Below are 288,358 nucleotides of genomic sequence, written 5' to 3'. Positions count from 1 at the left end.
AACTTATTGGACACTGTTGGGGAAAATGACCAACTTCTCAGAGTACTGTTTCCAAAAGAGGCACTTTGATCCAGAGCCTAGGAAAAGATGAACACTTCACAATTCATAACCCTAGTATGAAAACCTGACAAAAACAGCACTGGAAAGTAAACTACAAGCAACTGTGCTTTATAATAGGAACAAATGCATTAATAAAATATTAATAAGTAAAATATAAACTCAGTAATTCTTAGAAAACCTTGACCTATTTTGAGATTACAAAAACAATTCTCCCATGGTGTCTTACAGTACTTTTTTGGTTTCCATTTTTTAATTTTTTTTATTTTTTGTTTATTTGTTTTTTTAAGTTTAATTTAATTTTTTTGGTTTCATTTTTGTAATTAAAAAGTGAGATATCTACCCATATGTCTAAGTTTCAGTTTTATTATGAAAATATTCAAACATACGCACTAGTCGATTTTGTATGTAGAATAGTATAATGCTTTCCTATCATCCAGCTTTAAGAATTATCAATATTTGACCAATCTTGTTTTATCTATACAGCCATACAATCACCCTACCCCCTCAACTCAAACAGTTTATAGCCAACTCCAGAAAACATTCATTTCATCTGAAATAATTTGGTATGCATCTCTGGGAAAATGAGAATCCTTCTCCTTTATAATGTAAACATAATATCACTATCTTCTCTTTTTAACAACATGTCTTCATATTATCAAATATAGTGTCAGCGCCCTAATCCCGGGGGCCAGTTTCACTGGTCAAGGCCAACCTCCCCCTGGGTGTAGGAAATCCTCATTTGTTGTTCTACACTTAGAAACAATGGTACATTCAGTTAAGATCATATGTCATATCAAGTAGAAGAGGGAAGAAGAAAAATAATAAATTATCATCATTTCTCTTAAAAAGTGAAAAGTATAGTAATTACTTCTGGCAGTAAGCAATAAAATGCAGATGGATGGGCTTCATCTATTTTTCCACCACTGGTGAAGAGGTTTGGCTGGCATTGATGACATCCCTTCTGTATAGGTTATTCTTTCTTCCCCTTGCTTTGGCCCTTAGCTGCTTGCTCACCTTGGTGGATGGAGAGGCTGAAGCTTTACTCAAAATCTAGCTCAGAGATTCCCTTAGGCTCAGAACAGCTCAAAAGCATTCTGTGGCAGCTTTACCTTCTAATTCAATGAGCTATCACGAGGTCTCTGCTGCAAGCATCCCTTCCACTATTTGGATGAGCCACGATTCAGGACCTACCTCTTAACTCCAAAGAAACTGATTCATTTTCTCTGAAATCTGGGGCCTCATTAAGAGCTAGACTTCAGGAGGTCAGTTCAGCATAGCTCATCTGTTATTCCTTAATGTCCTCCTGCAATGAGAGGAGAGGAAAGAGAAGGAAAGCTCAAGAGTGGCCTGTAGGGTAACAACTTCTCATCCTCTAGGCAGGGCTAGCCTTCTTCCAGAAGTGAGGGTCTCTGGGTCTCCAAGGACCTCAGGACCTGGCTACATGTCTGACAGTGGGTCTTTAGCTGGCAAACAGAAACAACCCAGGGGGGAAATGTTTCTATTGCCTCAGACTTTCCCAAAGAGATGGCCACAAATAAGGTCCTCCCTTTTATGAGAGGTTCCGATTGGATGTGGTTCTGATTCTTATGAGAGTGGGCAGGCTCTCCGAAGCCTATATTGATCAAGACAAGTAAGTCATAAATATTTTAAAAATAAATTTTCAACACATATAGCGTTGTGTCTAACATCACACCGTAATCAGGTTGCATCAGCTGGTTTTGTATTCAATGCCTTCAGGATTCAACTCTGTAGAGGATAGTCTGGGGACCAGAGAAGGAAAGACAGGCGAGCATCTGTGTGTGCTCCTTCTCCACACGACAAACTGTCTGGAAGACCCACCGTAGACCACTAACAGGAGTTACTACGGTTAAAGAATGAAGGATAAAGAAGAGTAGGAGACTTTGATTTTTTATTTTATATTTCTCTGGATTACCTGATTTTTGAACATAAATACATATTAGGTTTACATTTTTTAAAAAGGCTCTCTTTTTTGTGTTTCTTCTGCTGTGAATTGTCAGTTCTTGTCCTTTTCCATTGATCCATTTATTTGAATGAACTCTTTATATACTAGAGGATATTAACTTTATTTCTTTCATAGCAGCTTAGAGTCTATCTCCGCATTTTGAAATTATTTCCTTTTTATTTAGAAAATGAGACTTTTTGAAACAGAAGTCCATCATAATTATGTATTCATTTTCAGTCTTTTCCTTTGAGATTTCTCCCACAACATAGAAACTTCTAAAGTGTGCCACATCAGTGTTTTGATAATTTTTTTTTAGCTTTATCTATGCTTTTTTTTTGCATTTAATTCTTTAATGCATCAATGGTCACAGAATAATTAATTGAACCATCCTATTGATTTGAGTTGATTCTTTAATCATATGTTAAAATGTAAGTATACTAGGTCCAGTTGTTTAGCTTTCTATTTTGTGCATTGATGAGTCTGTTTTGTTTTACATCAGTATAACCCTGTTTAATTAGTATTGTTTTAGGTGGCAAATTTTATTTTTCAAAAATGGCTGCAATAGGATTTTTCATCCCACATGGCCTTCTAGAGCCCTTCCCCATTAAGATGCAGATGCTGGAGGTGCAAGGGTAGCTCAGTGGTAGAACTCTCGCCCGCCATGCAGGAGACCAAGGTTCAATTCCCAGCCCATACACTTCCCCCACCAAAAAAAAAAAAGAAAGAAAGAAAGAAAATCAGCAAATGGTGCTGCAACAACAGGATATTCACATGGAAAAAGAATGAAATGTGACCCCCACCACACAGCATACAAAAAAAAGATGTGGATGCTACTACATTCCTTCCCCTTGAACCTGGACAGACCCTGCGACTACCTAGGAATGCAGTGGGATGGCCCGTAGGACTTCCAGACTTGGTTAGAAAAGGCCATGAGGTTTTTTCCAGTCTCTCTGGCCCTTGGAGCCCTGAGCCTCCATGGGAGAAGGCCAGCTGTCCTGGACCATGCAGAGGCCACATGGAGACCTTCCAGCGGCAGAGAGAAACACGGAGGAGCCCACAGTGGCCGCTCTCAACTGCGAAACTCTCTGCACCCGGTACTGGTCCTGTGAGCCTGGGCACCCAGCCACGGTCCCACTGGCAAAATCCCAGTCCACCCCTGTGTTCAAGGCACGACAATAAAATGATTATTGACATTGTAAGACACTGGGTCTGGGGTGCTTTATCTGCAATAATAAATCACCAGGACACTTTATAATATGTTTTAGAGCAGTCTCACCACTCTTCTTTACTTTTTCTTTCAAAATTGCCCTTACTATTCTCATCTACTCATTCTTCCAGTGAATTTTAGAATGATTTGGTCACATACCTACTTCCTTCTAGTTTTTTCCCCTTGGAATCTGTTATTATAATTGTAATATAGTCTATATAATCTCATTATCTTGTTTTATGTGTCTCCCTACATATATGTATTTCTTTATCTCTACATACACACACAGGGACACACAGTAATATGTACATCATAGGGAATTTTGTTCACTTTTTTTTTCTCTTTTGGGTGCATGGTCTGGAAATTGAACTTGGAGTCCCACATGGCAGGTGAGTATTCTACCGCTGAAGTAACCGCATATGCCCTGATTTCATTATCTTTTTAAAAATTGAATTTAAAAGCACCTTCTGTATGGCTACACAGCTTCATAATCATATTTACTTAAATTTCTTCTCTTTTATTGGTTATTTCATATAGCGCTCCATTTTTCACAATTGCAAATGCTCCTATAACAAATATCTTCATGCGTATAACCTCTTCAGATTCATATAATTCTCTCCTTAAGGTAACTGTTCTGAGTTTACTACATCTAAGAGGAGGAGCATTTGTAGGAGTTTGATGTACAGCACAAAATGCATTCCTAAATGGTTGCAACAAGTTACCCTTCCCTTTGGTAATGCATGAAGTACAGCTCTCTAGAACTTCTTGTGATACTTTCTATGTTGTAATTGGCAAACAATTATAATTTGTTGTTATTATTTGACTTGTACTTCTTTGGTTACTAGTGATGTTGGACATTTTTCCATTTACTAATTGTAAATTATCTATTCATGTTCCTTAACTTATGTCTTGGAGTTGTTTTCTTTTCAGAATACACTGTAGTTGTCTTTAAAATTTTTACTTTGATAACATACATATATATATATATAACCTAAAATTTTCCATTTTAACCATTTTTGAGTGTACCATTCAGTGGTATTAATTATATTCCCAATTTTGTGCTATTATAACCAGCATCCTTGACCAAAACTTTTCATCAGCCCAGACAGAAATAGAGCACTCCTTAAGCAATAACTCCCCATCCTCCCCCCACCCTTGGTCCTGGTAACCTCTGATCTATTTTCTGTCTGATGCAGTTGCATATTCTAAATATTTCATGTTAATGGAACATGCAATATTTGTCCTTTTGTGTCTGGCTTATTTGACTTAGCATAGTTTTCTAGATTCATCCATATTGTGGCATGTATCAGCACTTCATTTTTACAGATGAATAATATTCTTTTGTGGTAAGATACCACATTTTGTTCATCCATTCATCTGTTGAAGGATTCCTGGGTTGCTCCCACCTCTGAACCACTGTGAAAAATTCTGTTATGAATGTGTACTTGAGTGTACAAGTATCTGCATCCTTATTTTCAATTATTTGAGGTATATAGTTTGTAGTGGAATTGCTGGATCATGTGGTAATTCTATATTTAACTTTTTGAGAAAACACCAAACTGTTTTCCACAGCTGGTGCCCCCTTTTACATTCCAACTAGCAATGTATAAGGATTCCAATTTCTCCACATCCTCATCAACACTCATTATTTTCCCTTTTTAAAAAAATAGTAGCCATCCTAGCAGGTGTGAAGTGGTATCTCACTGTGGTTTTGGTTTGTATTTCCTTAATGACTAATGATGTTGAGCATTTTTCCATGTGCTTAGTGGAGTCATCGTTTTGTCTATTAACTATTAACTGCAGATAATTGTAGCAGACGCTATGGTATGCCACCCTGAGCCGCCCCCCCCCCCCCCACCTCCCCTTGAATGGGGTCTCTCTTTCCCCAGCTGCCAGGAGAGTTAGTTGCAGCCATTTCATAACTGCTTTCCTCTCTGGTAATTGCCTTCAGGGAAGAGAGCTGCCTAGTCCAAGGTTAGGTGCACTGTCTGGAGACAGCGAAACATTGATCCAAATGCGGAGAGTGGAGAATTTGAGACAATTCTGAAGGACCATCCCAGCTCCAGTGCCCTCATGGATTGGCTGAAGTTTGCCTGCTACATCCAGCACTGCTCCTTCTCTTCCTCTGCCCGGTTCCACTGTACCCACTTTCTCACAGGTGGGTTTCCAGAAGCCTCCCCAGGAAAGTTCCTGCACAACAAACCTGCATCTCAGTGTCTGTTGCCAGGGGACTTGACCTAAGACAACAATTAGTCATTTGTTTCTCTTTGACTCACGGCACATATTTCCTGATCTTTCCTTTGTTCCCCACCCCCAAATATTGGATTTCAAAATATCATGCATCACATATGGGTAAAGATCTAATCGCAGCACATCTCCCAAACTTGGAAGACACCCCCTTCCCTTCCCTCCCAATCAGAGGTTTGATTAATATTCGGTTATATTTTCTTGTAGTTTTTCTGTGGTTGTCATTTTATTCTTAACTTCTAATTCCGATGATATTAACTTTAGTAAAGGATTTGAAGCAACTGAATAAACACCATTTGTTGACTATTTCTCTCATCTTTCTTCCATTTTTGTCATCTCCTTCACTGTATTTTGAATGGAAGCTATGGCCTTGCAATATTCTGTAACTGTAAGTAGACTTCTGGTCAACCAACTCAGATTCCTTAAATAGACTTGGAAATGATTTCCCACACTATCAACAATTTCCTCCTGACGCATGGACTTTTTAAGTGTTCTTGCTCAGTCAATGGAGAGTTTTGGCAAATTTCCCTTCAGCACAGCATAGCACAGCACAGCAAGTTATCATATTTAAGACAAAGGCTGGTTCCCAACACTGAACTTTATGTACTTTTTAAGAGAAAGTTGCTTATACATTGATGAACTGGTAACTTTGCCTCCAAATACCACATGGAGCTATACATTCTAAACAGATGTCCAAGTTTATTGATATATTGCAAAGAAAACAATCACACTTAAACTTCTTAATTAAACCAAATATCATAAATGAGAAAAAAAAGAGTACTAAATTAAAACCAAGGTTTTATTGTCCAGTAAGCATTCTTCCTTTGTATATGTTGCCAGGTAAGGATAACATGCTCTCTTTTTTTCTAAAAGAAATGCAATTTTATTGAGATATGTTCACACACCATACAGTCCATCTAAAGTATACAGTCAACGACTCACAGAATATGTTCCTGTAATACTCAGTCAGTGTTCACGTTTTACAAAGCAGCCATGAGGTTTATTTCAAAATTCCTGGTGTATTTAGTGCCAACCAAGAAGTGTTTATTTGCATCTGTCTGCAAAGCCTTAGCCAATGAGTATGTTTTCATTTGTGCTTTTTCCCTCATTGGTGTTCATGAGAACCCTATTTATAACTTTTCCCAAACTATTATTTCTAAACAGATTTGAATAGAATGCCAACTTTCAAAGCTTAGAAGAGGTCTACACAAGACCTGTGACACCATATAATTCAATCAGCTTGGTTTTCCACAAAGCTACCTAGAATGTTAAGAGCCCTGCACACCTGTGTAGCTCATAGAACATGACATAGCGCTCCTGGAGTGGGTGGGAGTGGACGAGGTGGGGGAGGTCAGGAGACTCATCCTGATGGGCTCTCCAGCTAAGCAGACACCTCTGCTGCTGCTAACCATCTGGAGGGGCACTTCACCAGGACCCGTTGGCAGCATGTGGGGTCACCTTTCCTCTGGCTCTTCCCCACCTCACTCCATTCATGCATGTCACATGAGTTTCAAGCAACTCTACCTCTTTAGTAGTAAAATTGAGATGGAACAGATTTGGGGGACATTAGAGAGAGGGTGACAAAGCTGAACCTTCAAGCTTTCTATTCTCACACCCCTCTGTGTCATACGAGAGGCCAAGCCTCATGCCCAGACTTCCCTCAATACAAGTTCACCAGGTAAACACACTTCACATGGACCCCACCTTTTCCCTCGTCCAATGCCCTTAGTCCTTTCGATTACTTTTCTTCTCCCAAAGTCCCTGCCTCATCTATTTCTTGGTAGCATCGCATTTGCCCTCCCTGCCAGACACCTAGCAGTTAGCGGGACCCAAACCTCTGGTTTCTTAAAAATTTTCCCAGTCCCCACCCTGAGTTGTAAAACAAAACTATTCTCTGCTGCCAAATCGAAAGGAGGTAGAAACTCAAGGGCCTGAGGTTAGACCAGAGAAGGAGGGGAGAAGGGCTTCTTCCACTCACTGATGCAGTTTGGCTTTTGGTCTTTCTTAGATATAGACATCATTGCAGGACTTAATTCCCTTATGATTCCTTTTTTTGGGTCTTCATATGGACTCACATCTCCATCCCAGCCCTACTTGGAAGTTTGAGTTTACTGTGATAAAAGAGTATTAGTCCCACTCTTAGCTGGAATTACTTTACATACATAATATGACACTGGTAGGTGCCTGACCAAATATCCCTTCCCTAATGCCTGAGTAATGCAACATGGGGCTCTGATCCCAGCTATATAATTCCACGGAAGAACACTTTCCCACTTCCTCCAACACTCATCCTTTTGTTTCTTTCTCCAACTGCTGTTTGAGTGGATGGAATGAAGAAATTAGGGCACTTGTTTCTGTGATTCACCGATTTTCTTGGGGATTCACTATACCCAGTCGGAGAAACGGATTAAAGCCCATTCCTGGATGGCCAGGGGGGCCTTTGTTGAGACAACTTCCTGGAAAAGTTCCAACCTATTTTTGACAATTCTGTCACATAGTAAAGTGCCACCCACAATATTTGACAAAGCCACAGGCTCAGGCTACCATACCCCGGTACCCTCAGCCTCTTTTTCTAAAGCCCAAATGAAACTACTTCTTCACTCTCAGCCCGAGCAGTCCTTTTTTGGCACCATCTGGAAGAGCATGCCTTATCTATTTTTAGGAAAACTTAAGGACTTGATCACCTTTTGTGTTTGCCTGGGGTGGGACTGGAAACAGTCTCAGCACATGGCCTGGAACCCAGGCCCTGGTTTTCCCAGGAGATTGCTCCAAGACCTGGAATATACTGCATGAGGCAAGATAAGAGCAGCTAGAGTGATTCAGCATTTCCTCCCTGGGGCAGAGTCAATTCATGCCGCTGGGAATTGCTGCCCAACTGAAAAATCACCAGGACTGGTAAACAGGGTCTTGTGGTGGAGCCTGCTATAGCCAGTCACCCCTTCTTTCATTATCAGTAGAATTTAAACTGGGCACTTTGACTGCCCAGCCAGACATGACATTTCCCAGACACCCTGAAGCCAGGTGTGGCAAGTGACTAAGTTACTAAGTGACTAAGCAATGAGCAACTTCCGCCCTACTGCTGAAAAGAAAATTGCCTGTCCTAGACTTCTCTTCCTTGTACTTCCTTTGAGTGAGAAAATGGAAAAACACAACTTTGACCATGCACATGAGAACTCTGATCTAAAGGAGGGCTCGTATTATCTCCATGCCATGAATCCCTTCGAGCGTCTGGTGAAGTCTATGTCTTCACTCTCAGAGAAATGTTTTTAGGTGCACAAAGTAAAAATGACACAAAACATACACATAGAGTGCCTACAATTTAAAAGACATAACCTCAGTTCACAAGGTTGAAAGTGAAATAAACCTCTATTTTTGATAGGCTGCTCTATTTTGGACGTCTTTGTTACAGCAGCTTAGCCTTTACTCTAACTTATACAGGCCATTATTTAGTGAATTTGTAAACTTAGGCCTTTCTTTTACCAAAATCTTAGTAGAGAACTCCCTTTCTGACCCTTGTTATTTGGGAATCAGCTGCCTACTTTACATATGGGGAAATCTTTTATGATTATCCTCTCCTACAGGTACATCGGCCAGTAATGTCCCCTGCCTCCTCCTTTCCATGCTTCTTCCAATCAAACAGGGACTCAGATGGAAGACCACGTTCAAGAGTTCTGGCTTAACACTGCAATGTCACTTCTGTGTGTATCAGATTATCTTACAATATAAAGTTAAATATATCTGCACATCTATATTATCTGTATTATATTTATCTAACTAGATCTAGATAGATAGACGATAGGTAATTTTAAGTTATATATATAATTCCACATACCATTCTCTGGTTCCTAGGTCGATTGGCTCAAGACATGAAACTGCTATTTGATGGTATATCCAGACCCTGGGCTTTAAGTCTCCGTACTGCCACCTCGGCAGCGGTGAGGATCTATCCGTACATCCACAAATGCCATCTAAGAACTCTAGGTAAAATCTGTAAATCCCAAAATCCACAAGGTATTTGGAGAACCCAGACTGGAGAAACTGCCCCCTCCTCATAGATGTAAATGCACTTTCCTGTCATCTCTGAAGCACCCTGTGTTGTCCATCAGGCATTTCTATCTGTAAGCAAACAAACTCACTCTGGAATTAAGGAATGGAAAATTGATTATAAGAGTATTGGGGTTTACAGAGTCAAGGCTGAAGAATCAGACTCAGCTACAGGCCAGGAGCCAATGCCACCATGGAGGCTGGGTGGCAGGAAGTGTGGGAGGAGGTCTGCAATGGAGATTGTATCTTCAGGACACGACCTGGAGAAGGGATGGAACTCCAGTCACTCTAAGACTCGTGGCGTACGATCGGCCAGCTGGGTCCCATGCCACCTCCAGCAGGGGGAGGGGTTATTGCTTAGATGGTACCTGAGATTTCATTAGGGAGGGAAAGTGGATGTCCTCCTTCAACCCCCCCCCCCCCCCAATATGCACTACATTTTGTATATGTTTATCCTTAAAATCAAGGTTTAATTTGCAGGTGAAGAGGGAGTTCTTGATTCTCCCACTTCTGCTGCTGGGTACCATCTTGTTTTGGGTAAAAGAGAGCTAGAAGCTTCATTTTTGAAAATGATTATGGGGACCTCAGCACAACCACCCTCCAATATGGGTCCCATTGTTATGAAATTAAACCTCCTAGGATATGAGGCCATTAAAATAGACCCAGGTGGGTGATGGACAACAAGCCTTTCCAACCCACACAGTGAAACTGAGGACCAAGGGAAGCCATCTCCATTGTCTGTGATGGCACTGGCTACTCAAGGCTTAGGACAAAACTTGTCAGGATCCACTAGACAGGCAGATTGTCATGTTCCTGAGCTAAATCTTAACTTCCCCCATGACTCTGCCTTCCTCAACCATCTTTTTTCAGATTGCCAGTGACATAACCAAATGTGTTCCTTCCAGACAGGAAGAATTAAAAACAAAAACAACAACAACAAAAATGAGCAGAGGTCTGGCCAGGTCAAAGGTTTCAAACAAACAAAAACTGTATCTAAAAGTGTTTGAGTAAAGTGGTGTAGCCATCTTAGAGGCAATTACAGACTCTTATTTTTAAATTAGTTAATATTAGGGCTGCCTATGACTTGAGTCTGAGAGGTGGAGCAAATGACCATCTCCTTTCTTAAGTTATGGGGTCCTTTATAGAGACACTAAAAATAATACTCCAGTGGCTGAGAGGTTTCAAATAGACTCAGGAGGTTATCCTGGAAGTTATCCTTATGCATTATATAGATATCCCTCTTTTAGTTTATGGCGTATTGGAGTGGCTAGAAGGAAGTGCTTGAAACTGCAGAGCTGTGTTCCAGTAGCCTTGATTCTTGAAGATGACTGTATAATGATATAGCTTTTACAATGTGACTGTGTGATTCTGAAAACCTTGTGTCTGATGCTCCTTTTATCCAGGGTATGGACAGATGAGTAAAAAAAAATAAGGATAAAAAAATACACAAATAATGGGCGATAGATAAAAGGTAAAAAAGTTGGGTAGGTTGAAATGCTGGTAGTCAATGAGAGGGAGAGGTAAGGGGTATGGGATATATGAGTTTTTTCTTTTTATTTATTTTTCTGGAGTGATGTTAATGTCCTAAAAATGATCGTGGTGATATAGGCACAACTAAGTGATGACATTGTGAGCCACTGATTATACACCATGAATGGACTAGAAGTGTGTGAAGATTTCTCAATAAAAATATTTTAAAAGTAAATAATACTCAGTATGTCCCACCTATCAGTGTCCCTTCTAAAATCTCTCATTCATAAGCAGGGAGGAAATTTTCTCCCCGGGAAAATTTAGAATCAAGTATAGAAATGTTCAACAAAATCAAATCTGTACAGTTTAATGAAGTGCATTTTTGAATTACAGAATTACAGAATTTGGATTTTATATCCTTGCTTAGTTTTCTATGAACATTATTAGAGTCAGAAGTTAGCACTGTGATCAAAATTTAAAATGTGTCACTTTCTCTGACTTGTGATTATGTCGTAGACTATTAGAATATTGACGAGAATGTAAGCTTAATATTCAAATTTTTGTTAGCTTTTTAAAAATTTGAGAAAGTTTTGTTTCAGGAAAATATGAGGTACCTAAAAGAAATCAAGTGTGTCATAATTAGCTAAACAGTTTGAAATGCGTAAGGGAATTTAATCAAGTTGTAGTAGCCCCTAAGTGATGGCTAAAATATGTTAAATTTATTAATAAAATAAGACATAATTGAATTTAAACAATGAATAGAGAACTAGATGTTTATGAATTTTAATTCATAAAATATAATTTTATTTATTTAGACTTTTAGAATATTTTGCAGTTGATCAGAATCATTCGAAGTTCTGTGTTTTAGAGATAACCCTCTAGTACTATTTCAGAAATCTTATAAAAAAGGAAGAGGAAAAAAGAAATAGGAAGAGAAGAAATTAACCGTTCCCTCTCCAGAAAGCTCAATTTATGGCTCAGAGTGACAACAAATTAGAGTATCAAGGTGAGATGTGTAAAACTGAATTTTATTGTCTATATAATTTATTTAGCTGACTCCCATTTGTCAGAATTTATTTTCTTATTATTTAATACGTAAAACAAAGCATTGTTCAATTAAGAGTCACTTTTATGAATTTAAACCTCATAAATCATCTGAATAGCCTTTACTGGGGGAACATATTTCTCTTTATACAGCATGCAGCTTTCTCAGATGTTTGATCATGGGAGAAACAACTGACGAAATGGTATTGGATTAAATTGCCACCCCCAAACAGGGAGAATGCCTTGCAACAAAATACAGAATTTAAAATGAAACACTGGAATCCTAATCATCCCTTCTAAAAACGTCACAAAGTATGTGCACCCTGTTTTCCCCGTTTGTAAGATTTGCGTCAATTTCCATGTTGAATGGTTCAATCAGGAACCACCTGTGTGTTCCCACATCAGGCTCCCACAGCCTCAAATGTGTATTCATGGATTGCCTGGCTGAGGTTGGTAGACTTCTCCCTAAAAAGGCTGAAATGAACAGATTCTAAGTGGATGGCTGTAGCTGTGGTATTCAAGGGATGATGAAATGATCCTGAGAGTCTGACAAGCTTGGACTTGACTTTAAAAACCTTACCCTAGAGCTCCGGCCACAGACGTGGCTGGAATTCAGATTCCACAAGACACTTGCACTGACTGTCTGCCTGTTTTCTGCATTTTCCTCAGGAGGACAAGAAATTAATGCGAAATGTCCTCAAGCATTTCTAAGGACAGTACTTCCTGAAGTCAGGTTTACCTCTATAAATTGTTTTCAGAACCCAGTTGTGATGGTGAATTTCGTGTATCAACATGGCTGGGTTACAATTGTCCAGTTGTTTGGTCACACAAGTCCTGGCCTGATTGTTACCAGGCAAGTATTTCCAGGATGGATTTCTACCTAGAATCAGTTGATTGCACCCATGACTGATTGTATCTACAACTAACAAAGTGATGGCCCTGAGCAACGTGGGGAATCACCCCCTCCAAGTAGTTGGAGATCTTAAAAGCCACAACTGAGAGTTTCAGCAATCAGAAAGAACATCTGCCTCTGCTTCAGCCAGCCAGCTTCCCCTGGGGAATTCAACTTGATTTTTTTTATGGGTGTTTCCATCTTGTGGCCAGGCCTGTGGAATTCAGACTTGCCACCTCCCATGGCTATGTGAGCCAATTCGGATAAGAAATCTCTTTCTTTATTTATCTCCTGTCTGTTCTGTTTCTCTGGAGAACCCTGGCAAATACATGAATTATATGAAGGTTTCACACTTTTAAACAACTCTACTAGGCAGTAGTTCCTTCAAGTCAGTACCCACCTGACTATTCATTTTTTGCATTCTCTTGGAACCCCATTGCACTGACTCACAGAGTAGGTACTTATGACACATCCATTGACTGAGTGAATGAATGAATGAAAGAATGAGCCTTCTAAGCAGGAGGTGAAGTGCATGGATAGTCCTTCCCTGGCCAGTAAGCTGGCAGCAGGGGTGGAGATGCAGCTGCCCTCCTGACCGCTCCCCCTGGCATCAAGGCTGGGGGACTGAGGGGTGTAACTCCTTTGGGCCCCACTGTCACATCTGAAGAACTCCCAAGAGGATGTCCTCCTCCCTGAGTTTGTTCAGAACCCGTGAAAGTTATCTTCACTGTGTTACTTTATTTTATTTTATACATTTTATCTATCTTATCTCTTGGAACCAAGGACTTTCATTCTTCTGTTACCATGGGGTGCCAGTCTTATAATACATAAGGGGCATTGGCCTTCTTGTTAGAAACCGTTAATCTTCTAAACGAATTATAAATGTTACCAGTGGTGATTTGGAAAGAAAACAGGGAAGATTCTGTTTGGGTCCTCAAAGATCTAGTTTTGGTCTCTGACATTACCTATACGTCTTTTTTATTTTTTTGTCACTTAGCGTCCTGAGGCCTGATCTGCTTTGTCTATAAGATTATAAGATGAAGGAAAAAGAAGGTGATTTCTAGGTTCGCTTCTGCTTCAGAAATCTACCCTCCGCCTGAGTCTCCTGCCCTGACTCTAGTGCCCGGGTCACGCTTGAGTTGGACTCAAGGCCCCGTCCCAGGGATGCCCAGCCTCCCCGACCACAGCTGGTGCCCCGGGACTGAACAGAGAAAAGGTCCAGGGCTGCACAGGGCCACAAGCAATGTTATAAGTGCCTGCCCTTTAGTCTGTTGTCTGAAAGAAAACATCCTGAGGCTCGAAGTTCATCCCAAATCACCAAGAGTCCTTCCTGGGATAGTCAGAATTGGGAGCCCCTAGAAGAGCAGGAAACCGACATGTTTAGTTGCACAAATGGATCAAGCACCACCAGTTTATAGACAAATTTCACTAAACAGTTTCCTTGTCACTTGTATGGTTTTGTATTAAATTAGCCCTGGGACTTCGGAAAGGGGACTTTCAGTCTCTATTATGGGGTGTGGTAGGCATAGTAATGAGTTGCCAAAAATGCTCTCATCCTAAACCCAGGAGCCTGTGAAGATGCTACCATGCAGGATAAGGGGGAGTTGCGGTTATAGATGGAATTGGGTTCCTAGTCAGCTGGCCATAAAACAAGGACAGTATCCGGATTTTCCAGGGCGGGGGTGGGGGGTAGATCCCAATGTAAAAGTAGAATAGGGAGCAGAAGAAAAAGGGCATCGTCAGAGGGAGATTTGAAGATGCTCTGGTGCTGGTTTAGAAATGGAGGAAGGGGTCAGGAGTCAAGGCATGCTGGTGGCCTCTAGAAGGTGGAAAAGGCGAGTCTCCCCTAGAGCCTCCAGAAGGAATGCAACTCTGCCGACACCTTGATTTTAGCCTGGAGATTTTACTCTAATGATTTCATGAAGATGGCTTGAACTTGGTAAATTTACAGGAACAGAAATAGTAGCTTAAAAACTCCAGGATGAAACTACAAGGAAATGAAAACGCACCTTATTACTTTGTGTTAAAGGAATATACTTGTTCCTTCTTTGGATGTCACTATGAGCTGTAAGCAACAATTCATCATAGAGATGGTGAGAGAGACTCACGCTGAGAGGGAAAAGTGAAGCACTTGGCATAGAATTGGGTTGAACCTGGGAGTTGCTTAAATACCAGGTTCTAAGTTAAAGAGAGAAGTCAGAAAGATGTGGGCACTGGAGATGTCAGCAACACAGCGGGCCCAGCAGGTGCCAGAGGCAAGACAAAGGCTGTGAGTCAGGAACCAGATGATACAGAAGTTTTGAAAGTCAAGGTAGGGTGTGAAGTTAGAAAAAAGTTAATGAGGGCAGACCTGGGAACTACCAACAAGGAAACCTTCAAAGGAAAGAGACCTCTATGTTGGCCAAGAAGCATCTTGTATATTTCCTGCTAGATCAAGGGCCATTTTTTTGGTGCAGAGGTAGAGACGGGTGATACCTGCTAGAAAGATGCTACTTGCGTTGGCCTTGCTGGTGGGGATAGTGGGGCCACAGCAAAGAACACATTTGGACATTTGCCCATTTATAGTTTGTGACTTTATTTATCTGACCATTTTTTAAACTTTCTATTATGGAAAGTTTCAGATATACCCAAAAGACGAGAGATGGCCAGTTTTATCTTGTACCCTCAGCTACTTGCCCCCAGGGGAGCAAATCCCAGATAGCATATTACTTTGTCTGTAAATCTTTCAGTGTTTTGTCTCCATATGATAAGGGCTCTACTTGATCAATTTTTAATAAAATTAGCTATGGTAATTTTGTCAGGCCCTAGCCCAACTTGCTTCTCCGGTCCTGCTTTCTAACTTATCTTCATCTTTTGGAAAATACCACCATTGGCCAGCAGCTACGAAATCTCTGAACCATCTCTGACGGCCAAGCTAACATCGATTTTGATTCACATTTGCATTGGGTCTGGCAATTTATGAGGGAGTTTTAAGTCTATTCTCTCTAAGATGCTTTGTATCCCAACCAACGCTGGCAGCCTCTTATTGTTCATTTTTCATTTCAGGTGTGGAGGCAACGGAACTAAAGTCAGAGGTAGAAAAGAGGGTTTTGGCAAAGCTGTTCTAACTTGCCGCTGACTTGTCCCTTTGTGCTGACAGACACTTGTGGTGAGACAGCCCTCCGGAATTGGTACTATCCCTTTCTACAATGAGGAGCCTCAGGCTCAAAGAGGTGGGGTCATGAGTCCAACATTATTTCTGGAAAGTTCCACCAGGTCAGGCTGGCTCCTGGGCTGGCTCTGTGGCTCACTCCACGGCCTCACACCACTCCCAGCCTTCATTCCCTGAACCCTCATCCCTCCCTTTGTTCCAGGTGGCAAAGGAGTTGTCTCCAGGTACTGCTGGTTGACCCCTCCCCCAATAGAAAACCCTTGGGGAGTCACCATAGTTTAGTGAAAAATAGAGAATAAACAGTTTCCTGGTCCCCATGGCTTTCAAAACTCAGTGATGATTTTACCAGAAAGCTCATGAAGCTTAAACCTCAGGGCCTCTCACTCACTGGGACCCCTCCACGACCCAAGGAAGGGAAGAGCCCTAGCTGTTTGTTCGCACAGACTTAATATTTTTGTAAAATTGGCAAAAGTAAGCTACTGTTGAATTCTTTCTTTTCAATAGGGCCCTCAAAGTTGTAGAAGCTTCAGCACCCACAGCCTGGAACCCCCCACCCCCCTCAAACCTCCCTCTCTCAGTGAGACCTGCCCTGTCCCATGCACTGGCTGAGGCCAGGGAGAGAAGTTGGGGCATGGGGGGGCCTCCCGTCCTGCCCCTGGGCAGCAGAAAGGGTTGTTCCTAGCTTCAAAGTGTGAACACAGCCTGAATTTTCCCACAGAAACCCTGACGTGATATTTATGAATAGTAAAAATATATATTTATAACATTGTAGGTTAAGTGAGCTTCTGTGGTCAGGTCAGGGAGCCCAAGTACCATATAGAGTGCTGTTACCCTGCAAAATACCGTTCAAATACCAGCAGTTAATCTAAAAGGAAATTTTCTCTGCATCATTCACAGAAATGCTCTTTTTAAGCATTTTTAATTTTATTCTTAAGAGCAGTTGTAGGTTGGTGGAAGGGATTTGAATCAACTCCAACATTAAGATCTGCTCATTCCTCAAGGCCCAGCCTAAATAATTCCTGCTTTATGAGGCCTTCCTGGATCTGCCCCAAACTGTATAAATCGCTCTATGGGCTGAAATTCTGGCACATTTATCGTAACCTGTCTTGTGGCGCTTACCACATTTTCCTGAATTATAGTTATTTGCATACATGACTTAGCTTGTCTTCTTTACTGTAAGTCCAAGAGGAGGGCCCATTTCTTACTCATCTTGAAATCTCCAGTAACTGCTGAGCATGGTGACTTATATATATTGGGAGCACATACACACTGTTTGGTTGAATGAATGAATGAATGAGTTGGTGATTGAATGAATGCAATCTGCCAGGAGTCCATCACTCTTCTGAGCTTCTAAATCACTTGTTTACATCTTTCCTGTAGCAACTGATTATAGTCCAGATTCCTTATGATGCCTCTTTGACTTTGTTTACTGCCTAATGGTTTTCCCCCAAGAACAAGGTAAGCTTCTTTAAGAAGAGATGACGGCCTCCATTTTTTGTATAATCCATAATGACAAACATCGAGTTTATCATCAGAGTGCAGGTGACCTGAATGCTCAAGCTTCAGGCAGGGGCTCTTTAAGGCATATAGGATCATACAATTATTAAGCAAAAATAGGCTTTGATATATCAGTCACTTTTAAGAAAGCTGAGATGTCAGATGCTTAGCACTGAATAGCGTAACTGATAGAAGTTCCATCTCATTTGAATGTATGAACTACCAACTCTAGAGCATGGTTGCTCTGCCGGGAATGACAGAGTAACTCTTTTAACTTTCAAAATGAAATTGAAAGGGCAAAAAAATAAAATAAAATCCAAGACCAAAGCCTAAGAAACAAAAGTGCTACATATCTATATTATTTTCTTGGGTGGGAAACTTTCCTACAGGAAATTTGTACTATATTATTTTCTTGATGGGATACTTTTCATACAGGGAATTTGTACTTTTCTCATAGAGAATTGGTACCTTGGGGTTTTTTTTTCCCCACAGGCACAGTGGAAATGAAATTCCTTGTCATGCTTTGTTAAGGATCTTAAGGAACCATGTGAGGAGTTGCTGGAGGCCCCTCTCACTGCAGTTTGAAGTTTAGCAATGACCAGTGGGGTCCTGGGAAAGTTATGGTGCCAAGACAGCCCCACCCAACTCGTGATTACAGGGCATCTGTCATCTTTTTCTCTACACCATTATCAGAACATTCTTTTGCTACAAACTGGTCTGAAAAAGAATGTCATTTGTTGAAAAATCCCACACATTTTTAAGAACTAGCTAAGAGCTAGAGGAAGAGCTCTCCAGCTGAGATCTACCAGCCCATATTCCAGGAGTTGCACATGAGGGACCCAGGGGAGCACCCTACAGAGTCAGATGAGAACAAGAAACCTAACTTGTCTACATCGAAGGTAGGCTTGGAGGCCACTGCAATGTGCATGTAGGTCAGCTACCTCTTGACATCAGAGGAGGAAGAGAGACCCAGAAGATGCAAATGAACAGCTCAGGATGGTTTGAACCCTGTATTAGCAAGGGTTCTCTAGGGAAACAGAACCAACAGGAGATACCTGTAAATATGAGATTTTATAAAAATGTCTCATGCAACTGTGGGGATGCATGAGTTCAAATTCTGTAGGGCAGGTCACAAGGTGGCAACTCTGATGAAGGTCTTTGAAGCCTTCAACTGACTTGGATTAAATGACTCAATGCAGAAAACACTCCCCTTAGTTGACTGTAAGTGTAATCAGTCATAAATGCAATCAACTCACTGATGATTGAAGTCCACAAAATGTCCTTGCAGTACTGGTTAGGTCAGTGCTTGCTTGACCAGACAACTGGGCAACATTACCTGGCCAGGTTGACACATGAATCTAACCATTGCAAACACCACCAACACTAGAGAGGGAAAGAGGGGTGGGTATGCAAGAAAGGTGATTGGCGAGGAAATTGGATCTCCCTGTAAACTCTTCCTCCTTCCCCACTATCCGAGTCAATGTCCTAGTGACAAAAACCATTAAAGGCTCCATTACCAGACACATTTAGTTGAGAAGCTTAGTACTGACTCTTAATCAAGAGACCTCTCTACGCTTCCATTTTTTTATCTTAAATTGGAGAAAGTACTTCCTCACAGAGTCACTATGAGGTCTGAATGCCATGGGCCTGGAGTCCCACATCCAATAGACACTCAATGAAATTCGTATTCACTACATCCATATTTCAAAATGGGGTTGTAGGTCATGCAACGTCCAGGTTTGCATATTTCTTATACAGTCCCGTAGCCCAGAAGGATCTTTGGTTTTAAAGTATCAAAGTGTGGTGGACAGCCATAGAATCACTTCTTTTGCATTCACACAAGTTGCTGCTTGATGGAGTCAGGAAGGTGACAGAAATGCCTGCAGTGACTCTTCCCTGGTTCCCAGCAGTTCCTTCAGCTTCTATAGCCTACTCATTCCTCATTCCCACTTCTGATCCACTCCAAGTCTGACTTTCTGATAAGAGACAGTGGAGTAACGAGATTGTTTATTGATATTCTTTGCTCTAGACTTTGAATGGGCACAGGATAGCAATGCATGGCACAGCCAAAAGGCCTTCCATGTTGCTCCTAAGAGACTGGAGTTCCTGGATCACACTTACTCGATACCATCCACTTACATAATCCTGTCCAAAAAGGAATGAGTGAGACACAAGGGGCAGCTGGAAACTCAATTGTGTTTAGTGCCCAGGTTCCATATTTCAATGACAAAGCCTTTTATAATCTTACTTTCAGTTATTGACGTAACTGGAGCAGCTAAAGACTCGCACACTCGTGCAAAGAACCATTATCAACTGGAGTCCAAAGAGAGAAAGATGACTAAGGAAGAACAATCAGTCAAAGGAAAAATTTAAAAACAGAGGACAAATCAGGAAAGATCATTGTGAATGCTGAATAGCATCAAACATCTTAAAGGGACAAAACTCAAAATTCAATATTCTTCTATGTTTGAGATAAATGGCTTGTTTTTTTTGGTGTCCCAAATTATGGCGTGTTGGTGCCAGTCTGTTATCTGTGATAGTGCCTAGGTTTTATTTTGCAGAAATGGAGACAGTGGTAGCGTGGCAAATTTCTTTATCTGTTATTTGAGAGAATCTCACGGTAGGAACTTCCATTTTTGAACATTCTAAAAGATGGGCATCTTGAAATTACCCAGGCAACTACGGGCAAGTACAGTTCTGACATTGTTGGTCTTGAATTCCCAAAGCAGAGGAGGGAGCTGGTCAGAGAGAAACAATGGTCATTTGTAAAAGAGAGGGGACTGATAGCTCAACGTCTTTATAACAGTAGGCCAATCCATGTTGACCAATGATGTTTTGAGTCTTTATTCAGTGAAATGAATTGTTAGGGAACACAGAATGGGTTTTTAAGAGATCATACTCCAAAGAGAACAGAGCCACATCAAAAATTTAGTATAAAAGGAAGCATGAGAAGAGAACTGCTAAGTACCAGAGATTTCTTCAAACACCTGTGGCTTTGCGTAAGTATGACTACATAATGAAGTATACTATTCCACTCAAAAATTGTTTAACATTTTTGAGGAATATCTTATTGACTTGTTGGCTTTTGACTGATACATAGTTCTGTAAGTGGTTAACTAGACTTTCAAAATCTGTCATTTCCTTAAACAACTGAGTTTGGAGGAGAGAATAGCTTGTATTTCTGCCTAGCAATCACATTCATTTTATCATTAGAGGCACATTTGCTTGACAGATGTACCATTTAACATGTAACATTATAATGTGCTCTTCTCCTTGACAAAAGGGCTGTGATACATACAGTATTTTTATGACAGAGGCTGAGTTCAACAAGTTTGGAAGAAAGGAAAGGGGTTTCAGTCTCTTCATAGAAAACTTTTTAATAGATACGATTTGATTTAAAATATAAACATAAGAAAACCATTTGACTTGTATTAGCAGAATTTTGCCCAATTCATAAAAGTTGCTTTCTACGTAGCCATTTCTCTTTTCAGATTTTCCATACTTAATTTTAAAATCTTTTAGAATAACCAAAGGAAACTATTATCTAGAGAGTATCTACAAAATGCCAGGTATTTTGCTGGAAACTTTAATACACTCTTCTATTTAATTCTCACCATCACTTTATGTGTAATAGGAGCTGCCACAGAGAATGTGCTATTGTACTGCTTGTAATTGCATAGAAGATAAGGCACTAGTTTCTATCCATTTCCAAGGTCTCTGTTACTGAAAAAAAAGTATTAGGGAATGGAAATTATTTTCTCAGAGAATATGACTATCACTGTTAAACGATTTGTAACTTGAGTGATTTCAAATTCATATGATATGGTAAAATTCAAGGAAAGGAAGCAAACAGGAATTTTTCTAGTCAAAATGAAAGTGTTCATATATCATCCTGAGGTTATACTTTGAACAATGGGTATTATGAGGTAGATGTATTCATAATAGATCTTAACGCACAGACGGAATGTTAAACTATTCCTTTAGCTTTGGCCTATTTATTTTTTAAAATTACATTTCCCAAAGTAGTGAATGATGTAATAGTAATATTCTGTCATAAACCAACCATACAACTTTGAATTTATGTGATCATGTCTTGGTCATGTTTTCCATTAAATTTACAGTTTTGACTTTTGAAGGACTCATGAAAGAAAAATCTAATAGGTTTATGGAGAGGACCATCAAAATCCCCGAAAGGCTGTGCTCATTCTCCATCCCTCGGGTCCTTTTCATATAAGTGTATAAACACATGGGCAAGCGCCCTAGCAACCCTCCACGGAAAGCCATTCCGCAGCATTCCACAGACGTTACTCACCCCAGAGCCTCAGCAGCTCGGGATGTTGCTCTTCTCTTTCATAAATGTGAAAACAATTAGATTATTCCCAAAATGAATCTGGTTAAATGCATTAAGGGAAAAAAAAAAAAGAAGTATAATAAGTATGAATTCCCTGGCTTTCACCATTATTTATTTCTGTACAGTTGAAAGGGCAGAAGCATTTGTCTATTTCTGAGTGATCAAAACCAAACAAAGTCATAACAAATGAAAAGAAACCCGGGATAGCGATCTAATCTATAGATGAATTGATTTAATGGATTGAGCTGGTCCCTGCTGAAGTACTAAATGACAGTCTTTGTATTGCTATCTTTTGTGGGTGTTTACATTTTGATAGAGAATGCTGGAAAGCTGAAATCCCCTCAAAATGCCCCTGGGGAAGACAGCTAAGTATATAATCTGAGGAAAGGCAGGTTTGTACCCAGTTCCTCTGTCCATTGCTAGTCCTTTAGGCTAGTTTCACTGAGAATTCTCACTGGAAACTTTTGCATTATTCCAATGTTCAGTATATCATTCCATTCATAAGAAAGATTCCATGTGGATTATATTTGGACCCAATCCTCATATTTTATTTAACAGTTGTTACTTCAATAAACCTGGCTTTCAAATGTCTCGGTAAGAAGTGAAATGTTTTCGATTAAACTGAAATAGAATTCCTTCTATGCATGCAGATCAAAGCTAAATTTCATCATAGGAAATACACGTGCCATATTCCGATTACAATTTATCAATTGTGGTTTTGATATCTGCTCAGTCCCATCATCATGGATTCTTTCCCTCATTTTATAGAGTTCCTCACCTCTGCCAGGCATTGCCTGAGTTACAAGGACAATAGCAGGAAAGGGACAGGAAGAAACTGTTCTTGTGGGTATTACATTCTTATTATCACTGAACATAAGCAATTCATTATATTCTGTTCAAGAGCATATTTTTAGATAAGAAGTTATAGGAAAGGTGCCAATATAATTTCGGTGGATTTGTTTTTTGAAATCCCTAAGTATTTCTTGTTGTTTGGAAAGCTACCACATGAAGCCACGCAAAGTAGCATCAGTAGCAGATCACTTTTATCTAAGGACATAGCATTCTACAGAGTAGAGCACCGAGCTGGCGTATCAATCAACAATTAGCACCTACATCACTTTGAAAGAATTTATCTCTTTGCAATCCAGAATTTATTTTGAGACTTTAAAAAGCCATTTGTATAAAATATTAATATGATCTTGCTGATATGAAATAATTAGAATAAGCACACTCATAGAGTCAGAATCTAAAATGTAGGTTACCAGGGAATGAGGTGGGATGGAGAACAGGGTGAATTGAGGCTCCAGTCTCAAGTACAGAGTTCCTATTTGGAACAATGGAAATGTTTTGGTAGGAGATGATGGTGAGGGTAACACAAAACTGTGAATGTAATTAATAACATTCTTAATGTGGAAATAAATAATTATATCTGAATATTGAAAAATGGGAAATGTTAGGTTATATATATGGTAACAGAATTAAAATTTTTTAAAAGTCCATGAAACTTCACGACACAAATAGTGAACCCTAATTTAAATTATGGACTATCATTAGTAGTACAATTATAAAAATGTGCTCTCATCAGTTATAACAAATGTACCACACCAATGCAAGGTTTTAATAAAAAAGTGGTATTTGGGAATCCTGAGTTTTATCAATCATCGTTCTGTAAATCCACAACTTCTCCAATTGAAAAAAAATCATGCATATAAACAAGAAGGAGCAAAACTTGTGAGTTTTACACATTTATGAAGTATTTTCACAAACGTATCCTTAAATCTTCATAAAACTTTGAATTTATCATCACCCATTAACAAATAAGGAATTGGAGCATCAGAGTGTTTAAATGACTTACCCAAGTTTGTATACTTAACAAATGAGGAAGCTGGAAAACGTAAACATAAGTTTGAAACCTCATGTATTTTTTACCTTTCATTTTGAAAAATTTCAAACATCAGAAAAGCAGAAGAATATAATGAAATTTATGTATCACCTAGATTTAATAACTAATGTTTCACATTTTCTTCTTTTTCTTTTGTCTCTTCTACTGCAGTTTTGAGTTATAGACATTTCATTTCACCCTTAAATACCTCAGAATAACACCTCTAAAAAATGGGGACATTCTCTTATGTAACTATGGTAACTTTACCCTACCAAACCTAATTAAGCAGCAATTCCCCTCTTACCAAGTGATACCCAGGCTATATTCAAATTTCCCCCAATTGCACCAAAAATATCTTATTCAGGGTATATCTTACTCAATGCCAAATCTCTTACTCAAACCAGAATCCAACTGAGGATCGGGCCTTGCTTTTTTTTTTTTTTTTTAAATTTTCTTTTATCTAGAATAATGTGCTTCCCCTCTTTTTTTTTTTAAATCATGACACTGATTTATTGAAGAGGGCTGTCATTCTATTTAATCTCCCACTTTCTAGAATTGCCTGTTTTCTCAAGATGCTGTTTCACTTGCTCCTCTATCCCTAATACTTCTAGTGAGCTGGAAGATAGATTTTAAAACTTGATTATATTCAGGTTAAACATGTTGGCAAGGATCCTTTGTAGGGAAATATCCAATACCCTCTTGATTTTAAGAGCCACCTTCTCTTGTTATTACATCACTTTGATTTCTGGTTGAGGAATCTTATCCATACAAACCATCTGTGTAGTTTTGTCAATGATTTATTTGGTTTGGAAAGTTGAGAAACCAGGCAATGCGTTAAGACTTGGGGCCGGCTGTGGCAGGCTTTTTTTCTTTACAATTTGAAAACAGTCACTATTTATTAATTGACCAGATTACAAAAATAATCGTAGAATAAGCCTATTGGTCTGGTCTTCCCTGCGGCCAGCATCTCCGCCTTCTACAAATGGGTGGTCTTTTTCTTCATTCCACCCCTCGGAGAGGATAATTTAAAGGGCGGCAGAAAGTTGCTTCCTTCTCTGAAGCATGTCCCAACAGTATATACCCCATGAATCAGGTCCTCCATGCAGATGATGCCATATTTACCAAGAGATCACGCAATCCGCTTCTTACTGATTTTGCCATAACCGCGTTTATAGGTCAGTTCATTCCTGACTTCAGGTTCGGGTAGCCCCATGCAATATATGGTTCCACAATTCTCAACAAGTTCATCGAGGCCTTGTGGAGCTTACCAAAGGTGCCATTAAAGATTTGGCAAAGGCAAAGAAGCTGCAACAGTTTTTGGAGCTTTGGGCTCACACCGTTGATACCTCTGATTCTGATAACAAATGCCAACTTGGGTTCTGCAGGTACACAGAAGTTACCAGCTTTCCTTGCCATTCTAGCCATTCGAATCTCAGTTCTGTACATCTGCCTATATTCCTTGTGATAGTGCTTAGCTTTTTCACAAGTGAGCTTCCTCCTTGCCTTTCGAAGCAACTTTTGGGCAAACTTCTTCCTCCAGCGCATGTTCTTCAGTTCGGCAAAATTCCTTCGCTTTTTGTTAAGGGTTTCTGGCACAGCCGGAACCTTCTTTATAACATGCAGGAGATATTAATACTCCAAAAAGCTCATGCACTGTATTGCTTCCACTCTGTACTGTCATTGTCGTCGGTCAACAGAATTGTCAGTGGCTCTAACCGCTGGTGTCCAACCTGCTCTGCCATGCCGGTACCGCCAATGTCTTCTCCGCAAGGCCGTGCATCCCGCCTCAGCCTGGCGCACCGACAGTGTCATACGGCGTCACAAATACACAGACAAGGGGGCAAAGACACGGGCCGGAGTCGGTAGGAGGAAAGTGGGGTAAAAGGTCTCTAGTTTCGGGGATGGAGGTGGATTCTGCAGAGGACAAGAAGCTACTCACTCGACCCCCTCCAAGATTCCAGCCGGAAAACAGCTGTGGCAGGCTTTTGTGCTTGTCTGAGATTTACATCCAAAGGCGTCTTTACCTCTTTTTTTTTCCTTCTTTTTAATCGCTATACTTTTCAAAAATATGTTTTTATTGACAAATCTTTACACACATACAGTCCATATATGGTATACAATCTATGGCTCACAATATCATCATATAGTTGTATATTCATCATTTTTTAGAACATTTGCATCACTCCAGTAAAAGAAATGAAAAAAAAAAGAAAAACTCATACATATCATGCCCCTTACCCATCCCTTTCGCTGACCACTAATATTTCCATCTAACCAATTTGTTTTACCCCTTATCCCCTCTATTATTTATTTATTTTTCAGCCATATTTCTTTACTCATGTGTCCATACCCTGGACAAGAGGAGCACGAGACACATGGTTTTCACCATCACACGGTCACATTGTAAAAGTTATATTGTCATACAATCATCTTCAAGAATCGGGCTCTTTACCTCTTGCTGCTCCAACTCCAATGTTGGATCATCTAGGGACCATTTCAAAACGATTGATGCCCAATCACTTTATATAATAAAGGGATAATGCTCTTATAAGAATACCACTTAAAAAAAAGGTGCTACTGATCTGCTCCCAGAAGTCCTCTTTCAAAACCTCTGTGTTAGATTTGCACTTCCCAGTCCTTTTGGTGATGTCACCTGCTTGGGTTAGAGAGGTGGGCGTAGCAGCTGTGTAACCCATGCAGGGAGCAGACCCACCGCCTGGCTTCATTACAGCCAGGCGCCAACCTGCTGAGTTGGCCACTGTTTACAAAAGAATTTACTAAACAGATAAGATTTCTGGAATTGAAAGATTTGGTTTATCATATCTTCTCTTTACCTGTACCTCGACAAATGTTTTATTTTTCTATGGAAAGGAATTATAATTCCTTCCTTTCCATAGAAAGTCAGCAAGAGTCAGCAGGAGATAAAAGATGTTCATTTCATGCTTAATTTGAGAAACGTTATTTTTGTTGTTGTTGCTTAAAAAATTAGAGGAGGAGATTATGTCAGGGAAAAAAGAATTATTTGGGAGATCTTAAAAGCCGTTGCAAATTTCTTTTGGTAACTGCTTGAAAGCATTAGGTTTGAGGGTGCCGGGTTCAAGTCCCGTCAATGCAACTGTGCTGGTTTGAAAGGTTGTATGTCCCCTAGAAAAGCCATGTTTTAATTAAAATCCTATTTCGTAACCTTGTGTCTGATGCTTCGTTTATCTACCATGTCAACAGACGAATAGAACATATGGAATAAAAATAAGAAATAGGGGGAACAAATGTTAAAATAAATTTAGTTTGAAATGGTAGTGATAAATGAAAGTGAGGGGTAAGGGGTATGATATGTATAATCTTTTTTTTTCTGTTATCGTTTTATTTCTTTTTTGGTTGTCTTTTTATTTCTTTTTCTGAATTGATGCAAATGTTCTAAGAAATATGAATATGCAACTATGTGATGATCTATGATATTGAGAATTACTGATTATATGTAGAATGGAATGATACGTTAATGTTTTTGTTTGTTTGTTCTTAATTTCTTTTTAATTAATAAATACATTTAAAAAAATCCCATTTCATAAAAGCTGAATAATCCCTATTCAATACTGTAGGTTTGAAACTGTAATCAGACCATCTCCCTGGAGATGTGATTTAATCAAGAATGGTTGTTAAACTGGATTAAGTGAAGACATTTCTCCACCATTCGGGTGGGTCTTGATAAGTTTCTGAAGTCCTATAAAAGAGGAAACATTTTGGAGAATGAAGGAGATTCAGAGAGAGCAGAGCAGAGTGACATAGCCACGAGAAGCAGAGTCCATCAGCCAGTGGCCTTTGGAGATGAAGAAGGAAAATGCCTCCCGGGAAGCTTCATGAAACAGGAAGCCAGGAGAAGATGCTAGCAGATGATCCCATGTTCGGCACAGCCCTTCCACTTGAGAGAGAAACCCTGAACTTCACTGGCCTTCTTGAACCAGGGTATCTTTCCCTGGATGCCTTTGGTTGGGCATTTCTATAGACTTGTTTTTTTTTTTTTTATTAGCAAATATTACTTTTAATCATAATCTAAAAAATGGTTGTGGATGTACATGTATTATTTCAGTTACCTATATACACACACACATCTGTATTAAATATAACAAGATGATTTTATGGCTACAGGGTGTGGGTACTGTTTTAAAATAAAATTCTAAAGCCTACAATCTAAATACAACTTCATCTTGACTATTAAAAAAATAGTATACTTACTAAAGAACCACGGTGAATATACTCTTAGAAAAGACAGGAATATATGTAGGAGAACTGAATCAAATAGATTTTATTCAACTTTTTAGGATGAGAAAACAAATGGTATAAAATAAGTCAAGAAATGTTCTCTTGTACTATCTCAAACCATTCTCAATGTTTTACAAAATGCTCACACAAGCAAATATGAAAAGCTTCAACACACTCTTCTTTTAAATCTCTGCTGCAATAAATGCAGCATTAACAAACATACAAATTTCTCTGTTCCAATCTTAAAAGTAGAATTACTGATTTATACGATGTTATTCATACATATTTTTATTCATATGCTTTGAATAATATCATTGCCAATACATACATTATTTTCCTTAACTTTATTTTTACATTAAGCCAATGTCTATCATGCAGCCATTAAAAACCTTACAGTAAAATTACACAGGTTTGTAGTCCAATTTAGACTCTAGCTTCTTAGAATCAGCCACTTTTCTGACTGCTTTCATGAAGTCTTCCTGTACTACAAAATCATGATCAGCACGAATTGCAAACATAACTGCTTCAGTACAAACATTTCTCAGGTCTGCTCCATTAAAGCCATCTGAAAGTTTCACAATTGCTTCATAATCTATTTCCCCATGCTTTGTAATGGGACCTGCATGGATTTTCAATATATCTAATCTTGCTTGTTCATTTGGTAAATCAATATGTATTTTTCTATCTAATCTTCCTGGACGCAGTAAAGCAGGATCCAGAGTATCTGGTCTGTTTGTAGCCATGATCATTTTAACTCTATGCAGAGTATCAAATCCATCCATTTGATTCAGTAACTCCATTAAAGTTCTCTGAATCTCTCTATCAGCTGAAGTACCCTCTGAAAACCGACGACCACCAATAGCATCTATTTCATCCATAAAAATAATGCATGGTTGATGGTCCCTGGCATAATTAAACATTTCTCTGATCAAACGAGCACTTTCACCAATGTACTTGTCTACAATAGAACTAGATACAACCTTTAAGAAATTGCAGTCTAGCTGGCTAGCAGCAGCTCGTGCCAAGAGTGTTTTTCCTGTACCTGGTGGTCCATATAACAGACAGCCTTTTGGAGGTATTATTCCCACACGCTGGAATAATTCTGGGTTTGTAAGGGGTAGCTCTATTACCTCTCTTAATTCCCAAATCTGTTCTGATAGTCCTCCAATCTCAGAATAAGAAACATTCCCAGGGTCCTCATGAGACATGTTGTAAACCAGTGGATCCACCTCTCTTGGCAAATATCTCATGATAGTTAGTGTAGTCATAGCCAAAGCAACTCTTGTTCCTGGCTTCAACTTACTTTTATCAAGCTGTCGACGACAACCCACAACATATCTTGGTCCATTTGTAGCTTTAACAATGAATTTTTCTTCAGTTAATTGCTTAAGTACTTCCCCCACAATCTGACCAACACTTTGTAGGGCCTTCAGGTCATTTTCAGACTTTTCATACTGCTTGGTAAGTTCTTTTAATTGTTCCCTTAACTCCTTGAGACGGCCGTCGATCTCCTTGTGCTCCAGCAGCTTCTTGCGGTAGTCCTGAAGCGCCTTATCTCTAGGGTCCGCCATGATGAGAAGCCGTCGCTCATCTAGACTTGTTTTAATTGGGACATTTTCTCAGCCTTAGAACTGTAAGTTTGCAACTTATTAAATTCCCCTTTTAAAAAGCCATTCTGTTCCTGGTATACTGCATTCTGGCAGCTAGCAAACTAGAACAGCAACAAACAATTGAGCTCCCACTAAGCGCAAGGTCCTTTGTTAGGGGGCTTGGTTGGGACCACAAAGAGAGTTTTACTTTGGGAATAATGCCAGTTGTTCACTGCATGAAGCAATGGTGCAGATTCCCTAAGACAGTGATGTGCCAGGCTTAGCACGGCTGCGGGCAGTAGCAAGGGACAAAACAGAACTGACGGGCTTTACCTGTTTGGTGACCCAGCTGATGAAGCAGCTGCAAAGGACTCTCACTTTGTCTTTTATCTGACTCTCAAAACACCTTAAGTTCAGGAAGGCCCCACGAAGGTAAGGATCCAATCCCCCACTCCCAAACTGAGGAAGCTAAACATGGCAAGAACAGTGTTGGCCAAAGAGCAAGGATGTTTAGATCCCAAGGGAACCCCCATCATCACCATCCACAAAGCAGGGAGTGGGCTAGCATGACCCCCATTTCACAGAAAAAGTATCTGAAGTCCTTTCTGTGAGCTATGTGCCTGGAAGATAATAATGGTACTTCATAACTACTGGTTTTCAAAATTAATGAACAAGTGAAGTTACCGTCACACACCTGGTCAGTGGCAGAGCGGGTTTACTCCATATTTCATGTGAATAACAGAAGAATTATGACCTTACAATATATGGACCAATTAGTAGGCACTGATTTTATTAAATAGCAAAGAACCCAGCCCCATTCTTTGATCTATAGAACTCTTAAAAAAGAGTTTTAATCAAAGGCAAGATAATCCAACCTCAGGAAACTTCCTGGGAACTTTCTCTCTCTCCAACAAATGATTGATTTAGTTCAGATGATATTTTGTCCTTCACTGGAAGTTTCCAGAAAGATAAACATGGTTGTTGTTTAATTTTTAAAAATCTGAGATTTCTCTGTTGCTTCCTGCCAGGAGGGAGAAACCAAAATAGAAGCTCAGCATCAGAGAAGTCATATGCTCGAAGTCACCTTGGCATTCCAAAGACATGGATGATTTCTAAAATTATACTTCAGTGCATTTTGCTTGCTGTCTTTTTAAAATCTATTTTGCATGTTTAGCGTAATGTTTTCTGGTTTTCTTTTTAAATTTTTTATTGCAGTAACCAATATGAAGGACAAATTTCCCAATATTAATTATATTTACAATATTGTGCCACCATCGCTGACATCCATTACCCCTCCTTTTAAATCTGGAACAGACTATTCACACACTAAGCTGTAATTCCCTCTTCCCACCCAGCATCCCCAGCTCCTGGTAACCTATAAACCACCATCTTTCTCTATGAAGTTTGGTTCTTGTAGTTATTTCACATAACAAGATCACACAACATTTGCCATTTTATGTCTAGTTTATTTCACTCAACACAATGCCTTCAAGGTTCATCCATGTTGTCTCACGCATTAGAATTTCATTCATTTTTATAGCAGAGTAATATTTCATTGTATGTCTATACTGTGTTTTGTTTATCTGTTCATTTGTTGATGGATGCTTGAGTGGTTTCCACCTTTTGGCCATTGTGAATAACGTTGCTATAAACATTGGCATACAAATATCTATTTGAGTCCCTGCTTTCAATTCTTTTGGATATAAACCAAGAAATGGGATTGTCGGATCATATGCTAATTCTATTTTCAATTTTCTGAGGAACTGCCGAACTAATCTCCATAATGGCTGCACCACTCTATACTGCAAGCAACAATGTATGAGGTTTACTATTTCTTCACATCTTTGTCAACATTTATTATTTTCAATGGAACGAAATAACCACCCTATTGAGTTTTGAGACAGTGGCATCTCATGTGGCTTAATAATGTGGAGCATCCTTATTGACCATCTGTATATCTTCTTTGGAGAAATATCTATTCAGACTTTGCTCATTTTTAAATTGGGTTATTCATCTTTTTGTTGTTGAGTTGTTGTAGTTCTTTATATATTCTGGATATTAAGCCCGTATTGGGTTTGTGGTCCATGATTATTTTCTCCCATTCTCTAAGCTGTTTTTTCATTTTCTTGACAATGTCCTTTGACATACAAAAGTTTCCAGTTTTGACAAAATTCATTGATCTATATTTTTCTTTTGTTACTTGTGCTTTTGGTGTCATATCTAAGAAATCAGTACTAATTCCAAGGTTATGAAGATTCTCCCTGTGTTTTCTTCTAGGTGTTTTATGGTTTTAGCTCTCATGTTTAAGTCTATGACCCAGCTAGAGTTTATTTATTTATTTATTTATTTTTTTACATGGGCAGGCACCGGGAATCGAACCCGGGTCCTCTGGCATGGCAAGCAAGCGTTCTTGCCTGCTGAGCCACCGTGGCCCGCCCAATTTTTATATTGTGGTGTGTGATAAGTGTCTAATTTATTTGCATGTGGATATCCAGTTTTCCCAGCACCAATTGTTGTAGAGACCTTCTTTCCCCAAGTAAGATACTAGGCACTCCTGTAAAATATCAATCAGCCATGAATGAATGGGTTTATTTCTGGACTTTCAAATACCTTCCATTGGTCTATGTGTCTATCTTTATGCCCACACTGTTTTGATTGCTGTGGCTTTCTAGTCAGTGTCGAAATGGGGAAGTATGAGACCTCCAGCTTTGCCTGTCTTTGCAATACTTATTTGGAACTATTCAGGGTCCCTTGTGATTCTACCTGAGCTTGAAGATCAGCTTTTCCATTCTGCAAAAAAGGCTGCTGGCGTTTTGATAGGTATTGTGCCCTGAATCTGTATGTAGCTTTGAGTAATAATAACATCTTAATAGTATTGTCTTCACACCCATGAACATGGGATCTCTTGACATTTATTTAGGTCTTTAATTTCTTTCAGCAATGTGTTGTAGTTTTCAGTTTACTAGTCCTTTACCTCCTTTAGTTAAATTTATTCCTGGGTATTTTATTCTTTGGGGGTTAATTTTTAATTTCTATTTCAGAATACACTTTGGTGGTATATGGAAACAACTGATTTTTGGGTGTTAACATAGCCTGAAACTTCACTGAATTTATCAGTTCTAGCAGTTTTCTTGATTTCTTGAGATCTATATAAAGGATCATGTGATCTGCAAATATAGTTTTACTTTCTCAATTCTGATTTGGATGTGTTTTGTTTCTTTTTCTTGCCTAATTCCTCTAGGAAGGACTTTGCATACAATGTTGAATAGAGTGGTGAAAATGGGCATCCTTGTCTTATTTCTGATCTCATGGTGAATATCTTCAGTCTTTCATCATTGAATATAAGGTTTGCCGGGGGGATTTTCATATATGACCTTGTCATTTTGAGGAAGTTTCCTTCTATTCCCATTTCCCTTAGTGTTTTTATCATGAATGGGTGTTGGATTTTGTCAAAAGCCTTTCCTGCACCAGCTGAGATGATCATGTGATCTTTCTCCCTTCATTCTTTTATTGTGGTATATTACATTGATTGATTTTTCTTATGTTGAACCACCCTTACATTCCTGGGTTAAATCCCACGTGGTCACGGTGTTGGATTTGATTTGCTAGTATTTGATTGAGGATTTTTCATCTGTGTTCAGAAGAGAAATTGGTCTGTGGTTTTCTTTCCTTGTTGTGTCTTTATCTGGTTTTGGTATTAGGGTATGGTGTAATGTTTTAAGCTCAGTTCCTAGTTAGAGAAAATGAGACTGGTCACATTGCCCCATCAAATCCTGCCAAGTCTCTTTCCAATTGTCTTACTGCAGCCTGCTCCACGGCAGGTCACAAAGGATTCAGGATACGAACTCTTGTCTTTATGGAAACGATCCTACATTCTTATTACATGAAATTTTAAAAATATCACTCAAGGTGCCACGACTGTATTTTTTTAAGCTTTTTCATTGATGTGCAATTCGTTTTCTATGTAAGCAGAGGAAACTTGAAAAGAAGCAGTTATTATTTAATGCAAATTTGCAAGATAGTTACCTGCTTTCACCGCAAGGTTTGCTTATGTCAGCAGTTTTCAAAGTGTGGTCCCCAGACCAGCCTCATCAGCATGAGCTGTGAATTTATCAGAAATGCAATTCTCAGCCCCCATCCCAGACCTACTAAATCATAACCTCTGCAGGTGGGGCCCAGCTATCTGAGCTCTGAAAAGCCCTCCAGGTGAAACATGCTACTGTTTGAAAATCCCCGATAAATATATTATACATCTAGCTCGGCAGGCAGCCAAGCTCCATCACCCAAGGGGGCCAATTGAATTCAAGGTAAACTAAAGCATATCAATTATATAATTTTCTCAATATTATGCTTGTTGAAATACATTATGTCCTTAAATGAACATTATCTCTTTGTCAACAAATATAATTTAAATAACTATGCACAGAAATATTTTGAACATTCTTGTGCTAGTCCTTTGGATTAAGCCAGACTTAGTAGCTAGTGATAGAGCAGTTGGCAAATGAAGGATGAGATAGGGAGAAGCCAGTACACAAGCTCCAATCCATGCTTAGTAATTGTTGGGAAGAGACTTGCGGATAAACACCAGGCGTGTGTCATTTGAATGGACTTTTCACAATAAGATATGACTGCATATATGTCTTCATGCATTAACTGAAATGTGTTTACAGGAAATGTGTTTCCCTAGAGGCAGACCTACAGACAGGCAAAGAAATTGGGCCCTCAGTGAATTCCATTGAAAGAAATCCCTTTATTTTGCTCACCTGGAAAGGTTTATGTAAAATAAAAGTGAGAGAAAAGATCACACCAATAAAAATCTGCAAAATGGGTCTGTGTACAGACTAAAAGTAAAGTTGAAGTGATGAGAATTGTTTAAAATTCAAGGCTTACCAGGTTCTCTTTTTCCTTCAATGTTGCTTAAGTCCTACTTTAAAGAACTGGGACTGAGTCAGACTGCAGCTCTGAAATCTTGCCTCCAACTAGACAGATAGTGTAAAATAAGCTTCTGACCTTTCAAAGCTTCCATTCGGTCATCAGTAAATGGGAGATCATAGCTGCCCTTTGATCTCATAAGACTGCTGTGATTAACAAATGAGATAACTTCTAAAGGTGCTTTGTAAGCAGTAAACTGGGGGGGGGAAGGTATTGCTTTCTTAAGCACGTGGCAGTTATGAAATAGAACAAAGTCATATTTGTGAAATGCCCTTTGTAGTTAGCACCCAACAGTAACTAAGAAGGGTATGGAGCAGACAACCGGAGGGCAGGCTTGTTCTTTGGGCTTCAGCTCTCTGTGCTCTGGTCCACCTAGAACAGCGTGGCGTACCCAGAAGCTAGAAACTAGCAGTCACTGAGCGCTCAATATGTGTCAGGTCCCATGGAACTGTGTCCATTAATCAGGCCACCTAATTATCACAGCAACCTGTTTTATAGCTGGTTAAAATAAAGCTCACAAGCGGTATTTTAAAGGGCGAGGATTTGGAGCTGGGTCTGGGTCATTTCTGGCAGTCCTGTTTGGCTCCTTTAAGTCAGTTCAGAGTGCCCTTACCCCCAGCCCTGCACAGGCTGATAAAATGGGAACGTGGTACATCCTCCTTTTCCAGGGGCCATTCAGCCCCTTTCTTGGGCTCGCTGTACTTGCTCAATTGCATCCGGCCCGGTGCCCTCAGCCGCCTCCCTCTTCCCTGTTCGGAGATGTTGGGTGACTCAGCAGAACTTGCTGCTGCAGCTACAGCTTGCCGTGGCTAGTGGCTATCCCAGCTGGTCATGCGGCGGGGGTGGGGGTGGGTGGGGGGGTGGGGGTGGGGTGTGTGTGTGTGTGGAACCTGAAAGGTTGGTGTTTTCACTGTTTTGCCTGTAGGGAGGAGCAGAAGGATATGACGCTACCCTTATGCAACCAGTCATGATGCGGAGGGGTCTCAGGTGCACTTTAGGCCTACAGGACTCGGCCAAAAGGCCTTAGGCTATTTACACCAGGCCTCTTTGCTTCAGTTTCCTCCAATGTAAAATGGGGGCAGCCACCATCCTTACCTGATTGGCTGCTATTGGCTGGAAAGCTGTTCTTCTTATTAAGAACACGGTACCCGGGGAGTTTCACCAGGATTTCCTGGGAGAGCTGCAGGGGAAGCTCTGTTCGTCATACTGTTCTCCAGGAACTATATCTGATGTGGTCAGACCATGTGGAGTTAGAGGCAAGATTCTAGTCCTAAGGTCACTTGGTCTTTGATCCACTCCCCGTGGATAGCTGGGGCCAGCCCTGAATCCTCTCCTCCACATCACTTCCTCTCACTTAGGGTGGACACAGCAAATTGACACTGGCTACTGGGTGATTAGCATCTACAAAAGCAACGTTCTACCCCCAAGGACTTGGCACATGCTCCTAGGGAGAGGGGCGGGCTCTCCTGGGAGTTCGGACCTAGCGCTGGGTCAGCTCAGTCTTTTCAGATTCACCCGTGTGTTGCCAAAGCATCTTCCTTTGTCTGCCTCCTTCGCAGCAGTCAGCACATTCATTGCAATTGTTTTGCTCATCGTTATTACTTCTAGAGCTCCAGAGCACTCTTTTCCCCCTATAGAACCTAAGGCTGAAGCATGTGGAAGGTACCCAGTAAGTATTTTCCTGAATAAATGAATAAAACTTCTGTAATTAGAACAGGCTCCTTGGACATTTGCTTCCAGGACTTCTGAGAACAAAATTGAGATAACGGTTTGGGTTAATTTGTTTTGGGGCCACGCCGGTAGAGAACTGGTGCTTTTTGAGAAGAATAATTCTGCTCAACCCTGACCTGCTGGTCTGGATTGGTGTGTGCTATTTCAGAGTCCCAGTCAAGAGGCCTACGTAGACCTCTTGCAGGCATGTATGGTCTATGTAGGTGTCTTCAAAGTCATGTTGGTATCCAAAGGGTCATCCAGAGGTAAATCAAAAGGATATCAGCTAGTGTGATGAAGATTATGGAAAGCAGATGGGAGCAGAGATCCAAGCGGGGGGAGTGGGGGGGACACTGAGCCTTGAGGAGCCATACCTGCATGCATTGTGGTGAGAGCTTCCTCTAAAGAGCTCCATCCCACTACTGCTTCCTCCAGGCACTATCTGCATGCAATTGCTGCATGTGAGCAATTCTCAGGCACTGTGCATGCTTCTTCAGTGGGCCAACTGTGAGTGGCTCTTTCCATCATTAAGGTAGACCATATCCAAATATAGGACCACAGCTAATAAGATGTAGTCGTTCAGGTATGCCTAAAAATTTGAATACTTAATGAGGTCCTTTTCCCTCATGATACCCAGATGTGTTCTAAGAGTTGCTCACTAGGACTAACAAAAAAGTCACCTAGTGAAAAACCATATGACATATACTGCAAATGTGGGCAAGCTGGTCACCATGTCAGTCCACCAGTTCCCATCCTGTTTCTGATTTAAATAACTATAACTCCTGAGGCTCTAGTGATGGATCCACTTGAAGGCTCTGGTGCAGCTCCACACTTCCAGACCTCTTGGACTCGGGTCACCTCTAGTAGCATACTTGTCCTAGTTTGGAGTCTGTGGCTGCTGCTGGACCATTGGGGACTTTAAAATCCTTCAAAAGGCCTCCTCTTTCCACCATACCCTGCTGGTGCACTTAGGGAAGTACTTTTTCTCCAAAATGTCATTGCACTTGCATTATTGTGCTTTTCCCCTTTTACTTCTTCAGGAGAATCTCATCCTCACCCTGTCCATTGGAGTTAAATAACATATTTATTGCACACAGATTTTTAAAAAATATATAAAATAACTTTTAATGTCATTCAAGATAACTCACTTTGTATAATTCTTTAATATAAAAAACGATTTTCATCTTAATCATAGACTCGTGTTCCTTATAAACCCACTGTAATTTGGGGATGTTGAGGAACACTGTAAGGAAACTGTAGATAAATCATGTAACACACATATGATGTGTGTGTATGTGTGTGTATATATATATATGTATATATACCATGTGTATTCAATTTATTGACTATATGTGTAAATATATATACTTGTATATGTATGTGTGATTTGAGCAATGCACTGAATACTATCATGGTAAATGTCAAATGATGCAACCTTAAACAGCATTCAGCCCAAGCTGGGTGCAGCATATCACAAAGCGACCTGGATTGTCCCAATTCACTTGAAGCTGAGGCAGAAGCTATCACCATCATAGATGAAGCTTCTGGAGTACAAAAATAAATGACATGTTATCAAAAATTCAATGAGGATGATAATTTTTGCTTTAATTTTAGTAATCACTGTTTTAAAATTTGTCATTATAGTGTAGGAACAAAATCATTCAACGTTGTCAGCTGCAGTCAGTCTACTCCACGCTCACAGGACTAAATTGTCACCGGCAGAATGAACAATGACACAAATCTTTTCTATGCATAACAGAGTCGAAGTCAGAAAACTGGTTTATAGTACCGTATTTACTAGAAGGAATAGTGCACCTAGGGTTCATAGATTGGGAAAATCTCAAAAGCAAAAAACCCCACCAAAACTCTCTATCTCTCCCAAAAATGGTTGGCAGAATGTAGCAGTATTTTAACAAGCTTTTATTGTAATAATTAGTTTCTATAGACTCAAATCTATAAGAAGTTGTTTCTTTAAGTATTCCTGTGGCACACTTGTATTTTTTAGGTTATTTGAGAGAAATGAAATGTATTTGAGCTATGCAATCTTTCTCTAACACTTGGTTCTTTTTTCCACTATTATTTATATTCTTTAGCATCTCTCTGGATTAAAGATAGTTCATTGCAGATTTACTGTATCTTGCTTTGGTTTTCTTTTTTTTCCCTTTTTCTTGTAAATTTGAGGGAGCAAAGTTGGCATTATGCTTTTAATTCATTTTTATGAGATGTAATGAATTTTCAGAGAGGATTTTTTGAAAACTTTTGGCTTAATGGAAATTAAAAAGCTTAAATATAGTACTTAAAATTTATTTTGTTTAATGCTAGAATTGCTAGTACAACAAACAAATCTAAGAGGATTGGAGTCATGATATAATCACCGTTGTGTTACCTTATATGTTAAGAATTAAATTTTTATGAGAATGTATTGACTCCAAAAGTGCATAGTGCTCTTTCTAAATTATCGTTTTAAAGTACTCTCTTTTAAATCAACAGCTTTCACAATTTTCATTAATATTGCACCATTTCACCCTTGCAATTATACAGATACATTTATGTAAAACTTAATGGATAGAATTTCAATATGTGAAATACATAGGAAGAGTTTATTCGAGTTTATTTATATATATTATATTATATTATTATATTATAACGTTTGACTATATTTGAAAAGATATCTTTTTAGGTATTAATAATAAATCTTTGGCACAGCTTATTCGTGTATTGCCATTGTCCCACTCTCTGTGCCATCAGATATAATGAGAACCTAAGCATTTGCCTGGCCATTGATTAGCATAATTTCAAGGATGGTAGAAATGATGTAGGATCAAGCTTTGGGTTCTTTGGCCTTCTGAGGGCTGAAGTCAAATGTCATTACATCCCTGATATTATTTTATGTATAATATTATTAATCTTAATATTATTTCTAAAGCGGTAGAAAGATATGAATGAGAACTTTGTGAGCACGTAAATTCCAGGCCACTGCTATACTCATTAAGCACCATTAAATTGGGGGGGCTGTCATTTCCATTTCCTGAAGAGCAGTGCTTTAGCTAAAAATAGAAAGCAATCAGAAGCAAAGTTAATTGGCATTGGGCTAGATCCACTAACATTGCCCCTTTCATTAGTAATTTGGGATGCTGAGAATGGATGATTATGCAGTAAGTTCTCCGTTGGGTTTGCCTGCTGAGTTCTTCCAGTGGGCTAGGCATTCACCACCTTGGCCCTTTACAGGGGCTCACAACAATAATTCAATGAGAAAGGCACTTTTATTATTTCCATTTCATAAATGTGGAGACCAAGAGCAATTGCTCCGAGTCCACCAATATTAAGTCGCAGAAGCTGGCCCCACTTGGGCTGAACTGGGACCTACATCAGCAGCCACTTTGTTTTGAAAGGTAAAATTCATTATGAAATTATCAAATGAATTCAGTTAGGTAAACCGTTTCCTTTCCCTCCTTTTTCTTTTTCTTTTTTTTTTTTTTGCATATTCTTTTCAAGATGATGATAGAGAAAAATTCAGAGAATTTAAAATTCCGAAGTGCTGGAGCTGGTTAGATTTTGCCAGGTAAGTTTTTCCAGAAGAAGCTAATCCTTCCTCTGTTTTATTTTTTTAAAATAAACTTTTACAAATTAAAAGTAAAATGCAAACAGGAAAAAGTGCCCAAATCAAAAGATAATGTGAAGAATTGTTAGAGTGTACACACACATGCACCTTGCACTCAGGTTAAAAAAATAGAATATTACCAGGCCTGGAAGCTGTGCTCAAGTCCTCCAATCATTATCTCCCCAAGGAAACTTTTGACTTGACTTCTAACACAAAGGTTAGCATTGCCTGCTGTATTAATTTGTTAACCTGCCGGAATGCAATATACCAGAACTGGAATGGCTTTTTAAAAGGGAATTTAATAAGTTACAAGTTTACAGTTCAAAGCCTATGACAATGTCCATACTAAGGCATCCAGGGAAAGATACCTTAATTCAAGAAAGGCTGATGAGTCAGCTCTGTCAGCTGGGAAGGCAAGTGGCTGGCATCTCCTAGTCTCTTACTTCTGGGTTCAGATGCTTTCAGCCTCTGTGCTTATGGGAGTTCCTCACTTCTCTGGGGCTGGCTTTTATCTGTTGGGCTTCCCTCGGCTTTCTCCAGGTTCTGGCTTGCTTAACACCTCATGGGATGGCACATGCCAGCGTCTGCTGGGCGCCAAGCAGTTCTAAACATCCATGTCTCTGTTAGCTCTGAAGCTTCTTCAAGATGTCTCCCCCTTTAAAGGACTCCAGTACACTAATCAAGACCCACCTTGAATGGGTGGAGTCATATTTCCATCTAATCAAAAGGTCACACCCACAATTGGGTTACTTCTCCGTGGAGAAACTCTAATCAAAAGTTTCCTCCCTATAGTACTGAATCAGGATTGAAAGAAACAGCTGCCCCACAAGGTTGAATCAGGATTAAAACATGGCTTTCCTGGGATACATAACAGACTTAAATTGGCACACCTGTTTCAAAAATGTGTTTAGATGGAATCATCCAGAATGAATTCCTCAGTGTCTGGCTTCTTTCATTCTTTGTATAGTATGTGATAGCAGTTTTTGTTGCAATCTAGGATTCTATAACATGAATATACCAGAACTTTATTTATCCATTCTAAGTGTTGACGAAAATTTGTTTTATTTTTCCTAGTTTGGGGGTGTTTACAAGTAATGTGGATCTGTACACATCTTTTGGAGTGTGTTTGCTGGATCATAGAGTTTGCGTGTTCAGTTTTCATAGATATTACCAAGTATTGTCTAAAGTGGTTGTGCCAATTTACACTCTCAAGAGTATTGTATGAAGTACATTGTATAAAATGGAGAATCCTGGATTATCCAGGTGAATGCAATGTAATTACATGTGCCTTAAAAGTGGAAGAGGGAAGCAGAGGGAGATGTGAATATGGCAGAATGGTTACGAAGATGCACCAGAGCTGGGTTGGTCAAGGAAACATTCAATCCTAGAGCCTCCAGAAAGAAAAGCTGGCCTGCTGACACTTTGAATTTAGCCCAGTGAGACCTGGGCTGAACTTCTGATTCACAGGATTGTAAGGCAATAGATTGTCTTGCTTTTAAGCCACGAAATTTGTGGTAATTTGTTAAAGCACCAACAGAAAATGAATACACTCTACATCCTCAACTATACCTGGTACTGTCCGTTTCTAAGTTTTTACTAATCTAGAAGGTATTTGGTCTTAATTTTTAGTTCCCAGAGGAGAATTGAGGTGGAGCACCTTTTCTTATGTTTATTAACCACGCGGATATTCTCTTTTATGAAGTGCTTGTTCCTTCATAAATTTTATCCAATTTACCCATTTTCCTATTGGGTGTGTCTGTCCTTTTCCTATTGATTTGTATATTCTGAATATCAACATCTTTCATTTACATGTGTTACAAATAGCTTCCACTTTATAGCTTACGCATTCACTCTCATAATAGTGTCTTTGGATAAACAGAAATCCTTAATTTTAATATAGTCTAATTTATATTTTTCCTTCATGGCCAGTGTTATGTCTGTTTAAGAAATCATTCCCTATCCCAAGGCCACAAAGATATTCTGCTAGGCTGCCTTTTAAAACTATATTGTTTTACTCTTTATATTTGGATTTCCATCCATCTCTAACTGATCTCTGTGTATGGAGTGAGGTAGGGGTTGTTTCATCTTTTTCTCATAGGACATTCCAGTTGACCCAGTATCGTGTTCCTTCCATGGCTCTGTATCTTTCTTTTCCTGCTCTATTTAGCCACTGCTGTCATGAATCGGGCATCCATATATGTGTGCGTCTGTTTCTGGACTCTTTATTTTGTTTTATGTTCACTCCAGCACCACACTCTCTAAATTATTGTAACTTTAAGGTGAGTCTGGATATCCAATAGAGTAAGTTCCTCCTTCTTTTTTGCTGTGCTTCCAAATTATTGGCTATTCTGACCTTGGCCCTTTGCATTTCCACATATGCAACTCGAATCAGATTGTCAATATCCACACACACAAATACACACACACACACATACAAATGCCCACATTTTGACTGGGAATGAATTGAATCTATAAATCAATTTGTAGAACAATCAACAACTTTACAGCATGGCCCCACATTTTACTTAATAAATTAATTTCTCTCAATGATGTTTGTTGCTATGATCCTGCATATCTTTCATTGATGTATTCCTAAGCATTTGACTTATTTAATGCTATTGTAAATTGCATCAAATTTTAAAATTGTATTTATAACTATTGGGTACTGACACATAGATATAGAATTGATTTCTCTATAGTTACCTTGCTGTCCAGTAATTTTGTTAAATTTACTTCTTGATTTTAATAGTTTATCTGTAGATTCTTTTATTTTATACACATGCAATCATGTTGTTTTAAATAATGACAGCTTTATGTAGAAGAATGTGGAGAAATTGGAACCCTCATACATTGCTGATGGGAATGTAAAATGATGTGGTTGCTTTGGAAACCAGTTTGGCAGTTTCTCAAAATAATAAGCATAGAGCTACCATATGATCCAGCAATTCCATTCCTAGGTAGACACCCAAGAGGACTGAAAACATATATCTAGACAAAAACTTGTATATAAATGTTCATAGCATTATAATATTATTCATAATAACCAAAAAGTGGAAACAACCCAAATGTCCATCAATTGATGAATGGATAAATAAAATGTGGTATATAGGTATGGTAGAATATTATTTGGCAATAAAAAAGAATGAAGTACTGATCCTTGCTACAACACAAATAAACCTTGAAAACATTATGTTAAGTGAAAAAAGCCAGTCACAAAAGACCATGTAACATGGTCCCTTTTATTTGAAATGATCAGAACAGGCAAATCCATACAGACAGAAAGTACATTAATGCCTTGGGGGAGGGACGTAGGAGTGGTAATGGGGAGTGACTACTAATGAGTATAGAGTGATGAATATGTGCTCAAGTTAAATTGTGGTGATGGCTGCACAACTCTGTGAATACACCAAACACCTCTGAATCGTACACTTTAAATGGTGAAATTTCATCGCATGTTATTTGTATCTCAATAAACAGGTTAACGTTTTGATTTAGGATGTCAAAGGCTTAAAAACAAGGAAGTAAAAATACATTACTGTTCTTGGGTAGAATCTCTGAACTCGGAGTTTTTAATTTTTTCTTTATCCTTTTCTTGGATTTTTTTAAAAAACATGCCATTGGAATTTTGGATTTATAATGGAAAAACCAGAGAAGAAAAATATTACAAAGATGTTGAGCCTCTTCACCCACAGACACAGACACAGACACAGACACACACTTACACAAACACAGTCAGGAACACGGTTTGAGCGAGAAGGAAGTTGGCATCTGGATTTCAGACTGTCCACCCAGGATAACTTGGCTTAAAATAAAATAGTGGTGCAGGGGTGGTTCAGTATCAGAATGCTCCCTTTCATGTGGGAGTCTTGGGTTCGACTCAAGGACCATGCACCTTGGCCCCCCCCCCCCCCCCCAAATGGTAAAATGGTAGCTAAAGAAGCAAAAGGCATTTGGTAGGAGGAGAGTATTAAGACACATGCTTTGGATTTTCACAGAATTGATATGAGCAAACTATTACATAGCAAAGATGAATTTTGCATGCTTAGCCAGAGAAAAAAAATTTGAAAAATGCTAGTTACAAAGTTGATAGTCTGTTTCTGAAGTGGTTAAAACCTCGGTCAAGATTTTAGGTGACCAAGGGAGTGAAAGAGTGACTCTCAAAATGTCTCAAAGGCCAAATTATCAAGGAATAGTGATGGCCTGGATGGAATTAAAGATGATGCAAAGACCACACAGCAGATACTTTCTTGATGGCAGAGAGCTCGGCTAAGGAACAATTTTAAGGGAAAGGTCGTGAGTGTGATGGCGCACAAACTCCACTGTGACTGCTGAGTACTAGGGTGCCTGGGTGTGAATTCTAGGTCCTCTATTTACTATCGGACCTTTGTCAAGACATTTTACCTCTTTGTGCTTTGGTTTCCTTATTTTTAAAACGACAATACCATTACTTACTTCAGAGGGTTGTTTTACAGGTTAAATGAGAAAGTACGTAAAAGCACTTCGTGTAGTGCCTGGCACATCAGTATCAAAAGTGTTTAAAAATGTACCGTATCACCACTGCGGGAAACCACGTGACAAGTGCACAGACCTTGTCTGCACATTTTGTGTGTGTGTGTGTGTGTGTGTGTGTGTATGTGTATGTGCGCAACTTTCTGTAAACCCGTGATTCACTCAAGATTAAGAGTTAAAGAACATATTTGCTATCTGGTGTATGAATTGTACCATGTCTTGTGGTGATACTTTTCTCACCAAATGAAGGAATCAAGGATGAAGGGACACAAGCAATTTGGTTACAAAGAGTTACACAGAAGTAAATTTAGAATGGAAGGAATTCCTTCTGAATCACAGAACCGTAGAGTTGGGTTAAGGCGAAAGGACCTTAGAATCTGGGCTTCACCACTGGGCTTATCTGGGTTTGAATATGTGGTTTGCTTATGTTTTTTCCTGGTTCCAGTTGACTCATTCGAGACGGATTCAGAATCAGTAAACATTTCCTGAGCCTGTGCTCTGTGCCATGCATTGGGGTAGGCTCTTTCTCATTGCTTTGACCCGCATTGCAACTCCTGCTTTCTGAATTTTAAGAAAAAGGCATAAAGAAAATTAACACTACCGTTTTAATCCATGTAACGCTCTGTTCGCACATCCCGGTTTTTTTTAATGAAAGTAAAATGCCTGGAACAAATTGCAAAGGATTCGGAACCTCTGTTGGGCTAACTCCACAATCCTTTGGGGGAGACTCCTTTTGGCACTACTAACCCAGAATACTGTGAAAAGTGCTGGAGAGTTCAGCGTGGTGGATAGGACACAGAGAGTTTATTTTCCTTTATGCTAGGTTTGCAGCAGTGGTTTGAACAGGGGGCACCATTATGCTCAGAACAAGACTTTCCTAAGAAACAAGGAGTGTGGCTGAATACCTTGTAACAGAGCTGGTGTTCTGTGGGCCTCCACTCCTGTAAATGGAGAAGGAACTGTCTGAACACGGAGAACTCTGGCTGGATCTCAGTTCTGTAGCCATTTTGTTCTTCTTCTTCTTTTTTTTTTCTTTCTTTTTTAGGATGGCCTGAAAAAATGTGTCTTTGCTAGAGGTGAATACAAAGAGGTCTATGACCCAAAACAAAACAAAAACAAAAACAAAGCCTGGCAATAACACTACACAAACAGTGACCCCCTATATTAAACCATGGACTTTAGTGAGTACAATTATAAAAATGTGCTATCGTCAATTGTAACAAATGCTCCACACCCAAAGCAAAGTGTGGTTGAGGAGGAGGTGTTAGGGAATCCTGTATTTTATGCATGATTGTTCTGTTAAAGCACAACTTCCCTAGTAAAGAAAAAAAAAGCCAAAGCTCTAGGAAAAACTAAGATTTCACATTTTAGAATGTCATCTTGCATACAGCTCTTCAAGAGCTCAGAAGAAGCAAAGAGAGGAAAGACAAGAAAATTTCCACACAAACATTTATTTTACACAATTTACCAAAACGTATAGGTAAGAGATTGGTAATTATCCCTTCCCCCCCCCAAAAAAAATTTAAAAAAGAAAATATTTGCTGTCCTTCCTTGGGAGTGGTTGTCTGAGGGACACTTCATCAACCTGGCTCCAACAAACACAGACGAATGAAATAAATGTTAAAAAACCGTTTAAAAAGCATTTTCATCTTCTAAGCATTTCTTTGTTTTCAGGTTGACTCATTTTTTTCTACCAGTTAAAATGATAAGTCTCCCTTTTATATATTTACAACTTCAGGAATGATCATTCTCAAGGGAAAAGTAAGAAGTTCAATTACTGATACAAGAATTAATAAATGGGACAGTGACAAGCAGTATCAGGTGGGTTTTTTGTTGTTGATTAGCAATATTTTCCTCATGATATGTTTGTGTTGAAGAGCCAAATGCATCTATTTCCAAGGCTCCTTGCCTGCTTAATAAAGTTTTTCACTGTCATTAGGAAGAGGCCTTATTCATAAAATTCAGGCTTTACTAGCCACACAGCTGGATGATATATGTTTAAGCTGACTTGCAGCCCTCCCCCTGTTTTACAGATTTCAGTAGTAGAGCCGAATAAGAATTCAGAATTCGGGCTCTCCTCTGGTCACTAGAGGACACTCAGCATCTGGCCACACTGTAAGTGAAATTGGGGCCCAGGGACATGGAACAGTGGTTGTTCTTTGTGTAAATATCGCCATTTATAAGGAGGGAGTGAAGTGCCAGTTTACAGAATAAATGCTGATTTAAAAACCACGTATCATCTTTGAGAAAGAGGTAGAGATGCAGAAAAAAATCAAACGCCAAAAAACATGTACTCAGGTTGAGCCAAAAATGATTGAAATGACAAAGAAACATACTCCTTGAAGGGATCTGTTGTTAAAGAGGATGACCAAATGCACAAGCCTTGAACACAAGGAAAAAATCCTACCCACCCTCCTCTCTTGCTGCCTTTCCCGGAATAGCAAGATAACATGCATTCAAGCCTAGTTACCCCAGGCAGGGGTTAGTCACCCTGGACCCTGGGCTAGCACCTGGTTCACAACTTCTATTTTATCACCATCACTGAGAATTATGTCTGACTTAACTGGATAGGTCCTCAAAAGTTTAATTTTTATTTTTTTAAGAAAATTTTCTTTTTTCGTGTGTGTACGTGCAGTGAGTGACTGGAGCCTAGCTGGTGCTCTGTATTTTCTGTGTTTCTGCAGTGAAATCACCAGTTAGGTGAAGGATCAAATGCTCATTCCTCCTTCTTCCCAGAATTGCTAAGGTAGAAGGTGTGGATAAGGCAGGCCCTGTGACAAGGAAGGAACTTTCAGTCTGAATACACTGGAGCCGGTTTCTGTGGAGAGTTTGTGAATTTCCAACTCCTCATTTTGAGAGTTGAGAAAAATAGGATATGAAAATTTGCCTTTAGGTTTTTTTTTTTTTTTTGTATTCTGTATGGCAGGGGTCACATTTCATTCTTTTTTCACGTGAGTATCCCTTATTGCAGCACCATTTGCTTAATTTTTTTTTGCTTGGTTTTTCATTTGTTGGCTTGCTTGTTTGTTTGGGAACTGCTTGGACTGGGAACCTAACCCGGATCTCCTGCATGGCAGGCAAGAATTCTACCACTAAACTACCCTTGCACCCCCATTTCTAATTATTCTTTAGCTGAGAAAATTAGACACCCGGACGGATCATTTGAAATTGCAGTTTATTCTGATTTTTAGTATCTCAGAAATCTAATAGATACTATGCAGTGTGTTGGGGGGGGACGGTACACATGTAGAATCCAATTTATTGCCCACACGTATGAATTTCAGGGGATCTGAGTCCTCGAGGGCACTAAATGCCAACACAGGTTTTTGTTATCTATAAGACCACCATGCAGAAGGTAATCGGCGGATTAACTACGCAGAATTCTGTCTCTTCTCCAAGAGTCCTGGCCCCCAAGGGGCATACACTAACCACAAAGGGTTTTGTTCCCCAGCTGGGATGACCCTCTAAAGGTCTTGAGTACGAGGTATACAGAAGTAACGGAGATAGGACAGAGTAATGGAGTTAGGACAAGGGTGCTCCCAAAATATTTTTTTAAAAAGGAAAAACGTAAAGCCAAAATAGGCACCCTTCTCCGGGCCCTCCTAGGTACTTGGGCCCGTGTAGGTCCCCTTACAGTCTGTATGCAATCCCAACACCCCGAGAGGCAGGCAGCATCCCGCCCTTTGCAAAGAGGTGGCGCGCCTACTCGGTGAGGGCAGAGCCCGGGGGAGGCCAGGCTGCGCGCGCGGTGGGCTCGGGGTCAGCAGGCCGGGAGCAAAGCGGCCGGAGGTCGAAGCTGCCGGTCCAGGAAGGCTCCGCCGGGCCGACCTGGACCGCCTGTGCTTTGTTCTTAGAGCCCGGCGCGGCCCGGAGCGCGGGACCGGCCTCCGCGCAGCCCAGGCGGGGGCGAACAGCGAGGGGCGCGGGGCGAGGCCGGTGACCCAACAAAGCGAGCGGGCGGCCGGCGGGGGTGGGGGTGGGGTGCCGGAGCCCCGGCCGGCACTCGCCCCGGGTCCGGTCGGCGGCAGCCCGCGCCCGTGCGCAACGCCTCGGCCGAGGGTGTGAGCGCCGCGGCCGGGCCCGAGTCGCAGGAAGGCCCGGGGTCCGGGTAGGTCGAGGCCCGCGAGGCCGCCAGTCCGCCCAGCCCCCGGCGTCCCGCCCTGGCGTCGGGCCTCTCCCGGGCCCGCCCCCCCCGCCCGCGCGCACCCGCCCGCGCGCACCCCGTCCCCGTCTCGCGCCCGCCCGCGCGTGCCCGGGCACCGACGCGCGCCGCGTCCATGTAGCCCCGGCTCCCGGGAGACCGCGGAGGAGGGGGCGACCACAAGATGGCGGGTACGTGCCCGGGCTCGGCGGCGCCGCCTCCCCGCTCCCGCCCTGCTCTCCGGCCCGAGTGCGGGCGGCCGAGCGGGCGGGGGTCCCGGCGCGGAGAGGGGGGCGCCTCGGGGAGGCGGGGGGCGGCGGCCGTGGGGGGCGGGGGACGCCGTCTGGCGGGGCGCTGACCGACCTTTCCTCTCCCACCCGCAGACCTCTCGCTGCTGCAGGAGGACGCGCCGGAGGACGCGGACGGATGTGAGTGCAGCCGGGGCGGCGGCGGGCCGGGGGGCGCGGGCCGGGGAGTCCGGGCCGGGAGCCCGGCCCTGCCGTTGGGGGACCGGGGGAGGGCGGGACGCGCAGCGGGGCGGCTCGCGGGGGCCCCGCGGCTCTGCGCCCCTCACGCCGGCAGGCTGCGCAGGGCCCGGGTCGCGGCCCCTGGCGGAGGAAGGAACGGGTGGGGCGGAAACTCGGGGCGGGCCCCGGGGGCGCCTTCCCCGCGAGCGCCGGGGAGGCGGGAGGCCCCCGTAGATCGGTGCTGGCGCGTCCCTGCGCCCGGAGCCGCATCCCCGGCGGCCCTTCCCCAGCCGCGTTTGGTTGGCGGATTTACAGAAGGTTGGAAGGGATGAACTTCCAGGGGTGCAGGGAGCACGTTTCTGGTGCGAGCGCTCAAACACCGCGCGGAGACCCTTTGGCGAGAGCATTGCATCTCGTCTTTGAGGACTTGAAGTTTTACGAGAGTTGCTTCTTTTTATTTGGAGAACCCTTTTGACACTGTTTCCAGAGTCGTGTCGGGAAGTTTAACTTTTTTTTTTTAATATTCAGAAAGGAATTTTACACTTAGTGGTTTTCCAAGCATCAGGAGATAATCTGGGTCCATGAGCGAAAAGACTGAGACAGCTAAGTGATTCTGTAGTGAGAGAAGTCAAAGATTACAGTTAACTTGAAGCAAATTATTTCTATTCGTGCAGATTTCAAAATAGTGAAAAATAAAGTCATCAGGTTTTGAAATGCATATTAGAAGTGAAGTGTGTGCAAAATGTACCGAGTGCCCTGGTACATAAGGTGGTCGCGGAAATCATATTGTGAGTTGAGCTGAGAACCATGCTAGAATTTAGGATCTCTGCTGGGGAAAGTCTGTCTGATCCTGAGATTTACTACGGTTGATACGGATGTCAGTGATTCCGAGAGCGCTGCAGTTTGAAATCTGAATACTGTGTACTCCATCCTTTAGGGTTCCCTGATATGGCTCCCCTTATCTAAATTAGGCCTCGTTTTAAAATTTCTTTTAAGGAAATTTACTACAGAGATGGATTCTCTTAAAAATTATTTTTTAAGTAAATGAACCAAATTGATCTTTTGCTAAGGCTGGTGCTTATTTGTTTTTTCTTAATAAACAGCTCTCCATAAAGTGATTGGTACTCACGCAGTGAAAAACAGATTTTACATTTCACTTAACGTTTTACCTTAGGCCACTTATGGAAGAGCTTCAAGTATTTAAATAATAATACAACAGATACCTGCAGCTGTCGATTTTAGGTATCCTGCAAGGTTAGGCTTGGAAAGGTGGCTCTGATTGCGTGGTCTCTAGATGTATGGGGCTTCTCGTGCTTGTGTTCAGGTTCAGGATTTGTAAATAGAAGATGCATTCAACAAGTCTTGTGAACATCTGGAGCAAGAACTTCTTAGCACTTAATTGTTTTCATTTAGGGCCAGGCACTCTTAAAGGATGAGTTGTAGTCTTCGTTTCTTTCTTGACCCTTCAGGAGCACAGTCTGGAGGAGAAGGCATACCTGTAAAAAAAATTCACTTCGTGAGCATCCAACCTTTTGCTGGGTCCTGGAGATAGAGCACTAAATAGGATGGTAACCGTCCATGCCCTCTAGTGGTTGGCTGGCAATTTTAATGTAAGTGCTCAAATGAAAGTGTAAGAGGCAGTCGAGTATAGTAGTTAGTGCCAAACTAGTGTCTTCAGATTATGGCATGCCACTTGGGGCAGACTTTGGACAATTAACTTAACCTCCCTATGCCTAAGTTTAGTCATTTGTGATATAGGCACAATAAACATTACCTGCCTGATAGAGTTGTTAAAAGCTTTAAGTGAGTTAATAATAAATAGTAATTATTATGTAAGTGTTTGCTATTATTATGAGTAAAGTGCTAGGAATCTTAAAGTAAGAGCGGCAGAAGAAACACTGATGTTGAGTATTTCACTACAGGATTAATATATTTGTAAATGCTGCTGCTAATGCTTGCACTGAACCTTTTTTTAGGTTCCGTCTGTCAGTTACCCGGGCATTTTAAGATTGAAATCATAGCCATTCGGACACACAGATAGTTCATTTGTGTATTTTATAATTTACTGGAATGTTTAAGAGTAATGGCTTATTTTTCCAGGTGCTAAAGTTTTGCAGGTGGCATCTTTACTAGGAATATTCAGGAACAGGCATCTTTGAACCTGTGGTTGGTTGAAGGCTGCTGCCTTTTCTTTCTTCACTTGCCATCTCATGTGAAGGGGAATAAGAAGGAAATCTGGCAACGTTGCCTAGGGAGAGGGCAAGATGGTTGTTGGGGGAATGGGAAAACTTGAAATTGAAAGGTGTGAACTTCCTGGAGAGATTGGAGAAGGACCTAGAGGTTATAGAGGAAGGGGAACTTGAAGTGAAGCTGGTTTTATAAGCATGAGTTTTTCTATCTCAGGGAACACTAGTTCAGAGGCCAGCCTCAGTTAAGTTAGGTCCAAGTCAGCTCCTGGCATGGGAGGAAATTATTTTCTAATCAAGGGGAGGAAATTATTTTCTAATCAAGCTCCAGAATCTTGGTTGCCTTTTCTAAATGCAGAACCTAGCCTATGGTGGAAGAGAAGTAAGGTCATTTTGTTCAGGGAACTTGTGAGTATGAAGACAAGGAGAGGCCCAGGTGGCTCTAGATCTGGAAGGGGTCATTTCCACACCCACATATCTGTCTCAGGCTCCTGTTTTAATAAGCCCCCCCCCCTTTTTTTATGTTTTAATTTTTTTTTAAAGACCAAAAAACACCAAACGCAAGCATTCTTAACTTTTGATCATTCTGTTCTACATATATAATCAATAATTCACAATATCATCACATAGTTGCATATTCATCATCATGATCATTTCTTGGAACATTTGCACTATTCAGAAAAAGAAATAAAAAGAAAACAAAAAAATTCATATATACTATACCTCTTACCCCTCCCTTTCATTGATCACTAGCATTTCAAACTAAATTTATTTTAACATTTGATTCCCCCATTATTTATTTTTATTTCATATGTTCTACTCATCTGTTGACAAGGTAGATAAAAGGAGCATCAGATACAAGGTTTTCACAATTACACAGTCGCATTGTGAAAGCTGTATCATTATACAATCATCTTCAAGAAACATGGCTACTGGAACACAGCTCCACATTTTGAGGCAATTCCCTCCAGCCTCTCCACTACATCTTGAATAACAAGGTGATATCTATTTGATGCGTGAGAATAACCTCCAGGATAACCTCTCGACTCTGTTTGGAATCTCTCAGCCATTGACACTTTATTTTGTCTCATTTCACTCTTCCCCTTTTGGTCGAGGAGGTTTTCTCAATCCCTTGATACTGAGTCTCAGCTCATTCTAGGGGTTTTCTCAATCTCCTGATGCTGAGTCTCAGCTCATTCTAGGATTTCTGTCCCATGTTGCCAGGAAGGTCCACACCCCTGGGAGTCATGTCCCACGTAAACAGGGGGAGGGTGGTGAGTTTGCTTATTGTGTTGGCTGGAGAGAGAGGCCACATCTGAGCAACAAAAGAGTTCTCTTGGGGGAGACTCTTAGACCTAATTTTAGGTAGGCTTGACCTATCCTTTGTGGGGTTAAGTTTCATGTGAACAAACCCCAAGACTGGGGTAAGCCCCCCTTTTAGGGGAGAGGACTTGCTGGAGGACTGTCTGCACTATCTTCACTGATACCTTTGGAGAAAAAGAAACAAATCCCTAATATGAGAAAAGTGGAAGCATTTTATGTATATATGTTAAAAGTCATAAAGGCAAGTGAATAGCATCACTATTAAGTACTCTTAAAATTAAGATTTGGAGACTATGCTGACCATGATCTGAATGATTATAATTCCTTCCTGTTTTATGTTTCAATAATTTCCTGTTCAGGCCTTAGTGATAAAAATATGTAACATAGTTTCATACTTGTCTTTTTATGCATTGATATCCTGTAATAAACATGAACTTCAAAGAAGATAAAAAGACTGGGAGAATAATGCAATGAAAAACTAATTTTTTTTTAGTTTATTAGTAATACTTTTAGTACTATATCATGTGAAACATACTTTGAATTTTAAAGTGAAAGCAAACCAGTGACTCAAAATAGATATTTTGTGATTTCACATTTGCATAAACTTTTTAAAACTTTTATGATTAATTTTGTTCTGAATAATGAGAGACAATAAAAAATTTATAAACTATCAGAGAAAAATGTTTAAATCTCTATTGTTAGTTTACCAAAGATGCAATTTTGATTTACATTGAAGCTGCTAGGTTTCTAAAACAGGGAAGGTGTTACCTAAGATACATTAAGATTTGATGGGTTAAGGCTTGTAAAAATAGTTTTATTGGCGCTTTATTCAAATTTTAATTGTTATCAAAGTAATTGATTACATAGCACGTAGTAGTTTTCATTGCACCTCCTGTTCTTCGCAGCAGTCCTGGGAGGGGTAGACTTTGGGATTCCCTTGTTAATAATTAAGGCAGCTGAGGCACAAAAGGGCCAATCATTTTCCCAAGTAACAAAACTCTTAAGTGCCACCCGGAATTTTAATCAGTCCTCTGGATTGTAAACATTGTATTTTAAATACCTTTTCTTAAATTTTACAGGTAGTGTACAGAATTGAGCAACCAAAACTCTTTTATAGAAATGAGCAGTATTTTTTGAACTCATGCTTAAAATACCTTTGAAAATTATTCTAGGATGCTGCATATGGTTAATTTACCTTAAAGAGAGATGACGCTGCTGTAATAGCTTAGTCTTTGGGTTAGCTTCTCTTTCATTTATAACTAAGCATGGTGTTAAAGGGATTTTGGAGCTAAACGATAGACTACTCACACCACAGAATGTTTCATATTTGTTGGGGTTTAGGAATCCTTTTACATTACATTGTTTTTCGTGTTTGAGGACAGAAGAGAGTGGAGAAACACAGATCCAGAACTAATTCAGTGCTCAGAGTACGGTCCTTTCAAAGATCTGTGGGTCCTTCAACCACTTTTGAAAACCAGATGTCATTTCCTAAAGTCCTTTCCAACTGGGAAGGTAGAAGTAAAAGATGGGGCTGTGTCCAGTAGTGACTAGGGAATCATTCAAAAACTCTAAGAAGGTGCCCTTGAACTTCATGATGTTTGGATTATTGTTAATAGGAATTTGGAAAAGTGAGTCATGAGACTTGGCAGCATGTTTTGATCACTACCAACAAGACTGGACAGGATAAATCTTTATTTAGAGATAATATAATTGGTATCCTAGAAAAGCATGTTTTAAAAATGGTTCCACTGGTATCCGCATGGATGGAAGATCAGGTAAGGATGCCTGATTAACAGTTCTTGTAGAATTAAAAAAAAAAAAGGGTGGGGAGGGAACCTTTTGTAAATATGCATGGCTGCTGCCTGGGCTTGTAGTACAACAACCTCCCCCTCTCTCACCCCCCTACCCCCTGCCCCTCTCCACCAGCCTTTCCTAGGTAAAGTTCAGACATCTGCCACATTTATTAGATTGCTGATTGTTTCTGGTCCTTTTTGGCTCAGTCCCTCCTTTCATCAAAATAAAGAATTTATATTTGTTTATTTAACTGTTGTTCCTTACTCCTACATTTGCCCCACATCTCTTTTTTCTTTTAAAAAAAGATTTTGTAATAAAAGAATTTTTCTTTCTTGACGGCAAAGAAATTTTGCTGTCAGCCACCTAATAGGATGGATGTCCCTATGATTGAATTAAGGTTTGGTTTTGATTAGCCTGTATGTGTAAATAAACCTAATTTAATGTTGTGGGAGGGAGGGAAGGTGGCACACCAATGGGATTTTGGCTAAAGGAGGTTAAAAGGCCTGTATTCTCTAGGACTGCTCTACATCTTGTAGCTAGCAGATCACCTAAGGTTCCCCCTCCCCAAATCCACCTTTTAAGTCATGTCTTGTTATCTCCCTGTCTCCCTAGACTTAGGAGCAGGCTTGTTTTCTGGCCAACTTGATAATCATTTTGCATCATGCTATAATTCTGGAAGCTATACCAGCATAGTTTTGTGTAGGGAGAAAAACTCTGGGCTTTGTAAACCTTTAGACCTGGTTTCAAATTCTGGCTCTGCTGTTTGTTTTCATTATAATCTAAAGCAAGTTGATTAACTTCTCTCTGCTGTTTTCTATCTTTAAAATATTGATAGATTTGAATCGTTGCCAGTTTTGGGATATTACAAATAAAGCTGCAGTACCTATTCAGGCACTGTCCTTGGTGGGGGTGTGCGCTTTCTTATGTGCCTAGGGGTGGAATGACCGCTTGACATTTTAAGAAATGGCCAAACTGTGTCCCAGAGTGCTTGTGTATGGTTTTCTTTTTTTTTTAACAGAAAGAAAAGGAATTTATTTGTATTTAAGCTGAGGGTACAGTCAAATGAAGTAAAATGAAACAGCATCTTATTTACTCTCACTGAATATAGCAAATACACAACTTTTTAAAGTTTCTGCCTGTTTCAGTATTTTGATTGTGTTCATGCAAATAGAATCATCCAAACGGTCCTTCCACACATACAACATAGCACCACCTTTTATTTGATGTAAGTGTCATGGTCAGAACATATCTGGCTTTAGCAATGTAAACATATCTGCTACAAGTAAACTTTAGAGGAAAAAATGAATCATTAATATTAATAAATCAAAATAGAGCTGAGTATCACACATGATATAACTTTTAAAAATATTATATAATATTGTTTCAACAAGAACTGCAGTATAATAAAAACTTCACTAAAAGAAGGAAGCAAAAACAAAAACTAATGTGTAAATTCCCAAATAGTGTTAAAATACTGAAGGACGTAATATAAAATTTACCTCAGAAAAACGGGGAAACAACCAAACTGTAGAGTGAAAACCAAATTTGGTTTAGTACATTATACTTATATATGGCAAAAGCTTTTCTAAAATGCTCTCTAACAAAATCATTTATTCTCTATATCTCTTTTTAAAAAAATGGTGTTTAATCATCTAAGTTGGGTACTTTGTGGGAATTTCACATTTTATTTCCTGTTGTGTGTTTTTAACCCCCCAAAAAACTTTTCATCTCTACTGGTTCTGTTTTCCCAAATGAACAAGAACATTAAATTATCTTCATGAAAATTATTGTGTAAAGTCAAATAATCCCCAAACAAATCATCATAAAAGTAAATCTACCTTAACAGAAAAAGTGAAAGCATTAAGTGCTGAAAATCACAAAAAAATATCCAATGAATAAGCAAAAATGTTCACATTTATCTTGACTGTTGATTTTACTTTCTGGCTAAAATTAAGAAAAGTTTTCAGAAGTTCAATAAGAACATTCAGTGCCACTTTGGATGTATCTGCAATACACATATGAGTTATGACTCTGTACTGCAAGGCAGGCTCTATGTTTACCTTTAAACATAGTTAAGTTATAAAGACATCAAATTTCTAAGACCAGTTATAATACTGTGGCAAGCAAAACAGATTTGTTCTTTTTGCTCTTATGTTCTGGCTTAATCTATAAACATGAACATTTTTCCATATGTTGTCTCAAATCATACCAATACAAAAGAGTTTAGATATCTCTGTGGTTTCCACAAATGAAGGAAGAGAAAAAAAAACATACACAGTGTGCTGGTTTGAAAGGAAGTATGCCCCCTAAGAAAAGCCATGTTTTAATTTAGATCCCATTTCATAAAGGTAGAATAATCCCTATTCAATACTGTATATTTGAAACTGTAATGAGATCATCTCCCTGGTTGATGTGATTTAGTTAAGAATGGTTGTTAAACTGGATTAGGGGATGACATGTCTCCACCCATTTGAGTGGGTCTTGATTAGTTTCTGAAGTCCTATAAAAGGAGAATGAGAGACTCAGAGACTCAGAGAGAGCAGAGAATGCTGCAGCACCACGAAGCAGAGAGTCCACCAGCCGGCGACCTTTGGAGATGGAGAAGGGAAATGCCTCCCGGGGAGCTTCATGAAACCAGAAGCCAGGAGAGTAAGCTAGCAGATGACGCTGTGTCTGCCATGTGCCCTTCCAGCTGAGAGAGAAGCCCTGACTGCGTTCGCCATGTGCCTTCCAGATGAGAGAGAAATCCTGAACTTCATCGGCCTTCTTGAACCACGGTATCTTTCCCCGGATGCCTTTGATTGGACATTTCTATAGACTTGTTTTAATTGGGACATTTTCTCGGCCTTAGATCTGTAAACAAGCAACTGATTAAATTCCCCTTGTTAAAAGCCATTCCGTTTCTGGTATATTGCATTCCAGCAGCTAGCAAACCAGAACAGATTTTGGTACCGAAAGTGGGGTGCTGCTGCTGCAGTTTGCAAATACCAAACATGTTGGAACGGCTTTTTAAATGGATAAGGGGAAGATTCTGGAAGAGTTGTGAGAAGGTTGATAGAGAAGGCCTAGAATGCTTTGGAGAGACTGTTGATAGAAATGTGGACTCTAAAGATACCTCTGATGAGGACTTAGAAAGAAGTGAGGCACGTGTTATTGAAAACTGGAAGGAAGGTGATCCTTGTTTTAAAATGGCAGATAATCTGGCAAAGTTGACTAATGGTATTGGCTGGAAGGCAGATTTTAAAAGCCATGAACTTGGATATTTAGCAGAAGAGATCTCCAAATTAAATGTCAAAAGTGCAGTCTGGTTTCTCCTTGCAGCTTATAGTGTAATGCGACAGGAGAGAGATAAGCTGAAAATTGAACTCTTGAGTAAAAAGAAACCAGAAATTGAGGTCCCGGAAAATTCTGGGCCTACAAAAAGGGAGACTCCAGAGTATAGTGCCCTGTGTGTGGATTTAACCAAATGTGGAACCAGCCAGTCATTTCAGAGAAAGTCAGGATCAGACGTGGAGTTATCCAGGAAGGATTTGTGGAAACTCCTTATGTCTGATGGGCATGATCCAAGGCTACTGCATAGAAAGCCAACGAGAGTGCTGTGGGACCTGTATAAACAGAGCGGCTGCCATTCTGGACTGAGGGGTTCAGTGAAGGGACTCATTGGAGGAAAAATAACTTCAGAGGCAAAACCATGGAGGCTGAGGTCTGAAGTCAAGAAGCCTCGGGCCAGGAGAGTGGACCCACCCAAGCCCGTGGAGAGGGTGAGTTTGCCCCGAAGGCAGAGAATGGGCCTTCCACCTCGTTGCAGTGGAAGAGTCATGCCGCCTCAGGCCTTGGAGAAGGTGAAGCACGTTTCTTGGGGTTGTGGGAGAGCCTGGCTGCCACCACATGGAGGGGTTGAGCGTGTGCCCTGGAGATGGCAGAGAACCCGGGTGCGGCCCCGATGCTTGGAGAGGGTGGAGCCGAGAGAAAGGTTGTCTCCCCAATATCCCCCAAGGTTGCATTCAGAGAGAGGCAGTCATAGGCATTTGGATAGGGTGGGACTTGCACTTTCTAAAGCCCTGAGGATAAATGACTCTCAGACTTTGAAATCTAATGGACTTTGCCCTGCAGGTTTTCGAAACTGTATGGGTCAAGTGACTCCTGTATGCTTTTCTCCCTAAGGAAATGTGTATATGTATCCTATGAATGTTCCTCCTTTGTATGTTGGCAGCAAATAACTTGTTGTGAGTTTTCAAAGGTCCAGAGCAAATGGAGAGAATTTTGCCTTAGGACAGACCATACCTGTAACTGACTTGATGAGATTTTATATTGTCTCTAATTTTGTACTTCATTGTATTGCTACTGAAAGGTTTAAGGTTTCTGATATTGTTATGAAGTTAATGTATTTTGCATATGGGAAAAACATGTCTTTTTTAGGGGCCAGAGGGTGGAATGTGCTGGTTTGAAAGGAAGTATGCCCCCTAAGAAAAGCCATGTTTTAATTTAGATCCCATTTCATAAAGGTAGAATAATCCCTATTCAATACTGTATATTTGAAACTGTAATGAGATCATCTCCCTGGTTGATGTGATTTAGTTAAGAATGGTTGTTAAACTGGATTAGGGGATGACATGTCTCCACCCATTTGAGTGGGTCTTGATTAGTTTCTGAAGTCCTATAAAAGGAGAATGAGAGATTCAGAGAGACTCAGAGAGAGCAGAGAATGCTGCAGCACCACGAAGCAGAGAGTCCACCAGCCAGTGACCTTTGGAGATGGAGAAGGGAAATGCCTCCCGGGGAGCTTCATGAAACCAGAAGCCAGGAGAGTAAGCTAGCAGATGACGCTGTGTCTGCCATGTGCCCTTCCAGCTGAGAGAGAAGCCCTGACTGCGTTCGCCATGTGCCTTCCAGATGAGAGAGAAATCCTGAACTTCATCGGCCTTCTTGAACCACGGTATCTTTCCCCGGATGCCTTTGATTGGACATTTCTATAGACTTGTTTTAATTGGGACATTTTCTCGGCCTTAGATCTGTAAACAAGCAACTCATTAAATTCCCCTTGTTAAAAGCCATTCCGTTTCTGGTATATTGCATTCCAGCAGCTAGCAAACCAGAACACACAGAAACTGTAGTATTCCATTTTCCTAAAGTGTCCTTAATATATTTAGCACATCAAGGAGCACTTGATATAGCAAATTTCTTCGGATGATCCATAAACACTTGTAAGCTGACATCATCTGTGAGAATTGGTGGTCCAGACTCCTGCCCCCAGGCTTACATATTATTATGAGTCTATGAAGGGTTGACTTTTGAAAGCAGGAAACCGGCCTGGCTGCCCCCATGATCCATGTCATTATATCTTAGTGCTGGAAATCTGGAGTGAAGAATCTGTGCATCATCTACTGGAGCTTGCAGAAGGGAAGGTGGCAGATGTTTTCATATTCTGGCATATCTGGGTATCCTGACTTGTGCCACTGTACTATGGTCTCACCATGATAAATCAAAATTTGAAAGAATGTGTCCATGAGAATAATATGATCTGCGGGAATGCAGCTGCTATCAAGAAGAACAGGCTCTGGTGGTCCACTAAAAGAATATGCATAGAGAGTGGGCTGAATCCTGATTAGAGACTGGGTCAGATCTTGATACATAAAATGGTGACAGTAATATGAACTCTCATCGGGACTATTGTTAAAAACTTGCAGTGAAGGAGATCTTAAATGGAACATAAACTCGATAAAGACAGAAAGTTTCTGCAAATTTCAAGGAACTTGGATCATCTTTGTGATACTCCCCAAATTCCTGTCACAGTTGAATGAGCTGTCTGTCGAACCATCTAAGCACATCTGACCCTTCCTCTGTTTCTGCTCTATAAATTGCCAGCTGAGCCATAAAAATGGCTCTTGGTCAAAAGATGCAGCAATGTTTTGGATTTGAGTTTGAGCATCTACCTGGTCCCGAGCAATGGTGGTCACTCGGATGCATCTCTGCCCACTTGATACTGATATTGAGTCACAAACTGGATTGCTCCATGCCCTCCTTGAGGTGTTGGAGCATTGTGCTGATTGACAACCTCAAAATATATGGCGAAGGTTGTGGTAGGACTGAGTCCACATATCTTCTGATGACAGGTGCCACTGTTCCTATCTCATTTTCAGATACACAGGGTCCTTTAGGGTTGAGAGAAGCACAGGGTCCAGTAGCTCCAGAAATCTTTATTACCCTTGAAGTCTTTATTTCTAATGTACCACCAAAGCCCATTTTAAACTGTCCATGCATATCTTTGGTGAAGACTCTTTGAAAAGTTTGCTTGAGTAAGAAAGTGTTGAAAGAGTCACTCACCATCATATATCCTCCATTTAGGTTGGGACAGCGTTTCATTTCCAGGAGACCTGTCTAATCTAGTGTACATGCATAACACTACTAGTCATAGCAGCTCCATTAGCCAGTGCTTCAAAATGCTTAGTTCCCTTTTTAACATATTTGGCGTTGTCTTTTTCAATGTCATGCCATGACCTTATAGGTATCTTTGATTCATCTCCAACCACCATTCCAGGCCCTTGAGTTGCTGGACCACCAATGAACATCACAGTACAAGCACCAGTATTAGGAAAATTACACTCAAGTGAAAATTACACTCCTACAGCTATGGCAAGTACCACCCCAGAAGAATACAAAGGTCTCTTCCCAAGGTACAGGCCAAGGGTCTCTCTGAAGTTCTACCAGAAGATCTGTGAGATTCAAGTCTATTTTCTGTACTTCCTGTGAGAATCTGTTGGAGGAGGTCGCTGCTGTACCTGAGGACCATGTGCTGCTTGAGTAACTGGTACTTTAGAGAGCCCCAGCATTTCCTGCAGTTGTTTGGCAGACAGATCTTTTGTTCCTCTGAAGACATAACTTTTTGAAATACTCTCACCTCCAAGTTCATGAACCTGCACCATTCTCCCAGAAGTAATGAGTCCAACCAATGTGGGTGGTAAAAGACTTCAGGAAATCTGCATGGATTCTTTGAGGGCTTTTAATTCTTCATCATCCATACAGTGTCAGCCACATGGACGAATATCAGAGGCATCTGCAGACCATGCAGAGCTACATATTCAGTGCTAGAAAACGAAGGCAAAAGTTCAACAGGTTGATTCACTTCAGATATACCAGCATAAGTCGGTGGAAACTGATTCTTTTGATAACAAAAATTGCAAGCCCAGAGTTTTGCTCGATAATCCACTTGACATAAAATATTCAAAACTTGAATCTTATATCCACTTGACATAAAATATTCAAAACGGCAAGTGGTCCCACTACACAGAACCGGTTCATGTGGGATAGGCAAATCAGGTCACTATTCAGTTGGTGTAAATAGGGCTGCCACTGGAATGACCATTCTTGTAGCTTCTAGTCGACTTGATGGCCAAACATTCCAACTAAATTGGACTCCATCTCATTCTTCATTTTGTTGGATGAGATCCAAACAGGTTGTCATTTTAGAATTCACTTTTTATTTCATAGTCCCACCCCACGAGATCCGCACCCTATATCATTTTACACGCCCACCAGCCGCATGTGAGGGTTCCAGGTCCTCTCTGCCCTTGTCAGCACTTGGAATGGGCAGTCTTTTTAATTTTAGCCTTTCTGTTAAGTGCATAGTGGTGTGTCATTGTGATTTGAGTTTGCATCTCCTTATGGCAAATAATGATCATCTTTTCATATTTTCCACTCTAGCTGCTTTTTTGTGTATTTTGAAGAGAAGTTTTGAATTTTGATGAACTTCAATTATTTTTTCACAGATAGCCTTTATCAGGTTGAGGGAGTTCCCCCTTATTCCTAGTTTACAGAGAGTTTTTTTGAAATTAGGACTGGTTGTTGATTTTTGTCAAGTTTTTTTTCTGACTCTTTTGAGAATGGTCATAGGGTTTTTCTTTTTTAGTTTGTTCATATGATGAATTACTTTGATTTTTCAAGTATACCCCCTTTAGGAAATTTCAGACCTACACAAAAGTAAATGAGCCATTATGTACTCAGTTTCAGCTTTCATTTATCTTCAGCCTTATGAACTTTTAAGAGGAGGCATCTAGAGCACTTTAAAGAAACCCCAGGTGGCCATTTTATTTTACCTATAAATGGTTCACTAGACATACATCGTGACGTGTGATGTTATAACTAGTTAGTAGAAAGACATCTAACTTTATAGTAAGGTATGGTAAAATACAGGAATTTTTAGACATTCACCTTGCCAATTTGACTTTTATGTAGCACATCTGTATATTACTAATTCTTTTCTATTGTGTTGATTACTAAATTAAGGGAAATGTTGCTTATTTTTTTGGTCACACTAAGCACATTTCACCCTATTTGGTTCAACCTCACTGGTAGTAAGAGTTGAACTTAATCTTTTAGGTTGGTTTTTGCCGTCGGAGAGCTCCAGTCGGTCAGGCCGGCTGGCACACCGGGTGGGGTTGGGGAGCGAGCTCGCGGAAATTAACCTGGGAAGCCGAAGCCGGCGCCTATCCCCTGCCGGCGGTCACGCGAATGATGTCCTCACACAGGCCGAATGTGGGTTCAAGCGTTTATTGTTACAGCCGGGATGGGTCACCCGGGGAACCCGAGAGGTGGGACATGGGACAACGTGCAGGCTGCACGACGACCCCGCGAAGACCCGGGGCTGAGGGAGCGCTGGGCTTAAGTACACTCGGGGGAGAGGCGGGGTTAAGGGCTCACACGTCAAGAGGAGGCAGCCACTCACACAAGCTTAGCGGCAGTTGCTAGGCAGAAGGGTATGTTTCGGGGATAGGGAAGTATAGAGAATAACAGGAAGGCCTGTTGTTTTGTGGTGGGCTATGGAAATGGGCGGTTTACGACAAGAGGGGGAAGGGGGGAACAGTGAGCTAGGTTACAGATATGGGGGGCAGAGAGTGAACCTAGAGAGGGAGAGAAACATTAAAAAATTTTAAGTTTGGCTAGGCTCCAGTCCCTGAGAAATACGCCACAGGTTTTCTATATCACTTAGAGGGTCACATAAAATTTTTTTTCCCTCTCTGTGACAAAGGAGCTATTTGTGCATATGTTTAATGTACAAAACAGTCGTTTGGGGCAACTGCCGGACACCCTGGGGCCTAGAAATCTCTGCCACCTTTACTGGCAATAGCACAGTCATCCAAGAACTGTTTAAGGATATTTATAAGCCGTTTTCTGCCATGTTTCTTTGAAAGTCTATAAACATACCCCTCACGCTGCCATCTTTCTACTGATGGGGCTTGATCGAGGAGGACGGGAGACAGGGTGTTGCAATCTGGGATACAGCTTGCTTTTTTTTCCCTTGGTGTTTTAATTAGTTGCATCTTTGTAAAAAATCAGACCTCTTCACTGCACGATGAATCTCCTGCTGTTTGCCGTTTTTGATTAATAGCATTATCCCACCATCCCCTCCTGTCCACTGCTGACCCAACTTTTTTATTTTATTGCGGTGAAATTGCAGTTCCAAATGAATTTGAGAACTGGCTTTCCATTTCTGCAAGAAAGGCTATTAGAATTTTGATATGGATTGCATTGACTCTTAGATCACTTGGGATAGTATTGACATGAAGTGTTCCAGTCCAGGAGCATGGACTCTCTTTCTGTTTATTTAGGTCCTAAATTTCTTTCAGTAATGTTGGTACTTTTCGGCATGTGAGTCCTTTTCATCCTTGGTTAAATTTATTCCTGCATATGTCATCCTTTTGAATGCCATTGTAAATGGAATTTTCTTAATTCCTTTTCTGGATTGTTCCTTATTGATGTATAGAAACACAATTGATTCTTTTTTTTTTATTTATTTATTTTTTTATTAACGGGTAGAAAAAAAAAGAAATTAACACAACATTTAGAAATCATACCATTCTACATATGCACTCAGTAATTCTTAACATCATCACATAGATGCATGATCATTGTTTCTTAGTACATTTGCATCGGTTTAGAGGAACTAGCAACACAACAGAAAAAGATATAAAATGTTAATATAAAGAAAAGAAATAAAAGTAGTAATAATAGTAAAAAACAACAACAACAAACAAACCAACAAGCAAACAAAAACAAAAAAAAACCCTATAGCTCAGATGCAGCTTCATTCAGTGTTTTAACATGATTACTTTATAATTAGGTATTATTGTGCTGTCCATTTTTGAGTTTTTGTATCTAGTCCTGTTGCACAGTCTGTATCCCTTCAGCTTCAATTACCCATTATCTTACCCTGTTTCTAACTCCTGCTGAACTCTGTTACCAGAAACACAATTGATTCTTGATTGTGAATCTTCTACCATGCATCTTTGCCAAATTCATTTATTAGCTCTTGTAGTTTGTTTTGTGTGGATTCTTTGGGATGTTTTCTATATAAGATAATGTCACTGCAAATAGATACAGATTTATTTTCCCTTTCCAATTTGGATGTCTGACCCAACTTTTTATGTATTCACATATTTTCCAGTACATCCAAAGTTACAGTCAGTGTCTTTTAGTATAACCACAGAGTTGTGCATTCATCACCACAGTCAATTTTAGAACACAAAAAGAAAAACCTCATACCCCTTTGCAGTCACTTCTCAATGCCTCTATGCTTCCTCAGCCCTATATAGCACTAATCTAATTCTGCCACTATAGATTTATTTGTATTTTCATTTTATATAAATGGAATCTTACAAAATATAGTGCTTTGTGTCTGATTTCTTTCAGTTAGCATAATGTTTTTATGAAATTATTATTACATATATATATATTTTTTTAATTTTTTTATTAATCAAAAAAAAAGAAATTAACACAACATTTAGAAATCATTCCATTCTACAAATGCACTCAGTAATTCTTAGTATCATCACATAGATGTATGATCATCATTTCTTAGTACATTTGCATCGATTTAGGAAAAGAACTAGCAAAACAGCAGAAAAAGATATAGAATGTTAATATAGAGAAGAGAATTAAAATAATAATACTAATAATATATATATATATATAAAGGAAAAAGAAAAAAACACAAACAAAAGATACAAACACACAAACAAACAAACAAAAAACCATATTTCAGGTGCAGCTTCATTCAGTGTTCCAACCTAGTTACATTACACCTAGGTATTATTGTGCTGTCCATTTTTGAGTTTTTGTATCTAGTCCTGTTGCACAGTCTGTATCCCTTCAGCTCCAATTGCCCATTATCTTACCCTGTTTCTAACTCCTGCTGGTCTCTGTTACCAATGATATATTCCAAGCTGATTCTCGAATGTCGGTTCACATCAGTGGGACCTTACAGTATTTCTCCTTTAGTTTTGGGCTAGACTCACTCAGCATAATGTTCTCTAGGTCCATCCATGTTATTACATGCTTCATAAGTTTAGTCTGTCTTAAAGCTGCATAATATTCCATCGTAGGTATACGCCACAGTTTGTTTAGCCACTCGTCTGTTGATGAACATTTTGGCTGTTTCCATCTCTTTGCAATTGTAGATAATGCTGCTATAAACACTGGTGTGCAAATGTCCGTCTGTGTCTTTGCCCTTAAGTCCCTTGAGTAGATACCTAGCAGTGGTATTGCTGGGTCGTAATCCATTCTGCCATTCTATGTCTTTTGATTGGGAAATTCAGTCCATTAACTTTTAGTATTATTACTGTTTGGATAATATTTTCCTCTACCATTTTGGCTTTTGTATTATATATATCATATCTGATTTTCCTTCTTTCTACACTTTACTCCATACCTCTCTCTTCTGTCTTTTCGTATCTGACTCTAGTGCTCCCTTTAGTATTTCTTGCAGAGCTGGTCTCTTGGTCACAAATTCTCTCAGTGACTTTTTGTCTATAAATGTTTTAATTTCTCCTTCATTTTTGAAGGACAATTTTGCTGGATATAGGAGTCTTGGTTGGCAGTTTTTCTCTTTTAGTAATTTAAATATATCATCCCACTGTCTTCTAGCTTCCATGGTTTCTGCTGAGAAATCTACACATAGTCTTATTGGGTTTCCCTTGTATGTGACAGATTGTTTTTCTCTTGCTGCTTTCAAGATCCTCTCTTTCTCTTTGACCTCTGACATTCTAACTACTAAGTGTCTTGGAGAACGCCTATTTGGGTCTATTCTCTTTGGGGTGTGCTGCACTTCTTGGATCTGCAAATTTAGGTCTTTCATAAGAGTTGGGAAATTTTCAGTGATAATTTCTTCCATTAGTTTTTCTCCTCCTTTTCCCTTCTCTTCTCCTTCTGGGACACCCACAACACGTATATTTGTGCGCTTCATATTGTCATTCAGTTCCCTGATCCCCTGCTCAAGTTTTTCCATTCTTTTCCCTATAGTTTCTGTTTCTTTTTGGGATTCAGATGTTCCATCCTCCAGTTCACTAATTGTAGCTTCTGTCTCTTTAGATCTACCATTGTAGGTATCCATTGTTTTTTCCATTTTTTCTTCTTTGTCCTTCACTCCCATAAGTTCTGTGATTTGTTTTTTCAGATTTTCTATTTCTTCTTTTTGTTCAGCCCATGTCTTCTTCATGTCCTCCCTCAATTTATTGATTTGGTTTTTGAAGAATTTTTCCATTTCTGTTCGTATATTCAGCATTAGTTGTCTCAGCTCCTGTATCTCATTTGAACTATTGGTTTGTTCCTTTGACTGGGCCATATCTTCAATTTTCCGAGCGTCATCCATTATTTTCTGCTGGTGTCTGGGCATTTGATCAGATTTCCCTGGGTGTGGGACCCAGCTGGTTGAAAGCTTTTTCTGTGAAATCTCTGGGCTCTGTTTTTCTTTTCCTGCCCAGTAGGTGGCGCTCGTGGCGCTCGTCTGTCTGCACGGCAGTCGGCCCGGGAAACCGCGCGTGGAGGTGGGGGTCGCTGGCTGCCGCGGCTTGGGAGAGTGCCGGTCCCAATTGCCCAGCTGGCCCGAAACGCCAAGCGTGACGGGAGGGCCCCGCTATCCAACGTTCCCAGTCAGACCGGGGAGCCACGTGCGTGGAGGGGACCCCAGTCTCCAGCAGCCCCGGCCGGGAAAACGCGCGCCCCTCGGGTATCTCACCGCAGCAGATTCTCCCTGCCCGTTCAGCTGTTCCAGAATGGGGTACGCTGTCTTTTTGGTCTCTGTCGTGACTCCGGGAGCTGTTTCGTATTGTTTCTGTTTCTTTAGTTGCTTTTCTGGAGGAGGAACTAAGACCCGCGCGGCTTACTAAGCCGCCATCTTCTCCGGAAGTCTATTATTACATATATATTTAATTACAGAAGTAGGTTTACAGAGCAGTTACGTAAAAATTACATTTCCATATACCCCCCCCCATTGCGTACACTTTGCATTAGTGTGGTACTTTTGTTACAGTTGATGAAAGGATGTTAAGATAGTACTGATAACTACAGTCCATAGTTTACATTAAGTATATTTTTTCCATATACCACACTATTTTAACAGCTTGTGATGGTGTTGTACTTGGTTTATTTCATGAAAGACTATTCTTCCATTTGTACTGTTAACCACAGTCCTTTGCACACAACAGGGTTCACTGTTAAATGGCCCCATATTTTAACTTCTAACTTTCCTTCTAATAACATACACAACTCAGAACTTCTCCTTTCAACCACATTCACAAACATAATTCAGTGATGTTATTTAATTACACTTAAAATAATAGCCTACCATTACACTATCCATTTCCAAACATTTACAATCAACCTAAATAGAAATTCTGCCCAAATCAGGCATTAGCTCCCCATTCTCTACCCCTGTTCTATCTCCTAGTAACCTATATTCTAGGTTCTAATTCTGTGGGTTTGCTTATTATACTTAGTTCTTATCAGTGAGATCAGACAGTATCCTTTTGTGTTTGGCTTAACTCATTCAGCATAATGTCCCCAAGGTTCATTCATGTTGTCGCATGCTTCATGACTTCATTCCTTCTTACAGCTGAATATTATTTCATAGTACATATGTGCCACATTTTGTTTATCCATTTATCAGTTTACCATTTTGATTGCTTCCATCTTTTGGCAATTGTGAATAATGCTGCTGTGAACATTGGTGTGCCAATGTCTGTTTGCATCCTTGCTTTCAGTTCTTCTGGGAATACACCAAGTAGCAGTATTGCTGGATCATACGGCATTTCTGTACTTAGTTTGGCAATTCTATACTTAGTTTGGTGGTTCTTCAGGAGGTTGTTTTTCACTGTGGCTGCACCATTTTACATCCCCTGCAGCTGTGAGTGAATGTTCCTTTTTCTCCACATCCTCTCCAACACTTGTTGTTTTCTGATTTTTAAACAGTAGCCATTCTAGTAGGTGTGAAGTATCTCATTGTGGTTTTGATTTTCATTTCCCTAATAGCTAGTGTTATTGAGCATCTTTTCATATGCTTTTTAGCCATTTGTATTTCCTCTTTGGAAAAATGTCTGTTCAACACTTTTGTCCATTTAAAAAATTTTTGTTGTCTTTTTAATTGCTGGGTTGTAGGATTTCTTTATATATCCTGAATATTAAATCTTTATTAGATAAATGGTTTCCAACTATTTTCTCCCATTGAGTAGGTTGCCTTCCACTTTCTTGACAAAGTTCTTTCAAGTACAAAAGTTTTTAATTTTGAAGAGGCCCCCTTTATCTATATTCCCTTTCATTGCTTATGCTTTTGGTGTAAAGTGAAAGAAACCACTGCCTACTGCAGGATTTTGAAGATAATTCCCTACATTTTCTTCTAGGAGTTTTATGATCCTGCCTCTTATATTTAGGTCTTCGATCCATTATGAGTTAATTTTTGTATACTGTGTGAGATAGGGATCCTCTTCCATTCTTTTGCATATGAATATACAGTTTTCCCAGCACCATTTGTTGAAGAGATTATTCTGTCCCGGTTAAGTCGACTACTTGGCGACCTTGTCAAATATCAATTGACTTTAGATCTGAGAATCGATTTCTGAAATCTCAATTTGATTCCATTGGTCAATGTATTTATCTTTATGCCAGTACCATGCTATTTTAACAACTATAGCTTTATAATATGCTTTAAAGTCAGAAAGCCTGAGTCCTCCAACTTTGTTCTGTTTTTCAGGATGTTTTTGGCTGTTTGGAGTCCCTTTCCTTCCAAATAAATTTGTCATTTGGCTTTTCCATTTCTGAAAGTTAGGCTGGTGAAAATTTGATTGGGATTACACTGCATCTGTAAATCAGTTTAGGTAGAATTGATGACTTTACCATATTTGGTATTCCAGTCCCTCAACACAGAATGTCTTTCTGTTTCTTTAGGTGGTCTTTGATTTCTTTTAGCATTGTTTTGTACTTTTCTGTGTACTAATCCTTTACATCCTTGCTTAAGTTTATTCCTAGATACTTGATTCTTTTTGTTGCTATTGTAAATGAAATTTTTTTATTACCTCCTCATTACTAGGGTATAGAAACATTACTGATTTTTGCGTGTTTATCTTGTATCCCACCACTTTGTTAAACTTGTTGTTAGCTGTTGTAGGCTTTTCAGGATTTTCTCTAGATAAGATCATGTTATTTGCAGATAGTGAGTTTTACTCTTCTTTCTGGTTTGGGTGCCTTTTCTTTCTTTTTCTTGTCTAACTGCCCTGGGTCTCCAGTGCAGTGTTGAGTGACAGTGGTGACAGTGGGCATCCTTGTCTTGTTCCACCATTGGGAACAGTGTTACATATAAAGGGCATAAATGCCCTTTAGCGTTGTTGAGGAGGCTTCCTTCTTATATATATATATATATATATTTTTTTTTTTTTTTCTTTTTATTGGGAAATCTTCACACACAGTCCAACCATATTATACAATCAGTGGCTCACGGTATCATCACATAGTTGTGTATTCATCACCATGATCATTTGTAGAACATTTGCATCACTCCAGAAGAAGAAATAATAATAAAAAGAAAACTCGTACATCCCATATCCCTTATCCCTCCCTCTCATTGACCACTAATATTTCAGTCTACCCGATTTTTACCCTTTATGCCCCCCTATTTATTTATTTATTTATTATCATCATTTTCTGAATCATCTGTCCATACCCTGGATAAAAGGAGCATCAGACACAAGGTTTTCACAATCATACAGTTACATTATAAAAGCTATATAACTATATAGTCCTCTTCAAGAATCAGAGCTACTGGAACACAGCTCAGTAGTTTCAGGTACTTCCCTCTGGCCATCCCCATACACCATAAACTAGAAAGAAATATATAATTTGTAAGAATAACCTCTAGGATAACCTTGTGACTCCGTTTGAAATCTCTCAGCCACTGAAACTTTATCATTTTCTATTTCACTTTTCCCTCTTTTGATCAAGAAGGCTTTCTCAATCCCATGATGCCAGGTTCCCAGGAGTCATGTCCCATATAGTGGGGGAGGGCAGTGAGTTCACCTGCTGAGTTGGCTTAGAGAGAAAGGCCACATTTGAGTAACAAAAGAGGTTCTCTGGGGGTGACTCTCAGGCATAGTGCATATGAGAATATCAGGAATTCCCCAAATGGGGAAGCTTAATATTTCCTCCTCCGAAGGGGACTTTGCAAACACTTTTATTCTCTGCCCAAATTACTCTGGGATATTTTGGGGCATCACACCAACTTGTACAAACCAACAAGATCTTACACCCTGTTCAGTATTCCATGTAATTATGATGTTCAAGTAAACTAACCATACCAGTTAAATTAAGTATTGTGCTACCGAAAAAATATATTTTGCACCAAATAAACATCTCTCCCCTTGGTCTTGCACATATATTGAAGTTTGAAAATATGGGCCCTACCATCCTTTACCCAGTGTTCTTGTTTACCTTAGTCCTAGCCAAATCACCATCATTCATATCTCTAGTTGAAGTCTTCTCACTTTTTCAGCTTTTGCAATCGTTACTGAATGGGGTAATGCTGATTTTAATAGCCTCAGTGCTCCAACTCAGCATCTGAGGTGTCACATAAATACCTGAAGGTTCAGGGAATGACCAGGTGAGGTGGTTTTCTTCTAATCCTGTCTTTTGAAGTGTTTTTTTCAGGATGGGGTGCTGGATTTTGTCATATGCCTTTTCTGTGTCAATCAATATGATCATGTATTTTTTTTCCCCTTTGATTTGTTAATGGTGGGGTATTATATTAATTGATTCTTTTGTGTTAAGCCACATCTGCATACCTGAAATAAAACCCACTTGGTCATGGTGTATAATTCTTTTAATGTGTTAGTGGATTCAATTTTTTGAGGTATTTTGTTGAGGATTTTTGCATCTGGATTCATTAGAGAAACTGCCCTATACTTTTCTTTTATTGTAGTATTCTTATCTGGCTTTGGTATTAGGGTGATGTTAGCTTGATAGAGTGAGTTAGGTAATGTTCACTTCTCTTCAGTTTTTTTTTTTGAAGAGGATTGGTGTTAATTGTTCTTGAAATGATTGGTAGAATTCATCTGTGAATTCTGGATTTTTTGTGTGTGTATGTGAAGTTTTTGATGATTGAATCAGTCTTTTTACTTGTAATTGGTCTGTTCAGGTCTCCTATTTCTTCTAGAGTTGAGTAGGTTTTGTGTTTTAAGAATTTGTCCGTTTCATTTAAGTTGTCTTATTTGTTGATATTCAATTTATAGTATCCTCGTATGATCCTTTTTATTTCTTTGGGGTCAGGAGTAATGCCCCCCTCTCATTCTTAATTTATTTTTTTTGCATCTTTTCCTTTTTTTATTTGTTAGTCTAGCTAAGGATTTGTCAATATTATCGATCTTCTCAAAGAATCGAACTTTGGTCTTGTTAATTTTCTTGAGTTTTTTTAATTCTTAATTTCACTTATTCCTGCTCTAATCTTTATTATTTCTTCCCTTCTCCTTGGTTTGGAATTAGTTTGGTATTCGTTTTCTAGTTCCTTGAGGTGTAGTGTTAAGACTTTGATTTTAGCTCTTTTTCTCCCCTTTGGGAAGGGTTGACTTTTGTAGATTTTTGTTTCCTTTGTAATTTTTGTTAACTATTTTACTACCCCCCCTTTTTCCCATCTGTATTGATTCTTGGTCTGAGATGACTTACTCGGCTGGGGTCAGTTGGCCCTAGATACTGTTTATTGCTGTTCTTCTCAGAGATATCTTTTTTCTTGCAACCTGACCATTTCTTGGAATTTGCCCTTGGCAAATTCCTCCATCACCCTGATTCTAACTCTGCCTCAACTTCCCCCGTGAAGAGTTCTGGCTCCCTGTAATCTTAAGGGAGTTGGGGCCGATGGCCCATCTTCTGTTGCTGCTTCAAGCTGTCAGTAGGTCTCAGGCCCTACTTGTGGGAACATAGAAGGCTCCTGGCTGTACTATTGAGGGGGGCTGCTTGAGCATGGGGAATGGAGGCGTAGCCTCTGGCAAGGAAGACTTGGTTGTGAAAGGCTTCTAACCTGGAAGAAACTACCTGGGTGAGAAATTTTAGTACACATGGTCTGAACAGAAGCAGGAGCAAGATGGAGCTTGTTTTCTTTTAATAGAGTTTAAGGAAAATGGTTGGGGCTTGGCATATTGTGGCAGATTGCAATATCTGGCTATAATTTGCATAAGAATAACTTCTAGAATGACTTCTCAACTCTTTTTGAAATTTCTTAGCCACTGAAACTTTATTTTCCTTATTTAATTAATCTTATACAAGGGCCAAGCTCATCCTTGGGAGTCATGTCTCATGTGCTAGGGGGACTTACACTGCTGGAAGTCATGTCCCATGTAGTTGATAACCCCTGTCTAAATCGACTGTCAAACATTTTTATTTCTGAAAGTAGCTTCATTTAAAAATACTTAAAAGAAAAACAGGGCTTAAATTCCTTCTTTTTTATTGTAGGCATTTAGGGCTTTACTTTTCCCTCTCAGCACTGCTTTTGCTGTATCCCATAAATTTTGATATGTTATATTCTCGTTTTCATTTGTCTTGGGGTATGTACTGATTTCTCTTGAAATTGCTTTTTTGATCCACTGACTGTTTAAGAGAGTGTTGTTTAACCTCCATTTATTTGTGAATTTTCGAGTTTCCACCTGTTACTGATTTCCATCTTCATTTCATTATGGTTAGAGAAAGTGCTTTGTGTATAATTTCAATTTTTAAAATGTGTTGAAGGCAGGTCCCGGTGGCTCAGGGTCAAGAGTTCTTGCCTGCCGTGCCGTAGACCTGGGTTCATTTCCTGGTGCCTGCCCATGTAATAATAAGAAAAAGCATTGAGACTTGTTTTGTGACCCAAAATGTGGTCTGTTCTGGAGAATGATCCATGTGCACTTGAGAAGAATGTATGTCCTGTTCTTTTGGGGGTGTAGTGTTCTGTATATGTATGTTAGTTCATTTATCATATAGTGCAAGTTCCCTGTTTACTTATTGAGTCTCTGTCTGGCTTTCTATCTGTTGATGAGAGCAGTGCTTGGAAGTCTTCAGCTATTGTAGCGATGTCTGTTTGTCCCTTCGGTGTTCCCAGTCTTTGTCTCATGTATTTTGAGACACCAAGATTAGGGGTATAAATATTTGTAATTGTTATTTCTTCTTGATGGTTTCCCCTTTTGTTAATATAAAAGTGTCCTTCTTCATCTCTTATAGCAGTTTTGCATTTAAGCTCTATTTGTCCTATATTAGTTTAGCTACCCTAGCTTTTTTTTGGTTACTGTTTGCGTCAAATGTCTTTTTCAGCCGTTTGCTTTCAGCCTCTTTTGTCTTTGGGTTTAAAACGAGTCTCTTGTAAAAAACGTATAGTTGGATCAGACCTTTTTATCCATTCTGCCAATCCGTATATTTTGATTGGGGAGTTTAATCCATTAACATTCAATGTTTTTAATGTAAAGGTAGCACTTCCTGTTTTACCTTTGGTTTTTATATGTCATATCTTTTTTTTGTCTCTCTTATTACCTTTTGAATTACCCTTACTGATATTCTTCATTTCTACACTCTCCTCCAGTCCTTTCTCTTATGTCTTTTCCTTTCAGCCTGCAGAACTCCCTTTAATATTTCTTATAGGGTTGGTCTCATTGATGAACTCTTAGTTTCTGTTTATCTGTGAATATTTTAAACTCTCCATCATTTTTGAAGGACAGTTTTGCCAGATAAAAGAATTCTTGGTTGGCGGTTTTTCTCTTTCAGTGCCTTAAATATATCATACCATTACCTTCTTGCCTCTGTGGTTTCTGGTGGAAAATTGGCACTTGGTTGAGTATCCTTTATATGTGACAAATTACTTGACTCTTGTTGCTTTCAGAATTCTCTATTTTTGGTATTTGACATTCTGATTAGTCTGTGTCTCAGGGTAGGGCTATTAGGATTTATTCTGTTTGGAGTATGTTGTTCTTTTTGGACTTGTATATTTATGAATTTTTTATGAGTTGTGAAATTTTCAACCTTTATGTCCTCAGATATTCTTTCTACCCGTCTTTCCTTCTCTTCTCCTTCTGGGACACCTATGACAGGTATTTTTGCATGCTTTGTTCTGTCATTCTAATCCCTGAGACCCTACAGTTTTTCCTGTTCTTTCCTCTTTCTTCTGTCTGTAAGATTTCACTTGTCCTGTCTTCTAGTTTGCTGATTCTTTCTTCTGTCTGTTCAAATCTGCGTTGTATGCTTGTAGTATATTTTTAATCTCTTCTGTATTGCCTTTCATTTCCATCATTTGTTTCTTTTTATGTTTTCATATTCTTATGCTCACTTGGTGTCTTCTTAATAGCCCTTATCTCTTTAGCCACATTTTCCTTCATCTCCTTGAATTGATTTGAGATTTGTTTAAACATCTTTGATTAGTTGTTCAAATTCCTTGTCTCCTCTGAAGTTTTAATTTGTTCCCTCGACTGGGCCGTATCTTCCTGTTTCTTAGTATGGCTTGAATTTCTTGCTAATGTCTAGGCATCTGATTATTTTGATTAGTTTACTCTGAAGCTCTCTTGCCTAGGGTTTGAGTGTTGACTAGCTTTGTATTAAAACTTTTCTTTGACACTTGTTTCAACTTATTCTAGACTTTTAGAATTGCCTGCATTTAACTGATTCGATTTTTTTTCAGTTCTTCTTCATCTGATTCTTGTCCTAGATGTGTGGTATAGTTTTTAAGGTGGCACTATTTGTGCAGTTGTTTCACCCTCAGGAGAAATTTTTCTTTTCTTTGTCCCTTTTCTAGGAATCATGATCTACTCTGTTTGTTTTGTTTTGCTTCTATAGTTTTTTTGTTTGTTTGTTTCTGTTTTTTTTAATACATCTTTCCTTGCCTTTACCAGCTTTTGCTTGTTGGGCAAGTTCTTGGCAGGGAGGTCACCCTGGAGAGGAATTTCCCAAGTCAGTATTTACCAGTCACAGGCCCAGTGACCCATGAAGAGTGCATGCCAGCTCCACAGAGTCCCGAGGAGAGAATCTGGAAAGATTTTTGATGAGTCCCCAATGCTGTCCTCCCCTGGCCTCCCCAGCACATGGTGCCCTTCAGCAGACTGTTCCCTGCAGGCCTGTAAACTTGCATGCCTCTGCCCCTGTCGGGAGCGGGGTGGAGACTGCGGCTGCATCCCTCCCTGTCTGGGCCTGGCTGAAACAGCTCAGAGCCAGGACCTTGTGAATTCGCTGATCAAGAGCCGGGATGAGTTGTTAGCTCTGCCCTCCCTGGTTCTTGGGAAGGAGGAGTTCCACATCCCTGTCTCCACAGCAGCCAGCCAGGACTGGCTTGAGAGTAGGGGATAGGTGCCGGTAGTGCTATAGAGCCAGCTGCTCACAGTTTGTTACCACGGTTTCTTAGCCTCTTCGTTCAGCTTTTACCTGGATGCTGCACAGTTCTCCCTTGGCCTCCAAAGCCCCAGAACAGTAGTTTCAGACAATTCCTGCCTGTCGCTAGCTGTTTTGGAGAAAGAGTGAGTCCTGGAGTTCCCTACTCCGCCATTTCCCCCAGGACTTCCCCCTAAACCTTTTATTTTTACTTGTGTTATTCCTCTAGTGAGCCAGAGTGATCTCAGAATTACAGAAACCAATAGCTAGAGGATGGTTTATATATTCATTCTTTCCTCGCCTGAGAAGGTAAGTCTCACAGGCCTAGGTGGCATGGTGGCAGAGAGTAGAAAACAGTTCAGAACTTCTAGATTTTGATATTTTCATCATTGTATCATCTAACATAGCTGTGTGCCTTGCTGCAAAGAGAAATGGAGGAGAGTTCTGGATTCCATTTATTTTTTTGGGTTGCAGTTTGTTGTCACACTGAGTGTTGGCGTTGTGCTGAGCACCTTCCTCATAGGGTTCTCCTGTGATGCAGGTAGTCCTGCAAGTTCGCAAGGGTGATTCCTGGTGGGACTTCTTTAATGGTTAAGCAGTTTGTTCAGTTATCTAGTTTGAAATTGGGAGAATTTATACCTGTCTGATAAAATCCATGCTCTTAATTACTGTGTTATTTTATTGTCTTCCACTTTTGGCTTTCTGAAGTTATCTCATTGGGTCACTTCCACTGTCACGTGGAAGGTCAAATGACAGGCTGCAGAGAGGGCGGTAGTGTGAGGAAGCCTTATGTGCTTGTTGTCAGGTCTGTATTTTCAGTCTTCACTTGAGACGTTTCTGCTCCTAGCCTAGTGGAACCATTTTCCTGTGGAGAAACCAGTATCATTTCATAGTCTGACTATTGACTGACCCACCTCCTTGAACCCCTGTGCCTACATCTCTAGAAGTTTCTATTGCAAAGAACTTTGTGTGGGGAGACCACTTTTATAAGGACTAGATTATCGGGTCCTTCAAATTTGTGTTTTCTCTTTATTAAGTTGTTCCCCAAGCAGTGACATTATGGGGTTCCTGTTACTAGCCCAGGCATCAGAAGCTTTTTCTGTAAAAGGTCCTGTTGAAAGTATTTTAGGTTCTGTGGGGTGCACAGTCTCTGTCACAGTTAATAAGCTCTGCCATTGTAGGGCCACAGCAACCCTGGACAGCACATGAAAGAAGGAGCATCGCAGTCTTCCGGTGAAATCACTTACAAAAGCAAATGTGGGCCCACTGGCTGTAGGTCATTGAGCCCTGTGTTGTACGGTCTGCCCTTGAAGTCTGTAGTATCCTGTTCTTTACCCACAGCGAATGCCCAGCACAGGCGGTTGGCCTTTGATACATATTGCTGACATGTATCTTGGTTTTTTGGACCAGCTATATAAGACCTAATTGGGGGTCAAATAATGAAAGAATTTATTTTTTACTTTTGTAATTTGAAAGTTTTAAAGAACTATAAGAAAATTGCACAAATATTACAGTGAACTTCCCAAACTCTTCACCTCTATTCAGGCATTAACATTTTACCAGTTTGCTCTCTTTTTTTGTATACAGTTACACACACACACACACAATGTAATGTATATGTTATTCATGATCCTAACTTTTTCAGAATAAGTTTTAGAGATCATAACCTTTAACCTATAAGGCTCTTACTTGACTGTAATAACTGTTGGGGATTGAATCATGTCCCCCACAAAAGTCATGTTCAGTCCCCATCCCCTGGTCCTGTGGGTGTGAATCCATTTGTAAAAATAGATTTGAAGATGTTATTAGTTAAGGTGTGCCAAACTGAATGAGAGTAGGCTCTAATCCAATACGGCTGAAGTCCTTATAACCAAACGTGATTGGACTGAGAGAAGGCCACAGAGAGCAGCCAGAGGCTGGAAGTCTGCATAACCCAAGAGAAAGGAGATGTCATCATACTCATTGCAGTGTGACAGAAAAGCCATGGAACCCCATACATTGTTGGCCAGCTAGAAGATGCCAGCCCTGGGAGGAAGCAAGCCTTCTAGCTTCTGCAACTGTGAGCCAATAAGTTCCTACTATTAATCCAACCTACTGTGTGTTTTTGCTTTAGGAGCCAAGAAACTGAAACAGTAATCAAATTCAGAAAATTTAACATTAATGTGAGGCTTACAGAAAAAACGTGCATAAAATAGTGACTTCTCCTAAAGTCCCCCCTCCCTACCTCCCAAGCGATTTCCCTGTCTTTAACACTTTACATTAGTGTGGTGCCTTTGTTACACTTGTTGAAAAGATGTTAATATAATTATACTGTTAACTGTAGTCCATACCGTGCATGATTTTTGCCTGAATTAGTGGCATTTACTTGTTGGCATTCTGCTTTACAGAAGAGCTTTCCCTTCTACACACTCACTTATTGGTTAAAGATTCATTTTAAACCCCCAGGTTTTAAGGTGTAAATCTTATTAAAAAGGAGCTCATTATTATCTTTGTTTCTAAGAGACAAAGACTTGAGAAACAGAAAAAAGACTTTGGCGGGTGTATCATGTACAGCCAGAGCAGTAGCAAGGGGAAAATGGAAAGGTAGGGCATATTCACTGACTTTTTTTCTGTTTCATAAGACATTATCAAAGGTTATGTGGGGAATAAAAGGTATTTTGATCAAGTTTGATAAAAGTTAAATCATACAAATTTAACAGTTTTCTTTGCTGTAGTAATTATAAAAAAAGCATCAATATGCTAATGGTCTATGAATGTCCTAGAGGAGGATGAAGTGTGTTTAAAGAGAACTTCGTCCTCTCAGGTATCTCTGTGAACCACCTTTTCATTAATACATATTAAATGAATATGCCTTCTTCATGAGAAGCATTGGGGTTTGTTTAGGTAATAAAAAGATAAGCAAGACAGTCTTTGTCCTCAGGGAGTTCATGTGTTCTGAAACCTGGGGAAGTAGGAGAAAATGAGAAAACATTTTCATCATGGGTCAAAAGACCCAAAACGCTGCAGTTGGTGGAAAGTAAAGCAAGTGCCTCAAGACTGCAGGGGATTCAGAAGAGGAAGAGTTATTAATTAGGAAGAATGGGGGTGTTTCTTAGGTGGTATTTTTAATAGATAACTTTGAACAGAGTGGAGGAGATAGAAATGAGGCAAATTGCACAGCAGTGGCTCCAGTGGGGGCTATGTGCAGGAAGGAACCTTGGGAAACACTGCAGACTGTTGAGCTTGGGTGGGGGGGCGTGCTTTTCCAGCTGCCTCGGGAGGTGTCGGGTAGAGGGATGTGACTGAGCAGAGTTGTCTTGAGGAAGACTGAAATGGCACTGCTGGGTAAACTGAAGTAGAATGAGCAGACACTGGGAAAATATGGTTGAAGACAATTGTAATGGTCTATGGCAAGTGGTCTTCAAACTTTATGACCATTTTGAAGAACTCTCATACATTTTAAAGTTTAAAATTGACATCTAAAATTTTCTCCATATAATGTTACCATATTTGTAAAGAATGGAATTTCTAGTGTATTGTAAATACTGATATTTTAAAACATCAATTTTTAAAATGTAATCTGAAGACCATGAAACTTTGTTGCCTGCTACCATCCATTTTTTAAAAATTCATGAATACGTTCTTTATATTGGGAATTTTAACATTCTTTTTTCTCCTTGATCTCTCCAGTTTCCACTCCAAATTTTATCCTAATATATTTGTATGCTTGAAAGTTTTATTATTGCCCTGTCACATTTCTTTGCATTAAAATATGGCTATAAGTGGAAATTTAAGATTTTAATTTCTTGAGGTCATAAAACTTAGCTCTATTTTATTGTTTCCATTTCATTTATTATTATTATTTAATTGATCAACCTGAAATCTGTCACAAATTTTGATCAATAGTAAACAAAATTTTATTGAAATTTTTATCTTAATGAAATAGATGAAAAGTTTTAAAAATTAACATGTTTATAAATGAATATGTTATTTCTAGAATAAGAATATTTAGCATCAATTTCTACTTTTCATTGAGGAATCAGGTTTTGTTAGCAGTGCCACTGTTTCCTTGAATTTCTTCCAAGTTATGTGCCAAAAATTACAGAAGTATTTTTAATGAGCTGTCAGTCTAGAAGTATTTGTTGCAGTCTTTAGAGAGTAGAGTGGATCTTTTAACACTTTCATCAGTATTTCAAGGTGTTCCTTTGTGTTTGGCAATGGAGGGCTTTTTGTTTGTTTGTCTCTGCACTTTTTCACAACAGATTTGCCTCCAGAACACAGGTGTCGTGAAAACCATCACTGCATCTTAAGCCAAGATGGGAAAAGAAAAGACTCATATCAACATTGTCGTTATTGGATATATAGATTCAGGCAAGTCCGCCGCAGCTGGCCATCTGATCTACAAATGTGGTGGAATTGACAAAAGAACCATTAAAAAATTTGAGAAGAAGGGAAAGGGGTCCTTCAAGTATGCCTGGGTCTTGCATAAACTAAAAGCTGAACATGAGTGTGGTATCACCATTGATATCTTCTTGTGGAAATCTGAGACCAGCAAGTATTATGTGACCATCATTGATGTCCCAGGACACAGAGACTTTCTTAAAACATGATCACAGGCACATCTCAGGCTGACTGTGCTGTCCCGATTGGTGCTGCTGGTATTGGTGGATTTGAAGCTGGCATATCCAAGAATGGGCAGACCTGAAGGCATGCCCTTCTGGCTTACACACTGGGTGTGAAACAACTAATAGTTGGTGTTAACCAAATGGATTGTACTAAGCCACCTTACAGTCAAAAGAAATATGAGGAATTTGTTAAGGAATTCGGCACCTACATTAAGAAAATTGGCTACGACCCTGACACAGTAGCATCTGTGCCAATTTCTGGTTGGAATAGTGACAACATGCTGGAGCCAAGCACTGATATACCTTGGTTCAAGGGATGGAAAGTTACTCTTAAGGATGGCAGTGCCAGTGGAGCCATGCTGCTCGAAGGTCTGGATTGCATCCTACCACCTACTCGTCCATCTGACAAGCCCTTGCGTCTCTCTCTTCAGGATGTCTACAAAATTGATGGTATTGGTACTGTACCTGTGGGCCAAGTGAAGACTGGTATTCTCAAACTGGGCATGGTGATCACCTTTGCTCCAGTAAACGTTACAACTGAAGTCAAGTCTGCTGAAATGCACCATGAAGCTTTGAGTGAAGCTCTTCCTGGAGACAGTGTGGGCTTCAATGTCAAGAACGTATCTGTAAAAGATGTTTGTCATGGCAATGCGACTGGTGACAGCAAAAATGACCTACCAATGGAATCATCTGGCTTCACTGCTCAGGAGACTATCCTGAACCATCCAGGCCAAGTCAGTGTTGGCTCTGCACCTGTGCCGGATTGACACAGCTCACATTTCTTGCAAGTTTGCTGAACTGAAGGAGAAGATTGATCGCCGTTCTGGCAAGAAGCTGGAAGATGGCCCCAAATTCCTGAAGTCTGGTGATGCTGCCATCATTGATATGGTTCCTGGCAAGCCCATGTGTGTTGAGAGCTTCTCTGGGTCGTTTTGGCTGTTCGTGATATGAGACAGTTGCTATGGGTGTCATCAAGGCAGTGGACAAGAAGGCTGCTGGAGCTGCCAAGGTCACCAAGTCTGCCCACAAACCTCAGAAAGCTGAATGAATATTACCCATAACACCTGCCACCCCAGTCTTAGTCAGTGGTGGAAGAACAGTCTCAGAACTGCTTGTCTCAGTTGGCCATTTAAGTTTAATAGTAAAAGACTGGTTAATAATAATAATACATCATAAAACCTTCAGGGGGAAAGGAATGTTTTGTGGACCATTTGTTTTCATGTGGCAGTTTTAAGTTATTAGTTTTTAAAATCAGTACTTTTTAAATGGAAACAGTGACCAAAAAAATCTGTCACAGAATGTGAGACCCATTAAAACAAAGTTTAATGAGAAAAAAAAAATCTCTTTGCACCTAGACAAAAGGTATCAGAGCCCCTGAATTAGAGTGTAGGGAGCTGAAAGGCAGGAATAGATACAGAATACTTTATAAAAGAATTTATAATTGTTAGCACTGATCAGATATGGAGGCAAGAAAAGTAGGGTTAAAAACACTCAAGGCCTCGTGTTGGTACCAAGGTGCGGTGACTGGGGAGAAGGATGGCAGTTTGACAGTTCTGAGGAAGAGTTGATTTTACAAGATGAGTTTGGACAGTTGAATCTGCAGAACAAATAAGACATTAAGGTGTACATCATACAGAGTAGCTGCAGATATGAATTTGGCGTTGAGGGCAAGCGAAATTCAGGGGTCCGTTACATTAGCTGGTAGCTGAAGCTTTGGAAAGGACTGATCTTACCAGTGTGTATGTGTGTATAAAATGTGTTTGTGCGAACCAAACTAGGTAAACTACCTACCCAAAAAGTCAGAAAGAAATAAGTGGAAATTGTCCAAGAATGTAGAAAAGTACTCAGTTTTTTGCACTTCTAGAGAACTCTAGAAAGAAGAATTAAGAAGAGGTGTAGGGATGGGGAAGTCAGCATTGTGATGTGCTGCAGAGAAGTCAAACTAAAGCTCTGAGAAGGGTCCCTTGGTTTTGGCAGATTATTACTAGTCTTTGAGAACAGTCACAAGAATGAAAGAGAAATAAAGCATTTCTCTTGATGAGAAAGTAAAGGTTACATCTTTAAGAAGTTTGATGGAAAGAAGTCATTTGCATGAATAGCAAGCTTAGTCTCTAACTCAGTGTATAAGGAAAAAAACATGTATAGTCAGAATTACCCTTCAATAACTTTGTATTGCTGATAAAAAACAGTATAACTGCACATATTTACAAGTCTAACAGCCATTTATTTCCTCTGCATTTGTAACGTGGTTGTTTTTGTAGGTAAGTCCTAGATGACATGCTTGGTTTGTGTTTAAGGGCCAAGCAGTTGGAAAAATATGTCTTGGCACTAATCAGCACATAAAGGACTATCGTGTAACATAGTGAGGTAGGAATGAAAGTTGGTTTTTTTGAAGGTGGCTCTGGGGACCTCTAATTGAACAGAGATTTGTACCATCTTCTGAGAGAGATGTAGGATTTAAGAATAATAGGTTGACAGTTCTTGAGTGAGCTGCTGGGAAATGTCAGCTGAAATTAGCCTGAATTTGTAATATATCTGAGCAGTGTTGACAGGGAATAGAAAAGAAGGCTTATATATGGTCTTGATGCAGGTGGAATGGAAATAGCAATATAGTCTTGAGAGCATTGAGCTTCTGTGTGCTTCTTCCTTTCTCCTCATGCCACTAAGGTTTCAGGGTCATTGGGAGAAGGGCATTGGGAAAGGGACTGGAGTTCACAAGGTGCTGGCTAAAGACAACAGAAGGCATATCAGCTTGAAAAAGACATCATGATATTGACTTCTTTTTCCTAATTTTTAAAACATCAGTGATAATTTTAATTAGTAATCAATGATTTTAATCAAATTATATTAGAGCATAGTTGAGCAAGATGGACCTTTAGTATATATTTTGCCAAGAATTTTCCATTGCTCAAAATAGGTAATTTTGGTATTTAATTAAGTTGTCTCTTAGAAAACTCTCAAATACAACTCTTGATTACGGATGGTAATGTGATTTGTTTTGCCAGGTATCATGGTCAGGTTCATGTGTCAACTTGGCCAAGTCGTGGTACCTGTTTGGTTGGGCATATGCTGGCCTGTGTGTTGCAATGAAGCCATTTCATAGAATTAAATCATGATACATCAGCTGCATCCACAACTGATTCCATTTGTAATCAGCCAAGGGGAGTGTCTTCTGCAATGAGTGATGCTTAATCTAATCACTGGAAGCCTTTTAAGGAGGATTCAGAAGACACAGGCTCTTCCTGTCTCAGCTGGCGAGTCTCTCCTGTGGAGTTTGTACAGATCCTCCATCGGAATCTTGGGCTTCACAGCCTGCCCTGCAGATTTTGAACTCTTATGTTCCCACAGTTACATGAGACACTTTTATAAATTTTATATTTGCGAGTGTTTCCTGTTGATTCTGTTTCTCTAGAGAACCCTAACTAATCCACTAGGTAAGAGGAATTTTTCAGAATGTGTTAATACCCCTCTTAAAAAATTGGAAGGTTAGACTAGGAACAGTATGGTGGAGTGAAATCTTTCAGGGCTCTGTTCGCCAATGCCAACTTTGAAAAACCAGCTAGAACTGGCAGAAATATCTTTCACAAAACTCCAGGAAACAGTTAAAGGACTGCAATAAGAGGGTGAGCACTGAATCAAGAAAAAGCCCATTTAAAAGCAGTGGGGTCTTGTGATGCACTGGCTGTCACTGCAACCACCCCCCCCCCCCCCCCACCCTTTTACTGGCTCCTAGTATGGATCCTTGGTCCTTGTTTCAGAGGGAGCAGAGTCACCCTTGTGCACGTGCTGGAAGCATGTATGTCTGGCTCCATCTCTCTGGTGGTGGGTTGAGGAACTCGCTGTCCTACAACTTGCCGCTGCGTGTAGAAGATGACTCACCAGCTCTTTTACAGAACTGTGTGGGAGAGCAGTTAAATGGCTACCTAGGGAAAGGATAGGTGGTTGTGGGACATACAGTGCAGTGCATAGGGCCTTGAAGAAACTTTTGTAGATATACTTATCTACAAAAACATGGGAATTCCTAAGACCGAACATGCATGCCCAAGACAAGGTATATGCCTAGAAAGGACAAGGGAAGCCCCTGTGCTTTGGCCGAGAGCTGTTTTCTAAGCTTTGTTTGGATAAGCCCTGGAGAAGCACTTACACAGGTTGGTCAGCAAAGACTTGGAAAGGTGTTTTCTTTTTTATCGTCTTTGTTGTTGTTAGCTCCTGGCACTCAAGGAAAGTTCTTTCAGGACACTAGCTGGATTCAAGTTTAAGGGTCATATGCTTCAGTTTCAATTTCAGTGATAACACATTGAAATGTCCAGATTTCAACAAAAGATTACAGACTATACAAAGGAATAGGAAGTGATGGCCCAGACAAAGGAGAATATATTAAAGCAGTGGAAAACATCAATGAGGATGTCCACATCTGAGACATACCTGACAAAGACATTAGAAAAATGGTCCTACATGTGCTTGAAAAGGAAAGGAAAACATAGACCAAGAATTAAAGGACATCAGGAAAACAATAGATGGAGACAAAGAAAACATCAGTAGAGAGATGGAAATTATTAAAAGGAACCAAACGGAGCTGACAACCACAGTAACAGAAATTAAAAATTCCCGAGAGAAGTTCAACAGCAGATTGGAGCTGACAGAAGAATCTGAACTTGAGGATAAGATAGTTGAAATCTTCTAGTCTGAGGAGCAGAAAGAGGTATGAATAAAGAGAGGAGAATTGAGTCTGAAGAACCTGTGAGACACCATCAGCCATGCTAATACATGCATTGTGGTAATCCCGGAAGGAAAAAGGAGCAGAGAGAATGTTCAAAGACTTGGTGGCTGAAAACTTCCAAAATTTAAAGATACTCAAATCCACATATCCAAGAAGGTCAAGGAACTCCAGATAGAATAAATCCAAATAGACCCTTCCCATACTGTGTTATAATTAAACTGTCAATTGCAAGACAATGACAAGGTTAAATATAAATGCCAGTACTATATTTTAGGTTTGTAATTCCACTTTTTTACTTCTTACAGGATCTAAAAGGCAAAGTTCGTATTTGACTTATATGAACATGTAATTTGTGACAAGAACTACATAAAGGTGGGGTATGGAAGAATATAGCAACACAGTGTGTATATTCTATTGAACTTAGGTTGGTATCAAAGCAAACAGGATTGTTATAGATTTAGAATGTTAAATTTTAAACCCCAAAATAACCATAAAGGTAGTATCAGAGCATATGTAAACTCTTGGAGATGGAAGGGGTGAAGGCAACGGCAGTATTGTGTATGGGATTAATACTACTGAATGATATGTTCGAGAAGAATTGGTGTAAAAGTTTGTGTTGTATACATATTTCCGTGATTGAAGAAAAAGGAAAGAGAAAGTAAAGAGAATGACAGTGAAATGCAGTACAGGATAATGGATGGGGTCTAAATGGAAAGAAGGCTCAAAAGAACCTTATTGGAGCATGAGATAAAATTGGATACACAATGTAAGATTTGTATCAGTGAACTTGAGAACTGCACTTAAAGTGATTACATAAGTAAATATCTTCTTTCAATGAGAAATGTACAAAAACAAGTATTCCCGTTTTATAGATGCAGAAGCAGATCACATTGTTTAGGTGCTTGTTTAGGTTTACAACAAGTTTGTAAGTAGCAGTACTTGAGATTTGAGCCTAGAGCTGTCTTCAGAAAATCTGTCCTTTTCACAGCGTGGAACACCTCCTTTTATATAGACACAGTTGTCAACCATGGTTCATAGAGTGATGACAGGGAGTTTGAGGAAAAACTATAATTTTGTTACCCTTTAGGAATATGGTTCTCAAATATTGTCATTTAACAATCTGCGTTTGAATTACTGAGGGTATTTATTAAAAATGAATATTCTTAGCCATTCCATATAATCAGGGACACCTTCATATTCAGTCTCTGAGTATATTATCCAAGAAACTATGTTTTAGGTAAGCATTACAGGGGAATCATAAATACCGTAATGTTTGACATTCAAGTGCCTAGGAATCTTCTCCCACCATCATACCCCACTCCAAAAACGAACCACATTTTAAGAATGAGAACCCAGTATTATTAATGTTCATCTTTAAGATGAGCAGTGTGAAACTCTGATGACACAGTGTGGTCATAGTCGTAGAATTCTAGAGCTGCATAAAGGTACCTTCTAGGTCATGCTAGCTCAGCAGTGTTACAAAGGAGAAAACTGAGAGCAAATGAGAGTGAATCGCTGAGTGAGTTTTACAGTACTTTGGTAAGTAATGACTATGGTATCTTGCTAGGTGAGAATAGGTGAGAATAATGAGAATAAGCTGAGTTGATTTTTTTCTGTACTATGTGAGTAATTATGTTCATTGTCAGGTGTTACTTTTAATTCACACAATCTCTACCTTCTAATAGAGATGCTTAGGCCATTTGCGCTTAATGTGATTATTGATGTGTTTGGGTTTAAATTTGTCAATCTTGCTTTTTTCCCATCTCTTTGTCCCGCCTTTTCCTTATTTCCATTATGCTCTTTTTTCTTTTTTAATATCTTTATTGATGATAGTTGCACACATATATTCCATACATGGTGTACAATCAGTGGGTTACAGTATCATCACATAGTTGTGTATTCATCACCATCATCATTTTTTAGAACATTTGCATCACTCCAGAAAAAGAAATAAATAGGTAAAACTCATGTATCCCATACCCCATGCCCCTCCCTCTCATTGACCACTGGTATTTCCATTTACCCAATTTATTTTACCCCTTATCCCCCCATTATTATTTATTTTTTGTTTTAAACCATATTTGTGTTTACTCATTTGTCGATACCCTGGATAAAAGGTGCATCAAACACAAGCTTTTCACAATCACACAGTCACATTGTAGAAGTTAAGTCTTTATACAATCATCTTCAAGAATCAAGACTACTGGACACAGTTCAACAGTTTGAGGTACTTCCCTCCAGCCACTCTAATATACCATAAACTAAAAAGGGATATCTCTATAATGCATAAGAAGTAACCTCTAGGGTAACCTCTCAGCTCTGTTTGAAATCTCTCAGCCACTGAAACTTTGTTTTGTCTCATTTCATTCTTCCCCCCTTTGGTCAAGAAGGCCTTCTCAATCCCTTGATGCTAGGTCCCAGAGATTTACACCCCTGGGAGTCATGCCACATGTAAGGGGGAGGGCAGTGAGTTCACCTGCTAAATTGGCTTAGAGAGAGAGGGCACATCTGAGCAACAAAAGAGGTTCTGTGGGGGTGATTCTTAGGCCTAATTTTTTTTTCTGTTAATTTTTTTAAAATACCAATAAACGCCAAACAAACACAAACATTCTTAACTTTTGATCGTTCCGTTCTACATATACAATCAGTAATTCACAATATCATCACATAGTTGCATATTCATCATCATAATCATTTCTTGGAACATTTGCATCTATTCAGAAAAAGAAATAAAAAGAAAACAGAAAATAATCATACGTCCCGTACCCCTTACCCCTCCCCTTCATTGATCACTAGCATTTCAATCTAAATTTATTTTAACATTTCTTCCCCCTGTTATTTATTTTTATTCCATATGTTTTACCCGTCTGTTGATAAGGTAGATAAAAGGAGCATCAGACACAGGGTTTTCACTATCACACAGTCACATTGTGAAAGCTATATCATTATACAATCATCTTCAAGCAACACAGCTACTGGAACACAGCTCTACATTTTCAGGCAGTTCCCTCCAGCCTCTCCATTACATCTTGACTAACAAGGTGATATCTATTTAATGCCTAAGAATAACCTCCAGGACAACCTCTCACTCTGGAATCTCTCAGCCATTGACACTTTGTCTCATTTCACTCTTCCCCCTTTTGGTCGAGAAGGTTTTCCCAATCCCTTGATGCTGAGTCTCATCTCATTCTAGGATTTCTGTCCCACATTGTCTTAGGCCTAATTTTAAGTAGGCTTAGTCTGTCCTTTGCAGGAATAAGTTTCAAAGGGGCAAACCCTAAGATTGATGTCTTGACCTATTGACTTGGTTGTCCCCACTGCTTGCGAGAATGTCAGAAATTATCTGAAGGGAAAGTTGAATATTTCCTCCTTTCTCCCCAGTCCCCCAAGGTGGAGGGACTTCTCTATTCACTGCCAGATTTCTCTGGGATATATTGGGGCATCTATACTAACCTGGACAAACCAACAAAATCTCACGCCCGATTCTGGATTCCATGTACTTATGGTGTTCAACTAAACTGAACATAAAAGCTAAGTTAGGTAAAGCACTACCCAGAATACAAATTTGCACCGGTTAAACATCACTCCCTTTGTTCTCACACAGAAGTAGAAGTTAGTTCTAAAATATGGAGAGTATCGTCCTTTTCCCTGTATTCTGCTTCACCCCAGTCCTGTCAAGATCAGCTTCCTTCACATCCCTACTCAAAGTCTGATTACTTTAACTTTGTAAACAGTTCCTGTATGTTAGTGTGGGTTTTTGAAGCTTATATTTTGAAATAATTTGAGACTTACTGTAGCATTGCAAAGATGCTACTGAGTATTTCTGTATATTTTCTCTGCTTAGCATTTTACATTACCGTGGTGTAGTTATCAAAACTAAGAAAATTAACATTGGAGTAGTAGTTAGGTGTCAACTTGGCCAGGTGATAGTGCCCAGTCGTTCTGATGTTGTGGACTTAAAATCATTAGCATGGGAAATTCTTCTATGGCTAATGACATCTTGATTGCATTACGCTCTTTTTATGCCTTCTTTTGGACTGAGTGTTTTTTATGATTCAATTTTATGTCTTTTATGGTTTGTTAGGAGTATGTTGATGTGTTTTTTTTTTTTTGCTTTTTATAATGTTTACTTTAGAATTTGTAGTTATACATCTTTAATTTATCGCAGTCTACCTTTGAGTAGCCTGTGTTTCTTCACATAAAGTGTAGGATATTTACAGCAGTATACTTTATCCTCCCCTGCCTTTGTGCTATTGCAATCATGTATTTTACTTCTACATATGTTATACATTCCACAATATATGTTTTGCTTTGAGCAGGCAATTATCTTTTTTTTAAAGCAGTTTTTTGAGATAAATTTGCATACCGTACAGTTCATCTGAAGTATACATTAAGTGTCTTCTAGTAAATTCACAGAGTTGTGCATTCATCTCCACAATCCACTCTAGAAAATTTTCACCCTCATTATGGCTCAACTATGTCATACAGTCCCATGTTTCATTCTCTGTCTTTCCTTCTAGTGACATGTACAACTCTTAACTTTTCCTTTCAACCACAATCGCAGCCACATATCATTGTTGTTAATTACACTCACTGTAATGTGCTACCATCATCTCCATCCATTTCCAAACATTTACAATCAACCTTACTCCTTCTTCTGCCCAAGTTAAGCCAGCTCCTCATCCTCTGCCCTGCCTCTGCTGACCTGTGTTCTAGATAGTAGCACCATGAGTTTATGCATTACATTTAGGTCATATGAGTAAGATCATACAGTATTTGTCCTCTTGTGTCTGACTTATTTCACTCAATATGATGCTCTCAAAGTTCATGTGTGTAGTCACATGTATCATAACTTCATTCCATCTTTCAGCTGCGTTATAGTCCATCATATGTATATACCACATTTTGTTTATCCATTCAAAAGTTGATGGACATGTGTGTTGTTTCCATTTTCTGACAGTTGTGAATAATGCCACTATGAATATCGGTGTGCAAATGCTGGTTCACATCCTGCTTTCAGCTCTTTTGGGTATATACCTAGTAGCAGAATTGCCAGATCATATGGCAGTCCTATACTTAGATTCCTGAAGAACCACCGAACTGTCTTCCACAGCAGTTGTTATTATTTCGCATTCAAACTAGCAGTGAATGTGTTCCTATTTCTCTGCATCATCTCCAATACTTGCAGTTTTCTTTTTATAGTGGCCATTTTAGTAGGTATGAAACTATCTCTGTAGTTTTGATTTGCATTTCCCTAATAGCTAGTGATGTTGAGTATCTTTTCATGGTGCTTTTTAAATCCATGTGCATCTCCTCTTTGGAAAGATGTCTGTTCAAGTCTTTTGCCCATTTTTATTTTTATTTATCTATTTTTTTAAACATGACAACATACAAACACGAACATTCTTACCATATGATCATACCATCCTTGGTATATAATCAGTAATTCACATTATATTATCACGTAATATTATCACATAGTTGTATATTCATCACCATGATCATTTCTTAGAACATTTGCATCAATTCAGAAAAAGAAATAAAAAGAAAAAAGAAAAAACTCATGCCCCTCACCCCTCCCTCTCTTTCATTACTAATATTTCCGTCTACGCAATATGTTTTAGCCTTTGTTTCCCCTGTTTTGTTCTATACCCTTTTCACTCCCTTTCATTGATCACTGGCATTTCAATCTACTACATTTATTTTAACATTTGTCCCCCCTGTTATTTATATGTTTTTAATCCATATGTTTTATTCATCTGTCCATACTATAGCTAAAAGGAGCATCAGACACAAGGTTTTCACAACCACACAGTCACATTATGAAAGCTATATCGTCATACAGTCATCTTCAAGAAACATGGCTACTGGAACACAGCTCCACATTTTCAGGCATTTCCCTCCAGCCTCTCCGATATACCTTAACTAAAAAGGTGATATCTGTATAATGCCTAAGAATAACCTCCAGGATAACCTCTTGACTCCGTGTGGACCCTCTCAGCCATTGACACTTTATTTTGACTCATTTCTCTTTTCTCCCATATAATCTAGAAGATTTTCTCAATCCCTTGATGCTGAGTCCCAGCTCATTCTAGGATTTCTGTCCCATGTTGCCAGGAAGGTTTATACCCCTGGGGTCATGTCCCACATAGAGAGGGGGAGGGCAGTGAGTTTGCTTGTCATGTTGGCTAAGAGAGAGAGCTTTTGCCCATTTTTAAATTGGGTTGTTTGTCTTTATCATTGAGTTGTAGGATTTGTTTATATATCCTGGATATTAAACCCTTATTGCGTATGTGGTATCCAAATATTTTCTCCCACTGAATGGGATGCCTTTTCACTTGACAAAGTGACCTTGACAAAGTCATTTGAAGCACAAAAGTATTCAGTTTTGAGGAGGTCCCATGTGTCTGCTTTTTCTTTTGCTTCATGTGCTTTGCCTGTAAGGTCTAAGAAACCACTACATACTACAGGATCTGGAAGATGCTTCCCTACATTTTCTTCTAGGAGTTCTGTGGTCCTGGTTCTCATATTTAGGTCTTTTATCCATGGTGTGAGATAGGGGTCCTGTTTTAGTTTTCTTGGATAGGGATATCCCGTTCTCCCGGCACCATTTGTTGAAGGGACTGCTCTGTTCCAGTTGAGTGGACTTGGAAGCCTTTTCAAAAATCAGTTGACCGTAGATAATGAGGGTCTAATTCTGAACTATTCTGAACTCTCCATTTGATTCCATTGGCTAATATGTCTGTCTTTATGCCAGTACCATGCTGTTTCAATGTAATCCTATAATTTTCCCATCAGTTATATTTTGTTTCTAGAGCTCCAATTTAAATAATATATGTTGACTATTTATTTTCAGTATGTAAACGTGGTTCAAATATTTGTTATTTTAATCATTAGAAACAAAACAGGATAAAAATATAATCTTCCTTTTGACTTGTATGTACTAGTAACATATAATCTATTATTTCATGGTCAAACTTCTGAAAAGCATAATTTGCACTGATTGTCTTCCCTTCCTTGTATTTTCTGTTGCCTTTTAAATCACTGCCATTTGACTTTTCTGCTCTCATACCCCTGAAAATTGCCCTTGTTAGTACACAGCTTGGCACAAAAGTATTGAATTCAGTGCACACCTTTCAGTCTTTTCTTCTTTGAGTCTTCTGGAAGTCAGTGCTATTTAACACTTCAAACTCTTAGTCCTTTGAAGCAATTACCTTCTGGTTGGTTTTTTTTTTTTTTTTTTTTAGCTTTTTTTATTGTGAAATTTAACACATATAGAAAGCAATAAATTTCGAAGTACATTTTAACAAGTAGTTTTAGAACATATTTCATAGTATGGTATGAGTTATAGTTCCACCATTTCAAAGTGTTTCCTTCTAGTTGCTCTAAGATACTGGATACTAAAAAGAAATAATATAGTGATTCAGCAGTCATACTCATTTGTTGAATCCTGTCTTCTCTGATAGAATTCGTTCTCCTTTGATCTTTCTCCCACTCTTTAGGATATTTAGGCATAGCCATTTTTACTTCACGTTGAAAGGGGGTTGTTGACGTTATGGGGTAGGGGCATACAACTTGTTGATGCGCTGGGAGAGACGGGTACCACTGGGTTTCTGGGTTTATCCGGCCTCTGAACCATCTGGAGTTACAGATTTCTGGAAAGTAAACTGAATGTGAAACTTTTATAGAATCTCAGATAGAGCCCTAGGTGTTCTTTAGAGTTAACAGGAATGATATTGGTGAGGGTTTGGCAAACTGTGGTAATTAGCAATATCTAGCTGAAGTTTGTGTAAGAGTAGCCTCCAGAACGCCTCTTAACTCTGTTTGATCTCTCTTAGCCTCTGATACCTTATTTTGTTCTGTTTCTTTTCTCTTCGGTCAGGCTGTCAATCCCACAGTGCCAGAGGCAGTCTCATCCCTGGGAGTCATGTCCCACTTGTGGTGGGAGGATCAATGGTTTTACTTGCAGAGTTGGGCATAAGAGAGAAAAAGGCCACATCTGAGCAACAAGAGAGGTTCTCTGGAAGTAATGCTTAGGCATAAGTATTGGTAGGCTTAGCTTTTCCATTACAGAAATAAGAGCAATTTATTTTTTTTGTCTTTCCTAAGAGCAATTCTCAAAATCAAGGGTGTGGCCTAGTAACTTGGGAGTCTGTAAAGTTTGTGAGAATGTCAGGAAGTTCCCAGGTAGGAAAGTTTAATAGTTCCACATTTTTATCCAGTCCCTCAAGGGACTTTGCAAATATTTTAAAATTATCTGCCCATGATATTCTGGAATGTATCTGATTATTACATTAAGCTATACAGAAATGCAAGACCTTGTTCACAATTCTAGGTTCCATGTGTTTGGGTTGCTTAACTGAACTGGTAACACAGGTTAAATTTGATTGTGTGCTGTAGGAAATTTAGGTTTGGGACAAAATAAACCTCTCTTCCTTTGGTCTCATATAACACTGTAGGTGAAGTTCTAAAATACAGACAGTATCATCCTTTACCCTGTATTTCAGTCCCAACCAGATCCTTAATTCTTATCTCTAATTGAAGCCTGATCTCTTTTTTGGCATCTTTAACAATTGCTGTATGTAGGAATGCTGACTTTCAGAGTCTGGTTACTTTAGTTTTTTTTTTTTTCCCCAAATATTTTTATTGTAAATCTTAATAAACATGCAAACATTCTTGACATACAGACATTCTATATGTGGTGTACAATCAGTGGTTTACAGTATCATCACATAGTTGTGTATTTATCACCATGATCATTTTTTTGAACATTTGCATCTCTGCAGCAAAAGAAAGAAAAAAGAAAGAATTCATGCACACCATATCCCTTACCCCTCCGTCTCATTGACCACTAGTATTTCAATCTACTCAATTTATTTTAACCTTTGTTTCCCCTATTATTTGTTTATTTTTTATCCATATCTTTTACTCATCAGTACCTTTACTCGTGGCCCCCGGGTGGGTCCTGAGTTTCCCTTGGGATTCTTTGTACAACCCCTTGAACATCAGGAGCAGTTTCTTGATGCTGCTGCAGACAGGCGAAGGGAAGATTTCCGTTTCACTGCATTATAGGAGTGTTTCTGATGTCTCTGATAGTTGGTGTGGATGACTACAGCTCAGAGTCTGATGTGGTTATTGTACCTTCAGCCCTGGACTTTGTCTCACAAGATGAAATGTTGACGCCCCTGGGCAGACTGGACAAGTATGCTGCAAGTGAGAACGTATTTAACAGGTATGTGCTTGTTCATGGCGGTGGAGGGTGATTTTATTTCATTGCTTTCAGTAGGGAAAATACAATTATCCAATTTAAGTGGATATTATGAACATGTGCAGTCTGAGGTGCCAACTTTTACTAGTAATCATAGACTGCCTGCTTTATTTTTTCTGTTCTTGATACCAGTGCTTTTTTTGCCATTTAGCATAATCTTGGTATTTGTGAGTTTATTGCTCGGGTATATGTAATTCTTTCAGCAGATGATATCATGTACCTATTATATGCTGGGTGATGCTCAAGGGGCGGCCAAAGCCAGCACCCTCCTAATGCCGTGTGTCTCCCACTCTAGACCCCAGATCACCTCTGTCAGACTTTTTCTGGGAAATAAATAGCCTTTGGTCAAAATATTGGGTATATAAAAAACTTTTAAAAATTTGAAAATATAGGTATAGATGTACACAGCTCATATCAGTGAAAATATGTAAATATTACATTTGTATAATGAAGGATGGCTGAATTTGCTCATTGTTAGGGTAATCAAAGGAGAACTGTTTGGATTAATTTTCAGTGACCTTAGAAATTTGCCAAATCAATTAGTTTTAGAAAATAATGTTTCGGTAGACATTCAGTCTCATCTTATTAAAATAAAAATAACTACTGGCATTTACCACTTAAATTATGTGCTTAATATGTTAGAGAATGTAATAAAATTTTTTCTTTATATGGATTCTCATATGAAACTTAACCCCACAAAGGGTAGGTTAAGCCTCCTTAAAATTAAGCCTAAGAGTCACGCCCCAAGAGAACCTCTTTTGTTGCTCAGATGTGGCCTCTTTCTCTCAGCCAACACAACAAGCAAACTTACTGCCCTCCCCCTCTCTATGTGGGACATGACTCCCAGGGGTGTGGACCTTCCTGGCAATGTGGTACAGAAATCCTAGAATGAGCTGAGACTCAGCATCAAGGGATTGAGAAAACTTTCTCGACCAAAAGGGGGAAGAGAGAAATGAGACAAAATAAAGTGTCAATGGCTGAGAGATTCCAAACAGAGTCAAGAGGTTATCCTGGAGGTTATTCTTACGCATTATACAGATATCACCTTTTTAGTTAAGGTATATTGGAGAGGCTGGAGGGAACTGCCTGAAAATGTAGAGCTGTGTTCCAGTAGCCGTGTTTCTTGAGGATGATTGTATAAGGATACAGCTTTTGCAGTGTGACCGTGTGGTTGTGAAAATCTTGTGTCTGATGCTCTGTTTATCTATGGTATGGACAGGTGAATAGAACATATGGGTTAAGAATAAATAAATAATAGGGGGAACAAATGTTAAAATAAATTTAGTTGATTGAAATGCTAGTGATCAATGAAAGGAGGGGTAAGGGGTATGGTATGTATGAAATTTTTCTTTTCTTTTTTTTTTTACATGGTCAGGCACCGGTAATCGAACCCGGGTCCTCGGGCATGGCAGGCAAGCATTCTTACCTGCTGAGCCACCGTGGCCCACCCTATTTTCTTTTTATTTCTTTTTCTGAATTGATGCAAATGCTCTAAGAAATGATGATGATGATGAATATACAACTGTGTGATGAAAAAAAGAAAAAAAAGCTATGTGGGTTCTGCCTTTTAAGATTCTAAATGTTAACTAATGCTACCTCTGAACATTTTACAATTTTCTCTTTCTGTGCAGACAAATGGTGGCCCGGAGTTTGCTGGATACATTGAGGGAAGTCAGCGATGATGAAAGAGATTGTATTGCTGTTTTGGAAAGAATTAGCAGATTAGCTGATGATTCAGGTATATGTTTATATAGAAAAAGAAAATGTACTCTGTCTCTACAAAGATTTCTCTTAGAAAATTTGTCTTTCTAAAAATTACTGAAAAATTTAGTGTGATTTGAGAAAATAGTATATCATCAATAAATTATTGATCGCATCAGTAACAACAAGGATAAAAACAACCTGTTACTAAGATGGGGACATTTTATTGTAGATTCCACTAGGTTTAATTTAAGAAAGTTCTCATGAAAGTAAAGAACAGTGGTTTGCATCAGGGATGTTACTATGTCAGTATTAATACAAACTTAAAAATAATGTGTAATCAAAAGAGATGGGGTAGTAGTTGTAAATTTTTTAGGCAAATATAGAATGCTTTCTGTATGCTGTCTCTGAAAATTGTTAATCATCTTTTTGTAAAGCTAAAGTTAGTTGGTATCTAAGTGAAGAAAGGATGTAAGACTTAGAAAATGGTGATATTGTTAAGTTTTTAGCACATTTTTTATTTAATTTCAGAAACAGTTCAAAAAAATTTTTAAAAATTATAAACCCATAGTATCTATTAAAAAGGTGTTATTTTTCAGTCTGTGTCTTTGAATTGTCAACAAGTCATCTTTTAAGTTTCAAGTGAGCTAATTATTTGTTAAGCAATCCTGTTTATGACTATTTATATAAGCCTTAAATACTTTTTCATTTTCTTATAGGGTACAAAGAACATTTGTACGTTGACTACTAATCTATTTATGACGATATATATGATGGTGTTTTATATACATAACTGCTTATGCATATGCTTGTTCCTGCATGGTTTTAAGAGTATCTCATCAAGTATAATTTTCACTTATATTTTATTTTTTGATTTAGCAGAAACATAACAGTTTAACAAGTCTGTAGATCTGTTACAGTTTATTGTGGATGTTCCATATTTAGAGTAGAGTATGTAGATACTTTTTAAGGAAATATTTGTATTTTGAAGTATAGGAAATATGTGCTGTATTTTATTCTTTTTTCTCTTTTTTACCAATTCTAATACTGATATATATATATATATATAGAGAGAGAGAGAGAGAGAGAGAGAGAGAGAGAGTATGTTCTTAAGTTGTTAAGTGCTTACTAAATGTCTCTGTTGACATGTATACTCTCCATTCTTTCTATAGACATAAAATAGTGTACAGTGTATGTCTGGTTCCAGATCAGGTATTAGAGCAGTTACTAAGAGAAATAAGAATTCTTGTCATTGAATTAACCCTTTAGTGAGTGCAACCAGCATATAAACAATAAATTGTACTCAGAAGAATTGGGGTTGACCTCCAAATGTTAGTGACATTTGCACTGGATTTGGATTGATGCGGTACAGAGAGAAAAAGACCAGTGTAGAGGCTTGAGGCCAGTGGAGAGGAGTTTGCTGAGTTTATAGAGTTTAGAAAAATGAGGCTGTTCAGTATGGGGGGTGAGGACTAGAGTTTAGAGGTTTATAGTGTGTGGTGCTAAGAGAGTTTGGATTTTCTTTGATTTAGAACAGTCATGTGGTGATATGAATTGCCTTATTGAAAAAAGGTGGTGATAAGACGACTAGCTGGGAGGCTTTCACGTATGAGTCCTTGAAGGGAAATCGGGCAGAGAAGGTTCTGGAGCTGCTGATGCAGCTTGAAGGGAGGGAAGGCAGAGGAGCAATGATCTAAGGTTCTGACTTTGTAGCCTGAATTGACTGTGACCTTGTTCAAGTAAGATAAAGAGTTTTGAAAAATATACAACTCTGAAGTTAATATATCCATCCTCCTAAACAAATAAGTACCTTAAAACCTTTAAGTCTTTCTTCTGTCTTATTTTTTATCTTTTTTCTTTTGTATGCTATATGCCCACGGTCACACTTCTTTTTTTTTCCATGTGAGTATCTGGTTGTTGCAGCACCATTTTTTGAATTTGTTTGTTTGATTTTTTTTTCCCTTCGTTTGCTTATTTGTTTTGGGAAAGTACATGGGCTGGAATCCTGCGTGGCAGACAAGAATTCTACCATTGAACTACTCTTGCAACCCCTGTCTTACCTTTTATCTAAGTTTTTATCTTAATTTTTTAATCTCCTAGATTTATTAGCCTTGTTTTATATAGTAAATGCAGATTTAGAATTAGTGCTGAATTTCCCAGTTTTAGTCCTCATCGTTAAATCTTTTATCCCGTTCTTTTCTGATTCTGTTCCTTCTTTCTTAAAGAAAATCTAGTGACAAAGGTCTGGCTCTGACATACATATTCCCTTTTCTTTGAAAATGCTTTTATTTCACTCTTACTCTTAAAGTGATCATTCAGCTAGGTGTAGAAATCTAGTTGATAGTTTTAATATTATTCTACTGTCTTCTTACTGCTGTTAACATTAAGAATTCTGCTAAAAATTTTGTCTTTGTAGGTTTTTTCCCAATTGCTTTTAAGATCTCCCTTGACATTCTGCAGTCTCACTGTCATGTATTTATTATTTATTTATTTATTTATTCTACTCAGGTTTTGCCTGCTTGAATTTGAAGATTCTTTTAGTTAAGGGAAGTTATCAACCTTTAACATTTCAAATATTGCCTGGTACATCTCAATCTCCTTTTCTTGGATAAAAAAAAGTTTTTTTTTTCTTGATTTTTTAAACCATTTTAAAATGGTTCTGAATATGGAACTCCTGTTAGATAAATAAATTGTATATTCCATGGCTGCTCTTATTTTTCAATCCCTTATCTCCCATTTGCCTCTTGGTAATCTCTCAGCAAAGTTCTAACTTGCCATCTGTCTGTCGAATCTTTTGTTTAGTTCAGTCCATTTTTCATTTTAAGAATCTTACATATTATGTTTTCCAATCTTGTTTTTCTTTCCCTATTATCATGTACTTTTCTCAGTTATATTTCCTATTATTTTTAAAATAGAATGTTTAAAATGATTGTAACCTCTAGAGATTTATTATAGTTACTGAAGCTTGTGTTGTTAAATCCTTCTATTATGCATTAAAGTTTTTGGTACTGTAGGATCATTTGTTTGTCCTTTAGTTTTGGTTTATGAGCTCATCTTTAGTATGTCTTCATGGGAATTTGCTATTTTGTTCAGCTGTTATTGTGGGATTGTCCCTCAAGTGGTTGGGTTTTTTTAAATGTTTTTATTGACATATCTTCACATACATATAGCCCATACATGGTGTACAGTCAGTGGTTCACAATATCACAGAATACATAGTTGTGTATTCATCACCATGATCATTTTTAAAACATTTGCATCATTGCAGGAAAAGAAATAAAAAGAAAAAACTCATACATCTCATACCCTTTACTCCTCCCTCTTATTGACCACTAGTATTTCAGTCTACCCAATTTATTTTACCCCTTATCCCCCCTAATATTTACTTATTTTTTTTATCCATTTTTTTTTTTTTTTTTACTCATCTGTCCATACCCTGGATAAAAGGAGCATTAGACACGTGGTTTTCCCACTCACGTGATCACACTATAAAAGCTTTATAGTTATACAATCTTCTTCAAGAATCAAGGCTACTGGAACACAGTTCAACAGTTTCGGGTACTTCTTCTAGCACTCCAATAAACCAAAATAATACCATAAACTAAAAAATGAATATCTATATAATGGATAAGAATAACCTCCAGGATAACCTCTTGACTCTTTTTGAAAGCTCTTATCCACTGAAACTTTATCCTGTCTCATTTCTCTCTTCCACCTTTTGATCAAGAAGGCTTTCACAGTTCCATGATGCCAGGTCCCAGCAAATCCCCAGAGTCCTGTCCCACGTTGCCAGGGAGATGTACACCCCTGGGAGTTTTGTCTCATGTAGGGGGAGGACAGTGAGTTCACCAGCTAAGTTGGCTTAGAGAGAGAGGCCATATCTGAGCAACAAAAGAGGTTCTCTGGGGGTGACTCTTAGGCCTAATTTTAAGTAGGCTTAGCCTATACTCGGCATGAATAAGTTTCATAGGGTCGAACCCCAAGATCAAGGGCTCAGTCTTAATTAGGTTAACATGCTACCCAAAATATAAATTTTTCGCCCACTAAATATCTCTCCCGTTGGTCTCATGCAGAAGTTGCAATTTTAAAATATGGACCATATCATCCTTTACCCTGTATTCTGATCTACCCCAGTCATGTCTAGATCAGCTTCATTCATATCTCTAGCCTAAGTCTGTTTCCTTTTTCAACTTTTTAAACAGTTCCTATACCCTCAAGTGGTTTTGAGTCGTCCTACCAGCTTCAGTGTGTTAGAAAAAACAAGTAGGAGTTATTTTATCTGTGTGTGTGTGTGTGTGTGTCTGTTTTGACTGGGACAGGGGCAGTTCTCAAACTCTGCCTGCATGTAGAAATTTGGAACCTAGACCAATTCCAAGTATATATACCCAGGGTTTCAGAAATAACATATTTGAAGTAGATTTCTTCTTGTTCTGTTAGTAATTGAATGTAACACACTTCCAGAAGTACATGAAATGTAAGTGTGCACTTCAGTGAAGTTTCAGAAAGTGAATGTCCACGGTAATTGGTATCCAGATTAAGAAATAGAACTAGCAGCCCAGAAACCTCAGTGCACCTCCTAATTTCTGTCCCATCCCACCTGACCTAAAACTATAGATTGGTTTGCCCGTATGAATTTTATATAGAACCATTCTGAATGTATTGTTTTGACCTGGTTTCTTTTTACAAGACTTATGTATGTTATACAGAATGAGTTTGTTACTCTCATTTGTGGGACTTACAGTCTAAAAAGTCACCATGGACTCTGGATTAGTGAATACTGAACCATTGCTCCTAGGGAAAGGGACGTACAGGTACCTTCTAGCCTATGAACACAGCACTTCATCACCTGACCAATTCATAACTTTGCTTGTGGGAGTTTCTGATTAAAGGCCCCTTATTCTTTTGCTTCCTCCTAAAATTTGCATATAGTGATTTTCTGGGAAGTCCCTCATTTCCCTAGCCTTTTTAAAGCGATGCTCCCGTTGAACTCCATCCAGAAGCATTTTCACTGCCTTCAGAACATTTTAGAGTAACATTTAAACAACACCTCTGAACATAAATTTAATCAAGTTTAATCATAAATCACATTGGGAACTCATTAAATAAGGTGTTGATTTAATAGTCGACTCATGGCCAGCTGTACTGTAAGTCATGCCTTAATGGAGCTTATCTAACACACGTGGGTTTTCCATAAGGCATCTGACAGCCTTCTTACATTTCAACACTACACTTGGGGGCCATTTCAAAACAGTGAAATCACCAACAAAAAGCACAAAGATGTGACAACATGGCACTCAGTATGTCTAGTCGAAGTCTTATTTACAGTGTGAGCACTAAAACAAGAAGGCAGAATGTTCAAGAGGCACCATTAAAAGGCAAAACGTTGCCTTCTTTGACCTTAGCTGGGAACCTGCGTGCCAGGCAACACAAATTGCTTGTATTCTGAGTATGTCTATGAATGACTTAAAAAGTGTCATGAATATTTATTTGGGGGTACAAGTAAGTTTTAGTGAGCAGGCGAGTTTGCAAATACAGAGTTCACAAATAATGAGAATCTACTGTATCTCTGAAATACATCTGTGTTGCAATGGCTGTGTTTATTGATTTTTTTGTTGTTGTTACAACAACATCTATCTGTTCTATGAATTTGCTGCCATTTATTTGTCCGTTGTTCGGTTACTTCTCCAGTACTCGTTTATTTTTTATTTTGCCAAGGGGGACTGGGTGGGTATAATAGTATCATTGTATTTTAATTTAACATTTACTTAGTGATCATTGAAGTTGAGTGCTTGGTTATATGCTTTCTGGCTGTTTTAAGTATCTGTCCAAGTCTCCTGTCCATGTTTTTAATAGTTTTCTTTTTCATATAGATCTGCAGGAATTCTTTATATTCTGTATGTCAGTCCTTTGTTACTGTTTTAATTTTTAAGCTACTGGAACACAAATATACCAGAAACAGAAGGGCTCTTAAAAAGGAAATTTATTAAGTTGCAAGTTCACCATTCTAAGGCCATGAAAATATCCAGATTAAGGCGTCCAAATAAAGATACCTTAACCCCAAAGAAAGGGCTGATGAAGCTCAGGGTTTCTCTTTCAGCTGGAAGGGCGTATGGCAACATTGCTAGCTTTCTCTCTTCATTTCCGAAGGTCTCTGGCTTGGGGGTTCTGATGAGTCTTTTCAAAATGGTTCCCTCTTAAAGGACTCCAGTAAGCAACCCCACCTTGAATGGGTGGAGACAAATCTCAGTGGAAACCATCTAATCCGAAGTTACCACCCACAACTGGATGGGTCACATCTCCATGGAATCAATCAAAAAGATACCACCCAGCAATTTTGAATGAGGATTCAAGGACATGACTTTTCTAGGGTACATAATAGCTTAAAACCGGTATAGTTACTTATGTGTATTTTAGGTATCTTTTTCCACTCTGTGGCTCGTCTTTTCACTCTTTAATGGTGCCTCTTGAACAAGAGAAGTTCTTTTCTTTTCTAAGTAGTGCTATTTGTATACTTAGGAAATATTTTTCTCCTTCATAGTCATGAATATTTTCTCTCTATATTATCTAATCTGAAAGCTTTATTGCTTTTGTTTTTGACATATAGATTTATGTTTCACCTGTAATTTATTCTTATGTATGGTATGAAGTTGGGGCAAGTTTCATTTTGTTTCATTTCTTAAAATATGGATACCAACTCCTGACAGCATTTATTGAAAGACTGTTTTTCTTCCCTTGCTTGGTCTTGGTACCTTTTAGTGAATCAGTTGTCCTTATAATTATGGTTGTGTTCCTGTATGCTCTTTTCTTCCATTGGGCTATTTGCTTAAGCAGGGCTTTGAAGGAGGAAAAGCTGCGAACTTCATTCTTACCTGAAACTATGACTTGTTTTCTCCTTTTGCTTCAGAAAGTTATTATAAGTGAGCAGGTCAGCATTGGCCTAGGAAACTGAGGATCATTGAAGAAAAGTAGAAGCCTGTCTGTATGTCTACTGTTTTGTTTTGTTTTTAAGTTGAATTTTTATTCTTCAGAATAGAAGAACTCTATTTTATTCAAATGCTGTCTACAAATGACACAACAGTATACTAGAAATTTGAAATGCTGGTGTGTTGATTAGATTCCTACCTTATATTCTAGTTCATTTTCTACTCATAGCTACATTAATTTCTTCTTGTTGAATTCTAAGTTCCCCCTGAATACCTTCATGCATATTTACCTCAAAGTAACTTTAATCATACGGCATTGATGGGAATCACAGTTCTAAGTAGATCTGACGTGACTACTTGTTTCTGATAATCGATCTGAAGTGACGACTTATTCCTGATAATCCATCACTGTGTATGTGTTTTAGCCACTTGCATTTTTTCTATGAACTGTCTGTTTGTATCAGTATTTGCTTTATTGTATCCATTTAAAATGGGGCCTTTGAATATTTTAGTTATTAACCTTGTCACACAGTACATATAGCTTCTCCTAGGCTCTTTTGCCTTTGAACTGAATTTAGTACCTGTTGCCTATACTGAAGTTTTTATAAAGTGAAATTTATTGGCCTTATAGTTGGTTTCTGGGTTTTGTTTGGAAGGACTTTCTGCCGCAAGATGAAATGTATTTTTTTATATTATTTTTTAGTAGTTGTGATTAAAAAAAACTATTGTGGTAATTGTTTTTGATCTTCTAAAAAATAGTTTAGAATTTTAAATTCACCTAGAATTTATGTATGATATGCTGTAAAAATTTTATCATTTATTCTCGCATAACTAGCTGGCTTTCTTACCATTATTTATCACACAGTTTATCTTTTTTGGAACCCAAAGACTTGAGATGCCATATTTCTTATATTCAGATTTGCCATACATGCTTGAGTTTTTCCAGGTGGCGGTGGTGGTTTTTTTTCTTGTTTGTTTTAGTCTTTCTCCTTTAGCATTCATTCACCTGTTTCAGTCTTTGTTAACAAGTAGAAATCTTCTTAATATTAAGTCATTGGCTAAATGGAAATTGGAGCTGGGTGGTCCTAGTGATTTATCCTAGGAGATACTTTTCTTCTTTTTAAAGTTTGTAATGTGGTACACACACCAAAAATTGCCATTTTAACCTTTTTGAAGTATATTATTCAGTGGCATTAATTAAATTTGCGGTACTGTTTTTCACCACCATCCACTGTCAAAGTTTACATCACTCAAAGGAACAACTTGTGCCCAGTAAACAACAAAACTCCACATTCCCCTTTCCCCCAGCCCCTGGTAACCTCTAATCTAATTTCTCTCTCATGCATGTGCTCTCTGAATTTGTTTATTCTAGATATTTCGTATAAGTGGAATTATACAAATTGTGCTTTTTTTATTTTTAACTTTTTTATGGTATAACATATATACAAAGCAACGAAATAAAAAAGCCATAGTTTTCAAAGCACTCTTCAACAAGAAGTTACAGGGCAGATCCCAGAGGTTGTCATGGGCTGCCATACAATCCTCTCATATTTTTCCTTTTAGCTGCTCCAAAATGTAGGAGGCTAGAGGGCTTAAATATTTTTTTATCATCACAGTTGACTTTATTTCCTTCTTTTTTTGTGAAAAATAACATATATACAAAAAAGCTATAAATTTCAAAGCACAGCACCACAATTAGTCGTACAACACATTTCAGAGTTTCTCATGAGTTACAATTTGACAATTTTAGGTTTTTACTCCTAGCTGCTCTAAAATACTGGAGCCTAAAAGAGGTATCAATTTAATGATTCAGCATTCATATTCATTTGTTAAATCCTGTCTTCTCTGTATAATTCCACCATCACCTTTGAATTTTCCGTCCTTCTCTTTAGCAGTGTTTGGGCTATGACCAATCTAAATTTTTGATAATGGAAGGGTCTGTCACTAATATGAGGTAGGGATATGGAATGATCTGATGTTCTGGAGAGGCTGGGCTAGGTTCAGGACTGATCTGGACCAGGGACCCGTCTGGAGGTTGTAGGTTTCTGGAAAGTTACTCTAGTGCATGGAACCCTTGTGGAATCTTCTATATTGCCCTAGGTGTTCTTTAAGATTGTCTGGAATGGTCCTGGTTGGGGGTTGGCAGGTTATGATAGGTAGCAAAATCTACCTGAAGCTTGTGTAAGAGCAACCTCCAGACTTGCCTCTTGACTTTATTTGAACTCTCTCTGCCACTGGTACTTTATTAATTACACTTCTTTTTCTCCTGCTGGTCAGGATGGAATTGTTACTCCCATGGTGCCAGGTCTGGATTCATCCCTGGGAGTCATCTCCCATGTCTCCAGGGGGACTTTTACCCCTGGATGTCATGTCCCACATAGCGGGGAAAGCAATGACTTCACTTGCAGAGTTGGGCTTTAGAGAGACTGAGGCTACATCTGAGCAACAAAAGAGGTCCTCCAGAAGTAACTCTTAGGCATGCCTATAGGTAGTCAGCTTCTCCACTACCTGCATAAGCTTCACAAAAGTAAGCCTCAGGTGCTTTTGATTTGGGTACCCCTAAAGTTTGGAACAGTATCAGGGAATTCCCTGATGATAAGGTTTAATAGTTCTATATTCTTTCTTTCATCACTTAAGACATTTTGTCAGTAGTTTTTGATGATCTGCTTTATATACTCTAGGATGTATTCAGGCACTACAATAATCTATGCAGGATTAAAGACCTCTTTCTTATTCTGGGCTCCGTGTGTTTCAGTTGTACAAATGAGTTATAAAGATAGGTTGAATTAGATTATGCGCTACAGAAAATTTCAGTTCCAGATCAAATAAACATTTCCTCCAATGGTCTCAGAGTATGTGTGGTTCTAAAATATAGATACTGTCTTCCTTAGCCTTGTGTTCTGAATTATTTTAACCCCAACCTGTTTGGCTTCATTTTTGTCTCTAAATTTCAGGTTACATGTATAAAACAATCTCTCAAAATCCAGAAATAATAATCACCACTCCAGACTTAATGTGTCTGCTCTAAAAGCTCATAATCTATGGCCCTGTTTTCTTTTTTTCCTCTTTATTTATTAATTAAAAAAAATTTAACCACAAACGAACAAAAACATTCTTAACATATGATCATTCCGTTCTACATATATAATCAGTAATTCACAATATCATCACATAGTTGCATATTCATCATCCTGATCATTTCTTAGAACATTTGCATCAATTCAGAAAAAGAAATAAAATGAAAACAGAAAAAAAAAAGATTAAACATACCATACCCCTTACCCCTCCCTTTCATTCATCACTAGCATTTCAAACTAAATTTGGTTTAATATTTGTTCCCCCTATTATTCATTTTTATTCCATATGCTCTACTCGTCTGTTGACAAGGTAGATAAAAGGAGCATCAGACACAAGGTTTTCACAATCACACAGTCACATTGTGAAAGCTATATCATTATACAATCATCATCAAGAAACATGGCTTCTGGAACACAGCTCTACATTTTCAGGCAGTTCCCTCCAGCCTCTCCGTTACATCTTGAATAACAAGGTGATATCTACTTAATGCGTAAGAATAACCTCCAGGATAACCTGTCGACTCTGTTTGGAATCTCTAAGCCATTGACACTTTGTCTCATTTCACTCTTTCCCCATTTGGTCGAGAAGGTTTTCTCAAACCCTTGATGCTGAGTCTCAGCTCATTCTAGGATTTCTGTCCCATGTTGCCAGGAAGGTCTGCACCCCTGGGAGTCGTGTCCCACGTAGACAGGACGAAGGTGGTGAGTTTGCTTGTTGTGTTGGCTGGAGAGAGAGGCAACATTGGAGCAACAAAAGAGGCTCTCTTGGGGGTGACTGTTAGGCCTAATTTTAAGTAGGTTTGATATATCCTTTGTGAGGTTAAGTTTCATATGAACAAACCCCAAGACTTGGGGCTCAGCCTGTAGCTTTGGTTGTCCACACTGCTTGTGAGAATATCAAGAATTCAGCTTGGGGAAGTTGAATTTCTCCCCGTTCTCACCATTCCCCGAAGGGGACTTTGCAAATACTTTTCCACTCACTGATCAAATCACTTTGGGATTCATCGGGGCATCACTCTGGACAAACCAACAAAATCTCATGTCTTCCCCAAGGTTCCAAGTACTTATGGTGTTCAATCAAGCTATCTACATAAGTTGTATTAGGAAATGCACTAGTCAAAATATAAATTTTGTACCAAATAAGCATTTTTTGCTTTAGTCTTACACATAAGTTAAAATTTTAAAATATTACCATCTATTTTCAGCACCCTGCAGTAATGACATTCTTTTGTTCTTCCTCACACAAAATTTGTACATTTAAATTTGTACGTTTAGTCACTATTATACATTTAGTCACTATTATTATACACTTGTACATTTAAATTTGTACATTTAGTCACTATTATTATACACTCTAGGCATTCCTAGATTATACCATCTCAATCTTTGTCATCTATCTTTCTTTCTGATTTCCTTTATGCCCCCAGCCCTCCTCCCTCTATCATTCTCACATTCAGCTTCATTCAGTGTTTTAACATAATTGTATTACAGTTAGGTAGTATTGTGCTGTCCATTTCTGAGCTTTTAAAATTCAGTCCTGTTGCACAATCTGTATACCTTCAGCTCCAATTACCCAATATCTTACCCAATTTCTATCTTCTGATGGTCTCTGTTACCAGTGACACATTCTAAGTTTATTCACTAATGTCAGTTCATATCAGTGAAACCATACAGTATTTGTCCTTTTGTTTTTGGCTAATCTCACTCAACATAATGTCCTCAAGGTCCATCCATGTTGTTACATACTTCGTAACTTTATTCTTTCTTAAAGCTGGATAATATTCCATCGTATGTATATACCACAGTTTGTTTAGCCACTCATCTGTTGATGGCCATTTTGGCCATTTCCATCTCTTTGCAATTGTAAATAATGCTGCTATAAACATTGGTGTGCAAATGTGTGTTTGTGTCTTTGCCCTTATGTCCTTTGAGTAGATACCTAACAATGGTATTGCCGGGTCGTATGGCAATTCTGTATTCAGCTTTTTGAGGAACCACCAAACTGCCTTCCACAGTGGTTGTACCATTTGACATTCCGACCAACAGTGAATAAATGTGCCTCTTTCTCCACATCCTCTCCAGCACTTGTCATTTCTGTTTTGTTGATAATGGCCATTCTGGTGTGTGTGAGATGATATCTCATTGTGTTGTTTTTTTTTTTTTCTGTGGTTGAGTCTATCGAGTCAACAAGCTTGACAGATGTCAAGTTCATTGTGGTTTTGATTTGCATTTCTCTAATGGCCAGGGAAGTTGAGCATCTCTTCATGTGCCTTTTGGCCATTTGTAGTTCCTCTTCTGCGAAGTGTCTGTTCAAGTCTTTTGCCCATTTTGTAATTGGATTGGCTGTTTTTTTGTTGCTGAGTTGAATAATCTCTTTATAAATTCTGGATACTAGACCTTTATCTGATATGTCATTTCCAAATATTGTCTCCCATTGTGTAGGCTGTCTTTCTACTTTCTTGATGAAGTTCTTTGATGCACAAAAGTGTTTAATTTTGAGGAGTTCCCATTTATTTATTTCTTTCTTCAGTGCTCTTGCTTTGGGTGTAAGGTCTATAAAACTATCTCCAAGTGTAAGATTTATAAGATATTTCCCTACATTTTCTTCTATTTTATAGTCTTAGACCTAATGTTTAGATCTTTGATCCATTTTGAATTAACTTTTGTATAGGGTGTGAGATATGAGTCCTCTTTCATTCCTTTGCATATGGATATCCAGTTCTGTAGGCACCATTTATTGAAGAGACTGTTCTGTCCCAGGTGAGTTGGCTTGACTGCCTTATCAAAGATGAGAGGGTCTATATCAGAACACTCTGTTCGATTCCGTTGATCAGTATATCTATCTTTATGCCAGTACCATGCTGTTTTGACCACTGTGGCTTCATAATATGCCTTAAAGTCAGGTAGCATGAAGTCAAGCCCGACTTCATTTTTTTTTTTCCAGGATACTACTTTTAGCTATTCGGGTCACCGTGCCATTCCAGATAAATTTGGTTATTGGTTTTTCGGTTTCTGAAAAGTAAGTTGTTGGGATTTTGATTGGTATTGCATTGAATCTGTAGATCAGTTTAGGTAGAATTGACATCTTAACTATATTTAGTCTTCTAATCCATGAACACGGTATGCCCTTACATCTGTTTAGGTCTTCTGTGATTTCTTTTAACAATTTCTTGTAGTTTCCTTTGTATAGTTCCTTTGTCTCTTTAGTTAAATTTATTCCTAAATATTTTATTCTTTTGGTTGCAATTGTAAATGGAATTCGTTTCTTGATTTCCCCCTCAGTTGTTCATTACTAGTGTATAGAAACAGTACAGATTTTTGAGTTTTGCTCTTGTAACGTGCCACTTTGCTGTACTCATTTATTAGATCTAGTAGTTTTGCTGTGGGTTTTTTGGAGTTTTCGACATGTAGGATCATATCATCTGCAAACAGTGAGAGTTTTACTTCTTCCTTTCCAATTTTGATGCTTTATATTTCTTTTTCTTGTCTAATTGCTCTGGCTAGAACTTCCAACACAATGTTGAATAACAGTGGTGATAGTGGACATCCTTGTCTTGTTCCTGATCTTAGGGGGAAGGTTTTCAGTTTTTCCCCATTGAGGATGATATTAGCTGTGGGTTTTTCGTATATTCCCATTATTATTTAAGGAAGTTCCTTTCTATTCCTATCCTTTGAAGTGTTTTCAACAGGAGAGGAAAAATTTTGTCAAATGCCTTTTCTGCATCAATTGAGATGATCATGTGTTTTTCTGCTTTGATTTGTTGATATGGTGTATTACATTAATTGATTTTCTTATGTTGAACCATCCTCGCATACCTGGGATGAATCCTACTTGGTCATGATGTATAATTCTTCTAATGTGTTGCTGGATTCGATTTGCTAAAATTTTGGTGAGGATTTTTGCATCTATATTCATTAGAGAGATTGGTCTGTAGTTTTCTTTTTTTTGTAATATCTATGTCTGGCTTTGGTATGAGGGTAATGTTGGCTTCGTAGAATGAATTAGGTAGCTTTCCCACCTCTTCAATTTTTTTGAAGAGTTTGAGCAGAATTGGCACTAATTCTTTCTGGAATGTTTGGTAGAATTCACATGTGAAGCCATCTGGTCCTGGACTTTTCTTTTTGGGGAGCTTCTTAACGACTGATTCAATCTCTTTACTTGTGATTGGTTTGTTGAGGTCGTGTATTTCTTCTTGAGTCAAAGTTGGTTGTTCATGCCTTTCTAGGAAGTTGTCTATTTCATCTGCATTGTTGTATTTATTAGCATATAGTTATTCATAGTATCCTGTCATTACTTCCTTTATTTCTATGGGGTCAGTGGTTATGTCTCCTCTTCCATTTCTGATCTTATTTATTTGTATCCTGTCTCTTCTTCTTTTTGTCAGTCTTGCTAAGGCTGCATCAATCTTATTGATTTTCTCATAGAACCAGCTTCTAGTTTTATTGATATTCTCAATTGTTTTCATGTTCTCAATTTCATTTATTTCTGCTCTAATCTTTGTTATTTCTTTCCTTTTGCTTGCTTTGACGTTAGTTTGCTGTTCTTTCTCCAATTCTTCCAAGTGGACAGTTAATTCCCGATTTTTTGCCCTTTCTTCTTTTTTGATATAGGCATTTAGGGCAATAAATTTCCCTCTTAGCACTGCCTTTGTTGCATCCCATAAATCGTGGTATGTTGTGTTTTCATTTTCATTTGCCTCGAGATATTTACTGATTTCTCTTGTAATTTCTTCCTTGACCCACTGGTTGTTTAAGAGTGTGTTGTTGAGCCTCCACATATTTGTGAATTTTCTCGCACTCTGCCTATTATTGATTTCCAACTTCATTCCTTTATGATCTGAGAAAGTGTTTTGTATGACTTCAGTCTTTTTAAATTTACTGAGATTTGCTTTGTGACTCAGCATATGGTCTATCCTCGAGAATGATCCATGAGCACTTGAGAAAAAGGGATATCCTGCTGTTGTGGGGTGTAATGTTCTATAAATGTTAAGTCTAGCTCATTTATTGTAATATTCAACTTCTCTGTTTCTTTATTGATCCTCTGTCTAGATGTTCTGTCCATTGATGAGAGTGGGGAATTGAAGTCTGCAACTATTATGGTAGATATGTCTATTTCTCTTTTCAGTGTTTGCCACATGTGTTTTGGAGCATTCTGTTTCGATGCATAAATGTTTATGATTGTTATGTCTTCGTGCTGAATTGTTCCTTTTATTAAAGCATAGTGTCCTTCTTTGTCTCTTTTATCTGTTTTACATTTGAAGTCTAATTTGTTGGATATTAATATAGCTACTCCTGCTCTTTTTCTGATTGTTATTTGCATGAAATATCTTTTCCCAACCTTTCACTTTCAACCTATGTTTATCTTTGGGTCTAAGATGCGTTTCCTGTAGACAGCATATAGATGGGTCCTATTTTTTAATCCGTTCTGCCAGTCTATGTGTTTTCATTGGGGAGTTTAATCCATTAACATTTAGTGTTATTACTGTATACTGAGAAGTCCTTTCTTCTACCATTTTGCCTTTTGGATTTTATATGTCATATCTAATTTTCCTTCTTTTTACCTTTACTCATAGTCTTCCTTTCTACAGTCTTCTCCACACCTCTCTCTTCTATCTTTTCGTATCTGTCTCTAGTATTTCTTGTAGAGCTGGTCCCTTGGTCGCAAATTCTCTCAGTGATTTTTTGTCTGAAAATGTTTTAATTTCTCCCTCGTTTTTGAAGTACAGTTTTGCTGGATATAGAATTCTTGGTTGGCAGTTTTCCTCTTTTAATAATTTAAATATATCATCCCACTGTCTTCTCGCCTCCATGGTTTCTGCTGAGAAATCTGCGTATAGTCTTATTGGTCTTCCCTTGTGGGTGATGGATTCCTTTTCTCTATCTGCTTTCAAGATTCTCTCTTTCTCTTTGACCTCTGACATTCTGATTAGTAAGTTTCTTGGAGTACGTCTATTTGGATCTGTTCAGTATTTATTTCTTCCGTTAGTTTTTCTCCTCCTTTTCCCTTCTCTTCTCCTTCTGGGATACCCACAACACGTTTATCCTGCACTTCATATTGTCTTTCAATTCCCTGATTCCCTGCTCATATTTTTCCATTTTTCTCCTATTTTCTTTTTCTTCGCAGATTTCAGATGTTCTATCCTCCAGTTCACTAATCCTGTCTTCTGCCTCTTGAAATCTACTATTGTAGGTTTCCATTGTTTTTTTCATCTCTTCTGTGCCTTTCATTCCCATAAGTACTGTGATTTGTTTTTTCAGACTTTCGATTTCTTCTTTTTGCTCATTCCTTGCCTTCTTTATATCCTCCCTCTATTCATTGATTTGATTTTTGATAAGGTTTTCCATGAATGTTCATATATTCTAAATTAATTGTTTCAGCCCCCGTATCTCATTTGAATTGTTGGTTTATTCCTTTGACTTGGCCATATCTTCAATTTTCCTAGTGTGATTTGTTATTTTTTGCTGATACCTAGGCATTTAATTACCTTACTTAGTCTTTTCTGGAGATTGCTTTCATTTCTTTTATCTAGGGTTTTCTTGCTGGATGAATTTGTTGTCTATCTGTTCTTTGACATTCTGTTCAGCTTTTTCTGGACCTCTAGCTTAGGTTTTGTTTAACAGAGGAGAATTTTTAGTTCTTGTTTTCTTGGTTCTTGCCCTTCTTGTATGGTGTCTTTTTCCCCCAACCTTAAGAGGGTCTACTTAGGTATTATAGACCCCAGCCGGATTTCCCCAGACCAAACTGGCCTCCTATCAGGAGGAGAGTGACCTGCGTCGGTTTTCCCTGAGGGTGAGACCCAGCAGGTTGAAAGACTTTCCTGTGAAGTCTCTGGACTGTTTTTCTTATCCTGCCCAGTATGTGGCGCTTGTCTGACTGCAGATCCCACCAGCTTAAGATGATGTAGTACCATTAACTTTGGCAGACTCTCCCTGCTGGGGGCATTGTGGAGACAGAGGAGAGGTTGTAGGCTGGTTTTAATGGCTTCAAATTACCAAGCCCTGGGGTCTGAATTCCTTGAGGGAGGGTTTCCACCTGAGTTGGGCTTCTCCCCTCCCCTGGGGAAGGAACAGGCTCCAGACAGGCCTTGAAACGGGCTCACTTCTGCCTATGCCTGGGGCAGTTGCAGCCTGAGAAGTCCTGCTGCTATATCCAAAGGCAGTCAAGCCTTTGTAGATACACAGCCATGAAAACCTCTGTTCCTTTTTTTTTTTTCCTTTTTCTGTCAGCCCTGCCCCCTTGGCACCAGGGCAAAAATGAGTGCCCTCCACTTTGACCAGGTTCACCTGAGCTGGGGGCCTGTTTTTAATAGTCAGAATTTGTGAATTAATTCCGCAATTGGCGTTTGGTTGGGCTCAGCCCCTGCTGCTGTTAAAGTCTCTTTCCTTTCCCCTCTGGGAAGCAGCCTGTCAGGGAGGGGTGCCTGCCGCCACCACTTGGGGAACTCTCCGTTCTGGGGGGGGCTCATAGCCGGTCCAGCTGGTCCAGACTGGGGTATGCTGTGTGTCCAGTCAATGACGTGGCCTCAGGAGCAGTTCTGTACTGTTTCTGGTTATTTAGTAGTTGTTCTGGAGGACGAACTATAATGCACACATTGCTAAGCCGCCATCTTGACCCAGACCTCCTGCCCCTGTTTTCTTAAGAGCGTTTTCTAAAGGTGACTATATCATTCTCGTTGTTTCGTTTCTGGCTTATTGTCTCACCAAATGTCCCATATGGTTATTCACATCATTGCATGCCTTACAACATTGTTCCTTTTTTGTAGCAGCATAACCTTCGTTCATAAGTATACACAATTGTTCGCCAGTCTACTCTTGTCAGTGCATCCTTCAGTCACCTGCATTCATCGGGCCTCATGTAGAGGGCCCAAAGTCTACAGTCTATCAACATTCTCAATTTTAGATAATTTCATTGTTCCCAAGAGAAAAAAAACCTATCAACACATCCTTGCCAAATAGGAAACCTAAACTTCCTCTTAACTCTTGTCTCTCCCCCCTTATTTACCTCTGCTGTTGATGTGGTAGTGCTGTTGGTTTCCTTTTGAACATAGCTCATAGCATACAATAGTAGTTTTCCCCTTGTACCTTGAACTTCAGCACTCTTTGTACAAGAATCATATCTTTGAAGTAATTCTTGTGAGAACTAATTCATATTTCTAGAGTTAATTATGGGGACACAGGTCTATACAACCCCTTTCAATCTTGTTCATATTCAATTTGGTAATAATGCTTAAGACCCACTAGAGAACCACCTTCACTCCTATCTATTCCCTTACATCGGTGTTCAGCCTCATTAGCTAATGGTTCAACCATTTCTAGCTTCTGTGTATCTCTAAGTCCCCTATTTTCTGTAGTATAAGTCTCTAAGTATACCTTAATGTTAGTCATTAAAGTGGAATCATGCAGTATCTATCCTTTTGTGTCTGACTTATTTCATTAAGCATTATGTCCTCAAGGATCATCCATCTTGTCATGTGCTTCAGGACGTCATTTAGTCTTACTGCTGCATAATATTCCATCATATGTATATGCTGCATTTTGTTGATACACTTGTCTGTTGATGGGCCTTTGGGTTGTTTCCATGGGGATTGTGAGTAGTGCTGCTTTGAACATTGGTGTGCAAATGTCTGTGTCATTGCTTTCAGCTCTTTTGGGTATGTATTAAGTAGTGCTGTTACTGGGTTGTTCTAGTTTGCTAGCTACCGGAAGACAATATACCAGATATGGAATGGCTGTTAAAAAGGGGAATTTAATAAGTTACTAGTTTATAGTTGTAAGGCCGAGAAAATATCCCTATTAAAATAAGTCTATAGAAATGTCCAATCGAAGGCATCCAGGGAAAAATACCTTGGTTCAAGAAGGCTGATGAAGTTCAGAGTTTCTCTCTCAAGGGGAAGAGCACATGGCAAACACAGTGTCATCTGCTAGCTTTCTCTCCTGACTTCCTGTTTCATGAAGCTTCCGGGAGGCATTTTCCTTCTTCATCTCCAAAGGTCTCTGGCTGGTGGACTCTGCTTCTCGTGGCTTTGTTGTTCTGCTCTGCTCTCTCTGAATCTCTCATTCTCCAAAATGTTTCCTCTTTTATAGGACTTCAGAAACTAATCAAGACCCACCGGAATGGGTTGAGACATGTTGTTACCTAATCCAGTTTAACAACCACTCTTGATTTCATCACATCTCCAGGGAGATGATATAATTTCAGTTTCAAACATACAGTGCTGAATAGGGATTAGAAGAAACGGCTGCCTTTACAAAATGGGATTAGGATTAAAACATGGCTTTTCTAGGCGACATACATTGTTTCAAACCAGCAAATGAATCGGGTCATAGAGCAACTCAATATTTAGTTTCCTAAGGAACCACCAAACAGTTTTCCATAGTGGCTGCACCATTATACATTCCCACCGGCGGTGCAAAAGTGTCCCAGTTTCTCCACAGCCTCTCCAACATTTATAGTTTCCTGTTTGTTTAATAGCAGCCATTCTTATAGGTGTGAGGTGGTATCTCATTGTAGTCTTGGTCTGTATTTCCCTTATATCCAACGAAAATGAGCATCTCTTTATGTGCTTTTGAGCTATCTGTATTTGCCTTTCAAGTACCATCTTAGTATTAAAACCTAATGTACAATAATAATTTTTTTACTATGCTTTATCGTGCATACATTTATTTACCCCATGAATATTCTTAAGTACATATTATTATTAATTTTACATAGCACATTCCTTATTTCCTTATCCTCGTCAACATGCGTATCATCACCATTATCTTTCCATAACTACCAAGCTGCGAGAAACCAGCAACCCGCTTGAATCGTGTCCCTCTTCTCGCTCCGGGCCCATCACCCGTGGGGGTTTCTAACCTGGAACTATAACTGGCCTATTCATAACTTTAGCCCAGTTTATAATTGGGTTTTTCATTCTTTTGATGTTGAGTTGTATGATTTCTTTCTATATACAGGAAATCAAACCTTTGTCCAATATGTCATTTCCAAATATTTTGTCCCATTGAGTTGGCTGCCTCTTCACCTTTTTGTCAAAGTCTTTTGAGGTGAAGAGGCATTTGATGTTTAGGAGTTCCCATTTATCTGTTTTTTCTTTTATTGCTTGTGCTTTAGGTATAAAGTTTAGGAATCTACCTCCTATTACTAGGTCTTGAAGATTTTTCCCTACATTTTATTCTAGAAGCTTGATGGTGGTAGTTCTTACATTTAGGTGTTTGATCTACTTTGAGTTAATTTTTGTGTAGGGTGTAAGATAGGGGTCCTCTATCATTCTCTTGGCTATTGATATCCAGTTTTTCCATGCCCAATTATTGAAAAGACTATTTTGTCCCAGTTCAGAGGATTTGGGGGCCTTGTCAAAAGTCAGTTGACGATAGGTTTGGTAATCTATTTCTGCACTCTCAATTTAATTCCATTGGATCATGCTTCTGTCTTTGTGCCAGTACCATGCTGTTTTGACCACTGTGGCTTTATAATAGGTTTTAAAGTCAGGGAGTGTTAATCTTCCCACTTCGTTCTTCTTTTTTAGGATGTTTGTAGCTATTTGGGTCTCTTTCCCTTCCGGATGAATTTGTTAGTTAGCTTTTCCAAATCTTCAGAGTTGGTTGTTGGAAATTTTATTGGTACTGTGTTGAATCTGTAGATCAATTTGGGGAGAATTGACATCTTAACTATATTTTGCCTTCCTGTTCATGAACAGGGAATGTCCTTTCACCTGTTTAGATCTCCTTTGATTTCTTTTGGCGATGTTATGTAATTTTCTCTTTACAAGTCCTTTATGTCCCTAGTTAAATTCATTCCTAAGTATTGATTCTTTTAGTTCCTATTTTGAATGGAATTTTTTCCATAGTTCACACCTCATCTAGCTCAATACTTGTGTATAAAAATGTTACTGATTTTTGCACATTAATTTTATATCTTGCCATCTTGCTGAATTTGTTTATTATCTCAAGTAACTTTGCTGTAGATTTCTTAGGATCTTCCAAGTAAAGTATCACATCATCTGTAAATAATGAGAGTTTTATTTCTTCCTTTCCAATTTGGATGCCTTTTATTTCTTTGTCCTGCTTGATTACTCTAGCTAGAACTTCTGGCATCATGTTGAACGGTAGTGGTGACAGTGGGCGTTCTTGTCTTGTTCCTGATCTTAGGGGGAAAGCTTTCAGTCTCTCTTCATTGATTACGATGCTATCGGTTTTTCATATATTCTCTTTATCATGTTGAGGTAGTTACCTTTAATTCCTATCTTTTTGAGTGTTTTTATCAGAAAAGGATGCTGAATTTTGTTGAATGCTTTTTCAACATCAATTGAGATGATCATGATTTTTCTCTTTCAGTTTATTAATGTGCTGTATTACATTAACTGATTTTCTTATGTTGAACCATCCTTGCATTCCTGGTATAAACCCTAGTTGGTCATGGTGTATAATTCTTTTAATGTGTTGTTGGATTTGATTTGCTAATATATTGTTGACAATTTTTGCTTCTACGTTCATTAGGGAGATTGACCTGTAGGTTTCCTTTCTTATAGAATCTTTACCCGGTTTTAGTGTTAAAATGATATTAGCTTCATAAAATGAGTCATGTAGAGTTCTTTTTTCCTCGGTTTTTTGGGAAAAGTTTGAGCAGAGTTGATGTTAGGTTTTTTTGGAATGTTTGGTAGAATTCCCTTGCAAAGATGTCTGACCCTGGGCTTTTCTTTGTAGAAAGACTTTTGATGACCGATTGACTCTCTTTACTTGTGATTGATTTGTTGCGATCTTCTATTTCTTCCTGAGTCAGTGTAGCTTATTTGTGTGTCTCCAAGAATTTATCCATTTCATCTAAGTTGTCTGGTTTGTTGGCGTATAGTTGATCATAGTATCATCTTATGATTTCCTTCATTTCTTCAGGGCCTATGGCAGTACACTTGTTCTTGTTTCTGATTTTATTTATTTGCATCCTCTCTCTGTTTCTTTGTCAATCTTGCTAATGGCCCATCAGTTTTATTAACTTTCTTAAAGAACCAACTTTTTGTTTTATTCATTCTATTATTCTTTTGTTCTTCCATTCATTTATCTCTGCTTTAATCTTTTTTTCTTTTTTTGCATGGTCAGGCAATGGGTATCGAACCCAGGTCTCCGGCATGGCAGGCAAGAAGTCTGCCTGCTGAGCCACTGTGGCCCACCCTCTGCTTTAATCTTTGTTGTTTCTCTTCTTCTATTTGCTTTGGGGTTAGTTTGCTGTTCTTTCTTGAGTTCCCCCAGGTGTGCTGTTAAGTCTTCGATTTTTGCTCTGTCTTGTTTTTTAATGTAGAAGAGGCAATAAATTTCTCTCTCAGCACAGCCTTTGCTACATTCCATAAGTTCTGATAACTTGTATTCTCATTTTCATTCATTTCAAGATAGCAACTGATTTCTCTAGCGATTTCTTCTTTGACCCACTGGTTGTTTAAGAGTATGTTATTTAAATTCCACATATTTGTGAATTTTCTCATTCCTTGGTCGTTACTGAGATCCAGCTTCATCCCATTGGGATCAGAGAAAGTGCTTTGAATAATTTCAGTGTTTTTAAATTTATAAAGACCTGTTTTATGCCCTAGCGTAAGATCTATCCTGGAGAATGTTCATGAGCACTAGAGATGAATGTATGTCCTTGTGCTTTGGGGTGCAGTGACCTATATATGTCTGTTAGGTCTAATTCATTTATCAAGTTATTTGACTTCTCTGTTTCCTTGTTGATCTTCTGTCTAGTTGTTCTGTCTATAGAGGAAGGTGGTGTTTTGAAGTCTCCTACTATTATTGTTGAAGCATCTGTCACTCCCTTCAGTTTTGTGAATGTCTGTCTCATGTACTTTGACACTCCTTGATTGGGAGCATAAACATTTATGATTGTTGTATCTTCTTGGTGAATTTAATTAGTATATAGTGTCCTTCTTTGTCTCTTATGATACTTTACATTTAAAGTCTATTTTGTCTGATATTAATATAGCTACTCCTTTCTTTTGGGTACAACTTGCATGGAAAATCTTTTTCCATCCTTTCGCTTTCAATCTGTTTGCACCATTGTGTCTAAGATGAGTCTCTTGTAAACACCATATAGCTGGATTATGTTTCTTAATCCATTCTGCCAATCTTTATCTTTTAATTCGTAAGTTTGGTTCATTAACATTCAAAGTTTTTACTGAAAAGGCATTTTTTTTGCATCCACCATCTTATCTTTTTAATTTTATTTGTCAGATCTATATATTCTTTTCCCTCTTACTCTTTATATTCTTTAAATTACCCTAAGTGGTACTCTTCAGTTCTGTCCCCTCCTCCAGACCTCCCTCTCCTGTCTTCTTTTTCACCCGGCAGAGCTCCTTTTAATATTTCTTGCAGGGCCAGTCTCTTGTTGACAAATTCTTTTAGGATTTCTCTGTCTGTGAAAACTTTAATCTCTCCCTCAGTTTTGAAGGACCGTTTGGCTGCATACAGAATTCTTAGCTGGAAGTCTTTGTCTTTCAGGATCTTGAATATATCATACCTCTGCCTTCTTGCCTCCACAGTGCTAGCTGAGTAGTTTGAACTCAGTCCTATTTGATTTTCCTTGTATGTAGTAGATTGTTTTTTCTTTTGCTGCTTTCAGGATTTTCTGTTTCTCTTTAACATTTGACAGACTGATTAGCATGTGTCATGGGAAAGGCCTATTTGGATTTATTCTGTTTTGAGTTTGTTGGGCTTCTTTGACTTGTGTATTTTTGTCCTTTATAAATATTGGGAAGTTTCCCCCCATTATATCCTCAACTACTCTTCCTAGCCCTTTACTCCTCTGTTCTTCTTCTGGGGCATCAATGATTCTTATATTTGCGTGCTTTTCATTTCCGTGAGAGCCAATTCAAAATTTTCCATCTTTTTTGCCATTGGCTGTTTTGAGTCTTTGAAGTCAGTTTTCCTGTCCTCTGTGTCATTTATTCTCTCTTCTGTCTTTTCAAATCCAGTGTTGTATGCCTCTAGAATACTCTTTATTTGGTCAGTAGAGTCTTTAATCTCTGTGATATCTGCTGTTTTTCTATTTATTCTTTCAAATTCCTCTTTATGTTCTTCTGTCTTCTTGATCTCCTTTATGTCATTTGCTTTCCCACTTATTATATTAAGTAGAGTTGTATGAACTTCTTTGATTACTTGTTCCAACATCTGTGTCTCCTGTGGTGTTTTAGTTTGGTCATTAGGCAGGGCTATATCTGTCTGCACTGGGATATGCTTAGTAATCTTCTGCTGTCTTCGTGGCATGTAAATATCTTCATTGATTTACTTTGGGAGTTGATTTCTTTCACTAGTGTAAGGTCTTGTGTTTGCGGGATGGTTGTGTAGCAGGGAGTGGGGCAATGAGTGTGGTGACTGTTTCAGGGCAGGTATAGGTGCAGGTTGGGGATGTTACACTGATGCTTGTGAACATGGGTGCCCAGCGGCCAGGGAGGATGTAGCTGTGCAGGTGCACTGGTCTGGGGGACACAACCCTGGTGTGTCTGGTCTAAGGCACGGGGCCCTTTGTGCACATGTGTAGAGCTGTGGCAGCAGGTTGGTGTTATGCCTTCGTGGATTGGGGGCAAATGTGACCTGGCTGTGTAGGTCAGCACCTTCTCAGAGCTGGGAATTGAGGCTGAGGGCTGTGCCCATGTGCAGTTCTAGGACTGTTGTAAAGTGCGGTTCTCAGAGCTCAGTAACATGTTTGGGGGTCTGTGCACGTGCGTGGATCTAGGAGTGCCGTAAACTGATAAGCAGACCTTGGGGAGGGGGCCAGATGAGGCTGTGCGGCACTCTGGACAGCAGGGCAGGGGTCACCTGGGTATGGAGGTGAGTGCCCGCTGCCTTTATGTGCTGGCAACAGCCTGCAGGGAGCAGGGAGTGGGGTAGTGCTCGAGAAGGGTGCAGCAGAGGTGGGTTGCCTGCACTTGGGGTGGGGGTGTGGGGCAGGTGCATGCGCTGGGGGCTGGCGAGTTGGGGGTACGTGGAATGCGGGGAATGGGAGCGAGTGATGGGATTCAGGTGTGTGGGGTGTGGGGAAAGTTGCTGGTCACGGGGCTGCACTAGTGAGGGTAGTGCGCCCCAGGAGCTCAGCCGGTCTTTCTTCCTAGTCCCCGACTCCTGTGTTGTGCACTCCCGCGGACTCCGCGCCTCCACCCCAGGCTCCAGCTTTCTCTCTCAGTTCCTTGGCCTCTGCAGTCAGGTTGCCCTATGAGGTGCAGCAGGCACTCCCAGGTCGGCTGTACTCCCGAATTGCCACCTCAGCCACCCTGCTGACCCTTCTCTAACTTCTCCACAGAGCAAGGCTAATCTCAGGCTCCTCTGTTCGGTCGTCTTCTTGGAAGTCCAACATATGCCCTTTTGTATCTGGTTTATCTCACCTAACGTAACGTCTTCAAGATTCATCCATGTGGCAGCATTTATCAGAACTTCTTTTCAGCATGTATCAGAATTTCTTTCCATGTCTGAATAATATTCCATTGTATGGATAATACCACATTTTGTTTATCCATTCATCTGTGGATGCACACTTGGGTTATTTCTACCTTTTGGCTCTTATGAGGAGATTGTTCAATAGTAGAAAGTTTGCAGGTAAGATGGATTGTAGTGTCTGAATATCAGATAACATAAGCATTCCCCCACAGTGTGGCACATTTTATTCATTTTGAGAAACTAATGTATACTGTGTGTGTTGTCCTATGAATGACTGAAGCTTGGAGGGTGGGGTACATCCTCCTTTCACTCCTGGGGTTCACCTGAGTACATTTGTTGTAAGGATTGGAGAGTTAGAGAACAGTTCTGTGAGTGTCTGTATGCTTAGGATGAAAATCCAAAGGCTTTCTAAATACTCTGAAGCCTAAAGATTTTGTTTTCATGGGACAATTTGTTTGCTGACATTTCTGTTATTTTTATAGAACCAACTGTGAGAGCAGAGCTGATGGAACAGGTGCCTCACATTGCATTGTTTTGTCAAGAAAACCGGCCTTCAATCCCATATGCTTTTTCCAAATATTTACTACCCATTGTGGTTAGATATCTCGCAGATCAGAATAATCAGGTAAGGATTCCCTTTGCATGTTCTCAGAGAAAAGCGGTGTTGTGTAATGTAATGTATACAGAATGGCCTACCCTCGGTGGTCTCGTGTGATTTCATTATTCCATGTGCCAAGAATGGCAGTTTTTTGAGTTAGACAAGATTTTTGTGAGTGCACAAACCTAATAGGTTTCTTTAATGCCATTTTAGACGATACCTAACTACCTCTTATTTGGGACCGTCAGAGATATCCCTCAAATGTGTATCTTGTTAGATGTCTTCTGAGGATGGCTGTTATACTCCTCTTCATCCATTATAATGCAGTTTTGCCAAGTTCTGTCTTTGCAATAGTTGAAGAAAATAGCTCCCAACTCTTTATTTACAAGGTTTTGGCCGTTATTAATCTCGTAAGTGGAGATGAGAATTGTTTGTATTTAGTAAAATCAAGTGATACCATGTTGATATGTCATAAACTTTGTTTATACTGTTATTTTTCTTTCTAGGTGAGAAAAACGAGTCAGGCAGCTTTGCTTGCTTTGTTGGAGCAGGAGCTAATTGATCGATTTGATGTGGAGACCAAAGTATGCCCAGTCCTCATAGAACTCACCGCTCCAGATAGCAATGATGATGTGAAAACCGAAGCTGTGGCTGTAAGTACGGTGTGATCTTTCCATTTAGGCACAGCATGGCTGTTTTGACTTAAACAGGTACACTTGGGTTTTATCCCATAGCTATTTAAGTAGCCACAAATTACTGAATTTGAAATGTAATTCAGGGTTAGTGACACATGAGGGAAAAAGGGTCTCTCCTAGGTTTTGACAAGATAAGGCACACAGCCGAAGAGTAAGTAGTGTAAATACATTATTACGTCAAAATGAAAAAAGAAGAAGGAGGAATAACCAGTGAAATTAAAAAAAAATCCTGTACTGAATGAAAAACATTTGAACCCCCTCAGTGTGCTGTTGGGTATTTTTCTAGGCATTGCGTAAATACAGTGGAAATAAAAAAGAATAATACCTAGCTCTTGCCTTTGACAGTACCGTCTTTAGGATAGCCAAGTAAGTAATTTTACTATGATGTACAATAAGAATGATGATTATTAAAAGATACACAGATTGTTAAGCTATAATGCACATTAAGTCAAGTACAGTTGCTTTGTGTTATATGACATGGCAAGGAAATATTCCAGTTACTTAATATTCATCATAAACAGGCAGTAAATAGGCACATCTGTTGTAGTTCACATCTGTGGTTCCTGCATTCAAATGATAAGAATTCTGATAGCAAATTAGAAAAGTGATAAATCCATCTAAAAATTATTCAATCAGTTTGGACAATGAGAGTACAGATAGAGTTCAAATAGCATTTTTTTTTTTATTAATTAACGGAAAAAAAGAAATTAACCCAACATTTAGAAATCATACCATTCTACATATACGATCAGTAATTCTTAACATCATCACATAGATGCATGATCATCGTTTCTTAGTACATTTGCATCGGTTTAGAAGAACTAGCAACACAACAGAAAAAGATATAGAATGTTAATATAGAGAAAAAAAATAAAAGTAATAATAGTTAAAAAAAAAAAGACAAACAACCAGACAGAAAAAACAAAACAAAAAAAAACCCTATAGCTCAGATGCAGCTTCATTCAGTTTTTTAACATGATTACTTTACAATTAGGTATTATTGTGCTGTCCATTTTTGAGTTTTTGTATCTAATCCTGTTGCACAGTCTGTATCCCTTCAGCTCCAATTACCCATTATCTTACCCTGTTTCTAACTCCTGCTGGACTCTGTTACCAATGACATATTCCAAGTTTATTCTAGAATGTCGGTTCACATCAGTGGGACCATACAGTATTTGTCTTTTAGTTTTTGGCTAGACTCACTCAGCATAATGTTCTCTAGGTCCATCCATGTTATTACATGCTTCATAAGTTTATCCTGTCTTAAAGCTGCATAATATTCCATCGTATGTATATACCACAGTTTGTTTAGCCACTCTTCTGTTGATGGAGATTTTGGCTGTTTCCATCTCTTTGCAATTGTAAATAACGCTGCTATAAACATTGGTGTGCAAATGTCCATTTGTGTCTTTGCCCTTAAGTCCTTTGAGTAGATACCCAGCAATGGTATTGCTGAGTTGTACGGCAATTCTATATTCAGCTTTTTGAGGAACCGCCAAACTGCCTTCCACAGTGGTTGCACCCTTTGACATTCCCACCAACAGTGGATAAGTGTGCCTCTTTCTCCACATCCTCTCCAGCGCTTGTCATTTTCTGTTTTGTTGATAATGGCCATTCTGGTGGGTGTGAGATGATATCTCATTGTGGTTTTGATTTGCATTTCTCTAATGGCCAGGGACATTGAGCATCTCTTCATGTGCCTTTTGGCCATTTGTATTTCCTCTTCTGAGAGGTGTCTGTTAAGTCTTTTTCCCATTTTGTAATTGGGTTGACTGTCTTTTTGTTGTTGTTGATTTGAACAATCTCTTTATAAATTCTGAATACTAGACATTTATCTGATATGTCATTTCCAAATATTGTCTCCCATTGTGTAGGCTTTCTACTTTCTTGGTGAAGTTCTTTGATGCACAAAAGTGTTTAATTTTGAGGAGTTCCCATTTATTTATTTCCTTCTTCAGTGCTCTTGCTTTAGGTTTAAGGTCCATAAAACCGCCTCCAATTGTAAGTTTCATAAGATATCTCCCTACATTTTCCTCTAACTGTTTTATGGTCTTAGACCTAATGTTTAGATCTTTGATCCATTTTGAGTTAACTTTTGTATAGGGTGTGAGATATGGGTCTTCTTTCATTCTTTTGCATATGGATATCCAGTTCTCTAGGCACCATTTATTGAAGAGACTGTTCTGTCCCAGGTGAGTTGGCTTGACTGCCTTATCAAAGATCAAATGTCCATAGATGAGAGGGTCTATATCTGAGCATTCTATTCGATTCCATTGGTCAATATATCTATCTTTATGCCAATACCATGCTGTTTTGACCACTGTGGCTTCATAATATGCCTTAAAGTCAGGCAGCGTGAGACCTCCAGCTTCGTTTTTTTCCTCAAGATGTTTTTAGCAATTCGGGGCACCCTGCCCTTCCAGATAAATTTGCTTATTGGTTTTTCTATTTCTGAAAAATAAGTTGTTGGGATTTTGATTGGTATTGCATTGAATCTGTAAATCAATTTAGGTAGGATTGACATCTTAACTATATTTAGTCTTCCAATCCATGAACACGGTAAACCCTTCCATCTATTTAGGTCTTCTGTGATTTCTTTTAACAGTTTTTTGTAGTTTTCTTTGTATAGGTTTTTTGTCTCTTTAGTTAAATTTATTCCTAGGTATTTTATTCTTTTAGTTGCAATTATAAATGGGATTCGTTTCTTGATTTCCCCCTCAACTTGTTCATTACTAGTGTATAGAAACACTACAGATTTTTGAATGTTGATCTTGTAACCTGCTACTTTTCTGTACTCATTTATTAGCTCTAGTAGTTTTGTTGTGGATTTTTCCGGGTTTTCGACATGTATAGTATCATATCGTCTGCAAACAGTGATAGTTTTACTTCTTCCTTTCCAATTTTGATGCCTTGTATTTCTTTTTCTTGTCTAATTGCTCTGGCTAGAACCTCCAACACAACATAATAGTGGTGATAGTGGACATCCTTGTCTTGTTCCTGATCTTAGGGGGAAAGTTTTCAATTTTTCCCCATTGAGGATGATATTAGCTGTGGGTTTTTCATATATTCCCTCTATCATTTTAAGGAAGTTCCCTTGTATTCCTATCTTTTGAACTGTTTTCAACAGGAAAAGATGTTGAATCTTGTCAAATGCCTTCTCTGCATCAATTGAGATGATCATGTGATTTTTCTGCTTTGATTTGTTGATGTGGTGTATTACATTAATTGATTTTCTTATGTTGAACCATCCTTGCATACCTGGGATGAATCCTACTTGGTCATGATGTATAATTCTTTTAATGTGTTGTTGGATACGATTTGCTAGAATTTTATTGAGGATTTTTGCATCTATATTCATTAGAGAGATTGGTCTGTAGTTTTCTTTTTTTGTAATATCTTTGCCTGGTTTTGATATGAGGGTGGTGTTGGCTTCATAGAATGAATTAGGTAGTTTTCCCTCCACTTCGATTTTTTTTGAAGAGTTTGAGGAGAGTTGGTACTAATTCTTTCTGGAATGTTTGATAGAATTCACATGTGAAGCCGTCTGGTCCTGGACTTTTCTTTTTAGGAAGCTTTTGAATGACTAATTCAATTTCTTTACTTGTGATTGGTTTGTTGAGGTCATCTATTTCTTCTTGAGTCAAAGTTGGTTGTTCATGTCTTTCCAGGAACCCGTCCATTTCATCTAAATTGTTGTATTTATTAGCGTAAAGTTGTTCATAGTATCCTGTTATTACCTCCTTTATTTCTGTGAGGTCAGTAGTTATGTCTCCTCTTCCATTTCTGATCTTATTTATTTGCATCCTCTCTCTTCTTGTTTTTGTCAATCTTGCTAAGGGCCCATCAATCTTATTGATTTTCTCATAGAACCAACTTCTGGTCTTATTGATTTTCTCTATTGTTTTCATGTTTTCAATTTCATTTATTTCTGCTCTAATCTTTGTTATTTCTTTCCTTTTGCTTGCTTTGGGATTAGTTTGCTGTTCTTTCTCCAGTTCTTCCAAGTGGACAGTTAATTCCTGCATTTTTGCCATTTCTTCTTTTCTGATATGGACATTTAGGGCAATAAATGTCCCTCTTAGCACTGCCTTTGCTGTGTCCCATAAGTTTTGATATGTTGTGTTTTCATTTTCATTTGCCTCGAGGTATTTACTAATTTCTTTTGCAATTTCTTCTTTGACCCTCTTGTTGTTTAAGAGTGTGTTGTTGAGCCTCCATGTATTTGTGAATTTTCTGGCACTCTGCCTATTATTGATTTCCAACTTCATTCCTTTATGATCCGAGAAAGTGTTGTGTATGATTTCAATCTTTTTAAATTTGTTGAGACTTGCTTTGTGACCCAGCATATGGTCTATCTTTGAGAATGATCCATGAGCACTTGAGAAAAAGGTGTATCCTGCTGTTGTGGGATGTAATGTCCTATAAATGTCTGTTAAGTCTAGCTCATTTATAGTAATATTCAAATTCTCTATTTCTTTATTGATCCTCTGTCTAGATGTTCTGTCCATTGATGAGAGTGGTGAATTGAAGTCTCCAACTATTATGGTATATGTGTCTATTTCCCTTTTCAGTGTTTGCAGTGTATTCCTCACGTATTTTGGGGCATTCTGGTTCAGTGCGTAAATATTTATGATTGTTATGTCTTCTTGTTTAATTGTTCCTTTTATTAGTAGATAGTGTCCTTCTTTGTCTCTTTTAACTGTTTTACATTTGAAGTATAATTTGTTGGATATTAGTATAGCCACTCCTGCTCTTTTCTGGTTGTTATTTGCATGAAATATCTTTTCCCAACCTTTCACTTTCAACCTATGTTTATCTTTGGGTCTAAGATGTGTTTCCTGTAGACAGCATATAGAAGGATCCCGTTTTTTAATCCATTCTGCCAGTCTATGTCTTTTGATTGGGGAATTCAGTCCATTAACATTTAGAGTTATTACTGTTTGGATAATATTTTCCTCTACCATTTTGCCTTTTGTATTATATATATCATATCTGACTTTCCTTCTTTCTACACTCTTCTCCATACCTCTCTCTTCTGTCTTTTCATATCTGACTCTAGTGCTGCCTTTAGTATTTCTTGCAGTGCTGGTCTCTTGGTCACAAATTCTCTCAGTGACTTTTTGTCTCAGAATGTTTTAATTTCTCCCTCATTTTTGAAGGACAATTTTACTGGATATAGGAGTCTTGGTTGGCAGTTTTTCTCTTTTAGTAATTTAAATATATCATCCCACTGTCTTCTAGCTTCCATGGTTTCTACTGAGAACTCTACACATGGTCTTATTGGGTTTCCCTTATATGTGATGGATTGTTTTTCTCTTGCTGCTTTCAAGATCCTCTCTTTCTCTTTGACCTCTGACATTCTAACTAGTAAGTGTCTTAGAGAACGCCTATTTGGGTCTAATCTCTTCGGGGTGCGCTGTACTTCTTGGATCTGTAATTTTAGGTCTTTCATAAGAGTTGGGAAATTTTCAGTGATAATTTCTTCCATTAGTTTTTCTCCTCCTTTTCCATTTTCTTCTCCTTCTGGGACACCCACAACACGTATATTTGTGCGCTTCATGTTATCCTTGAGGTCCCTGATACCCTGTTCAAATTTTTCCATTCTTTTCCCGATAGTTTCTGTTTCTTTTTGGAATTCAGATGTTCTATCCTCCAAATCACTAATTCTATCTTCTGTCTCTTTAAATCTATCATTGTAGGTATCCATTGTTTTTTCCATCTTTTCTGCTTTATACTTCACTTCCATAAGCTCTGTGATTTGTTTTTTCAGTTTTTCTATTTCTTCTTTTTGTTCAGCCCATGTCTTCTTCATGTCCTCCCTCAATTTATCGATTTTGTTTTTGAAGAGGTTTTCCATTTCTGTTCGTATATTCAGCATTAGTTGTTTCAGCTCCTGTATCTCATTTGAACTATTGGTTTGTTCCTTTGACTGGGCCATATTTTTAATTTTCTGAGCGTGATCCGTTATCTTCTGCTGGCGTCTGGGCATTTAGTCAGATTTCCCTGGGTGTTGAACCCAACAGGTTGAAAGATTTTTCTGTGAAATCTCTAGGTTCTGTTTTTCTTATCTTGCCCAGTAGGTGGCGCTCGTGGCACACGTTTGTCTGCGGGTCCCACCAGTAAAAGGTGCTGTGGGTCCTTTAACTTTGGAAAACTTTCGCCGTGGGGGAGGTTCGCCAGCCGAAGCGGCTTCAAAGAGTGCCAGCCGGCCCGGGGGTCCGAACGCGGGGAGGGTCGCCAGCCGCCACAGCCCAGGAGAGCGCCCGTCCGAATTTCGTCGGCCCGGAGCGCCAAGCGTGGCGGGAGGGCGCCAGCCGCCGCGGCCCGGGAGAGTGCACCGTTCCCAGCCGGACCGGGGAGTCACGTGTTTGGAAGGAACCCCCCCGGTCACCATTCTCCGTGGCCTGGGGATTTCCGATCCAATTCTCTCACTTGGTCCGGGGGGCCGTGCGTGGTGGGGGCACCCACCGCCGCGGCTTGAGGCGACCGCCTGCCCAATTCTGCCAGCTGGCCTGGGAAGGAGGAAGGGAGGGACTCCGGCCGCTTGCCACCCCACCCCGGGAAGCCCGCGCCCCTCGGCGATCTCACCGGAGCCGGTTCTCTCAGCCAGTCAGCCGTTCCAAGGTGGTGTACGCTCTCTTTTTGATCTCTGTCGTGGCTCCAGAAGCTGTTCTGTATCGTTTCTACTCCCCTAGTAGCTGTTCTGGAGGAGGAACTAAGATCCGTGCGTCTTACTAAGCCGGCATCTTCTCCGGAAGTCTCAAATAGCATTTTAACCATATGCTTAAAGAAAGCTTAAACCCGAAATGTTGTAAGTTTGTGTTTATTGATGGGAAAAAAATTCCATCACAGTTTGTTGTGGATCAGTGGTGGTGGGAGGAGTTAGGGCATCTCCCCATTTCCTTTCCCTGGGAAGTTCTTTGCTTCCATTATGTTACTTTTGGGTACTTGCATACCAGTTAATAGGGTTAGATACCTGTGTTACAGTAACAATTTTTTATTGAGGTATAATTCATCTAACATAAAATTTACCGTCTTAAAGTAAACAATTCATTAGCACTTAGTACAGTCCCAGTATCTGAAACTACCACCTCTGTCTAGTTCCAAAACATAGATGCTTTTTTAATTTCAGTTGTACCTTGCTAAAGGAAATCAGTTTTGCCATAACTATTGGTTTGTATTGAACAGAGTTTAACTTACTCTAGTACAGTTTTGATAGAATTTAAAATGTGTAGAACATTAATAAAGAGTCTATCTGTAACTAACAGGAAACCCATACTTCTCTTACAATTGGTTTATGTTTATTTTGTCATTATGTTTTCCATTCCCTGGCTGCAATTATTCTCTGTCTTGGGACTAATTCTAAGAAATTTGGTTATGTTAGATTGGTAATAGAGTAAAATTTTGGGCCTTCAGTTGGAATTGGAAGTTCCATAAAACAGTAGAGTCCAGAAACAAAACTGGGTTTGGAATTGAAGAGGCATAGGTGCTCTTTCCAGTTCTGTTGGTGCTGGGACTTTGAAAGAAATTTCATTGAAACTATAAATCAGTTTGGGGAGAATTGCCGTCTTTGCAGTATTGAGTCTTCTGATGTGTGAACGTGGTGGCTCTCTCCGTTTCTTTAGGGCTTTGATTTCTCTCGTCAGCATTGTTAGTTTTCAACAGACCTCGGTTTATTTTGTTAGATTTGTCTTAAGTTTTCATGGTTTGTAATACTATTGTAAATGACAGTTTTTTAAGATGTGAGCTTCCCGTTCATGGCTAATGCATGTATACACCAATTGGTTTTCTCACATATCCTGCAAACTTCTTAAACTCCTATGTTGTAGCAGCTTCTTTGCAGATTCCTTGAAATTTTCCAGGTGGTCTGTCATGTCATCATCTATTTAATACAGAAAATTTTACTTTGGTCTTTTCCAGTCTGTGCATGCCTTTTACTTCTTCGTCCAGTATTTGATTGGGCTAGGAGTAGATAAAATAAGTAAATTATGACAGACCATCAGATTTGTTTTTATTTACTTGCAGGGGAAGTTGATATAAATAGCATACAGTCATGGAACCTGAGGCTTTTTAAAGCAATGACATGGTTCTGATATGCACCAGGTTCACTTAACTTGGTACTTTATAAGGCAGAGACTGCATATTATATAAATACATGTTTTCCTTTTCCTAACAGTACAGAGAATCTAAACCTAGGTCCTTCTTACAGATGACCTTTCCCTTTCAGCATTTGCTACTTATTTTTTTCTTAGAGGAAACTATGGAGTCTATTCTTTTTTTTTTTTAATTTTTTACATTTGACTTTTATAGTTACCAGGCAGAATGACTAAGTATTCAGGTTGAAGCTGTAAAAGTGAAAATTTTGAAATTTTCTTTGGGTTTACTGTTCCCTTAGTATTTACTGGATTATTTTGTTGTAAACAGTTAATATCTATTTTTCTGTCTCCTATTTGGATAAAGAAGATGAAATTAATAATCTGCTATAAATATTTTTCTGTAATTATGCATTTAATGATGCCATATGGTATTTTTTATTCCTTTAAATTATATTTATTTTTCAAGTTAAGAAGCTTAGCTGAAAAAGTCTTGTATTTTGTTCTTATTTTTTTAGATAATGTGCAAAATGGCCCCTATGGTTGGGAAGGACATCACAGAGCGCCTGATCCTCCCTCGGTTTTGTGAAATGTGCTGTGACTGCAGAATGTTTCATGTTCGGAAGGTATGTTTTACAGTTATTGTTTTTTTTGTGTAAAATATCTGGTCCTAGTTGTTAAAGCTCTGATAAGTGAAATTTCAAAGATTATTTTTAAAGGACTCTGTATATAATATTTTGAAATGTCAGGGATGTTTTTGTTGTCAGGTCTGTGCTGCCAATTTTGGAGATATTTGCAGTGTCGTCGGCCAACAAGCTACTGAGGAAATGTTGGTAAGTGCTGCGGACGGAAAGGAGGAAGCAGTGGATCACCAAGTAGGGTGTTAGGTTGGAAGTGTGTCGTTTATTGGCACAATACCGTGAATGTATATAAATCACGAAGATAATATAACCTCAAGTTTAGGAGTTCATATTTCTGTAAGCTGAGCCTGTGAACACTGTTTTGATTAGATCAGTTTATAAAACTGCAGGTAAGTGTAAGAACCATTTGATCCCCATCTCTGTTCAATGGAATCTTTAATTTTATCGAAACTCTCAAAGTATTTTAGTGATATGCTAAATCTACAGATGTTTATTTTCAAGTGAATAGTGTATAGGATGTATGTTCTTGGTACAAATTAATATACTTCAGGAGTTTCTAAAGCTGTTAGGCAAAAATAATTATTTCACATTCAAGCTTTTTGGGTAACATTTAAACCATGTTTATTTTGGAGTGTTTTTTTTTTGTATAATCAGTTGTGTTACGAATTAGGTATGATTTATATAAAAATTGAGTATTAATACAAACAGGTGTTCTACTTAACACTGTAATAGCAGAAAATGATGTCGAAGTAAGTATTGTAACCTGTTCTGTTTGTGTGCCTACTAAAACCTCTTCCTTCTTGCAACAGCTACCCAGGTTTTTCCAGCTTTGTTCTGATAACGTATGGGGTGTCCGGAAGGCTTGTGCTGAATGCTTCATGGCAGTTTCATGTGCAACATGTCAAGAAATCCGAAGGACCAAATTGTCAGCACTGTTTATTAATTTGATCAGTGATCCTTCACGTTGGGTAGGATGTTGTTTAATTATTTTTTGTAAAATAAAAACATATGAGTCTCTTAAAAACATGATTTTAAGAAACCTGTTTCTTAACTTACATAATTTATAATTTGGCAGATATTAATTGACACTTTTAGCAGTTGGCAATATAGAAAAATACTGTACTAGCAGTTTGTATTTCTTTTAAATTTCTTTACAAATAAAAATCATAAGTCATTTTCATTCTGCTGAAATGATGTGTATTGCATTAATTGAGTTTTAGATCTTAAATCTTACATTCCTGGGATAAATCGCACTTGTCATGTTATATATTCCTTTTTATTTGCTTCTGTATTTTGTTTGTTAGAACCTTGTTGAGTTTTGCGCCTGTGTCATAAAGAGTTATTGATCTGTAGTTTTCTTTTTTGGGGATGATTTTTCTAGTTATTCAATTGATAGTCTGTATTTGATATGCCACTATCATGCCTTCATTTACTTCTTTAATTCTGCTTTTCTTTAGATGGCTTCTTTGAAGTTTTTTTGTGTTGAATCCGACATCTGATAATGTTCAGCAGTGTCTATGTCTGCTTTTTATCTGGTGTATAGGTCATATTTTTCTGTTTCTTTACGTATACCTTACATATTTTTTGTTGGAAATTGGATACTTCAGATAATATATTGTACAACTCTGGGTACCCCCTCCCCTTTTGGGGCTTGTTGTTTTTATTTGCTTGTTCTTTTTTTAAGTGACTGTTCCCACAGCGTTGAGTCTGTGGTGTGGCCTTTGGGCAGCTCAGCGTGGAGTTTCCCCTCTCTTGACCTGGCATGGCAGTGGTGTAGCAAGGCTCTCCTCCTCTTCCTGACCACACTCAGCCTTAAGCTGCACGAAGTGCTGCCCGTTTGCGCTGTTGTTTTTGACAATGCCCTGGGGGCATAAATCCCTCCACAAATTAATCTAGTTATATGTGGCTTCTTCCAAGGAGTGATTTCTGAGGTCAGTGGTCAGTGTTCCTATTGTGCTGACCCAGGAGGGCCCCTCCCAGCTCATTCTCTGTTTTCTTGACGAGCCAGCTAGCCCACAGTCGCGGGTGTATCTTGATCAGATCCAGGGATTTCTTCCCACTTGCCTTTCACCACTGCCTTTTGAGAGCACCCTTAGTTTTGAACTTCTTTGTGCTCCTTGGGAAGCCATCAGGAGCTGTGTGTTTTATGTTGTAATTCTGTGAGCCTGGGCTCTGGAACTTGTGGTGGGACAGTGGCAGTCTTCTTTCCTGGGTGACACTCCTGCTCTAGGAGCTGGTGCTTGGCAGAGGGGTGGGGCAGGCAGCCTGAGATTCTCACTTTGCTGCTCCTGGTGTGGAACTGGGGCAGGGGCTTTTGGGAACCCCAGTATTCTCTGCACCATGCTCAAGGTAGAACCTCTGTCCCACAGGTGTGGGCCAGGTAGATGGGAGTCCCCACTTCTCTGTCATGTTCACTCAAGACTTAGCCTCAACCACATAAATCGTGCTTCTCCTGGAAAGAAAGCCCTGTTTGGGAGCTGGGGTGAGAGGGATGCAGGCTAGATTGGGGAGAAGAAAAGGGGGCGTGACCCTAAGACCCATAACAGAAAGTTCCTTTGGGCATGCACATACCTACCTAGCCCTCACTCGGGTTGGCAGTTGAAAGGAACCAATGAAAAGTGCAGCTCATCAGTCCCTCATTGGCATAGCCAGAGGGGGGCGGACCCCTCCAAGTCCTTATAATGCAAGGATCCCTGCCTCAGACTGCGTCTCCTTCATTGCAGAATGCCTAAAAAAGCGCCAGTCCTTTGGCTACAACAGTCTGGTCTGGGTGTAGTTTCTTGTTAAGCTGGGAGTGGGGAGGGTCCAAGTAGTCTTGATTCACATGCTGAGAGGTTCTTTCTCGCCAGATTTTTATAATTTTTCTGGAATAAATGTTTCTTCATTTGGTGTTTTCCTTAGGACCACTGTAGTGGCTGTTTTTCTGTAGGTCGCGCCGTTTTCTCTGGGGTCTGGGTCAGCAGAGCTGTTCTTGTACTGCCTGCTGGAGTCTGTATTTGAGACTCACAGCTCATTTTAAAGTAAAGTCGACATAAAAAAGTGTTAATCATTAACACTTTTATTTTTATAATATTCTGCATTGGATTGTTAGAAAAAATTAACATAGATTTTTGAAGTTTTCATGTTAGAACTACAGTTACTTTGCATTGTTTTAACTTAGTGTAACGTAGTGTTTTCTATTTGGAAATACATTTATATCAAAATGAAGGACCTCTTAAATAATTCTCAGTCATTGAAGTTCTGTGTAAGGCCTATGCTTGTTTAGGTGAAACAAAAAGTAAGAGAAGGTAGACGTAGGCCAGAAAAATATTAAGGGGTTATTCAAGGAAGAGTCTTTTTCTTTAATTCTTTGTCCCTTTTCAAAAGTTAAGATTGAAATAAAAATTAACTATGAAATTTCTTGATATTCATTCTATGAGTGACCTATTGTTTTTTTAATGGTTTTTCAGGACTTGTATATAAAATCAATGATTATTTCTTAGTATGCTATCAGAAGTAGAAAAATAATAGCTTAAAATTACTCAGAGGTCAAGCAGGCCATGGGGGCTCAAAGGCAGAGTTTTGCCTGCCATGCCGGAGACTCGGGTTCATTTCCAGGTGCCTGCCCATGCAAATAAAATTACTCAGAGGCAGCAGGATGTGCTGGAGAGTAAGGAAACAGAGTTCTAGTCCTCGTTACATTGCAGCTAGTAGAGTGACATTGAGGAAGTTTTCTTTTTGGTTTCCCTTTTTGTGAGATCAAGGAGGTAGACTAATGTTTTTCTCTTATTTTTTAAATTGTGTGAACATTTGTACAGTGTAGACATTCCCCTCTCAGCCACGCCCAAGCGTATCACTCAGTGGGATTAGTTACATTTGCAGTGCTGCAGTACCCTCACCGCCCTCTGTCACTAGACCTTTCCCAGTGCCCCAAACAGAAAATGTTTGGTTTCCCCTATACCCATTTTGCATTAACTCCCCATTGTCCCTATATTAGTTAGGGTTCTCTAGAGGAACAGAATCAACAGGAAACACTCATAAATATAAAATTTATAAAAGTGTCTCATGTGACCATGAGAATGCAGAGTCCAAAATCCGCAGAGCAGCCTGTGAAGCCGATGATTGCAATGAAGGGTCTGGATGAACTCCACAGGAGAGACTCGCCAGCCAAAGCAGGGAGAGAGCCTGTCTCTTCTGAATCCTCCTTAAAAGGTTTCCAGTGATTAGATTAAGCATCACTCATTGCAGAAGACTCCCCTTTGGCTGATTACAAATGAAATCAGCTATGGATGCAGCTGACGTGCTGCATGATCTAATTCTATGAAATGTTCTCATTGCAACAGACAGGCCAGCACTTGCCCAACCAGACAAACAGGTACCACCACTTGGCCAAGTTGACATGTGAACCTGACCATGACAGTCCCTAACCCCTACCCCTGGCAACCTATCTCTCTGAGCTTGCATGTTCTCTGATATTTCATTTGTAGCTACCATGGGGCCTAAATTTAACAACCTAAATCTGTAACAATCAGGTTTGCTTTGATACCAGCTTAATTTCAATAGTATGTAAACGTACTGTGTTGCTGTACTTCCCCATCCCACTTTTATGTATTTTCCTGTCATAGAGTACACATTTATATACATTGAGTCCCAAACCACTGATGTCTCATTGCATTTTTTTTTTGTGCATTTGCCTGTACGAAGTAAAAAGTAGAGTTACAGGGTGGGCCACGGTGGCTCAGCAGGCAAGAGCACTTGCCTGCCATGCCATGCCAGAGGACCTGGGTTCGATTCCCGGTGCCTACCCATGTAAAAAAAAAAAAAAAAAAAAAAAACAGTTACAAACCAAAAATACAGTAGTGCTAATATTTATATTTACCCATGTATTATCTTCCCTGGAGACCTTCATGTGTCTTCAGCCAATTGTTTAGTATCCTTTCCTTTAGACACTAACCTGCAGAACTCCCCTTAGCATTTCTTGAAGGGCTAATCTAGTGGTGATAAATGCTCTCGGCTTTTGTGTGTGTGCAGTTGTCATAATCCCTCCTTCCAGTTTGCAGGATGTAAAATTCTTGGTTGGCAGTTTTTTGCATCCCACCACCTTCTTGCCTCCATGGCTTCTGATGAGAAACCAGCACTTAATCTTATTGAGGTTCCCGTGCTCATGGCAAATTGCTCTCCTCTTACAGCGTTCTCATTCTCTGTCTCTGACGTCAGACATTCGATTATGATACGGTGCTGTCTGGGTCTGTTTGGGTTTCTCCCGTGTGGAGTTCCTTGAGTAGCTTGCATGGGAAGTTCTGGGACACAGAGTCCCTTGGGTAAGATGGATTGGGCCATGCATCCAAGCCCCCACTGTGTGCATAAGTGATCCTCTGCCCCTTCCAGAACTGCTGCCAGAGAGCTGCAGTGTTATGCTGGCCTCCCTGCCCGCCTGCTGGGCACCAGGAGATCCTGCCTCTTTCAAGTAGCCTTTTTCTTGATTCAGCAGTCACCCTGCTCCTGCAATCTTAGCAGTTTTCTGAAGCTGGGAGAAGGATGTTTCTGCCCCTCTTGCTTGGTATTCAAAGCTTCTTCATCTCAATCTTATTGATGCCTTTAAGTGATCTCTTTTCTCCACTTCATGTTCTTTTTTGGGTAAGAAACTCAGAAACTTAGCAATATCCAGAGAAAAACAAGGACTGTAAAAGTACCCCTTTATGTTTTTATGGAAGTAATATTTATTGACTTTAAAGGGGAATATCTATAAATTTACACTCACACGTGTACTATTCTTATTTCTTCTGGTCATAGAATTCTCACCTTTCTTTAACAAATTGAATGTTTTTGTATTTGCTTCTCCTGGTTAAATAGCAATAATACATGTACTTTACATTTCTTTGGGTTTGTAAAATTTACATATGATATACCCGCATAACCCTCATTTGAAAATTTTGTAAAGGTATTATGCCCATTTTCCAGAAGAGGAATGCTAAATTTTAGCATTTTAGCTTTGGCAAAATCAAGGTTTTATTAACATGCTAATGTGCCTGCCTTCCACTTCTTACCATAAAACCTTTCCTTCTCAAAGGTTTTTTTCCTTAACAAAAAAAAAGTTGTGGTTACAAAAATAATACAGAAATGCAGTGTAAGGTAAAATTCTGCCAACTGCTTTTTTTTTTTTTAATGTTTTAAAAATTTTTTATTGATTAAAAAAATTACAAGAAACACAAACATTCCCAACACATACACTCAGCAATTCACAATATCATCACATAGTCGCATATTCATCATCATGATCATTTCCCAGAACATTAGCATCAATTCAGAAAAAGAAATAAAAAGACAACAGAAAAATACAACAAACAGAAAAAAAAAATTTTACATGCCATACCCCTTGCTGATCCCTTTCATTGATCACTAGCATTCAAACTTAATCTGTTTTAACATTTGTTCCCCCTATTATTTATTTTTATTCCATATGTTCCTCTCATCTGTTGACAAGGTAGATAAAAGGTGCATCAGGCACAAGGTTTTCACAATCACACAGTCACATTGTGAAAGCTATATCATTATACAATCATCATCAAGAAACATGGCTACTGGAACACAGCTCTACATTTTCAGGCAGTTCCCTCCAGCCTCTCCATTACATCTTGGATAACAAGGTGATATCTACTTAATGCATAAGAATAACCTCCAGGATAACCTCTCAACTCTGTTTGGAATCTCTCAGCTATTGCCACTTTGTCTCATTTCACTCATCCCCCTTTTGGTCGAGAAGGTTTTCTCAATCCCTTGATGCTGAATCTCAGCTCATTCTGGGATTTCTGTCCCACATTGCCAGGAAGATCCACACCCCTGGTGGTCATGTCCCACGTAGACAGGGGGAGAGTGGTGAGTCTGCTTGCTGAGTTGGCTGGAGAGAGAGGCCACATCTGAGCCACAAAGGAGGTTCTCTTGGGGGTGACTCTTAGGCTTAATTTTAAGTAGGCTTGACCTATCCCCTGTGGGGTTAAGTTTCATATGAACAAACCCCAAGACTGGGGGCTCAGCCGTTCTCACCATTCCCCGAAGGGGACTTTGCAAATACTTTTCCACTCACTGATCAGATCACTCTGGGATTCATCGGGGCATCACCTGGACAAACCAGCAAAGTCTCATGTCCTATACAAAGTTCCATGTACTTAAGGTGTTCAATCAACTATCTACGTAAGTTATATTAGGAGATGCACTAGTCAAAGTATAGATTTGTACCAAATAAACATTTTTTGCTTTAGTCTCACACATTAGTTGAAATTTTAAAATATTAGGTACCATCTATTTTCAGCACACTGCAGTAATGACATTCTTTTGTTCTTCCTCATGCAAAAACATTTTTTAAATTTGTACATTTAGTCACTCTAGGCATTCCTAGATGACACCATCTCAATCGTTATCGTCTATCTTTCTTTGTTATTTCATTTATGCCCCAGCCCTCCTCCCTCTACCTTTCTCATATGCAGCTTCATTCAGTGTTTTAACATAATTGTATTACAGTTAGGTAATATTGTGCTGTCCATTTCTGAGTTTTTATATTCAGTCCTGTTGCACAATCTGTATCCCTTCAGCCCCAGTTACCCAATATCTTACCCTATTTCTATCTCCTGATGGTCCCTGTTACCAATGAAATATTACAAGTTTATTCACTAATGTCAGTTCATCTCAGTGAGACCATACAGTATTTGTCCTTTTGTTTCTGGCTAATCACACTCAGCATAATGTCCTTAAGGTCCATTCATGTTGTTACATACTTCATAACTTTATTCTGTCTTACAACTGCATAATATTCCATCTTATGTAAATGTCACAGTTTGTTTAGCCAACTGTCTGTTGATGGACATTTTGGCTGTTACCATCTCTTGGTAATTGTTAATAATGCTGTTATAAACATTGGTGTGTAACTGTCCATTTGTGTCCTTGGCCTTGTGTCCTTTGAGTAGAGATAGCATATAGATGGGTCCTGTTTTTTAATCCATTCTGCCAGACTATGTCTTTTGATTGGAGAGTTTAATCCATTAACAGTCAGTGTTATTACTGCATGGTTAGTACTTTCTTCTACTATTTTGCCTTCTGGATTTTATATGTCATATCTAATTTTCCTTCTTTCTACCTTTACTCATAGTCTTCCTTTCTATACTCTTCTCCACACCTCTCTCTTCTGTCTTCGTATCTGTCTCTAGTGTTCCTTTTAGTATTTCTTACAGAGCTGTTCTCTTGGTCACAAATTCTCTCAGTGATTTTTTGTCTGAAAATGTTTTAATTTCTCCCTCATTTTTGAAGGACAATTTTGTTGGATATAGAATTCTTGGTTGGTAGTTTTTCTCTTTTAATAATTTAAATATATTATCCCACTGTCTTCTCGTCTCCGTGGTTTCTGCTGAGAGATCTGCACATAGTCTTATTGGGCTTCCCTTGTATGTGATGGATTGCTTTTCTCTTGCTGCTTTCAAGATCCTCTCTTCCTCTTTGACCTCTGACATTCTGATTATTAAATGTCTTGGAGTATGTCTATTTGGATCTATTCTCTTTGGGGTACGTTGCACTTCTTGGATCTGTAATTTTAAGTCTTTCATAAGAGTTGGGAAATTTTCAGTGATAATTTCCTCCATTAGTTTTTCTCCTCCTTTTCCCTTCTCTTCTCCTTCTGGGACACCCACAACACGTATATTCATGCGCTTCATATTGTCTTTCAATTCCCTGAGTCCCTGCTCATATTTTTCCGTTTTTTTTCCTATAGTTTCTGTTTCTTGTTGGATTTCAGATGTTCTGTCCTCCAGTTCAGAAATCCTATGTTCTGTCTCTCGAAATCTACCACTGTAGGTTTCCATTGTTTTTTTCATCTCTTCTACCTTGCCTTTCATTCCCATAAGTTCTGTGATTTGTTTTTTCAGACTTTCAGTTTCTTCTTTTTCTTTCCTTGCTTTCTTTATATCCTCCCTCAGTTCATTGATTTGGTTTTTGATGAGGTTTTCCATGTCTGTTCGTACATTCTGAATTAATTGTTTCAGCTCCTGTATGTCATTTGAATTGTTGGTTTGTTCCTTTGACTGGGCCATATCTTCAATTTTCCTAGTGTGATTTGTTATTTTTTGCTGGCGTCTAGGCATTTAATTACCTTAATTAATTTGTTCTGGAGATTGCTTCCACTTCTTTTATCTAGGGTTTTCTAGCTGGATGAATTTGTTGTCTATCTGTTCTTTGACATTCTGTTCAGCTGTATCTGGACCTTTAGCTTAAGTTTTGTTTAACAGAGGAGAATTTTTCAGTTCTTGTTTTCTTGTTTCTTGCCCTGCTTGTGTGGTGCCTTTCCCCCCCACACACTTAGGCAGGTCTACTTAGATATTATAGACCCCAGCCAGATTTTCCCAGACCAAACTGGCCTGCTATCAGGAGGAAAGAGTCACCTGCATCAGGTTTCCCTGAGGGTGAGACCCAGCAGGTTGAAAGACTTTCCTGTGAAGTCTCTGGACTCTGTTTTTCTTATCCTGCCCAGTATGTTGTGCTTGTCTGACTGCATGTCCCACCAGCATAAGATGATGTGGTACCTTTAACTTTGGCAGACTCTCCCTGCTGGGGGCGTTGTGGAGACAGAAGAGAGGTTGTAGGCTGGTTTTAATGGCTTCAAATTACCAAGCCCTGGTGTCTGAATTCCTTGATGGAGGAATTACACCTGGGTGGGGCTTCACTCCTCCTCTGGGGAAGGCTCAAGCTCCAGATACGCCCCCAAAAGAGCTCACTTCTGCCTGTGCCTGGGGCAGTTGCAGCCTGAAAAGGCCTGCCACTGTATCCAGAGGCAGTCAAACCTTTGTAGATACACAGCCACAAAAACCTCTGTTTCCTCCTTTCCCCCCCCACCTTTTTCTGTCAGTCCTGCCCCCTTGGCACGGGGGCAAAAATGAGCAACCTCTGCTTTGATCAGGTTCACCTAAGCTGGGGGCCTATTTTTAGTAGTCAGAATTTGTTAATTAGTTCCACAATTGGCGTTTGATTGTGCCCAGTCCCTGCTGCTGGTAAAGTCCTTTCCTTTCCCCTCTGGGAAGCTGCCTGCGGGGGAGGGGTGCTGGCCGCCACAGCTTTGGGAACTCACGATTCTGGGGGGTGCTCGCAGCTGGTCCAGACTGGATATGCTGTGTGTCCGGTCACTATTGTGGCTCTGGGAGCTGTTCTGTGCTGTTTCTGGTTATTTAGTAATTGTTCTGGAGGACGAACTAAAATGCGCACGTTGTTAAGCCGCCATCTTGACCCGGAGGTCTATGCCAACTGCTTTTCAGCTTTGGCAAATGAAACATTCCTTGATGACAAGAGCATATTCTTTCAGATTTTTCTGAGATATATTTTAAGTCATTATTATATTTCTGATATGTGTATATGTAGGCTTTTTTTTCTTAGAACAACAACTAATTTATTCTGTCGTATGATTTTTGTGGGTTAGGAACTTGGCAGGGCTTGACTGATTGGTTCTTCAGTTCCTTGTGGTATTGATGACCATTCCTTCGTGGTAGTCACTGGTAGATGGGCTGCTCTGGAGGCCCAGTGTGGTTGCACTCACAGATCTGGCACTCTAGTGGAGAAGACTGCAAAGCTGGGCTCAGCCGAGACGGTTGACTGGAGCACATACACATGGCCTCCTCGGAATCATGCTTTTGATGTAGCTGACCTTTACGTGTGCAGGTCCAGGCCCCCAGAGAGAACATTTCAAGACCAATGTGCAAGATTCAAGTCTTCTTTAAGATTGGTGCTGAAGCTCCCAAATATTATATCTACTACATTTTATTGGTCAGAGAAGTCACTAAAGCCAGCCCAAATGTATATGTAGTTTCGATAACATCTGTCTTGCTCCCTTGTTGTGAAAAATTGCAGTATTTCCTACCCAAAAGTGTTAAATGTATTTATTGTATTTTGTTGACTTATTATTGCCATCTTATTTCTATTGGTCATTCTTGGTTTTCTTCATTTTTTTCTATTCCTGTGAATACAGGAGGACTTTCTGAGTAAGAAAGATTAAATAGTTTAGGAAGAATTTTAAATTCTAACTTAAAAATGATTCATTAATTCTGAATCTGGGTTTCTTTTAGAAAAGCTTTATTATCATCTCAGACATACTTTTATATAGGGACGGTAAATCATTAATGACCCCTTCTGTTTATTTTATTAGTGTTCTTTTTTCCTTTGTAGGTTCGCCAAGCAGCTTTTCAGTCTTTGGGACCTTTCATATCCACTTTTGCTAATCCATCTAGCTCAGGCCAGTATTTTAAAGAAGAAAGCAAAAGTTCAGAAGATAACATGTCAGTGGAAGACAAAAATAGGTATAATTTTACCAACTTTGTTTCCCCATGTTACTGCTTGTGGACGTTTTTTCATTTTCACTATTTTATACTAAATGCTCATATTGGAGAGTTTGCTATTTCTCTTGAATATAAACACTGATAGATATTTCAATGAAGCTTTATTTTAAGCACATTTGTTTGATTCATGTTTCTTAGGTTCATTACATAGTAAATGAGAAGATGCACGTAACACACTTGATGCTTGGCACATAGAAAGCTGTTTAAATGATAGAGTTGATAATTTATTCATAAGTTCATTTCATAATTTGTTTACCTTGTAAATAACTTGAGATTATTTAGAATATACAGGATAATCATTGAATAGTTTGAAGGTTGCTTTTTTTTAAATTTGTTTTTAAGGAATAAAACCTAATGTAGCAATATGTTGGGTTTTTTTGGCATGGGCAGGCTCTGGGAATTGAACCCGGGTCTCTGGCATGGCAGGCGAGAATTCTGCCACTGAGCCACCATTGCACCGCCCTTAGCAATATGTTTTAATAGTCCATTTCTATTATTTTTCCTTTCAGTCAGTTAATTTAATTGTGAATCTTGGGTTCTTTGTCTACAGAATGATGATTGTAGTGTCTAAGGTGAGGGGAAAAGTATTTTAATGATGAGCACCTAACTAGAAGGCTCATTAACTAGAATATTAATTTTAAATGTATTAATCTAATAGGGCAGCCAAATTTTTCAGGTTTAAAGAGGACAACTCCAACTCTTATTTTTAATTTTTTTGTATTAAAATGTTCAATTTGAGTCATAGTTTTTTAATTTTGTTATAAAATTTAGGAATAAAGATTAAAATCTCATTGAGGACTTGGGAAATAACAGTTATGCACTTGAAATAATATTAAACATGTTTCTTTGCCTTTTTTAACTTTTTTGTCGTGTACTATAACATATATACAAAGCAAAGTAATAAAAAGCAATAGTTTTCAAAGCACTCTTCAACAGATAGTTACAGGACAGATCCCAGAGTTTGTCATGGGCTACCATATGATCCTCTCAGATTTTTTTCCTTCTAGCTGCTCCAGGATATCGGACGCTAGTAGGCTTATATATATTTTTATTACAATCAACTTTTTTCCTTCTTTTTTATGAAAAATCACAAATATACAAATAAACAATAAATTTCAAAGCACAGCACCACAATTAGGTGTAGAACATATTTCAGCGTTTGACACTGGTTACAATTTCACCATTTTAGGCTTTTACTTCTAGCTGCTCTAAAATACTGGAGACTAAAAGAGTTATCAGTTTAATGAGTCAGCATTCATATTCATTAGTTAAATCCTGTCTTCACTGTATACCTCCACCATCACCTTTGATCTTCCCATCCCTCCCTTTAGGGGTGTTTGGGCTGTGGCCATTCTAGCTTTTTCATGTTGGAAGGGGCTGTCGATAATATGGGGTAGGGAGATGGAACTAGCTGATGTTCTGGAGAGGCTGGGCCTTCTAGGTTTCAGGACTTATCTGGACCAGGGATCCATAAACATGGTTTTGAAGCAGTCCCTGCTATAATGTTTGAGTTGCCAGAGTGTTTTTTCCCTCCCTTGTCATGATGCTAATGGAAATTTTCTTCTCTAGGTCTTGGTTCTGTGATATTTGCTTTCTTGGTGTTTTGATTTGGCAATTCTTCCTTTCTTCTCTGCTGCCTTATTTTACCTTTTTTTTTTTTTGCCTGTTTTCCTTATATGCTGCAAATAGCCAGACAAACCTGAGGTACTGTTTTTGTAGAGGAAGAAAAATCACTCTAAACCTGTCTTCCTAGCAAGCGAAGTTTGTCAGTTCTCTGGTAATAGATGCTGCAAGGAGTTTGACAGAAATGATGATGGAGAAAAAGGTTACCTGTTTTTCATTTTTGAAGTTAGCATACCTGTTTACTATCTATTTAAGTGTACTAAAGACTGTTATATAACTTTGATTTATTTTTAAATCTGGAAAGTGAAAATATAAATTGAAAGAGAATTGTATAGGATGGGTCAGCAAACCTTCTGTAAAGGACTAGATAGTACACATATTTTTTACTTACTGTCAGAAGGTCTCTGTTACAAGAACGTAGTTCTGCCATCGCAGTGTGAAAGCAGCCATAGACAATACGTGGGTGAGTGGGCACGCCTCAATTCCAGTGAAATTATTCACAAAACCAGTCTGTGGGTTTGCCATGGGCTCTAGTTTGGTGACTAGTATAGAACCCATGGGCTCTAGTTTGGTGACTAGTATAGAACCCATGGGCTCTAGTTTGGTGACTAGTATAGAACCCATGGGCTCTAGTTTGGTGACTAGTATAGGACCCATGGGCTCTAGTTTGGTGACTAGTATAGAACCCATGGGCTCTAGTTTGGTGACTAGTATAGAACCCATGGGCTCTAGTTTGGTGACTAGTATAGAACCCATGGGCTCTAGTTTGGTGACTGGTATAGAACCCATGGGCTCTAGTTTGGTGACTAGTATAGGGCGTTATTGGAAGGGTGATTTAAAGGTATTTATTTTTTCACTAATAACCTTAATTCTCTTCCATCGTAATGAAATTTATGATGAAATGCGCCAAGTTAATACTATTTGTAGCATTGACTTTTCACTCTATTTTATTAGACTTCATTGAATTAATGTGTTAATGGTATGGGGGGAGGGAAGAGAGTTCCTGGCTAAGGAGGAATGCTAAGTGCTATAAAAGTTTTTTTTATAATTTAATTTCCTATCTTCAAAAATAGTAGTCCTTTATGTTATGTAATCTCAGAACCATTAGTTTGTCTTATCTTCAGAACTGCCTGCTTTTGTCTTAAGCTGCATATTTTAAAATTTAAGGTTGATTTGTCCATTATGGAAAAATTAATTGAGCACCTACTATGAACAAGACATTGTAGATAGAAAGATAGAACCTACTTCCTGTTCTCACAATCGCTCTGTTTTCTAGAATTTAGATTTCTTTAACAAATATCTTAAAAAGTAAGGAAGTTTGAGGTACTGTATTTCCGCTCCTATTTATTTATATATTTTCATCTGATCTGAAAATATTTACTATCACTTAATAGACTCTATGAAGCACTTACTAATTTTAAACTTCTGCCTTTATATACCTGATTTATCTTTTGCTCACTCTTGATCAAGCTGTTGGGGCTCCTTTGAAGGCTCCTTCTCCTTCCAGAAGCAGAGTTAAATGACTCCACTTTTACATTTAAAAATATGGAAAATAAGCATTTTCTTTTTTATGTTTATCATGATATGTTCTCTAAACACACAGTATTCTTTTGGTTCTCTCTGCTTTCTCTTCGGGAAGCTCTTTCGATCTACACCCTCACTTAACAAAGTGAATGCCAGCTTGTTCTCTCTCTCTACACTCACTCCCTCCAAGAATCCTTTCTTGAGTTTCCCAGGAAGTTTGGAACTTCATGTCTTTTCTGTTAGTAGCACTGGAATTAACACTCATTTTTTATCATAACCTTTTTAATTATGTGTTGGCATATATCATCAAGCAGACTGTAAGTTAATCAGCTGTAACAGTCTCATCTTTCTTCTTTGTATATACTAACATGTTCACTGGACCTGGTGCATAGTTGGTGCATGATAAATTATGAATAAATTATTTTAAGAAAATATGGGTTTAATTTCAAAAACCTTAAGTAACTAAATTTCTTTGGTAGTTTTTCTCAGTACATTTTAATGTCAGCATTTTGAAAGTTAAATTGGTTGTTGCTGGTATAATTTGAAAGTATTTCAATGATGTTAAAGCTTCATTGAATTAATTCACAATACTTGGAAGATGTATCCTGGAGAATTTTCTGTGCTTTTACCTCAGAATGCAGTGCTATAATTATATATTCTTACGTCGTTTTCTGCTTCGAAATATCTGTACTTAATTTTCTAGGTCTGAGGCCTCTGATTAGGAGCCCTGAGGATCTTAACTGTACGTAAAAGGCACTAAAGGAAACCTAAGGTTCTTTCTGAGAGAAATTCCTGGCTTCCTGATTGTTACCTTTATCTCTGAGGAGATGGATTCTTCTCTCTTTAGGCAGAATCGCAAGTGTCCTCAACTTCCAAAACAGTGTTTCCCTCTTATAAAAAAATCTGACATTAAGAATATCAGATTTTTGGCATTTAGCTCCTTAATCTTGAAAAATTAGAAATTAGAGAATTTGTATCTTTGGCAGTTGTGAAACAAATATTAATCAGTGCAGTAATTCCTCCCACAAATTGATACTGGGAAAACTTCTTCGTCACTTTCAGTTGTCTCTTAAACCTGGACTAGGAGTTTATTTTCATGGGGGGTGGGGCGGTGCCTGGCCCGGGAATTGAACCCGGGCCTCCCGCATGGAAGGCGGGCGTTCTGCTACTGCATCGCCCTTGCACCCAGTTGGACGAGGGGTTTTAAGTTTGGTCCTAGTGAGTGTATATCTGTTAGTCAAATAGAATGGCTTGACCAACCATTCTCCTTATGTTTTTTGCTGTTTTAATCCTTATGCTAAGGTCAAATGGGATAAGAAACTTCTAGTCCTTGGTATAGTGAATGGCCATTTTAATTGGTTCTTTTCTGTATGTTTTAAATGAAAGTTTCTTGAATTCATCAGATAACAGATGAGGCCTTTTAAGTTTTACCCCCATTTGTCATTCCCACCTCCCTTTCAGAGTATTTTGTTAGTATAGTTAAAAATGTTTGAGAGAAATTGCTAAAATAGCGTAAAGAATCTCATATACTTTTCATCTAGATCTTCATCTAGATCCCCAGATGTTAACGTTTTACTGCATTTATCATTTTTTTCTGAGCCCTTTGAAAACAAGTTGTAGACATGATGTTTAAACCACTTTTAAATACTTCCCTGTGTATTTCCTCAAAACACAGGCATTCTTGTTATGTAATCGCAGTACAATTACCAAAATTAGGAAATTAGCATTGATACATTACTGTTATTAATCTATAAACTTTATTTAAATTTCACCAGTTAACCCTCAAATGTTCTTTAGAGCAAAAGAAAATATATATGTTTTAATAAGGACAAAATGATTGGAAATTATATAACTCACAAAGGCATAGCTTCTTGCATGATACATTGTTTCCATCCTTTCACCCTCAACCTACTTGTGTCTTTAACATACTTGTGTATGTTTTATACCTTTTTGTTCCTTTTTTGTGTCTTGAATCCTACTTTTATATTTATTTGCCTTTTTGTGTTGTTGGGGCAGAGTTGAAACAGCTGCCCCCAGAGCCAGGACCCAGCGGTCTGAATTCACGAATCTAATGTGAGCATTGATCAGCTGTGCCCACCGCCTTGTCGTGGAAGAGGATCTTTACGTCCCGTTTTGTCAGCAGTGTGCTTGCCAGGGACTGCGCTCCACGGCGGCCTGCCCTGCCGGATGGGGGTACATGCCCATAGTGGCCACACAGAGAAAAGAATGTGTAGTTCTTTACTGTGATTCATCAGTTTCTTTCTACCGCTCTTCTCTGGATGCTGTACAATGTGCTTCCTTCCTCTGCAGTTTCAAAATACTTGTTTGAGGCCTTAATGAAAAAATATTTATTGCTAAACAGTGCTAACAGTCATCTTTTTGCTAATGAGGAGTCTTACTCTGGTGTGGATGGCTGCTGCCTGGTCAGAGTGGCATTCCTGAAGCCTAGGGTGGCTGTGAGCAGCCTCTTAAAGTAAGACAGTGAAGTTTGCTACATCAGTTGACTCCTTTTCACGTAAGATTTCTCTGTGGCACGTGATACTGCCTGATAACATTTTACCCACAGTAGACCTTCTTTCCAAGTTTGAGTCAGTCCTCTTAAGACCCGCGTTGCTTTGTCAGATAAGTTGATGCATTAGTCTGAATCCTCTGTTGTCATTTCGACAGTTGTTCACAGCATCTTCACCAGGAGTTAATCACTTCTAGCTTTTGATTTAAAGTGAGAGCCATGCAACTCTTCCTTTCACTTGAACAGTGAGTGGCCATTGTAGGGTTTTTAATTGGCCTAATTTCAATATTGTGTCTCAGGGAATAGGGAGGCCTGAGGAGAGAAAGAGAACCAGGAAAGGCTGGTTGGTGGAGTAGTCGGAACACACACAACATTATCGATTAAGTTCACCATCTTATGTGGGTGCAGTTTGTGATGGCCCAAAACAGTTAAATCGGCAGCATTTGAGGTCTCTGACACAGAGTGCCACGACAGGCGTGGTGGTGATAGCACGAGAGTCAGCAGGGTGTGACCCACAAACGCGGGGTGAGCACTTGCTCACCACAGGGCCGCCCCGTCTGCACAGCGCAATGAAGCGGGAACAGCCACCGAGGCATGCCTGCACAGCTGCGCTTGCACTGCTCACCGTGCTGCTCAGCCTCCTGTCCGTACCTCTGTCAGAGGAGCACCCTTAACTTTTTTTCCCATATTCACCTTACAAATTTACCTGCATATTCTAATCCATCCTTCCTAAGAACATCTTTTCATGTCTCTTAGAAAGAGGTGTTTCTCTTCCTGTTTCTCCGTCTGCTTATGCTGTTGAGCCCTGTATCCGTTCTTCTCAGAAAGGCATTGTTATAGCAGTTATTCCAACTGTCTTCTGTGTCTCCAATTTCTTCATCTCTTCTGACCTCTCTCCCTCCTAAAAGGGTGTTGTCTTTACTAGTCTTATTTGGAAGAAAATGCTTTCACTCTTCATTGTTTCTCTGTTTTCTTTTTTCATATTTCTTGCTTCACAGCCCCACACTCATCTAACTGATGGCCTCCAAGTATGCCTCCGTCTCTACTTCTTTCCTTGGCATCTGACATCACCACCTAGAATCATCAGTTTCCTAACTCAGCCTCTCCCAATCATAGCACTCTAGGTTTCTCATTAAACTTTCTTGGCATTTTTCCCTTTCAGTGGTGCCACCAGCATCTGTTTAGCTGCTCTAGCCTGAAAAGTGGAAATCTTCCTAGATTTCTGTTTCTTATACCAACCTGCAGTAAGTGGAAATGTCCTGAATATGTCGTCGTTTGAGTATGTTCTCTTCTGTAGTCCCACAGGTGCTGAAGCCGTCCAGAGCACCATCCTACTTTGTCCTGTGGACTTCTGTAGTTCCAGCCTTCTGCCTCCATTCCAGTCCGTTTTCTCCATAGCTTCCAGAATGATCTGTCAAAACCAATTTATAACTAATGTATTTCTCTCAATTTCTATATCTTTTCCTGTACCCTATAAGATAAATTTCAGAGTTACTTGCCTGGAATGCAATGATACCTGCAAGCTTTTTTATCCTTGGCTTCCATCTTGTCTTCTTTTAATCCCAGTAAAATCCTTGCTCTTTCCTGACTGTTCTGTACCTTTTCTCTCTCTCTTTCCTTTGCATATGTGACTTTTTTGTCTTTGAATACTTTTTTTAACCCCTTAGTTCCGTGAACATTTATTGGTTCTTCAGATACACCTCAGTACCCTTTCCTCTAAAACTGTTCATTACTACCCCCAACTTCAGCTGGTGTCCAGTGTACGGCCTCTACACTGTGTATACTTGCAGACTTTCCACACTGTGGAAAATTATTTGCTTATATTTTCGTTTATACTGTTTGCCTATAATCTCAAAAGCAAGGTCTATAGCTCAATTATCTTTGACTCCCTAACACCTCTTTCATTTCATGGCTCTTAATAGGTGCTCAATAAATGTTAGTTGAATATAGGAGATATACATTAAAACTTATTGTAATGCTTTTAGTTTAGATAATGAATGGCAGTAATTGGTGAACTTTAATTTAGGAACTTGTACCGTATGTCCTTATCAGTCCAGTCAGTAGTAATCCATTTTGGGAGAATCTTTGGGAGTAGAAAGTGTGGATGCAATAAAAATAACCTTTTATGTGTACTTAAGAGGATTTAAATATATTTTATGAATAGTGAATAGGGATCTTTTCTAAACCTATGTAGATTCTTTTTCCTTTTTTTAAAATTTAAAACAAGTTTTAATTTTAAGCTCTTGATTATGTCGGAGCACAGTGGTAATGCAAATTTTCCTAAAAATCAGATATTTTAAAATTTTCATTTGTCTTAAAATTTATTGTAGGAATATATCTTCCTGCTGTTTTTTATTTACTATTTAAATTTTCATGGTATTGTAGAATCCCAGGATTCTCAGATGTTATCTTCTCCAGCTAATATATAATGTTTGAATCCTCAAACATCCAGACTCATGCTTAACAGGTATTTACATCTCTGAACACAGAACAACTGATGGAAAAAGAAGCAGTATAACTAATATAAATGACTCAATTTGTATGGATAATCTGTAATTTGTAATAGTTAAATTGTCTAAATGCTGCATGTAAAAATTTACGTTGATTTTTTTTTCAGTAATTATTTTTTTATACTTTCATGTTTGTGTTTTTTTTTTCTTTCCAAATAAAACAATAAAAGGATCAGGCGTGGAGAAGAGGTCCCAGAGGATGTACAGATCTTGCCAGTGGATGTTCCTTCAGACCTCAGTGCTAATGACTCCAGCGTCTCAGTGGAGAACAGGATGGAAGACCGTGCTCAGGTGTCTAGAAACCCTCCAGGCGAAGCCAGTGTTCCAGTGGACAGCTCTTCACTTAGTGCTTTGTCCTCGGACTCTCGGCAGGAAGCAGCTGGCAATGAGAATGCCAGAAAGTCCAGTAGCTACAGGTCTGCACTGCGGCCAGAGGGTGGCACTAGCTCGCCGAGCTCAGCCCCCTTTGACCAGGAGCTGTACAACTCCTTCCATTTCTGGAGGACTCCTCTTCCTGCGATAGATCTCGATAGAGAGCTGGAACAGGACTCTGCGAAGAAGCTCAGCCCCGAGACACCAGAAGAAACTCCCGAAAGCACCGTGCCAGGCTCTCCCAATATTACCATGGCTACCAGAAAGGAGCTTGAAGAAATGATAGAAAACCTAGAACCCCATATTGATGATCCTGATGTGAAAGGTATGGCCGAGTCAGTTAAGTTCTTTCTGTATTCTAAGCTCGATGTACAGTGTTCTCTGAAAAAGTGTATTGTGACTGTGGCCATCATGCATTCTTAAACCTGATAAATAAGATTAGTCGGTTGTTTAGAACACCTCGTTTAAGAGTGGCTCATTGTTATATTCCTAGCTGTCATGTATGCAGATTTGTTTATTCACAAATCACACTGACATTCTCATTTGTTGTTTCACATTTACAATTTTAAATAGTGAGCCCTGCCTTACCTTGCTTTGAGTTTCATTAACTTTTTTATAAAATAGCAGCAAATGCAGTGTTTTGTTCTGTTTTGTTTTTAGGAAGGAGTATAGCCAATTAACAGTAGACAGAGATGTCTCTTTTCCTGTGGGATATGTGTCAGTCTAAGAGCTGTAGGTGTAGGCTTTTACAAGAGTCATTTAGATTTGTCCCTCAGTTTCTGTCATCGTGGACAACGCTTCCTAAAGTCACGTTTTCTCTTGTTGAATGGAGCGTGTGTCTCAGCACATGGTGGAGAAAGGCTGCCGTCCTACGAGTCTTCCCTGCTCTCCTAGCTGGGGGGTAGGGAGTGGTGTGAAGGCAGTGGGGCTCCACGCTGGGGAAGACACGGGTCCTCTCTGAGCTCCTTTGGAGAGCACTGCCTCTATGGGTTGGCCTTCCAGATGGCTCTTTATAACAACCATTATATGAAACTGAAAATGCTATTTAAAACCAAAAACAGTTTTGAAAAATCCCATAGCTACAAGTCTTCAGCTCTTATATCACTTTGTAGAAAATTTTTTTCTTACTGATTTCAAAAACTAACAGTTGTAAACTTTCACTTTGCTTAGTGTTGGGAAATATCCACTAAAGCGAATTAAGTGATCCCTTCCCTGTGTTCTAAAATCTGCAACATCATGTTATATTTAAGGTTTAAAAGTGGTTATATTGGTGATTAAGTTAGCAGTTATCTCTATTTGGCATTGTTTTAAAGTGATTTTTAGAGATTTCCTGTTATAACATTACACTTGGAGGAAATTTGATTTCGTTAAAGTCATTCATATCCTTAATTATTGAAAGTTATTCTAATTTAACTGGCAGGTGATCAGTCTCATTTTTTTAGCTTTTTTTTTCAGGTTCATTGGTATAATTTATGTTAGTAAAAATTCATCTTTTGAACGGACGGTTGTATGAGATTTGTCATAGAGTCATGTAAGTTCCCATCACAGTCAGATGGAAAACAGTTGCATCAACTAAATACTCCCTGGTGCCCCTTTCTGGTTGGTCCTTCCTTCTGTCCCAATTTCTGCAGCCACTCATATGCTTGCTATCCCGATGATTCTGCCTTTTTGGTATGCCAGAGAAATGGAATCAAGCAGGATATTGCCCTGTTTTGTGTGTGACTTCTCAGTGCATTTAAGATTCATCCTTATGTGTATAAATATTTCATTCCTTTTTATTCATTATTTTCTGAAGCAAGGGCAAGGACAGAGCACTGAATATTTTCAGTATAATACCCTGTTTACCACCCATGCAAAGCCTGGCCTCAAGGAACGTGGGAGGAGGAGCCCACATATACACAAGAGCCTGCACTGTATATGTCTGTGGCATCCCGGTCTGCAGGGGAGACGTGAGCAGTGTGTTTGCTGCTTTGCCATGACTCATGCTTTTGGTTCTGTTGAACTCTGAGGGCATTTTCATCTGTGTTAATTTAAGGAACTGTGCTTTAATTTTCTGGTGTTGGAAGGTGTTTGACATTTTTAAAGGGCTATACCTTATTTTCTGTGCTTTTTCTTTTCTAATCCTGACATCGTGGGGCAGTTGTTTCCTTCAAACCAATCAGAAAATGTCTACATTTTTGAAAGGCAGAACTTTAATTCATAATTGAGAAAAAAATGCAGTCCCGGGAATAAGCTGTACGAGGGTGTACTGCAATGTAGAGTTTTCCCTGGCAGCTGGGTGAACACTGTGGGGGCTGGCTCTTTCTGGCAGAGTGGAGACCCCTCTGCCTAGAGGACCCACTGTGGGGTGCCATCACAGCCGAGGGTCCACTTTGCCAGGTCCCCCTGTCACTTGTTTTTTTCCCCTAAGGCTGTCCAGTGGACCAGCTGGATTCCAATTGGGAAATGCCATATGAAACAGTAACAGATAGTTTTTTTCCTTCTAAGGGAGCTTTTGCCTTACAATTTTGCCAATTTAAATCTTACCTTTCTTGAAACATTGATTTTTTTTTCTTTGTAGGTTTTTGATGAAAACATGTTGCCAGATTATTATTCCCACAAGGGAAAATTGAGAGCTTTTTCTTAACTATAGAACAGAAATAAATCCTACCAAGAAAGCCAAAAAGGAAATTAGAAAAACATGAAGAAGGGCATAAGAGAGGCCCTTTTCCAAAATACCCAAGGAATTTGAAGTTTTTCTGTCTCTGTCCAGGACTTTTTAGCCCGCATGACATGGGGGATCCCCAGGCAGATTCTGGGTTGAACTAAGACCCTTGAATAAAGACTGAGCAAAACTGCTGACACCAGCTTGATTTACCATCCTGTCTTCATAGATTGCGAAGGTCGTGTTTCCCGATTGCACGAAAATACCGGTTTATTTCCAGTTTTGACCCAGAGGAATGTTTAGTTGTGGTCAGGAAAAGTCATACTATGCACAGATTGAAATAATTAAATTATTATTGTTATTATGAATTTTTTGTACCACCAGTCTAGCTGGTGGGAGAATCAGAGATTACCAAAGTGCTCGGTTGCACCGGCTTCCTGAGGGGAGGGAAAGCGGAAGTTTTCCAGGTGGTCTCCGTTTCTGAGCATGTGTCACTGTGCTTCATCACAGGCCCATGGTTGAACAAGCAACATTTATTTGATGGGTTCATGTCATATTTAAGCTTTCCATCGACTAACTGTCAGATCCTGAGGTGTGTTAGTTGACCGATTTTTCTCCCTCCCTCCCCTGCCGATGTGTTACCGGTACAGGGAAGCCTGCTGGTTATCCCTGACCCTGGCCATGGGCCAGCAGCAGCAGCCAGCATGGCTGGAGGCTTGCTCTGGGCTGAGCGTGTTTCGGCTCACTAATTCACCGACTTGATCTTCTCAGCATCCCTTTAGGGGTAGGGTTTGCTGTTTGTCCCCATTTTAGTGCTGCAGAAACTCTAGTTTAGTGCTCTCTGAAAGCCACACACCCAGGGTTTTTGGACAGAATAAATATTTATTGGCTATGCTTGTAATGCCTCTATGATTTCCTATATCTCCCACAAAGAAATTATCATACTGTGGTTTGATTTTTGGTTTCCCACTAAGACATTTTAATGGAAGTTTTGTTTATTCATTCATTCCACAAGGGTTTGTTCAGTTCCTGCTCTGTGCCAGGTGCCATGCTTAGGGACAGGGAATACAGAAGTGAACAAAACATAAGCAGACAAAATCTGTGCTCTTATGAAGCTTTTTATAAGCTAATTGGGGGAAACCACTATACTAAGAGGCAATCAGTGGTGCCTCAGTAACTGCAGAAATCTCAGTGGAAAAAAAAACAGCAACTTTCTCTGTTTAGCAAGAAAGCTAGCAACAGAGATTTCAATATTGTTGTTCATAAATTTCTTTTTTCAAGTCCTTTACTGCATAGCTCTGGTTCCTGAGGTTTTACTCCACATCGTAAATAAAATGCAGGTCTTGCTAAAAACCATGTTCAGTTTCCTTAAATTCTTCATTGTGGTACTCTAGATCTGCTAAAATTTCAGCATTAACAGAAGAAGATTTGGTCTTATTCTTCTCTGAATGGAGAATTTAAATCTTAGATTTCCTCATGAATTAGCACAAGGCTCTATGTTTATCATTGTTAAATTAGTTTTCTGAAGAAGGTAAGTTCACAGTATAATTCATTTAATCATCTAAGAAGATACATATCTAAAGATGTGTATTAGATATGACAAATTAAAGAAACATATGTAGTAGATTTAGAGATAAATGACCTGTGTCAGGCATTTTCTGTGAAACGCTCAGATTTATTACTTCCCAGGGAAGAGAACTTAGATACATTAGCGCCCACAGGCATGTTCTCACACGCACGCACGCACTTGCACACTGCAGTGGGACTCTGCGTTAGAAAGGGCACATAAATCTTATATACTATTGAATATATAAATCATATTCACTGTTGAATATATTGAAAACAAAATGTTTTACCTTTACATAGATCTGTTGTACAGTCTGCTTTGAGTACTGTTTGTGGTTTAGTTTCCCACAAAGGGAAACTAAAGTGATTAAAAAAAAAAAAAAAGATGAATACAATTGCAATGGAAATTCTCAAAAGAGTGAGAATACTCCACTAGAACTTTTCATGAATAACTACACTCAGTTTACCTAAAGTAGCAAATAAGCCTAATAGAACTTTGTCCTTTATGTTTCTTATACCTCTGTTGCCAGGAACTGTAAACAAACTTATTATACCCAGACAGCAGAAATGTTAGAAATGCTACCACATAGTAATAGATTATCTTAATAAAAGCTACCCTGATTGTCTTTTTTATAATCTTTGAGTAGGGTAGGGGAGCATTGACTAATCTTTGTAGTAAATACATTTGAAGTAAAAATCTTTATTTTTGAGCATCAAGATGGAATGTTAACTTTCTCATTTATTTGGGGGGAAAGGAAGGATATTTTAATTTTTTAGATCACTTTTACAAAGAAAATTCAACTAAAATGTAGGCAATGTTAATTGCCAGATTTAGGAACCACTGCTTGGTAAATTGTTATTTTGGATTTTCTGTAAAAAGAAAGAAAATGTTTATTTGGGGCCTCTGTCTTTGACCAGTTAGTCACTTCATTTCAAAAAGATATGGCAAAAAATAAAATAAACTGGAATAAGATGTGTTTAATGTAAAGCAACAGAAATCTTTGTAATTACCGTTGTTTTATGTTGGCAGGGCTTGTGTGACCGCTCTCCTGCTAAAATAGCTTAGTAAGTAAGCCTCGCTAGTGTGCTCTGGGCACTACCAACCCGTAGTTAACTGTCCTGAGAGTGACTCCTTTTAATAAACTGGGGGCACCTGCAACAACTAGATAGCACCCCTCTTTCCTACTAACGCAGAATAATATGCAGTAGTGGATCAGCATTTTTAATCTCATGAAAGCATATTAGTTTTCTCATTTTTCTCTAAGGACTAATGATTTACTTCAGTAGAGAGTTTTTTCAGCTTTTTGATGGCAGTGTCCACAAAATGTACATTTCACTGATAATGTTTGTATGTGCAAATTGAGAAAAAACAGTAAAGACTCTTCGGTGTCTCAGTTTGTTTCCTTTTTGCCTGTAGCACAAGTGGAAGTGCTGTCTGCTGCCCTGCGGGCTTCCTGTCTGGATGTGCAGGAAGAGATGGTCCGCGTAGAAAAGAGAAGCGACTTACAAGATGAACTGGGTATAAACGAGCTCCCAAATTGTAAAATAAATCAAGATGATTCTGTGCCTTTAATCAGCGATGCCGTTGAGGTAATGAGCTCAGTTAAAGTGTGTAGAGTGGGAGCAGCTGGGAGCAGAAGTATGTTGTTAGGGGATAGTAGTAGCTAATGGCTTTCCAGTTAGTAGTTCTGTTTGTGGCTGTTTTTCTCAACTCTCCCCGTTGCATAAAGTAAAAGTAATTGTCCTCACCACGCCCTGTCTGGGACATTCTTGTCATGTCAAGTGCTTGGAAAAGTAAATCCCAGTCCTGTCCACATGACCACTTAGTGGCCTCCATGTTAATGTAGCTCACTGCAGTGAAATAGTCTTGCTGGAAACAAAGCCCTTTATCAAGAATAATTAACTCTTCCCTTTTCTTTTTGGAGAGGTGCTTTGTTTTTGATCGGACCATTTCACTGCAGCGAGCAACACGGTGTTCTGAGCAGAAGATCGGGACTTGAGGCCGTGAGCGGAGGCCAGTGGCATGGTCTGGACTCTGCAGTGTGAGGGTGGGTACTGCTGCCAGGTCCCCTCTGATGCGTGCTCGTGGCTGTCCTGTAGGACCCTCCCTCATTTCCTGCTGGTTCCCATCACGCCACCATCACTCGATATCGGTGTTCCTATCCCTTCTCTGCATAAACAGGGAGAAAGCACCTACTGCTGATTGCCAGAATCACAGGTCTGCCTCTCGTAGGGGTTGAAAGCTCAGGAAAGGGGCCTGCAAACTCACTGGGAATGGCGAGGGGGTTCTGATAGCGCCATTTAGTTCTGGTTTTCTTTCTGTTAGATGATGTTGAGTATAGCTAGAAATCCATATAATGCCAGTGCTTTAGTAACAAACCCTGATCAATTTTTATCAGTAGAAATTTGAGTAGAATGCTATATCTGCATTTAGAAATTATTTTGGGGGGGGTGGGCAGGTTGTAGGAGTCTGTTGAAAAATTGATATTAATAGCCAAGAATAGAAACAATAGAAGAAAAACTACATATGACATCCTGTGGCCTTTTAAAGCAGTGTTAAATGAAAGAGCGATTTTAATATTGCTTTATGATTAAGTTAATCATAAAATTTGGACCATTTCAAAATCGCTTTCAAATTTATATTTACGTAAATAAATATATATATATACTTTTTTTTTTTTTTTTTTTTTGCATGGGCAGGCACCGGGAATTGAACCTGGGTCTCTGGCACAGCAGGCAAGAATTCTGCCTGCTGAGCCACCGTGGCCTGCCCTCAAATTTACTTTTTAATTTTATTTTTCTGGAATTCATTTTCATAGATCTAACAACCTGTTCAGCAAGTTTGGTTTAAGGCAGGGAGGTCTTAGGTATGATTGTAAACATATAAAGCATGTTTGGAAATATGAAGAATTTGTATTCATATCTTTTTGGCAGTCATAAAAGGTAAGTAATTTATTAAGTCATTTTAAATGAAGAAAACCTAAAGCATAATCTCTTAGCAAATACTTTTCTTCTTAACAGAACGTGGACCCCACTCTTCAGTACATTCATGATGACTCGGACTTGAGCACAAACACTAGTTTCAGCCCTGATGAGGAAAGGAAATCGAAAGTACAAGTAAGTGACGAAAAAAGTGTGTATGCACTATTAATTCCTCTTTTTACAACCCACTTCTGACCTAATTTTTCCCCTTTTAATGAGTTTTTTTAGAGATTAGAAGTAGTATATCATGCTTTCAGTAAGAAAATTCAAATTGTACAGAAATAAAGAAGTAAGCCCTTCACCTCCTCTGCACCTGTGAGCCGCTCTCCGTTTGGACGCCTGTCGGCTGCAGCCCCTTCTGCATTCTTTGAGCTTTTATAGACCTGCAATCACATGTGTGCACCTTTCTGTCTTTTAAAGACAAGTAGACTCACCATCATGCCTAAGCTGCCAAGGGTGATGAGATACAACTCGGTTTCAGAGTTCAAAATGTAGAAAGTGACTCAAAGCCACTAGGACATGCCATTGATAACAAGTTGCATTCCAATTTGATATTTTAAACATGGGAAAGTATGCTTATATAATCATTGGAATATGATAGTTCCTGTCTTATCTTCCTTCCCTCCCGTCCCCCATTGTTCATGTATCTTGGGGGTCTTTATGTTATCATGGGACTCCTTCCCACTTCGAACACTTGGTAGAAGCTAAGCTGTCGCTGAGGGTTATTAGATACTTCCAGTTTTAAGTGTTTTTTTCTTTAACAGTTCCTTTTTTAAAAAATTAATTTTTTATCACCATTCTTTGGTATTACAACCTTCTTAACTTTTTTATGTATGATAACATATATATATATACCATAAAATTAGCCATTTTAACCATTTTAAGTACACAGCTCTGTGGCATCACATTCACAATGTTGTGCCACCATCACCACCATTTATTAGCAAAACAGAAACTCTACCCATTAAGCGTTAATTCCTCATTCCCTACTCCAAATCCCTGGTAACTCCTGGTCTAATTCTGTGAATTTGTTTACTCTGGATATTTCATATAAGTAGAATCACACAGTATTTATCCTTGGTTTCTCACTTATTTCAGTCAGTTTAATGTTTTCAAGGCTCTTCCATGTTGTTACGTGTATTAGAATCCCATTCCTTTTTATGGCTGAATAATATTTCATTGTAGGATATACCACGTTTTATGTATCCGTTCATCTGTTGATGTTTCGTCTGTTGTTGTCCACACTTTCTGGCTATTGCGCGTGATGCTGTTTGGTGTACATGTATCTGTTGATGTCTCGTCTGTTGTTGTCCACACTCTCTGGCTATTGCGCGTGATGCTGTTTGGTGTACATGTATCTGTTGATGTCTCGTCTGTTGTTGTCCACACTCTCTGGCTATTGCGCGTGATGCTGTTTGGTGTACATGTATCTGTTGATGTCTCGTCTGTTGTTGTCCACACTCTCTGGCTATTGCGCGTGATGCTGTTTGGTGTACATGTATCTGTTGATGTCTCGTCTGTTGTTGTCCACACTCTCTGGCTATTGCGCGTGATGCTGTTTGGTGTACATGTATCTGTTGATGTCTCGTCTGTTGTTGTCCACACTCTCTGGCTATTGCGCGTGATGCTGTTTGGTGTACATGTATCTGTTGATGTCTCGTCTGTTGTTGTCCACACTCTCTGGCTATTGCGCGTGATGCTGTTTGGTGTACATGTATCTGTTGATGTCTCGTCTGTTGTTGTCCACACTCTCTGGCTATTGCGCGTGATGCTGTTTGGTGTACATGTATCTGTTTGGGTCCATTTTCAGTTCTTTTCAGTGTATACCTAGGAGTGGAATTGCTGGGCCGTGTGGTAACTCTGTGTTTACCTTTTTGAGGGACCACCAAACTTTCCCACAGTGGCTGCCCCAATTTATAGTCCCACCAGTAATACACAAGTGTTGCTGTTTCTCCACATCTTCACCAACACTTATTTTCCATTTTTTAAATAATTGCCTATCTGGTGGGTGTGAGGATGTGAAGTGTATCTCACTGTAGTTTTAATTTGATTTCCCTGATGGCTAATGATGTTGAGCATCATTTCATGTGCTTATTGGCCATTTTATATATCTTCTTTGGAGAAATGTCCATTTGTTTTAGTTTGCTAACGCTGCTGGAATGAAGTATACCAGAAACAAAGCAGCTTTCAAAAAGGGGAATTTATTAAGCTGCAAGTTTACAGTTCTAAGGCCATGAAAATGTCCAAAACTAAGGCATCCAGGAAAAGATACCTTGAGTCAAGAAATGCTGATGGTCTAGAACACCTCTGTCAGCTGGGAGGGCATAGAGTGATGTCTGCTAGCTTTCTCTCCTTGCTTTTAATTTCATAAGAATTCCCCGGAGTTGTTCTTCTCCATCTCCAAAGATCTCTGGCTGTGTGGGTTCTCTTGGCGCTCTCGACTCTGTTGGCTGTCTCCAAAGTGGTTCCCTCTTAAAGGGCTCCATAAAGTAACCCCACCTTGAATGGGTGGAGACACATCTTCATGGAAACCATCTAATCAAAAGTTACCACCCACAGACAGAAATCCTGGGATGAGCTGGGACCCAGCATCAAGGAATTTAGAAAGTCTTCTTGACCAAAAAGGGGAAGGACGAAAGGAGACAAAGTTTAAGTGGCTGAGAGATTTCAGACAGAGTCAAGAGGTTATCCTGGAGGTTATTCTTGTGGATTATGTAGCTATCCCTTTTTAATTTATGGTGTATTGGAATGGCCAGAGGGAAGTACTGAAAACTGCTCAACAGTGTTCCATTAGCCTAGATTCTTGAAGATGATTGTATAAAGGTATAATGTTGACTGTGTGACTGTGTGACTGTGGAAATCTTGTGTCTGGTGCTCCTTATATCCAGGGTATGGACAGATGAGTAAAAAATATGGATAAATAAATAATGGGGGGGCAAAGGGTAAAATATATTGGGTAATGGGAATACTTATGGTCAATGAGAGGGAGGGGTAAGGAGTATGGTATGTATGAGTTTTTTCTTTTTATTTCTTTTTCTGGAGTGATGTAAATGTTCTAAAAAATGATCGTGGTGATGAATACACAACTGTGTAATGATATTGTGAGCCATTGATTGTACACCATTTATAGAGTATATGTGTGTGAAGATTTTTCAGTAAAAATATTAAATAAAAAAGTTAAACCTCCCACAATTGGGAGGGGGGGGTCACATTTCCATGGAAACAATAAAAAGATCCCAGCCAGCAAATTTGAAAAAGGGTTAAAGAACTTGGCTTTTCTGAGGTACACAACAGATTCTAACCAGTATACCATTCAGGTTCTTTTGCCTATTTTTTTAAATTGGGTTATTTGCCTTTTTGCTGTTGATTTGCTTTGTTACTATAAGTGGTGCTGCATGCATCATGCTTATCTATACGGTTAGATTGTTTATGGAAATGTTATTTAAAATATTATTTCCTTGGTCAAATTATTCATATCTATACATAAATATCTCATTCTTTTTATGAATTTCTGTCTTTACATTTTAATTCATTTTTTAAGACTAAGTAATTAGTTTACATAGTTCAGAATTCAAAGGGTGTTCAGTGAATTCATTCTACGTTTTTCTCCTCCCACCATCCATTTTGCTTCCAAAAAAGCAACTGAGTTTACCTTATTTTATACTCTTTCCAAAGCTACATAATACATACACAAGCAAGATTGAACACGCCTACTTCTTTTTCCTCATATTTTACACAAATAGATACAGACACTTAAAATTTTTATAAATAATTAAAAGTTTACCTGGAAAGAAGCCAGGTGGTGTTTTTTTTTTTAATTTTAAGAAGTTGCTACTAGCTCATGAGAGTGCCTGCTTTACTAGATTCGCTAGGGTACGTCAGACTTTGTTTCTTTGCCAACACTGAAATGTGCTGATCTTATTTTTAATATATCTTTTATATTTATTGATTTATTTTAATTGTCTTCTAAGCTTTTTTCTTCCAAAACTTACTCATTGTTAACACTCTTCGAGTTGCTTTTAATTTTTTATATATGTATTTTCTTTGTCATGTTTTCATATCTCTTTTCAGCTGTTAGGTACCTGAAAATTTGAGATGGGTTTTTCTCTTCCATGTGAGATGCTTTTTAAATCAAGACATTTAGAAATAGCTTTACCTAATTTGCGTCTGAATTGCTAAGAATGTGTCACCTTCGTGTCTCATTCTCGGTCAGGATGTCGTCCCCCAGGCTTTGCTAGACGAGTACTTGTCTATGACGGACCCCTCGCGCGCGCAGACCGTGGACACCGAGATCGCCAAGCACTGCGCCTACAGCCTCCCCGGGGTGGCCCTCACGCTGGGCAGGCAGAACTGGCACTGCCTTCGAGAGACCTACGAGACCCTGGCCTCGGACATGCAGGTGGGGAAGACAGGAAAAGGGCCCGGCAGGTGCCGGCGGGGAAGCCCCCGGGGGCTGCTGCTCGGCCGCCCCGGGGAGTTGGGGGAGGAGGAGCTTTGCGCCCTCCAGCCAGCCTGCCCCAGAAAGCGTTACCCTCTGAAGTCTGCCGCGGGTGACTCAGTTCTTGAAAATACAGGGTTTCGTTTTCTCCCTGGAAACATTGTTACAAATGCTGAGTAGGTCTTTATACTAGATCCGAGAAGATTTTTTAGACCTTGTAGAGCTGAAGTTTTCCTGGCACTCCTAATCCTGGTCCTAATGCAGTGGGTGTTATGATGTAGGTGAGAGAAGTTTCTAAGTGTCTGCTCTCTTCTCTCTCTTCATCTCCACCCCCCACACACACCCTCACCCTCACCCTCAGAAGGTCAAGAAAATGTACAGTATTGACTAGGGATTTTGTCCTGACATCCTGTGACATCTTTGGCTCTCTTGCTTGTTTGATGACTTAATCTCTCCGGCTGTTGAATTTTCTTTATGTTCCGGAAGTTTGTCCCCCACCAGAAACCGTCTGTCAGTGTAACTAACCAGACAGTTGCTAATTAAGAAAGGGGTCTGATTACGTTCATTTGTACTGAGGCAGGAAGAATTAATATTCCCTTATCCTTGTTAGTAATTGTTGTTTTTCAAAGAATTCAGTGCGATTGACTCAGCAAATTAGAGTTTAAAAGTAATCTTAATCTTAAGAAGCCCAATAGTTAAGTTCCTCTGATTTATGAGGTTAGGAGACCGGGGCTCAGGTAAAGCGAATTTACCCCACAGCCACACCACTGTTAAGGGGTTGAATTGGACGGAGATTGCACAAACCCCAGTTTCCGTGGAGTGCTTCAGCCTGTGTGTGGTCTCCAGTCTTTCCTCCACCGCCGGGGCTCCTGGGCGCCTAGGAAGCTCCACGTGGGCCCACAGACCCCCACACTCGGCCCTGCGCGCGCCCCCGCAGACCCCCACCCTCGGCCCCGCCCCTGCCCCCACAGACCCCCACCCTCGGCCCTGTGCCCGCCCCCGCAGACCCCCACCCTCGGCCCCGCCCCCTCAGTCCCATATCCTCGGCCCCGCCCCCTCAGGCCCATATCCTCGGCCCCGCCCCTGCCCCCCCCCGCAGACCCCCACCCTCGGCCCCGCCCCCCAGTCCCATATCCTCGGCCCCGCCCCTGCCCCCACAGACCCCCACCCTCAGCCCTGTGCCCACCCCCGCAGACCCCCACCCTCGGCCCTGTGCCCGCCCCCGCAGACCCCCACCCTCGGCCCCGCCCCCGCAGACCCCCACCCTCGGCCCCGCCCCCGCAGACCCCCACCCTCGGCCCCGCCCCTGCCCCCCGCAGACCCCCACCCTCGGCCCCGCCCCCTCAGTCCCATATCCTCGGCCCCGCCCCCTCAGGCCCATATCCTCGGCCCCGCCCCTGCCCCCCCGCAGACCCCCACCCTCGGCCCCGCCCCCCAGTCCCATATCCTCGGCCCCGCCCCTGCCCCCACAGACCCCCACCCTCAGCCCTGTGCCCACCCCCGCAGACCCCCACCCTCGGCCCTGTGCCCGCCCCCGCAGACCCCCACCCTCGGCCCCGCCCCCGCAGACCCGTATCCTCGGCCCCGCCCCCTCAGGCCCATATCCTCGGCCCCGCCCCTGCCCCCACAGACCCCCACCCTCGGCCCTGTGCCCGCCCCCGCAGACCCCCACCCTCGGCCCTGTGCCCGCCCCCGCAGACCCCCACCCTCGGCCCCGCCCCCGCAGACCCCCACCCTCGGCCCTGTGCCCGCCCCCGCAGACCCGTATCCTCGGCCCTGTGCCCGCCCCCACAGACCCCACCCTCGGCTCCGCCCCCGCAGACCCGTATCCTCGGCCCCGCCCCCCCGCAGATCCCCACCCTCGGCCCCGCCCCCTCAGTCCCATATCCTCGGCCCCGCCCCTGCCCCCGCAGACCCCCACCCTCGGCCCCGCGCCCGCCCCCTCCAGAACGCGTCTGCTGTCATCATTCACTGTTACTGACCTCGGGCTTGAAATTCTATTTCAAGAACAGTTGTGGTGCTTGGGGGAAATACAACCTTGATTCTCTCTAAATAGGTAGGTTTAGGCTAAATAACAATGTAAAATTTTTTAATTTTGACAACTTGGAGAAAAAGATGTTTTTAACTTAAGGACGTTTCTGTTGAGTTCTTTTCCAAAGCTGTAAGCAAACGATTTTCCTATAACTGTATTTCTTACATTGCCATTTCATAAGAATAAAGTTTTTTGTTTCCACTGTTTCTTAATCCAAGAGACTCTGTACAGGAATCTGAAGGAGCGACCGTTAAATGGGGGTGATCCTAAAAAAGAAAAGAATGGGGATGGTCCGAGCTTGTTATATATTTGGTACATCTAGAAAATGAGAGCCATCTACCTGCTCATAGAAGTACAGAAACTATTATAATTAGTGATTTCAAACCACTTTTCCTTCATAAATGAAAGGGTGGTAATACATGGTATATTATTTTCTGCTGCAGTTTTGCTACATAGTAGACATTCAGAAATTTGTGTTGTTGTAACTGTTACTTCTCTGCTGATTTCATTTGTTTCTCCAGTGGAAAGTTAGAAGGACTTTAGCATTCTCCATCCACGAGCTGGCAGTTATCCTTGGGGATCAGTTGACAGCTGCAGATCTGGTTCCCATTTTTAATGGATTTTTAAAAGACCTGGATGAAGTCAGGATAGGTGTCCTTAAGCATTTGCATGATTTCCTGAAGGTAACTTTTTAAATTCTTTTACCAAAAACAAGGCACTGTAAATCTAGAACTTTGATTTTCTGCTATCATCAAGACAGGTTTTTCTTAGTTTTGTGTGGGAAAATATAGCCAGAGTGATTTAGAAGAAGAAATAGTCCCATTTTGAATCATTTTGCTGGTGTGGTTTTAATTTTTAATTAAAAATTTTTTTTGCAGATCTCATTTTTAAAGAATGTGAGGTAATGGTTACAAACATCTGTACCTTTTTTTTTTTTTAATTATTGAAAAAATAAAGTTTCATGCCCAGTTAGTTTGGAGACTTTTTAGGGTGTTTTGGGGGTCTGGGAATCCATCCTCAGTCCTTACTCTTCTGATGTGGAATTGCTGGTCTCAAAAGTGCATGGCCTCGAGGCTTTACAGTTTGTTTAGTCCTAGCATACTTTTGTTTCTTAGATGTTAGCCTCAGCGTTGGCTGTCCTATAGTTCTAAAGTATGAGTTTAAAGAATATTTGTAATCCTACTTTTTAAAAAACATATTGTTTTGTTGTATTTAATACACATCATATTGCAGTTTCTCCAGTTCCGATAGTGCCCAGTGCCTTTCATAGCTTTTTCTTTCCTCAATACAGGATCAGTCCAGAATCACATTTAATTTATTCAACTTTCTCTTTAATCCCCTTAAGTCCGGAACAGTTTTCCTGACTTTTTTTGTCTTTTATGCTATGGGCAGTTCTTGAAGACTTCACCCTGTAGTGTTGTCATATATCCCTCAATTTGAATTTGACTGAGTGTTTTATAGTTAGCTTCAGGTTAAATGGATTTTGCAGGAATCTTACCTGGCATCACATCAGTGACCACCAATGGTGGTGTTTCCCACTGTGGTGAGGTAGAATCTGAGCAGGGCGTGGTCAGGTCAGCTTGACTTCTCCATGGTAAAACTGCCTTCCCTTTACAGTTAATAAGTCACTTATGCCCAGCCTGTCCAGAGCATCAGCTAGTTCCATCTCCCTACCCCATATTAGTGACAGCCCCTTCCAACATGAAAAGTTAGAATGGACATAGCCGAAATACCCCTAAAGAGTAGGAAAAAGATCAAAGGTAATAATGGTGGAGTTAGACAGAGAAGGTAGGATTTAACAGATGAATATGAATGCTGAGTCATTGAATTGATATCTCTTTTAGTCTTCAGTATCTTAGAGCAGCTAGAAGCAAAAACCTAAAATTGTGGAATTATAACCCATACCAAACTCTGAAATCTGTTCTACAACTAATTATGGTGCTGTGCTTTGAAATTTATGGCTTTTTTATATATATGTATAATAATTTCTCTACTTTGTCCTGATAAATATTTTCTGTTTTTTTACTTCAGCTTCTTCATATTGACAAAAGAAGAGAATATCTTTATCAACTTCAGGAATTTTTGGTTACAGATAATAGTAGAAATTGGCGCTTTCGAGCCGAACTTGCTGAGTAAGTTCTAATAGTTTCTTAGATCGTATTTTGGAGGGGCTTGTATTTAATTCCTTTTTACTTTTTTATCTTTATTTCTTTGTGCAGATCCAAGTTTCTGTCTGATAATTTAGCCCTTTAGCATTTCTTGCAATGTAGATCTGGTGGGGTTGAATTTTCTCAGCTTTAATTTTTAAGTCTTTATTTCGCCTTCACTTTTTAAAATAGTGGTAAAATACACTTAGCATAAATTTCCCATTAATGATGGTTTCACCTCACCGTCATCCAGTTCCAAAATATTTTTATCAACTAAAATTGGAAGCCCCTACCTATTAAGCAGTCATTCCGCACCATTGCCACCACTGGAAACCGTAAATGTGCTTTTTCTGTCTCTGTGGACTTGTCTATTTTAGATATTTCATATAAATGGAATCATACAATAAATATGTGGCCTTTTTTGTCCGGCTTCTCTCAGTCAGCATAATGTTTTCAGGCTTAATTTCTCTTTAGCTGAGTAATATTCCATTAGTGTTTATATCACAATTTGTTCTCTGTACATTCATTAATTGTTATTTGGATTGTTTCCACCTTTTGGCTTTTATGAATTGTGCTGCTATGAGCACTCCTGAGTAGCTTTTTTCAGTACTTTTGGTATAGAAATTCCAGGTCCTGGGGTAATTCTCTGCTCAGTTGGTTAAGAAACCACCAAATGGTTTTCCATGGTGGCTGCCCCATTTTACATTCTCAGCAGCCGTGTTCTGTTTTCTCTGCGTCTTCACCAACATTTGGTATTGTCTGTCTGTCTTATTACACCTCCCTTAATGGTTGTGAAGTACTATTTCATTGTGGTTTGATTTGTATTTCCTAATGGCTAATGATGTTAGGCATTTTTTCATGTGTTTATTGGCCATTTGTTTGTATTCTTCGTAAGAATGTCTATTCTTGTCCTTTGCTTATTTTTTAATTGGGTTGTCTTTATGCTGATGAGTTGTAGATATTCTTTGATCTGAATTCTAGATCTCACCTTCATTTATTTTATTTTTAATATTTTTGCTGGGTATAGAATTTAGGTTTAATGGCTTATCTTTCAGTACATTAAAAATCTACATTAACTTGTATCATTGATCTCTGGCATTTTTACTTTTATTCTGACTTTATCTTTGAAAATCTCTCAAGATTTTCTCTTTTTCTATGGTTTTTAGCAGTGTGATTATGATGTTTCTATGGGTGGTATTGTGTTTTATCGTCTCTTTTTTGTGTGGCATTTATCCTATTTAGTGTTCTTGGAGCATCTTGAAACTGTAGTTTGGCATCTTTCATTGTTTTTGGAAAATTCTTGGCTGATCATTATCCTCTCAGATGTTTCTACCTCCTGTTTTCTGTCTCTCCCCCACGTAGGACTCCAGTCACACACGTGCTAGGCCAAATGATGTCCCATTTTCTTAGATGTTATGGTAGAGCTTTAGTTTTTAAAAACTCTTTTCCATTTTGGGGAATTTCTTTTTACCTGTTGTTAGGTTCACTAATTCTTTCTTCATCCATGCCCCGTCTTATAATGAGCCTGGGGCAAGAATTCTTCAGCTCTGATACCAGGTTTTTATTTTTGGTGTTTTCATTTAACTGTTTTTTTTTTTGATTGCCTATTCAATCTCTTTACTAGTAATTGGTTTGTTGAGATCTTCTGTTTCTTCTGGAGTCAGTGTAGGTAGTTTCTGTGTTTGTAATAAGTTTTCCATTTCATTTAGGTTATCTTATTTATTGTCTTACAGTTCATAGTAGCCTTTTGTTGTCCTTTTTTATTTCAGCAGGGTTGGTAGTACTGCCCTCCTTTCATTTCTAATTTTGGTTATTTGTATCCTCTCTCTTTTTTATTTGCAAATCTGTCTAAAGGTTTGTCAATTTTATTGATCTTTTCAATAAGTCAACTTTTGATTTTGTTGATTGTTTTTTGTTTTGTTTTCTATTTCATTTCGCTCTGCTATATTCTTGATTATTTCCTTCCTTTTGCTTGCCTTGGGTTTAGTTGCTCTTCTTTTTTCTAATTCTTCCAGTATTGAGGTTGGTTTCTGATTTGACATCTTTCTTCTTTTGTAATGTAAGGAATTAGAGATATAAACTCCCTTCTCAGCACTGCTTGCTTTCCCACTTTTGGCTATTCTGAATAATGCTGCTATGAACATTTCTGTATAAATGTCTCTTCACATCCTGCTTTCAATTCTTTGGGGTATATACCTGGAAGTGGGATTCCCGGTCATAGACTTCTGTGACTTACTTTTTGAGGACCTGGCCAACTGCACAGTGGCTGCACCATTTTATATTCCCACCAGCGCTGTGCAAGGGTTCTTGTGTTTCTGCATCCGTGCTAACAGTTGTTATTTTTGCTCTTCAAATACCTCTAATGGTTATGAAGTGACATTTCATTGTTATTTTAATTTTCATTTCCCTAATGACTAATAGATGTTGAGTATCTTTTCATGTGTTTATTGGCCTTTTTTGAATTGTCTTTGGAGAAATGCCTATTCAAATCCTTTGCCTATTTTTAAAATTGGGTTGTCTTTTTCTTGTTGAGTTGAAGAAGCTCTTTATATATTTTAGATACTAAATATTTTCTAGGTATATGGCTTCTGTTTACACCCCCATTCTACAGGTTCTTTTTACTTTATTCATCATGTCCTTTGCACATTATTTTTTATTTTGATGAAGTCCATTTGTCTATTTTGTTTTCTTATTGCTTATGTTTTTGGTGTCGTATCTAAGAACCTGTTGCCTAATACTGAAGCTATTTCCCTATATTTTCTTCTAAGTTTTATTGTTTGGTTCTTATATTTAGGTCATTGATCCATTCTGAATTAATGTTTGTATATGGTATGAGATGTAGGATCCACCTTCATCCTTCTCTGCATGTGGACGTCCAGTTTTCCCAGCACCATTTGTTGAAGAGAATCTTGTTTCACTTTGAGTGGATTTGGTGCCTTTGCCAAAAATCACTTGGACATGGTTGTATGTTTTTCAGTTCCGTTCCATTGTTTCCTATGTCCTTGTGCCAGTATCATGATATTTTGATTCTTATATCTTTATAATAAGTTTTGAAATGGAAGTGTGAGTCCTCCAACTTTGTTCTTCCTTTTCATGATGGTTTTGGCTTTTTTGAGCCCCTTGCCTTTACATATGAATTTGGTGATTGGCTTTTCCATGTCTGTGAAGAAAGCATTGGAATTTCTATTAGAATTGTGTTGAATCTTTTAAATCACTTTTGGTAGTATTGACATTAACAATATCACGTCTTCTGGTCCATAAACATGAGATGGACTGGGTTGTTATTTGGTGTTCTCGTACTCCACCACTTTGCTGGATCAATTTATTACCTCTAAAAGCCTTGTAGATTCTTCAGGATTTTCTTTGTAGAGAATCATGTCATCTATGAATAGTAATAGTTTTATTTCTTCCTTTCCTATTTGGATACTTTGTATTTCTTTTTCTTACCTAATTGCTGGACCTTTCAGGACAGTGTTGAGTAGCAGTGGTGAAAGTGGGCATCCTTGTCTTGTTCCTGATCTCACAGGAAAGCTTTCTCTTTCACCATTGAGTATGTTGTTAGCTGTGGGTTTTCCATAAATGCCCTTTATCGTATTGAAGTTTACTTCTATTCCTAGTTTTCTGAATGTTTTTATAAAGAAAAGGTGCTGGATTTTGTGATATGCCTTTTTTGCAGCAATTGAGATGATCATGTTTGGAGTTTTTTCCCTCCATTCTATTAATGTATATTACATTGATTGCTTTTCTTATGTTGCGCCACCCTTGCATTCCTGGGATAAATTCCACTTGGTCATGCTTATTATCCTTTTAACACGCTGTTGAACTTGGTTTGTTGGTGTTTTGTGGAAGGTTTTATATCTAGATTCATAAGGGATATTAGTCTGTGATGTTCTTTTCCTGTGGTATCTTTATCTAGGTTGGTATTAGGGCTTCTGGCCTCACAGAATGATTTAGCAAGTGCTCCCTTCTCTGCAGTTTTTTACAAGAGTTTGAGTAGGATTATGTTTTTGGTGTCATATCTAATTTGAATGTTTGGTAAAATTCTCCTGTGATTACTGTTTCCTTATCTTTCATGGTTCTTGATCTGTTGGGATCTTCTATTTTTGAGTCAGTTTGGGTACTTTGTGTAATCCTAGGAATTTATGCATTTCATCTGGTTTATTGGTTGGCATATGGTTGCTCACAGCCTCTTCTTCTAGTCTTTTATTTTTGCTAGGTCAGCAGCTGTGTTTTCTGATTGTAGTTGTGGCTGTCCCCTTGCTGTGGCTCTTGGCTGAAGGTGGGCTTACGTGGCGCTAGTACCCTGCCCTCAGGTTTTCCCTGTCACTGGCCCCTGCATGGCTGAGGTCTCCTGCACCCCCTGCCCCCAGCTGTGGACCATTGTTTCAGTGTGGCGGGCTCATGCTGGGGAGAGGCACTCGGTTATTTTGTCCGACCTCACTGTTTGGATATGCCGTGCTTCTGGGATTTTCCTCTGAGTTCCTTCCCTCTGGCTGGGGCATCCGCCCTCTGCCTGGGGTCTGTGGTTAGGTTTGGGGGGGCTTTCCTGTTCCTCCTCCACCACTGGGAGACTTTTGCTTGTGCTTAAGCGGGGGAGGGGGGGCTTGTCTCAAGGTGTCTGCCTCTCCACCTGGAATAAAGAGTATTGTCTTGTGAATACAAGGCTTAGGGCTTGACAAACCTGACCGTATGACTATACTAACATTCAAGGTTAATATTCTCTTTTGTTCACATGGAGAACCTTAGACACGACTAAGTTCTAAGCTCTCATCTGCATCTCTTCTGTATTTTTTTTTTTCTCATCAGCTTTGGAGATAGCTATACCTATCTCCAGGGCAGGGCCTTGTCCCTTTGGGGAGTCCGGCCCTGTAAGTCTCTCAGTCTTGGCATTCTTAAGTTCTAAGGAAAGATTTTGTAATTTGTCCAGCCTTTTCCTGTTAGGTTCAGGGAGACCTTCTTTGCAGCTTTGTCCTAAGCAGAAGGATTTGTGATTGCTAACTAGGGTTTTTTTTAAGTGCAGGATTTTTGTTTTGAACAGTGTGTCATAGAGATGAGAAGTGTGTGTCTTTGCGGGTTTGTGTATACACCACACACAGGCACATTTGTCTAATCCTGTGTTGTCTGTATTCATGTTCATAGTTTACTTCCTGCTGGTTAGAAATTTAAACAGTCTTGTACATGAAATCTGAAAGCCCGAAGCCACATTCATACCCAGTTTGCGTCACCTGCTCAGATCTGTGCAGCGGGCGTTGTAGCCTTTAGTTCTCATGAGACCTCACTGGCAAGAGTGGCCACCAGAGCAGCTGCAGGTCTTGAAAAATTCAATCAAGCTACCTAAATCTGCTGCAGCATTTATTTAAAGATCTGATTTGTATACCCAACAGCATTAGTTTTTACTTTCTCAACATACTCTAAATAGTTCACTATGGAAAATGAATTCCATGTTCCAGTTGAACATTCTAGAAAATGTGCTCTTTTGCTGTCCCTCTGGGGACAGAACAAACCTACAGCATTTGTTTTCCTGACATTCTACAGGTAAGAGATACTCCTTGAGCTTGTCTAGTGCTTCTGTGGCGTTTCCAGATACACAGGGTTTAGAGCCAGTTCTGTGCGTGAGAGACACAGTCTGTGCACCTTGTGTGCCGGACCCCCTGGGCCCTGAGCGTGGATTGACCCTGTAAACGGGGGGCCTGCCCTGGTGTTGCTACCAGTCTGATAGAGAGCCAGGGCATCGCAGCAAACCTTTTGTTTGGTTAAGTAAATTTTATAAGACTTATGCAGCTTGTCCTAATTCCAAATAATAGTTTCCTTGTTTGTTAGGTTGTTGAAAACTTGTGGGTTTTCTAGGGGGTAGAACGAGGGGCAGAGGGTATGTTTTAGAAGCTAATTAGGTTCCAAGATTTTAATCAATGTGTTTCAAGATTTAAACAGTTAATTGACTTCATCAAGATCTGGAAAGCAAATTTAGATGAAAATTAACCTCTTTTCATTTGTCTTATTTAAGTTTAATAATATTTTGTTTATTTGTTTTCACAGACAGCTGATATTACTTCTAGAGTTGTATAGTCCCAGGGACGTTTATGACTATTTACGTCCCATTGCTCTGAATCTGTGTGCCGATAAAGTTTCTTCTGTTCGTTGGATTTCCTACAAGTTGGTATGTGTTAAATTTTTTACGTGTTAGTTCAGCACACTATTTTATACTGTCACGGAAGAGAAGGTACTCCTCAGTTTCCCGTTTTAACACTCCTAGGTCAGCGAGATGGTGAAGAAGCTGCACTTGGCCAGCCCGCGGACGTTTGGCGCGGACCTCATCCATGAGCTCATAGACAGCTTTGGTCGGTGTCCCAGATGGTCTGGTCGGCAAGCCTTTGTCTTTGTCTGCCAGGTGAGCCAGGGACAGGCTTTCCTCCGTGGTGAACTTTCCTCTCAAACCTTGTTTCTCCTTTCCTTTGCTGCCTGTCCCTCACACCCTTTCACCCCCTCAAGAAACAGACCTTTGCCATCTGGCTCTTTACAGGCTCCTTTCACCCCCCCAGCTAGCCCCTTACGGAGCGGGCGGAGGCTCCCAGGTCTCCGGTCTCCGGGTGACCTTTATAAAGTGTTTGTCTCTGCATGTGAGCGGTTCATTATTCACTTTTGTTTTGAATTCCCAAGAGCTCTGGAATGCTGCTTTCAAAAGCAGTAACTAAAATTTGCAGCATTCAGGTTGTCTCTACAAGATTATGTGAGCTAGTATTATAACTTAGTGGACTGAATTTACATAGCAACCTAAGCACTTCTTTCTTTTCACCAGACCGTCATCGAAGATGATTGCCTTCCCATGGACCAGTTTGCTGCACATCTGATGCCTCATTTGTTAACTTTAGCAAACGATAGGGTCCCAAACGTTAGAGTACTACTTGCAAAAACATTAAGACAAACTCTGTTAGAAAAAGGTAGGTAAGGTGCCTCTGTCAGAAAAAGTGGGGGGCATGGACTTCATTGAATAGGTAAATACGAAATAGAAAATAATGTGGTGGAAGGTTAATATTGGTTCTTAAAGGGTGAGGAAAGGGACTTGTTACATTTCTATTCTAGTCGAAATTTTTTTATTGTGGGCATGTATCATTTTCATAACTGAGAACTTAGTAATTTTCAGAACTGAAATTCTGAAAATTTCAGGTATTCACTTACAGCTGAAAGTCACTGACTATAGAGGAGGCCCCCTTGACATGTCATGTTGTTTGAGGGCTGGGAAGCATGCTTGCTTCCTTACTTGCCATTCGGTAGCTGGAAGCACAGTGGCTCATAGTATTTCCTTTGGTGCAGAGTCTAAACTCCTCAAGATTCAGGTGGTTCTATTAATTGTAATATAATCCCCCAAAATGCCTTACACATATCAGTGAATGCAGGAATTCATGAACAAAACTTAAGTAGTTTGTAGCACACCTCAAGGAATAAGGTTGTATGAGTATTGTGTCTTTTTTGCCTTTGGGATTCATGTAAATTTTTAATTTAACAATTATAATGAAATAACCAGAGTGGACTTTTTTTGTTTGGTGTGATTTTTATATTGTGCATGCGTACGGGTTTGCAATTGGTGTTTGGAGGTATTTTTCCTTTTACTGAGTTAATAGATAAGAAGTATAATGTTTTAATATATTTTCTAGGTCAATACTGCTTATCTACGTTTGAATATCATGTGATGTAGTCATAATAATCAACATCCTAGAAAAATCTTCAAATTCCTCCTATATTTGGATTTTTTCCCCCACATTAACACAGATCAGTTTGGGATACTGTTGTAATTCAGCATAGCTTAGTCATGTTTTCTAATGACTAAGGAGTTTTCCTACTCATACTTGACAAAACTGGTAAATACATGACACTCATGTGATCTGTAATCTGTCCTTGTGCCTTCCAGAATACTTCTTGGCTTCTGCCAGCTGCCATCAGGAAGCCGTGGAGCAGGCGGTCGTGGCCCTCCAGATGGACCGGGACAGCGATGTCCAGTACTTCGCCAGCACACACCCCACCAGCACCAGGGCTGCCGAAGATGCTGCGAGCACAGCCTCATCCACTTACTAGGAAGCACAGCGCCGGGGCCTTTCCTACGCTCTCCACGCACTTCCCACAGTGCGGTCTGGGACGGCCTTGCGTGAAGGTGGAAGGATCTTCCTCTCTTGCCAGACTTACTTGCAGGTGAAAGTTTTCCACACCTCAGACCAGGGATTTGAAGAGTCAAGAGAAAGTACACTAAAAACACTATTATCGTTTCTTGACTTTAAGGAAAAATAATTTCTCAGAGGATTATAATTGTCACCGAAGCCTTAAATCTTTCCGTCTTCCTGACTGAATGAAACTTGAATTGGCAGAGCATTCTCATTTTGGAAGGGATGAGATTCCCAGCGATCCGCATTGTTCTCTCCTGGTTTTATTTAACGGCCATAGATGGAATTCTTAAAGCCAAAGGGCAGATGTGAGCCAGGATATGAAAGAGACCTTCAGTATTAGCTCTAAGCAATTTTATCCGGACAAGGACCTGCCTGGGCTCTGTGGCCGCCAGCCCAGCCCAAACAGTGAATAGTTTTTGATGAGTATAAATGGGAAAGGAGATTTTTTGGGGGATTTCTCCTAAGGGCTTAATGCTAACACTAAAATAGTATCTGATTTTAACTCTTAAATGCAGCATATTGCTGTACACATTTACAGAACATTTGCTCAGTTATCTATGTCCTGATTTCTTCATGCTGGTCATGACCTGAAGGAAGTTTGTTAGCACACGCACTATCTGCCAGGTGGTTTTAACGCGATCATGACCGGCTCCGAGGTGCAGCTGTTTGTTCACACACTGTCCACATCCGTGACCGCTCTTGGAGTGCTGCCGTCTTTAATCATGCTGTTTAAAACTGTGTGGCACAAGTTCTCTGACTTGTCCAAATAAAATTTATTAATAAGATCTATATACAGAGATATATATATATACACTTTTGATTGTTTTCTAGCTGTCTATGAATAAATGCAATTTGTGACCTGTATTAGTATAAAATGGGGACACTAGATTAAAGTATTTGTCTTTTACCTGGTTTGGTAATTCCTCCAGCCTCTGTGCCTGTTGCTGCGGGTGGTGCCTTGCTCTTGGCAAACAGCAGGGGCTGCGCCAAGCCCCGGAAGGGTGGGTACCAAGCAGGAGTTTGTCAAGGCCACACCGGCCAGGCCTCCTCTGATGACTGCTTTTGGACTCATGCTGAAGCTCTGAGACACAGTAAAGCACCTCTGAGCCTCGGTTTCTCCATCTATAAGATGGAGAATTGGCAGCATATGCCCTTTCTCCCACACGCTTGTTTTGTGGTTATGTGAGATGATCTGTGAAGGCACTTTTGTAAACCCCTATGTGTAAATGTTAAAAGCACGAGCTGAAAATTCCTTGGAGTAGCTGGGTCCTTGTGGTGCTTATATAATTTAGGGTTTTACTTGCTCAGCTAGCTGTGACTCCTCAGGGTTGCAGTAAGTCAGAATATATCCTTTTGGACTTCATTGAGTGGGATTTGGGAATACATGGGTTGCTTCCTATATAAACTACTACAGTTAAGTCTTTTGTTCTTTAGTCTTACATTATAAGCCAGATACTTGTGCACTGGGAGCACAGCTGTGAACTCTTCCACGAAGGACAAATGAATCAACAACCATGTACGCCAGGTATTAAGTGGAGAGCAGGGACAGGATTGTGCAGAATAAAAGGGGATAAGGAGGGTGAAGGTGATGGGTCAGGAGGACCAGGGGTGGCAGGGGTGTCTGTTAAAGTGGCATTAAAGCAGAGACTTAAGGAGTGGGGGCATGACCTGTTCTGATTGAGTTTAGCCTGTTTTTTGAGTCACATATAACATATTTTGTCCCCAAGAATTTTAGTTCTGTAAATTACATTCGAATCGTACACTAATAGCTGTATCTTTTTATAGCATCAACAATGTGTATTTTGGGATAAAGAGCTCCTGACTTTGGGCTGATGGTGCCGGGGCACCTGCTTTCTAGCCTTCACGCAGCTGCTTGATACTGTACCACCGACTAGCCTCAACCCCCCTTGTGGGTTATACAGTGCTCCAGATACCATATTGAAATTGTGATCTCAATGGTAACAAATGCAAAAAGGCACCTACGTTGTTCAGCGACTGGAGCAGATTGTTGGCAAGTTACTCCCAGGCTGAATTATCTCTAATGAATTGAAAATAATGGAAGAGTCAGATGGCGCCTGTCTCCTATTCCAGCTCTACACAATGGCTGCAGTGGTGATACCTGAGGTGTTGCCCTGGAGAAGTCTGCTTGATGGGGCAGGCTTTTGCAGGCCTGAGGTGGTGGCAGTGGGAGCCCCAGGCGAGTGGGCGATTGGAACCCAGCACCCCACTAGACAGGGCCTACTCAGGGAGGAAGCGGGGCTCCCCAAAGCAGCAGCAAACCAGGCAAATGAAGACAGTTACTCTCAGTTCCTTTCAAATCCCCCAGTAGCCAAACACAACTAGTACTCTCAATTTCTAATTAGTATTGTTAATTTCACAATGTACAAATGAATAAAGTTGGTTGTCATTGTCCTGAGAGGTATTTAATATCGGGCAGCTAATAACGGTTGGCTTGGGGTGAGTCTCCATTTCACATCTGAAATGCAAACATCTGTAATCAGACCGAATAGTTCCCTTTGCAGGGCATGGGCACCCCACTGGAAGGGCACAGCTCACCTCCACGTCTGGGCTAGCAAGTTTCTTGGAGATAAACTTGACCCAGTCATGGGATGTGTCAGCAGCAGTCTCCCTTTGGGGAGGATTCAGCACAGTATGCTGGCACAAATCACAGTCCCCTTAGGAATCCACTCCACATGGGGGAGGACAAGTTATTTAAAAAAAAACATTCTTGGACTTTAAAGAACTACTTAACCCACCTCCTTATCAGCTATGTCAATTATTTCAAACAGGGTGTACAAAAAACGGGAAGCTTTTTTTTCCCCAAATGGCTGTTGAATTTATTTGCTTGATCAATAATGGTCCTGGCAAAAATAAACCAACATTGAGACATTTACAATGAAATACTAATTTTAAAAATCCATGACACCTTGATAGAAATTAAGCATTTATACCAACAGAAATCTTTGATATTGCCAGCAAATACAAAATGCAGTATGACAGGACAGCAAGAAGGCTTTATACATTTATATTTGACACCTGACCATATTTTCAGTCACCATAATATCTCTTCTCCAGATTTAAAAAAATAGTATGCTGATTTCTATAACAAAGCTTTTTTTTTTTCCGTACAAAAATCAAATAATGGCCAACAAGTCACAACAGTGCAATAGGTAGAGGATAAAAAACCACATCAAACAGGTGCTGAAAATAAATACTAACTGAGAGGAGACGAGGATAGAGCACTCTTGGGGGTCTCTCTCGTCACCTTGGGGGGATGGGGTTTGTTTCACAGCCATGAGCTCCTGAGCCGTCTCCTGGCTGCTGTCCATCCTGACCGTGCAGGGGGCACAGCAGGCTCAGGAGCCAGCCTGCCCCAGAAGCCCCAGATCTAGACCTGAATCTGAAGCCAGAAAATGGGGTGGGGAGATCCTCACTACCATTAAAAGGAAAAGCAGTATTTATTTTTATGGTTCAGTCTTGTCACCTCGGGAGTCCACCAGTGGGCCCGCTGAAATGATGCAGATCAGGGCACACCTGTGACTCACTCGGGCAGAGGGACATTTACATTCCAGCCAGAGCGAGCAATAAAAGCCATCCTGCTGTCACTGAAGGGTCAAACAAATAGATCCTTTATGCGGATGGATTAGTTCTACCCAACTCAGTGGAAAACACTGGCTGATCGCTAGCGTCCAGGAACAGCAAGGGCAGGTGCTCTACTCCAAGCTGCCGGCATGTTCCCCAGCACCATCTCTGCTGGCAGTGGTGAAGCTGCCGGAGTCGGGCATGGCCACTGTGGCTGAGAGTGTAAAATGGAATTGATACGGTGGGCCAAGGTGACTCCCAGTAAGGGCCTTTCTGGCCAGTTAGAAATCTGAGGCGGTTCCCATTACATAATCTGCACCGAAAAGGTATAAAGGCACAAGCAAGAGTGACTAGGTAAGCAGAAATCCCGACAGAGACAATGGATCAACCCACAAGGCAGGTATACAGTATTCAACTTCTGTTATTTTCCCCCTTGAATGAGAGAAAGAGATCCTGATTCTGCTGTGATTAAAAAAAGCAAAGAAAGACAATTTTTGGTTTTAAAAGAAGCCACTCGAAGGTTAGGAGTTATTTTAAGTTAAAGAAAATTAATCTTCAAATAAGCTGACATTATATGGAAAACTCATCTGTCCCCTCCAAGCCCCAAATGCTTGCAATGCTTTGCCCCCCATGTAACCTGAGCCTGACGGGTAGAAGTACTTAGTATGAGACAGAGCAGAGTCTCTGAGAATAAAAGACATTTTACATAATGTACACCACACGGGGATTCTCGGTATTACAGTAAGATGCACAGGTCTTTTTAAGTCTGGAGGATTCTGTGATGATCCCACACAGCTGCTCAGATTGGTGTTTCCTTCCTGTCTTTGCTTGGCGATGGCTTGACTTGCTCCTTGGCTGCCTTTGGCTGCTCTTTAGCTACTTTTGGCTCGAGGATATTGTCCCGTGGTGGCGGAACCACACTTCCACGTTTCTCAGGCTCTTCCTCTTCCAGCACCTGCTGCTCAGACTTGGCTCGCTGCATCTGGAGCAGCCGGAGCTGTACACGCAGCTCGATGATGGCCTCTCGCTCTTCATGAATTGCTTGATTCAAATGATTGTTCTTTATCTTTAGGAATGACAGAAAGGGCAGTTATCACTTCAGCAAGAAGGTCAAAAGGAATGACGATTCAGGAGCAAAGAACAGTTAGCGACTGTACCTAAGTCAACTCAGCTGTAAGACTGAAGACATAAACACGCATGCGAATATCCCCAAATGAGGCACGTAAACACCTTGACTCAGAGGAGATACACTCCAAGAATTTAAACTAGGCTCCTAATTGCAGCAGAGTAAACCTCTGGAAAAAATGTACCAATAGACAACAATTAATAATTAAGTGGTCTAGTTATTAAAGCAATTTATATTTCTGCACTGGTTCCTAAACAGCCCTTAAATAAGGGGAAAATAAAAGTAGTTTCAGAAGTAACTAGAGGGGATAGTTAGAGACTAGATTAAAAACCTAGATATGTCTGAACAGCAATGTCCTTTCTGAATATTTACTTGAAATCTGAAGGCGGCTGCCCAGTCAAACAACAGAAAACTATCAGTGCTTAACCATCTGTGCTCTCATCAGCACCATTTGGTGATATGACACAGAAGCTAAGCCCTTTGCTGTGGCCATCAGCATCCATTGCCCCTTTTCCCATGGGGATGGCGTGTGGCGGTAGCCTCAGCTTCATCTCTGCTAATGAGACAGTGGCCATGCTACTGCCCGGATGCGCTTACGCATCTTGCCCTTGGTTCTCCCCTTCCTGCTGGCTAGGAGAAGCTGGGCTGGGAGCAGCCACCTTGGGGCCCCTTAGCGACACCCAAGTTGAAAGTGATATGCCAGAGACAACCATCTTCTCTGAACCTTCTGAGCCTATATCCCAAGTGTTATAGTTCTGGAATGTGTTTTCCTGCTTAGTATTTTAATATGACTTGCAATGTTAAGAAAGAAGATGACGGTGCCATCGAGTGGAAGCTCCCTGGTGACCTGACCCCACATTGCGTGTCCCCCTCATGGAAGTGTCTTGGTCTTGGAGGGTGGCATGTGAGTTTGGCACTGAGAGCTTCTGTGGTGACTGTGGGGCTTGGGTCTGCCCCAGCAGCACAACTAAGCTGGCCACACTGACACCCTGAGGGAGAGGGCAGAGCCCCCCCTCAGTCCTACGGGGTAAGAAGGCAAATTCTGACCAAGACCACATCAGTCTTTCACTACAAGCTGTCACCCAGACTCCTACTGCCATGCTCATATTCTCCCACCACCATGTGGGTACAAGGGCCAAGAGGAAAACGTTCCTCATTTTACCCACAAGAGGTTAAAGGGGACATTTCTACCTTCCACTAGTATTTCTTTTTCTGTTCCTTTTCTCTATGAACTTGTGCCCAAGTGCCACAGTTCAGTGAACCTCTCTTTTAAGTTGGGAAAAGGACACAGCCAAGTTGGACAGGGTCACTGCCCCCCACCACAGGCCTGAAACCAGCCACAGGAGGACACGTGGACAACTGCTTGGCTCCATCAAGATGCCCCTAAATTCCTCTACTCAACCCCCCCACACACACTGGTTACTAAGGAAATGAAAGTTTTATGGGAAAAATGTGGCCTCTAGGACTTCCGAGAAGTTAGTATTTTTATTTACCCCCAAACTCACTTCCAGCTCTTCATTCTGTCTCTGTAAGTCTTCCAGAATGATCTGCAGCTCCTCTTCGTCCTCACTCTCACTCTCACTCTCGGAGGAATACTCCTCAGTTTCACTTCGACCATGCTGCTGACGGCTGAAAGGGTGGAAAGAACAGAAACGTGGCAGGTAAGTAGGGAACAATACACTTGTACTGGGTTTTCGTGAGTCTATTTATTGCAACACTAATCAAGCCTTGATAAACAAGGAATTTAAGGAGGATTAATTTCAGAAGCCTAGTCTGTTAGTATGAAGGTGTTTAAGGTGAAGAAGTGTGTTTATGGAAGGCTGACATTCTAGGACACCTCAGAAGCCCCTGGCATCCCCCTACCTCTGGATCTCGGCAATCTCGGCTCGCAGACGTTCGATCTCTTCTTTCTCCGAAGCAATCTGCCGGCGCAGGAACTGCTCCATGGCGAGGAGCTCCTCTTGCTCCGTCAGGATCTCGTTCTCCTAAGAGAGCAACCACTGGTGAGCACCTCAGAGCATCAGTTTAGGACAAATCATGTCTTTTGGGCTCTTGTGTTGTCCTGAACTGTTTAACCCTACCACCCTACCTAGTGCTGAGGAGTTATGTGAAAGCTTATTGTACTGCACAACCAAAAAAACACCCTATCTCCTTGAGGTTGAGAAGTCTTCTGTGAGAAAAGGTAAATGAAATTATGTTGGGGGAGTGACTAGATTTTTCTCAGGGCCTAAAATGCCACATTAGAATCCAGAGTCCTCCTTCTGCAAAGGCTCCCTCCTCCTTCCACAGGGGCAGGGCCAGGTGTGAATTCAAATGACTGAAGCAGCTTTGGCTTCCCAGACGTTTCTTACTGCTTTCCTATCTCTGCTTCAGAGCCAAAGTAGCCTTCGATACCTCCACTAGGAAAAGAAGGATCAAGGAGGTGTGGCCACTCTCAGCACCACCTTAAAGACATCTGTGTGAAGGAAAGAAGTTCTCAGAAGGAAAGTTTTTTCCTCACCATAGGTCATGCAGCCTCCTCAACCCATACCCCCCATGATATTTAAACAGTAAATAGTCTGTCTTAACAGCATCTCCATCACTAAAGCTGATTAGACCACCAGTCTTTAAGTGGGTAACAGTGATTTAAGGCTACAGCAAGGAGGTGTTAGATACAGACAAAAGTCTAGAGAATTACTTCCCACAGAGTAAGTATCTGTGGTTAAACTTGAAAGAGACTAGAAGTTTTAATATAAACCCCAAAGTCCCTCTCTTTTAAAGATGTAATATGCAGTATTTCCCAGGTGGTTCTGAACAAAGGGAACTGTACTAAAGCTAACATAAATTTATCAGGGAGATAATAAAGACATAATAAAAAAAAAGAGGAGGAGCAGAAGAGTTATGTGTTCCTGCTTGGAAAAATAATGTACTTTTCAGAAGTGACAGAAAAGAACGTCAACTTGCAGAGCCTAGAACTTCATTCCTTTTTAGCTAAACTGAGAATGTCCAGAACAGAGTAAGGCTGACTTGAGAAATTCAGAAAGAAACAAATGACATCTTCAGTGCCATGCTTGGGGTACAGAAGGCACCAGATACAGCAAACAACCCAATAATAAAGATAGTCACCTCCAACAATTGAGTTCTACCTGCAAAGAATAAAATCACAATGCCAAAAAGGTATTAACAGCAACAACTATCTGCTGAAATCTGTCATTACATTTGGGGGGTCAAAACTTTGTGACATCAAAGACAATATTATTTAATGAAATCTTATAAACAAGGAACAAATACCACAGACCGCGAGTGGACTAAATAGGAGTCAGAAAAGCACCCAGAGCAGCGTCCAGTGGGGAGCGGTCACTTGGCACTTGGTAGTTTCTTTCTCCATAAGTCAAATATTTTAAGAAACACAGCATAAAGGAAGGACCAAATTAAAAAGGCCCAGTCCCTCTAAAACCTCAAAATCATTTTGCAATTTTGGTTAACAGTCTCACACCTCTGTAGTTCAGCTTTTCAAATTATGATTTTTAAATGACCAATCAGAGTCTGACAAAATAGAGAAAAGTTTAGCTTACCTGGGCAAGGAGAATATTTATAACTTCTTCATTTTCACTCATTTCTTCTTTGGAAACATCCTCTTTCGAAAGACTGGCTATCTCTTGTGCAATCTTGGTTTCACATTCCTGTCAAGGAAGACAAATGGAAAAAAAAAAACTGTTCCACCTATATCTAACACATATCCAACACTCCCTCAGTGGTTTTGTTTTTTAAATTACTTTGATAATTCACACCACTAGAAATTTCCTTCTAGAACTGAAAAAATAACAGTAACAGTCAGATGAACAACCTGGATGGCTGGGCATTGTTGGCTGGGCTTGGAAAATAATATGGGGATACTAGCATAATGCTGTACTGTGATAAAGGTTCAGTTTTGGGAATTCGTCCAAATAAATTACATTCTGTGATACTTTCTGTGGTGGTGGAGGTGTCAATTTTAAGTGGACAATCCAATTAGTTTTGACTAATTGGATTCAAGTAAATACTGCAACAATCATAATACTTAACATTTTTCATCCTCACAGAAAGTACTCCTGGGTCTCTCTGCAGTCAAGGCCCGCCTCTGTCATCCCAGTGGGCCCTGCCAACCACTGAGGTGCTTTCCATCACTAGTTTTACCTTTTCTAAAATTTCATCTAAATTCAATCAGTAAGTAGTCTTTATCTGGCTTCTCTCACTCTGCATAATGCTTTCCGGATTCATCTATTTTGCTGTTTGTATGAGTAATGTACTGAGTAATATTCCATGGCATGAATGTACCCCAATTTGTTTATTCAGCCACAGCTGGACATTTAGTCCTTTCTACTTTGGAGCTATTATAAACAGAGCTATTAAGAACATTTCAGTTTATGCCTGAAATATATATATACTTTCCTCTCTTTGATAAATACCAAAAGTAGATTGCTGGGTCATATGGTAGCCATATGTTTATAAGAAATTGCCAAACCATTTTTCAAAAATGGGCACCATTTTACATTACCAAGAGCAATGTATGAGAGTTGCAGTTGCTCCACATTCTCTATTTTTCTTTTTCGCATGGGCAGGCACCGGGAATCAAATCTGGGTCTCCAGTGTAGCAGGCGAGAACTCTACCACTGAACCACCGCTGCACACCTGCTCCACATTCTTGACAGCACTTGACCCTTTAATCCACTCAGTCGGTGTGAACTAGTATCTCACAGTTTTCATTTCTTTCATGACTAACCTGTTGAGCATCTTTTCATGTGTTTGCCATCGGCTTATCTTCTATGGTGAAGATCTGTTCAATTCTTTTGTCTTTTTAAAATTGAATTGTCTTATTATTAAATTATAAGAGTTATTTACATACACTAGTTCAAATCCTTGATCAGATGTGTCTCAGACTCTGGTTTTCACATTTATTTTCTTAATGATGTCTTTTGGACAGCATGATTTAAAAGTCTGATGAAATGTGGTTTCTGTCTTCTATTTAAGAAATCACTGCCTAATCGAAAGCCAGAAAGATTTTTTCTGTGTTCTTCTGCAAGTTTTATAGCTTGAAGTCTTAGTTTACCATACATTTTGAGTTAATTTTTGTCTATGGTGAGAGGAATGAATCACAGTTTTTGCCTACAGAGATCCTATTGTTTGGGCTCCATTTGCTGACAGTGTGTCCTTTCCCAGTTGAATGGCCTAGCATCTTTGTTGACAACTAACAGTCCATGAATGTATGGGTCTGTTTCTGGACTTCGTATTTTATAAGTCTGTCCTTAGACCTAAGTCTTAAAATCAGGTAGTATGAGTACCCTAACTTAGTTCTTTTTCAGAATTGTTACGCGCTTCTAGGTCATTTGTATTTCCACAAAAATTTTAGAACAGTTTGTCAATTTCTACAAAAAATGCCTGTTTGGATTTTGGCTGGAATTCAGTCTGTAGATCAGTGTGGGCAAACAGATCATTTCAGCAATACTAAGTCCTCTGCTCCATGTGCATGGTATGTCTCTCCACTTATTTTGGTCCTTTTTTACTCATAGTGAATATCCAATTGTTCATTGCTAATATATAGAAATATAACTGACTTTTGTATAACTGATCTTATATCCTATAATTCTGCAAAAATCAATTAATTCTGAATGCAGACTTCTGGGAAGATGGTGGAACAGGGAGCAGCAGGGCACATGCCTCTTCTAAAAACACCTACTGGACAGGCAGAGCCCCATCTGAAACAACAGTTCCAGGGCTCCAGAGACGCGGGGAATACTGAGACCAGGGAGGAATGGGACATGGAGCCTGAGGAACTATGTTGAGAGTCTGTGAGTAACCCCAGCCTCGGCTCCTGGCACCCATCCCCACACCCGCAAGGCAACAGCTTCTGTCAGTCTGGTCTGTGCCTGGCAGGGCTGCCGCGGACTAGGAGGGCTACAGAAGTACTCTCCCCCAAGAACAGAGGGTACACAGCCCTATGTTGACCCAACTGTGGCCAGCGAATTTAGACTGCTGGGTCCCACTGTTTTAGCCCATCCCAGGCAGGCACAGCCGGACCACTATTTCAAACTGCATCACAGAGGAACCAGCAAAGGACTCAATATACCCTGCTTCTTAGGGCTATGGGAAATAGGATGCCGAAGAGCACTGCTCTGAGGAGGCCAGGAAAGCACAGCCTTGGGGAGCTGAATAAAAGGCCTTTCAACATCTCTCCTGGCCCTGTTTTATCTGGGAAATAAAGATGAACCAAATGTCAAAGAAGAGCCTAAACACAAACCCAATCAACACCAAAGTCCTAAATGAAAAAGAGAAACTTACCTTCATAATAATCTCATCAAGATAATTACATGCCCAGATATCAGCAAAAAGCTACAAGTCATACTAAGAAACAAGAAGATATGGCCCAGTCAAAAGAGCAAATTAAAAACTCAGAGGAGATGCAGAATTTGAAACTAATCAAAGATGTCCAAACAAATCTTCTAAATCAAGGAGATAAAGAAAAATATGGTTAAAGAGATAAAGGATATTAAGAACACACTGGGTGAGCATAAAGAAGAATATGAAAGCATGCAAAAAAAAATAACAGAACTTATGGGAATGAAAGGCACAATAGATGAGATTAAAAATACATAAAAGGGGCAGGCCACAGTGGCTTAGCAGGCAAGAATGCTTGCCTGCCATGCCAGAGGACCCGGGTTCGATTCCTGGTACCTGTCCATGTTAAAAAATAATAATAATAATAATAATAAAAAAGAACTTGGCTTTTAAAAAAAAATACATAAAAGGAGGCATACAACTAGGTGAATGAACCTTGAGGACAGCATGTTGAGTGAAATGTCAGAAACAAAAAGACAATTATTATCATGCCTCACTCACATGGACTAACTAGAACACACAAATTTGGAGGACTGAAGTTGCGAGCATGGGTTATCAGATTAGGGCCTATTGGAAAGGGACCTAGATTATAAGCTTTTACATATATTCAGGAGTTGTAACTGGAGAATTTCAAAGCATTGCTAAAAGAAATAAAAGAAGACCTAAATAAATGGAAGGACATTTCGTGTTCATGGATTGGAAGACTAAATATTGTTAAGATGTCCATTCTACCCAAACTGATTTACTGATTCAATGCAATCCCAATCAAAATTCCAATGGTCTAATTTTAAGAAATGGGAAAGCCAATCACGAAGTTTATTTGGAAGAGTAAGGGGCCCTGAATAGCCAAAATATCTTGAAAAAACAAAAAACAACGTTGGAGGACTTTCACTTCTTGACTTTAAAGCATTTTACAAAAAAAAAAAAAAAAAAGAAGTATATTACAAAGCTACAGTGATAAATACAGCACGGTATTGACATAAAGATAGACATACGGACCAATGGAGTTGAATGGAGAGTTTAGAAATAGATATGACCTCACATCTATGGTCAACTGATTTTTATAAGGCTGAAGCCCACCAACTGGGACAGAGCAATCTCTTCACCAAACGGTGCTAGGAGAATTGGATATCCATATCCAAAAGAATGAAAGAGGACTCCTATCTCATACCTTATACAGAAATTAACTCAAAATGGTTCAAACACCTAAATATAAAAGTCAGAATCATAAAATTCCTTGAAGAAAATGTAGGGAGGAATCTTCAAGACCTTGTGTTAGGCAGTGGTGTCTTAGACCTGACACCCAAAGCACAGGCAATGAAAGAAAAAATAGACAAAGGGACCTCCTCAAAACTGAACTTTTGTGCTTCAAAGAACTTTGTCAAGTGAGTGAAAAGGCGGCCTACTCAATGGGAGAAAATAATTGGAAACTACGTATTTGATAAGGGATTAATATCTAGGAATTCAACGATAAAAAGACAAACAACCCAATTTAAAAATAGGCAAAAGACATGAATTGACTTTTTTCCAAAGAAAATATACAAAAGGCTAAAAAAAAGCAAATGAAAAGATGCTCAGCATCACTAGCTATTACGAAAATGCAAATCAAAACTATGAGATAACATTTCACACTTTCTACAATGGCCACTATTTTAAAAAAAAACTTGCAAGTGTTTGAGAGGATGTGGAGAAACAAGAATACTTAGTCAATGCTGGTGGGAATGTAGGATGGTACGGCCACTGCAGAAAGACAGTTTGGCAGTTCCTCAGGAAGCTAAGTATAGAACTGCCATATGATCCAGCAACCCCACTACTAGGTAGATTCGCAGAACTCAAAGCAGGGACACAAACAGACATTTGCACACCAATGTTCATAGTGGCATTATTCACAATTGCCAAAAGAAGGAAACAACCCAAGTGTCCATCAACCAATGAATGGATAAACAAAATATGGTGTATACTATGCAAGATGGAATATTATTCAGTTATAAGAAGAAATGAAGCCCTGATGCAGAAGACAACACGGATGAACCTTGAGGACATTATGTTGAATGAAATAAGTCAGACACAAAAGGACAAATATTGTATGATTTCATTAATATGAGCTAAATATACCTAGCAAACTCATAGTGTTAATATCTAGAAGATAGAAGGGTCACCAGGGTAGAGACTAGGCAATGGATGCTTAATTTGTGCAGAATATAAAATAAGGTTGATTTTAACTGTTTGGAAATAGATGGAGGTGATGGTAGTACATTACAATGAATGTAATTAACAGTGATATGTCAACATGATTGTGGTTGACAGAGAATGTTTAGGGTCATGTATACATTAGAAAGAAAGCCAGAGGATGAAAAATGGAACTATATAACAGTGAACCCTCTTGGAGGCGAAAATGTTCTAGAATTTGATTGTAGTAATGAATGTACAACTCTGAGAATATACTAGAAGACATTATTGCACAGTTTAGATGGATTGTAAGGTATGTGAATTTATCAATAAAACTGCTTTAAAAATAAAGCATAGCAAGCTTTTGTTAGTCTCTCTGTCCCAAAATCTCTTTGTGAAAAATATATGACTGTTAAAATGAAAAAACAGTCAGCTATCCTCTACGTAAACACAAATCTCAAACCTCAGAGCAATAAAATGAATGTCTTTGACACAACCACAACCCACTCTCACAGGCTCCAAGTCTCCTAAGGACTAACCAATGCTCCTTGGTAAGGCAGTTTGGATCCTGCAGTTTAATCTGCATAAGTACTGTAAAAGAGTCTACAGGTTTCAGGTGATGTAGCTGGTGACTTCAAAATCCTACAGCCAAGCAACACACCCTAACCTAGAGGGGAGGATCAGAAATCTCGATTAGTGTGCCCTAAATTTATCAGTAGTTTGTGACATAAAGCCATTCTTCTAAAGTAAGCCCCTTCTGGCTCTTTAGTATCTTCCACTTATCACTGTTTCTATAGAGTTAACTCCATCTAAACTCTTTAAACTCCCCAGTAATCACTAAATATGAAATCACCATCCAACCTGCTTCTCATCTTTAGAAATCTGTTTATAGAGATAATCACGCTGGAAATGACAAGGGATCTTTAAGTAAAATCATCTTTTTAATTAAAAAATTTTTTTTTTTAATTTGGGGCACATGGGTGCTTCAGTGGCAGAATGCTCGCTTTCCATTCAGGAGACCGTATATCTAATTATGCATCACACCCCCCCCCCCCCAAAAAATGAAATGAAATATCTGATACCAAACTGAATTACCAATGATCCAGAACTGAGAACATTTGTGTGGATAAATTTCCCATTAAGAGGTATGTATACAATGTATTTTTTGTTTTTGTTTTTTGTATGCTATATGGCGGAGTCACATTTCATTACTTTTCCATGTGAGTATCCCATTATTGCAGCACAATTTATCGAATTTTTGTTTGTTTGTTTGTTTGTTTGTTTTGGGGAAAGGGCATGGACCAGGAATTGAACATGGGTTTCCCACATGGCAGGCAAGAATTCTATCACTGAACTATCCTTGTACCCCCCCTACAATGTATTTTTATAAGAAATAATTAAAACGGTACATTTTTATACTAACTCCAACACGTTCCTTTTCTATTTTATCATAAACATGATGTATTAAAAAGTTTACTCACTTGTCTTTTAGCTTCCCTCAGTTTTCTTTTAAGGGCTGTCAAAATTCTTTGTACTTCCCATAACCGTTCTTCTTTAGATAAATCCTTTATTCCACCCTGCAAATCTCGATGTAAACAATTCAAGAGAAACTCCTACAAAACAATACCACACACTAGTATTCCATGTTCTATTATTTTAAAATAAATACAAATAAAATAAATACAAATGCAATTTCTAAAGATACACAGTCACATATGTTTCAAGTTAGATGATAAAGATTGAGATGGTATAATTAGGAATGCCTAGAGTGTATAATGATAGGGACTAAATGTACAGATTAAAAAAATGTTTTTTCATGAGGAAGAACAAAACAGTGTTGAAAATAGATGATAATTCATATTTTAAAACTTTAACTTGTGTGAGACTAAAGCAAAAAATGTTTATTTGGTACAAAATCTATATTTTGAATAGTGCATTTCCTAATATAACTTATGTGGACAGTTTAATTGGACACCATAAGTATATGGAACCTTGAGCAGGGCATGAAATTTTGTAGAAATCATCCAGAGTGATGCCCCAATAAATCCCAGGGTGAATAAAAAAGCATTTGCAAAATATATGGCAAGAAAGGGGGAAAATTCAACCTCCCCAGGTGGAGAATTCTTGATATTTCCACAAGCAAAGCAATAGGTTGAGCCCCCATTCTTGGGGTTTGTTCATATGAAACTTAACCCCACAAAAGATAGGCTAAGCCTATTTAAAATCAGGCCTGTTACCCCCAAGAGAACCTCTTTTGTTGCTCAGATGTGGCCTCTCTCTCTCAGCCAAAATAACAAGCAAACTCACTGCCCTCCCCCTCTCTACATGGGACATGACTCCCAGGGGTGTTGAACCTTTCTGGCAACATGGAACAGAAATCCTAGAATGAGCTGGGACTGAGCCCCAAGGGATTGAGAAAACCTTCTCGACCAAAAGGGAGAAGTGAGAAATGAAACAAAATAAAGTGTCAATGGCTGAGAGATTTCAAACAGAGTTGAGAGGTTATCCTGGAGGTTATTCTTACACATTATATAGATATCACCTTTTTAGTTAAGGTATAATGGAGAGGTTGGAGGGAAGTGCCTGAAAATGTAGAGTTGTGTTCCAATAGCTATGTTTCTTGAAGATGATTGTATACTGATACAGCTTTCGCAATGTGACTGTGTGACTGCGAAAACCTTGTGTCTGATGCTCCTTTTATCTACCTATGGACAGATGAGTAAAACATATGGATTAAAAATAAATAAATAATAGGGGGAACAAATATTAAAATAATTTAGTAGATTGAAATGCTAGTGATCAATGAAAGGGAGGGGTAAGGGGTATGGTATATGTGAATTTTTTCTTTTTTCTTTTTATTTCTTTTTCTGAGTTGATGCAAATGTTCTAAGAAATGATCATGATGATGATGAATACACAACTATGTGATGATGTTGTGAGTTATTGATCATATACCAAGAATGGAATGATCATATGGTAAGAATGTTTGTTTTTATATGTTATGTTTTAAAAATTTTTTTTAATTTAAAATAAATAAATAAATACAAATGCAATTTCTAAAGACACAGAGTCACATATGTTTCAATTATCTCTAAAGAAACGGAATAATGGCATTCTTATTTGCTCTGCCTGGGCATGAGGTTCTCATTTCTTAGTTTACACTGGTTCAACAGTAGTTAGTTCACGTTCCCCCCCAAACATATTGGCAGGGATCTGAAATTTGCTCCAGATAACTAGCATGCAAATAAAAGACACAATAATGAACAAGTAGGTAAATGTATTATTTAGTCTTGAAGCTCTTATTCAGTTTTGTTGGGGAAAATACCCAAACAAAATACCACACCACAGGCCACTGGCACTGCCTCTACGTCACAGCAGCCTAGAATTTGCAATCTTGAGATCCGGGCTCAAATCCTCATTAACAGCTCAGCAACCAGGTAACTCTCAGCAAGTATTTACCCACCCTCAACCTCAGCATTCTCATCTTTAAAATAGAGCTGATGATGGCAGCAGCCTTGTCTGGAGCAGCAAGCATTTCTGGACCACTGCCAGCACCGTGCATGCAGTATATCATTTACAGTAATATCCACATCAAAATGAGAACCATTTCAAAATGAGAACACCAAGGCTACAGGAGGCAAAGTAATTTGCCTAATATTAATTAGGCACACAGTAAGAATTTAAAACCAGGTTTTTCAATTCCAAAATCAATGTTCTTTCTACCATGATATCTGACTTACTTGCCATGAAATGGTGCCAGACAGAAATTTCTGGCTTCAGTGTCCCATGAAGAATGTGCCTAGCACAGCTCCAGACACAGGAAGTGCTCAACGAACTGGAGCTAGTAACAACAACACTCAGTGTTCATGTGGCCAGGGCAAAGGCTGGCTCCTCGGGGCTCAAAGGCCTGGCCCCGTTTTCACTCACCTGTCTTCTGATCTCCTCCTTGATGCTCTCCTGAGTGCCAGGCAGCACAGGCATCGTAGCCATGTTAGACCAGCGCAGAGGCTTTGTGACCTGCTTTAGAACCACATTTCCAAAGAGCTCTTGCACATGTGTGAAGAACACATATAGGACACGATTGCTAATCTAAGAAAAAAAATATTTTCAAGAAAACAATTTAAATGATGCTATTTTGCCAAGCCCTCAATCTTGGGGTTTGTTCATATGAAACTTATCCCCACAAAGGACAGGCTAAGCCTACTTAAAATTAGGCCTAACAGTCAACCCCAGAGAACCTATTCTGTTGCTCAGTTGTGGCCTTTCTTTCAGCCAACACAGCAAGCAAACTCACTGCCCTCCCCCCCTCTACATGGGACATGACTCCCAGGGGTGTAAACCTCACTAGCAATGAGGGACAGAAATCCTAGAATAAGCTGGGACTCAGCATCAAGGGATTGAGAAAACCTTGACCAAAAGGGGGAAAAGAGAAATTAGAAAAATAAGTGTCAGTGGCTGAGAGATTTCAACCAGAGTCAAAGGTTATCCTGGAGGTTATTTTTATGCATTATATAGCTATCACCTTTTTTAGTTTAAGGTATATTAGAGAGGCTAGAGGGAAGTGCCTGAAACTGTAAAGCTGTGCTCCAGTAGCCATGTTTCTTGAAGGTAACTGTATAATGATAAAGCTTTCGCAATGTGACTGTGTGATTACGAAAATCTTGTGTCTGATGCTTCTTTTATCTATGGTATAGGCAGATGAGTAAAAAATATGAATTAAAAATAAATTATAATGGGGGAACAAATGTTAAAATAAATTGAGTTGATTGAAATATTAGTGATCAATGAAAAGGAATGGTAAGAGGTATAGGAAAAAAAATAAGAGAACAAAGGTTAAAAAATATTGGGTAGATGGAAATACTAGTGGTCAATGAGAGGTTGGGGTAAGGGCTATAATGTATGAGTTTTCTCTTTTTTCTTTTTATTTCTTTTTCTGGAGTGATGCAAATATTCTAAAAAATGATCATGGTGATGATACACTACTATGTGATGATAATGTGAGCCACTGATTGTACACCATATATGGAATATAAGAATGTTCATGTTTGTATGTTGTTTTGGTTTGTCAATAAAAATAAAAACTTTAAAATGATGCTATTTCATTTAAATTGTGTCTACACATGCTGTATCCTTTCATCCTTAATGTTTAAATGAAAATCTTCCTCAGTAATATGATAGATGCTTTGTCAGTTAATTGCCAATATAAAGAAAATGGAGAAATACAAGATAAATCACATATTCAAAAGCATCATAAGGGATTAAAAAATAAAGAATGCCAATAAAGAACACAGAAGCTGATGACCATCAGTTTGCTCGGAAGTGGCCTACACAGGGCTACTTTCCACACTACTTCTACACTACAGCATTAATTGATTTTTTTTAATTCTCATGTTCTTTATTTTCAAGTTATTTTAAAGACCTGTGAACACACACAACTGAACCTAAGGAACAATGAGGGCAGTAGGAAAACTGCAGTCCTAAACTGGTGCGGAGGCTGAGAGCTCCAGAAGTGAATACCTTCTGTGCGTGCTCAGATCGCCAGTTTTTAAATACGGTGTTTGTGTGGCTTGTGGTTATGTACCCAGAAAAACAAGTTCTTAATCTTAATCCATACTTCTGGTTGTGAAGTCCTTGTAAACAGGTCCTCTGATGCGGCTATGTCAGTTAAGGTGTGGCTGACTGAACGAGGACAGGTCTGAATCCTCTCATCCAAGACCTACGAGGCCTAATAATGAAGGCCCCCGAGAGAGAGAGCCACAGGAAGGAACCAGAAGCGAGAGGTCAACAGGACAGGAAGAGAAAGGAGAAGATGTGGCCACGTGCACTTTCACGTGACGGAAAAGCCAAGGACCAAGGATTGCCAGCAGCCAGCCCTGGAAACCCTGTCTTTGAGGAGAAAGCATTGCCTTGCTGATACCTCAGCTTTGGACTTCCCTTAGCCTCAAAACAATGAGCCAATACACTCCCACTGAGCCAATCCCCTGCATGGTATCTGCTTCAGCAGCCAGGTCACTACAACAATGTTCATAAACTAGGAGACCAAAACATTAGGTTCGCTGAAAAAAAAAGGAAAGTATTTCCTACCTAGAACTTAGTCCTACAACACACCTGTATCTTCTGTGATACTTAACTGTGTAATGTTTACCAAATTTTGAAATCCTGACTAATAGCAATGATCAAATTGAAAACTGAGAAACATTTTGCTCCCAAAACGAAAGAATCTTTTAAAAAAAGAAACACTCTTATTATAGTCTCCTTAGTATATTAACCAAAAAGAGGGCTTAAAATTTAAAAAAAATAAAAATGATCATCTCATTTTCTGTGTTTTTGCTTTTGGACTAAGTAAAATATCAATAGCTCTAATTAAAGGAAAACATTCCATGACAGCACAAACTGCAGCAATAAATGAAGACCAAGTATGTGTTGTAAAAAAACACAAATTTGGGGTGCACAGGTGGTTTGGTGGTACAATGCTCGTTTTCCATGCGGGAGACATGGGTTCAGTTTTTGGACCATGCACCCCCTCCACCCCACTCCCCCCAAAAAAGACACCAATTAACACTACTGAAATCCCTGAAAGTACCTTTTCAGACTAAGATACCCTAAAATGCCTCTCTAGGATCCATTTCTATGAATGAAATCCTCAGGTTAGATCCTTGACTGGCCTAATTCAGGGTAGGCCCCTTTGTGCCTGAGTTTAATTAAACAATACTCCTTTCTGATGAAATAACTCCATTCTTTAAAATTCTACAGATGAACTCTGTAGAACTGCCATTACCATGGGCCCCTCCTCCACTGATGACAGATCACTGTCATTGGGAACTGGCTTATAAATCCATACCAAAGATGGCACAATATTCAAATTACACACACTGAAGGGCAATTATGCTCATTATCTACAGGGCAACACTGTCCACAGCATGAAAGAAAAAAGACCTATATTCAAACTAATAAATCCTATACCTTCCATTGACTGCTTTGCATGCAACCCAGCAACAGACACGGCCCTCCACACTAAGAGCCAAGACAAGAGGGGACACGTGTACCTGTACAGTGGGGCTGAGCACTATAGAAATGTTCTGTATGTTCATCTTTGTCTCCAGCTCCTTGGAGATGACATGGTCCATGTGCACAATCAGCCAGGAGATGAGGAGATGGTTGCACTCAGGCAGCTCCTTCAGCAGGCGCTGGACCTCCTGCACCTTCTCGCCTTCCGTGCTCCTCCCGCACGCCTCTTCAAAACGGGGCATCAGCTCTTTGGTGAGCAAGTTCTCTGGAAGGTCGCGAAGATACTGCTTCAGCAGGCTGGCTACAGTATTCGGCTCATATTCTTCCAAGTTTGGAGACTCTTCTCTGTCATAGGCTGCTTTCAGCTCATCCACCTTTGATTTAATTCCTTCGGACACAAAATTTAGAAAAGAAAGTGAATGCCAAGAAGAGAAAACTATCGGCTACAGGAAATCTCATCACCACCGTGCCCACCATACTGGGGGGATATGAGAACAGTTACCTGAGCAGTAACTGAGCCCTGCTAGGCATGGCCTATAAACTAGTTCTTCTGTAAAAAATAGCAAGGCAAAGATGATGTTCCAAGTGTGAATTTAACCAAAAGCTAATGATAACTGAAAAGTCACTATTCAGAACCAAAGTTAAGCAATCCTGGATATAGTAAGCAAATATGATAATTCAGGCAAAAATTTTAATATTTTTAAAGATTAATAGAAAAATTTCTGGCAAAAAAGTAAACTAATCCAAGTCTTGCTTTATACAGGATCTGGTGCGACCTAGAAGTTGAGCCCAGATACTATGTAAGGGCTTGGGCCAACTGTCTTTTCTAACTAATCACAAGTGTGATAGCACAGAACACAAACAGTATACCTAAGTACGTTCCAATAAAGTCGTACATAATTACTTTTCTATGACTAAAAACTGCACTATAAATGCAAAAGGTGAGGTTCACTGTCTAAACAGATTGAAAATTATTCTCATTCAAATAAGTTCCATCTAATTTTTCTTAAAGTTGTGGCAACAATACAACTTCTATTTTTTTATTTTGTACCAAATAAACATTTTTTACTTTAGTCTCACACATAAGTTAAAGTTTTAAAATATTAATTACCATCTATTTTCAACACCCTGCATTATTGACATTCCTTTGTTCTTCCTCACGCAAAACATTTTTAAATTTGTACATTTAGTCGCTATCATTATACACTCTAGGCATTCCTAGATTATACCATCTCAGTCTTTATCATCTATCTTTCCTTCTGATTTCATCTGTGCCCCCAGGCCTCCTCCCTCTATCATTCTCACATTTGGCTTTATTCAGTGTTCTAACATTATTGTATTACAGTTAGGTAGTATTGTGCTATCCATTTCTGAATTTTTACAATCAGTCCTGTTGTACAATCTGTCTCCCTTCAGTTCCAGTTACCCAGTATCTACCCTATTTCTATCTCCTGATGACTTCTGTTCTTAACTGAAATTACCCAAGTTCATTCATTAATGTTAGTCATATCAGTGAGACCATGCAGTATTTGTCCTTTTGTTTCTGGCTAGTCTTACTCAGCATAATGTACAACTTGTATTTTTCAGTCTGTCATCTTTAACTGTCTTTTTAATCCAGAACAGAACTCGAACAAAAGGATAAACTGAAATTTGGGTTTCTAAAATCAAATCGTTTTGCTTTCCTTATTGGAGAGGAAGAAAATTTGTCATACAAAATGAGTGTTTTTTGAGGTTTTAAACTCTTCAATCTAATGTGCACTTAAGTGATATAATTCAATAGTAATGACTGGTCACAAGATCACAAAGCAGCTTCATGTTTTTCTTAATAGGCCAATTGTTTGAAACAAGCCACAAATTAAGACTGAATGTTTCTAATGGTACACGTGATATTAAAATGTCATCTATAAAAAAATCATCTAAATATGGAATTATTAAACCTTACCATCAGGGACTCCCCTGATACTGTGTCAAACTTTAGGGACACCCAAATCAGTAGGTCACATTCTTGATCCAGAGGCTTACTCTTGTGAAGCTTATGTAGGTAGCGGAGAAGGTTAAACTACCTATAGGCATGTCTAAGAGTTACTTCTGGAGGACATCTTTTGTTCCTCAAGGTGGCCTCACTCTCTCTCTGCTAACTCCGCAAGTGAAATCACTGCCCGCCCCTCTATGTGGGACATGACATCCAGGGATGAAAGTCCCCGGTGACGTGAGAGATAACTCCCAGGGATGAATCCGGCACCGTGGGATTAACCATTTTATCCTGACCAAAAGAGGAAAAAGATGTGTAACTAATAAAGTATCAGTGGCAGAGAGCATTCAGATAGTCTCAAGAGGCTACTCTGGAGGTTGCTCTTAAGCAAGTTTCAGGTAGACCTTGCTACTTATCACAACCTGCCAAACCCACCAGGACCATTCCAGCCAATCCTAAAGAACACCTAGGGCAATATAATATATTAAGATTCCACAAAGGTTTCATGCACTAGAGTAACTTTTCAGAAACCTACAATCTCCAGATGGGTCCCTGGTCCAGATAAGTCCTGAATCCTAGAGGGCCCAGCCTCTCCAGAACATCAGATAGTTCCATCTCCCTACCCCTTATAACTGACAGCCCCTTCCAACATGAAAAAGTTAGAATAGCCATAGCCCAAATATCCCTTGAGAGAGGAATGGGAAGATCAAAGGTGATGGTGGATTTATACAGTGAAGACAGGATTTAACAAATGAATATGAATGCTGACTCATTAAACTGATATCTCTTTTAGTCTCCAGTATCTTAAAGCAGCTTGAAATAAAAACATAAAATTGTGGAATTGTAACCCACGTCAAACTCTGAAATACGTTCTACAACTAATTGTGATGCTGTGCATTGAAATTTATTGCTTTTTTGTATATATGTTATTTTTCACAGAAAAAGAAAAGGGAAAAATCGATTGTGGTGATAAAAAAATATTTATGCCTTCTAGCCTCCTATATTCTGGAGCAGCTAGAAGGAAAAATCTGAGAAGATGGTATGGTAGCCCATGACAAACTCTGGGATCTCTCCTGTTACTACCTGTTGAAGAGTGTTTCGAAAATTATTGCTTTTTTATTTCTTTGCTTTGTATACATGTTATATAATACAATAAAAATGTTTTTAAAAAATGTCATCTAATCCAGCTAGCATTTTACAGGCCTCTCACATTCCTTCTCTTATATGAAAACCTTTTAATGGCACTACAATAAATTTATAATTTATCTTGCATTGACAAAATAAAATCAATAGTGCCAATTATTAAAGTAATATGAATTTTATTTTTTGTTCGAACTTTAAGACAGAAAGGTTATCATCCCCATTTTCTTATTTTTATGACAATATGTATAAAACAATAAGTAATAACTTTCATTGAAATTCTTGGCAAAGACCTCACTCTGTCATATATATAGCACTTCTCTCTGCACACACACCCAAATACAGAGAGGCTTCCACAGAACCTACCCATAAAATTGCACAAGTAAAATTGCATCAGAATGTAACTGATTTGCTGTTACTCTGAAATTATTACCAAAATGTTTTTCTTTTAAAAACTGGACACCCCAAATAAAGATTTCAAGTAGAAAGAGATAAGCATACAGGTACACTTTAATGCAAAAAGACATAATGAGATGTAAACAAACTGAAATGTATAAAATCATTTAAATTATTTTCTATATTAGATTTTAAACTGGAATCTATATATGAATAAATGAGAACGAAAAGTTTCCAGCAGAAAACGATATTATTTTAACATTCAAAGAGAAAAACTGGACAGGCCATAGTAGCTCAGCAGGCAGAGTTCTTGCCTGTCATGCTGGAGACCCGGGTTTGTTTCCCAGTGCCTGCCCATGCAAAAAAAAAAAACAGAAAAGAAAAATCACAGACGTAAACTCTGTAGTAAAAAAAAGAAGAAGAAAAAGAAAGGTGTTTCAATTGATGAAAGCAGCAGCTTGGCCCCTAGGATTCAATTATCAGCTCAGTTTGAATCGTTTATACATAAAGAGGAGTTTCTCTGCAACTCTGAATCTCTGAAAGATTGCAACATCAAAAATAGGTCAAAGACAAAAGACTCTTTAAAAAATCCTTTGAACAAAGTTGCAGAAATTTTTCAGAGAAACTTTCATCTGAAACAAAACTTCTTCAAGTCTGTCAGAAAGCTCATTTTATCACTGCTTAAATTTTTAAAAATCAATGTCATCATAAATTATTAAGTAAATTTTCAAATTCGTTTAAATGTATTATTTTTATGTACTACCAACGTGTTATAAATTCAACTTCAATACCTAATTTATTTTCTATAATATAGTAGTTAAGCCAAAATATTCTTATAAAGTAGCATTTTATCTGTAAGATTACCTAAAGATTTCCCTGGCTATCAAAAATGTCTGCCTTTTCTCAACAAAACTTAAGTATCAAATCTACCTACTAAAAATACAAATGAACCAATTAAATGGAAAAATCAATTCTGGAAAAACTAAGTCTAATCTCTTTATACATTCTAAATGTGGATGACTTAACGTATCATGAAAATAAGTGTGATCAACAATTTTATAAAATAAATTTCTAAACAGAAGTCGATGATGTACCAATAAATTAAGTAATGGGAATTTAATGATTTGGAACATACCTCAGATCTAGCCACAGTTTAGGACACTCATTCTTTGTCAGCATAAAAGTCACACTGCTTCGTAAGAAATAAAACTTTTTAATTTTAAACATTATACATTTTGCTTGATTTTAGATACCCAATACGTAACATATTCTTACCAAGCATGAAAACGACATTTTCACTCGTGGTACGTACATAAACGGATAAGCAATTTGACAATCAGTTTCACTAATACACGTAAGAGCTACACATGGCTGACAGAACCATTCACACCTGGGGCCTAAAAATTTAGGCAATAACATTTTCATGCCCCTTAGCCAAACTCAGAAAATATATGAATGTATCAAAAAATTTGTCTCTTGGCCAAAAAGCTTCTGTAAAGCAGGCAGCGTCCCTCCCCTCCCCACTCCCTGATGTCCCCGTGGCCCTGTGCCTCTGCTCAGCCAGAGAGGGGGCAGAAGACAACGGTAGGAGCCCATCGTGCTAAGCAGTACAACCCATGGGCTGCACTTGAGCTCATTCTGGGCTGCCACATGCTGTGAACAACTCATACAGAACTCCCCCTAATGGAAGTATTAGCAAAAAATCTAAACAGCCAAAATACCAAAAGATGGGAGGGGAAACTGAGTTAAACCTGGAAAGATCAAGAAAATGAACAAGGCCACAATTTTCCTCACAAGTTAATATTTCTCCTTCCTCGGAAAAATGAAAGTGAAGTTAATTTTAACTTTTAAAAAAATTAAGCCACTCAAAAGAATAAAAACCAGAAAAAGAAAATGTTTAAAAACAACACACAAAAAAGCTACCGAGCTGACTGCACACACTCAGTACCTGAAACCCTGTAGATGCCTTCACACTTCATGCCGTACTTCTCAACGTAGTCTACACACTCCCGGAAAACTGCTGGGAGCCGGACGCCGTCATACATCATGGTCTTCTCCACAGCATCAGCCAGAGGAATGCCAAAAATGGGTCTGAGGTTTGGAACATCAACCTGAGGTGCCTCTGGCTCCTGAATTGGCTTCTTCTTTTTCTTCTTTTCTTTCCACTGTTTAACAACATCAGCTGCTGTCAAGTCCTTTGACTTCTTCTCTTTATGTTTTTCTTCTTTGTGCTTTTCTTCTTTATGTTTTTCTTCTTTGGGTTTCTCTTTTATTTTAAAATCCTTCTCCTTCTTCTTAGAAAAGCTAGGCTTCTTGAAGACATGGATTCCCTTCGACCTCTTTATTTTGGAAGGACTTTCGGCTTCATCTCCAGAGCTATCTTCCTGGAAGGCAGCATAGCCTTCCGCTACCAAAGAAATGTAGGGAGTATAAGTTAACATGTTTATTCAATACCAAGCAGTCCATTTGCTATCTAAAAGGAGAACTAAACAGAAGTTCTGGTACCAGCTTTTCACTTCATGGCCAAGCCACAGCCTGAAACTTCTCAGCTTAATCACAGGCTTCAATGACAGCCCCTGGCCAGAGGAGGGCGGCATGGGGAAAGCACTTACCATCCTCACAATAGTGGGTGGAGAAACCTGTTTTAATATGTGTGCATGGAATTTAGGTAAGTCAAATATTATAAATGCACAGAAATGAATCTTCCTAGAAATCAGACTATCCTTTATCATGTGGATGATGTCCTCTAACTTACTCTAACTAGCTTAGATTTTCCCATATTTGGTGTCTGTAGCTTGAGGCATCATGATATATCTCCAGGGATGCCCCCATCACACTTCACACTCCCATCACTACCTGTTAACTTCTTTCTGGAGACCATGACAGGGACTAAGCCAGGGAATTTCCCAATCTTTTGATGATAAAATCCCTCAGCCCACTTTCCTGCCTCAGAAGCCCTGGTTCTCATACTGACCAAGTACCCAACTGCTTTAGAACATTTCAATCACCTTAGTTTGGTTTTGTTGTTTTTAAATATCTATAACTCTACTACTCTTTTTCTTTGCCAGCTACCATCAGGCTATTTTGTAAGAAAGATTAAAGATGCTCCATAGGTTACCCTCTAACTTAAACCCATCCCAAACGGAATGGCAAAAAATCCAAGGACCTAAATGTTAAGGGCTGTAAAGCAGTTAGAATCCACACACACTGCCAGTGGGGGGGTATGAACTGGTACAGTTACTCTAGAAAACGTTTTGGCAGAACTCCTAAAGCTGATATGCACCTGGCCTGTGTGCAAGCCACTCCACTCCCAGGCACACACACAACAGAAACGCAAAACCATGTGCACCAAAGACACATAAAATAATGTCCCCAGGGCATATTCATAATAGTCAAAAACAAAAATAACCCAAATGACCAAGAGGAGAATGGATAAATTCTAGTACATTAATGCAATTAAATAACACTCAGCAATAAATATAAATAGATTACTGCCACATGAAAAAAAATGGATGAAACAAACAAACATCATATTGGGCAAAAGAACCAAGAGGCAAAACGAAATATGCTTTCATTTACATAAAGCTCAAAATCAGGCAGAGCCTATGGGAGGGTCAGGGGAATTAGTTTTGGAGAGGCCTTGCAAATGGCTACACAAGCAAGTTCATTTTGTGATAACTGATCAAGCTGCATACTTATGATCTGTGTACTCTTTCTGAATGTTACACTCCAAATTAACTTAAAAACATCATCAAACCCAAAATAAAGGTGTATCTAACATAAAAAAAACTTATTTGCTTTTAACACACTAAAGAACTATGCTTAAGCGATACACTCCCATTACTGAACAGGAACTAGAAATGGAACGCACTCTGGCATTTGCTTAAGGCAGCTAAAGAACTATGAGTTTCATGGTTCCAGTCAAGTGTCTTCCCCGATTCTCCCCCCACCCCCCCAAAACAGACAGCCTACAAAACTTACCCAAGAAAGTACGATTTTACAAGGGCAAAATTCCAGTATCTACTTTTATACATCATTTTAAATGAGTACTTTAAGAAATTTCCACTGGAAAACATACCATTTTTGGAAATTTGGTCTTTATATTTGTGAGAGTGAGACCATAAAATATAACTCTAGCATACAAAAATTGAGAACCCAAAAATAAAGAATAGAAAACTTCAAACAAGAGACTTGAACTGGACATATTTCCAAGACAGCAGGAAAATGTTTTTAAGTGGGAAATGATCTAAAACAGGGCTAAGGCAGAGAGGAAAAGCCTGCACTTACTCCTTTTTTCCTTTTTCTTAAATTTTCCTTTTTTCTTCCCATGGTCTTTCTCGTCATCAGACACTGCGTCAGGAGGCTCGTGGAGGCCGTCATGGGGAGGGGAGGGCTCGCCAGTCCGGTACAGCCCGGGGAACTTCGTCGGGCTGATCTCTTCAGAGCTGGGGGTCCGGGTCAGACCACTGCCAGGCTCCACCCTGCGGTGCTCACTGGGGCTGCTGGTGGGAGGCAGGAAGCACTCGGTCATTCTGACTCCCTGCTGAGGAGGCGAAGGTCTTCTGTTACCTGCCCATCACACCTGCCAAAAAGGGAGAAGTGCATCAGACCCTCCAACACCAGCCAAAGCCCAAAACCGCACACACAAGGTAGCAATTAATCCGGCATTTATAAACCAAAAATATTTTCCTCCTACCCCACCCCATCTAAAAATGCCTTTTCACTTTCTATTATCTCAAGTTACATTCCATGCACTACACAGACGAGTTCTCAAAGAGCTGGAAGCCCTAGGATCTTCAAGCATTAAAAAAGTAGCCTACATGAAAACCACAGCTAGAGTTCTCAAGGTCAAATACATAGCTCTTTTTAAAAAGAAATTGCTACTGCAGTCCATTTTGATACCTATCCAATATAAATTTTTACTGTTTTTCTTTAAGTTGTGATCAAACAATGTTGCAACATGAAAAATAAATTACAAAGACTAATATGTTTACTTGTGAATGGTCTAGTATCATAATTAAAATTTCCAATAAAGTGATATACTTAATGATATAAACAATTGGAAATCATTAATGGTAGCTTTCTACCACATGCAAATAGACAGTTAAGATTCCACATATGGTTAAGAGCTGTTCTCTTTTGTACTGCAGTTATGAAGAAAGAAACAGGACCGCCCATTTGCTCAGTTCTACAATATCCACAAAAGAGATTCTCTATAACATACATTACAAAGGACAAATATAACAAGAGTTCAGGACTTCAATGCATTTTGTTTCTTCTTCTGAGGGTACACAAAGTACTGTGTTCAAAAGTCACCTGGATTGGTTCTTATTCCTCTTCAACATCATTATGATATTCACTTGAAACACTACTGGATCCATTTGTTTCTCTATGCACTCTTTTCTGGGGGTGGGGTGGGGGCAGGGTGGGCAGTGCATGTGCCTGGAATTGAACCCAGATCTCCAGCACGGCAGGCAGGCAGAGTATTCTATGAACCATCCATGTACTCATTTTTTTTTTTAATTTTTTTTTATTAATCAAAAAAAAGAAAAGAAATTAACACAACATTTAGAAATCATTCCATTCTACACATGCACTCAGCAATTCTTAGTATCATCACATAGATGTATGATCATCATTTCTTAGTACATTTGCATCGATTTAGGAAAAGAACTAGCAAAACAGCAGAAAAAGATATAGAATGTTAATACAGAGAAGAGAATTAAAGTAATAATACTAATAAAAAAATATATATATAAAAAGGAAAAAGAAAAAAAACAAAAACAAAAGATACAAACACACAAACAAACAAACAAAAAACCATATTTCAGGTGCAGCTTCATTCAGTGTTCCAACATAGTTACATTACACTTAGGTATTATTGTGCTGTCCATTCTTGAGTTTTTGTATCTAGTCCTGTTGTACAGTCTGTATCCCTTCAGCTCCAATTACCCACTATCTTACCCCGTTTCTAACTCCTGCTGGTCTCCATTACCAATGATATATTCCAAGCTGATTCTCGAATGTCGGTTCACATCAGTGGGACCATACAGTATTTGTCCTTTAGTTTTGGGCTAGACTCACTCTGCATAATGTTCTCTAGGTCCATCCATGTTATTACATGCTTCACAAGCTTAGTCCGTCTTAAAGCTGCATAATATTCCATCGTAGGCATACGCCACAGTTTGTTTAGCCACCCGTCTGCCGATGGACATTTTGGCTGTTTCCATCTCTTTGCAATTGTAGATAATGCTGCTATAAACACTGGTGTGCAAATGTCCGTCCGTGTCTTTGCCCTTAAGTCCTTTGAGTAGATACCCAGCAGTGGTATTGCTGGGTCGTAATCCATTCTGCCATTCTATGTCTTTTGATTGGGGAATTCAGTCCATTAACTTTTAGTGTTATTACTGTTTGGATAATATTTTCCTCTACCATTTTGGCTTTTGTATTATATATATCATATCTGATTTTCCTTCTTTCTACACTTTACTCCATACCTCTCTCTTCTGTCTTTTCGTATCTGACTCTAGTGCTCCCTTTAGTATTTCTTGCAGAGCTGGTCTCTTGGTCACAAATTCTCTCAGTGACTTTTTGTCTATAAATGTTTTAATTTCTCCTTCATTTTTGAAGGACAATTTTGCTGGATATAGGAGTCTTGGTTGGCAGTTTTTCTCTTTTAGTAATTTAAATATATCATCCCACTGTCTTCTAGCTTCCATGGTTTCTGCTGAGAAATCTACACATAGTCTTATTGGGTTTCCCTTGTATGTGACAGATTGTTTTTCTCTTGCTGCTTTCAAGATCCTCTCTTTCTCTTTGACCTCTGACATTCTAACTAGTAAGTGTCTTGGAGAACGCCTGTTTGGATCTATTCTCTTTGGGGCGCGCTGCACTTCTTGGATCTGTAATTTTAGGTCTTTCATAAGAGTTGGGAAATTTTCAGTGATAATTTCTTCCATTAGTTTTTCTCCTCCTTTTCCCTTCTCTTCTCCTTCTGGGACACCCACAACACGTATATTTGTGCGCTTCATATTGTCCTTCAGTTCCCTGATCCCCTGCTCAAGTTTTTCCATTCTTTTCCCTATAGTTTCTGTTTCTTTTTGGAATTCAGATGTTCCATCCTCCAGTTCACTAATTGTAGCTTCTGTCTCTTTAGATCTACCATTGTAGGTATCCATTGTTTTTTCCATTTTTTCTTCTTTGTCCTTCAATCCCATAAGTTCTGTGATTTGTTTTTTCAGATTTTCTATTTCTTCTTTTTGTTCAGCCCATGTCTTCTTCATGTCCTCCCTCAATTTATTGATTTGGTTTTTGAAGAGTTTTTCCATTTCTGTTCGTATATTCAGCATTAGTTGTTTCAGCTCCTGTATCTCATTTGAACTATTGGTTTGTTCCTTTGACTGGGCCATATCTTCAATTTTCCGAGCATCATCCATTATTTTCTGCTGGTGTCTGGGCATTTGATCAGATTTCCCTGAGTGTGAGACCTGGCTGGTTGAAAGGTTTTTCTGTGAAATCTCTGGGCTCTGTTTTTCTTTTCCTGCCCAGTAGGTGGCGCTCCTGGCGCTCGTCTGTCTGCGGGGCAGTCAGCCAGGGAAACCACACGTGGAGGCGGGGGTCGCTGGCCACCGTGGCTTGGGGGAGTGCCAGTCCAAATTGCCCACTGGCCCGAGATGCCAAGCGTGACGGGAGGGCCCCGCTATCCAACGTTCCCAGTCAGACCGGGAGCCACGTGCGTGGAGGGGACCCCAGTCGTCAGCCGCCCCGGCCGGGAAAACGCGCGCCCCTCGGGTATCTCACCGCAGCGGATTCTCCCTGCCCGTTCAGCCGTTCCAGAATGGGGTACGCTGTCTTTTTGGTCTCTGTCGTGACTCAGGGAGCTGTTTCGTATTGTTTCGGTTTCTTTAGTTGCTTTTCTGGAGGAGGAACTAAGACCCGTCCGTCTTACTAAGCCGCCATCTTCTCCAGAAGTCAACCATATCGTTTTCATGTACTCATTTTTATGGTTATTTTGCAGTTTTAAAAAAATCTATAAGCCATAAAGGTCAAAGTGATAAATCTGACCATAAATAAAGAGAAAAGCAAATGTGAAAAATGTTTCCAAAATGTGATAGAAAGCTAATCTTCAAAAAGCAAAGAGGTCTTAGAAATCAAAGAAAATATAAACAACCCAAAAGAGAACTGGGCAAAGATGTGAACTGGATAGAAAAATAACTGATATGCATATGAAAAAAACATTTCGACTTCAATCATAACTTTAAAATATAGACTAAAACAATAAGCTATCATTATTCTAATATCAAAATGTCAGAGGACAAAAAGGTGTATAACATCCAGTGTCGGTAAGGAAGTAAGCAAACAGGGATACGTGAAAACATCTAAAATTGTGGAAGTACAAGTACAATCGTTTTAGAAAAGCAATTTGATAATATCTATCAAAATTTTAAATGGATTCTCTTTGATCCAGAAGCTTCTCTTGTAGTAACTTACTCTTCAGATACATTTTTACAAGAACTCAAAGATGTATACATGAAAACATTCACTGCAACATTTTAAAAGCAAAAACAATATATCCTAAAATAACCTAAATCAATCAGAAAATTGATTAATAATGGAAAGGATATAAAATCACACATTTAATTATAAAGCATACAGGAAACAGTTAACCATTGTTAACTCAGAAGGGGCAAAAGGAAAGAGGAAGATTTAAAAAATTTTCCATCTTATCCCTTCTACACAGATGAATTTTACATGTCCACATGTTACTTTTAAGATACTCCTTATCTCTTGAGGATGATTGAATAATGATACAGCTGTCACAATGTGACTATGTGATTGTGAAAACCTTGTGTCTGATGCTCCTTTTATCTACCTTGTCAACAAAGGAGTAGAACATATGGAATAAAAATAAATAATAGGGGGAACAAATGCTAAAATAAATTTAGTTTAAATGCTAGTGATCAATGACAGCGAGGGGTAAGGGGTATGGTATGTATAACTTTTTTTTCTCTGTTATCGTTTTATTTCTTTTTCTGTTATCTGTTTATTTCTTTTTCTAAATCGATGCAAGTGTTCTAAGAAATGATGATATGCAACTAAGTGATGATATTGTGAATTACTGATTATGTATGTTATTTTATTTTGTTTCTTTATTTTTTTAATTAATAAATAAATGAAAAAAAAGACACTCCTTATCTGTGTGCCCAAAATATCCTCATCATTGCAATTACCATATAGTATTTTAATAATTCAATGCTCATGTCTGCCTTGCCCAATAAACTGTGAGCTCCAGCATTTAACACAGTGCCACACAGTGAGTGCTCAAATGCTTATTTAATCAACTAATTAGCATCTCCTATATTTCAAAAACATGTTGTACACTGCGGATGATATGACGACTAGAAGAAATGACCCTTGCCCTTAACCTTAATTTTAATTAAGGAAACCCAAATTTTATTTGAGTTGTTGTGGCTTCAGAAGTTTTACACATTTAGTCTTAGTACACCCCTGTTAAGAAAAGCAGTATTTTTTCATGTTTACAAACAAAGTCTCAGAGAGCTTAAGTAACTTACCTAAATCATATAACAAATAGGAGGTGAAAAGTAGGATCTGTCTGACTCAAAACACACATTCTTTCTACTACACCACCCTTTATAGATCTGCACAGAAAGAGAGGCACATTTACACCAGGAAGAAAAACAAACAGAAAACACAGGTCTATGGGAATGGCAAGAAGGTTGACCTAACGGGAGCAGCCCTGCTGAGCAGCAACAGAATATATTAAATAGACAATGGGTTAAAAAGAAAGTCTCAAGGAAAAAAAAATAGTTAACTGAATAAAAATAAAAATATCAAAATTTTCAGGATACAGCAAAAACAATGCTGAAAGAGAAATTTATAGCACTAAATGTATACATCAGAAAAAAGGAAAAGTCTCTAATGAATAATCTAAGCTCCCATCCCAAGAATCAAAAAATAAACCCAAAACAAGCAGAAGGAAGCAAATAATAAAGGTAACAGCAGAAATCCATGAAATTGAAAACAGGAAAATAGAGAAAACCCATGAAGCAAGGAACTGGTTCTTTGAAAAAATCAATAAAATGGATGAACATCTAGCAACACTGACCAAAAAAAGAGAAGACACAAATTGCCACTATTAGGAATGAAGCAGGGTATATCATTACAGACCCTGAAGACTATGACCATCTCTACATACGCAAGTTTGAAAATTTAGACAAAATAGATCACGTTCCTGAAAAACACAAACTACGACAACTCACTGAGTATGAAACAGAAACTCTGCATAGCCCTATAACTTTTAAGGAAATTGAATTCATAACTTAAAAAAATTCCGATAAATAAAATCCCCAGGCCAAGAATTTCATTGGAGAATTTCATGAGAGAATTCTACCAAATGTTTAAAGAAGAATTAATACCAATTCTACACAATTCTTTCCGAAACCAGAAGAGAACTTCTCAATTCATTTTATGAAAGTAGCAACATCCTTATATATACAAAAGACTACTGTATTTTGTATGCTAGCAATAAACACATGAATTAAAAATACAATGCCATTTATAATCACTCAAAAAATTAAATACTTCAGTGTAAATATAACAAAACATGTACATGAGCTTGCATACTGAAAACTACACAATGCTGATGAAATAAACCAGACATCTGCAGGTAAAAAAATGAACCTCAATGTAAGTTCCACCTTACACAAAATTTACTCAAAGTAGATCACAGTTGAAAAAATGTATGTCTATTTAACTAATGGAAGACAGCCTTCAAGATTTAGGGCTAGGAAAAGAGATCTTAAATGTAACACCAAGAGCATGATTCGTACAGATAAAACTGTACTTCATCAAAATTAAAAACTATGGCTCTGCAAAAGACCCTGTTAAAAAGATGAAAGGACAAGCTAAAAACTGAGAGAAAATATTTGCAAAACACATATCCAACAAAGGACCAATATCTAGAATATATAAAGAATTCTCAAAATCCATTAGTTAAAATTGGGTAGATGGAAATACCAATGGTCAATGAGAGGGGAGGGATAAGGGGTATGGTATGTATGAGTTTTTTCTTTTTATTTCTTTCTCTGGAGTGAGACAAATATTCTTAAAAAATAATCGTGATGATGAGTACACAACTACGTGATGATATTGTGAGCCACTGATTATATACCATTTTGAAATGTACATATGTGAAGATTTATCAATTAAAAATATATTTTTAAAATTCATTAGTTAAAAAAACCAAACAATCCATTCAGACAATTGCCAAAAGACATAGAGACATCTTACCAAAGAGGATATACACACAGTAAATAAGCACATAAAAAATTGTTCACTATTAGTCACCAGGAAATGCTAAGGAAAGAACAATAAGCTAACACTACACATCTATCAAAAGAGCTAAAATAAAAAACTGTGAGAATACCAAATATTGACAAGGGTGCAGAGAAATGGGTCATTCATACATTGCTGGTGGGAATATAAATTGGTACAGCTGTCGTGGAAAATACTTTGGAATTTCCTTTAAAAACTAAACATGCAACCACTATAAAACTCAGCAACTGGGGCTTTCAGGAAGATGCTGGAGTGGGGTGGACTGAATTTACCCCTGCTCCATGGGACAAGATAGGGGACAGGGAGAAAATAACCAGGACTCCCACAGAGGGTCTTCAGTGACTCTTGGGAAGGAGAGAGGGAGATCAGGAGGTGAGAGCAGGGTGGGTCTGACCAACCATGGCCCCACTGGGTGTGGACAGCGGAGCATAGAGAGGTATGGATCAGAGGAAAATGACTGCCCTTCTGCTCGAGTCTGCCCCAGCTACTGGCTAGGGAAATCTCCCTGAGCAGCCCTGAAGCTGGCAGCACCCATGGGTATCCCAGACATCGATGGCAAGGAACCATGCCCCCAGGCACTGAGAGCAGCTGTTCAGCTGGGTGTCAGGAATAGCTGTCCTATGAGGCACGGTGTGTGGCGGATCCACGAGGCGCTGCAGGCTGGCTGCTACTCTGGGCACTGCGATTGGCTTCCCCACGCCACCACAACAGGCTGGAGAGAGGCTCCTGCCGTGCACACTGTCTTCACAGTGGGCAGCTGCACTTGGGAAGTGGCAGGGCTGAGAGAAGAGGTGCGTAAAGAGCAAAACCTGATGGGAGGACGCAGTAAGTACATGCTGGCAAACCCCCATCTGTCTAGGTTCTTTATTCTTTTTTCTCTTTATTCTTCTCTTCCTCAATGTATCTTTCTACATATATCTGTTTTAGTAACAAACTGATAGTTTATTTTTAATTATTAGTTATTTTTGGTTATATATTTATATTTTTATTGATTTTTTATTTCTTATTTTTTACTATTTTTTATTTTATCTTGCTTCTGTAGGCACCAGTCTGAATTCATTCCCAATATATCCTGGAGTGTCTGCTGACTTTGGGGCGTGGGGGGGTGTTCATATTTTTGTTACATTTTTATTTTATTTATTTATTTTGGGGGGGGCAGTGCATGGGCTGGGAATCCAGCCTAGGTCTCCCACGTGGTGGGTGGATGTTCTGCCACTGAAGTACCCATGTACTCTCCCTAGCTTTTAACAGACCCTCAAGCTGGTCTTTAAATGTAAAGATGATATAAGAGACAAAGGACACTACATATTAATAAAAGGGACAATTCACCAAGAGGAAATAACAATCATAAATGTTTACGCCCCTGAAAAAAGCTCCAAAGTTTTTGAGGAAAACCATGTCAAAACTGAAAGGAGCCATAGACATTTCAGCAGTCATAATGGGAGACTTCAATAACCACTCTCCACAATAGATAGAACAACCAGTCAGAAGATCAACAAGGAAACAGAGAACCTAAACAATGTGATAATTGAATTAGACATAGTAGACAAATACAGAACCTTACGCCCCAAAATACCAGGATATACAATCTTCTCTGGTCCACATGGAATGTTCTCCAGGACAGATCATATGCTGGGACACAAAGTAAGTCTTTATAAATTTAAAATGATTAAAATTATCCAAAACACTTTCTCTGACCACAATGGAATGAAGCTAGCATTAATAATCACCAAAGAACCAGATCTTTCACAAAATTAGAGATTAAATAACTCACTCTTAAATAATCAGTGGGTCAAAGAAGAGATTGTTAGAGAAATCAGTAAATTTCTGGAGATGAATGATAATGAGAATAGAACATATCAGAACTTTGGGGATGTGGCAAAGGCAGTGCTTAGAGGGAAATTCATTGCCCTAATTGCCTATATTTTTGAAAAATGCCTATATTAAAAAGAACAAAAATCAAGGACCTAACTGCTCACCTGGAGAATTTAGAGTAAGAGGAAGTTAACCCCAAAGCAAATAAAAGAAGAGAAATAACAAAGATTAAAGCAGAAATAAACAAACTGGAGAACAATAAACAATACAATCAACAAAACCAAAACTTGGTTCTTTGAGAAAAATCAATAAAATTGATGAACCCCTACCTAGACTAGCAAATAAAAAGAGAGGATGTAAATAAAATCATAAATGAGATTGGGGCTACCATGGAACCTGAAGAAATTTTAAAAATCATAAAAGAATACTATGAAAAACTATATGCCAACAAAGTGGACAACTTAAATGAAATGGACAAATTCCTAGAAACATACGAACTACTTACACTGACGCGACAAAAAAAAGGTCTCAACAAACCAATTACAAGTAAAAGATTCAGTCAGTCATCAAAAATCTTGCCACAAAGAAAGAAAAGCCCAGGACCAGATGGCGTCACAGGGGAATTTTATCAAACATTCCAAAAAGAACGCCAATCCTGCTCAAACTCTTCAGAAAAACTGAGGAAAAATGAACACTAGCTAACTCCTTTTACAACGCTAACATCACCAAAACTGGACAGAGATGCTATAAGAAAGGAAAACTACAGAGCAATCTCCCTAAAGAACACAGATGAAAAAATTCTTAACAAAATCCTAGCAAATTGAATCAAACAACACTGTAAAGGAATTATTCATTACAACTGAAAGGGTTTATACCAGGAATGCAAGGGTCATTCAACAGAAGAAAATCAAACAAAATATAGCACATGAACAAAGTGAAAGGGAAAAATTAAATGGCCATAAAAATGATTGAAGCTGAAAAAGCATTTGACAAAATTCAGCATCATTTCCTGATAAAAACACTTCAAAAGGAAGGAATCGAATGAAACGTCCTCAATATCATAAACGGCATATATGAAAAACCCATAGCCAGTATCAGACTTAATGGTGAGACACTGAAAGCATTCCCCCTAAGATCAAGAACAAGACAAGGTGTCCACTGTTACCATTATTATTTAATATTGTATTAGAAGTCCTAGCTGGAGTGATTAGACAGGAGAAAGAAATAAAAGGCATACATAAACAGGAAAGGAAGAAGCAAAACTTTCATTATTTGCAGATGACATGATCCTATATTTAGAAAACCCTGAGAAATCTACAACAAAGCTATTTGAGCTAATAAATCCAGAAATGTGGTGCATATAAGGTTAATGTACAAAAATCAGTAATGTTTCTACAACCAAGTAATGACCTATCCGAGGCAACACAATCAAGTAAAAAATCTCATTCAAGTTAGCCACCAAAAGAATCAGATATCTAAGAATAAGCCCAACCAGGGATGTCAAGGACTTGTACACAGAAAACTAAAAAACATTCCTAAAGAAATAAACAAACAAAAATTCAACAAATGGTGCTGCATATGACCCCCATCATACAGCATTCAAAAAAAAAAAAAAAAGAGAGAGAGAGGCACTTTAAACATAAATGTGTACACAAAAGGTTAAAACCAAATGAATGGGAAAAACAATGAACGGTAAAAGATATACTATACAAATACAAATTATAAGAAAGCTGAGATGACTATATTACTAAGAGACAAAATAAATTTCAGGGCAGGAAGTATTACCAGAAATGAAATACAGAAGGATTGTCCACAATCATAAAAGATATAATTCTAAGCAACTATGTAACTAATAAAGGAGCTTCAAGAACACGAGGCAAAAACTGACAGAACCAAAGAGAGAAATAGACAAATCCACAGTTATTCTTGGAATAAGATTGTAGAAGTCCTCTCCCACTAAGTGATAAGACAAGCAAAAATAGTGAGAAAGATCTTAGCCACAACACAAAAACCACAAAACAAAGAACAAACCGATAAACGATGTCATCAAAATTCAAAACTTCTACTCTTTGAAAGACACCATTAGGAAAAGGAAGACAATATTTGTATCTCACACAACTCATAACTCTTACATAATAATAAGACAAATAATCCAATTAAAAAATAACGGGCAAAGGATATAAACAGACATATCCTATCTGGGAGGACATAAAAGTGAACGCAAAGGGGCGTGAAAGAACTTTCAAGGTGATGAAATGTTCTATGTCATGATCGTGGTGCTGGTGTCATGCATGTATATGATTGTCAAAAAACATAGAATTGTGTATTTTAAACGGGGTGTGTTTTATAATATGCAAATTATTTATTATTAAAGGAAAAAAGCTAGGTATTCTGAAAAAACAAAACAACAACTGATGAGCTAATCCTAACGTTTTTAGAAATGTAGAGAACTGAGAATAGCCAGAACAATGCTGAAAAAGAACAAAATTGGAGAACTTACACTCTCCAAGTTCAAGATTTAAGCTAAAGTAATCAAAACAATATGGTACTGAAGTAAGGATAGATAAGTAGATCAATGGAATAAAACAGAAAATCCAGAAGGAGACCCACATGATTAATTTTCAACAAAGGTTCCAAAGGAATTCAACAGGGAAAGTAAAGTCTTTTCAACAAACAGTGTTGAAACAACTGGATAAACTATATAGAAAAAAGTGAACCTCAATCTTCTATGTGATAGCATAGTCAAAACGTAATTCATGGTAAATCACAGACCTAAAATTTAAAAGCCAAAAGCAGCAAAAATTTCCCTGACAGGATCAGAAAGCACTAACTATAAATTTAAAAATGGACAAATTGGACTTCATCAAAATTTAAAACTTCTGCTCATCAAATGGCACCATAAAGATATTGTACAATCAAGTCAAAAACTTGAAAAAATATACATGCAGCACATATATCTGACAGAGGATTTGTGTTCAAAGTATTTAAAGAAATTCTACAAGTGAACAACAAAAAGACAACCCAAAACAAAAATGGGCACAAGCTGCATCATTTACAAAGAAAAACACCATTTCAATAAGCCCATGAAAAAAGTTCCACATCACTAGACACAAAAGAAATGTAAATTAAAGCCAGAATGTGCTATCCATAGACACCACCTACACTGCTAAAATTCAAAAAATAAAACAAAAAATCTGATATTGGTGAGATATGGGGCACCTGGAAGTCTTATACATTGCTGATGAGAATGGAAACTTCAACCACTTTGTAAAACCATTTGGCAGTATATTTCAGTCAAACATATTCTTACCATGTGACCTAGCAATTTTACTCCTGAGTATTACACTAGATATACATGAAAACATACATCCACAAAAAGACTTATGATCAGAGTAGTTTTATTCAGCTACACACTAGAAACACCCACTTTTCCAGCAATTGCAGACTGGATAAACAAATCGCAATACATGCATACAATGCAATACCACTCAGCATTATAACAAAAGCCAGACTATTCATATGCACAACAAAACAGATGATTCTCAAAAGGCAGCATACCCAGACACAAGAGGGTATATACTATATGGTTCTATTTACAAGCAGTTCTAGAAAAGGCAAACTCATGGAGGTATCAACTGAATTTAGAACGGTAGTTGATTTAAGTGTGGGAAAGGGCAGAACTGAGTGCAAAGTAGAATGAGAGAACTTGCTGGGGTGATAGATATGTTGTATATATTGAGAAGTGTAATGGTTTGAAGCTGTTATGTACTCTCAGAAAAGGCCATGTTCTTTTAAATCATTTCTGTGGGCTCAGACTGTTGTATGTGGGACCTTTTGGTTAGGTTATTTCAATTGAGATGTGACCCACCTCATCCAAGGTGGGTCTTTTCTTTTTTTAATTTATTTTATTTATTAAATGTACCAACATACAAACACATTCTTACCATATGATCATTCCATTCTACATATATAATCAGTAATTCACAATATCATCACAACGTTGCATATTCATCATCATGATTATTTCTTAGAACATTTGCATCAATTCAGAAAAAGAAATAAAAAGAAAAAAGAAAAACTATACCCCGTACCCCTCCCTTTCATTGATCATAGCATTTCAGTCTACTAAATTTATTTTAACATTTGTTTCCCCTATTATTTATCTTTAATCCATATGTTTTACTCATCTGTCCATACCGTAGATAAAAGGAGCATCAGACACAAAGTTTTCACAACCACACACTCACATTGCGAAAGCTGTATCCTTACACAATCATCGTCAAGAAACATGGCTACTGGAACACAGCTCTACATTTTCAGGCAGTTACCTCCAGCCTCTGTTACGTCTTAACTAAAAAGGTGATATCTATTTAATGTGTAAGAATAACGTCCAGGATAACCTCTCGACTCTGTGTGGAATCTCTTAGCCATTGACACTTTATTTTGCTTCATTTCTCTCTTCTCCCTTTCGGTCAAGAAGGTTTTCTCAATCCCTTGGTGCTGACTCCCAGCTCATTCTAGGATTTCTGTCCCACGTTGCCAGGAAGGTCCACACCCCTGCGAGTCATGTCCCACGTAGAGGGGGAGGACAGTTGAGTTTGCTGGTCGTGTTGGCTGAGAGAGGCCACATCTGAGCAACAAAAGAGATTCTCTTGGGGGGTGACTCTTAGGCCTAATTTTAAGTAGGCTTAGCCTATTGTTTGCGGGGTTAAGTTTCATATGATCAAACCCCAAGACTGGGGGCTCAGCCTATTGCTTTGGTTGTCCCCACTGTCAAGATGGGTCTTTTACTGAGTCTTGGTGAGAATAAAAGACAGAAAAAGCCAAGACAGCTGAGAGAGAAAAGCCTGAAAAAAAGCAAGCAAGGATTCACATATGTTGAAAGAGCCACAAAAGTCAGGACCTGAAAGGAACGAAACCCAGAAGGACCAACAGACACTAGCCATGTGCCTTCCCAGATGAAAAAGGTGTCCCAGATGCCAGCAGCCTTTCTTCAGACAAGGTATCCTTCCGTTTTTGCCTTAATCTGGACATATTCATGGCTTTAGTATGTAACCTGTAAGCTAATAAATTCCCATTGTTAAAAGTCAGTCTATTTCTTGTATATTGCATTTTGGCAGCTTTATCAAATCAAAACAAGAAGTACGTGGGTTATACATACTTACATATTTGTCAAAACTTGCCAAACTATTCATTCCACTGAATAAATTATACCTCAGTAAAATCTCTAAGAAGGTGGGGGGAAGGCCAAAAAATCTTAAAGCAAATTGTGATCATGAGCCATCTGAAGAATATGAACTTTCCTGAAATTGTGGGAAGATGGTAGTAGGAAGAGTCAGGATTTAAACAGGCAAGAACTGTCTAAATCAACTATTTTAAAACCTGGAGTCCAGGAGAACACGATATAGCATCCCAGAAAAAGCAGGAAGAAGATGATGCTAAATGACAGTAAATACTAGTAAATTGGTATTAGCATGGCATTTACCATTCCCCATACTCACAGCAAGTAGCAAAGGAACTTAAAAATCCACTTCCACATTGGGGAAAGGGAAAAAAGAAAAAAAAAAAAAACACCTAGTATAAATAAAGGATGGTACAGAGCTTGTGAGGATTTGAATCTGTGGTGTACCTCAAAAAAGCCATGTCCTTTAATCTTCATTCAATATTGCTGGGTGGGAGCTTTTGATTATTCCCATGGAGATGTGATGGCTGAGATATGGGTGGAAACTTGATTAGATGGGTTCCAGGGATGTGTCTACACCCATTCAAAGTGGGTTACTTCCTGGAGCTCTTTAAGAGGGAACCATTTTGGAAAAGCTGGAGAGCCTACACAACTAGAGACCTTTGGAGACGAAGAAAGAAAATTCTCCCAGGCGTGCTCCATGAAACAAGAAGCCTGGAGAGAAAGCTAGCAGACGTTGTCATGTACACCATGTGCCTTTCCAGCGAGTGAGAAAAACTCAGAATGTCATCAGGCTTCTTGAACCAAGGTATCTTTCCCTGATGCCTCAGATTGGACATTTTTATAGCCTTCTTCTAATTTAGACATTTTCATGACCTTAAAACTGTAAACTTGAAACTTAAATTCCCCTTTGAAAAGCTATTCCATTTCTGGTATATCACATTCCAGCAGTTTGCAAACTAGAACAGAACTATTTTAATAAATTTTCACCAATTGTAACAAAGGTAACTACTGTTAAAAAAAAAAGTACAATTTTTTAAAACTTTTTTATTGTATGGTATAACATATACACAAAGCAAAGAAGTAAAAAAGCAATAGTTTTCAAAGCACTCTGTAACAAGTAGTCACAGAACAGATTCCAGAGTTTGTCATGAGCTACCATAAGCTCCTCTCAGATTTTTCCTTCTAGCTGCTCCAGAATACAGGAAGCTAGAAGGCTATATTTTTTATCATCACAATAGATTTTTTCCTTCTTTTTTGTGAAAAATAACATATATACAAAAAAGTAGTAATCAACACACAGTACCACAATTAGTTGTAGAATATATTTCAGAGTTTGACATGGGTTACAATTCCACAATTTTAGGTTTTTACCTATAGCTGCTCTGAGATACTGGAGATATCAATTTAATGATTCAGCATTCATACTCGTTTGTCAAATCCTATTTCTTTTCTCTATAACTCCACCATTACCTTTGATCTTTCCATACCTCTCTTTAAGGGTGTCTGGGCTATGACAATTCTAAATTTTTCATATTGGAAGGATCTGTCACTAATGTGGGGTAGGGAGATGGAACTATCTGATGTTCTGGAGAGGCTGAGCCCTCTCGATTTCAGGACTTACCTGGACGAGAGACTCATCTGGGGGTTGTAGGTTTCTGGAAAGTTACTCCGGTGCATGGAAACCTTATGAATCTCATATATTGCCTGAGATGTTCTTTAGGATTGGCTAGAATGGTACCGGCTGGGGTTTGGAAGGTTATGATAAGTAGCAAGGTCTAACTGAAGCTTGTGTAAGAGCAACCTCCAGAGTAGCCTCTTGAGTCTATCTGAATGCTCTCTGTCACTGATACTTTATTAGTTACACTTCTTTTCCTCCTTTCAGTCAGGATGGAATTGTTGATACCATGGTTCTGGGGCCAGATGCATCCCTGGGAGTCACCAACCATATCGCCACGGAGACGTTCACCCCTGGATGTCATGTCCCACACAGGGGGAAGGGCAATGATTTCACTTGCAGAGTTGGGCTTAAAGGGAGCCCACATCTGAGCAACAAAAGAGGTCCTCCAGAAGTAACTCTTAGACATGCCTATAGTAGTCTAAACTTCTCCACTACCTATATAAGCTTCACATGAGTAAGCCTAAAGATCGAGGGCAAGGCCTACTGATTTGGGTGTCCCTAAAGTTTGACACAGTATCAGGGGACTTACCTGATGGTAAGGTTTAATAGTTCCATATTCTTTCTCCTGTACATCCAGGGACTTTGCCAATACTTTTTGCTTATCTGCTTTATATATTGTAGGATGTATCCAGGCATTTCAATAATCTATACAGGATTAAAGGACCTCTTTCTTATTCTGTGCTTCCTGTGTTTCAATTGTTCAAATGAGCTATATAGATAGGGTGAGTTAGATTACGCGCTACAGAAAATTTCAGTTCCAGACCAAATAAATCTTTCTTCCTCTGGTCTCAAAGAGCATGTGTGGTTCTAAAATATAGACAGTGTCTTCCTCACCCCCGTGTTCTGAATTACTTTAACACCGATCTGATTGGCTTTGTTCTTATCTAAATATCAGGTTTTATACATATATGTTCTTTTTCACACACACACACAAAAAACAGCTTCTCAAAATCCAGAATTAATAATCACCACTTCAGACTTAATGTGTCTGCTCTAAAAGCTTACAGTCTAGGCCCCTGTTTTCTTATAATCATTTTCTAAAGGTGACCATACCATTTTTGTTCTTTTGTTTCTGGCTTATTTTGCCTCACCAAATGCTCCACATGTTCATTCACTTCATTGCATACCTCACAACTTCGTTCCTTTTTGTAGCAGCACAACCTTCATTCATAAGTATACACCATCACTCACCAATCTACTTCTCAGTCAGTGCATCCTTCAGCCACCAGCATTCATCAGTCATCATGTATAGTGCCCAAAGTCCACAGCCCCTCAACATTCTCAATTTTAGATAATTTCATTGTTTACAATTTATTTTTTAAGTGCTATCATTAATATTAACAAAGGGTCCACACCAATGCAAGGTAATAGTGGTGAGATGGTGCACAGGAATCCTATATTTTATGCATGATTGTTCTGTAAACTCATAACTTCTCAAATTAAAAAAAAGTCTACTTCCCTGAGATGGGGGTGGGGGTGGGCAGGTAAAGGCCAATTGCTGATCGCTGCTTTTGATTAGCTACTTCAGATAGCTGAAGACAAGGTTTTGAAGGTAAATATAAATGCCAGTACTACTGTATTGTATTTCTTGGTATGTAACCCCAGTTGTTACTTTTTGCAGGGCTCAAAATGCCAATGCATAAAAAGTAATGATACAAATTGTTTTGGACATACAATGTACAAAATTACAATTGATAACAAATACAAAAAAGTTCGGGGGGTGGAAGACTATAGGAACAGTATATGTGTATGCTATTGAAGTGATAGTATTAAATCAAATATGATTATTCTATATTTGGAATGTTAAATTTTAACCCTATGGTAATGACAAGGAAAATATATGCAAAATATATCCAGAGAGAAGTAAGAAAATTCTCAGTATGGTACAAGACCAAATATCAAATAAATATGTAAGTAGGCATTAACAGAAGAATTGATGGACAAAAAGAGGCTAAAGATTTACAAATACTAAACAGCAAAATGGCAGAAGAAAGTCCTGCATTTAAAGTGACTTTAAATGTAAAGGGGTTAAATTCTCCAGTCAAAAGACAGAGAGTGGCTGAATGGATAAAAAAGTATGACCCAACTATATGTTGTTTAAAAGAGACTCACCTTAAGTGAAAGATGTAAGTAGGCTGAAAGTGAAAGGATGGGAAAAAAATATACCATGCAAGTAGTAACCAAAAGAGAGTTGGAGTAGCTATGCTAATATCAGATAAAACAGACTAACTAAAAAATTGTTATGAGGGACAAAAATGGTTATTATATACTGATACAGGGGTCAATTCAAGAAGATGTAACAATTTAATATATATACACCTAACAGTAGAGTCCAAAAACATATAAAGCAAATATTGACACATTTGAAAGAAGAAAAGATGGTTCTACATTAATAGGAGAGTTTGGTATAGCACTTTCAGTAATAGAACATCTAGACAGAAGATCAATAAGGAAATACAGGACTTGAATGATGCCCTACACCAACTAGACCTAACAGACAAAGAACACTTCACCCAATACAAACAGCAACAGAACACACCTTCGTCTTGAGTGCACATGGATCATTCTCCAGGACAGACCTTACCTTAGGTCATAAAACAAGTCTCAATAAATTAAAACATAATGATACCATACAACACATATTCCCCCAACAACAGAATGCACATTCTTCCCAAGTGTACAACACAGATCATTCTCCAGGACAGACCAAATCTTAGGTCATAAAACAAGTCTACATATATTAAAAAATACTGCAATTATACAATGAGTCTTCTCTGGCACAACAGAAGGAAACTAGAAATCAACAGGAGAGAGAGAAATGGAAAATGCGCACGTGAAATTTAAACAATATATACAAGGGATAATTTCCTTTTTAGGGATATTTCCTAATTGGAAATATCCTGAGATTAACGAAAACAGAATATATCAAAACTCATGAGATGCAGCAAGGCAGGACTGAGAGGGAAATTTGTAGCTTTAAATGCTTACATTAAAAAAGAAAGATAACAAACCAGAGACCTAACTTCAAAACTGTTAAGAACTAGAAAAAGAGCAACTGAATCCAGAGAGCAGAGGGAAGGAAATAACAAAGGTTAGAGCAGAGATAAATAAAGAATTAAAAAAGAGAATCAACAAAACCAAAAGTTGGTTCTTTGAAAAGAACAACAAAATTGACAAATCTTTAGCTAGACAAATGAAAACAACAGAGGATACAAATAACGACAATCAGAAATAAAAAGGGGGACATTATTACTGACTCTACTGAAATAAGGAGGACTATAAAAGGATACTATGACAACTGTATGCCAACAAATCAGATAACAAAGATGAAATGAGCAAATTCCAGAAACACACAAATTTCTACATTGACTCAAAAAGAAATAGAAAAGGGTGGGCTATGGTGGCTCAGCAGGCAGAATTCTCACCTGCCATGCCAGAGACCTGGGTTCAATTCCCAGTGCCTGCCCAGGCGAAAAAAAAATAAATAAATAAAAGAGCTGAATGAACCAACTAACTAATAAAGAGAAAGAATCAGTAATTAAAATCCTTCCAACAAAGAAAAGCCCAAAACCAGATGGCTTCACAGGTGAATTTTATCACACATTCCAAGAAGAATTAACACTGGTCCTACTCAAAGTCATCCAAAAAATTGAAGAGGCAGGAACACTACACCTAACTCATGCTATGAAGCCAACATCACCCTGATATCAGAGCCAGATAAAAAACCATAAGAAAAGAAAATTACAGACCAACATCTCTTATTAACATAGATCCTAAAACTCCTCAACAAAACACTAGCAAACCAAATACACCACCACATTAAAAGAATAATACACCATGATCAAATGGGATTTATCTCTGGTATGCAAGGGTGGCTCAACATAAGAAAATCAATTACATAATACACCACATAAATAAGAATGACAGAAAAAAATTACACGATTATCTCAACTGACGAAGAAAAGAAGAAAACCCTGCACCTCTTCTTGATAAGAACACTTAGAAACCTAGGAAGAGAAGGAAAGTTCCTCAACATGATACAGAGTATATAACAAAACCCCAAAGCTAACACACCTCTTAATGGTGACAGACTGAAAGCTTTCCTTCCAAGATCAGAAACAAGACAAGAATGCCCACTGTCACCACTGTTATTCAACACTGTACTGGAAGTTCTTGTCAGAGCAGTTATACAAGAAAAAGAAAAAAAGGCACCCAAATTGGAAAGGGAAAAGTACAACTTTCCCTATTTGCAGAAAACATGATCCTATATTCAGAAAATCTTGAAAAATCCACAACAAAGTTCCTAGCACTAGTCAACGGATTCAGTAAAGTGGCGGAGTACAAGTTCAACACTCAAAATCAGTATTTCTATATACTAGCAAAGAACAATCAGAAGAAGAAATTAAGAAAAAAATTCCATTTACAATAGCGACTAAAAGAATCAAATATCTAGGTATAAATCTAACCAAGGATGTAAAGGACTTGTACATAGAAAACCACAAAGCATTGCTAAAAGAAATCAAAGAAGATCTAAATAAATGGAAAGATATTCTATGTTCATGGATTGGAAGACTACATATTAAGATATCAATTTTACCCAAGTGATTTACAGATTCAACACAACCCTAATAAAAATTCTAACAACCGTTTCTGCAGAAATGGAAGAGCCAATAATCAAATTTATAGGGAAGGATAAGTGACCCAAAATAACCAAAGCCATTTTGAAAAAGAAAATCAAAGTTGGAAAATTCACACTTCTGATCTTAAGACTTATTACAAGCCACAGTAATCCAAATAGCATGATACTAGCAAAAGGACAGACAAAAAGATCAATGGGATAGAACTGAAAGCTCAGAAATCAACCCTCCCGTTTACAGCCAACTGATTTCCGACAATGGGGAAATGACCACTGTATTGGGAAGAATACACTTTTCAACAAATGGCATTTGGAAAACTGAGTCTCTATTTGCACATCATATGCCAAAATCCACTCAAAAATGGGTCAAAGACCTAAAAATAAGAGCCAGGACTATAAAACTCCCAGAAGAGAACACAGGGAAGCATCTTTAGGACCTTGTGTTTAGACAGTAGTTTCTTAAACTTTACACCCAAAACACAAGCAGCAACAAGAACAAAAGATAGGTAAATTGAACCTCATTAAAATTAAAAACTTATGTGGTTCAAAGGACTTTATCATGAATTAAAACAATAACCTACACAATGGGAGAAAATATTTGGAAACCACATCTCTGATAAGGGTTCAAAATCTAGGTTATATAGAAAGAAATCCTTTAATTCAACCACAAAAAAATCTGAACAACCCAATTTAAAAATGAACAAAAGATGTGACTAGTCATTTCTCCAAAGAAGACCTACAAATGGCCAAAAACACATGAAAATATACTCAATATGATTAGCCATCAAGGAAATGCAAATAAAAGGCACAGTGAGATACCATTTCCTACCTGCTAGAATGGCTACTAGAAAAAAGAAAATTACAAGTGTTGGAGAGGATGTGGAGAAATAGGAACATTCATTCATTGCTGGTGGCAATTTCAAATGGTTCAGCTGCTGTGGAATACAGTCTGTGGAAGGCAGTTCCTCAGTTAAGTATACAATTATCACATGATTCAGCAATACCACTTCTAGGTATACATCCCAAAGATTTGAAAACAGGGACTCAAATAAATATTTGTGCACCGATGTTCACAGTAGCATTATTCACAACTGCCAAAATATGGAAGCAATCCAAGTGTACATCAACCAATGAAAGGATTAAAAAAATGTGGTATATACACATAATGGAATATTATTCAGTCATAAAAAAGAATGAAGTTCTGAGACATGCAACAACATGGATGCACCCTGAAGACATCACGTTGAATGAAATAAGCCATACACTAAAGATACTGAATGATCTCACTGATATGAAATACTCAGAATATGCAAGCTTACAGAGGCAGATTCTAGAATTTAAATTTCCAGAGGTCAGGTGGGAGTAAGGAATAAGGAATTGAGACTTAAAATGTACAGTTTCTTTAAGATAATGGAAAAGTGGCAATGGTAGCACAACCTGTGAACATAATTAATAGCAATGAACTACATATTTGACACATATATATATGTACACACACACATCATATGCATGCTACTAGAAAAAATTTTTTTAGAAATCCATGGAACTGCACAACACAGTGTACTCTAAGTTAAATCATGGATTACAGTTAATAGTACATTTATAAAAATGTGCTTTCATCAATTGTAACAAATGTACCACACCAATGCAAGGTGTTGATAAGAGTATTTTATGCATGATTTTTCTCTAAATCCACAAGTTCTCTAATAAAAAAAGAAAGAAAGAAAAGTGTATAATTAAAATAAATAAATAAACTAAGAGAAAAGAAACACAGAGGATCCTGAGAAGATATTTAAGGGTTATAACCAGCACCCAGCACATGCAAACTAATACTCACATTTGTGGACTTGAACATACTTACTCACACAAATTTCTACAGACCAATTATCAACCAACTTAATTGTTATGTAATTAGTCTTCTCAAATCCTATTAACATAGCTAAGATTATACTTTCACAGAGATTCTGCTCTTTATTACGATTATTGTTTCTTTTCTGTACCCTTCTTATATATCACCCAACTTAATCTTTATTTTAGCTTCTCCTATGCCCCAGGATCTAATACAAACCAACTTTTAAGTACAGTCCCACATAAACTCACAGAAATTCACTGAACTACAGTGTATCATAATAAACACAATTTGGTGCTTAACAGTTGTGAAACAGATGGATGTTTTAAATGGATGCTATTCTTCCATGGAACAGGCCTTTTTCTTGCCACATTTCATGATTACATAATCTATTCATGAGCAAATCTTAAATTACAACTTAACTAGAGGGAAAAAAATAATGAATTTTATTTAATAAAAAGACAATGCAAGGGCAGTATGATAGTGACTCAGTGGCAGAATTCTCACCTGCCATGCCGGAGACCGGGGTTCGTTTCCTGGTGCCTACCCATGCAAAATAAAAAATAAAAGGCAATGCACACTAGTGGTTGCAACAGAAACTGAATAAAAGTATCTAGTCCATGATTCACACACCGTTCATGCAAGGATCCAGGTACATCGCAAGCAAACTCATAGAAATATCACAGGGCATTTTAAATTTGAGAGAAAGAAGGTACTCAACATCATTCAGTATCGTTAATGTATGTCAGACAGCACAAAATCTTAGCTCGAAATTGTTCCGTTTTAATATAAGATAGCATTACATTCCTTTTGATGACATATTTCTGTGAAGCTGGGTTTTCAGGAGTAGCTGTGATAAAAAACAAACAAGTACTATGAGAAAATCAATGTGGAAAAGAAATAAGAGAGGTGATATCCAATCTGAGTGCAAGGTTTTAGAACTTGTACAGTGTTCAACAGGTACACATATCCCATTAATAATTCTGGTTATTTAAGAAAGAAAGACATTTTTCTTTTTCAGTTTATGTGTATTATTTTTTCAAATAGCCACTAAGTTTTAGGACAAACATACTTACTAAGTTGTATAAGCCTAACTATGTGATAACTGGAATTTTTAGGTACTCTCATTAGACTGTTACCAAATCTAAGATCAGGATATGTGCAAGATGAGGCTGAAATATCATGTGAGAAAAGAAAGTAAGAAGTTATGAAAGATGTTTGGGATCATGTCAAAAGGACTAAAGAGTCAACTTGGAAAAACTCCCACTGGCCAGAGATGGGACGATATGAACACCAATAAATTAAGTAACTGCAATGAACTAAAACACACCAAGTAAGTAAAAACCCATGAGTTCATAATGATACTCGGAAAAAAAAAACAAAACCACTGGTCACTACTGTGGGTTGAATTGTGTTCTCCAAAATGAGATGTTTAAGTCCAAACCCGCAATACCTGTAAATTTGACCTCATTTAGAAATGGGGTTTCTGCAGATGTAATCAAGTTAAAATGAGGTCATACTACCAGGGTGGGCCCTAATTACAACGATAGGTGTCCGCATATTAAGGCCATATGAAGTCACAGAGACACACAAGAAGAAGATCATATGACAATGAAGCAGAAAGCGATGAAGTGATGCAGCTGCAAGGCAAGGAATGCCAAGGATTGCCAGCAAGCACAAGAGCAAGGAGAGAGGCATGGCACAAATTCTGTCTACTACAGAGCTTCCAGAAGGAACCAACCTTGCCAACACCTTGGCTTAGGATGCCTGGTCTCCAGAACTGTGAGACATAAACTTCTGCCATTTTAAGTAACCCAGTTTGTGGTACTTTAGCCCTAGGAAACTAATGCAATCACCTCTGGAGAATGCTAAGAGACAGCCTCATGATTATGAATAACTTGTAAATAAAGGAAAGAAACAAGCATCTTGAATTTCCTATACAAAATACTGATGCAGTTAAGATTATCTGTATCAAAATCTTTTAGCTAATAAATAAATAAGAAATGATAGAATATTAACACAACATAAAGCAATGATTGGCAGCAGCTTCTTTTTATCACCAAAATAGAAAAAGAGACCTTCAATACTACCTGATCGGCTCACAAACCACCATACCAGCTTTGCAAACACAAGGAAACAAAACCAGAATCTGATCAAGCCTCAAGGTCTACAGGACAAACAATTAACTTTCTTCAGTTAATAATTTACAAGAAAAATAGAGGGGGAGGAGAGAGAGTAGGAAGGTGAGCATAAAAACTGAGAGAGACTTAAGAGACATCAGTCAATTGCCATGTATGGACGGACCTTATTTGGTTACTGATTTGAAAAAACTGTTTAAAAAACAAGTTTATGAGGCAATCAGTTTGAATACTGACTACACATCTGATCATATTTTTAAAAGTTTCTTATTTGTTTTACGTCTGATAATTGTATTACAGATAATTTATAGAGATACACTGAAATACACATGAATGAAATGATACGACATCTGGGTTAATGGATGGGATATGGTACCAGAGGATAAGACAGAGGAAGGCCTTTCCATTTGGTACCTATTAAATTTTAAAAAACAGGTATGTATCAGTTTTTCTAATAATTTTTAAATAAAAATTGACCTAAAAATGAAAATGCAGGAAAAAAAAATCTCTCAAATTCTTAACATCAGTTACTGACAATGTAGAATAAGAAGTAGGCTTAATATCACCAATGATAGCAAAAGACAGTCCTTAGCTGACATTCTAACCACAAGTTTACTTCAGTAGGTCATCTCTACACATTTACATATAGTGGGCTCTTTGGAAGATATGACACAACCACCTCATAGGGTAAATAAAAGCCATTGCTCAAAACAGCAACAACAACATACACCACTCCATGAAGATTACAGTTAACCAGTGTGCTGGTTTGAAAGGAAGTATGTCCCTTAGAAAAGCCATGTTTTAATCAAAATCCCATTTCATAAAGGTAGTATAATCCCTATTCAATACTGTATGTTTGAAATTGTAATCAGATCATCTCCCTGGAGATGTGATTTAATCAAGAGTGGTTGTTAAACTGGATTAAGTGACATGTCTCCACCCATTTGGGTGGGTCTTGATAAGTTTTTGGAATTCCGTAAAGGAGGAAACATTTTGGAGAATGAAGGAGATTCAGAGAAAGCAGAGAATGCTGCAGCACCACGAAGCAGAGAGTCTACCAGCCACCGACCTTTGGAGATGAAGAAGGAAAATGCCTCCCGGGGAGCTTCATGAAACCGGAAGCCAGGAGAAGAAGTTAGTAGATGATGCCGTGTTTGCCATGTGCCCTTCCAGATGAGAGAGGAACCCTGACCGTGTTCACCATGTGCCTTTTCAGATGAGAGAGAAGCCCTGACTGTGTTCACCATGTGCCTTCTCACTTGAGAGAGAAATCCTGAACTTCATCGGCCTTCTTGAACCAAGGTGTCTTTCCCTGGATGCCTTAGATTGGACATTTCTACAGACTTGTTGTAATTGGGACATTTTCTCGGCCTTAGAACTGTAAACTAGCAACTTATTAAATTCCCCTTTTGAAAAGCCATTCCATTTCTGGTATGTTGCATTCCAGCAGCTAGCAAACTAGAACAACCAGGTTATGTTTTAGAGACTAGGAATGGCAAAAAGGAACAAAATTACCAAGTAGGATGTGATGGAAAGGCTTTGCAAAAGCATGAACAGCAACACCTGCATCAGTCCTGAAATTAGATAATATCTGAGCGAGGCATAAAATCACTATTTGATTTAGGCAAAATAGGCCAGAAATCAAAAAGAAATGTTCAGAATGCCAAGTAGCAGCAATTCTTTTACCTGCACTCTGAATTACTTACATTAAAAAAATTAAAGCAAAGCATAAGTAACTGTATTATTCATTAAACTGATCATGACAACAAATTAAGTTGTTCAAAGTATATACTGGCTACCATTATGCATTAAAAATGTTTACACACACACAAAAAGAAAATTAGCAAAGTGTTTGTGTTTTATAACATATTCTGTGAACTGGTCATCAGTAGTTAACACTATTCCATTATTTAGCATTAAAGTAAGGAAATTATGCTTTCATGACTTGAATTGCCCATACAAATGTTTTATATAATCAAAATGCTCCTAAGGCATTAATTTGAAAAGTACCCTGAAGAAAGCTTGAGAAAATATGACCTGATATCCCAATATGCCCATTCTTAAAAAATACTAAACGTAGTTGAAAACTTAGAATGTTCTCTGCAGCATTTTACTCACTACCGTTCTAATATGCTAGTGAAATAGACTTAAGTGAGCCTTTTCTTCAGTTTTATATTTTCAATTTCTTTACCTATACCTTTCCCAAGAGAAAGTAAAAGTTACCGGTTCAATATTTCTACTTTGAAAGGAACCAATGAATATTTTTAACATCTTAACTGCTTCGAATTAGTTATTTTCTTTACAAAGCTTTCTTCTCTCAATCTCCTCCCTTCACTTTCATTTTTTCAATAGTAGCTGTTTACAAAGTTAAACAGGGGCTTACAAAACAATCCAGCAATAAGGTGCTTAGGTATTTATCCAAATGACCAAAAACTAATGCCCACACAAACAGCTGCACACAAGTGTTTATTGCAGCTGTTTTTATACGTACAAAAACTTGGAAGTAACCAAGACTTCCTCCAATAGGTGAATGAATATGCAAACTGTAGTACAGCCATATAATTGAATATTATTCAGTGACAATATAAAAAAGGACTTCTTCTCAAGTCACAAAGACATGGTAGAACCTTTTAATGCACACTGCTAAGTGAAAGAAGCCAATGTGAAAGTCTATATACTAAATGATTCCAACTATATGACATTCTGATAATGGGATAAAGATCAGTGGTTGCCAGAAGTTCAGGCAAAGAGGGGAAGGATGAAAAGATTGCACACAGGGCTCTTTTAAGGGCAGTGAAACTATACTGTATGATATTATCACAGTGGATACATGAAGTGATCAAAATTTATCAAAACCCACAGAACTATACAGCACAAAGAGTGAACCCTAACGTATACTATACATTTTATAATGTATCAATGTTGGTTCATCAACTGCAACAAATGCACCACACTAATGCAAGCTGTTGGTAAGATGGAAAAGTGGGAGTCAATGGGTGGGGAGGTAAAAGTATACAGGAAATCTTTCTTCACGATTTTCCTGTAAATTTGCAATTATTCTAAAAAAAATAAAGTCTAGTAATTAAGTAAATGGATGGAAAGATGGTGTTGGTGAAAAAAGCAGAATAAGGAATGCCAAAAGTTCGTCTTTCTAGAAAAGCAACTAGAAAACCAGTAAAAACTGACAGCATCAACTTTTTCAGAACTATTGAAACTAACCAAAAGCTTATAGCAACCCGGGTAATGCTTATTCTAAAAAAATCTTGGTAAGAATAGTAAGTTTTCTCTCTACTGTGTGGGAAATGAATCTCAGGGGTGTGAGTCTCTCTGGCAATGTGGAACAGGACTGTAAGAGATGAGCCTGGTCCTCGAATGGTGGGATTGAGAATGGCTTCTTGACCACTATGGGGAAGAGAAATGAAACAAAATAAAGTTTCAGTGGCTAAGAGATTTCAAATAGAGTCGAGAATTCATTCTGGAGGTACTCTAACTCTTATGCAAGCTTCAACCAGATATTGCAAATTGCCAAAGCATGCCAAGCCCCAACCAACAGTATTCCTGAAAACTCTAATGAAAACCATGGGCTCTAAATAACACTTTATAAAAAAACTTTATAAAAGTTTTTCTTCATAACTTTATTTTTTCAGAAACATAAGGCTTCCAAATTCTTCCTATGCCAGATAAGCCCTGAAACCCAGAGGTATCACTTCCTCTAAGAACATTAACCAGTTTCATTCTCTTTCAGTAGAGAATGATCAAATGAAAGGGAGGAGGTGTAAATGAAAAATATGGACTTAACAAATCATTATAACTACTGTTGCATAATATAGATATTTCTTTTTAGTCTCTTATGTACCAGAATAATTAGAAGGAAATACCTCAAACTGGTGAACTATAATCCAGTAACCTTGATCTCTGATGAATGTATCACTATATAACTTTGATCATGTAATTATAAATACCTTGTGACTGACATTCCCTTTATCCAGTGTACGGCTAAATGAGTAATCAAATAAAGACAATAGTAATAAAATAAAGGGGATAAGAGTTATGGGATGTTTGGGGTTTTATTTCCTTTTTTGGAGTAATGAAAATGTTCAAAAATTGATTGTGGTGATGAATGCACAACTATACAACAATACTGTGAGCCACTGATTGTATACGCTGGATGGATCATATGGTGTGTGAATATATCTCAATAAAATCATTTTTTAAAAAAAGGACAAGGCAACGGTGGCTCAGCTCAGTGGCAGAATTCTTGCCTGCCATGCCGGGGACCCAGGTTTGATTCCCAGTGCTGCCCATGTAAAGAAAAAAAAACACACACAAAACAGCAAGTTTTGCAGCAATTTTAGTTACCTAAGACCCATTTCCATACTCCCTAGGTCAGTAGCAGTCTTGAAAACAACAGTCTACCTTCTCAGTACTGGTACGAATACGTAGAAATTAAACAATGCAATCCTAAACAATCAACAGGACAAAGAAGAAATCACAAAGGAAATTAGAAAGTACTTTGAGATAAAAGAAAATGAAAACACAACATACCAAAATTTATGGAATGTAGTGAAAACAATGCTTAGAGAGAAATTTACAGATGTCTATGCCCACATGTAAAACTAAAGCTGGGCAGTGCACTGGTGGGTCAGTGGCAGAATTCTTGCCTGCCGTGCGGGAGACCCAGGTTCGCGTCCCAGAGCCTGCCCATGTAAAATAAAAAAATAAAAATAAAAAAACTAAAGCCAAATGTGAGGCATGCACGTAGGTGACCGAATCTTAAGGACAGTATGTTGAATTAATATGTCAGAAACAAAAAGACAAACATTATCATGCCTCCCTCATATGGATTAACAATAATATATAATACAATTGTTACACAACAATAATATACAATAATTAACAATAATATACTTCGATTGACAAGAATTGAAGTCAAGAGCATGGACTATCAGGTTGGAGCCTACTGTAAAGGGTCCTAGATTGTAAGCTCTTACAACCGTCAGATATATTTAGGAGTTGTAAATGATATTTCTAAATTTTGAGATACTGAACTATTTGTATATAGCTCTGTCGTTCCATGAAACTTCGGGTATTTATGTAACACTCGAGAATCAGAGTTAGAGCACTGAAGCTATGAAAGTCAGCATTACCCCATTCAGCAACTATTTAAAAAGCTGAAAAAGTGATCAGACTTCATTTAGAAATATGAATGAAGCTGATCTGGATAAGAAATGTTAATCAGAATACCAGGTAAAGGATGATACGGCCCATATTTTCAAACTTCAACCTCCAGGCAAGACCAAAATAGGAGATGTTCATTTGGTGCAAAATTTATATTTTGGGTAACACACTATCTAATTCAATTTGTATGGTCTGTTTACTTGAATACCATAATTACATGGAATCTTTAATCAGGTGTGAGATCTTGTTGGTTTGTCCAGGTTAGTGGGTTGCCCAGTTATATCCTAGAGTAACTCGGGCAGAGAATAAAAAAGTATTTGCAAAGCCCCCTTGGCAGACTGGGAAGAAAGGAGGAAATATTGAACTTCCCCATCTGGCCAACTCCTGACATTCCTGCAAGTAGTGGGGACAACCAATTCAACAGAAAATGAGTCCTTACTCTTGGGCTCACCCCTCTGAAGTTTGGCCCCGCAAAGGAGAGGCTAAGCCTACTGATAATTATGCCTAAAAGTCACCCCTGGAGAGACTCTTCTGTTGCTCAGATGTGGCCTCTCTCTCTAAGCCAACTTGGCAAGTGAACTCACTGTCCTACCCCCTACATGGGACATGACTTCCAGAGGTGTATATCTCCCACCTCACTTTCAGAGATGAGTCTGGACCAGGTATTACGGGAATGAGAAAGTGAAAGCCTTCTTGACCAAAAGAGGTGTGCTGGTTTAAAAGAATTATGTACTCTAGAAAAGCCATGTTTTAAAACGGATCCATCTTGGAGAGGCAGCCTTTTCTTTTAATACCTATTCAGTCTGTAAATTGGAAACTTGATTGGATTATATTCACAGAGATGTGGCATGCCCAATTGTGGGTATTAACCCACGATTAGAGGGAGATGTGACTTCACCCATTCCAAGTAGGTACTGATTAGTTTACTGAAATTCTTTAAAAGAGAGAACATTTTTTGGAAAGAGCAGGAGAGCCGCGAGAGGCAGAAGGCCGAGAGCCCACGCAGCCAGAGACCTTTGGAGATGTAGAAGGGAAACACCTCTGGGGGAGCTTGAAAGAGAAAGCTCCAAAAACAAAAAAGCTTGGAGAGAAGCCTGGAGAGAAAGCTAGCAGACATTGCCATGCTCACCTTGTACCTTTCCAGCTGAGAGAAAAACCCTGAACTTCACTGGCTGTTCTTGAATGGAGATAACCTCTTGTTGGTGCCTTAATTTGGACATATTTATACACTTGCTTTAATTGGGACATTTTCATGGCCTTAGAACTGTAAACTTGCAACCTAATAAAGTCCCCCTTTTAAAAAGCCATTCTGTTTCTGGTATATTGCATTTCAGCAGCTGCTAAACTAGAACAAGGGAAAAGAGAGAAATAAGACAAAAATAAAGTCTCAGTGACTGAGAGATTTCAAACAGAGTTGGGAGGTTATCCTGGAGGTCATTCTTTCACATTATACAGATATTCTTTTTTAAGTTTATGGTATACTGGAATGGCTAGAGGAAAGTACCTGAAATTGTGAACTGTGTTCCAGTAGCCCTGATTCTTGAAGAAGACTGCATAACTATACAGCTTTTAGAATATGACTGTGTGATTGTGAAACCTTGTATCTGATGCTCCTTTTATTCACAGAATGGACAGATAAGAAACAAATAAATAGGGATAAAAACATAAATAAATAAAAGGGGGAGATAAAGGGTAAAAATTGGGTAGATTGAAACACAGTGGGTCAATGGGAGGGAGGGATAAAGGCATGGATGTGTGAGTTCTTTTTCTGAAGTGATGCAAATGGTCTAAATATGCACGTGGTGGTTAAATACAGAACTATGTGATGACATTGTGAGTCACTGATTGTGTAACATGGTGGAACTATACATGGGTGGATATTTCTCAATGAAAACATTAAAAGACAAACTAAAGCCAAAGCAAGAAGAAAAAAGGCAATAATAAAGACCAAGGCAGGATTTCACGAAATAGAGAAAACACATACAGAAAATCAATGAAACCAAAAGTTGGTTCTGTGAAAAGATGGCCAAAATTGATAAAGAAAAAAAGAGAGATGATTCAAATTACTAAAATCAGGAATGAAGTCATGGACATTACTACTGACCTTACAGAAATGAAAAGGGTTATAAGAGAATACTATGGCCAACTATGTGCCAACAAATCAGATAATCTAGATAAAACGGACAAATTCCTAAAACACACTGTCATGGTCAGGTACATGTGTCAACTTGGCCAGGTGGTGGTACTTGGTTGTCTAGTCAGACAAGTGCTGGCCTGTCTGTTGCTATGAGGGCATACCATAGACTTAAATCATGATCACATTGGCTGCATCCACAGCTGACTGCATTTGTAATCAGCTAAGGTGAGTGTCTTCTGCAAGGAGTGATGCTTAAGCTAATCACCAGAAGGCTTTTAAGGAGGACTCAGGAGAACCAGTCACTTTTTCTGCTTCAGCCAGCGAACCTCTCCTGTGGAGTCCATCTAGACTGTGCCCTCCAGATTTTGGACTCTTCCATTCCCATGGTTGTCCAGCCAGCCTCTCCCAAGAGTTCGCTGAGGACCTTCATCAGAGTTGCCAGCTTGCAGCCTGCCCTACAGACCTTGGACTCTACATTCCCACAGTTACATGAGACACTTTTATAAATTTCATATCTATGGCTATCTCCTGCTGATTCTATTTCTCTACAGAACCCTACCTAATACAGCTTGGTACCAGGAGTGGTTCTTAGGAAACAGAATCTTAAAAATGGGTTTTAATGACTGGTTTTCTACTCTGACTGGACTCAAAGGCAATAAGGACTCTGTTTCCTGTAATCAGAATGACACTGCCAATCCATGGGGTGAGCTGGCAAAAGAGATAGTCAAAATATCACAATGGATTCTCCTATGAAACCAGGCTCTGGAGGATTGTTTTTGACACTTTTATGGAGCTTTCTGGAAATAGGAGGTACAGAGATGTTGACTGGTTGTTGTTAGATATGCTGTATATACTGATGAGGGAAAGGGATGATTCCCTCATACAGCTTACACGCCGTATCACAGATGTATACACTATGAGTACCCTGAAGGAAAATCTTATTTCCTGTAGCGGCAGACTTGACAGCTCTGAAAATCAGACTCAGAATTTCACTGTGAGAGTAGCAAGTTTACAACATAAACTGAAATCTCAATCTTTCACAGTGTCTGCATTGACTGGAAAGGAGTGGGGAACCCTGAAAAATGGGATGGTGATATATGGATTGATAATGATGGCAGTGGAGAAACTGAAACCCTAGATCATGGTGAGTCTTTTCTAGATAACCTTGTAATAGTCTGCCCTGAGGGGCCATGCAACCACCCTGATAAGTCGGCCATGCACCCTCCACCTGAAGGGATTAAACCTAGAGTGATTAATCCTATTTCACCAGATGAAACTGCAAATGAAGCAACTGGCTTGAAGTCGCTTCATCACCAACCCCCAGCCTCCTCAATTCTTCCAGACATATAACTAGACAAAAGTCCCAACAGATCCCAAAAGGTGAGGTGCAAAGTGTTACCCATGAGGAGATACATTATACTCCAAAAGAACTGCATGAGTTTTCTAATTTATATAGACAGAAATCAGGGTAATATGTGTGGCAATGGATTTTAAGGGGGTGGAATAATGGTGGGAGGAATATAAGGCTGGATCAGGCTGAAATCATTGATATAAGCCCACCAAGCACAGATTCTGCAATCAATGTTATAGCACAAGGAGTCAGAAAAGGCATTATCAGTTTGGATGGTTGGCTAAACTTGAATTACCTGAAGTCAAAATGCTAGAAGTGACCTGGTATAATCTAGATGAGGAGATCCAATGGCTTAGAGAGACTGGAATGTCAGAGTAGATGTATCATGGAAAGCCTGCTCATATACCCCAGGAATGTCAGAAGGATGCATCTTTTATCAGACTGTATGAAATAAATTTGTGAGACTAGCTCCATCGTCCCTGAAGAACTCTGTAGTCGCTCTTCTCTCTAGGTAAGCTATTACGGTGAGAACTGCTGTCACTGAGTTGAACTCCTTAAACACAACAGGGATGACCAGATTCCCGAGTTGGCAGAAGCCAGGTGGCAACACTTAATCACCAAAAACCAGGTGGACTTGGCTATCATAATGAACAGCAGACTCAAAGCAAGAGTCAAAATAATCTGACTTGCAGCATTGGCTAATAGATCATGGGGTACCTAGAAGTACAACAGATGGTATTCCAGTTTGCTAGCTGTCAGAAAGCAATATACCAGAAATGGAACAGCCTTTAAAAAGGGGAATTTAATAAGTTGCAAGTTTACAGTTCTAAGGCTGTGAAATTGTCCAAATTAAAACAAGTCTATAGAAATGTCCAATCTAAGACATCCAAGGAAAGATACCTTGGTTCAAGAAGGCTGATGACATTCAGCATTTCTCTATCAGCTGCACAGGCACATGGTGAATATGGTGGCATCTGCTGGCATTCTCTCCAGGCCTCTTGCTTCATGAAGCTTCCCCGGAAGGTATTTTCCTTCATCTCCAAAGGTCGCTGGCTGGTGGACTCTGGTTCTCTCATTCTTCTGTCATGGTTCTGCAGCTCTCTCCTCATTCTCAAAAGGAACTCTCTCCAAAATGTCTCCTCTTTTATAGGATCCCAGTAAACTAATCAAAACCCACATAGAATGGGTAGAGACACATCTCCAGCTAATCAAGTTTAATACCCACAATTGAGTCATATCTCCATGGAGATAACCTAATCAAATTTCCAGCCTATGGTGCTGAATAGGGATTAGAAGAAACCATTGCTCTCAGAAGACTGATTAGGATTAAAACATGTCTTTTCTAGGGTACATAATCCTTTCAAACCAGAACAGATGGGCAGTGTACTAAATTCTTGTTTGAGCTGTATACGCAATACAGTTCTAGGTCAAATGAACAGAAGTCTACCTTGAATCACAAAAACAGAGCCACGGCCCCTTAACCAACTTCCAGACTTGAGACAGTTTACAGACCCAGAGCTCCTTGAATGAGGGGAAGGCCAGGTCCCTTTGGGGGAGGACCCTGTTACACTGTCACAAATTTATACTGTTACTCTTCCTCCAAGCCTTCACAAGGTTGAGATCTACAGCCTTTTACCAGGCTTTACCAGGCTTCACCTTTTAACTGTGCATCGGGGAAAAGGAAATGATTATGATGATGCTGCCTGCATCCACAGCTGACTGCATTTGTAATCAGCTAAGGGGAGTGTCTTCTGCAATGAGTGACGCTTAATCTAATCACCAGAAGGCTTTTAAGGAGGATTCAGAAGAGATGGTCACTCTTCCTGCTTCAGCCAGTGACCCTCTCCTGTAAAGTTCCTCCAGACCCTTCATCGGAGCCGCCAGCTGCCCTACAGATCTTGGACTCTTTCTTTCCCACAGTTGCTGTTCTAGTTTGCTAGCTGCCGGAATGCCACACACCAGAGACAGATTGGCTTTTAATAAAAGGGGATTTATTTTGTTGGTTCTCCAGAGGAAAGGCAGCTGACTTTCCACTGAGGTTCTTTCTTACGTGGAAGGCACAGGATGGTCTCTGCTGATCTTCTCTCCAGGCCCCTGGGTTCCAACAACTTTCCCGGGGGTGATTTCTTTCTGCATCTCCAAAAGCCTGGGCTGAGCTGCTAGTGCTGAGATGAGGATTGCTGAGCTGCTTGGCTGTGCTACATTGCGTTCTCTCATTTAAGTACCAGCCAATTAAGTCAAAACATCATTCATTGCAGCAGACACGCCTCCTAGCCGACTGCAGATGTAATTAGCAACAGATGAGATTCACCTACCATTGGCTCATGTCCACAGCAACAGAACTAGGTGCCTTCACCTGGCCAAGTTGACAACTAATCTAACTAACACAGTTGCCCACCAGCCTCTCCTGAGAGTTCGTTGAGGACCTTCACCAGAATTGCCAGCTTGCGGCCTGTCCTACAGACCTTGGACTCTACAGTCCATACGTGAGATGCTTTTAAAATCTGTATACCTACGGATATCTCCTGCCGATTCTATTTCTCTAGAGAACCCTAACTAATACACAAAAACCACCAAAAGTGACGCAAAAAATAGAAAATCTGAACAGACCAATAGCAAGTAAAGAGAATGAGTAATTAAGAAATGTCCAAAAGAGAAAAGCCCAGGGCCATATGGTTTCAAGGGTAAATTCTATCAAATACTGAGAAGAATGAATACCAATCTTTCTCAAATTCTTCCAAATATATGAGAGCAGGAAACACTTCTAATACCGTCTATGTATTTAGTACCACCCTGATATCAAGGCCAAAAATGTCACAAGAAAAGTTAGGACCAATATCTCCTGTAAATATAGATGCAAAAATCCTTAACAGAATACTAACAAATTGATGCATCAGCATATTATAAGATGACTAGTAAAAACCCCACCACAACCAAGTGGGATTTATTCCCAGAATGCAAGGTTAGTCCATTATGCAAAAGTCAATCAATGCTAGGCTATTCAGTTAAGGTGTGACCCACCTCATTCAGAATGCTTCTTAATCCTATTATTGGAGTCCTTCAAAAATGAATGAACACAGAGAGAAAAAAAGAAAGCCACAGAACCAAGAAAATGAAATCAATGAAACCTAGAGAGAAGAGACCAGGGGATGCTCTCTGTGCCTTGCCACGTGGGAGAGGAGCCAAGGATCACTGGTAGCTGGTCTTCGGGAAGAAAGCATTGCCTTGATGATGCCTTGATTTGGTTATTTTTCTGTCCTCAAAACTGCAAACAAATTTCCTTTCATTCCATTCCATTGTTTAAGCCAAGCCATTTCATGGTATTTGCTGGAGCAGCCTAGGAATCTAAAATATTAAACCTCTCACACTGAATAATAGCTAACATTTACTAAATGTATTTCATGATTTCATTTCATTTCACCAGGAAAAAAAACTCAATCAGTGTTTGAAGCTTGCCCTTATTAAACTTATTTTTGCAACAGAGAAGATAAGACAACCTATAATTATGCCTTAGGAATTGTTCCAGAAAACCTCTTTGGGGTTGCTCTCTCTCTCTAGCCCAAATCTATAAGGAAAATCATCACCCTCCCTGTTACATGGGACATGACATTTAGGGGTGAAAATCTCTCTGATAGCATGGGACATGACTCCCAGGAATTAGCGCGGCCCTGGTACTGTGGGATCAACAATGCTTTCTAAACCAAAAGGGGGAAAAGAAATGTAACAAAACAAGATTATCAGTGGCTAACAGACTTCAAATGGAGTCGAGAAGCTATTTGGAGGCTACTCTTAAGCAAGCCTCAAGTAGATATTGCTAATTGCCTTGGTTTGCCAAACCCCAACAAACATCATTCCTGCTAAACCTGAAGAACACCCAGGGCTCTATCTGAGATGCTACAAAAGTTTCTTGCACTTGGTTTACTTCTCAGAAACCTAAAACCTTTAGATTGTCCCTAGACCAGATAAGTCCTGAAACCCAGACATGTCAGTCTCTCCAAACATCAAGTAGTTTCATCCCCCTATCCCATACTGTCAACACCCCTTTTCAACATGAAAAAGTTAGAATGGGCATAGCCCCAAAATCCCTAAAGGCTGAGAAAAAGATTAAAGGAAGAGAAGTTATAATAGAGAAGTTAGGATTTAACAACTAAGTATGACTACTGAATCTTTATGTTGATATTTCTTTTTGGTCTTCCAGTGTCTTGGAGCAGCTAGAAGGAAAAATCTGAAATTGTGGAACTGCAACCCATATCAAATTTTGAAATCTGTTCTATAACCACCTGCTAAAATGTACTTTGAAATTTATTGCCTTTTTGTATACATGTTAAAAAAAAAAAAGTTACTCAGGGCTGCTGCCTGACCCCAGCCCTACAAATGCTACCCACTATACCTTAAGACTCTACGAAATCTGTCCCCACCTTACTTTTCTGACCTTATCTCTAGATATTTCATAACATTCATTTTCTATCCCAGCCAAAACACTAGTAGTTGTTCTCTGAACTCACCAGGCTATTTTACATTGCCCATCTTTATCTCTTTTTTTGCATGGGCTGGCATCGGAAATTGAACCCGGGTCTCCAGCATGGCAGGCGAGAACCCTGCATGCTGAGTCATCATGGCCCACCCGCCCATCTTCACCTTTATTCAGGCTTTAGAGTCCAGAACATCTTTCAGCTTTCTCCCTCAACTGAACTCCTTCCCAACCTTCAATACCCCACTGTCTTATTACCACCTCTGGGTAACCCTTCTTCATCCTGAGTCAAAATTACTCATTCCTCCTTTTGTTCTCAGAGCATTTTATTCATACCTCTAATTACAGACACCCTAACATTATATTACCATTTATTTATGTGTCTTTGTCTCCACTAGGGTGAGCTCTCCTTCAGGGCAGGGACTGGGCTTCATTCATGTTTGTATCACCAACTTGGTATACAATCAGGGTTCAGTACATATTTGTTAAAGGAAAACCAAAAAGTCAATCAATATTTATTCCAGGTATACAAGAGTGGTTCAACATAACAACAAAAAAATCAATTAATGTAATACACCATATCAACAAATTGAAAGGAAAAAACCACATGCTCATCTCAATTGATGCAGAAAAGGCATTTGAAAAAATCCTACATCCTTTCTTGATAAAAGCAGTTCAAAAGACAGGAATAAAGGAAACATCTTCAACATGATAAAGGACATATATGAAAAACCCGTAACTAACATCATACTCAATGATGAAAGACTGAAACTTTTCCCTCTTAGATCAGGACCAAGACAAGGATGTCCACTGTCACCACTGTTATTCAATAGTGTGCTAGAAGTTCTAGCCAGAGAAACCAGGCAAGAAAAAGAAATAAAAGGCATCCAAATTGGAAAGGAAGAAGTTAAACATTCACTGTTTTGTGAGAACATGATCTCATATTTAGAAAATCCAGAAAAACCTACTACAAACCTACTTGAGATAAAAAACAAATACAGCAAAGTGGTGGGGTGCAAAACTAATTCACAAAAATCAGTAGGGTCTCTATATATTAGTAATAAGCTATCCGGGAGGTAATCAAGAAAAAAATTCCATTTGCAATAACAACTAAAAGATTAAATGTCAGGAGTTCAGGGAAGATGGCAGAAGAAGATAGATCAAGCTCAATACTGCTCCAAGGAACAGCTAGAGAAGGAATGGTAGGGTGACTGAGACAGCGATTCCAGGGTATAAATGACCTGGGAGAATCTTCTGCACCACATAGGGCAATCCTGGTTGCAAAAGCTGAGGAACTGAGACACAGAGAACCAGAGACCGTCTGGGTGGTGCAAACAGCCTAACTGGGAGTCCAGAGCCCTCAGGAGTGCATGGACAGGGAAACGGGGACTAGGAAGTAAGCCAAGCCGTGTTCCTTGAACACATTACCCTCACCAGTACAGCGCTACAACCCGAGACTCACCCCACACCCTACACACCTGAATCCTGTACATGGCCCCCACCCAGCACTTCAAGTACCCTCGCCCCACCAACCCCTTCAGTGCAAACCCACCCCACTACCCCTCCCCAAGTGCACGCACACCTGCCCCAGCCCAACCCACATCACCCACGCAGGTGGAGTCTTGCCCTGCCCTTCCCGAGCCCTACCTCCAGTTCCTGCCCACTGCAGGCAGTTGCCAGTGCATAAAGGCTGCAGGTGCTTATCTCCATAATCAGCCTACTCCCACCTCCAGCCCCACCGCCAGCCCATACAGTCGCGCATCCCACCCTGCCCTCCCTGAGCTCTGCACCCATGTATATCAGTTTACAGCACTCCCAGATTCACTCATGCACATGGCCGCCAGTCATACCCCCCAGCTCTGGGAAAAGGCTGACCTGCACAGCTGGGTCACATCCACTCCCAGCCCACACAGATGCAACACCAATTCGCTGCCCTAGCTTTGTACATGCGCACAAAGGGCCCCGTGCCCTAGATCAGCGCACACCAGTGCCCCACCTCCCAGACCAGTGCACCCGCACAGCCACATCCTCCCCCACCATTAGGCACCCACCCTCACAGGCACCAGCATGGCATCCCCAACCTGTGCCCATACCTGTACTGCAATGCATCACTGCACCGTTGTGTCCCACTCTACGTCATTCATCATACTCTACATCCATCCCTCAAAAGCAAGGCTTTAGACTACTGAAGGAAATCAATTTCCAAAGTAAATCAATCAAGATATTCACATGCTGCGAAGACAGGAGAATATCACTAAACATATCATGACAGAGACAGATATAGCCCAGCCTAACGAAGAAATTAAAACACCAGAGGAGACACAGACATAACTAATCAAAGATGTTCAAACAACTCTACTAAACAAAATCAGTGGGAGGGCTAATGACACAAAGGAGATAAAGGAGACACCAGAAGAGCATAAAGAGGAATTTGAAAAAATAAAGAGAAAAAGCAGATATCACAGATATTAAAGATGCTGTAGACCAAATAAAAAACATACTAGAGACACAGAACAGCAGATTTGAAGAGACAGAAGAAAGAATAAGCAAACTAGAATACAGGACAACTGATTTTGAAAACTCAAAACAGCAAATGGCAAAAAAAATTTGAATTGGATCTCAGAGAAATAATAGACAAAACAAAGCACAAAGAATCACTGGTGTCCCAGAAGGAGAAAAGAGCAGTAAAGGGTTAGGAAGATTAGTTGAGGATACAATGGGGGAAAACTTTGCAATATCTGTAAAGGATATAAATAAGCAAGTCAAAGAAGCTCAACGAACTCCAAACAGAATAAATTCAAACAGGCCTCACCAAGACACACACTAATCAGTCTGTTAAATGTTGAAGAGAAGCAGAAAATCCTGAAAGAGAAAAACAATCTACTACATACAAGAGAAACCACATAAAACTGAGTTCAGACTACTCAACTGGCAATATGGAGGCGAGAAGGCAGTGGTATGATATATTTAAGATCTTGAAACAGAAAGACTTCCAGCCATGAATTCTGTACCCAGCCAAACCGTCCTTCAAAACTGAGGGAGAATGCCAGAGACCCAGGTTTGATTCCCGGAGCCTGCTCATGCCAAAAAAAAAAAAAACAAATAACGGAGGGAGAGATTAAAATTTTCACAAACAAATCTTGAAAGGATATGTCAACAAGAGACCAGCCCTACAAGAAATACAAAAGGAAGTCCTGTCAGTTGAAAAAAAAAAAAAAAAAAGACAGGAGAGGGAGGTTGTTCTAGTTTGCTAGCTGCTGGAATGCAACATACCAATACACCAGAAACAGAATGGCTTTTGAAAAGGGGAATTTAATAAGTTGCTAGTTCACAGTTCTAAGGCCGAGAAAATGTCCCAATTAAAACAAGCCTATAGAAATGTCCAATCAAAGGCATCCATCCAGGGAAAGGTATCTTGGTTCAAGGAGGCCAATGAAGTTTAGGGTTTCTCTCAGCTGAGAAGGCACATGGCGAACATAGTTAGGGCTTCTTTCTCAGTTGGAAGGGCACATGGCGAACACAGCATCATCTGCTAGCTTTCTTTACTGGCTTCCTGTTTCACGAAGCTCCCTGGGAGGCGTTTTCCTTCTTCATCTCCAAAGGACGCTGGCTCGTGGACACTCTGCTTTGTGGTGCTGCAGCATTCTCTGCTTTCTCTGAATCTTCTCATTCTCTAAAATGTTTCTTCTTTTACAGAATTCCAGAAACTTATCAAGACCCACCCAAATGGGTGGAGACATGTTTCCCCCAATCCAGCTTAACAATCACTCTTGATTGGGTTACACCTCCAGGGAGACGATCTAATTACAGATTCAAACATACAATGTTGAATAGGGATTATTCTGCCTTTACAAAATGGAATTTAGATTAAAACATGGCTTTTCTAGGGGACATATATCCTTTCAAACCAGCACAGAGGTCTGTGAAGGAGGGTACAGAATAGAAGAGTACCAGTAAGGGTAACATAAAGGATAAAAAGAGAAAAGGGGGAAAGAATATAGAGATCTGACAAATAAAATCCATAAGATAAGATGGGGGATTAAAAAAAATGCCTTTTCAGTAATAACTTTGAATGTTAACAGACTAAACTTACCAATTAAAAGATATACATTGGCTGAATGGATTAAGAAATACAATCTAGTTATATACTGCTTACAAGAGATTCATCTTAAACACAAGGATACAAATAGTTTGAAAGTGAAAGGATGGAAGAAGATGTTCCATGCAAGTTGTAAAAGGAAGCAAGAGTAGCTATACCAATATCAGACAAAATAGACTTTAAATGTAAAGACATCATAAAAGACAAAGAACACTATATATTAATAAAAGGGACAATTTTCACTAAGAAGAAATCACAATCATAAATGTTTATACTCCCTATCAAGGAGCTCCAAAGTACACGGGACTGACACTGACAAAACGGAAGAGAGCGACAGGTGTTTAAACAATAGTTGGAGACTCATACACCACTCTCTTCTATAGATAGAACAACCAGACAGAACATCAAAAAGGAAACAGAAGTTAACTTGATAAATGAATTAGACCTAACAGATATATATAGGTCATTACACCCCAAAATATCAGGATATACATTCTTCTCTAGCTTCTGGAACATTCTCCAGGATAGATCATATGCTGAGGCACTAAAAAGGTCTTTATAAATTTTAAAACATTGAAATTATTCAAAGCACTTTCTCTGATCACAATGGAATGAAGGTGAATCTCAATAAGCACCAAAGACTCTCTCTCCGCCGGACCGCCGCGCGGCGCACGCGCCCCGCAGCAGCCGAGCCGCCCGACCTCCCTACCCCCTCTCTCTCTCCGCCGGACCGCCGCGCGGCGCACGCGCCCCGCAGCAGCCGAGCCGCCCGACCTCCCTACCCCCTCTCTCTCTCCGCCGGACCGCCGCGCGGCGCACGCGCCCCGCAGCAGCCGAGCCGCCCGACCTCCCTACCCCCTCTCTCTCTCCGCCGGACCGCCGCGCGGCGCACGCGCCCCGCAGCAGCCGAGCCGCCCGACCTCCCTACCCCCTCTCTCTCTCCGCCGGACCCTACCCCCCTCCTCCCCCTCCTGCTCCGGCTGCTCTCCAACCAACACGGTGCCCTCTTCCCCCGCCTTCACCGTGCTCCTCCGCCACCAGCCTCGACAGCCTTGCCGCCCTCACCTTTCCTCCTCCAGAACAACTACTGGGGGAGTGGAGATAATACAGAGCAGCTCCCGGAGCCACGAGGGAAATCAAAGGGACAGCGTACCCCATCCTGGAACGGCTGACTATCTGGGAGAACCAGCTCCGGTGAGATCACCAAGGGGCACGGGCTTTCCTGGGTGGGACAGCAAGCGACCGGAGTCCCTCCCTTCCACCTTCCCAGGCCAGCTGGTAGAATTGGACAGGCGGTCCCCTTAGGCCGCGGCGGCTGGTGCCCCCACCACACGAGGCCCCCCGGAACAGCTGAGATAGTTGGGTCGGAAATCCCCAGACTGCAGAGAACAGTGACCGGGGGATCCCTTCCAAACACGTGACTCCCCCGTCGGCTGGGAGCAGTGCACTCTCCCGGGCTGCGACAGCTGGCGCCCTCCCGCCACGCTTGGTGCCCCGGGCCGACTAGCTAGTTTGGCCGGACGCTCTCCTGTGCTGCGACAGCCGGCGACCCTCCCCGCGTTTGGAACCCCGGGCCGGCTGGCATTCTTCCGGGACGCTTCGGTTGCCGGGCCTCCCCTACGGCGAGAGTTTTCCAGAGTGGAGGGACCCACAGCAACTTTCGCTGGTGGAACCCACAGACAGGCGTGTGCCACGTGTGCCACCTACTGGGCAGGATAGGAAGAACAGATCCCAGAGACTGCGCAGAAAAATCTTTCAACCTGTAGGGTCGAACACCCGGGGAAATCTGACTAAATGCCCAGACGCCAGCAGAAGATAACGGATCACGCTCAGAAAATTGAACATATGGCCCAGTCAAACGAAGAAACCAATAGTTCAAATGAGATACAGGAGCTGAAACAACTAATGCTGAATATACGAACAGAAATGGAAAACCTCTTCAAAAACGAAATCGATAAATTGAGGGAGGACATGAAGAAGACATGGGCTGAACATAAAGAAGAAATAGAAAAACTGAAAAAACAAATCACAGAACTTATGGAAGTGAAAGATAAAGTAGAAAAGATGGAAAAAACAATGGATACCTACAATGACAGATTTAAAGAAACAGAAGATAGAATTAGTGATTTGGAGGATGAAACATCTGAACTCCAAAAAGAAACAGAAACTATCCGGAAAAGAATGGAAAAATTTGAACAAGGTATCAGGGAACTCAAGGACAATGTGAACCGTACAAATATACGTGTAGTGGGTATCCCAGAAGGAGAAGAGAAGGGAAAAGGAGGAGAAAAACTAATGGAAGAAATTATCACTGAAAATTTCCCAACTCTTATGAAAGACCTAAAATTACAGATCCAAGAAGTGCAGCGCACCCCAAAGAGATTAGACACAAATAGGCGTTCCCCAAGACACTTACTAGTTAGAATGTCAGAGGTCAAAGAGAAAGAGAGGATCTTGAAGGCAGCGAGAGAAAAACAATCCGTCACATACAAGGGAAACCCAATAAGACTATGTGTAGATTTCTCAGCAGAAACCATGGAAGCTAGAAGACAGTGGGATGATATATTTAAGTTACTAAAAGAGAAAAACTGCCAGCCAAGACTCCTATATCCAGCAAAATTGTCCTTCAAAAATGAGGGAGAATTTAAAACATTCTCAGACAAAAAGTCACTAAGAGAATTTGTGACCAAGAGACCAGCTTTGCAAGAAATACTAAAGGAAGCACTAGAGTCAGATACAAAAAGACAGAAGAGAGAGACATGGAGAAAAGTGTAGAAAGAAGGAAAGACAGATATGATATATATAATACAAAAGGCAAAATGGTAGAGGAAAATATTATCCAAACAGTAATAACTCTAAATGTCAATGGACTGAATTCCCCAATTAAAAGACATAGACTGGCAGAATGGATTAAAAAACAGGATCCTTCTATATGCTGTCTACAGGAAACACATCTTAGACCCAAAGATAAATATAGGTTGAAAGTGAAAGGTTGGGAAAAGATATTTCATGCAAACAACAACCAGAAAAGAGCAGGAGTGGCTATACTAATATCCAACAAATTAGACTTCAAATGTAAAACAGTTAAAAGAGACAAAGAAGGACACTATATACTAATAAAAGGAACAATTAAACAAGAAGACATAACAATCATAAATATTTACGCACCGAACCAGAATGCCCCAAAATACGTGAGGAATACACTACAAACACTGAAAAGGGAAATAGACACATATACCATAATAGTTGGAGACTTCAATTCACCACTCTCATCAATGGACAGAACATCTACACAGAGGATCAATAAAGAAATAGAGAACCTGAATATTACTATAAATGAACTTGACTTAACAGACATTTATAGGACATTACATCCCACAACAGCAGGATACACCTTTTTTTCAAGTGCTCATGGATCATTCTCAAAGATAGACCATATGCTGGGTCACAAAGCAAGTCTTAACAAATTTAAAAAGATTGAAATCATACACAACACTTTCTCGGATCATAAAGGAATGAAGTTGGAAATCAATAATAGGCGGAGTGCCAGAAAATTCATAAATACATGGAGGCTCAACAACACACTCTTAAACAACAAGTGGGTCAAAGAAGAAATTGCAAGAGAAATTAGTAAATACCTAGAGGCAAATGAAAATGAAGACACAACATATCAAAACTTATGGGATGCAGCAAAGGCAGTGCTAAGAGGGAAATTTATTGCCCTAAATGCCTTTATCAGAAAAGAAGAAAAGGCAAAAATGCAGGAATTAACTGTCCACTTGGAAGAACTGGAGAAAGAACAGCAAACTAATCCCAAAGCAAGCAAAAGGAAAGAAATAACAAAGATTAGAGCAGAAATAAATGAAATTGAAAACATGAAAACAATAGAGAAAATCAATAAGGCCAGAAGTTGGTTCTATGAGAAAATCAACAAGATTGATGGGCCCTTAGCAAGATTGACAAAAAGAAGAAGAGAGAGGATGCAAATAAATAAGATTAGAAATGAAAGAGGAGACATAACTACTGACCTCACAGAAATAAAGGAGGTAATAACAGGATACTATGAACAACTTTACGCTAATAAATACAACAATTTAGAAGAAATGGACAGGTTCCTGGAAAGACATGAACAACCAACTTTGACTCAAGAAGAAATAGACGACCTCAACAAACCAATCACAAGTAAAGAGATTGAATTAGTTATTCAAAACCTCCCTAAAAAGAAAAGTCCAGGACCAGACGGCTTCACATGTGAATTCTATCAAACATTCCAGAAAGAATTAGTACCTACTCTCCTCAAACTCTTCAAAAAAATCGAAGCAGAGGGAAAACTACCTAATTCATTCTATGAAGCCAACATCACCCTCATACCAAAACCAGGCAAAGATATTACAAAAAAAGAAAACTACAGACCAATCTCTCTAATGAATACAGATGCAAAAATCCTCAATAAAATTCTAGCAAATCGTATCCAGCAACACATTAAAAGAATTATACATCATGACCAAGTAGGATTCATCCCAGGTATGCAAGGATGGTTCAACATAAGAAAATCAATTAATGTAATACACCATATCAACAAATCAAAGCAGAAAAATCACATGATCATCTCAATTGATGCAGAGAAGGCATTTGACAAGATTCAACATCCTTTCCTGCTGAAAACACTTCAAAAGATAGGAATACAAGGGAACTTCCTTAAAATGATAGAGGGAATATATGAAAAACCCACAGCTAATATCATCCTCAACGGGGAAAAATTGAAAACTTTCCCCCTAAGATCAGGAACAAGACAAGGATGTCCACTATCACCACTATTATTCAACATTGTGTTGGAAGTTCTAGCCAGAGCAATTAGGCAAGAAAAAGAAATACAAGGCATCAAAATTGGAAAGGAAGAAGTAAAACTATCACTGTTTGCAGACGATATGATACTATATGTAGAAAACCCAGAAAAATCCACAACAAAATTACTAGAGCTAATAAATGAGTACAGCAAAGTAGCAGGCTACAAGATCAACATTCAAAAATCTGTAGCTTTTCTATACACTAGTAATGAACAAGCTGAGGTAGAAATCAAGAAACGAATCCCATTTACAATCGCAACTAAAAGAATAAAATACCTAGGAATAAATTTAACCAAAGAGACAAAAAACCTATATAAAGAAAACTACAAAAAACTGTTAAAAGAAATCACAGAAGACCTAAATAGATGGAAGGGCGTACCGTGTTCATGGATTGGAAGACTAAATATAGTTAAGATGTCAATCCTACCTAAATTGATTTACAGATTCAATGCAATACCAATCAAAATCCCAACAACATATTTTTCAGAAATAGAAAAACCAATAAGCAAATTTATCTGGAAGGGCAGGGTACCCCGAATTGCTAAAAACATCTTGAGGAAAAAAAACGAAGCTGGAGGTCTCGCGATGCCTGACTTTAAGGCATATTATGAAGCCACAGTGGTCAAAACAGCATGGTATTGGCATAAAGATAGATATATCGACCAATGGAATCGAATAGAGTGCTCAGATATAGACCCTCTCATCTATGGACATTTGATCTTTGATAAGGCAGTCAAGCCAACTCACCTGGGACAGAACAGTCTCTTCAATAAATGGTGCCTAGAGAACTGGATATCCATATGCAAAAGAATGAAAGAAGACCCATCTCTCACACCCTATACAAAAGTTAACTCAAAATGGATCAAAGATCTAAACATTAGGTCTAAGACCATAAAACAGTTAGAGGAAAATGTTGGGAGATATCTTATGGATCTTACAACTGGAGGTGGTTTTATGGACCTTAAACCTAAAGCAAGAACACTGAAGATGGAAATAAATAAATGGGAGCTTCTCAAAATTAAACACTTTTGTGCATCAGAGAACTTCATCAAGAAAGTAGAAAGACAGCCTACACAATGGGAGACAATATTTGGAAATGACATATCAGATAAGGGTCTAGTATCCAGAATTTATAAAGAGATTATTCAACTCAACAACAAAAAGACAGCCAACCCAATTACAAAATGGGAAAAAGACTTAAACAGACACCTACCAGAAGAAGAAATACGGATGGCCAAGAGGCACATGAAGAGATGCTCAATGTCCCTGGCCATTAGAGAAATGCAAATCAAAACCACAATGAGATATCATCTCACACCCACCAGAATGGCCATTATCAACAAAACAGAAAATGACAAGTGCTGGAGAGGATGCGGAGAAAGAGGCACACTTATTCACTGTTGGTGGGAATGTCAAAGGGTGCAACCACTGTGGAAGGCAGTTTGGCGGTTCCTCAAAAAGCTGAATATAGAATTGCCATACGACCCAGCAATACCATTGCTAGGTATCTACTCAAAGGACTTAAGGGCAAAGACACAAACGGACATTTGCACACCAATGTTTATAGCAGCGTTATTTACAATTGCAAAGAGATGGAAACAGCCAAAATCTCCATCAACAGAAGAGTGGCTAAACAAACTGTGGTATATACATACGATGGAATATTATGCAGCTTTAAGACAAGATAAACTTGTGAACCATGTAATAACATGGATGGACCTAGAGAATATTATGCTGAGTGAATCCAGCCAAAAACTAAAGGACAAATACTGTATGGTCCCACTGTTGTGAACGGACATTCGAGAATAAACTTGAAATATGTCATTGGTAACAGAGTTCAGCAGGAGTTAGAAACAGGGTAAGACAATGGGTAATTGAAGCTGAAGGGATACAGATTGTGCAACAGGACTAGATACAAAAACTCAAAAATGGACAGCACGATAATACCTAATTGTAAAGTAATCATGTTAAAATACTGAATGAAGCTGCATCTGAGCTATAGGGTTTTTTTTTTGTTTTTGTTTGCTTGTTGGTTTGTTTGTTGTTGTTGTTTTTTACTATTACTACTACTTTTATTTCTTTTCTTTATATTGACATTTTATATCTTTTTCTGTTGTGTTGCTAGTTCCTCTAAACTGATGCAAATGTACTAAGAAACAATGATCATGCATCTATGTGATGATGTTAAGAATTACTGAGTGCATATGTAGAATGGTATGATTTCTAAATGTTGTGTTAATTTCTTTTTTTTCTTTCCGTTAATAAAAAAAAAAAAAAAAAAAAAAAAAAAAAAAAAATAAGCACCAAAGAATGAGAACTTTCACAAATATATGGAGTTTAAATAACACAATTTTAAACAACCAGTGGGTCAAAGAAGAAACCGCTAGAGAAATCAGCAGCTATCTGGAGATGAATAAAAATGAGAATCCAACATATCAGAACTTATGGGATGCGGCAAAGGCTGTGCTGAGAGGAAAATTTATTGTCCTAAATGCCTAAATTAAAAAACAAGAAAAATTAAAAATTGAAGACTTAACTGCTCATCTGGAGGAACTTAAGAAAGAACAGCAAACTAACCCCAAAGCAAATAGAAGAGAAACAACAAAGATTAAAGTAGAGTTAAATGAATGGGAGAGCAAAAGACTAAATGTCTAGGAACAAACAAATAAAAATGTAAAAGTTATGTACACAGACAATTACAAAACATTGTTAAAAGAAACCAAGGAAGACCAAAATAAATGGAAGGCTATCCCATACTCATGGACTGGAAGGCTAAATGTCATTAAGAAGTCAATTCTATCCAAGCTGATCTACAAATTCAATGCAATACCAACCAAAATTTCAACAGCTTACTTTACAAAACTGGAAAAGCTAATTATCAAATGTATTTGGAAGGGTAAGGGGTCCCAAATAGACAAAAACATCTTGAGAAAGAAGAATGAAACGGAAGGACTCACACTTTTTGAGTTTAAAGCATATTATAAAGCCACAGTGGTCAAAACAGCATGGTACTAGCATAAAGATATTTGATCAATGGAATCAAGAGTTCAAAAATAGATCCTCACATCTATGGTCAATTGATCTTTGACAAGGCTCCCAAATCACTCAACTATGACAGAACACTCTCTTCAATAAATGATGTTGAGAGACCTGGATATCCATAGCCAAAGGAATGAAAGAGGACCCCTATCTTATACTCCATACAACAGTAATTCAAAATGAATCAAAAACCTGAATACAAAAGCCAGTACTGAAGTATATCCAGAGGGGGGTGGTCTGCACCACATGCAGCCACGGTGGTGGTGGTGGTACATTCGGACCTGGCAGGGTGCGACCCAGCAGGGGCCCCTCGAAGGGGCTGTTGGATCTCATTCACCCCCGCACTCATGTAGCCCTGCTGAAAGTGGCGCAGACAGTCACTCTGCTGACTGCCTTCAACTGCGTGAGGAGCTCTCTGTGGACCACCTTCAGTGCCTACAGCTACTCTGAAGTCATTATCATTTGCAACTTGATTATGATCCTCACCTTTTACCCGGTACACCTCTTCTGCTTCTACCTTGTGCTCTTCCAGATCAGCTGGCCCTTATTGGTCTTTGGTTTCCTGGTCACCTTCTTCATGGTGAGCATGTGGCTGTCCTGCAAGATCTCATGTGTGACCCAGTGAACAGATGGAGCTGTCTGAGGATGCAGGCACCGCAGGCACTCACGGGAGCTTCTGCTGGTAGCTGGCAAAACCTGTAGGCCAGTGACCCATAGAGAGGCTTCTGAATCTGTGTTTCTGCACCAGAGTCCTGTTCAGCTGCTGGCCAGCAGAAGAGGCCTCTCTGCTTTCCTCCTGCCCAAGAAGCTGGTTCCCTGGGCTCCTATGCTGATCCCAGCCTCTTTATCAGGTCTTCCTAGGAGAATATTTCTCCCCTTCTGGAAAAGAACAGCGGCCTCAAGGGAAATTTGTTCTCTTCTCTTCTGCTTTTAGAACTGCCTCAGGTACTGAGACTTCCACTCAACAGAATGGAGGGGGTTCTGAAAACTTGTACATAAATTTGCTTCTCTTTCATATTCCTCCAGTGAGTGAAGCTGCCTTATGTCCTCATAAAAACAAAGCCTCCTCCTACTTCATAGATAATGTAAACCTGGTCTTGTAAAGTGAGGCGGGCCTGCACAAATAGGATGGGGGCAGCCTGGGTCTCCTTTCCCTGCCTCTGCCTTTGATACCACTGTGTGTGTAGGCATCTGTGTGTTTGTTTTTAATAAAATACTGACTTGGCCAAAAACAAAACAAACAAAAAGAGTGTTGTAGTTTCCTAGCTGCCGGAAGGCAATATAGCAGGAATGGAATGGCTTTTTAAAACAGGAATTTAATACGTTGCTAGTTTACAGTTCTAAGGCCGAGAAAATGTCCCAATTAAAGCCAGTCTATAGAAATGGCCAATCACAGGCATCCAGGGAAAGACACCTTGATTCAAGATGCCCGATGCAGTTCAGGGTTTCTCTTTCAAGTGGAAGGGCGCATGGCAAACACAGTCAGAGTTTCTCTCTCATCTGGAAAGGCACATGGTGAACACAGTCAGGGTTTCTCTCTCAGCTGGAAGGGCACATGGCAAACACGGTGTCATCTGCTAGCTTTCTCTCCTGGCTTCCTGCTTCATGAAGCTCCCGGGGAGGTGTTTTCTTTCTTCAACTCCAAAGGTCACTGGTTGGTTCTCTCTGCTTCTCATGGCTGTGTCGTTCTTCTCTGCTCTTTCTGAATCCCCCTCATTCTGCAAAATGTTTCCTCTTTTATAGGACTTCAGAAACTAATCAAGACCCACCCAAATGGGAGGAGACACGTCTTCCCTAATCCAGCTTAACAATCACTCTTGATTAAATCACATCTCCAGGGAGATGATCTAAATCGGTTTCAAATATACAATACTGAACAGATACTAGAAGAAACGGCTGCCTTTACAAAATGGGATTAGAATTAAAACATGGCTTTTCTAGGGTACATTCATCATTTCAAATCAGCACAAAGAGCTAGTACCATAAAACTCCTAAAAGGAAATACAGGAAAACATCTTCAAGATCTAGTTATAGGAGACTGTTTCCTAAACCTTATACTCAAAGCAAAAGCCATGACAGAAGAACACAGATAAACGGAACCTCTTCAAAACTGAATACTTCTGTGCTTCAAGGGATTTTGTCAAAAGGGTGAAAAAGCAGCCAACTCAATGAGAGAAAATATTTGGAATATATACAGAAATCCTACAACTCAACAGAAGATAACACAATTTTAAAATGGGCAAGAGACTTAAATAGACATTTTTCCAAAGAGGAAATACAAATGGCTAAACAGCACATGAAAAGAGCAACTTCTTTTAGCTCTTAGGGAAATACAAATCAAAACCACAATGAGATACCATTTCACAACTACCAGAATGGCCGCTGTTAGACAAACAGGAAACTACAAGTATTGGAGAGAATGTGGAGAAACTGAAACACTCATTCACTGTTGGTAGGTATGTAAAATGGTATAGCCATTGAGGAAAACTGTCTGGTGGTGCCACAGGAAACTATAACTTGGCAATCCCACTAGTCATGATATATGCAGGAGATTTGAAAGCAGGGACACAAAGAGACTCTTGCACACCAATGTTCACTGCAGCAATATCCACAACTGCCAAAGATAGAAACCCAAGTGTCCATCAACAGATGACTGGATAAATAAAATATAGCTATATGCATATGATGGAATATTATTCAGCAATAAGAAAGAATGAAGTCCCAAAGCATGCAACAACATGAATGAATCCTGAGGACATTATGTTCAATGAAATAAGTCAAACACAAAGGTCAAATATTCTATGAGCTTGCTGATTTGAACTAACTATAATATGTAAACTCACAGACATAAAACATAGAACATAGGTTACCAAGATATAAAATGAGGCTAAGAATGGGGAGCAATTGCTTAATATGTGCAGAATGTTTAACTACAGTACAATTAAATATTTGGAAATGGACAGAGGTGATGGTAGCATGTTATTCTGAGAATAATTAACAGTGCTGAATGGTGTGTGAGTGTGGTGGAGGGGGGGAAGTTTAGAGTCATGTATATCACCAGAAGGAAAGTTGGGGGTTAAAACATGGGAATGTATAGCACAGTGAATCTTGTGGTGGACAATGTCCGTGATTAATTGTACAAATATTAAAAGTTATTCAGGGAGTGCAAGGGTAGTTCAGTGGTAGAATTCTCACCTGCCATGCAGGAGACCTGGGTTTGATTCCTGGCCCATGCACTTCCCAAAAACAGGCAAACACAGAAAGAAAAAACAAACAAAAATTCAACAAATGATGCTGCAATAATGGAATATTCACATGGTAAAAAGAATGAAATGTGACCCCCACCACATAGCATACAAAAATAAAGAACTAGAGGGCGGGCCGCGGTGGCTCAGCGGGCAAAGTGCTTGCCTGCCATGCCGAAGGACCTCGGTTCGATTCCCGGCCCCAGCCCATGTAAAAAACAAACAAACAAACAAAATACAATAAAACAAGAAAATGTTTAAAGATGTTTCCCTTTCTTCCTCCCTTCCTTCCTTCCATCCTTCCTTCCTTCTCTCTGTCTTTCCTTCCCTTCCTCCCTCAAAAAAAAAAAAATAAAATAAAAAATAAAGAACTAGAGAAGATATACAACACTATTATAAGGAGTTAATAATAAAGGGGAATATGGGGAAAATGTACCTATTGCAGACCATGGTAAACTAATATTTTAATACTCCATCAACAGAAACAAATGTATCACATCAACACTACTGGTAAACAGTACAGGGAGATAAGGAGTATGGGAGGATTAGGGGTTTCTTTTTTTTTTATTTCTTTTCTGGAGTAATGAACATGTTCTAAATTTCATCATGGGATTGCATGCACAACTATGTGGTGATACTGTAAATCACTGATTGTATACTTTGGATGGTTTGTATGGAGTGTGACTGTATCTCAACACTCAATAAAACTGGGGAAAAAACATCAATCAATAAATCTGCAGTCATTTAAGCAGATCACCTTTTCCCTGTGAGGGCCTGATGTGCAATGGCTGCAGACAGCAGCCTCTCTGGTAGTGTACACGGCTGACTGCTTGTATGGTGTTCTAGTTTGCTAGCTGTTGGAATGTGATAGACCAGAAATGGAATGGCTTTTAAAAGGGAAAATTTATTAAGTTGCAAGTTTACATGTTCTAAAGCCATGAAAATGCCCAAATTAAAATAGAAACGTCCAATCTAAGGCATCCAGGGAAAGATACCTTGGTTCAAGAAGGCCAGTGATGTTCAGGATTTCTCTCTCAACTGGAACAGCACATGGTGAACACGGAGGCATTTGCTAGCTTTGTCTTCCAGCTTCTTGTTTCATGAAGCTCTCCTGGGGGCATTTTTCCTTCTGCATCTCCAAAGGTCTCTGGCTGGTGGATGCTGATTCTTGACGCTGTGCCATGGCGCTCTAGTGGCTCTGAAAGGAAATCTCTCTAAAACGCTTCCTCTTTTAAAGGATTCCAACAAACTAATCAAGATCTACATGGAATAGGCAGAGTTACAACTCCACGGAAGCCATCTAATCAAAAGTTACCACCCACAATTGGATGGGTCACATCTCCATGGAGACAACCTAATCAAATTTCCAACCTATAGTACTGAATAGGGATTAGAAAAAACAGTTGCTCCCACAAAACTGATTAGGATTAAAACATGGCTTTGTAGGGTACATAATCCTTTTAAATTGGCACATATGGGTTGCCCTAAGGAACCCCGAAGACAGCCCTTTCCTGCTGATGTTCATGTCAGCCCTCATGCTGTTTCCCAACCTAGGCTCCAGACAAGTTTACAAGGTGCCTTTGGAAAGCCTCAGATATGGGAGTCAATACCATCTAAGTCATCATATCCATCCATACCAAGCTTCAAAACAAGGAACACGCGGTTGAGGCACTATGCAGAGCCAAATTCAAGTTCCCTGGCTGCCAAGAAACGGGGCCTTACCAAATTTAATTCTGATGAGTCTGAAGATGTGGTGGTTGAAAAGAGCCTCATCCCAGATGTTTGTGGGGTCAGTATATCCCCAATCATGGCCCAGTGGAAAAGGAGCAGGGCCCACACCCGTGAGGCCCTCATCTAACTTGTGCCTACTGATAAACTACGTTTCAACTCCATAATTTCTATTTTTAAAAGTAGTTTCCAACTCCTTATTGATATTTCCCCATTTGATACAGCATTGTCATCATACCTTCCTTCCTTTATTTCTTTAATCAGAATTTCCTTTAGGTCTGTGAACACGTTTATAATGGCTCCTTTAAAGTCTTCTTCTGAAAATAAAACATCTGGACTCTCTTATTGAGATTTTCCTTTGGTTCCTTTTTTTCTAGTATAAAGGTCATATTTTTCTGTTTCTTTATATGCCTCATAATTTTTTAGTTGGAAACCAGACAATTCAGATAATATAGTGTGATGACTCTGTACATACTAATCCCCTCTGCCCCAATCCAGAATTTGCTATCACTATTTCTTTGTTTACTGGTTTAGTGGTAGACTGAATAATTTTAGCAAAGTCTATTCCCTCACCTCCTCACCTCATCCTGTGTTGAGCCTGTGTTTCTCCTCAGGAAGCTGCAGTTTTAGGTATGCCTACTGTCACCCTAGGATGACAGTTGTTTTCGTTAAGATTTTCTTCCTCCTATTTCCTGTCTACTCAGCTGTAAAACTAATTGCTGTCTGATTTCTCTCGTTTTCAACAATGCCATGAAACATAAAATGCTCCAAAAACTAATTCAATCAATTTCTGGACCCTTGGAAGGAGCTGTTTGAGGTCAGTGTTTGATTTTCTTATCTGACCCCAGAAAGTTTCCTCCCAACTTAGGAGAAAATCTTTGCAGAGTTCCTGAACATGACTCCAAAAGCATGATTCATAAAAATAAAATACTGATCAATTGGACTCTACTTCAACTTAAAATTTTTGCCTTGTGGGAGGTATTTTTTAAGAGAATGAAAAAACAAGCTATAGGTTGAGTGCAAATACCTGCAAATCACATACTGAATAAAAGACTTGCATTCAGAATTTATAAAGAACGCCCCAAACTCAACAGTATATTTAACATAAGTCAATCAATGTAACACACCTCATTAACAGAATGAAAGAAAAACCACACAGGATCATCTCAGCTGATAGAGAAAATGCTTGTGACAAACCCAACATCCTTTCATAATTAAAAACACTCAGAAAACTAGGAACAGAAGGGCACTTCCTCAACATGATAAAGGGTATATGTGAAAAAAACATAGCTGACATCATATTCAACAGAGAAAACCTGAAGATCTTCCTCCACCACCACCCCACCCTACCCTGGAACAAGACAGGAATGCCAGGTTTCACCACAGCTATTCAACATTGTACTGGAAGTTCTAGCCAGAACAATTAGACATTTAAAGAAATAAAAGGTATTCAGATTGAAAAAAGAAATAAATCTATTTGTATTCAGAGATGACATGATCCTATTTATAGAAAATCCCAAAGAAGAGACACACACACTCACTCACACATACACAAAATCTAGGCCTAATAAACGAATTTAGCAAAGTTACAGGGTACAAGATGAACACACAAAAATCAGTTGTGTTTCTACACACCAGTTGTGTTTGGAACAAACAATCCAAAAAGGAAACTAAGAAAACAATACCATTTACAACATTAATTTGTCATGATGGCAATACTATTCAAAATATCTATACAGTCAATGCAAATCCTATCAAAATTCCAATGGTCTTTTTTCATATGGAATTGCAAGGGACCCCAAATAACCAAAACAATCTTGAAAAAGATTTTAAAACTTACTGCATATCTATAATAATCATGATAATGTAGTACTGGGTCAAGGATAGACATATACACCAATGAAAAGAATTAAGAACCCAGAAATAAACCCATGTATCTATTACCAACTGATGTTTGACAAGGGTGCCAAGACCTTTCAATAGGGACAGAATAGTCTCTTTAACAAACAGTGCTGGGAAAACCAAATATCAGTGCTGGTTTGACTGTGTTATGTCCCCGAGAAAAGGCCATGTTCTTTTAATCCATTCCTGTGGGACAGCCCTATTGTGGGTGGGATCTTTTGATTAGGTTGTTTCAATTGAGATGTGACCCAGTCAATTAAAGATGGGTCTTAATCGTTTTTACAGGAGTCCTTTATGAGCAGATAAAGGATAGAGAGAGCTCAGAGAGAAAAACACTGAGAGAGAGAAACACTGAAGAGAAACTGCTTAAAAATGCCCCAGAGGACTGGAAAAGGTGGCTCAGCAGGCAGAGTTCTCGCCTGCCATGCCAGAGACCTGGGTTCAATTCCCGGTGCCTGCCCATGTAAAAAAACAAAACAAAACAAAAACCTCAGAAATGCTAAGAGAGGACCCAGAGAAGCTCAGAGAGGAGACCACTGGAACCAAGAGCTGACAGCAATGAAACCTGGGAATGAAGGACCAGCAGACACCAGCCATGTGCTTTCCCAAGTGAAAGAAGTGTCCGAGGTGCCAGCAGCCTCTCTTCAGAGTTCAGGTATCATCCTGTTGATACCTTTATTTGAGCATTTTTATAGCCTAAGAACTTTAAACTGTAAGTTAATAAATCCTCATTATTAAAAGTCAACCCATGGGTGGGCAAGTGGCTCAGTAGGCACAGTTTTCACCTGCAAGGCTGAAGACCCAGGTTTGATTGCCAGTGCCTGCCCATGTAAAAAAAAAGAAAAGCCAACCCATTTCTGGTATATCGCATTCCCTCAGCTTTAGCAAAGTGAAGCAACCTCCTACTTCATTCATATCACATACAAAAATTAACTCAAAATCAATCAACTTAAATATAAATGCTAAAATCATAAAACTCTTAGAAGAAAGGATTAAGAATATAGTTTACCATTCATGAGCTTGCATTTGCATTACATCAAAAGCTGAGGCAACAAAAGAAAAAACAGATAAACTGGACTTTACCAAAATTAAAAACTCTTCTGTTTCCAAAGACACTATCAAGAAAGTGAAAAAGACAACGTAAAAAATGGGAGAAAATATTTGTTAAGGGGTTAGTATCAAGAATATATAAAGAGCAATTACAACTCATCAACAAAAAGACAACCCAAATAAAAATGAACAAAAGACCTGAATAGACACTTCTCTAAGGAAGATATACAAATGACCCACAAGTTCATGAAAAAAAATGTTCACTATCTTTAGTCATTAGGGATCTGCAACTTAAAACCAGGAGATACCATTTCACACCGACTAGGTGGATATTATTCAAAAAAATAGAGAGAGAGAGAGAATATAACAAGTATAGGTGGGGTTGGGGAGTACACATCACTGCTGGTGGGAATGTAAAATGGTTCACAGCCTCTGTGGAAATGTTTGGCAGTTCCTCAAAATGCTAAACATAGTTACTGTATGACCCAGCAATTCTACTCTAACCATATGATCCAAAATAAATGAAAATATATGTCCACACAATAATTGTACATGAATATTCATACCAGCATTTTAGTCATACCAGCCAAAAAATAGAAACAATTTAAGTATTCAGCATCTAATGAATGGATAAAAAATGTGGTATATTCAGACAATGGAGTATACTGGACAATTTAAAGGAATGAAGTACTGATAAATGCTACAATATGGATGAACCTTGAAAACATTATGCTAAGTGAAAGAAGCCGTCACAAAAGACCACATACATGATTCCACATATGAAACACACAGAAAAGGCATATGCAGAGCCAGAAAGTAGATTAGCGGTTGCCAGGCAATGGGTAAGACAAAAGTGGTGAGTGACTGCTAACAGCTAAGGGGTTTCTTTTTGGGGTGATGAAAATGTTCTAAAATTGCTTGTGAGGATGGCTGCACAAGTGTACAAATCAAAAACCACTAAAATGTACCTTTAAAAGGGTAAATTTTATGGTACACGGATATCTCCAATCTGATACAACAAAACAAGTAGGCTCAAATCTTTGCCATGTTAAAATTCCCTCCCTCAGACATTCATCACCTTCTGCTATCACCTCCTTTCTACTTTTCACTTCACAGGTGAGCTTCCAGAAACAATCCACATTTGTTGTCTCCACTCTCTGACCTCCCATTAACTCAAGTCAATAAAATCTAGCTCCTGATACAGTCTACCAAAACTACTCTCACTCATTTATCAAATCCAACAGCCTTCTTGTTATCAACTTCAAAAGACTCTTAAAAATCCTTACTTAAATTAACTTCTTTAAGCATCTGAAGTATAGCTTCCTTTTGAAATGACCCCACTTTGGCTATTATGATATTTCCTTATGATTTCTCCGTATCTCTAAACACTTAAGAATTTCCTTTTCCATTTTTCCCTCTATCTGGCTTCAAATGTTGTTCTTCGGGGTCTACTTCTAGTACTTCTCTCAGTCGGTACACAGTATTACCTAATTCAAAGACTTCATCTAACAGCATATTTAAGCTGATGACCCTCATAGCCAGAACGTTCTCTCCCACTTTAAATTCATACTCAGCAGATGTTTACACATGGATGCTTCACTCAATATATACAAAAGCTAAAATATTGCTTCTCCTCAAATTTGCCCCTTTTCCTAAATTCCCTTACTCACTAGATTGCATCACTGTCTAATCAATCACCAAAATTAAAATCCAAGTCATCTTATCTTACTATTTCTCCTTCACTCCCCAAATCTAATTGCCACCAAGTCCTATGGATTCTACCTACTGAATATTTCTATTAACCTAATCCTCTGTAATCCTACTGACACTGCCTTAGTTTAGATCCTTCTATCACCTCATTCACTGCAGAAACCTCCTAAGCAGTTTTTCTGCATCCAACCTCACTTTCCCTCCATTCTTTCTGAAAAGTATACTCCTTAATACCAGTATGATCACTCTCAAATGAAAACCTTACAATGTTTCTTTACTGATTAAAATTCCTATACTCTATCATTACCTACAGGAAAAAAAATGTCTAAAATTCTTAAATGGCATGTGGTGCTTTTGAGGATCTATCTGTATAGCCTCATCTTCTGCTACTCAACACCACAAATCCAATTCTACTACAGAAAACAACTTTTCATTCTCATAAATGTGTTATGTTCTCTCTCTCCCTCTTGTCTTTGTTCAACTTTCTCTTTGCCTGAAGTCCCTTTCCCTCCCTTTTCTGCCTTAGTCATGTCTAAATTTTCTTTAACTTTAATGGCATAAACTGTAAAGCATCTAATTTTTAACACATAGGAGGGGGTTAAAAATAGGTTCAACTGGCTTAGGTCTCGCTTCTTTGTCGTGTCTCAATGGCTCCCATTTGCCTACAAAATAAAGTTGAAATTACTTTGATGACATATGAGACATAAATCCATAATTTGGTCTCTGCCTACCCCACCCCCAATTTCATGTCTAGGTTGCCATACTTTTGGTCACACTATTCCTTTTAAATGCCCATCCTTTCTATATCTGTATATATATTTTTACTTACCACCCCCCTCTTCTTCAATTCCTCCTTCACTTCCCTTGAGAAACTGATAGCTATCTCCTTTGTACACACATCATACCCACAAACTTTTTTTTCTAATCAAAGTATTCATAAAAATGTATTGTACTGAAACAAAAAAATAAAAGTAACAACAACGACAAAAAACGAAAACAAAAAGATAAAACAAAAAAAGTATTGTGCTTGTTGACAGTTCAAGTAAGGGATACAGTCTCACCATCCTGAAGGCAGGGATACTGCCTTATTCATCTTTAAGTCTTCTTTACCTGGCATGGCACCTGCTGCACGATAATTCCTCTACCCTAAATAATCTGCATTTTTCCTTGTCCTCTCTTACATAATCTAATGGAAGCTTCTATTAGAGATTTTCTTTCAAAATAGAAGATACTTTCAGGTTACATTCTGGGCCTAAATCTCACCTTGAGATAAAGGGTACAAATTAAAGTTAATATGCATTTTCTAATAATATTTTTAATCTTTCTACATTAAGGGAGAAAAGGTCCCTGTAAGATCAATAATGAAAAATAATATTTTGAAGAGCTAGCAAGTTAGGTATAATGTAGTTTTGTTTTTAAGATACTTTGTTTAAAGAATTGCTTGTCAATAGTTACTCAAATTAGTCTGCCAGACTTGGCAGCTATGGGTCAGACAGAAAAGCAGGAACCACTCTCCCGACTTCTTTCCTACCCCATCTACTGCTGACACAGCTTACATTAATTACTCATTTTGAGGAAGATACTCAGAAAACATCAATGCACTAAGATAATTCTAAACGTAGATGTGATCTTACCTTTCTCATTACAGTCCCATTTATTCATTTAGAAATGCTGCCTCCATGGGCTCCAAACCAAAAGTGGCCCTATTCCTTGGCACCACTTAATTTGTGAATATCTGCCCCACTATATTGGAGTGCAGCCCAACGTACTGCAACATTAGAATACGTCCACTCCACCAACCAAAAGTGTCAGTGAAAGTGTTTCTAATCCTGCCGGAAGGTGTAACTCATTGTTCAAACGAGTGTACTTTTCTTACATGCACGTTCAAAACACTTCGAATTAAAAATTTAATCACATTCAAGAACTCGAGTAGGCCGTAGAGGAAACACGCTGCTTGCTCAAGAGGGCGACTCTGTAGTAAGGAATCCCAAAACTTGAAACAGCACACTTACTTCAGGTAAAGCTGAGGCTGGAATAGTTTGTAAAGCCTGGTTCATTCTCAAGGCCACGATAAACTTAAAAAAATTTTAAATTAATAATTTTTAAAAAGCTGACCTCATTGCAGAGCATTTGGGCACATGCACACTTGAGAACGGGTCGTGAGAAGCATTCTCAACTCCAAATCTGTCGGTCCGTTCCCACTGAAACCTGAACTAAGGGCTGTCGTGCCCGAAGGAGCCCGGGGCTCCACCACCCGCCGGGGCACAAATCAAGCGCCTATCTCCAGTCCCCTGAGCAAGCGCTGGACGAGGGTCAACATTCCGGGTAAGAACTAGGAGATAATAACAATGATGAAAAGGGTCCGAGTCCCCTCTCCTCCGCTCAGCGTGCTCCCGAAGGGCTCTCCTACCGCGCGGGAAAGCAAGGCGGAGGCCCCCCACACCCAGAGAGCACCCCACCGCACGTGCGGATGCCACCAGGGGAGGCCTGCCGGCCAGTGGACGGGACAGACAGCAAGGGGGGACAGCACCCCGGCCCGGGAGGAACCCTCACGGGGCAGCCACGCCCCCCAGCCCCCAACTCCAACCCCGACAAGCGGTCAGCACCAGCCCCGCCCGCCGCCTGACAGACCCCGGGGCGAGGCCGGGGCCGCAGGATCCCTGGGTACGCGAGGGGCTCTGCGGCGACCACGGCACGCCACCACTCCACACGACTGACCTGTGCGCGCCGCCGCGCGACCGCCGCCCCAGCCGCCGTCGCCACCTCGCGCTCACGCTGCCGTCGCCGCCGCCGTCACCGCCCCCCGCGCCGCGCCCCTGGCCGGCCTCAGGAACCCCATCCCCACCCCGCCCAGCCGCCGCCTGTTTACAATGACTGGGATGGAACGGGACGAGCCGGCCCCGCACGCAGGCGCACTCCCTCCCCGCGCCGCTTCCGGGTGTCCTGCTGCTGCAGGCTGACGGCTAAGGCCGTCGAGGGCCCCTCGCGCGGGGCACGCTGGGAGGCGCAGTCCGCGGAAACCCGACGTTCGGGCCGCGGGAGGACGCCGTGCGGAGGGTGTGCACTACGATACCCAGGAAGCATCGCGCGCCCTGCGGCCCCGGGCGCGCTGTGGTCACCGAGAGCGCGAGTGTGCGCGACGCGCTGGTCCTGCGCCGGCGCCTGCGCAGTGCGCGGCCTTGGGAACTGGGTGGGCTGCCTGCCCGGAAAAGGAGTGAACGGCGGTGGTTTGGGGGCTGTTCCCGTGGTGGTCCCTCCGCGTCCTGAGCCGCCTGTCCTCGGCTTTCGAAGTCCAGCCCTTGCTTATTGCCAGCGGGCTTCAGTGGTGCTAACCGGTTAAACCAGCCTCGGAGGCCGGCCCAGCCTGCCGCAGGGTGGGGCGAAATCCTGGCCTTCAGCTGGGCGGGGGACCGTTCATTTCGGTGGGAACTCTTTTGCTTGGGGGTTTTGGGAAGAGGAAGCGACGTGGACTTGTGGGGGGAGACTTGTAAAAACTGTCGGGATCGTCTGCAAAATTCCTTGGTCCCTGTGGGGCAGCGGACAGCTGCCTGCCCGCCACCCATCCCTTTGGCGCCACGTTTACGAAACACCTGGATAAGAACTGCCCAGCTGCATATTTAAGGCACCGGTAGAACTGGAAATAGTTGGGTTTCCTCCAGAACCGAGGGCGTAGAAAAGTCCTTTGTAAAGGACTTGAAGAATTGTTCTAATGTACATTGAGGGCTGGAAAGCAGGGTCTTATCACTTGTTCTTGCTTTATGAAAGTAGGCAGTTTTTTAGGGAAGAAGTGGGGTTTGGGACAGATAGATGGTCGTACCCAGTCGCTTCCTTTACTACCTGCATTGCTCTCTTTAAAACTTCATTATATATTTGGATTGGCAGGCCACAATCAGCCGACACTATCCCTCCCAGATCAGTTTTTCTCAAATCTAAGTACAGATTTATCTTCTGTACTCTGCATGTCCTACCCAGTAAAGTTCAGCGCCCCCCTCAGTCTTACACGCAAGAGCTTCCCACAATTGGATGCTGAGGTGGTCTGTGGTAGCCACTGTTTTTTCAGACTGCCCCAAAAAAGTTCTCATCACTGCTTCTGGAAACAACAGTTTCCTCTGACCACTGGGGTAGGGATGTAATCATTCATATCACTAGACCCTGTGCTCTGGCAACGCTGATTGGGCCAAGGAACAGGCACTGACCCAAGCTAGGTCCATGCCAGAAGTTGCTGAAAGGACGCAAAGAAGGGAGAAAAAAGGTTTCTGCTGAGGTCACTGCTGATGATTATATTCCATGCAATATCTGTTTGCAGTAAGAATGAACGTGGCCAATTGAGATTGCAAAGAACAAAGAAAGGAGAAATGGAGGAGAGAAAGCAATTCGTAGCATGTATGCAGTTGGTTGGGGCTCAGAGCCGGTATTTCCTGCAACTCGTCTCTATGTGCTATGAGTCTATGAGTCTAATGACTCAATATATTCATTCATGTACTCATTATTATTAAGGGCTAATGTGTGTGATTATAGAAGATATTTGTTAGTTTCCTCCCAAATATTTGTTCCTCCCATTTAAGCCATGCAGCATATCCATTCTCTGTGACAATTATGATAGTTTCAGAGAGATATGTATAGCCCAGTCAGAGTCAATGAATCCCACAGAAACTTGTGTTGGGGCCTCTAGGAAAGTGCAGCTTTCTTATGTTCTGATGTTGTTAGTTTGCAAGTTGCCGGAATACAACATGCCTGAAATGGAATGGCTTTTTAGAGGGGGAATTTAATAAATTACAAGTTTACAGTTCTGAGGCCATGAAAATGTCCAAATTTAGGTGCCTACAAGAGGTTACCTTCACTCAAGAAAGGCTGATGAAGTTTGGGGGTTCTCTGTCAGCTGGAAGGGCACATAACGATGTCTATCTTTCTCTCCCGGCTTCTGGCTTCGTGGAGTTCCCCAGGGGCTTTTTCCTTCCTTATCTCCAAAGGTTTCTGGCTGCGTGGACTCTTTTGGTTCTGGTTGCTCCAAAGTTTTTTCCAAAATGATTCCGTCTTAAAGGGCTCCAGTAAGCAACCCCACCTTGAATGGATGGAGACACATCTCCATGGAAACCATCTAATTAAAAGTTACTACCCACAATGGGATGGGTCATGTCTTCATGGAAAAAGTCAAAAAGGTCCCACCCAGCAATATTGAATGAGAATTAAAGTACATCGCTTTTCTGGGGTACACAACCGATTCAAATCAGCACAGGTATGGTCTACGAATATGAGAACTGAAAAATGTGGTAACATTTTGCACCTGTAAAGAGAGAGCCTGGAGGCATGGGGTTTAAAAGGGAAGGTGTTGGTTGAGCTTGAGGATGACACGAATACTGTCAAATAAGTACCAGAAAGATGGAACAGAACCTTGCTCTTGGTGACACCATTAGAGCTACACAATCAAACCTCACCTGAAGCAAGACTTGTGCCTATAGACTGTTCAGTATTGTGAGCCATACAATTCCCATATTGGTTAAGCCAGTTTGTGTTGGGTTTTCTGTGACTCAAAGTTCTGAAAGTCTTACCTCATTCAAATTAGATTTCTTTTACATGAAACTGAAAGGCCCCTTAAGAATAAATTATAAAAGGGATTTTGTCTATGACTGTGTGACATGACTGGCAATTCCTTTGAACCTAAAACGAGTATGAAACTAGACAAAATTGTCCAAAACAGCAATTTCAGGGCACCAGAAATCAACCGAACAAATTGAAGTATCTTTTCTTGGAAACCTGCTAGAACTTCCAAAAAAAACAGGAAATCTGCGACCTTCTTGCTTGAGGCTATTCTAATCCAGTCCTATTGCCCCCGTTCCATTGAACCAGAATTCTAGTTTTACCATGGTGGACCAGGCTAGCAAAAAGATTAGCAGCTTTGCTGCAAGAGGGGATGGACTACATTTGTTGTGGGAAGTCAAAATTCACAGTATTACAGTAAAATTTGCATGCTCGGGTGAAAATAAACGTGGAAAACCCACAATTTTGCTAACTACAAGTGGGGCAAATGACAAAGCAACCAGAAACATCTTCCAACAGGAAGATATCGGTAATAGACTCATCTGAGGGCTAAAATAAGTTCTTTAAATGCCCCTGGCTGGCTGGGAAACTATTCACATGCATGGAGGTGAGTGAAGGGACCCATTGAAAGCTGAAAGCCAAGGGAAACTTGAGAACTGGTGGCAACTTTGATTGCATCTCTTAATCCACCCAAAGATCTACTGGCAGAGGGAGGAAGATTTACAAACCCACGATGTTTGAGTAAAACTTTTGCCCAAATCATTATCTGACCACTCAGCTATGCAGATGCAGAATTAAATCAGAATTAAAAAACAGCAGACACATCAGAAACAGGACAAGGATGCCCACTGTCACCACTGCTATTCAGTGTGGTACTAGAAGTTCTAGCCAGAGCAATTAGAAATAATAAAAGGCACCCAAATTGGAAAGGAAGAAGTAAAACTTTCCCTATTTGCAGATGATATGATCCTCTATATAGAAAATCCTGAAGAATCCACACAAAGCTACTAGAGCTAATAAGCAAATTCAGCGAAGTGGCAGGGCACAAGATCAACATGCAAAAATCAGTAGTGTTTCAAAACACTAGGTAATGAACAATTTGAAGAGGAAATTGAGAAAAATTTTCCATTTACAATAGCAACTGAAAAAACTAGTATCTGGGAATAAATTTAACTAAAGACTTGTATGTGGGAAGATACAAAATACTGCTGAAAGAAATTAAAGAAGACCCAAATGAATGGAGGGGCATTCTGAGTTCAGGATCAGAAGACTAAATATTAAGATGGCAATTCTTCCCAAAGCAATCGACAGATTAAATGCAATACCAATCATAAATTCCGACAATCTTGGAATGAGACACTTCAGATGTCTGTCTCTTCACAGAAGCTTTGCACAACGAGCAAGAACTGGCAGAAACATCTTCTCAAAGTTTCAGAAAACAGTTAAAAGAATGCAATTACAGGGCAGGCACCAGATCAAGAAAAGGCTACTTAAAAGCAAGATTTCTGGCACCCTAGCTGGCCCTTCCCTCATCCCTTATCAGCTTGGCACAGAGTCATCCTGTGTTCTCAGGCTTGGGTCCTGGTTCCAGAGGGAGCAGAGTGGCCCACACACACACACATGCTGGGAATGCATGTATCTGACCCAGTCTATCTGGTGGTGGCTTGAGGGACTCCTCATCCCAGAACTTGGCTTGCATGTAGGAGACAGCTCATGGAGTTCTGTCTGTGAGAGAGCGGTCAAGTCATGCTCCTGCAGCAAGGCATGGCTGGCTGTAGGATACACAGCAGGCTGCCTAGGACCATAAAGAAACTTTCCTAGAAAGGAGGGAATCTTTGTAAATAGGGGAATTCCTAAGGCCACAGAGAAAATGCATGCACAGAAAGGATTAGGAAGGTCCCTTCACTTTGGCCTAGAACTATTCTCAACACATGGGTGGATAAATCCAGAAGGAGAGCACTTGCACAGGTCCATCTACAAAGACCTGGCATTCAAGGAAAACTTAGTATTACTATTAGCTGGATGCAAGCCTAAGGAACAGATGCCATAGAGTTTAAATCACAGCAATAACACGGTAAGATAGAGAAATGAACTTCTGGGAAGATGGCAGATTAGGATAGGCAGAACTCACTCTTCCACTATAAAACAACTAGAAAGCAGGCAGAAAATGACCAAAGCAGCAGTTCCAGAGCCCAGTGGCCAGAGACAAACTTCTGCATTGTATAAAGAAAACAATGCAGAACGGATGGAAAAGCAGAGAAACTACGACTGAGAAATTGGGGTGAGTGTATTCAATCGCAACCACCTCCAAGGTCTAACAGCCAGATCAGCCAACCGAAGAGTGACACGCCCCAGTTCAGAGAGGTGGGGGAGGCAATCCTTACAGTCCCACAGACTAGCATTCCCATGTGGGACCCCTGGAGCCAGTAGACTCATTTTATCCACACACAGAGACCCTGCTATGATGCCCAGTGCCTATCCCCCATCCCTGAGGCAGGCTGCTGCAGGTGCCTGGACTTAAGGGAGTCTGGGAAGCCCTCCTCTCAGGAGGAGAGGGGGATGCAGAGCAGAGCCGATCTGAAAATTGGCTGGCAAGAGAGACAGACGCTCTGGGTCCCATTGCCTCAATCCTTTAGGCACAGGGGCTCAGGGCACTCACTGCGAACAGAAGCAGAGAGGCAGAGGCCAGGCAGCTACATTGCAAAACTAGGTGCCCTTCCCACACCCCCGAGGCAGTCTTGCTGGCTAGCAAAAAGCAAAGCACTCCTGGGCCAACTGCAAGCTGGTAAAGTCAAACCTCCCTATCCTGCAGGAGTATGGAAGTATGGAACCACCAGACCCAATATAAGCCAGAGTCTTTGCCATTGCACACAGTGCCCACCCCCATCCCTGGAGCCAGCAGCTTCACATGGGGGCCTGGCCTTCACTGGATTTTAACCTGGGCTGGACCCTGCCCAGTGAAATGCCACAGTCAGGGAGAGGCGAGGTTTTGGGGAAGAGGTGGTTGAAGGGTGCCATCTGCTGGGAAGATGGGGGGAAGTGCAGATTGGCGAGCTGCTTCTCTGCCAGCCTCCAACAGCCTTCTGAAAAGTGCTGCTTCCCCTGAGACAGGCCGGGGCCTTGGTTTAACAGGGAATTATTAATTAAAACGAAGTGACAAAGGAGACCTTAAGATAATGAGATTTGCAAGAAACCAGCAAAAAAATCACCAGCTGTATAAAGAAGCAAGAGGATATATCCAAGCCAAATGATGAAATTAAAAAGCTGGAGGAGACACAGAATTTGGAGCATGTAATCAAAGATGTTCAAACAAATCTCCTAAATATCTTCAGTGAGTTGGCTAAAGACATAAAGTATATCAGAGAAGACACAAGAAGAGTATAAAGAACAATTTGAAAGAATAAATAGAAAAATAGCGAGTCTTCTGGAAATGAAAGATACTGTAGATCAAATTAAAAATAGAGACTCACAACAGCAGATTTGAGGAGGCAGAAGAAAGAATAAGCAAACTAGAGGTCAGAGCAACTGAATTCAAATGCACAAAAGAACAAATGGTGAACAAGATGGAAATTTTTGAATTGGATATCAAGGAAATGATGGACAACACAAGCACACAATTATAAGAATCATTGATGTCCCATAAAAAGAAGAGAGGAGTAAAGGGGTAGGACGATTGAGGAGATAATTGGGGAAAACTTCCCAACTCTAATAAAAGACATGAATATGCAAATCAAAGAAGCCCAATGAACCCCAAATAGAATGAATACAAATAGACCCACTCCAAAACACATATGAATCAGACTGTCGAATGCTGAAAAGATATAAAAATGTCCAGGTTTTACCTATAACCTCCAGATGGGTCCCTGGTCCAGATAAGTCCTGAAACCTAGCCCAGCCTCTCCAGACCATCAGATAGTTCCATCCCCCTACCTCACATTAGTGACAGACCCTTCCAATATCAAAAATTTAGAATTGCCATAGCCCAAACAACCCCAAAGAGAGGTATGGAAAGATCAAGGGTGATGGTGGAATTATATATAGAAGATAGGACTTAACAATTGAATATGAAGGCTGAGTCATTAAATTGGTATCTCTTTTAGTCTCCAGTATTTTAGAACGGCTAGAAGTAAAAACCTTAAGTTGTGAAACTGTAACCTGTGTCAAAGTCTGAAATATGTTCTACAGCTAATTGTCATGCTGTGCTTTAAAATTTATAGCTTTTTTGTATATACATTATTGTTCACAAAAAAAGAAGGAAAAAAATCAATTGTGATGATAAAAAAAAACATTTAAGCTCTCTAGCCTCCAATATTCTGGAGCAGCTAGAAGGAAAAATATGAAGGATCATATGGTAGCCCATGACAAACTCTGGGATCTGTACTGTAACTACTCGTTAAAGAGTGCTTTGAAAATTATTGCTTTTTTATTTCTTTGCTTTGTATATATGTTATAGGATACAATTAAAAAAGTTAAAAAACAAACAAAAAATATGACCGAAGTATTGTTATACTTCAAAGATTTTTTTAAAAATAATCCTGTCAGTATCTTGAGAAATGTATCTGCCACTTAGGGGGTGAGTGGACAATCAATGTTTGAAAAAGTAAAGCAATGTCAATAAAGTCCTTAAAAAAAAAGTCCATGTTTTAACAAGAGGCCGTCAAGCATACAATGAAATAGGAAGAAACAATCTACACTCAAGTGTTCAGAAGATGGATGAATAGATAGATAGATAGATAGGTAGGTAGGTAGGTAGGTAGGTAGGTAGGTAGGTAGGTAGGTAGGTAGGTAGATAGATAGATAGATAGATAGATAGATAGATAGATAGATAGATAGATAGAGTTAGATGTGATAGAGTGAATGATGGAAAAATGTTAAAATTGATGGCTTTGGGTATCTGTGGCTGTAGGAGCATGTTTGAATTCTCTGTATGGGGCTTGTACTATGTTTGTAACTGTCCTATATGTTTGAAAGTATTTCAAAAGAAGCTAAAAAATGTAATTTCAAAATTATGGGAAATAAAGACATTTCCAGAGAAACAAAAGCTAAGATAATCTATTGTTAGTAGACCAGCCCCACAGGAAATGTCAAAGTTTTCAGGCTAAAAGAAAATGAAAAATTCAGATATGCAAGAAGGAATTAATATGTGGATAAATATAAAAAGACTGTGTGAACACACACAAACACACATTTTTTCTTCTCTTGTTATCTCTAGAAAGTATAAGGTTAATTAAAGCAATAATAATAATGCTGTGCTGTTGGTATTATAATGGATATAAATGCAATATCTAGTAATAATAGTACAAGGGAAGGAGGGGAAATAGAACCATATAGGAACAAAATTGCTATGGTTTACTCAATTTAAGTTGGTGTTAGCCTGAAGTTAGAGCCTATTAAGTTAACAATATACATTGTATTCCTTAGAGTAACCACTAAAGCCTAATTTTAAATATAACTAAAAAAAAACAGAGAAATTTAAATGGTACAGTAAATAATATTTGTTTAACATAAAGACTGTGAAGAGGAATTAGAAGAACCAAAATGACATGAAAAATTCAGAAAACAAAATGGCAAATGCAAATCCAACCACATCAACAATTATATTAAATGTAAATGGACTAAAGGTTGCAATCAAAAGACCAAGATTTCCAGACTGATAAAAAAAACAAAACCCTTCTATATATGTTTAAGAGATATACTCTAGTTTTAAAGATACAGATTAATTGAAAGAAGTAGAATGGAAAGAATTATATATGCTACGCAGGCAGTAATCATAAGAAAGCTGGAGTATCTAATGTTATTATCACAAAAAATTGACTTTAAGACAAGGAATATTTATAGAGACCCATGAAGGACATTTCATAATGATAAATGGGTGAATACATGAGAAATATGTAATAATTTTAAGTATATTTGCATCTAAAAATAGCTATATTTGCCCCCAAAATACATGAAGCAAAACCTGTGAGAATTTAGTGGAGAAATTGACAATTCAGTTATATAGTTGGGAGTTTCTAACGTCTCTCAGTGGTTGATAGAACAATGAGACAGTCAACATGGGGATAGAAAACTCAAAGAACACTATCAATCCACTTGAACGATTTGACATATAAAAATTTAAGGGAAGGAGGTAATGCTGTACTTAAAAGGAAGTCAGTAGCATTAGATACTTATAGTAGAAAGAAGAACAATAACTTAAGCCTCCACAGCAAAAACTAGCAAAAAAAAGCAAATCAAACCCAAATTAAGCAGAAGGAAGGAAATAGTGAAGATGATAATAGAAATCAATAAATTAAAAAACAAAAATTAGAGAAAATTGTTGGACCTGAAATCTGTTTGTTTTTTCAAGATCAATTGGTAAGGCTTCAGCTAGACAATTTACAAAAGAGAGGAAAGACTGTTTCGGATGTTGTATGGAGGTGTTTTGGGTGATGAGGCATAAACACAGACAGCTAGCCAGCTGAGAATACATGAAGGGACAGCTTTATTAGATTCAAGAGCCTGCAGGAGGAGAAGGGAGAATGAGGGCAGAGGTCTTGTCTCACCTAACCTAGGCTCCTGCAAGGGTCCAAGGAGGAGGTGGGGAAAGAGCACATGTGGGTCCTGCGTTCTTGCCTTTATTGTGACCAAAAAGGGAGGGGTGGGATTTTCCCATGGATATTGGGGATTGGAGGTTTCAAACCACGTAGTGCAAAAGCAGAAGTGGCAAGGGCCATTTGGGGAAGCTAAGGGCAGCTTCATTTCATCCAAACCACATGGGAGTACCTGCCTTGCTAGTAAGTGGTGTGGCACAAAAGGGTGAGGGAGACTTCTCAAAGGGGAAATGGCCTGAGTAAACAGGGGCCTGCCTACTGTGAGAGGAAATGGCTTGGGAAAACAGGGGCTGCCTGCTACAATAGTTTTGCTATAGATGGCCATCAAGTAAGAATACTTTGTGGGGGGGGGGGGGGGATATACCCATGGTACAATTCTTAATTTATGCAGGAGGTCCCTTACTTCCTCTGTGTTCTGCCTTTTTACCCCAGTTTTGGGGATGGGCCCTCTCCCCTTAAATATAATAGGACCCTGGTGATCATAAGGTCAGTTTCGGAGGTGAGAAGGTCCCCCAGGGTTATTTGTGTAACTTGGATTATTTGGCAATGCCTGCTATTTGTCTCATCTAACTGAAGCTTGCAAAAGAGTAGCCTCCAGAATAACTTCTTGACTCTATTTGATCTCTCTTAGCCACTGATACCTTATTTTTGTTTTTTGCTGTGAAGAATAACATATATACCAAAAAGCAATACATTTCGAAGCACACCACAGCAATTAGTCATGGAACAGATTTCAGAGTTTGGTATGGGTTGCATACAAATTTTAGGTTTTTCTTTCTGGCTGCTCCAAGACACTGGAGAATAAAAGAAATATCAATATAATGATTCAGGGGTCACATTCATTTGTAAAACCTATCTTCCCTTTTATAACTCCACCTTCTCCCTTGTCCACTGATGCCTTATTTCATTACACTTCTTACCCTCGTTTTGGTAGGAAGGTGTGTATCCCATGGTGCCAGGGCCAGACCATTCCTAGAAGCCATGCCTCAGGCCACTAGGGATATCTTCATCCCTGAATGTTATGTCCCATGCAGTGGGGAGGGCAATGATTTTATCTGCAGAGTTGGGCTTAGAGAGAGATAGGCCACATCCGAGCAACAACAGAGGCTTACTGGAAGCAATTCTTAGACCTCATCATGGGTAGTCCTAGCCTCTCCACTCCAGAAACCAGCCTCACGAGGGCACCCCCAAATCAAAGGTGTGGGCCATTTTCCCTGTTTTCATTTGTTAAAGCTGCCAGAATGCAATATACAAGAAATGGAACAATTTTTATAAAGGGAATGTATTAAGTTACAAGTTTAAGTTCGAAAACCATACAAATATCCAAATTAAAGCATCCAGAGAAAGATACCTTGACTCCAGAAAGGCAATGGGTCTGGAACAGCTCTGTCAGTGGGGAAGGCATGTGGCTGGCATCTGCTGGTCCTTTGGCTTCTGGTTTCAAACAGCTTCCCTTGGAGCATTTTCTTTCTGCATCTCCAAATGTCTCTGTCTGTGTCAGCTCTGGTTCCTGTCTAGCATTCTGCTGGATCTCTCAGCTCCTGGCATCTCCTGGCACTTCTGCATTTCCAAACATCTGTGTCTCTGTAGGCTCTGAGGCAACTGTTCTCCAAGTTTCAATGTTATCTCAGAGCTCTTTCCCTCTCCATGAGCTCTCTTAAAGACTTTAATAAACTAATCAAGACCCACCTTGATCCCCTCAAATTCAGCTTTTGGTTGTGGGTATGCACATGGATCGAGAAATTTTATTTCTGTTCTGGACCAATCTATCCTGGCCATGGCATCATGTTCATCTGCAATAATTGTAAGGTGTTCAGATTCTGTAAATAAAAATACCATTAAAAAAACTAAAAGGAGTGTAATCCTCACAAGAGCAGGTGGGCTACAGCATTCTGGAAGGCACCTGGTAAAGAGTTTACAGTGGGTAATTCATTTGAATTTGAAAAATGTAAAAAATGAACCTGTCAAGTACCAGTGAGAGCTATGAAATAAAACTATTGATGCAATGAAAAGTCTAAGAAATTAAACAGAAATGCCAAGCTAAATTTATAATGAACAGATTAAAGAAAAATAAAGAACTATGGAAAGTTCAGGACATCAAAGAAGTCAAGCAAAATATTCATCTTATCCAGGCTCCTCTTGTAAGCACAGGGAAGCAACTCAAAGAAAAAATGGTTTAGCAATTGCAACAGGATGTGGACACGGACGATATTTCTCAAAAATCTCACTGTAACCAGTGTGTTTGAAAATGTCTTCTGGAGTCTTGGAACTTTCTAAACTATTGTTTTATTTTTACCATAAGGTCACTCAAATGAAAGGTAATTAAAAACACCTCTTTCCTACATTGCTATCTATAACACATCCAATGTTATGGATGTTAGATTATATCTCAACTTTAAACCTTCACTGATAAGTTGTACTTAGATAAATCGTGAAAATTCTGTAAGTACAGAAGTGAACTGTGGGCATAAAATGGTCATATAATTTGGGTAGTGGCCCCCTAGGTAGCATTTATGTAATAGGGAATGACAAAAATTCATGGCTTCTGATACATAAAATAAAACTTCCTTTGCAGTAAATTACTCCCTTTATTAATGTTATAGAAGGTGAGATATAATAAGCAGTTAACGATCTGTATGAAAATGGGCATTAAATGATACTTTTATTTCTAAGATTTCCTGTTTTGGCTTCTGTGGTAGTTAGATTCAGTTGTCAACTTGGCCAGGTGAAGGTACATATTTCTGTTGCTGTGGACATGAGACAATGGTACGTGAACCTCATCTGTTGCTCATTACATCTGCAATAGGCTAGGAGGCGTGCCTGCTGCAATGAATGATCTTTGATTTAATTGGCTGGTGCTTAAATGAGAGAGCTCAATGTAGCATAGCCCAAGCAGCTCAGCACACCTCACCTCAGCACTTGCAGCTCAGCCCAGGCCTTTGGAGGTGCAGAAAGAAATCACCCCAGGGAAAGTTGTTGGAACCCAGAGGCCTGGAGAGAAGGCCAGCAGAGATCGCCTTGTGCCTTCCCGTGTAAGAAAGAACCTGAGTTGAAAGTTAGCTGCCTTTCCTCTGAAGAACTAATGAAATAAATCCCCTTTTATTAAAAGCCAATTCGTCTCTGATGTGTTGCATTCTGGCAGCTAGCAAAGTAGAACAGACTTGGTACTGAGAGTGGGATGCTGCTGCAGTTTGCAAATACCAGATATGTTGGAATGTTTTTTGGATGGATAAAGGGAAGATTTTGGAGGAACCGTGAAGAGAATGATGGAGAAGTCCTGGAGTGCTGGAAGAGGCTGTTGGTGTAAACGCAACCACTGCCAATCTGGACATAGGGGGACACAAAAGGGACAAATTGCAGTTTGCAGAGTGAGAACCATGGAAGCTCGGGTCTGAAGCCAAGAAACCTTGGCAAGGAGAGTGGACCCACCCATATACATGGAGAGGGTGAGTTTGCCCTGAGGGCAGAGGATGAGTCTCTCATCTCGTTGCAGTGGAAGAGTTGTGCCACCTCAGGCCTTTGAGAAGGTTCATCACACTCCTTGGGGACTGGGGAGAGCCTGGCTGCCACCACATAGAGGGGTTGAGCGTGTGCCCCGGAAATGGCATAGAGCCAGGTGTGGCCCCTATGTCTGGAGAGAGTGGAACCGAGAAAAAGGTGGTCTCCTTAATGTTCCCCGAGGTTGATTTGGAAAGAGGCGGGCCACTGCATAGGCCCTTGGAGAGGGTGGGATTGCCACTTTCTAAAACCAAAGGATGAATGACTTTCAGACTTTGAAAGCCAGTGGTATTTGCCCTGCAGGTTTTCCTTCCAATTTCCCCCTATGGGTCCTGTGACTGTCCTCCTTTGCATATATGCACAAGATAACTTGTTTTGAGAGTCATAGGTCCACAGCCAGAAGAGAATTTTTTGCACCTTAGTATTGTTTAAGGTGATGTGTATAGTTGCCAAGTTGACAAGGGATGGACATATGGTAGTTAGATTGAGTTATCAACTTGGCCAGGTGAAGTTACATAGTTCTGTTGCTGTGGACATGAGCCAATGGTACATTGAACCTCATCTGTTGCTCATTACATCTGCAGTAGGCTAGGAGGCATGCCTGCTGCAGTGAATGATGTTTGATTTAATTGGCTGGTGCTTAAATGAGACAGCTCAATGTAGCACAGCCCAAGCAGCTCAGCATACCCCACCTCAGCACTCGCAGCTCAGCCCAGGCCTTTGGAGATGCAGAAAGGAATCACCCTGGGGAAAGCTGTTGTAACCCAGAGGCCTGGAGAGAAGGCCAGCAGAGATCACCCTGTGCCTTCCCATGTAAGAAAGAACCTGAGTTGAAAGTTAGCTGCCTTTCCTCTGAATAACTAATGAAATAAAACCCCTTTTATTAAAAGCCAATCAGTTTCTGTGTTGCATTCTGACAGCTAAAAGCTAAAACAGCTTCCTAGCATCTTACATGAGCATTTTGCCCTCCTGAGATTTAGGCCTAATTATGTTGGACTGTTCTGACCTGGCTTAAGTGTTCTGATAGCCACTTATGGATGTTGGGGGTGAGCACTAAATAATCTTTTCCTGAAATGTCACTAAACTCTATTAATTTCCACTAACTCAATTAATTTCCACCAGGAGGTCAAACAAATTTTATTTTTCCAGTTTGGCACTAATTTAGAAGCAGATGAATCCCATTGCCTTTTAACATTTTTTAAATGTTAAAAAATGCAATCCCATTGCATTGTTTTCTTTACAAGAGCTCCTGTTGTTTTTGAAAATAGAGTTTATGCGTAGAGTGTTGGTTCATTATTTGCACATGAAATAAAATAATTTCTAAAGTGAAAAAAAAAAAAGACCTACCTTGAATGGGCAAAGTCACATTTCCATCTAATCAAAAGGCCACACCTACAACTTGGCACAACACATCTCCATGGGGTAATCTAATCAAAGGTTCCACCCTACAATATTGACTCATGATTAAAGGACATGGCTTTTCTGTGGTACACAACATTTTCAAACCAGCACAATTCCCTATGGTAAAGAGGGTACCCAGACAGGAAAGTTTAATAGTTCAATTTTTTTCCCTTCAGACCCTCAAGGAACTCTCCCAATACCTTTTAATTATCAGCCCACCATAGTTTGAAATGTAACCAGGTATTACCTTAAGCTATACAGAATTATAAACCCTCATTCCCATTCTGGGCTTCAGCAGTTTGGGTTGTTGAAATGAGCTATCCAGACAGGTTGATTCATATTGTATGTTATAGAAAAATTAGGTTCTAGACATAATAAACCTCCCTGCCTTCGGTTCCACATAGCAGGTGAAGCTCCAGAGTACATACACTGTCATCCTTTACCCTGTACTCTTACCCACCCCAGACCCAGCCAGACCAGTCTCGATTTTATTTCCAGTTGAGGACAGATCAAGAAAGTCCTGAAAAAAAGAAAGTGCTGAACTTTTCTTTTTGGGGAGCTTCTTGATGATTGATAGAATTTCTTTACTTGTGATGTGTTTATTGAGGTCATCTATTTCTTCTTGAGTCAATGTTGGTTGTTCTGGCCTCTCTAAGAAGTTGTCCATTTCATCTACATTGTCTAGTTTATTAGCATAAAGTTGCTCATAGTATCCTCTCATTATCTCCTTTATTTCTGTGGAATCAGTGGTTGTGTCTCCTCTTCATTTGTAATTTTATTTATTTGCATTTTCTCTCTCTCTCTTTTTTTTGTCACTTTGCTAAGGGTCCATCAATTTTATTGATTTTCTCAAAGAACAAACTTCTGGTTTTGTTGATCTTCTCAATTGTTTTCATGTTTTCAATTTCATTTATTTCTTTATTTCTTCCTTATTTCTTTCATTTTGCTTGCTTTGAGTTAGTTTGCTGTTCTTTCTCTAGTTCTTCCAAGTGAACGGTTAATTCCTTGATTTTTGCTCTTTCTTCTTTTTTCATTTGGGATTTAAGGCAATAAATTTCCCTCATAACACTGCCTTTGCTGCAGCCCACAAATTTTGAAATGCTGTGTTTTCATTTTCATTTGCCTTGAGATATTTACTGATTTCTCTTGCAATTTCTTCCTTGACCCACTGGTTGTTTAAGAGTGTGTTGTTGAGGATCCATATATTTGTGAATTTTCTGGCACTCCACCTGTTATCGATTTCCAACTCCATTTCTTTATGATTTGAGAAAGTATTTTGTGTGATTTCAGTCTTTTTAAATTTGTTGAGACTTGTTTTGTGATCCAGCATATGGTCTATCCTTGAGAATGATCCATGAGCACTTGAGAAAAAGGTGTATCCAGCTGTTGAGGGGTATAGTGTTCTATAAATGTCTAAGTCTAATTTGTTTATTGTATTATTCAAATTGCTGTTTCTTTATTGATTCTCTAGCTAGATGTTCTATCCATTGATGGGAGTGGGGAATTGAAGTCTCCAACTATTATGGTAGATGTGTCTATTTCTCTTTTCAGTGTTTGCCTCATGTATTTTGGAGCACTCAGGCTCTGTGCATAAATATTTATGATTGTTATGTCTTCTTGTTGAATTGTTCCTTTTATAAATATATAATGTCCTTCTTTGTCTCTTTTAATTGTTTTACATTTGAAGTCTAATTTGTTGGATATTAATGTAGCTACTCCTGCTCTTTTCTGACTATTGTTTGCATGAAATATCTTTTCCCAACCTTTCACTTTCAACCTATGTTTGTCCTTGGATCTAAAATGAGTATCCTGTAGAAAGCATATAGATGGATCCTGTTTTTTAATCCATACTGTCAGCTTGTATCTTTTGATTGAGGAGTTTAATCCATTAGCATTTAGTGTTATTACTGTAAAGGTAGTACTTTTTTCTACCATTTTGCTCTTGGGATTTTATATGTTATATCTATTTTTTTCTCTTTTTACCTTTACTGATAGTCTTCATTTCTACACTCTTCTCCAAACCCCACACCTCTCTTGCTTGTCTTTTCCTATCTGCCTATAGTGCTCCCTATTAGTATTTCTTGCAGACTCAGTCTCTTGGTCACAAATTCTCAGTGATTTTTTTGTCTGAAAATGTTTTAATTTCCCCCCCTCATTTTTGAAGGGCAATTGTGCTGGATATAGAATTCTTGGTGGGCAGTTTTTCTCTTTTAGAATCTTAAATATAGCATACCACTGTCTTCTTGCCTCCATGGTTTCTGCTGAGAAATCTACTCATAGTCTTATTGGGCTTCCCTTGTATGTGATGGATTGCTTTTCTCTTGCTGCTTTCAAAATTCTCTCTTTCTCTTTGACATCTGACAATCTGATTAGTAAGTGTCTTGGAGTATGTCTATTTAGATCTATTCTGTTTGGGGTACACTGCACTTCTTGGATCTGTAATTTTATTTCTTTCATAAGAGATGGAAAATTTCAGTGATAATTTCCTTCATTAATCTTTCTCTTCCTTTCCCCTTCTTTTCTCCTTCTGGGACACCCACAGCATGTATATTTGTGCACTTCATGTTGTCGTTCAATTCCCTGAGTCCCCGCTCATATTTTTTCATTCTTTTCCCTGTATTTTCTTTTGCTTATTGGATTTCAGATGTGCAGTCCTCCAGTTACTAATCTTTTCTTCTGCCTCTTCAAATCTAATGTTGTAGATTTCCATTGCTTTTTTCCCCATCTTTTCTACTGTGCCTTTCATTCCCATAAGTTCTGTGATTTGTTTTTTCAGACTTTCGATTCCTTCTTTTTGTTTGCTCATTGCCTTCTTTATATCCTCCCTCAACTCAGTGATTTGATTTTAGATGAGATTTTCCATGTCTGTTCAAACATCCTTAATTAGTTGTTTCAACTCCTCTATCTCATTTAATTGTTGGTTTGTTCCTTTGACTGGGCCATATCTTCAATTTTCCTAGTATGATTCATTATTTTTTGCTCGTGTCTAGGCATTTGATTTCCTTAATTAGTTTATTCTGGAAACTGTTTTCACTCTTTTACCTAGGATTTTCTTGTTGCATGGCTTTGTTCTCTATGTGTTCTTTGACATTCAGTTCAGCTTATTCTAGAACTCTAGCATAGGTTTTGTTTAATAGATCAGAATTTTTCAGTTCTCGTTTTTCTATTTCTTGCCTTGCCTATTGGAGCTATTTTTTTTAGGAGGATGTACTTAAATATTATAATCCCCTGTCAGATTTTTCCTGCCCAGTCTGGCCTCCTCTCAGGAAGAAAGAGTCACCTGCATCAGTTTTCCTTGAGGATGAGACCCAGCAGGTTGACAGACTTTCCTATGAGGCCTCTAGAATCTGTTTTTCCTCTCTTGCCCAGTATGTGGTGCTTGTCTGCCTGCAGTTTCCCTAAAAATATTTTTATTGATAAAACAACATACAAACATTCTTAACATACAAACATTCCATACATGGGATACAATCAGTGGCTCACAATATCATCACATAGTTGTGTTTTTATCACCATGATTATTTTTTTGAACATTTGCATCACTCCAGAAAAAGAAAGAAAAAATAAAAACCTCATACATGCCATCCCCCTTACCCCTCCTTCTCATTGACCACTAGTATTTTAATCTGCTAATTTACTCTAAGCTTTGTTCTTCCTATTATTTGTTTTTTATCCATATTTTTCACTCATCTGTCCATACCCTAGATAAAATGAGCATCAGACACAAGGTTTTCACAATCACATAGTCACATTGTAAAAGCTATATCATTTTACAATCATCTTCAAGAAACAAGACTACTGGAACACAGCTCTACAATTCAGGTATTTCCTCCTAGCCATTCCAATACACCATAAACTAAAAAGGGATATCTATATAATGCATAAGAATAATCTCCAGGATAACCTCTCAGCTCTATTTGAAGTCTCTCAGCTACTGATAATTTCTTTTTTTTCATTTCTCTCTTCCCCTTTGGTCAAGAAGGCTTTCTCAATCCCTTGATGCCAGGTCCAGTCTCATTCTGGGATTTCTGTCTCACATTGCCAGGGAGATTTATACCCCAGGGGCTCATGTCCCACGTAGAGGGGGTGAGGGCACCAGGCAAGGGTTTTTAAAGGAAAAGAAAAAGATTACATGAGTTGTTTGTGACTGATGGATATTGGGGGCCCTTCAAATATCCTTTGGGTTAGATAATTTCCTGAGTTCCTTATCTTGTGCTTTGGTTCTGGTGTCCAGCTGTCCTCCTGGTTTTGAGGAACACTGTTGCTTGAGGCATCGCAGACTTTGGCAGTTTGGAATAGTTGGCTGAGACATGCATAACCATTAGCCATTTTAAATCTCTAGCCATAGTTGCTCTATTTTGTTTTCTTTCTTATGTTTGGCAGTACTTGGTTGTGGAGTTCCAGAGCAGATTCAATAGAGTTATCTGCATCATAAAGTTGTGGCGTGGGCCCTTTTAGCTCTCTTCCCCAGCTCCACTCACTGACACAGTGAGTCCCAGCACTAGGCCACCCTTCCTGGTCATAGGCCACGCTTAGGGACTGGGTCCCAGTGTGTGGGTTGGGTACCCAGCTGGGAACCACCCTCCACAGCTGAGGAAAATTAAAGAAGACCTAACTAAATGAGGAGCTATCCCATGTTCATGGACTAGAAGACTCAATATTATTCAGATATCAATTCTCCCCAAAATAATCTATAGATTCAATACTATCCCTATAAAGCTCTCAGCTGGGTATTTGTAGACATTGACAAACTGATACTAAAATTTATACGGAAATGCAAAGATCATAGAACAGCCAGCCACATTTGTACCAGAGTTGGTCTATTTGACCAACAGAATACACAGAAGTGATGGTATGTTATGTCTGATATATATGTGTGTGACTTTATTCCTGGACTCACGTTCTCTTAGACTACTCACCCTGAGGCAAGCCAGTTGCAATGTTTGGAAGACATGCCAGAAGCCCATGGAAGGCCCACAAGGCAAGGAGTTATGGCTACAGATAAGCATATGAATGACCTTGGAAGCTGGTCTCAACTGAGGCTGAGCCTTGGGTAGCTACATCTCCCTCTGACATCTTGGCTATGACCTCATGAATGATCCCAAGTCAGAACCATCCAGCTAAGCTGTTCCTGAGCTCCTGTGAGATAAAAGACATTTGTTTCTTAAACCATTAAATTTGGGGTAATTTGTTACACAGTAATAGATAAATAGTATATACACTCATCAGGGATTCACTGCAACAGTTATTCAATCACAAAGGCCATGGTCCAGACGGGGCTACTACAAGTGCTTCAGCTATCCATATCACAGAAAAACCCAAGGATTCTGTTTCTTATGATTAGTATCAGAAATGGGATTCTGGCCCTCCTCTCCCCTCTTTGTCCGCCGGCCCGCCATGCGGCGCCCACGCCCCGCAGCAGCCGACCTGCCTGCCCTCCTCTCCCCTCTTTGTCCGCCAGCCCGCCACGTGGCACCCACGCCCCACAGCAGCCGACCCGCCTGCCCACCTCTCCCCTCTTTTTCCTGCTCCGGCGGCTCTCCAACCACCACGGTGCCCTCTTCCGCCTTCACCGGCTCCTCTGCCACCAGCCTCGACAGCCTTGCCACCCTCACCTTTCCTCCTCCAGAATAGCTACTGGGGGAGTGGAGACAATACAGAGCATCTCCCGGAGCCACGACGGAGATCAAAGGGACGGCGTACCCCATCCTGGAATGGCTGACTGTCTGGGAGAACCAGCTCCGGTGAGATCACCGAGGGGTGAGGGCTTTCCTGGGCGGGACGGCAAGCGGCCAGAGTCCCTCCCTTCCTCCTTCCCAGGTCAGCTGGCAGAATTGGGCAGGCAGTCACCTTGGGCCGCGGTGGCTGGCACCCCCACCACGCGAGGCCCCCCAGACCAACTGACAGAGTTGGGTCGGAAATCCCCAGACTGCGGAGAACGGTGACCAGGGGGTCCCTTCCAAACACGTGACTCCCCGGTCCAGCTGGGAACAGTGCACTTTCCCGGGCTGCGACAGCTGGCGCCCTTCCGCCACGCTTGGCACCCCGGGCCGACTAGGAAATTCGGTCGGGCGCTCTCCCGTGCTGTGGCGGCCGGCAACCCTCCCCGCGTTCGGACCCCCGGGCCGGCTGGCACTCTTCCAAGACGCTTCGGCTGCCGAACCTCCCCTATGGCAAGAGTTTTCCAGAGTTAAAGGACCCACAGCAACTTTTACTGGTGGATCCCGTAGACAAACGTGTGCCACGAGCGCCACCTACTGGGCAGGATAAGAAAAATAGAACCCAGAGATTTCACAGAAAAATCGTTCAACCTGTGGGGTCCAACACCCAGGGAAATCTGAATAAATGCCCAGATGCCAGCAGAAGATAACAGATCACGCTCAGAAAATTGAAAATATGGCCCAGTCAAAGGAACAAACCAATAGTTCAAATGAGATACAGGAGCTGAGACAACTAATGCTGAATATATGAACAGAAATGGAAAACCTCTTCAAAAACGAAATCGATAAATTGAGGGAGGACATGAAGAAGACATGGGCTGATCAAAAAGAAGAAATAGAAAAACTGAAAAAACAAATCACAGAGCTTATGGAAGTGAAGGATAAAGTAGAAAAGATGGAAAAAACAATGGATACCTACAATGATAGATTTAAAGAGACAGAAGATAGAATTAGTGATTTGGAGGATGGAACATCTGAATTCCAAAAAGAAACAGAAACTTTCTGGAAAAGAATGGAAAAATTCGAACAGGGTATCAGGGAACTCAAGGACAATATGAACCGTACAAATATACGTGTAGTGGGTGTCCCAGAAGGAGAAGAGAAGGGAAAAGGAGGAGAAAAACTAATGGAAGAAATTATCACTGAAAATTTCCCAACTCTTATGAAAGACCTAAAATTACAGATCCAAGAAGTGCAGCGCACCCCAAAGAGATTAGACCCAAATAGGCGTTCCCCAAGACACTTATTAGTTAGAATGTCAGAGGTCAAAGAGAAAGAGAGGATCTTGAAAGCAGCGAGAGAGAAGCAATCCATCACATACAAGGGAAACCCAATAAGACTATGTGTAGATTTCTCAGCAGAAACCATGGAAGCTAGAAGACAGTGGGAAGATATATTTAAGTTACTAAAAGAGAAAAACTGCCAACCAAGACTCCTATATCCAGCAAAATTGTCCTTCAAAAATGAGGGAGAAATTAAAACATTTATAGACAAAAAGTCACTGAGAGAATTTGTGACCAAGAGACCAGCTCTGCAAGAAATACTAAAGGGAGCACTAGAGTCAGAACCGAAAAGACAGAAGAGAGAGGTATGGAGAAGAGTGTAGAAAGAAGGAAAGTCAGATATGATATATATATAATACAAAAGGCAAAATGGCAGAGGAAAATATTATCCAAACAGTAATAACACTAAATGTTAATGGACTGAATTCCCCAATCAAAAGACATAGATTGGCAGAATGGATTAAAAAACAGGATCCTTCTATATGCTGTCTACAGGAAACACATCTTAGACCCAAAGATAAACATAGGTTGAAAGTGAAAGGTTGGGAAAAGATATTTCATGCAAATAACAACCAGAAAATAGCAGGAGTGGCTATACTAATATCCAACAAGTTAGACTTCAAATGTAAAACAGTTAAAAGAGACAAAGAAGGACACTATATACTAATAAAAGGAACCATTAAACAAGAAGACATAACAATCATAAATATTTATGCACCGAACCAGAATGCCCCAAAATACGTGAGGAATACACTGCAAACACTGAAAAGGGAAATAGACACAAATACCATAATAGTTGGAGACTTCAATTCCCCACTCTCATCAGTGGACAGAACATCTAGACAGAGGATCAATAAAGAAACAGAGAACTTGAATATTACAATAAATGAGCTAGACTTAACAGACATTTATAGGACATTACACCCCATAACAGCAGGATCCACCTTTTCCTCAAGTGCTCATGGATCATTCTCAAAGATAGACCATATGCTGGGTCACAAAGCAAGTCTCAACAAACTTAAAAAGATTGAAATCATACACAACACTTTCTCGGATCATAAAGGAATGAAGTTGGAAATCAATAATAGGCAGAGTGACAGAAAATCCACAAATACATGGAGGCTCAACAACACACTCTTAAACAACGAGTGGGTCAAGAAAGAAATTGCAAGAGAAATTAGTAAATATCTCGAGGCAAATGAAAACACAACATATCAAAACTTATGGGATGCAGCAAAGGCAGTGCTAAGAGGGAAATTTATTGCCCTAAATGCCTATATCAGAAAAGAAGAAAAGGTAAAAATGCAGAAATTAACTGTTCAATTGGAAGAACTGGAGAAAGAACAGCAAACTAATCCCAAAGCAAGCAAAAGGAAAGAAATAACAAAGATCAGAGCAGAAATAAATGAAATTGAAAATATGAAAACAGTAGAGTAAATCAATAAGACCAGAAGTTGGTTCTATGAGAAAATCAATAAGATTGATGGGCCCCTACCAAGATTGACAAAAAGAAGAAGAGAGAGGATGCAAATAAATAAGATCAGAAATGGAAGAGGAGACATAACTACTGACCTCACAGAAATAAAGGAGGTAATAACAGGATACTATGAACAACTTTACGCTAATAAATACAATAATTTAG

The 288,358-nt window shown here is 39.4% G+C and overlaps 2 protein-coding genes and 5 pseudogenes across 12 annotated transcripts; 3 read left to right on the top strand and 4 right to left on the bottom strand.

Moving 5' to 3' along the window:
• Positions 1 to 24,333: 24,333 nt before the first annotated feature.
• LOC143662333 (large ribosomal subunit protein uL30 pseudogene) lies at positions 24,334 to 25,604 on the bottom strand (annotated as a pseudogene).
• A 2,790-nt stretch (positions 25,605 to 28,394) lies between these two features.
• LOC143662702 (26S proteasome regulatory subunit 10B pseudogene) lies at positions 28,395 to 29,650 on the bottom strand (annotated as a pseudogene).
• An 18,778-nt stretch (positions 29,651 to 48,428) lies between these two features.
• PPP4R1 (protein phosphatase 4 regulatory subunit 1) lies at positions 48,429 to 177,937 on the top strand. 9 transcript variants are annotated; one of them, XR_013165294.1, is made up of 22 exons: positions 48,646 to 48,738; positions 48,931 to 48,975; positions 94,365 to 94,500; positions 96,168 to 96,274; positions 122,134 to 122,276; positions 122,756 to 122,902; positions 131,556 to 131,663; positions 131,805 to 131,870; positions 132,488 to 132,646; positions 142,854 to 142,984; positions 151,360 to 151,886; positions 157,189 to 157,361; positions 158,793 to 158,888; positions 162,967 to 163,152; positions 165,745 to 165,906; positions 167,255 to 167,355; positions 173,407 to 173,527; positions 173,624 to 173,758; positions 174,167 to 174,308; positions 175,277 to 175,554; positions 176,961 to 177,051; positions 177,312 to 177,937. XR_013165294.1 is itself a non-coding variant. In XM_077135974.1 (20 exons), exons 3-20 carry the CDS (start codon positions 94,442 to 94,444, stop codon positions 175,438 to 175,440), a joined length of 2,727 nt encoding a protein of 908 aa, XP_076992089.1. In that variant the 5' UTR covers positions 48,495 to 48,514; positions 48,931 to 48,975; positions 94,416 to 94,441; the 3' UTR covers positions 175,441 to 176,433. The 9 variants fall into 9 exon arrangements, 7 of the variants coding, with proteins under 7 accessions (XP_076992092.1, XP_076992089.1, XP_076992087.1 ...); XR_013165295.1 differs by lacking the exon at positions 176,961 to 177,051; XM_077135974.1 differs by lacking the exons at positions 48,646 to 48,738; positions 176,961 to 177,051; positions 177,312 to 177,937 and adding an exon at positions 48,495 to 48,514 and having other exon boundaries at positions 94,416 to 94,500; positions 175,277 to 176,433.
• LOC143662330 (protein transport protein Sec23A pseudogene) lies at positions 59,464 to 61,779 on the bottom strand (annotated as a pseudogene).
• Positions 177,938 to 178,535: 598 nt separating the features above from the next.
• Positions 178,536 to 265,466, bottom strand: RALBP1 (ralA binding protein 1). Of its 3 annotated transcripts, none has more exons than XM_077135978.1 (10): positions 265,405 to 265,466; positions 203,561 to 203,855; positions 201,222 to 201,680; positions 195,804 to 196,153; positions 192,685 to 192,846; positions 190,239 to 190,370; positions 183,789 to 183,896; positions 182,098 to 182,219; positions 181,740 to 181,863; positions 178,536 to 180,174 (listed from the first exon to the last, which is right to left on the bottom strand). In XM_077135978.1, the coding sequence occupies exons 2-10, from the start codon at positions 203,802 to 203,804 to the stop codon at positions 179,908 to 179,910; spliced, it is 1,968 nt and encodes a 655-aa protein (XP_076992093.1). In that variant the 5' UTR covers positions 203,805 to 203,855; positions 265,405 to 265,466; the 3' UTR covers positions 178,536 to 179,907. The 3 variants fall into 3 exon arrangements, with proteins under 3 accessions (XP_076992093.1, XP_076992095.1, XP_076992094.1); XM_077135980.1 differs by lacking the exon at positions 265,405 to 265,466 and adding an exon at positions 265,318 to 265,371; XM_077135979.1 differs by lacking the exon at positions 265,405 to 265,466 and adding an exon at positions 257,292 to 259,346.
• On the top strand, positions 257,031 to 257,178 carry LOC143662842 (small nucleolar RNA SNORA70; annotated as a pseudogene).
• A 9,665-nt stretch (positions 265,467 to 275,131) lies between the features above and the next one.
• On the top strand, positions 275,132 to 277,060 carry LOC143662455 (putative ribosome biogenesis protein RLP24 pseudogene; annotated as a pseudogene).
• Positions 277,061 to 288,358: the final 11,298 nt, after the last annotated feature.

The sequence above is a fragment of the Tamandua tetradactyla genome, chromosome 18, assembly GCF_023851605.1.
Source record: "Tamandua tetradactyla isolate mTamTet1 chromosome 18, mTamTet1.pri, whole genome shotgun sequence".
Classification (NCBI taxonomy): Eukaryota; Metazoa; Chordata; class Mammalia; order Pilosa; family Myrmecophagidae; genus Tamandua; species Tamandua tetradactyla.
The sequence above is the reverse complement of the archived record's forward strand: the minus strand, read 5'-3'. Positions and strand labels throughout refer to the sequence as shown.

Bases quoted from the DNA above. Each gene is read 5' to 3' on its own strand.
- PPP4R1 (XM_077135971.1), top strand. The intron at 131,664-131,804 runs GTATGTTTTACA...TTTTGTTGTCAG, and splicing joins GAATGTTTCATGTTCGGAAG to GTCTGTGCTGCCAATTTTGG. The intron at 165,907-167,254 runs GTAACTTTTTAA...TTTTTACTTCAG, and splicing joins ATTTGCATGATTTCCTGAAG to CTTCTTCATATTGACAAAAG.
- RALBP1 (XM_077135978.1), bottom strand. From the start codon at position 203,804: ATGACCGAGTGCTTCCTGCCTCCCACCAGCAGCCCCAGTGAGCACCGC. The intron at 196,154-201,221 runs GTACTGAGTGTG...TTGTGTCCGAAG, and splicing joins AGGCATCTACAGGGTTTCAG to GAATTAAATCAAAGGTGGAT. The intron at 190,371-192,684 runs GTGAGTGAAAAC...ATTGTTTTGTAG, and splicing joins AGGAGGAGATCAGAAGACAG to GAGTTTCTCTTGAATTGTTT.